Source organism: Pelecanus crispus, chromosome 6 (genome assembly GCF_030463565.1).
Source record: "Pelecanus crispus isolate bPelCri1 chromosome 6, bPelCri1.pri, whole genome shotgun sequence".
In the NCBI taxonomy this organism is placed as follows: Eukaryota; Metazoa; Chordata; class Aves; order Pelecaniformes; family Pelecanidae; genus Pelecanus; species Pelecanus crispus.
Genome location: NC_134648.1, coordinates 3005685 through 3245914, shown reverse-complemented (window position 1 = coordinate 3245914; position 240230 = coordinate 3005685). Strand labels below are relative to the sequence as shown.

General features: G+C 42.3%; 4 protein-coding genes across 4 annotated transcripts; 2 read left to right on the top strand and 2 right to left on the bottom strand.

Annotated features, from left to right (window-relative positions):
* Nucleotides 1-8173: 8173 nt before the first annotated feature.
* Nucleotides 8174-144238, bottom strand: ABTB2 (ankyrin repeat and BTB domain containing 2). The gene is made up of 17 exons (XM_075712429.1): nucleotides 143374-144238; nucleotides 59627-59773; nucleotides 56714-56924; nucleotides 32116-32268; nucleotides 25997-26162; nucleotides 22538-22627; nucleotides 21978-22079; nucleotides 19824-19920; nucleotides 18414-18549; nucleotides 16034-16260; nucleotides 15061-15239; nucleotides 13918-14023; nucleotides 13710-13812; nucleotides 12952-13042; nucleotides 10755-10823; nucleotides 9784-9897; nucleotides 8174-8371 (listed from the first exon to the last, which is right to left on the bottom strand). The coding sequence occupies exons 1-17, from the start codon at nucleotides 144236-144238 to the stop codon at nucleotides 8174-8176; spliced, it is 3054 nt and encodes a 1017-aa protein (XP_075568544.1).
* A 12374-nt stretch (nucleotides 144239-156612) lies between these two features.
* LOC142593768 (uncharacterized) lies at nucleotides 156613-158622 on the top strand. Its single transcript, XM_075712373.1, is given in 1 exon segment — nucleotides 156613-158622. A coding segment is annotated over 1 exon segment (2010 nt).
* A 14344-nt stretch (nucleotides 158623-172966) lies between these two features.
* Nucleotides 172967-194037, top strand: CAT (catalase). Its single transcript, XM_075711931.1, has 13 exons — nucleotides 172967-173051; nucleotides 178545-178716; nucleotides 179612-179722; nucleotides 181158-181288; nucleotides 181930-182034; nucleotides 183089-183214; nucleotides 184601-184792; nucleotides 185634-185786; nucleotides 186931-187069; nucleotides 189584-189714; nucleotides 190368-190475; nucleotides 191097-191183; nucleotides 191662-194037. The coding sequence occupies exons 1-13, from the start codon at nucleotides 172986-172988 to the stop codon at nucleotides 191725-191727; spliced, it is 1587 nt and encodes a 528-aa protein (XP_075568046.1). The 5' UTR covers nucleotides 172967-172985; the 3' UTR covers nucleotides 191728-194037.
* A 14888-nt stretch (nucleotides 194038-208925) lies between these two features.
* On the bottom strand, nucleotides 208926-222413 carry LOC104023942 (acyl-CoA (8-3)-desaturase). The gene is made up of 12 exons (XM_075711954.1): nucleotides 222165-222413; nucleotides 217665-217775; nucleotides 215918-216115; nucleotides 215417-215518; nucleotides 215115-215243; nucleotides 213570-213630; nucleotides 212559-212635; nucleotides 211621-211718; nucleotides 210850-210946; nucleotides 210053-210132; nucleotides 209167-209292; nucleotides 208926-208977 (listed from the first exon to the last, which is right to left on the bottom strand). Exons 1-12 carry the CDS (start codon nucleotides 222411-222413, stop codon nucleotides 208926-208928), a joined length of 1380 nt encoding a protein of 459 aa, XP_075568069.1.
* Between the last annotated feature and the right edge of the window lie 17817 nt (nucleotides 222414-240230).

The following is a 240230-nucleotide window of genomic DNA, read 5'->3' as shown; positions in this document are numbered from 1 at the left end:
CTAGAGCTGGGACTTTCTGTGACTGCAGTACTCTAGGGCTGGTGCCTGTCAGACTCCAGAGGCTTCCAAACCAGGGCAGACCTTTGACACAGAATATCCCTGTCCCAAACCTGAGTGCCCTGGTGCGTTGTCTTGATATTCCAGCTTCACACCCTAGAGGTTTGGAACAAAGACCTACAGCTGATACACAGCTGCATTATATTGTAGATCTCACAGCTCCTACTTCCAGCAAATCCTTGAAAAAAGAGTTTCTTCCTAGGTAAAGGCAGTATTTCTTCTCTAGGAGGCTGCTTTAGGAAGCATCTGTGATAAGCATGGGCCTTGCACGGCGCAGCCTGTGCGTACCTTTGGTTAGCAGGCCACTGTGGGAGAGTCAGTGCCAAGGGCACGGCCCCCACGTTGCCGGGGGGCAGCTGAGCCCTGAGAAGGGACACCTGCAGCTGCAGCCCTTAAAGGCTTGATGAGGGCCCCGTTATCACCCAGCTGTGTGAAAAGGCAGCACTGGCAGCCTGCAGGGATGAGGTGGTGGCTGGCTGCCCTGAACCAGCTCTGAAGAAGTTGTGAAAGGAGCAGATACAGAAGGCAAGAAGTATGAGGCTCTTCACAGCTGCCCAGGAAGTCCTCGGAAGAAAAGGTGAGTGTGAATTCCGTCTGGTTTTGCTGTTGTTATTGTTAAAAATAGGGTAAGTGGTGGCCCTGCTGGGAGAGGGGTGAAAAGCTACAACCCCTTGCTTTGGGACACGGGGTCTGCTGGACATGCTGCTGGCTGGATGCTGTCTGTGCTTGGCTTTGTTGGCACGTTTTGTGTAAGGTTGCCAGGAAATCAGCGCTATCATACTGACACCTGGTCTTAGTGATCTTCTAGAGACAAAGAACCAAGTTGTACCGCAGGGGACATTAGAGCAGGCTGGAGCAGGAGGGGCTGTGGCTAGTGCTGGAGCCCTTGCAGGGGACGCGCTCTGGCAGGTGAGAGGAGAGCAGTTCCGACAAACAGGAGTAGCGTGGCCGGACGGCTGGGCCTGGAGGCTGTTCTCTAGCCCAGGGGCTCCGCAGCATCAAAACCACATTTCCTGTGGATACCTGTAGGACTGTGGTTTTCCAGTGTCTTAGCTCAATGCAGAAACCTCTTGAGTTGGTCACATTTGTCTGAGGGATGGTTATTGTAGTAAAAGGTTTTTTTACGGATTGTCCCGAGCCGGTCACATCCTTTAGCTGTTTGAGGAAGGAATGACGAAGATGCGCTTGAAGTGGTGGTCAGGTAAGGAACTGGTATCAAATGGTTACCGACTGACTATCGTTGGCTTGCCCACTTCGTACGCTCTGCTTGGCGAGATTGAACTGTGGTTTAAGAGGCTGCAAGTCAAAGCTTTAAACACTTTTAGAGTCCTTTTAAAGTGTGTTGAAACTTGGCACTAATAAAGCAGCAGTAATTATTGCAGATTCTCTAACCTATGCAGATTGCTGGATTTGTTCACCCAGGTGATAGTGTTTTGCTTGCTCTAATGTCTAATAGGTGACAGTATCAGAAGGCTTTTTTTATTGCATGTTAATTCTCGTGCTAAGAAAATGCTGATTGAACTTCCTTAAAATGTAGAAGTGGTGCAAATTACAATGCATGTCTGAGGAGGGCTGTTAAACTCGAGTTACTAATAGGTTCAAAATGAAGGTTTAAGAGAAGTTTTATTATAGAACACCCATGTGCTGTTAGGGCTCAGAAATCGGTTTGTGTTTTTTAATGGCTAAGCTGAGGATCAAATGGCTGAGAATTTAAAAAAAAAAAGTTTCATATTTGTATGAAAAATATGTTAAAGACTCTGTTTATTTATAAGGCCGTGCTAAACAGCTATGAAACAGTGCATGAATTCGACTGTCCTCTGCTTCTGTTGGGGCTCTGCCAAAGCTGTGACCTGCACAGCCCAGGGGATGCCCATCGGCACGTGGCTGTGATGAAGCTGTTACTCTGTAAGCCTTAAGTCAGACTGAGGTTTCTGGCCGTTTCGGGAAATACGGTCTCATGCTAGTAGGCAGCAGTCATAAAAACTTTTGGCGCCTGACTTGCTGGCACTGTCTTGGGGAAAGTACGTTGGAAGCATTCATCGTGACAGGCTAGGTAGGAGCTGATCTGTGAAAATAGCTGTAGTCCAGCAAGACTTCTTGTAAATTGTCTGTAAATCAAGGTGGGAGATAGTAGGCAAAATTAAACTGGATTCTTCAAGCAGACTAGAATTTGACTGTTTAGCTGGCATCTCTCTAGAGCTGCCTCCACTGCTTTCTGTAGGCTGTAGTAATTCTTGCTCCGTTGTCCGTGAACGGGGTGTACTGTACTTGCTGTGAAAGACCCGGGGGATTTGAGCTGCGTGCGTGCCCCTCCATTTCTGAGTGGGAGCTGTATTTGAGGAGAATTTTGCTATTTCTACAGAAAACGTGTGTATTCAGTTGAACTGTTCCTTTTTCAGGTTTTCCGTGTACATTTTATGATTCCTGGCAGCTTTATGGATTCCTCTGCCTGTCTCTTGCTCTTTGAACAGTAAAGTGGAAAAAAGCCCTCAGATACTAAAATAAGTGAGAGATGTGGATTTTTATTTTTATTTTTTTAACAAGTCTAGTCAAACCACATTTTCCTCTGTCTGTGCTTTCCATCAGTCAAGCTGGGTTAAAATTCCAGCTAGAGTAAGGGCTGGTTGAAAGCAATCCAACAACACAGCAAGAATGCGTGTCTTTCTGTAGCCAGAAGCCCGCTAAAAATGCCACGCAACGTAGGAGCTGAGAAGAGAGCGAGTTCTCTAGCTTTGAGTTTCAGGTTGTTTGGTTGGTTTTGAGCCTAAGTTTCCCTCTGATCAGAGCAGGTTCCTGGTCTTTCTGTACCCGGATCCCCTGCAGATGGGGCTGTGCATGCTTGAAGGAGCCTGGTGTACCGTTAATTGCAGCGCACGCGTTTAACCGCAGGCAAAGCCAGCTCGGCTCTCTGTGCCTCCTTCTTTCCTAGTCAGGGGGACAGGTCTTTGCACAACCCTGCAACCACACGCAGGATTGTCTCGGGTCCTCTTCTAAACCCACAAGGTCAGCTTACGGCCTTTTTTCAGTGTTCCCTGAATCGCTGATCTGTCACGTTGCTGCAGGTTCGCTCTCTCCTCCTGTGCCCAAGCGAGCTTGTTTGCCTGCCGTGATGGAGTACTGCGGCTAATTGGAGGGAAATGGGAGAGCCACGTATAGCTGAGCAGCTCTCTGCAGGTGGTGGGTAGACGTGACCTAGTTGTCAGTGGAATCATCCTGCTTGCTTGGAGACCCGTGAGCTATTTGACAGCTGGAGTGAGCTGACCTCTGCGAGGAAGTAAAACTGGTGAAGCTGAGGAGCTTCCCTGCTGCTGCGAGCTGGCTGTACTTTCAGGGGGTGTCTTGCCTCCCACAGCCGTGTGAGGGTGAAGTGAGCTGTCTGGAAAGCAAAGGTTGATGTATTGGGTAAGGGCAACGCGTTAGAAGGGGCAGGAGGGAGTATTTCTTTTCCATTTGGCCATCGTGATACTGCCCTGGGAGTTCTTTTGCTTCCACAGCTGGATTTTTGTTTGACTATGTCACTACGCCTTCCCTGCGTGCTCTCCGAATCACGAGCCTGTCCCTTGGTAAGGACCCAAAACTACACGCACCTTGTTGGCGTGCGCTTTCTAGCGACTGCTCGGTGAGCAGGCCTGTGCAGGCTGAGGATGGAGAGAGGCGGTGAGGGACACGGGTAGCCTTCTCCTGCCCGAGCTAAACGCGGAGAGCGGAGCACGGGGTGAAGTCCTGCGCTCGGGTGTAGTAAGCTGCTCGTCCGGTGAGCGCGTACGTGAAGCAATGAGCTTTGAGTGCCCGGTGCGAGGGCAGTGCGCTAGCCGAGCAGTTGTGAACTGGCCTGCTCGTTTTCTAGTTTGCAACAGTAGGAAAATGGGCAGTGCTGAAATGACTCGGGGGAGGTTTAGATTGGATATTAGGAAAAATTTCTTCATGGAAAGAGTAGTCAAGCATTGGAACAGGCTGCCCAGAGAGGTGGTGGAGTCCTCATCCCTGGAAGTGTTCAAAAACGGGTAGATGTGGCACTTTGGGACATGGTTTAGTCTAGTCTACCCTTGATTGGTTTAGCGTGGACTTGGTAGTGTAGGTTAATGGTTGGACTGGATGATCTTAAAGGTCTTTTCCAACCTCAACGATTCTATGATTCTATTCTGTGACTCCAGCTCTGGGGCTGGGTGTTGCTGCTAGCAAGGCCTTTGTCCCTGCTGTGCTGTGATTTTTCATCGTACGACAGAAACCTTTTTTCCTGCCTCTCTCTTGCTTGAGCAAATAGCGCTGAGTGCGGCGTTCTGTTTTCTTTGCTGTGGATTAATGGATCCCTTACACTCAAAACCGCCCTTTGGGGAGGCAAATCTAGCTCTCGAGTCCTCTTCTCTGCCACGGGCAGCGGCGACAGCAGCTTGCTGCCCCTGTTCCTCGAGGGAGTCGCCGCTCTCCTCTTTTTCCCTCTGGTGTCTCCTTGGCCGTGTCTGTTACGGCAGGTGCAGAAGCAATGTCTGGTTGCTTGGGCAGCATTTGGTGAGGGCAAAGGGCCAGTTAGTAGCAGCGCTACATTAGCCAGCGCTTGCCTGCTGTGCAAAGGCTTATCGTAAAGCAAAAAGGTTTTATTTTAGTCTGGAAGTCATCGAGCATGTTCAGGCAGATGTGCCAGCTCTATTTATTTCCTCTGCTCCATGAAATGATCTCATTATGGCCAGTTTTGTGCTTCCCCAAAGCTGGGCAAACTCCGCTATGTTACTTTCTAGGACTCCACAGGCAGCGCTGTATAAAACAGAGGTGGTATGCAACGAGTTTTGTAAGAAATTTCTATTTAATCCACTTTTTAAAGTAAAAGTGCTCCAGAGGGAATCTTAGGTGTTTGTATTCCATGATTCTTGAGAACCAGTTGGTGTTTGTACTGGTGGGTTTCCAAGCGTGCTGGTGTAATGGCATAACGCGAGAGAAAGCACCCCTCCTGCACCATTCCCAGCGGCCTTCTCTCAAATGACGTAAATCAAATGCTAAGAAATGCTTCTGACGGTAACTTATTATAGAACTGGATTTCAGGTCTTGCTACGCCAGAGATACGCTACACCGTTCCCTTTGTTTAGGTGTGTGGTGGGAAATTCAAGGAAAGAAACAATTACAGAGAGATTCTCGGCAGCCAAGTACAGGTTCTGGCTGTGTTAGTGGTTTCCTCTGAAATGTGCTTAGCGTCCTAAGAAAGTATTTGAGTCCTGTAGAGGTGGCACCAAATTCAGAGTTACAGCTTGGCTGTTATCCCCAAACTCCGTAGGGGTCTGCAAGATTTATGGGGTATTTATATGCATATATATGCAAGATTTATTGGGAGAAGATCTATTTGTGGGTCAAATTCTTGCTCTGACAGCGGAATTAAGCCTGTAGACTTCTTACCTCATAGATAAATGCATGCTCTTGCCTCCTATACTGTTGCATGCCCAACGTTGTGTGGCTGGCTGTTCTTAAATGCTTTTTGCTCCGACGTGACTCCTGCTACTGCCGCAGCGAAGCAGCGCACGCAGCGCAGCAGCCAGAGCCATTTTAGCCTGTTGGGTTCTGAGGTGACTCAGAGAGGAAGTGTTACTGGGTTTTTTTTTCCCCACATTTTATTTGTTAGCATTTGGGAGGGAGCAAATCGGATGTTTAACTTTTGAGGACTGCTTGAATACCTCCAGGTTAATAGTTGCTTTAACCCTTACTCTCTCTGCTGCTGGAGAGAAGAATCCTAGAGTTGGGATTTTTTTTCTTAGACACTACCATCTGCTGCTTTTCGATGGAAAGCAGGTAAATGTACTTCAGCTAGGGAAAATGCAAGCTAGACTTATTACTTAAAAAAATGTTTGAGCCTAGGAAGGGGAAATGAATGCCTCTTCATCCCTTGTTTTAACGCTGAAATTAGGTATATATACCAAAACAAATTTAAGATGCTAAAACTGCAACTGCCTTTTCCACGGAAGTGTCTTCAAATATTTTCTTTCACGTTGTTAGGAGGAAGAGCAGAATAAATAACAACAGCTGTGTATTTTAAAATTACATTGTTAATAAAATCCTGGTACATTTACATAAATGACAACATTAATGTACAATTAACAAAGCATTGTAATATTACAGCGACAAAAGAGGACCTACATATTTGTACAGATAGCTGGAGCAGCTACTTGAAAATACTTTCCAAGATAAAGCCTTTTGTGGTATTTTTCAGGCAGACCAGTGATAACTTTGAAACACCTGTATGGCTTTGATAATAAATAGGGTTATTGAAGCTGGTGATCTTCAAAAGTGGATGTGTACCTAAAGCACAAGTGGGAGTGTGCCCTGACCAACTCGTCTGTCAGCTTACTGAGCCTAGATTAATCATTCCTATCCTTTCATGCAATTTGCCTCCGATGTAAACCCTTTAAGAATGCGGCCGTGTCAGATTTTGATGGATTTGTTGGGGGATGCTCTAGTTCATTCTCCTTCCCTTCACCTACCTAAACCCTGTCTATGTTGTGCTTTGGAGCTTGGGCCCAGCTGAGCCTCCTTCTTCCAGTGTGTTTAGTTACAGTATTAATTGTTGAATTTCTAAGAAGCGCTGGTTCTCCACTGAAAACTTGGCTTCCTCTTCTCCTTCACCCACCTATAACGAATGAAAGCATCTTAGCAAATGCTTTTGGTGGGTGCTAACAAAGGTCAGTGGGAATAGCTGAAGGTCTTTCCTTAAAGCTATTGGTAAGAGCAAGGTCTGTGTTTTTACACAACTAACTGACTTCCTACGGTTAGGATTATTTAAAATAAAAAAGCCACACAGAAAAACATTGCTTCAGACTCCAAACTGTAGATCGAACTGTCTCCTTTTAGTTCTCCTCAGTCAGCTAGAGGAAGGCGTGCAATGAGTCCTTTTGGACCAGAAAGATCTGTCTGCTGCGAACAAAGGAAAAATATGAACCTTGGGCATTCGAGTTGAGGCATCTTGTTTAAGTGCTGCTGCCTAAATATTAGACTGCAGCCTACCTCTAGGAACCCGTCAGGCGTGCACCGTGCCCAGTCCCCGCGGAGGTAGCGTAGCTGTGGAAGCAACATCATTCCACGGAAGAGGCCGTGGAAGCGGAGACTGGAGGTCAGAGCTTCTAATCCCAATTAGCTCCAGAGAGAGACCAAACTATCAAGCTGGGTGTTCCTCAGGCTCTTAGGGAGACTTTTATTGCTGTTTATGCTATTGGACAGGTTTTCAGCACAGTGCTAGCTCCTAGTACACCTGAGTCTTTTAGAAAGCATCTTTTGTGGTGTCAGGTCTTGCAGATAATGTTCAGAAACAGGGTTTTAAGGTGGAAGTGATTGGGACTATCAAACCTTGATAGCGAAAGGGTAGACAGTCTTTTTTTCCCCCCTCCTCAAAACGGACCCAGATTAACAACTAGCACAGTGAAACCGTATTAAAAAAAAAAAAATACAAAAAAACCAATTCTCCCCTCCCTGCCCCAGCTCGGTTCTTCATATTAGGTTTAAAGAGTGAGTAATTTCAGAGTTAGTATTAGTTTCTACTCAGCTTTGAACATCTACAAAATCTCTCTCAAGGTGCAGACAGTTTTGGGGAAAATTTATGTCAGAGTCTCTTGACATGTATAGATGCTGGTGTTTATAGTGAAGTAGTTTGTGTACACCAGCCTTTGTGTCCAGACAGGCGACTCCTTGAATGGGCAGTGGTCCATAGGATTAGAAAACTGCGCCTATGCAGCCTTTTTACAAGTAAAACATCTATGCGTATGAACTAGGCGGCCATTACGGTGTGTAGACAGACACTTAAGACTACATATTAGGTGTTGGGTCTAGGTACATTGCCTCACTTCTCTGCAGCCCTGCGTTGTGCTTGTTTAAATGGCAGCGTTGATCTTCTCTTGGGTTCTTCGCTTGCACCCGCAGTTCGTGTTTGCGCTGTGACAGCGTTTCTGTGACAGTAGTAGCACAGAGAAGCCGGCTCCCCCTCCGTCAGTGGGACGAGGCCCAGCACCCTTGCCTGGGGGGGTATCTGTTGTAGGGGACTTTCAGCAAGATCCAGAAGGCAAACAGGGAAGCCAGAGCTTCGCCTGACGACGCATCCCCGTGCGGTTTGAACCAGTGCTCCTGCCACTGCCTCGCTCCTGCTTCACACCCTGGAGGTGACGTACACAGAGTGCAGGCGGCCGGCCAGGGCCGTCTGCAAGTCCCGCAGAGGGTCCAGGCCTTGCACTTTGCTGTTCCTGCTGTAGATCAGCTGTTTGAACGAGTCCTGCTCTAGAAGAGAGCTCATGTGTTTGAGGAAGAAGCCTTCACAAAAAGAGGCTAGTTCAGGTGCATTGTGAATCTGCGGGAGAGAGGAAGGTCAGTTAGCCTTTTCTGTGTGTCGCAGGCCTAAAGGACAAAAGGACATGCCTGAGCTTCTCATTTCTGATGCTTTTCCCTTTAATGTTTTCTAAGACAGAAAAAGGACGGTAATAGCAGTGGAAAAGCACTGAAGGTAGGGCCAGCGATGGCTGATAATTTCTTCTGGTGCTTTTGCAGGCACAGGTGTGAGCAGGTTTTTTTTTTTTTCCCCCATTCCTTCCCCTGATGGCCTGCCTGCTGCTGGCAGAGCCACTGGCCTGCACACCAGCCTCTTCCTCTTAAAGGAGCAGAGCAGCTGGCTGATGAAGCAGCCAAGATACCTGTTTAGCTGTGCAGGCGGGGAGTTCGTGTGCCGCAGCATAAAGCCACTGCGCTGCCAGATGGTGCGCGTGGCTCGTGGCAGTAAGGACGTGGTTTATAGGATGCGAGCCTAACTCCTAAAAAAAGGAGCTGTGTGTGGGAAAATAGAGATGTTACACTGCTAAAATGTGTTAGGTGGATTTCTGGCTGTGATCTGGTTGCCTTTGCTTCAGAACCAGTGGGGGAAGCTCAGTAAGAGAACAATGAAACTTGAAGTCAGTATTAAGAAGCACTGCGCACACGCACACTCCGTTTCTGGGAACTTTGTGCAAATAGTAATTTAAGGAAAAGTACTAAAGGCCAGTGAGGAACGCTCCCTTCCCTCTCTCTACCACTGCATACTCTTAAATTGTAGGTCCTGAAAGAAGCCAGCCTGAGTTCCATGGAAAAGAAGGGCCCAGTGTGAGAGTCAGGAATCAAAAAGGATCAGTGCGATGCACACAAAGCAAGCAAGCACATCATTATCAGCCCTGTGTGTTGTCTTTCTGCTTGTCTGTAAGGGAGCTGACCCTGCAAACTTCCAGCTAGGAGTGGCAGAGTGCTTCTCCGTGATTTAATTGATAACATGGATTATTCACTACAGAGCTGAGCATCTATATGCACAACAGCATATACGCTAGTTCTGGAGCTGTAAAGAAGATGTTTTAGCAGTAGGAGTGCTGGGAAGGGGTTTACTTCTTAGTTGCTGTACTATGATCTATTGCCCCTGCTGCTCTGAGGATTTGAATCTCTTGGCCTTTGCTGGACGACGTTGCTGTGTCAGCCTGCAAAGACGCCTATCCCCTGCTCCGTAGGGATCTCTTGCATCAATTTCATACGTGATTGCTTTAGACAAGAAAACAGACTGGGGCTGTGTAGGACTTTACAGACTGGAACTCGAATACATCTCACTTGCGGTTGCGGTTGGGGTAGAGTTACGAGCATAGCAGGTGCCCACTCTGCGCCTGGTGTATTTAGTTACCGAAAACGCGGCTGCAGAAAGCATGCATGCTGTTTCATTGTGATTCTTAGGGAAGGCAGTTTGGCACCTACCTTTGCATATTTATAGATGTTAACAGAGTTCTCCGTGCTGATCGTCTGGGCACAGAGGATTTCACAGTGTCTCTGGAGGCCATCCAGTTGAAACAGGCTGGCAGCCGACAACAGCTATCAGGACAAGAGAGAAGCTATTTGAGATCACGCGCCTTGAAAGCCTTTTAGGGAAGGGAAACGGAGAGAACTGATGATTTCCTCTCCGAATGATCTCTGACTCCCTGTTTTAATGGCCAAGTCCTCATGAAGGAGCAGAAACGCTACTCGATGCCCAGCTAAAGAGACAGATTTCCCCTCTTAGCAAAGGCTTGCCCCTCCTGCAGGAAGCACATTTGTGCTACCTTCTGTCACCATCATGTACGAGCCTGAGACTGCTCAAAGTCCCCTTTCCTTTCCTCAAAAAAGAAAAGAAAAAGTTGTGTGTAGTCTTTAGCTGCAAGCTTTAATTTCACCAGCCTACTTGTGACTGAGCAGCATTATTGTAAAAGGGCCGGTCTGTAATGCGGGAGCATTTGCAGTACCATCAGCTGCTCTGCAGAAGTTCAGCTTGAAATTGGTCTTTTCTCTCCCAGCCCCTTGGCGTTTGGCCCGCTGTGGGCACCAGAGCTGCTGAATCAGCTGCACCTTTTCTGTGCCCCGCCAAAAGCGCAGCACGCCCGCTTCCTTCTCCCAGGACAGAGAGGACATGGTGCAGAGGAGGCTCCCACCCAGCTCTGCGTACCAAAAGCACTGCAGTGATTTCCCTCCCTGCAGCCGCCTCTCTCCCCAGCCCCCCCAGCATCTCACGGACATAATAAAACCTAACTGGTAGTTCTCATTTCCAAGCACCAGTGTTTTGAAACGTTAAGCTCATTTCCAAGTGTTAAGTATGCTCCTGGATTGGAAGCTTGCTGTTAGCTCCTGGATTTTGCCTTTCCAGCTCTGTTTATGCCCTGGTGCACTTGGCAAGACTTAGAAGAAAACACTCTCACCTCCAAGATATCAGTGGTGGGAATTTCCATAGATTCTGTTCCTCCATAGTATAAATACTGCATCAGCATCTGAAATGGGAAGAAGGCCAGGCACGAAAGCTGTTATCACTGAAGTCACAAGGGGCTGTGAATGGCTGTGCTCCCCTTCCTGAGCAGACGGGAATGGTGTGGTACGCTGGCTCTCGCCTCCACTGTTGGCTTTTTTTCCTAGTGTTGCAAATCTGCTGCTTTCTAACACTCTTTTCTTCCTCGGGCTCTGGAAAGGGCCCTGTTGAGGATTTTAGGCCGAGAGCGACAGCGCGTCTCTGAGCAACACGAACGTCCTTGTAAAACGGTTCCTTGGATCCGGTTTTGTAAAGCCTTGCAGGCTGGTCACACGCAGAGCTGCCAGCTAGCTGGAGCGCTGAAACTGCCGCGCCGTGAGCATGTGTGTCTGGGGGACCTCCCAGCCACTCGCCTCCCCTGCTGTGCTTCTAATCAGCTTCCAGCCCCCCCATCAGGGCCAGAGGAAAAGGCCTAATTGTTTGCAGGGAGAGCAAGAGGCAGCTTCTGCTCTTTGATCTACATGTGCGCACCCCCCGCTAAACCAGTAGTGTCTTATCTAGGGAACAACCAGATCTGATGTTGGAAAGAGAAGTCATTCCAGTGTCCCGGGTGCTGTGCGAGCAGGTGTGGGGATCGCGTGCCGTGCTTACCATTTCTACCAGTAGCGGTAACAAAACTAAGCTGCTACTTTCAAAATTGCCTTATGTGTATAATGGCATTACGGGGGAGCAAAGCTGCTTTCCAGCAGAGCCCCAAGCAGAACATAGATTAGGACGAGAGGAAATGGGCTCAAGCTGCGCCAGGGGAGGTTTAGATTGGATATTAGGAAAAATTTCTTCATGGAAAGGGTAGTCAAGCATTGGAAGAGGCTGCCCAGAGAGGTGGTGGAGTCCCCATCCCTGGAGGTGTTCAAAAAACGGGCAGACGTACCACTTTGGGACATGGTTTAGTCTAGTCTACCCTTAATCGGTTTAGTGTGGACTTGGTAATGTTAGGTTAATGGTTGGACTGGATGATCTTAAAGGTCTTTTCCAACCTAAACGATTCTAGGATTCTATAGATCTCCGGTGGCTCAGTGTCCTCCATGCACCGTAACTGAGATTGCTGTACAAAGCCATAATCTCCTTAACTCATCTGATTTTATTCACCGTCAAATCGTTTAATTCCGTGAAGTATTTCACTGTTTTAATTCTTTTTGATTTGTTGCTCTCTCCAGTGAAGCAAAAGTTTATCTTTAGAAAGCTTTTGATATAAAAATGTGGTTAAGGAGGCTTGTTTCAAAATACTTTTTCTGTCATGGCCTGAGCTGCAAAATTTGGATGTCATCAATCCAACGCAAAACTGGCATTGCCCGTTTCAAGTAGAACAAAGATGTTCTTATGGACAACTTCATTGCCTCTACAGGCGATGCCAGTACTGCTGACCAACAGCTTTGCTGTTTTGTTTGCTTATAAAAAGAGAAAAAGGAAAAGCCTCAATGCTGTAGTGAAAGAGTTACACAACCTATTCTGCACTTCAGATTTCCCTGCTCTGTACCTTTCTTCCAGTTTTGAAATGGAGATCTGGAAAACTGGAATAACTTAATTATCACATTTCACTGACTTGGTTTATTTTTTTTTCCTTGGGTGTGTGTTTAACCTACTTTCTCTCAGTCATAAATGAACCTCCCTTAGGTTCATAAAACATGGAAATGTCATGAAAGCGAAGTGCAGTTCTCCATTTTGAGCCTTTCTTGAAAGGGACACCATTGATTTCCGATCATCTGATTTGAATTAATATGAAGCCTGGCAGTCCACCCGCTGTAAATAATTTACTTTTTGCTTAGCCCAGCATGAAAATGGTGCCTTAAAAAGTATGAAAACGGTGTCTTGAAAGTACAAAACTCCTTTCAGTAGAAGCCTAGTTTCTCCTGCTTTATGGAGGAGTCAGCTGCCTACTAAGAAAGTAAGAATATAGGCTGGAGGTTTTTGTTTTAAGGTTGGTCCTAGCTGAAAAATTTTGACAAAGATCAGAATACTCCTGAAATACAGGTGTGTTGAAATGAACTCCATCTCTACTTGTAAATTACCTATGATATTAAGCCTTGGCCCTCTTAGCTTCCGAGTATGTGAGAAGATGAAAAGCTTAAAGAAAGGCAGAGTAAGTTACATACCTTGAAAATATTGTATTTCATGTCGCTGATTTCAACAGTCTTGCTGCCATGGCCGTCATGTTCTGTTTTATTGGTCATTAGCGTCTTAAACCTGAGAATGGTTTTAATAGATTTCTGTATTAGTCCTTGACACACTCATTACCTATTGACAAACAGCCTAAGCAAGGGGAAAATAAAGATCCTTCCTTTGTCCTTGTCTGCAAGTTGAAAATTGAAACATTTCTTTCAATTTAATGACAATTAGTTTAGAACTTCAAGGACAACTTAACCTGTAAATTGCTTGGGTCTGATCCAGTCCCACCCTATAATAGTTGCGAAACACTGTTACTGTGTCAACAACAGAGAAAGAAACTAAGAACTGCAAGTGTACCAGGTCAGGGGGGAGATTTCCAGGAAATCTGGAGCAAGTGTAGCGCTAGCTGGCAAACTCTCAGAGGGGGAATGGAAAGCAGTGAACGGCTGGATACGTAGGTTCCAGCTGCTGCACGGGGTTTGGGGGATAATTACTGGTTAGTTTATGTCAACAGAGCTGTGGGAATCTCTAACACATACTGGAGTGGGTAGAAAAAATTCATCTTTACCCTCCTGCTGTTCTTAAAGCTAGCAGAAAAGATGTGGCTTGGCCCTGCCACCTGAATTCTGCTCTGTAGTCGTATCCCTAGCAGCTGCCTTACTGCAAGGCATGATTGCGAGCTAGTCACACCAATGAGGTACTAAAGGGCCAAACCTTCCTTTAACAGCTCTGGAAAGTGACTCACCTGTTAGATGCGGTAACCAGCAGGACTTTGTGTGCATAAAATAGCTTTCCTTCTACTAAGAAAGTTACATCAGACATTTCTTTATTGTTTAGAAAGTGAGGATCTGTTAAGGGTAAGAAAAAAAAAAAAAGAGGGTGAATATTTTTTTGAAACTGTGGATCCTTTTTAAAAAAGAAAAAAAAAAATCACAGAAGCTCATTGTTCTTACCTAGCCGAGCTGGCAGTGTCTTTCGGATTTCAGGAATGCTGGGGATCGGGCTGCTGCCGTAGCAGTGGGTGAAGATGGATGCAAGCTGCTGATTGATGGAATCATTCTGTAAGGAGGATGGAACAGGTATCATCAATCAGCACTTCGTATTGAGCAGGTTTCAGACATGCTGTAACAGTTCGCTCGAGGGTTATAGCAACTGCACTCTACGAGAATAACCTCCCAAGAGAGGGACGAGCGCATGATCTGTACGAGTACGCTCTGACAGAATGCTCTCGGCAACAGTTTACGGGCCAGCCTCTGTCAAGGGAAAAAGAGTCCACCAGCAAAAGCCCATCCTTCCACTTGCTCTGCAATGTGTAAGGCCACAAGTTCTCAGCAAGAGTTGATTCATGGGATCGGTTCATTTTCGGATACCAAGTTCAGGTTCCTAGTTTGCAATTGGTTTTAGTGAGGCAGTTATATCTCTTGCTTTTAATTTAAAGGACAGTTACAATGTATGTTGTAGTGACCAGTTACGGTGGTATCAAGAGCTGTACAGACTCCTCAGCTTCCCCTGTCTGTGCATTTCAAACGTATCCCGTCTACAGCCAGAAGGCAGCGTCCCTCTCCTAACGTGAAGGGCAGCAGCCTCTTGGAAGAGAACATGGTAGAGACGGGGTGAACTTATCTGCAAATGGGACAGCTAAACTGTATACCATGGATCAAATCCGTTCTAGGCATGCCTTGAAAAGCAAGGAAAAAACAGCCACAGGCAAACTTTAAATAAAAAAAAAAATTAAAAAAAGGAAAACATTGCTGAACAAAAGCATTGTTCAGAAAAACTAGAAGATACTGTTGAGAGAACCTGAATTGCTCCGTACCATACTGATAACTCTTGCCCTTACATTCACATGGTTTCCAAAGCCAGTTGCTGAATGGGACTTTAAGAGAATAGCTTTCACTTCTATTGAAGTTAATGTCTTTACTGTGAGGACTGCTTTTGTGGGCTGTATATGAATTTAGATAAATGCTATCAGGGCCATTTTATACCGGAACTCATTAGGCACATTGCGTAGGCATTCACTTGTTCTTGTGCACTACCTTGTACAACAGCAAAAAACAAACACATGATGTTGATACTGTTAGCGAACTAATAATTACTTTGCTGGTTTTGAGGATATCAAACATGAGCTGCAACCCTTCGTTAACCAGTTCTTCATTATAGTCCTCTTCCTTAATGGTGACAAATTCCCGTAAGAGGGTCTGTACCACCGAGTATCGAGACTGGTAGAAGGTTGTCCGTAGCGACTCGATCCACACGTGGAGCTTCCATGGGACTCCTGTAGGCACAGCAAAAAGGACAGTGGAAGGGGATGACTTGCTGAAGTACCCGAGAGTACATAGTTCTGCTGCTATTACTGACACTCAGCGGCACTGAAGTAGGCCTTTGCATATGTCCTAACAGCAGATACTTTTTTGTCTTGATATTAAAGATGACTGAACTGGGTCATTGACAGATTAAGTGACTTATCTACAACAGCAAAGGATTGGCACCAGGACCATAAGTTGGAACTTTCTGCTGACTGTTAAGGACCAGAGACTCCCTATCGTGTGTTTAGCTTCCTGATTAGTCAGAAATACAAAATAGATTTGAACTGAACTTGTAAGAATAGCTAAGCCTATGCAAACAAGGTGTGAGGTCTTTTCTCCTGGTTACCCGTAACAGCCTAGACACACAAGCTTCAAAGCTTCTCTTTCTTCCCTTTAGATCAAATCTGTTCTTTCACCTTAAACCATTTAATCTCTGATAATATCTTTGGGTTTGAGACCAGCCTCCTTAACACCGCATTTTAGATGCCAGAGTATCTGACGAAGAGCCATGCCCCTTGCTTTTGATACTTGGGAACAGAGGATTCAGCCAGAAGTAAGGGACATCCTAGATCAGTGGGAATTTGAAAAAAAATTTGTGAGGAGGCTTAAATACTTCTTTTATTAAATTAGACAGCTACTTCCCATAAGCTTGGGATAGCTTTGCAGCTGGGGTTACAGATTTTTCTCCAAGTGAAAGAGGCAGAGGGAAAAGCTTTTCACACCTTAAATATCCACAATGCTTAAGATAAAGAAAACCCCTTACCAAGTGCCCTGAGCTCCATGGTGATGTCTACGTAGCCGTGCTCAGCGCTGTAGTACATGGCCTCCTGCAGGGCCTTCATTCGTGTCTTACAGAGCCTGACTTGCCCCTCGCTGGAGCTGCCCTGGCTGGAGGTGTCGCTCTCCACTCCCTCGGCTAAAATCTCCTCCAGAGAGAGGACATCTCCCTTCAGTTGCTGGGGCTGGGTCAGGAGCTTGCGCAGAACGTTCCTGAGGAGGAAGAAGAGATCTCACTTATTAATAAATGAAACATCAACAATCCAGACAGGACCGTGGTGGTTTGGGTTTAGGGGTCTGGCTTAGTAAATCATAATTTCCTTCCAAAAAACAGACAGCTGGCAGATACGGGGCAGCCTTAAAAACACTCGTCCTTCCCTATCCCACATGCTAGAAATTGATGCCCTGGTAGCAAGGGCAAAAGAACGGAATACGCTCCTGCGCCTTCGTGGTACCAGGGCAGATTTCAGAGTGTTAGGGCAAACTGGTTTTGATTACAGTCTGTACTTTGGCATAGAAGCACGCTGCCTTCTGCCAGCCCTGAGTGTGGTAACGTCTTAAGCTCTGAAGTAAGATCTACCAGAGAGCGTGTTAGAACCCTCGCTGTTTTCCCAAATGGCCATCCTCAAGCAGCGTTACATTGTTCTAGTTAGACTCGCTTCCTGTATCAGTAAATAGAAACCATAAAAAATGATAGTTCTGCATCACTAAATCCGGGGAGAATTTTTTTGGTTTGGAATTTCACACAGCAGTTGCAAGAAAGAGGCTCGCTTGTTTGTGTCCAGCCGCTTCAGCAAGCTTGCATCATTGGTGTCCTACAGACAGCTGGAGCCATCTGCAGCAGACGTTCCCCAGCCCCGCAAGTCCATGCTCGGCTGTGACACCGTATTGCCACTAGCTGGTGCTCTCTTTGCACCCACACTACCCGGTATGACTAAAAAAATGTTAATTTTGTGCTTTAGGATCACCCTGTCCTATCCGATTGGAGAATAAGCCTTAAATTTCACAGTTTGCGTGGTTAGATGTTGCAGGAAGATTGTGGGAGGGGAACAGAACAGTGTTTGTGTAGTTTTAAGCTGTAAATAACTGCATGAGGCCGTTCCAGCTTTGCAGAGTTTGGGCCTCATTTGAGCTTGGGGTATTTTCCCTGGTGCATCCAGATGTGCGATGTACCTGGAGGTGCAGTTTTGGCAGTGCTGTAAAGCCCAGCTGTGTTCAAGCGAGGTGGCTGCTATTTAATGTGCTACTGGAAGGGCCAGCTGTACGACCCCGTGCATGTCTCTCGGCCCATCTACACAGGCAGTTTCAGGGCTGTTTTAACTGGCTTGTTACGCTAGCGGTTTTTTCTGGGAACAGAAGGATTTCTGGATGAGTTTGTAAGTAATGTCTTATGTCTAAATAACTACCCTGAAAACAGGGTTGGAAAGCCCAGGCTGGCATTTCAGCATTTGATGACTGATCTCTTTGGTCGGCCATCCAAAAACCAGAGATAGAGTCAAACAAATTCTGCCACAGATTATTTTTGCCACCTTAATGTGATTAGATTCTGTCTCGGAACATGAAGCACAATCTCATAACCTACCCACAGGTGGAAGTTAGTCTGCTCACGTATGGCCTAGAACCAGCTCCTACTCACTCTTAGTGCTGCAGAGCTGGACCAGCAAGTGAAAGAATAAGAAAAAGATCTTTCTGTTGTATTTTAGGCTTTTACTAAAATATAACCCCTTTCCTTTATCAAAGTTGTAGTTGCTGAATAATGAAAGTCTTGCATCATTGAGAGGTGGTGGAGTCCCCATCCCTGGAGGCGTTCAAAAGACAGGCAGCTGTGGCACTTTGGGCCATGGTTTAGTGGCCATGGGGGTGTTGGGTTGATGGTTGGACTGATGATCTTAAAGGTCCTTTCCAACCTTAATGATTCCTAGTTTTTACTTTCATTAAAAAAGAACCCAGCCACCAAGCCAGGAAACATGAAATTACTGCTCTCCCCTTAATTGGTTTAGTGGTGGACTTGGTAGCGTTAGGTTAATGGTTGGACTGGATGATCTTAAAGGTCTTTTCCAACCTCAACAATTCTAGGATTCTATGATTTTTTCTCCAAGGGATGTAACAGAGAGCAACTACCAGTTTAAAGACTCTTTCAGTTCCCCAAAACGCTCAAAAGGCACTACCTGCCCCAGAATCAGAATAGTTTGAGAAACTGCGCTGCACTGAAAAATGGTGGCTATCAGGAGAGTCTTAACGCCATCTTCTGAACTGCACACCCAAGGATTTGGGTGCAAGACGTGTAATACAAAGTCACATTGGAATACCGACAGTGATAGCCTTAGGCAAAAAAAACCCTGTTCTGAACATGAACAGAGCTTTACCTGTGCCCATGCGCAGCTGAGTGACTGAAGCAGTTCATATCTTCATGAAGCGATGAAGACATACCATTGACTTCCAACATACTCAGGAGCGGATCAGCACCCCTACTTAGCAATAAGCTGACCAGCTCGTAGTTCCCTAGGGAAAAACAATCGACAGGCACATAATGATGATTCCATGTCTGTTACCTCTTTGAAAGCGTAGGACATAGGGCTGGTGGCAGACACGCTGTACCAGCAACTTTTACGCTACCGAGGCTTTCAGAGCATCCTGCAAGCGTGCGTTAGGCTTCGTAACGTCTCGGAGAGAACCTGAGTCACAGAGCACTTAAGTTACCTAGCAATGCACAACTAGCTAGAGGCAGAATGAAAAGAGAATTAAACTGGTCTGGCGCTTTCGATGCACCCCAGCAGAGATGTACGCAACCAGTTTAACCAGGGGCAGAGTCCCGGCTGTTCAGCTGGTGGCACAGAGGAGGCCCGACGGGAGCTGCTCTGTGCTGCGCCTGCTGACCGCAGCTTCCTAAAACCGCCCCGCAGAGCAGCGCATCGCTGCAGTCCACGTGCGGCCAGGCCTCCTTTCCATCATTGCCATCCGGTGTAGTAGCGAGTGGTGGCAAGAGGCCCGGCACAACGAGTATCTGTCACTGGGAGGGGAGGAGGCCATTTTTTTTCCCCCTTCAATAAAGCTTGGTGCAGAGCAAGCCAGAGACTCATCTTCATAGAACGCACAAAAATGAAGCAGAAAGAAACGAAGGGAAAAAAGTAAAAGGTTAGAGGTGAAAAGTGTTGAAAAACAACGGGTACTTTTAGGCTAGCACAGACTTGATCAGAGAATGCTAATGTCTTCTCATGACAGGTAGAAGAAATGCAGAATTTTACTTGTATTTAATACATTAATAAAACAGATTTCTTTATATAGCAGTTATTTTTCCCCGGGCTGAATTTAAACTTGTTAATTTTTGCATCTGGAAGTTATTTAGATCCAAGACATGCCTGGACTAGACAGTAGCTGGTTTATGTTTCTTGACAGTGCCCTGCGCAAAGGAGTTGTTTCAGTCAGCTTTACTATGGGTGCCGCTGGCAGGAGGTGAGCGCTGGGACGAGCTGCAAAAGCAGACGCTCGTTTAGTGCCCATCAAGCTCTTGCCACGTGACGACGGCTGTTAGTTGCTGCCAACCCAGATGGGGTTCCCTACTAGCGTTTTAGAAATGAAAAAAAAAAAAAGCCGACTTTTTAGTAGCCAGCTCACTGTGCTACTCATTTGCTATCTTTACCGTACCCACGGTACCTTAGAACGCAGCGCAAAGCGACTCCTAACGCGTTTGACAGATAGCGGCCCCGCGCGTGGATTGGCTGTGGTTGTTCTGCGGAAGCAGGAGACGGAGCGTGCTGAGGCCGCGCCGAGCTTACCCGCTGCCGAGGCCAGCTGAAGTGGCGTCTCGGCGTAGTTGTCTTCCCCGCTGTTAACGGCAGAGCCCTCAACGTGGGCACCAGCGTCCAAGAGCAGCTGCAAGAGACACATGAAAGAGGAGGAGTTAAGAAAAGAGCAATTCAGAAGGACAAAACAGAAGAGTTTCTGTGTGTTAGAAAGGAAAACCAGTAGATTCACAGTGAAGAGTGCACGCACACAAAGGGACCATCTCGAAGGCTAAAGCAAAATAAGTATTACAAGGCAAATTGCTCTTGCGTTTCCTCACTCGGCCTAGGGCTAAATTCTCCACATGAATGTCAGTTTAGAGTTTTCTTATTTTCTTTTGCTTTACTGTGCTTTCAATAGCGAGTTTGTGCTGGCAAGGTGCTCAGCTGGGCAGTCTGGAGAACATCACCTAGTTTTTTTTGTTGGGTTTCTTTTTTTTTTTTTTTAATCTCCTTTATGAACATGCTTTTGCAATTGTAATTTCCCAACTCCAAAGAGCAATCAGAGCTTCTCTTCAGCGCAGGAAGTCCATCTTATTAGCTTCACGCTGTGCTCAGGAAGCGGGGTTCCTCCAGGGAATTAGCCCTGGAGGCCAAACATACCTCTCGGTCTCTCAGCCTGCCTAGGGAGGCCCTGGCAGCTGCAGCGATTTGCCACACACGGAACCCGCTTTCATTGACCGCGCCGAGCTGCTCCCAAGGGAAATCGCCCCCCTCCCAGATGAAGGGGAGAAGGGTACGAGGTGTTGGGGACCTTTTACGCCCAGGCGGGGCTGGCAGACGGCATCGGGGCACCCAGAGCACCGCTTGCAGGCGCAGATGGGGGATGCTGCCCCGCGCCCGGCTCCCGCCAGCGGCCGAGGTTCCTCCGCTGGCCGTAGGAGTCCAGCTGGCTGTATCGCAGCGCGTTGTCACAATTTCACAGTTTCAGCCATCCCCAATTAGCGATGGCCTTGGCACAACCAGCATATACATCCACACTCTTATTATAAAACTTCTTGCAGAGCACCACAGCTGGTTGGCTGGTTTGTTTCTCTCTTGCGATGCCAGCTACAACTGGAAAGGTGATTTTATACACGGATTTCAGCAAAAGCTGACATCTACCCTTCTAATAATAGTTGCCAAATGGAAAAAAAAAAAATATGTAATCTTTTGAAGTTTTAACCAAAATTAAAGAAACAAACGTTGTGGGTAATGCAGTCCAACAGGAGCTTTGATACACTTGGCTACATCTCCTGGGAGAATCACGCTCTTATCTCACATGTAAATTCAGGCTGTCCAACTTTTGTAGTACCAGAGGCCGCCCTGGCAATTTGCCACCTGCGTTCTAATCTTTGTAATTATTTACAAATGTACACAAACAAAAAATGAGTGTGTGGGGCCTCCGTTTGCTTACATCTTTTGTTCTTTCCCCCCCCGCCTTTGAGCAGGAGCTAAATTAAATTCACCAGCAACTGACTATCTGCTGTGATCAGTTTTGAATTCCTCTTCAAGTTCAGGTAGGATTTCCAGGACTGCCCCCCCCCCATTCCGCTGCCCCCTCCATTAATTCCACAGAAAAGGAGGCAGGGAGGATGCGAGAGGCTCAATTCCCACGACAGCTTAAGTCTTGTTCATGCAGTTCTCAAGGATTATAAAGGAAGTTACAGATGATTTGCTTCCATTAGAGCAGAAATCAGCATACACTTAATTTTTGCATATGTAAATGTATAATCCAGTTAACAGCCAATGTCAGAAAGCATCCCGATCGAGCGGTCTCCCTGTAACCACTCCACGCGAAGCACTGATTTATCTAATACCAAAGAAACGATCGTGCAGCATTGTTCTGGAAGTGGTAAGCCTTGGACCAATACTGAAACCAAACCAAAATAAGGAAACATACTGTGTTTTGTTATCAAGGCCCTGCTAGGAATTATGTCATCAATTCACAATTCCGCAAGAAAAGCATGGGTTGCATTCTCCTCATTTTCAAACCACGCAGTTTTTCACTGGTTTTTAGAAGGCTTCCACCAAACTGCCCCTGGAGCCCGCGAGGGACGCGTGCTCAGGAAGCCCGAGAGCGAGGGTGCTGCCCAGCACGCGGCGCCGCGCTTCAGTCCCTCTGTGCCTCCCGGAAGGGTTCGCACCCGGGGGATTTCCTCCGCTTACCTGAACAACAGAGATGTGCCCATGTAGGACGGCGAAGGTAAGAGCGGTCCAGTGCCGGCTGTCGGGATGGACCGACGGGTACCGCGGCGAGGTACTGGGAACCTGGGAGAAAGGAAGCAGGTAGTTACTACCCGCTGCGGCCTCTGTCTGCCGTAATCCTAGACAGAACTGGCTTTTTCCTTTGTGACAACCCCAGGGAATGGTAAGTTATGCCATTTAGAGAACACTGCCAGCACCGCTCGCTCTGTCCAGTCCCCTGGGCCTTTTTAATGGGCTTATTGGTTTCTCCTACTGGCAGCTCTTTCGGGAGGGAGGCCCCTTTACCCCCGCCATGCCTATTAGACTTGCCAATGCCAATCGTAATTGGAGCCACTCGGTGCTCCAAGACGTTTTGAAGGTTTTCTTCCCCCTCCCAAATCCCTGAAGCAGTGATTTCTGAAAGAAGTGGCTTGCTCAGAAGCTTCCAGAAACGAAGCCTTCAGTTGCTAGGAGAGATTTCATAACTGCTCTTGTTAGTTTACAGATGAATAATTACGGGGAGAGGGTCCCCTGTTACTCACTGGTATATCTAAATTTGCTCCAGCATCTATAAGCATTTGGACCATGGCTTCATCTCCAGCAGCACAGGCGTACATTAGTGGGGTCATACCCTTCAGGAAGAAGAAGAAGAAGAAAAAAAAAAAGTTATTTTTCCATACCTATCAACAGCAAAACTGTCACGGACAGAGTGAGTTTGAATCTCAATGTAGGGACAGCATACGTATATGTTCAAAAAATTTCGGTTTCTATGCAGAGTGGGCACAATGCACTAGTATTGGAAAGTGATGCGGACAAAACATCAGGGGACAAGATTGCAAGAATACAAAAGGGATCGCTGAAAATCCCAGCTGTGTATTGTCCACAATTCTTGAGCTTTCTCAAGGCTGCCAAAAAAGAAATACCATTTCTTGGATCATTTGTAGCCAGATGAACCGAAAGCACAAAATGAGACAAAAATACACAAGATGAATTTATTTGGCAGCTTATCCCCATTGCTAAAATCCTATTTGCCACAATATTTCAGCATTTCAATCCCATAAATCTCTCTCTCTACTTAACCAATAAACCATGATGGCTCAGAGATGAATTATGAGAGAAACGAGCCTTACTTACGGAGTTCATTCCAGAAGTAGCCAAGGACAGAAAGGAAATGGCCTAGTAAAATCCGTTCCTGCTCACATCCTAAGGCTTTTCCCCCCCTCCTTAATTTTTCACAGGCAGCATCTCTATTGCTCATTGTGTAATAATACAGCTTCATCTTTAGAGGCGGACACGCATTGTAAAACAGAATTACATCTCACACCAAGGCGTTCTATCTTGTATCTGCAAAGGCGTCTTTTCAAAACAGCCACAGTTGCAGTCTGGCTGCATTTGAGGCAGTTACACTTGCAAAGATGTTTTGGGGGCGGGGGGAGATGGGTGGGTTTGGCTTTTGGGGGGCTTGGGAGGATCTGCTCTCGTTATAGACAAGTAAACTTAACTGAGAATTCAGAACTAGGGTCTGCTGGCACAAGCCCATATTTACTGCTGCAGTCAGGGTTCTAAAACTAGCAGGTGTGTACACACTTACCTTATCTTTTTTTTTTCTTAATTTTACTTTTAATACCAGTTTTGCATTCCCTGCTTGTCCCTCAGTATGCAAAGGGAAGAAGAGATTGTTTTCCTAAACATCTCAAATCCTGTGAAACCAGAGCACTGCCTGGTACCCACTAGATGTGAATACAAAACTGCTCCAAAGTCAAGTTTCTGAAGATACGTTCCGAGTTCTCTCCCCCTCTAAAAATATCTCCATGCACATACACGCAGAAGCGGGTCTGAGCACACACCTCAACGCTGGACGTGCTGACATTCTGGGAGCGGTCAAAATCTGAACCTGGATCTAAAGCCTATGTGTTAAATGAGTCCAACAGTTCTGTCTATCGTAGGATTTGCAATAAAACTTTTGCTGTACTTGCCAGGCGAGAGATGGTGATGCCTCTTTGCAATGCCTCAGAGGTGCCTGCCTGCTCTGCGCTGTTCTAAGAAGACTCGTCATGACCAAAAGAAATCAAGATACATGAATTGAGCTTTACCAGGTGCCAGTGTTAAATGTTCTGTCCTACGACAGGACATAGAGACCTGCTTTCTGTTGCCATGCCTGTGTCAGTTCTCCCAAGTTTGGGTATGCTGGCTTTGGCTTATTCCTTCACAGGAAGGGCAAAAGCAGCTGGCTGCAGAGTTCAGATTTGGCTTCATATTCCAGCTATGGCAGCATCACTGCTGGAGTTTGGATTTAACTCTCTCTGTGATTGGCAGCGCAATTTGGACACTTGCTTCGCTGCAGAGATGAGTTGCCCCAGCATCACTTAAGTGGAGAATTTCAGAGCAACGATGTCTCCAGAGGGAGCCTGTCCTGCCCTCCTTGGTCAGTGCCAAAACACGGCTTTGAGACGTGGGAGCAGCGCCCTGCAAAGATGACACTGCCGCCAGCACCCTACGATCCCCCTGTCCACAGCAGGACTTGCTAGAGGATGACATCAAGAGGATGACAATGAGACCATAAATAAGTGGCAGCAGAAACTCCTCAAACTTCCCAGTTGAGTTGCCTACAGAACACAGGGCCTTTATGCGTACAAAGGCCAAACAGCTCCCACTTTGCTGGCCGGCTGAAGAGAGATGAAAAAACATCCCGCGGTGAGAAGCGACGGTCTCGGCACCAGCGTCTTTGGTGTTAGGATAGCAAGGTTCACAGTGCAAAATAATCTCAAAATAATTTGAGAAAACAGGTGGCCTGAGGGCTACATAAACAGGAACTGCAAAAACTTATGGGGGAAAAAAAAAAAAGGAAGTAAGCGGCAGACCTTCATAATATAAATGTGCCACCTTTGTCACTTTGATAAAGTCAGTATCGAGAGCACCTGTGATGCGATACCTCACCTCTGGGCCCGCAAAGCTCCTTGTATTGGATACGTAAATAGGGCAACTACACACCTAAATATAAGCTGGTGCACAAGTAGTTTCTGCTTGTATTTGTGTACGCGTTCACACTTCCTTTAAAATTGCAGGATGGTGGAAAGTACCATGGAAGATGTGCCGGTTTCAGAATTTGGTCTGAAATGCTACTGCAGTAAAATGCTGTCTATGAGAAAACCCCTCTACTTGAACATAAAAGCCTTCTTACTGCTAAACATCCTATTGTTTTGGAGACATGACAGCTCATTCTCGTTGCTGTGACAGCTGTAATGAGTGTTTATTTGGAAGAGCATTTCCTTTTTTTTAAATTAAAAGCTAATGCAATGCACTGAACGATGCCCCAGAGAACAGACTCTGTTGTTACTTGATGCGACTGACAGCACAAGCAGAAGCAGCAAAAGATTCCCCAGACTACCAAATCCCTACGGTTCAACGTAGCTAAGCAGGGAACAGGTAGAAATGAAAAATAAGACACATCAGCATGATGGACTTTCAGCAAAGCTAATGCTGACCGATACCAATGCCACCGGGGTTCTCGGTGCCGTTTCTTATATGCCAGACTGCACTGCGAACATGGAACTTGCTTTCGCAGCCCGAAAGCCATCAGACAGTAACACCTCTGGGCACTCGTCGCTGACCCAGACTGGGTTTGGGCTGTTGAACCAGAAGAGAGCGTCAGTGGCAAAACCCACTTTGTTTTGACATTGCCTTAGCATTAAGACAACATCAGACTTTCCATTCGCAGCCAGCGTATTAACTGGTCTTCCATCCATGTCTGGGAGAGGCCATCCAAGGAACAGACCTACATTCCAGCTGATAAAGAAACAATTCACTCCAGGCTTTGACTGGTTTTTTGGGGGGTTATTTTGTTGTTTTTTAAGGGATATGTTTTCAGAGTAAAACGCAAGCTAGAATTAGAAAAGCCTTGGAGAGGCAACTAACACGACCTCGTGTATTGATTTGCCACACAGAAAGGGACGTGCGATTTGCTCATGCAAAGAATTTGTGTGGGGGGTTACATGGCATACCTGATCATCCATGGTGTTAACCCCGTCAGGTCCCAGTGCGTCGATTGCTTGGTTGATCAGATCCGTCCTTCCACAGTTCAGCATTCGGAAACCCAGATCCTGCTGGAATTTTTCAGTAGCAGCCTTAGCATCCAGTCTCCGGAAGGAACTAAAGCAGCATTCAGGTCTGTGAAAGACAAAATAATTTCTGGGTTTTTTTTTATTTTAATTTTTTTTTTTAGCCCCCTCTCCCAGGAAATCAGGCTCATGAATTTTCATTATTTTACCTATCATATACCTTCCCCACTGCGTAATCATTTCTGAAACATCTGGCTAACTTAACTCATGCTGGAGGTAGAAGTTTTAGTTCTTAGAGAAAGACAGTAAGTTCATGTAAACGCTGCAAAAAAAAAATAAAAAAAGGTGTCCGAGCAGAGAAACCTCGTCGGTGCCCTCCTCCGAGGGAAAGGCCGGAAGAAATCCTTATTCCTTGTAAAGAGTGGTAGTTTCCACCCAGCCCCTCAGTACAAGGCACTGCTTCTGCTACATCTTATCCAGCAAAACAGAAAGGGGATGCCGGAGCACGCCCGCACCGTAACGGGCACCGAGCAAGCGGGCTTACTGCAGCAGCGGGGTTCGCGTGGTGGGACCGGTGTCACAGGCTGCAAACCTGCAGCACCCAGGTTTCCTTAGTTCTGCGTCTCACAAAAAAACTCACCAAAACCCAGCTGCTTTAACTAATGAGCTGTATATATTTTGTATATCATCTTTGTATTTTCCTGCTTGTTATAGGCTAGTCCATCAAACATATTACAAAAACATATTGCAACACCGAGAAAGAGGTGGAAAGTTTATCTAATAAAATAGCAGTGTAGTTCTAGGATGAAACAATTATGCTGTCTGTCTACCAGACTAGCTATTATTTTGAAATAAAAGGCACTGCTGAAAGAAGATAATGATCCTTATTCTTTTCTGGGGGCAGGGGGAAAATAAAAATTTTAAAAAATACGAAATCAAAATCAACTTTAGGTAGTGGAACGTTCTCAACTCTTTTCCAATGCCTCAATAAAAGGAAGCGTGTTACCATTTCTGTGAGGCTCTATTAAATCCTTATCCTTTAGATGACTATCTATCAAATGACCTTTATCTCATTTGGAAGAAGTCCAGGGATTACTGTAAATCCTCTGGTTATCTGCTCAGAGACTTCTGAATTCCAAACCTGGAAGCGTATCTCCTTCACTGAAGAAACATTGCCAAACTGGAGGTGTTCCCTATCTCAGCTGGCCATTGATACGGTCAGCCCTTTGATGTTATTTCGGGGCGAATGCCTTCTCTACTAGTTGTCTGGTTTTCAACACAGGCTCTTGTGCAAACTCTCAGTGAGTGAGATATCAGCCTGCCGAGTTCCTTTGAAAAAGGAGATTCTTTCAACAAGGCTAACCCCTTCTGGGAACTTAGTACAGCCTGCCAGATAAGTAAAACACTCATCACTTCACGGAGAAGATTCAAGACGAATCTTAGCCAAGTTTTAATTCAGCTGGCCATTTTCTAACACTTCTGAACTTGCATTGATGGTAGATGACACATGGCGAGCAGATGCTGTGAACAATACGCTGAGTTAACAAAGATCCCTCCACAGCCTGGTGACCGGTCACATTGTACAGGGGAAACCAGCATCTCACCGCAGCTGCTTTCAGAAAGGAACTACATCAGGGTACAATTTGGGGAACAGTCAGCAGGGAAGCAAAGTGACAGTCTTGGAGTCACTAGCTCTTTGGAGATACATCTGCGAATAAAATGTGTCTCCGAGGCAGCTGAGTACATGAGAAGACAAGATGTCTGAAGCACCCAGATACTGGATTAGGACACCCGCAGTACAGAGCGCAAGAGTAAGGCAAAAGGCTTAATGTTAGACATATATAAACCCTAGAGCTAGGCCAATTAATAATCTTGTTCTAGTAAGGTAGTCGGTACGGTATCATGATGCTACAATATTACGTAGAATAGGATGCAATGACTTTGTATAAGAAGAAGAATAATCCTACGCAAAAAAAGTGAAATAAAATGACATCACTTGAAATCCAGTGAACCTCAGAAAGTAAAAGTTTTTGAAGGGATAGCACGTGTCTTTACATATTGTTTCTATTTTGCTAAGAGGCATGATTCCACCCAGTGCTATTTACAGGCACTGTTGGAGCAAGGGTGGTGGGAGGACACTTCACCGACGAGCTCTGCAGAGCGAACAGCAAACCAAAACGTTGTGCAGAGCTGTCAGAGACACCCAGCAAACAGGTGGACTGTAGTTCCTGGGGTAGAGCTGCCAGGAGGCCGGTTCAGGCACAAGAATTTGAAGTTATAATTTGTGAGCTTTACTCCTGGGGGACCCGCAGGCTCAGCCCATGCAAAAGTTACCGTACGCTTGCTGTTGTGCAGCGGTAGCTTGACAGCATGCTCTCCTATGATAGATGCAAAGTGGCTTTTTCTTTTAGAGTGTGATAAAAGTTAGAGCGTACTACAAGAGCCGGGGTGGGAAGAGCTCACGTATGCACAACCGCTGTGCAGCAGCTGTAACCACAGCAGGTTTTCCATGTGTGAGCTGTTACCCTGTGGAGAAGAGAGGCAAACTCTTGCACGCTTCCTAGAGTAAAGCCTGTGCTCCTGCAGGTGCCCAGACAGCAGCTCCCACGTACGCCCAGCTGTGCCCAGGGGATAAACTGAGGAGCTGAAGGTGGACTGAGAGACGTCGGGGAGGCAGAGTCCGGAGAGCAGGGAAAGGGCCAGGGCTGAGGTCCCAGTCTGGGAAGGGATAGCTCGAAGAGGGAGCAGCAGCCTGGTGTGCAATTTGGGTTTCATAAGCAGTAACTACTACTGTAAGTGCAACTGCTGGTAGCGAACGATTTAAATTTGGCCTGCAGTGAGAAAAAATAATAATTAAAAAAAAGCAGTGCGTGATAACAACTTAATACTAAAATCCCAACATTTCTATTTAAGTAGGTGGAAAAGAAACACAGTTCTCTGCAATCTAGCATTTCCCCACTTGTATTATCATTTAACCGGTAACAGGTGAGTACTGCAGAAGTCTATAAACTGTCTAGCAAACATAAACTGAGAGCATCCTATTAGAAGGCTTCACCTACTAAGACACAAACAGTTGTGGGAGACTATACAGCCTGAGCAGTCTGTGTCAGAGAACAGGTATTAGAGGTCTGAATTTCAGGTTATGGTAATTATACTTTGTTCTCCTGCACAACTTCTCTTTCTGGGATTTCAACATACCCTACCTGATGCATCACCACTGCAAGCAACTATCATTATATGACTTTTAGCCTGTGCATCATGAGGAAAAGCGAATTGCAATTTGCCTATCGTCACACAGCAAGCCAGGGATAAATTTGGCTTCAGTTCCAAGATTTCCTTTTCCCCTCGATGTGCTGTAATGGCTAGATACAAATGGCTGCTTTAAAAGATCATATAATGGGCGCTGCTTTCTCCTCATGTTTTTTTCTGTTAGTTTAAATCTTTCATACAGCAAAAAGACAATAAAAATAAAACTCAGGCAAGACAGTTCAGAACAAAGATGTGATCAAGCTTAATTTTGATTTTTTGTCCTCCACTACAAAGACGATGTGCTTTAAAGCAGAGGTTGATTCACCTGCGGGGAATGCACACTGCATGTGTCCCTGTGGAGGAACAGTTTGGTGAGGTAAAAGGTGTGAAGGGAGCTTAGTTTTCTTACAGAATTGCCATTCTTTGTGTAATAACAACAAACCGGACAGAAACCTCTAACATACTCCTGCCCTGGGCCACTACTGCTAACCCTTAAGAATCCAGCAACTGAATTATCTTATGCCTGAATATCCTGAGGCCCTTTGTACCTGCTTCTCACTTTTATTTATTGCCTACATTATTTTGGACTTCCTGAGTTTCTATTGAGCCCTTCATTCATTTCATAGCTGTATCATTATGGCTTCAGTTTCAAGTGACTGAGATGAACCCCATTTTCACAAAGGCTGTCTCTAAGTGTTTCCTTTGAGCTCACGTCAGCAGCAACATCAAACACCCAAATCCCTGCCCTCTTTTTTGTTTGTTTTTTAAGGTATACGATCTATAAAGTAAGGGGCTACCTGTGCTTTGTATGTTAATGTGCACGAAAAAGCAGTGCAGAGAGAGAGTGGGGTGCCTTTGAAGTGGAAGGTTTGGATTCAGTTTTGAAATCAAAACTCTTTCTAAAGGAGAGACTGAAAGAAAAACCATGAAGCTGACTGGAAGTCCTCGTGATTAGGTTGGTCTTCTGCAGTACTGTTCATCAAAGAATTTCAAAGGTTTTGGCAAGCATTAGGCACATATGTAAAATTAGTTTAGCCCATATAAAGTTGCCTACACTAGCACCTACCATCCACACGTAAGCCAGAGTAGCCTGTGCTTTAGCTGACACAGAGCACACGTCCGCTGGCAAAGAAAAGGGACAAGAAAAGCGTTCCAGGAATAAGCGTACAACTGCTGCTTTGCAGATGCCAAGTCCAAGTTTAGCTTCTCCCTTCCAGTCTGAAGCCAAGGAGTTTAAATAACGGCTGAGGATCACCTGTGTAACTTCATTTTTAAAAAGACTGGCAGCACTCTCAGTCGGCCGGGTACCACGGCTCAGGAGAAGGGCAGGAACCGAGAGCTGAGGGTAAGACCAGGAGTCAGCTGCAGCCGACAAAATGTTCAGTCATCTAATTGCACCAGCCTACTCACCAGCTAATTTAGCTTCGTGTTAGGTTTTGTGGGTATTAAGTACTACCCTTCAATTCACAAAAGGGGAGACAGAGATGTAGCAAAAAGCAAGAGCCTTTTCAGCTGCCAGAAGGAAAAGGTAAAAAGCAACAAAACCAGATCCAGGACTCCTGATGAAAAGCCTCTTGTTGCTCTTACTGTTCATGAAAAATAATTCTAAGAGTAAGGGTATATTTTTATCTTTTCAGGTGATCATTTCATCACTTAAGAGCATGATAAAAGTATTATTTATTATTAATAATGTGTCCCGCCCACTCATTTAACCCACAGGTATATGGGGGACAAAATTCACTCCAGAAGCAAGAATTTACCTTGTACTAAAGTTCAAGATGTAACCCTGATACCAAAACCAGAGCTAATGACAGCAACTCAAGGGCCTACAAACCTGAATAAAATACCTATGATGTGCTAATGAACCAAGCTAATTATAAATCCCTGTTCAATAAGTATGTGAGGGGAGGATTTTAAAAGGTACTGATACGTTTCATCAAGGTATCTCAAAAAGCAAAGGATAATCTTGTAATTAAGGCCGAGGCATAAAAAACCAAATACTCTCTTGTCCTGGTTCCAGCTGGGATAGAGTTCATTTTCTTCCTAGTAGCAGGCACAGTGCTGTGTTTTGGATTTAGTAGAAGAATGTTGATAACACGCTGATGTTTTTAGTTGTTGCTGAGTACTGCTTGCTTATGCCAGTCAAGGACTTTTCAGCTTCCCATGCTCTGCCAGGGGCACAAGAAACTGGGAGGGGGCACAGCCAGAATAGTTGATCCAAACTAACCAAAGGGCTATTCCATACCATATGGCATCATGCTCAGTATAGAAACTGGGGGGGTTGGCTGGGGAGCAGCGATCGCTGCTCGGGAACTGGCTGGGCATCGGTCGGCAGGTGGTGAGCAATTGCATTGTGCATCACTTGCTTTGTATATTATTATTATTATCATCATTATTATACTGTTACTATTATCATTACTATTTTACTTTATTTCAATTATTAAACTGTTCTTATCTCAGCCCAGGAGTGTTTCTCACTCTTCCTCCTCCGATTCTCTCCCCCATCCCATCGGGGTAGGGGCAGTGAGCAAGCGGCTGCGTGGTGCTGAGCTGCTGCCTGGGGCTAAACCACGACATACTCGTATTTCAATCCGTCTCTGTCTCATTCCTCTTACATAACCTTTGGCAAGACAAAATCTTTCTACCCCAGCTGCAGTGTGTGGCCACAGTTTCTTCATCTCTTGGAGTACTAAAAGGTTAAACATGTATCGCCTGCATAGTATTTTGAGATCTGGCTCCCATGAAATATCCTAAAAAGAATATTGTAAGAAGTTACAATTACTTTCGCTGCTTATAAAGCTTAGTCCACATACTTTAGCTGCCGGGGCTCGCAGTCCAGTCCAGGTAAGAGCAGTCTGGCTGTCTGCCTGATATCATCGCTGTCCACAGTCAAACTGCGCCGGTGCTCAGCGTAGGTGATAGCCACTCTCATCCACTCCATCAGCGGCGGCAGAAGCATGAAGGGTCTGTGCAAACAAGGAAAAAATCCATCATAGTTAATAGTGGCCTGCTGTCTTTCTATTGCGATGCGAATCATAGAATCCTAGAATCTCCTAGAATCGTTGAGGTTGGAAAAGACCTTTAAGATCATCCAGTCCAACCATTAACCTAACACTACCAAGTCCACCACTAAACCAATTAAGGGGAGAGCAGTAATTGCATGTTTCCTGGCTTGGTGGCTGGATTCTTTATTTAATGAAAGTAAAAACTAGGAATCATTAAGGTTGGAAAGGACCTCCAAGATCATCAGTCCAACCATCAACCCAACACCTCCACGCCCACTAGTGCGAAAGCACACTTCGCTTCTTGGGCATGCTTGCGGGAGGCTGGCACAGGTAAAACCCACTTGCAGAGGCAAACTCTGTCCCTGTGCTCAGAAGACTGGCGGGCCACAGCCGGTGGAAGGAACTGGAGCTGCTCAGCCTTGGTTAGCTGAACTGCTTCCTGTCCAAAACGGAGTCATGCTGGGACATGCTGGTTTCATGCACCACATTTTACCCTGTGGGAGATAGGGCCAGGCTGAATACGTGGGACCTGCTTCTGCTACGAGCTGGGGAGGGCCTGGCCTATAGCTAAAGCGGCCGATGCTTTGGTTTGGATCAGAAGGGCTCCCATCTGAGGGGTGCAGCTTATGTAATAATCATAGAATCATAGAATGCTTTGGGTTGGAAGGGACCTTGAGAAATCATCGAGCCCAACCCCCCTGCAGTAAGCAGGGATTGAACCTGTGAACTTGGCGTTCTTAGCACCATGCTCTAACCAAATGAGCTAACCCAACTGGTCATCGTGTCTGTTGTTCTAAATAATCCATACATACAGGCTGCTCCACTGCTCAATCAGTAACACTGAAAATATTCTCAATTATTTGACACTTCAATTAAACCAGGCTAATTCAGTACTACCTCCATGGATTTTTACATTACACAATCACCATCCGATGGCTTTTCACATCCTGTATTTCTTACATGCAGAGCTCAGGCCTCCATTTTTGCATAGCTGACCCTCTAGACCGCAGTAGAACTGATACAGCTATGTTTTAATGTGAACCGTTTTGCTAGGGAGCAATGAGTAGAATCAAAGAGATAACAACTAACATGGAGACATCTCCATGCAAGAACCAAATGCACAACATTACCTAAATTGTAAGCGATTTGTGGAAAAGCAATCTATCCGTTCCTAATTTGTACAGCATCCAACACAGTGAGGTTTTACTCAATATGAAGGGTTGCAAGGCAATAAAGGAATATAACTAGGGTAATAACAATAGCAACAACTGCCATTTTGGACGAGCTTACGAAGAGGCCCCCCTCACTCCTGCTGTAAGAACGAACACAGCACTGAGATTACGCATTACACAAGGGTGCCACAATACTATCATACACAACGTATCTCATCCATTCTCTCAATGTACAGCCAGACTGATCTATTATTTGCTTGATTTTTCCCCAAGGATACCTGCCACCCTGGTGGAAGGCTCAGAAGCGCCAGCTGTAATTGAAAACACCTTTCCCATTTCCAGTAACAAATTTATTAACACTGAAAAAAAAAAAAAAAAAAAAAAAAAGCCCTTTTCATTTAAGCATTCAAAAGAAAATAACTGAGGGGAGAAGGTACCAATTCCAGAAAATATGAAATTATTTTGGCATTAATGAAAGCAGCTGAGCCCATGAAAGGCATTTTCAAAGCTGTGCATGCATATGTGTGCGCACGTATGCGAGCACAGTAAGAGTAAGCAACACCAATCCCGTTAGAAACCATTTATCAATAATGGGATTTGCAAGCAGAACTCCCTTTGCATGACTTTGAACATCCTTCAGGCTGGAATAACTCCGCTCTGTAAAATATGTGCCATCTGTTTCCATTTTGCCAGCTGCAAGGTGCACTCTAAAACACTGCCATTATCTCTTTACAAACACGTGCACTATTTTTCCCTCTGTTCCTTCTCTTCTGAGTAGCAAAGCAGCATCTACAAAATCAGAGGTCCTTTTAAGCATCTGATCAATCCTAGATTGCCAATGCAAGGGTGTTTTTAACAGAACATCTACTTACTGCTTTTACCAGTTTACTTCTATGTCAAACTATCAGGGCTGCTACATTCATCACCTTGAAAATTACCCAGTAGCTCGTCAGTTGAAAGACTTTCTCGAAGTCCAGCTTGAATCCCCCAACCCGTGTAGGCTTTCTACCTTGTCCCAGACACACGGGATGGGACGAATCCCTCCAGCACCACCAATTCAGAACTGACTGACTTCGCCAAGGGAAGAGCGAGGATCCGCAACAGGCATTTGGAGATGCCTTTCAGCGGTCTGTTCCAGAGAACTTCAACCTTTATCTGGCCTACCAAAGAGGCATTTACACCTTTTAAATTCAGGCACTTAAGGGAGGAGCCCGAATTAACTATCTAGACTTTCTATGTACCCGGGAGTACAGCCTTTACTATAGGATTCAAAGCTCCAGAGATGTGGTGAGGACAGAGCGGTAGGCTAGGTAGACTAAAAGCACCAGAATTAAATACTCCAAGTTAGATGGGGTGAACACCTCAGGAACAATGGAAAAAACTCATCTTACGAGTGATTATATCTACCACCTTTTGTGGTAGATAAGCTATTTAGGCCACATCACAGCTTCCCTGACACTTCCATGGTGGGAACACTGCTGGAGAGAGAACCGTGTCGATCCAGCACAGTCCTGATCATCTTATCAGGCAATGAGCCAAACCTTGGTAACTGTTACACACTGCACTGGGCAGCAAGAGACTGTGGTCAGCCAACAGAAAATACCATTGAGTCTGCACCAGAAATAACACGTATCATGAAATTTCCATTCTGTAAAAAATTCACATGTGCCAGGGTTATAAATGGCTTGCATGCACAAGCAGACCCTGAATGTGGAAAACCTGGTTTGGGAGGAATGGGAAGGAGAAAGATTTTTTTTTTGTTTGTTTATTTTTTTAATCTCAACTGATTTTTCCAAAGGCTTTAAAACTCAGAGCTCCACAGACTGCCTAGTTATCCTGTGCCCGAAGGACAGCAGACTTTGGATTGCAAAAAAAAAAAATGTCAGGAAGGGATGTTTTCCTCATACTGCTATCCTAATCTGTCCAAACCCCACCGCTCGCTCTGCTGTGCAAGCTGGATAAATAGTTATTCTATCAGGAGTGACTATAATGACTTCAATTTCTACTTCGCTGTAAAAGCTTGACTTCTCTTGAAAATTTCTAGCTTGAGGATGGGCTTTCTTTCTCCCCCTGACACACACACACTTTTTTTATCCAACTATTTCCTTTCTTCATACTGTGGGCATGCTTGCAGGAACAGCTCTATCTTACTTTGCTCACTGACGCTCCATCAGATAAGAGATGCAGTTCAGCTGAATGAAATGCCAACATTGGGTCACATTGCACTAAGAAAATAAATGCAATTATTCATTTTCTAGAAAATAAATGCAATTAGCATGCCTGTGGTCCTTAACCTGGGAGTCTATCTGCCTCTAGGCAGATAGATCGTTTCACAGTCTGAAAAACACTGGAGGAGGGGGAGGGGAGAAACCTTCATGGAAAATTAACTGGGAGATGCTGCAACCTAAAGAATTAATTTCTGTCTCTGCATTTCTGTCTGTGCCATGTTCTGCACTGTGCATTTTCCTCTGGACCTGCTGACATTTAGAAGCATTTGGCAGCTCGTTAAATTCTGCACATGAAGTGATCCAGCCCTGGAAAACTGTCATACTCGCAGCAGTCCCTCACTAGGGACACATACTCTCTGATTTCTATGAAGAATGCCACCGTCGCTTTGTTCAGTTTCTTGCTATGAAGTTGTCTTCGAGTGATGCCACATGTAAACTGGGAAAGTACACAGCAGTGGAAAGTAAAACGCACACTGCTCATCTACCATACACCTTGTAAAGAATCGCAGTGATGTCTGATATGGTCATGTGCTGTCAGTATTTTACCCATAGGTTCTTTGAAATTTTCCTCCATTTAGAACTGGACAGCTGCTCTCAGGTCGGAGCTGGGTGAGATGCGCTCTCAGAAAGCATGGACTCTATTGCGGGCTTTTTCCCCTCATCTGAACTAAAACGTGTTGTCTTATTTTGACATAACCAAGAAGGATGGCAGCAGCAGCACTTGGCAGAGAATTTATAGCAAGTTGTAGCTTTTCCCTGGAAAATGTACTACATTCATTTGATTAGAATGGTCTAGGACATGACCGGCCCTTGGAGATCATGTGCGGCAGTCTTTGAGGATGTGCTGTGGGATTACAGACTTTCAGTGTTAATTCATGCATCGCCAAGAAACCAGTCCCCAAAGTGGGCTCTTCTGAGGATTTTTAAGAGCTCTGGGGCCAAGACATTTTTGGCAGAGGGAAGTTAATTGTATGCAAAAAGGAAAGAGCTCCAGAGGAGTTAGAAAATTATGTCATCCTTCCTCTGTGTTGAATGCACTTGGAGCTTGACTTTCTGGGGTGAGGAACAGCTGCTATCTCAGATGAGGACAGTAGGTCTTCCCAGAAGAAACAGCCAGGCCATCAAACTCCTCCCTTCTGCCTGGGTCCCCAGGAAGGTCCAGGGACAAGATTGCTGAAGAAAAGAGGAGCAAGGGGAGGAGGAGACATTTTCCCTGCAGCCACCTCTCTGCCTCCTGTGCTATTTTTCGTCACCTCCTGTTTTGCTACAGCAAAACAAAGATGGAGCCAACAGTGACAGCAACATCAAGAAAGAAAAACCTTGTTCTTCTGAACAAGAACCTTCTTCTTCTAAAGCAGGAAAGAAAACACTGTCCTAACACAGGCAGGTGAGAATGGCAAAATTTGTCTCTCTCTTGGCACTCTGAGCTGGTCCTCAGACACACATAGAATCATAGAATCGTTGAGGTTGGAAAAGACCTTTAAGATCATCCAGTCCAACCATTAACCTAACATTACCAAGTCCACACTAAACCGATTAAGGGTAGACTAGACTAAACCATGTCCCGAAGTGCCACGTCTACCTGTTTTTTGAACACCTCCAGGGATGGGGACTCCACCACCTCTCTGGGCAGCCTCTTCCAATGCTTGACTACCCTTTCCGTGAAGAAATTTTTCCTAATTTCCAACCTAAACCTCCCCTGGTGCAGCTTGAAGCCATTTCCTCTCGTCCTATCGCTAACTACGTGGGAGAAGAGACCAACACCCCCCTCACTACCCCCTCCTGTCAGGCAGCTGCAGAGAGCGATCAGGTCTCCCCTCAGCCTCCTCTTCTCCAGGCTGAACACCCCCAGCTCCCTCAGCCGCTCCCCACCAGCCCTGTGCTCCAGACCCTTCCCCAGCTCCATTGCCCTTCTCTGGACACGCTCCAGCACCTCAATGTCCTTCTTGTACTGAGGGGCCCAAAACTGGACACAGTATTCCAGGTGCGGCCTCACCAGCGCCGAGCACAGGGGCACAATCACCTCCCTGCTCCTGCTGGCCACACCATTCCTGATACAAGCCAGGATGCTGTTGGCCTTCTTGGCCACCTGGGCACACTGCTGGCTCATGTTCAGCCGGCTGTCGACCAACACCCCCAGGTCCTTTTTGGCCAGGCAGCTTTCCAGCCACTCTTCCCCAAGCCTGTAGCGTTGCATGGGGTTGTTGTGCCCGAAGTGCAGGACCCAACACTTGGCCTTGTTGAACCTCATACAGTTGGCCTCGGCCCATCGGTCCAGCCTGTCCAGGTCCCTCTGCAGGGCCATCCTACCCTCCGGCAGATCGACACTCCCACCCAGTTTGGTGTCATCTGCAAACTTACTGAGGGTGCACTCAATCCCCTCATCCAGATCATTGATAACGATATTAAACAAGGCTGGCCCCAACAGTCAGTCTCCCACCCAGCCTGTCCCACATTCTTCTAAATGGTTTGGCTGAACAAGCTTTCTCTTCCCTTCATCTGCTAACATTTTAAACACGTGGAAACTTTAGCATCACAAAACACGTGTAAATATCAGAATACTTATGGTCAGAGTAGGGTAAGCCATGATAACTTCCCCATATTTGATTTACTGAAACTATACAGAGGCTACATGCAGAGAAGAATCCCAGATCTTTAGAGACTATGTTTTTTTGCAAGGGACTGGAAAAAGAAGGGCTTTCAGCGTAGTGCAGCGAGCTGATATTTGACTTTAACGCTGGAACCAAACTCTGTGGTTCAGTCCCATTTTACCCTAAAATGATAAAGCTCAAAGTCACTAACACAAAGTGAATTAAGAACAGCTATAAAAGGCTATAGCTCCATCTCACCTGTTTGGGTTTTTGTGGTTTGTTTCTTTTTTTTTTTTTAAGGAATAAGCTTAAAAGTCACATTGCATGTGTGCACACAGAGAAGGGAGTGATGTGACTAGCAGAGATACTGGGAGTGATTGCTGGATTGCAGAGTAAGCCCAGCAGGCTTTTTCATGGCTTTTCAATGCTCCTAACTCAGGGGTCTTGGGAGACCCACATGCGATGAGCAGAACTACATAGGGGAAAACCGGCGGGAATAAGACTAATCTGCAACAAAATGGTGAGTCATGTAGGAGGGTGGCTAGAAGAAGATGCGTTGTTTGACCTTTACACCAAGATGGAAAAACCCCAAGGATGGCAACAGAGTCAAAAAGAAAACAGAGCCTCATTAATTGGAGAAGGGAAAAGACTCTGAGGCAAGACAGAGTATCCAAAACCTAAACCATGTCACGTTGATGTGGAAAACAGTGGCATATTTACAGTTTGGATTCTCAAACACTAAAACCCTTTTCAAGCTGCAGGGGAAAAAAAAAAAATCTCCAAGTATGTAATTATACGTGAATAAAATAACAACAGAAATGATGATTTAGAAAAAACACAAAAATCTTTTCTCCAAAACACAACCGGCTTAAATCAGAAGCCGTTCTTTTCAGATTCAAAATATTTTACTGAATTTGCAAAAACCTCCCACATTTACAGAGAAAAGATAGGAATTACCATGCTGGATCTGATTCAAGGATCATCTCAACAAATGCCACGTCTTTCAAAACAGACAGTCCCAGATCTTCACAGAAAAGGAAGAAGAAATTTAATCACAGCCAACTGGCCCAAAAAGAAAGTCTTCTTCTGAATTCCCTTGAAACAATGACTGGCTCACATCTTGGAAGATAAGAGTTCTCAAATTTTAGTGGATCATTATCAAGTTACTAAGGTCTTGGCTTGGATGTGCCACGACACTAACTTCCACAGTTTAGCAAGTTATCCTTCAGCCAGCCACTAATGGAATGAAAAACATCTGGATAATATTATATTTATTGGGATCTTTTCTCCACTGAATCTGCCTTCACAGTTTCCTCTGCTTATAGAATATAAAATGGTACAAGAATAGTTTAAATCTAGAACTGGCAGCTCTGACCTTTCTTGGCAATCCTAGCCACCACAGACAGAAATACCACCTTTTCTGCGCTTGTCTGCAAACCGCACTTAGAAATAAGGTGCAGTATCAGACGGGTTTTACTTCATCTTAACTGCAACTCAAAGTAAAAACTAAACTCAAGCTCACTAAAAAACAGCATGAAGTAAGCATTAGTAACTCACTGAATCTTAAAAAAGACCCTCAAGTCTGTGGTTTATTTATTATAATCACATTTTACAAACTTTGTTTTAACAACAGGGAAAAGATTCCATTTTCAGGCTGAAAACAAGTACTTGTGCTGCTCTGGAATGTGCCATGTATCTCATTAGAAAAACATATTTGTAACATCTGTATGCTGTGGTAGAAGGAACTCTTGGTTTCTAGACAGACAGAAAATAATTAAAACCAACTTAAACTGTATATAGTTGATGATAAGAGTCAGATAGATATACACGATAGTTTTAACTACAACAATCTGGTCGTAGTTATGTGGTCAAGGATGTGACTGACTTCCATCTGCCTCCCCCAGATGTGCACAGAGCTGTTTGATCCCTGACGGGCACTGCGAGTAGCCACCTCAACAGACGAAATGTGGAGGAAGGGAAACCACCGATCGTGCTCCCCTTGCTCCTGCCAATTCCTCCATGTCCTAAAACCCTCCGTAAGCTGAAAACTACGGCAAACAATTCGGGAGATGAACTATTCTTGCATGACTCTGGACCTAACTGGAGTCTTGACTTCTATTAATACACAGCTCTATGTTTAAATCACTTGCAAGATCAGATGCAGCTATGAGGACTGACTTGCTGTTGTATCTGCTGAATTAGGCACAGAAACCAGCACTTCCCAGTGACCTACGCGTGTCAGCTTGTACCACCAGACTGGCAGAGGCCAACTCTACACATCTCCTAGAAGGACCCAGGTCTCAAATCCCGTCTCTGACCGGCCGAGAGCATCCTCACTGAGCGACAGGCTCTTCCCACCACAGACAGTGGTTCTGACCAGGTCATTTGCACCAGATCTGTTAAGCCTTTCCCAGCTCTTATCAAAGGTGACTACCCTGGTTTGCAAGCCTTGCATCTGTAAGCACAAAATGCTTTCTGGACAAGACCTAACTGCGGTCCAGCCTCTTCACAGCAGGTGCTCTGAAGGAAGCAGTGCCTGTGCCTGCTGGGCAGGTGGGCTGGGAATACACCTCGCTGCTGCCCCTCCGGCCTGCCCAGACCCGCAGAAAGGATGCTTTGCATCTGCATGCCCCTCAGAAATTGCTGTCTGTCATTTTGGCTTTTACCACCATTTCAGTTTCTAAAAGCCCAAATGTGCTTGTGCCGAGTTACGCAGCAGGTCGCAAACTGCCTCAAACTTCAAAATCAACTGGCATGGAAAATCTTTGTTTTAAATACTACTAGTATTTTTTTGTTTTTTTTAATTAGCATCCTTGGCTAACAGAAAATAAGAGAAGGGCCATCCTCGTGGATTTCTTGGCTCAGTCGGTGGAAAGGGCGCAGGAGGCTTTGCAGGAGGACCAGTACCCGCAACCCACCCCAAGGAGGCTGACCGAGGAAACCTTGCCATGTGCAACAAGTCCTCCTGCAAAGGAGAACACGGCTACATTTTGGAGCAGGACATGAATACAAATGACATGCATTAAAGAAACGAGCCTGTAACAGCATGCTGTGTGATAGGCAGCGATAAACATGGGCAGAGCGCCAGAATAGGTCGTCTGCTATTCTTGGATTAGCCTTGATCCTGTGGGCAGAAAAACCAAGAGGTGACTCCTATGGCTCATTTCAGCAGCTACGCTGGCAAACTGAAAAAAAACCACAGCTATCTGCAAACAGATTTATCTGGGGTCAGTGTGGTTCTTCATTATCCAGCGCTGAGACTCCTCCTTCATCATTTTTTTGCCCGTTATACTTAATTCCCAAAAGCACTAGTAGGATTGAGATAACAGGCCTCTTAGTTATGACTTCAAACTGATTTGCCAACATGCATATGTTAAAAACATATGCTGCTTCTCCAGCCAAAACCAATCTGCCAGATTCAATCACAGAACTAATTTTCAGGGCCCAGTTGTAAAATCCTGAAGGCAGAGCATTGCCATGCTTATGAAAATTGCCTCAAGTTCCCGAGTTACAACTGTGTGAACAAAGAGCCAGAAAGATAAATATTTTTGTGCAGCCCTGGAATACTGAACACTGTTTAATTAATTATAACTGCAAAAGTTTGTTCAGCTAAACAAAGACAATCCTCACCAAAGCAAAGGGTTTTCACAGTAAGCAGGGAAACGTTTCTCGTTTACCTAACGGCACAAGCCAAAACCTAATTAGTATTTCAAAAGAGAAATTTTCAAACACAAAATAATGGTATCTAGAGGCTAAACACTGCAAGGTTAAAAAAGGATTCTTTCATTTTCAGGACTAAGAAAAAGTTGATGAAACTTCTGTTTTTCTAATGGCTTGACTGACGTTACACTTCTGTGCCATGTCACGCTACTGTGAGCGTGGCTGCCTTATAACGTGAAGCTCACCTGATGCCAACATCAGTGTTTTCTTAATGAAAATCTAAGTAATCTTCTGGCTTTTCACATTCCTGGTATCTGAGAAGTTCCAGAAACTAATTTAGCATGAAGGCATGAGGAACACACCAATACATGCAGATGAAAAGAACTGATTTTGGAGCTCTCTTAGGTGCAATAATGTAATGTGTGCACTAAAATCAGGCACCCGCTCCACCCAATAGTGTAATTACACAATCCAGGTTCTGGCTGCTGTATTACAATCACAGAAGGTCTCACAAAACTGCCAAAATTTAAGAGTCCATTTTCTTGAATAAAAGGCAATCAAGCCCACAGGGGGTAGCATTTGTGAATGAATAGGCAGCAGACTTCTCTCCAAGTCAGTGCCAGGTAAGGCACATAAGATCTGTCATTAATTAAAGATTGGAAGAAGGAGTAACATCACTGCTGGATAAAATAGATGCCAGTGTAGCATTTTTTTAAAATTATTATTTTGCAAGAGAACATCACTTTGTCCTAATGGCAAGCTGCTCAATGAACATATTTCACCTACATCTTCAAGGAGCTTCTGTTTTGTTCCTCAGCTCTTGTCTTAAAATACTGATTAGAGTTGCTGGGCAGAAATGAAGAAAGAGTTCTGTTTCATCCAAAGATGTTTGGTACCAGTAGTAAATGCATGTGTTTCTGGTTTTTACTGGAAAGCATAATGAATTAATATGTTTGCATTTTGCCTTAGATAATTAAATAAGTAGTGCCATGTAAGTGTACAGATATGAGAAATATAAGCAACAGAATTGTCCTAAACTTAAAGAAAACCACCGTCGCAATGAAGTCAGTCCTTCTATGCCAGACTAGAAATCCCCTCGCTCTTCCATTTTGTGTTTAATATTGTGAAACCTCCCAGTTTCAAACTCTTTTTATGCTTCTATCCCCATGACTTTTATGGTCATATCAGTGGATATCAATGAACCTAAGCAGCACTACAAAGAGCAGACATAACTTCTTAATTATTGGATTCTGATAGGTGGACTTAACTGGTAAAGCTGGAATTCTTTCTGTTTCCAAATATCCTAAATTTAGAGTATGCGTGCACTAAATTTCAACATTTGGAGCTGTAGTGCTTCTCAGCAGATGCCACAAATTCCAGCTATTGAGTCTGCTTTCAGCATGGTTACTTAGATCTGCTAGCACTGCTGCTGAACAGTCTCTTGCTTTGACTGTTACAGTGTATGAACTTTCAGTGCATTTCAAATAATAATATTATGTTTCAGTACCTCAATATATACCTACAGGAGATTTTTCAGCAGATAACAGATCTAATCAAGAACAATGCAGACAGGACACATGTAAAGTTAAGCTAAGAAGATCTTGCCACCTTGGGTGTTCGCAGCCTCCTGACATCCCTATGGAAATACAAAAACTGTGGTGTTTTCTCTTAGAAAAAGGTCCATAGATCTAAGGCCAGAGCTGTAGAGTTCCTATTATAATGAATTTACATGCTGCAAACAATAGCCATAGCTGACAAATTATCTTGAACTTTGGCAAGTCTGGTCTCAAGTCTTTCAAACGCCGTCAGCCCATAAAGCCAACTCACTTAACTGCTCTCCCAGTTTCTCCAGGACAACGTTATCCATACACGCACTGCAGAACCTAGCAGGTAACTTCAACCATTCCTCAAAACACATGTACTTCTACACCAGCAGTAGAGGGAACCTTCACAAATGACAATCTTGCAGACAAGAGATGTAAAGGCACTTACCTTCAAATCTTGACACCACCACACGCGCGGCTGCCAAGACTCCTCGCACAAATAGGAGGCCAGCAGCATGCACAGCGGCATAAGCGACACTTTTCTACAAAGCAGCTTGTTATACTACCAAAGTTTTGTATCTCATGTACTCTGAACTACAGAGTTGCAGATTTTACGCTGAGTTTGCAAATGACTGAGTAAGACACAAGCAGTGTTTGTTTATAGCCATGACATCTGCAGCACCGGCTAGGAGCAGATTAAAATACCCAACTGTCATACAACTCTCCATATCAAGGTTATCTGTTACTCCATCTTTCCCTCTAAAAAGGCACACTTAAATAGTCTTATATTAATAGATTAGATAAACATTCTAATGGGGGGTAAGAACGGAGTTTGCTTACACACAGCTAAAACCTGTTCTTGCAACAGGTCCAACCTGCTTCGCTTTGACCACTGCAGAGGGTGCAGCACCGTGGTTACTACAGGAACACAGAGGAATTTCAAGCTCCAGCTACCCACTCGGCTAATAACTACCATGACAAAACCATAATTTTTCTTTCTAATACCAAATTACAAGGATATTTTTTCTTTTCAGCCCCGTTAAAATTCTGCTGCCAGAAAGCAGATCTAAAACCGCAGAAGCATCAATGAATATGTTAAAAATGACAGAGTTAAACATGCATCAATTCTAACACCAAGTGCAACGTGCACAATTCTTTTGTTCAGCTTGTTGAGACAAAAATAGCATTCAAAATCTTAATCTGCTCTACACTTCATTATCTGTTGCTTGAATAAATCTTTCTTTCAATACCCACTGCTCTGCATTCCAAACACAAGGAAGAGTAATCAATAAAATGTATACGAAACACGGGAAACCGGCATCTTTCTTCCCATAGGTTTTACCTCAAAGAAAACTGAGCAAACAAAATTATTTGAGAAATAAACTAGTTTTCATTTGCCTTTCTTCACATCAGGTACCTCTGAGCCCTGACTATGTGGATAAGGCTGTACATAGCCGAAACTATAACACATCACTATAGTGGGACAAATGCGCTTTCCACATGTACAGCTGAATTAAGTTAGTTTGGCCGCTTATCGTTAATCATATTGAGAGTCTCAACACAGAGAGTTTAGCAGACTAAAAGAGCTTCCAAAGTGAGTTAATTAAACTATGTAACTTCTTGTATAAGGAAGAATGGGATGCCCAGGTGGAAAGTCATTTAAGGAACATATGTTTCTGTGAAGTTCTAATGCATCGCCTCTTCAGAGAAATCCTTCCTGAAGAATTTGGCAGCCACAACAGGGAACTGAGCACTGACTACCTGGCAGAGCGCAGTGCTGCACAGAGGTACCTCTTAATCACACAGTCTGGATGCTGGAAGCAACGTAAGTACAAGAAGGTACATTCTGAGCAGGTTATAGTAGACCTGTTATAATTTTATGCTAATGTGCTTATATTCCTCTCAACTAGCTGAACTACCTTCTCCTAGTACTGTACCATGGACAACTCGTCCTTTCCTGCTGAAGAAGCCTACCGATTCTGAAGCACCTGTCTCCGAAGAACCCCATGTTTCTCTGGAAGGATCTTTTGCATTCCTGAAGGAAGCTGAAGAGGTGAGGAATGGCTGAGTGAATTCCTTACAGTAGCAGAGAGTTTTCCAGCCAGCCTAGAAACAAAAACTTAAGAGCTTCTGGCCCCCCGTCTACTGTCTAGCCATTATGATATACATCCTAGCCCATGGAAGTAAGAACTTCAGGTACAAACTCTTCAGTGGAACTGGAGTTCCCAGTAGTTTGACTCCAGACTGAAACTACCCCTCTTCAGCAGCATCAGATTTACACTGATAAGCAGTCAGAGCAAAACACAGCTCAGCCTCTTTCCTCTCTAAGCAAACACGTTAGACCAGCATGCATTGTATCAACACAAGGTTGTTCAGCCCCAGAAGAATCCACGAAGCTGAATCAGCTCAGACATGTCATTCATTTGAACAGGATTTGTCTTGCAGAGCAGACATGCTTTTTAAAACAGTCAGTTCAGCATTTACTGTAAAAACACGTGATGAAAACAGTACAGCTTAGGTCCGTAAGCGACCACCAGGTCATGGCAGTACGTGCACTCGTAGGTATAGGAGGAGGAAGCGCAAACTGCCAGGGTCTCCTCTATAAAGGAAACAAAGCAGAGACATACCAATGTAGGATTACCCCAGGGAAGGCTCAGTTTCTAATCTCCACAAGGTCAAAGAGAAAGAATGATTGTTGCTATTATCATAAATTATACCCAGAAACGTTTATTCTTCAGAAGAGCTTAGCTCTTAGCTCTGTTACAAAGATGTCGGGAACAATAAGAGCAAAAACCCCAACAACCTGCCAGCCCTGGCTGCTGCACAGCAAAAGCTCAGAATTGTGTCTTTATTTAGCGTGGCCTTTGTTAAAGCACCAGCTAACTCCTTCCTCAGGAAACAGGCAAGTTCTGCAAGTGAAGGTCTGTAATTTAGTCCAATAGGAAATAATATTAACTGCAATTGGAAACAGCGATTACTGAAAAAGAAGAAACCTGTTGGCTTGTTACCATCATCATTCTTTGCAATATGCTCAGAACCCTTCATCCACAGAGTTACTGCTTTTTACTTGTATCAGCTACAAGAGCACTACACTGGTATCAATCACAATACTGTCTTTAAGGATCTATACCTAGGAAAAACGGAGTCAGGCTGATATTAAATGACAGCAAACCAGCCAGAGTCCAGTAGAGATATTTAGACTCTCAGTCAGTCCTCTACTATTTAATGGGCAGTCACTGTCTGAAAGGTGGAAAAAGAGCCAGGAGACCTTGTCTTACTCATTTCTGTGTTTCTACAATACCTTTTTAGTAACACATGCTGTAACAGTTTTGCTTTAAGTTTCCCCGGATTTTTTTTCCTCCATTTTTGATGCTAGCTTGCTGCTTAGTCTTCTCATCGCAACCCAGCAAACAATAAACAATACACAACACAGGGTGCCTACAGGCACTGAAGATTTCTGTTTGTACCAGCCCTGAGAATCCAAGCAGCTAAGTTGCCAGGCTCTCATTTTCCTGCACCTACTTTTTTATCTGAACAGATGGTAACTTCGGAGCAGAAGCCAAGAACTTAACATGGACATCTTTACAGTAGTTACAGTAATTACCATAGCTGTAGTTACAGTAATTGCAGGGTGGTAGCGCACACACACACACGCACAATGGCTGTCATCTCTTCATTGCTAGACGAGACAGCCAAAGATCATCTGTCCAGTTTTCAAACATTTTCCAAATAAGGGACATTCACCAGAAATGGCTTAGGTCAAAGACAGTCTTTCCGGGGATTTCCAGCAAGCACTGAGGTCAACTGTAAAACGCCTATGAAAGCAGAAAATCGCGTTTTTCAAAAAATGTTTTGCAACTGACAGGACAAAGACTGTCAAATGCCTTATTACTTTTCTAGGTAGGTGGTGAGGACCAACTACTGCCTGCTGTCCACCTGGATAGCCAGTTCTAGGAAACAACGTATTGATACCTATCGATGATTGGGAATTTACCAGGCTGACACACGTAAAACAACTTTAAGGGACAAATACTGTAATTAGAACCACGGAAGCACAGAACAGCTGAGGTTGGAAGGCACCCTGGAGACCGTTTAGTGCAAACCCCCTTGCTCAACACCAGGGTCAGCTAGAGCAGGTTGCCCAGGACCACGTGAAATTGGTGATCTTTCAGGAGACCCGTCCCCCTGCATGCTTGTATCTGGGACATCTGAGACTTCTCAGACCATCCTTAACTGCTGCCCATGGAAACCAGTGCATAAGCAGCAGCAAGCTTTCAAGACAGCCTAAGAGCCCGACTTTTCAGCACATGGCTTTGCATACAGCCATTAGCATCAAATTTTTGTTCCACTGTGTATGCTCTTTTTGACTTGTAGTGCTTTCCCCGTGTGCCAAGGCTGGCACGGGAAGGCTGTCTCTTTACTCTCCATGAAGTCTGCTCTGTGCTGTTTGATTTCATGTACAGCGAGATTCTTCTCCTTGCAATTTTGCAGAGAATTTCAATAATCTATGTTTGTACCACACCCCTGCTCCAATACAGAGAGATCAGAAGATACAAGCTGCTTTGGAAACGCTCCAATAACGCTACAAATTGCTTACAGCCAGTAATATGGGAGAAAGGCCAGTCTGTCCCAGGTGTGAGATACATGGAGTTGAAAAAATTTGAGCGGTGTTTGTTTATACAAACAACATAAAGGGGGGGAATCTAATTCCGAGCAGCCTGCATTGCCAGTTTCCGCAGTTACACTTGGATGAATTCAGTCCTCAGGGTTTGCAATTAATTCCCTCCACTACTGCCAAGGTCACCCCTCACATTCCAATTCTGCAATCTTTGAACTATAAAGAAACGCACAATTAAAAAAATTACGAGACTTAAAAATACCTCAATAGATGATGCCAGGCAGAGGCAGGAATATTTCCAGGAACCCAAACATAACTACTGTCTGTCATCTATTAATTTTAATGTGACTTGGTTTTACTTCACTTCACATAGCCAATGCTATGGTGCTCAGAGCATGCGCGGACACACAGACACTAAGTAATCAACAAACACAACAAACATTTCATCCTGGGTCTCTCTTCTTTCAGCTGGGATACCAGGAGCACAGATGTAGGAGAAGTCTCACTAGCATGGCATCTCACTCTGTGAAGTCAGTAGTTTCTAAGTGTTTCTGTTTTTTTCTGGCTAGATGTTACTGCTGTAACATGTGCTGAGATATCACCATAAAGAGCAGGAAGGTGAAAGTTGCTCACCACAAGTGTGATAAAGCTACTGACTCCTCCTGTTAAATGACATATGTTCTCAATTCTCAAAACTGTGGAAGATATTCAATATATTACAACTATTTAGTATGGGCTCCACAAATACGTAATCCTGCCTAAGGTCAGGAACAGCACTGCCAACAAAGAGTTAATTTTAGTCCACAGATACATGTTGATTGTAGCTGGCCATTCACTCCATCTTCCTTGTGAATAAATATCTCAAAATCACAATTAAGTCTGACATGAACTGGTCGAAGCCTGAAACGGGCAAAAATACATGGTAACAGCTTCTCTCCTCAGTGTTGGTGAAGGAAACTGATCTTATCTGTTTATAGCCTTCTTATTCTTCTAATAAATCTACCAAACTAATCTTTCATCAATAGCAAATAGCTTTTTTTTTTCTTTAAAACAGAGAGAGGCATATTTTTATGGCCACTCTGGACAAGCAATGCCATAATGGCACAGTTCAGTGTAAGGCTTCCTTCTGCTTCCCTGTATTTAATCACTATATCTATATCAAAATAGCTCGGGGGGGGGGGGGGGGGGGAATCAATGGGACTGTTGCATGGGGGTGGGACTGGAATATGCTCACTGACCCATCTTTCCGTGATCACCCTACTGACTTCAGGGATACTCTGAGTGGATTTAAGTACTGTTAAACATGAATGCATCATTCCAGCATTATTCTCTCTCAAGGCACGTGAATCAGGGTCTACTTTTATTATTCCTATATACCTATTCTTGACTGGTGAGGCAGCTGTAGACAGAATAGAAAGATATTAAGATCTCTCAGGCAAGAGATTCCAGAACTTATTTTACTGCAGACCTTTTCAAAGACACAGCTCACTGAACTAAGTGTATCAAGTTCTGTTCCTGATGCGGCATGGTAACAAAGGGATAGGGCTGTAAAATAAAAGAATTCAGACATAAATATATTAAATTTGAATTAGGAAAGGCTAGGCCACAGATAAATCTAAAAGGCAGACAATGATGTAGCTATTGCACTTAATAAAATTCCATAAACCTACAGTTAAAAAGAGTAGAGGGGAAAAAAGCCTCATGACAGATCACTGAGAGTCTGGAAACATCCATCTGGAGAAAAGATTTGTCCTGAAAAGCCTCAGCCAGCTCTGAAAGCAGTGATACTTCTCAGTGATGTTGAGGATGCAGCTCAAGCAAACACAGGTCTCAGCAGCAGGCTCTGCAGGTTATTCCTGATTTGCCTTCCTTTTCTGCCAGGTGGATGCCCATGCAACACAGAGCAAGACATTCTGGAGACCATTCACATTAATAACTGGGATGTTAGTACTCTCTTTAATATGAATTGATATCGTCATATAAATTTGATCCATGTGACCAAATCACTCCTGTCTCAAGCAATTTCAGAATGAACATTTAGTTGTGCCAGGTGTTTTCTGTACACAGGGGAAGAAAGCAGCTAACCATGAGGGAAAAGAGCTGAAGGCTCTAATTATTTCTAATGATGCACCTAGAGATCATCAAGTAAAAAGGTACTGAGTAAGATCAAAGTAATGCTTTTTCAAAACATGAAATTTAGAAAATGTGATGAGGAGGACATCTTCATCAGATGGCCACTGGGGATTTAGAAATAGCCATAGCACAGGGGCTCTCTATTTGCTTCAACCACTGCAAGACTCTTGAGAGGGAAACTATGCCGGAAGGCTCTTGAAAGTAGCGCTGTAGGAAAGCAGATGCACAAACTACTCGGAGATTATTTTTCTCTCAGTAGAAGTCAGTGGCATGTCTCTGATGTAGCTGAAGGCAGACTGAATTTCACAAAGTATGAAAGATAAAATAAGGTCATAAGGCCACTGCTCTACTCAGTCTGGTCTGAGCATGAGTATGTGAATCTAAGAGCATAGTAGGCGAGATGCAAACTTCATTGCCACTGAGTCACCGGATGCTTGGACAGGATTTTGACACTGTATAAGGAGCTATTAATTTAGACTCATGTCCGTTTTCCACACTTGCCAGAGTAAATTTGGATTATACGACAGAAGACAAAAAATATCAAGTGTTCTGGCTAATGATGATTTAAATCAATAGCTCAAATATTGGAAGAATATAGCATTTGAGCAAATAGCACTCAAAAATAGCATGAAAGGGCTACAATCTTTCCTTCCAGCAGCATCAGATGCATTGTTCATCCTTTCCCAATAAATGTCTCAGAGCAGGCATTGCTGGAAATACGCCACAGAAAGAAAAACCCAAACAGATAGAGCTCAACTCCTTCCTCCTCCTGCCCATCTAACATGGCACAGAAGAGTAGGCACTACCCATTTCTCCTGCTTGACCCTACCGAAAAATAAGGTTTGCGTGCTTATCCATGGGTCCTGGATCACACGAGGTAACAGATGTAATGGGAGGACTCCTGTTCGAAGTAGAAAAAAATTTTAGGTCACTTTTGAACCTTGTAGATAAAAGCACCCATCCAGCTGAAAGAAGAACATGCGGCAGCCTTTCTGAAAGGTTTCATGCGACAAGGGAGAACCTGCGTGACCCCACGTTTGTTTACAGTCACACCACAAAACAGACTCCACTAGGGAAGCCTTCTAGGCACCTGCACATGGAAAAGAGAACGAAGCTTTCTCTCTTCTTCTGAGGTGGCCCCCTGTGTGATGGCAGTTGGCTTCTTGCAGTGTCCACAGCTTTTCCAGCTGAAGAGCTGTGAATTTCCATCAAATTGGCAAGCCCCAAATTTTACTGTTGGCAGCTGACAAATCCTACATCAGCTCTGGAACTTCACTAGCGTTTTACTGGATTTTCAGTGACAGTGTCAGATGGGTGCAGTCTGTGTGCTTCTGCTGATGTAAATTGTTTTACTCGTTGACATTTGGCATAAAATAATGCACCAGCAAGCTCAGACACTGTAAAACTTGGCATGTCTGCAACATGGATAGCTCAGAAAGGTCTGACATGGCCGATCCACAGGCACTGATGGACAAGCCCGGAATTACTTTTCGAATGTTCTACAGACCAACAAGGCAAACACAATTTATAGTTTTTTGAAATAGGGTAGCTGGAGGAGAAGGAAGCTTGGCCTACCAAAGACACACAGATAATCAGCTACACAAGGAAGCAGGATCCAACTTTTTTGCCTACTCTTGGGTATTAGATCATGCTAACATTCCTTCAATAAATGTTGTATGCACATGATAACCAAAAAGGACAACGGCAGTCAATGGTGTCTATTCCTAGCTTTAAGGCTGGACCACTATCCTGGCCAAGACAATTAACCAAGGGTAGACTAGTCCACCCAGCTGTAAAATGAGACTATAATATTGACCTCGATTTGTGCTCTAAGGGGAGCAGACAAATACTCCCTAGAGATAAGTATCACTGGGAGAGCATTCTTGCCTTGACACACCATTAAAAGTAAGAGATAAGCTTTGTATTTCACTTGGGAAAAAGTGAAGAAGGGAGAAAGAAACTTCGTTTACCTTTGGATGGCCCTTCTCAAGTCACAGTATCCTACGCAATCCCAGCAAACATGCTCTGCTGCTCTGGGACATGATCTCACACTGCAGAGTGCTCCCAAGCTCAGCCAGCCTGACATAAGCAATGGGAAAAAAACCAGAGCAGAAACAGAGCAGAGAGAGAGGGAGTGCCACGCATCCGCTCGCTCTTCATGCTCCAAAACCACATTGTCTGACCTCCGACAAAATACAGACTATGATCTCTGAGAAACTCTAAAAATCTTATTGCCCAGCAGAGACACTTTTTTGCAGCAACAGGCAGATGTGCTCTCTGATGACACAGACAAGCTCTTAGCCTTCGGGCAGTCAGGTGTATTGTTACTGAGTAAATCAGCTTGTTCTCACCTCAGGGTCTAATTCGTTTGCACAAATGGCACTCTGTTTTTGCAAAACACTTCCTCAGGTGGCCTATTTGACACCAAACAGCAGATGGTTTACTGTCCATGCAGCAAATACGGTCATTTTGGGGTTCCAAGTGGGTCATGGCTTCGTCATACAGCAAGCAGCTGCATTCATTGTGGAAATGTTTCAAATGTTTTGCTTAGGATACCTGGGTGCTTTCTCTCTAGTTCTGCCTCCTCTCCTTCTTCTGCTTCAGTGCCTTTACCTGGAGGTAAGTATCAGAACCAGATATAACCAGCCCACAAACTTCCCAGAGTTTCAATCTATTGGTATCCCAAATCATTCACATGCTGGAGGCCAAAACAGAAAGCTCCTCTCTCTGCCAAGCTCTAGAGAGCCGACTACATCCACCCTATTCCTGCAGGACTCTACAGTTTACCCCCTCAGTTCTTTAGTTGCCAAGGTGTTTAGCATGGATAAGGCACATACCTTGCATGAGTTTAAACTGGCTCTGTTCATTGGGGAGCCTTGCATACCTAAGTGCAAGTGTGTATGTTTTCAAACCTTGCACAGTTTGCTGCAGGGTATGTTCAGAAGCTCGGCTAAATTTTTTGAAGCCCTTTATGGCAGAGGACACCCTCCATTAGGCATGTTTTCAGAACTTGAATTCTATGCTTGCCTTCATGTTGAAGCAAAGTACAGTAAAGACCTTCCAGACCCCACAGTGTTATGATTTTCATAGCACTTTGAATCGCAGTGTGACACACAGAAAGCTCACAGACAACAGGACGCCAACCAAGATGGACAGTAGGTTGTCAGGTCTCTAGTTGCCCTGAACAACTGCAGTTCCTTCCACTGAATCAATGTGGCTCACAGATCTTCCCAAGATCAGGTTGTACCAAGTCTGCAGGTCTAACAGCCCCCTCCTTGCTAAATTTCAGATTGGTGTTCAATACAGATAGATTTATCCAGCAGCCTAGAAACTGAAGCAGAAGCAAATGCAGAAGAGGTCAGCGTTATTGTCCTTGTTTGTGACCGAGATTTTTTTCAGTAGAAAACAAACTGGGATTGCAGTGCATACAACAAGTACATTCCAGAGAAAGAGCATAAATGCACAAAAGAGCAATGCAGTGTTTGCAGTTGATTTAGCACAGCTCAGGAAAGAATAAAAAACCTGGGCTGCACAGTTTTGCCAAGTCACATTAGGTCAGTCAGTACCCTCATCTATCATGAGCCCGGCATCTCACACGCAGCCTCAACCATCTCTCCTCTTAAGCTGGGAAAGAGTAAACTATCTCCTGCACAAAGCACTGTGAGCAATATTTATCCCACTGGCTATGCTAAATAACGCGCACAGAGGTCAATACAGTAAGACATATTCAAGTATGTCTTGGGACAAATGAAAGGTAGGGTTGGATGTTCATTTCTGGTATACTGGACAGTATTAATTTTATTTCCAGGTTTCATAAACTTTTCAATTGTTTAAACTGATAGTCCTCAGGTGCTGGGTTTGGTTTTTTTTTCCCCCCCTAATGTCAGGTTTTGCTCCATTTTAATATATCCTTTTAAATTTCCTTTACAGATAAGTATTGGTCAGAAAAAAATGGCAAAAATTTCCCTTACACCAGCTGTTACAGGATCTAGTGCGGATTTTAAAACAGAATAGAGTTGCAGCCTGCATTCCAAAAAAACTCCAGTGAACCATGTGAAGAGCATTGTTTGGGAGCAATTGGAGAGATAACTGCACTCCTGATTTAACTCATTCATTATCCTTAGTGTACAAAACAAGCAGCTGCAGTAACATCATACTGAGAGTACTGAAAAGAACACAACACAAAATAGAAAGCTTAATCTACATTTCTGATACAAGCTGTTTAGTAGCTTCAGCTGTGCAACTGTGGGAACTAGTGGTACAACTTTACGGAATCTGGCCCCATGAAAACTCATTTTTTTGCACAGTGTGCAAACATGAAATGCAAAATAAATCATCTTGCACTAGGTAGGGAATTTGATTAAGATTAGTGAGCCCAAAACCAGAGCTACCAACGGGCTCCGAGCTGTGCAGCCATGCCTCTTCCTATTCCTGTTTTATTCAACTTCACTTAATTCCTCTTGGTTCTTCACACATGTACATCAGTTCCCACTGATGCTACAGTTCTGCTCACAGATTGTTCTTTTTGAAAGGATTTTGGGGGAGGATTAGACAAACAGAAAGACAATCTTTTTTACTTTGTAAAATAGTTGAGCTCCTGCCAGACTGAGACCTCAAAGAAGTCGGTCCAGTACAAGCTACAATAACGTACAGAAAGATGGTTCAGCAACCAAGAAAAAATGAAAACAAGTGATCAGTGGAGGTAGCTACTCAGACCAGCCACATGGAAAATATTATGGCAGAACAGGCAGCTTAAGAGTGTCAACTTTATATTTTTCTCCTTATTTGAAGTTTCCCTTTACCTAAAGTAACTTACCAAGACTGAAATTATAGAGGCTGCCTTCTGTCCAGTATATTTTTCTGTGCCCTGGCCTGAAAATTCAGAGCCTTAAAAGCAGACAGTTCAATCTACTATTATTGTCAAGAGGCCTTCTCACTCCTGACTCGCCAAGCTCTGGCCACAAAGCCATCAGCCACAGCTCCAATGGTGGTGAATGCAGCTACAAGAAGCCTTTAGGGCTGCTGAAATCAGCCGGCAGGCTTGGTGCAGGCAGCGCAGGTCCACATGAGACTGGGCTGACTTGCAGCATCAGAAATGCACGGACCGAAGACGGTGCAGTCTGAGAACAATCAGGAAGTATCTCAATAAAAAAACCAAAAAAAAACCCAGGCTACCCAGCATGGAGCAGAGGAGAAAGCACCATAATCCTCACACGTGCAGAAGAGGATAGGAAGAAGAGAGAGAGGGCTAACTTTTGTAGGGGTTTTGAGAATTAATTTTAAGAATTAATTATTCATATGTTACCATGATTTCATACCATCTTTAGAAGCTGGGGCTCAGCACAGTAAAGCCCAAGGTGGGAAGAAAAAACCACATTATTTACAAAGCTGCAGAGATGTTCTCCTGTCCCTGCTCACCTGTCCAACAAGCACCTTGCTTTGTTTTGGGAACATGGCCTCCCAACACCTCTCTACAGTATGAAACTTCCCAACCACACGCTGCTTTTGGGAAGGGCCAGGATAGAGCCATTGGCCTGATGTCCAGAAGAGAGTTGATCAGAAAGCAGAACTTGCCATTTAGGTGAGATTTCTGAAATAAATATAAAACTGGATGTATATTTCAAACTGGGAAAACCTGACGAGTCCAGAGAGGCCTGGGTCTCCCTGCAGGATGCAACTGCAAGGCAGCCAGCTATCCGTCTGCCTTTGAGCTGAGGAGCAGGAGCTGCCCAACCTGTCAAGGAACTCAACTTGTGGCCAGGGCTCCAAGGGCTCCTCAGCTCTCCGCTGCCACCAGCCTGTCAGGCAGACTGCCAAGGAGCTGGGCAGGAAGGAAACCAGGGAGGTTTCCAACAGAAAAAACATCCCGCTGGAAAATTTCTGACCTACTCTAATAATGGGCCTGCTTTCAGAGTCAGTTGTGATGCTGGCAGAAGGTAGGGAGACCCACTGCACTTTCTGTTTAGTTATTGGCTTCCTATATAAATTTTTTTCTATACCAGACACGCAGCATCAACTGAAGTGATCCTTAAGAAGGATGTTCATAAATCCCTTCAAACCTCTCCACAGCAAACGACATTGCTTTTCCCGAGAATGATGACAATCGTTAATTGGCGCTATTCAGAAGGTAACATTTTCTTTGGTAAGGTCTTTACTGCTTTAGGCAACCACATGTACTTTTGGCAGCATCTCTAGACAAGCCTTGTTGGCAGCATACAGTATATGCCTTGCTCGGAAAGATTGCATGAAAAAACAGCTCACTTTCCAGTTCCAATTCCAAGGCTTCATAAACTTGGCAAGGCTGACAACGTAATCTGGCTTGACTGCAGGAATAACTGATGCCTGATAGGTAGCATCCCGCGAAGCGGCCTGAGCTGCCCATGCACACGCAGTTACGCTACAAAAGGAGAACATTCTTAGCCTAACTCCCTGACTACTAACAGTTGACCGACCTACATACCGTTCATTGTTCAGGGTCATTCTTGGAGGGTCGAGGTTGGGGTTCTCCATGGACTCCATTTGAGGACAGCGTAGGAAGTAGTAAAGGGTGTGGAGAGCATCAGGGGACCAGGAGATGGGTTGCTGCTGCCGGGTTTGCCGAATGGGGCTCATTCCTGGGCGGATGGTGTTCAAGCACTGCATGTGGTGCATTGCTCGTGATACCAGATCACCTGCACGACGAGAAAGAAGGCAAAAGCATCTCTTTACTATTCACCCACAGTCCTCTTAAGTACACTTTCTGAACTAAATAAAATCTCTTGTAGCTAAGAGAAATGTCTTTTGTGTGCACATACTCTTGTTCCTCCACAAAGCTGTCCTCAAACTGCCACTTTGCAGGTTCTTATATGGGAAATTTAACTTTCTTTCAAATGACAAGTTTTAGTTAGAAAATATAGAATAGAACTGCTCTCAGTCACCATACATTCAGAATAACAGCTTTACAGTGATTTTTCTATCCCGTTTTAATGCTGGTTTTCTCCTCTTTCCAACCATGTATACCAGTTTCTTGCCTGCCTACAAAAACTACCGATATCTTTGTAAAACATCCGCTGCTCAACCTGGGAGCACAGCTTTCACAAGGCAAAGCCACGACCACCAGTACAAATGTTTTACTCTCATCGCCAGCATCACCATTTTACATTAAAAGATTGTTCCCATTTCTTTCAACGGGTTACGACGTTCTACCCAGGCACTTGTGACAAATTAATGATGTTACGTTCAATACAGAAATCCCTTCTTTTAGGGGTCTGCTTGTCTCATTCTTGCTCTAGCTGCAGGTTTCTCCAGAGTAACAAGTCCTGACTGTCTTATTAAAAAGCCAATCTTTATCATGCTGACTATCACAATCTGTGCCAGAAATTTGCCCCCGAGCCTTGTAAGCAGTTCAATCCAGGAGCTTTCTGGGCTGCTGCGTCCTCCCAGTCTTTGAACTCAAGCCAACCTGCCTCTATGTCCGAGTACTGGTGGACTTGGGGGAGGCCTGGAAGAAAGCAACCTGTATGTATTACACAGTTTCTACTCGGAAAAGATTTTAAGACCAGATTTTGAAAAAGTTCACAGAGCAATGACCCCAAGACAGCAACTATGCAGTCACATAAAGCTGGTCTTTGTGTAATAAGCTTGCTTTGGGCACACCCTGTTTACTCTCCTTTTATTGTGGTGCATTACAAACTCTCAAGAGTTTGCAATAAAGGCTTCAGACACTACATCTTTAGTAGTGTGACTACCATACCAGTGAGCTGAATGATTACTATAGATTACTATACATAGCTAGGATCTATTTTTTCCTTGGGAGAATCCTCTGTTGCTTTATGTTTTACAGTCCCCTAAAACTCTCACAGGAAATGTTACTCTATTGTGTCCTACAGTTACAATACTGGGAAAGGATGGAACTGAAATAGTCGCCCCATCGCAAAGCTGGTTCCTGAGAAAGCGCCCTGAACTTAGCCGCACCACATATAAATTAGTAACGCCTCCCTCTGAAATTCTTAGGAAGTTATTATTTATTCATTTATATCTAACAGCAATACGCTGAATTTGCCAAACAACCTCCAGCTGAACCCATGAGGTTCTAGCGTTAAACAGGGCAGGGAGAAACCCCCGCCAAGCTACTGTATGTCTAAACATGACAACGTTATCCGTGGTTCAGATCGATGGAGTATTAAAAATCTCAGTTTGCAACGTAAAGCTGTGCCACTCATTTGCAGCACAGTACATTCAGTTTAAGGACCCACTTCAGAGCGGAAAAACCTTCTAACATCTCTGCCTTTCCACTTCAGTAGCTCCGGACTCGCCAGCATCTAAACGTTTTACGAGAGTATTATGAATCCTCTAGAGTTGGTACTAACACAGAAGTCTGTGCAGTTGTAGCAGAAGTGCATCTGGAATTCAAATTTTCAGCTCAGAATAACGTTCCTTCTCCTTTGCACACTCACTCTCTTTACTTTTCTGGCAATGTACAGCAAAAGTTTAAAAAAAAAAAAAAAACGTAGGCAACTGTATCAGGAGATCTATTCAGTAGATGTAATGACCAAGTTGGCCAAAGCAGGGATGGGGGAAGAGAGAGAGGAAGCTGTATTCAATCTTAGGCCTATGCTACAAATGTTCTCTTGTGTTCCAGGATAAATAGAGGTGTGTTAAAGGAATTTGAAAACCTCAAATTAAGGCAGGTTGCAAAATAAATGGTGAAACCCACAAACTCCTTGCTGGCCCTGACATTCATTAGCATTCAGATGGCGGAAACTAAGAAAGTGATGCCAGCAGAAATGTTGCAAGGGAAAAGTAGACCGGGAAAACACAAATCATTTTTGTTTACTTTAAAGGGGCTTTGTGAGTAGTCTAGGAATGGAACATTTCATTTGGTTAGCAGTAAAAAAGAAGGTTTTGAACAAGTTTTTGTTACCAAAGTGCTCTCAGATTTTTTTTTCTCCGCTTTTTGTTTTTTAAGTAACCAAAAAGCTTTTCCTTGAATATCCTGCACCCTTGAGATTTCCACTGCACAAACACTAACAAAGAGAACCCTCTTCGCCATCTGAGGGAGGTGCCACTCCTGTGTTCCACAAATGTACAAGAAAGCCTCCAGAGGCAATAGGCAAAAGCATCCATCTTCTCTTGGCACTAACACCACTAACTACCAGAAGGCTAGAAAAGCCACATCTTATACATCTCCAAGGTGAATTAAATATAAAGTAGTCTAATGAAACAACCCAATTCTCATAAACAGCACCACGAGACAATTAAATCTTACACAACGTTAGCCAAATACTGCTCACACTGTCAACAACGGCAACACTCCCACTGACCTCAACAGCGGAGGGACTGGCTCTCCTGCTTCACTGAAAGAAACCCATGTTCGATTACGTCCAAAACTTACTCAGTTCAGAGATGCTTCCAACGCAAGTTGCCAACAGAGACTGCTCTAAAGTTCGGAGTTCCAGCTGGGCATAAGCATCAGCCCGTCCATCGCTGCACACAGAGCCATCGTTGTATGGGCTAAAGTAGGCAGGCAGGGACAGCACACCTGGGGATGAGAGCAAAGAACAGTCCTGTTACAAGTGAAGTTACCAGAGCAGAAGAGCAAGTCTCTCTACTGATAGTGATAGGGAACTTGAACACGTCTGCACCTTTTCTTGGGGGACTTGAGGTCTTTTGAACAGTTCAAACAAAACCAAACAGTGCTGTAAATACCATTGGAATAGCTGAAACGGTGAAACTAGGCTCTAGGGAGTAAGGCTGGATGTTTCTACAGCCTTTAAAAACTAGAAACAAATTGCAGTTGAGATAAAACTACATGAAAAGCTTTAGCGAAGTCTCTAATATTGTTTATACAACAGTTCAGCTGTGTACACACACCTTGCTGTTGAACAGCTGTATGCAGATTGCTAGATATAAGGGCCTGATTTTGAGAGGTGTGGAAGATAATCTCAAGTCCATCTAAGGTAAATGGTAGCTGCAGTCTTTGCAACTCTGAAAACAAAACCATGGGCTATGCCAGTTCTTTGAACCTGCATGCAGTTTCAAATGCGCAGACAGTGGTTTCTACATGTGTGAACCTTTGGCTGTGCCAAAGTACGCCCACGAGTTTTGAGGTTGACTATATTTTCATCTCTATAAATGACCCCTCTATAAGAGAGAGAGATTAGAAAGATAATTATATTGCACACACGCGTTTACCGCACGCGCTCTTTCCATTTTATCTTCTTGCACACATGAGCATTAATGCACAGTAACTGAACAGAACGACGGATTTGCAAGCAGTTTTGTGTAGTTGTTACTGGGACCCCATCCTACTTTGCGCACATCCCTACAACTCATTTGCATTGTTGGCAAATTAGAGACCATTTGGGTGAATTGGCTGGGAATGGCAGCGAAGACTGGGGATGCTACAAAAAACTTGACATACGGTTTCACATTCAGATGCAGACAGTCTTTAAAAGCAGCAGTCATTCACCTCCCCCCAATCACCTTTTTCACCCCTTATCTTTGGTCGAGCCACAGCAGATCTGCAGCCACGATGCAACACAGATCCAAAAAAAAAAATATTACCTCCCCTGCCTTCATCCCAGAAATCCATTAGTTGAATAGTTCCTCTTCGAATTAGCAAGCTGAATTCTGTTGCCCTTTGGCCATGTGATTGCTCTGTGTGGCACAGAGGGAAGGGTGGGAATGTGACCTCTGGAGCTGATAATGGTTGGACTGGATGATCTTAAAGGTCTTTTCCAACCTAAACGATTCTAGGATTCTATGTACGTGGCTGAGGCTGGGGTGGGAGAGCGGACCTGCCTCCTCCGGTGGCACCCTGGGGTGGATCTGATGAAACACGGCGTGACTCTGCATCCACAGTGCGGGTGGCCTCTGAAAAGCCTTCTGCAGCCCACTCAGCTGGCGCTCCTGTGCCCTTGTCGCTACCATATTTTCAGTTGTGTTCAGCTGCTACCATATTTTTAATTACGGATCTATCCCACAATTCCAGTAGCACACCCTGGCCCAAATTTTCCGTGATTTCAGATGAGGACACTTATAGCCACGACTGCCTGTGCTCTTACCCTGCTGCATCCTGTATTTTTGATTTTTCAACTTTGATCCATGCACAGCCATACCAGTGTAGCTCAGCCCCACACTTCCTCCCCACCCTCACCTTCTGACCCCGGTTTAGGCTTAGATGTGGAGATACTTCACTCCTGTCACATAGGTGCTGTGTATTCTTGTCAAACAAAACCCTGCCAGCTGAACGGCAGTGCATTGTGCAAGGGCTTTGTTTCTTTGTCATGATGTTTTCTTTTGAAATTTTATGCTGAATTGATCTCTCCTACCCTTTTCACATCCTCTTTGCATCCTGTCTGGTGGTAAAGCCAAGGGCCGCATCAAAAACTTCCCAGATATTTTGAGGATAAGGGAATGATTTATCCTGTTGTGCTTCTTCACTGTACATCACTGTTAGTTAATGGAGAAAACTCTGCCAATGCCCTCTGTAACCTGAATAATTAGCTCTTAAAGCCTCGACTTCCTAACAGAAGCGATGCATGCAAAGTAGAAGAGCTTGCTTTAAATACACTGCAGCCTCCTATACAGAGCCTAAGCCACTTCCTTTTCCATGTTAAAGCTATGAAAGGATGTTTTAAAGACATATGGATTGAATTTATGGCAGAGGGAGAATGAAAATAGACTGATTTGTCAAAAGTTTCAAATAGAGGCGTATAATTCTACAGAGGCGAAAACAGAAACTGGCAGTTACATTACTAAGCCAGGCAGCGGTGGGGGGGGGGGGGGGGGGAAAGGGGCACATTTTCTCTGCCAGCCAGTTTCAGTTGGTTCTGTTTTCTAACAAGGAATTAAAAATAAAGATTTGTAGAATGATTTAAGTTGGCTCACAAGTGAAACAAGATTTTCTCAGTTTTTCAGTTAACAGTTTGCCAGGTGCTGTGGGTAAGAGGAAACGGGGGATGATTTATTTACTTTTGGAAAAATTACTCATACAAGATAGTTGCGGAGATTTATGTTCTCATCTGCCTTGGTACAGCTGAGGAATAACCTCTACGTTCAAGAGAGAAATAAGGAAGTTACCGAGACTCTGGCCACGTGCCAAAGCCCGATGATGCTACCGGGGATTTTCCCTGGGATCGCAGAGGGGTATGAATCAGGCCCTCGTTACATAAGATTTCGCAGGTCTCGATAGGTATGAGCAGGCCCAGGAATGAGAAAACGCACCTCTGGACACTGCTTTTGAGGCAGATGGAGAGCAGTGACCGAATGGGCAGCAAAGTAGAAACATACCCACAATCACTACGTCTTGCAGCACGCTAATCAAGATTTCCTCTTCGACACGTTTCCAGAAACTGCACGGAGTTGGAAAAGCATCATCTTTGCTCTTCAGATCAGAAATTCAGGCATAAGGACATCTGCAGTCAAGCTTTGCCTGCTGGTATTATAATTAGGAACAGGACTTAATCTTTACTACCAATTAAAACCACGTTGTTTGTTAACAGAGACAACTGCACTGTGAAGACTGCTTGTACCCCAAATGGTGGTACCTGCTCTCTTCCCACCCAAACCAAGAAATTTGCAGTCAAAAGGTGTTATAATGGTACAAATCATAGGGGCAATTTCTATTTCTATCTGGCATTCACATTTCTGTATTTTTATATTTGTGGCAACACTGGTTTTAATCATGGCTAGCTAAGTAAGCAAAACTGTAATTGAAATAAATCAATTCATGTCAAAACACTCTCTCTGCATTTGAAATCACATTAAAACTGCCGATTTATTTCCTCGTTCAAGAGCATGTTTTCCCCACAAAACAACAACGTGAAACAGCACGTAATTACCGTGCAGGAACGAACCATTCAGGCATGCACACCACTGTTCTTACAATATTTTCTCTGATGTGGGCTACGTCGTGTTTCCTACACATCCCTGGCTGTATCCCGGCATTCTGGTCACAATTTTTTTTTTTTTAATTAACCAAGACTTTAAGTATGGGATCCAAGCCCAGGTGAAGTTAGTGAGAGCCTATTAATCTGAGCGTGGCTTAGACCAAACCTCAAGGGCAGAAGGAGCTAAGAAGTCACCTCTCTAGGATGGCGTGAGGCAACACCCTGTAGCAGCCCAATTGAAAGCATGTTTGTAGCACTATGATTAAGGCACGGCTGGCTAACAACTTGTTTCTGATATTTCCACAGCCTTTGAAATAGCAGCTGGAAATAAAAGCATATTTATTCTACCTCAGTTAATATACGAAACCTGTTCACGGGCTCTTGCTGCCAACGATCTTTAAAAGGCAGTCACGACTGGGTGAAATTCCAGTTAAGCAGTTCCTTAAACTCAAATTATTCTGCTTGCCTTAAAGATTTTGAAATTGTTGTCTGTAATGTGATGCTTTTTAATACCAACTGGAAATGTTTCCACAGTCTGAGCTCGGTCCAGAGAAAAGTCTGTTCACACTCTTGGACATCTTTCTGCTTTAAGAGGTGCAGCAGTTCTGTTGAGAGCTTTGGCTACAACGCGATTGCTCCCATGAGCAGGGCTGTGCAAAACTCTGCGCGGTCTCCCCGAGCTGGGCAATCGGTCCAGTCCTCAAGCAAGGTAACTTCTGTAAGGAACCCTGGGTCCATCTCAATGTCCCGTGATAATTCAGAGGCTGGCATCAAGTTCTGCTCTTTTGATATCAAGATACAAGCAAATGCAGACTTCTACCTGAATTTTATTTTAAGATTTGAACGTTTAAAAACCTTATTTCAAATAAGTTTTAAAGTACCCATGTTATCTTCACACTTCATGCTGTTTGCATGTTACATTCATCAAGAAGGACTAGCCATCATTTTTACCTGGCCGTAAAGGTTCTCTCTGTGCTTTCTCTGCTTTAATCTAAACCCTTCACGTTGGGAGACAACTTCCTAGTGATTAACTCATCCGTCATTCGATGACTTTCAAACACTTACATGATGTCTGGAGGTTAAGATGGGGCCACTCACAAGTGGCAAAGGGCCAAGGAGACTTGTCTGGAAAGCACTTGAATTCTGCTGTCTGGGATTCCTCATGGAAATTGCCCAGGATACTAACTCCCTTATTTCACAAATGCACTGGCTGTATTCATGACAGGTTAGGCCCAGAATCAGGAATATAAGTAGGACAGGGGCATACACCATAAACTACTGACACAGAAAAAGTGCCTTTTTTTTTTTTTTTTTTTTTTTAATACAAACCTAGTAAAATCTATGAGAAAATACAATGTGTATTGATTTCTCCCTTTGGCCAGAATAAAACCAGGTTCTCTGGGCAAGGATTTTCTCTGTATGTTGTGTTTGCATTGCACCTAAAGCAGTGGCAATTATTACTGAACACTACCATAATACAAATTAGCACACAAGGAAAAAAGTATCTATTTGGCAAAACTAACCAGAAACGAGCGCCCTCAGAAAATTCAGGATCATCTTTATACGTTAGAAATTGTTTCTAAAGGCCCCCAATACCACAAAAATCCACATATGTGAAAACAGAACTGCTGTCAATATGCTACAAAGATATATTAGGAAACCAAGTAAGAAAAAATGGTCTTGGTCTCCAGCACCAGCATACTTTTGCAATGTTTGGCTTGTGATAAATTCCGTACGAAACATTCTGCAAGGTGAGAATGACAGCTGATCCCAGTGAACTGAGCTGTGATTTGGCAGGCCAAAATTTTGAAGGCAGATGGTGATGACCTGACTACACTGAAGTGAACAGCCAAATCCCACTGATTTCAACGCACCCAGTAAAAACCTCATCCAATTGCAATTGCAGTTCCCACATTGGAATTTGGCCGTGACATCAGGATAGCTGTCACCTTGCACAAAGTCCTGTAATTCTTCACGGCAAGGAGCATTCAAGGCTCTCCTTGGTTTTTGTGTCCCTTTCTACCAAGCAACACAATGCCATGCAGTTCCCTCTTGCCAATCAATTCAGAGTACAGAGCACTACCTAGAATTAACGCAGATTCCTGGAGCTCTGTTTTCTTCTTGCTGAACTACCACTGCTAGAAAAGCTCAACTCTCCTTTATTTTATGGAATGAGACAGAATCATTCTGACAGAATGCAAAGAAATGCTCCCCCCCAAAAAACAGGCAACCAAAGTGTTCCTGATATAACTCACTCAAATCTAAACTCATCAGGCTCTATAATCAACTACAGTCATGCTATAGGTTGTGAGAAAGACTTGTGATCAGGAAACAATGCATATAATTGCTAACATATAGGAAAATAATGTGGCTTCTGCTGTAAAGCAGGCAGGCATCTCTTTCAGTTTGTCTCTGTCAGCAGTAAGAAAAATCAAACACAGTTGCTTGTATCTGCATCCACATTAAACAGTAATTCTGTAATTGAAAACAGGATGAAAAGCAATAGAGGGAAGAGCTTCAAGTAGAGAGAGATGATCTTTAAATCTTCTGCAAGTGTTCAACTGAATCTCTCCATCGAAGAGCTGCTGTCCTAATTGGACACTTCTGGACAGATCTGCTGGATTCCCACAGCCCTCACATGGGCTGCCCAGTCTTGGTCTAACTGCTCGTAGGGAATGTCCCCTTCAAATTAACAAAATGCAGTTTGCCTGGACTTCAGGAACGTTATCAGAGATGCGTTGTCTTAAAGCATGCAGTCTGGTCCTTCATGTTAGCTCAATGTCAAGAGTCATTGCTTGACCGAAGTATCAAAATACCCCAAACCAGAGTTTTAAAGCACACTCAGAATCCACTACCCCTTTTCTGGGGTGCGGGTCACTGCAGCACCTCGTGTTCCAAAAGCAGATGAAAGCAGCGGAGCTCGCAGCTTCTGCAGCGTGATGTGAGCTGTCACGCTACCCTTCTGCGTGCAGTGCCACAGCAAGAGCAGGAGCCTGCTGCAGGCACTACAAACACTTGAACGCCTCCTTACTCCTAGGTAACTAACCGTGCCCTCTCTTCATCCCCCACTTGCAAACATTCGACATACTGCGCCTCACTTTTGCTACGAAAATGGTGGAATTGGGCTGGAAGTCGGAGGGGAGAAGGTAGGAAGTATCTGTAAGAACTAGTATATTTGAATCTGGCTGTGATACGCAGGATTGCAAATGACTATAAATATAGGAGAAAGGCCTTGGTTTAGTACCAAGTCAGTATTTACTGAGTCATTAATCCCACTTCCATATCCCTGTGGTCTTCTGGACAACCGCTAACCTGGCCTGGCCCCAAATGCTTAATTGAACATAAGCACAAGGGAACGTATCCTTGGCTTCTATTTTAATGACTGCCAAAAAACATAGCAAATTTTATCTTCAGCAGCAGCAGCGTACTTTGCAGGATAAAAGGTATCAGTGCTTTTATGAGATGATTGCCCTCATTTCAATGTCCTAGATGGAGAAACAGAGACAAAAGGAGGAGAAGCAACTACCAAGCTCGCGCATCAGAACCAGCTCTTTGCGAAGTCCAGATATCCCAGTTCAGAATCCCTGTGCCATTAGACCTTGCCTGGATGAAACTGGCCAACACGGAGCCATCGGTCTCACAACCTGGATCCAGAGATTTGAAATAAATGGCATGACCGCGAGGCTTTAGTCTAGGTTTGTAAAACTATGCTGCCTATTTTATAGGTCACAATAAAAGAACTTTGAGGATATGATCTGTAAATATAAGCTGTAAACGCTTCCTATGGCTACTACTTTTGAAAAGGAGCGTGTGTGCTAGCACGTCAACCAGTACATCCCTAAAACTAGGCTGATCCATTACAATTTTGCACATGCGGCTTTCCAGGCATTGGATCTTCTACACAGGGTCTGAGGACAGGCAAAGACCCACACTGGACTGTAATGTTAGGTTGAGAGATAAACCCACCTACGTTTCTAGGACTCTTATTTTCAGGATCCAGTAAGAGAAACTTAAAAAAAAAAAAAAAAAAAAAAGAGAAAACCCCCAATTGGGCTATAAATATCAATGAAAAAACAGAGAGAAAGTTTTATGAGGCATGGTATAAATAGATTATGAACACTGTGAAAGAAATACAAACCCAGAGTCCTGTGCCAAAAAACAAATGTGGTCCAACAGGCAGAAGACCCACCATTAACTAGCTGTGTAAACTCCAACCAGTTTACTCAACCTCAGTGTCCCAGTTCACTTATCTGGAAAATGGGGATACTGCTTCATTCCGGTTAAGGGTGGTCTGACAGAAGCAGCGTTCTTGCTTCATTTCTCATTCTCCTCTTACTCCTTCATGCTATTCAACATCTCAGCGGTGTCCCCATTTCCTGTATGTGTCATTAGCACATTTTTTGTCCCTTAGCAACAGTCCATCTTTCATTTACATAGCCCTTTTTACCTTCAACAGTCCCAAAGCTCTCTCAGACACAGGTACTTCGGAGATGAAAGGACGCAATATTGCGACAACGTCTAATTCCACCTCAGTGGAGCTGATGATACGAGAAGCTTTACCCAACTGAGAGGGTTAGGAAAGGCAAAATGGATTTAAGCCTAGGATACAATATCAGGACAGTTATTCTGACAAACATAGCAAAAATACTGTAAGAAATTACAAAGCAGCAGCAATATATATATACACATACACACACAAGAAACAACATGTGAAAGCTACAAAAACCCCCTTATTTTTAAAAAAGAGAGACAGACACACAACAAGTAAACAATGGCAACTCCAGAAATGCCAAGTCCTTTAGTAGCATTACTGCAGGGATTAGAAAGCTTAGGGAGAAGAGGTTTATATCACTTTCTCCATCCCTTGGAATTCTTTAGAAGTCTCTGATTTAGATGCTTTTACACTAAAACCAGCTTCATTGGGAGTAACCAGTGGGACTGCAGCCTAAGTCTAACAAAACTGCAGGCACCAGCTCAAGCCCTCATACCCTCTACAATACCCTCTTCTAATCCATTCCTGATTGTTCACTGTCCTTCCTGAAATATGGTCTTTGAATCATGCCCAGTTCTCCAGATGTGGTCTGACTAAGCTCTTTGTACATGCTATAATGACCTCTCTTTACTTGCATTCAATTCTTCTATTTATACATCCCATGATCTGTATGCTTGCCAAACACAAAAAGGATAGTAAATTTATATCCTCTGTCACTCCTGGTTCCTTTTCTTAGGGAATGTCTAGATGGAGAAGCTGACCGGCGGTACTCCAGAATAATCCCATGCAATCCCTTCTCAGCTATTCCAGAGTGATCTTCTGAAAGAGCCTGCTCTGCATGACCCCTGCCCACCAACTTCTTTCTACAGGTGAGCCCTTGGCCTGATAAAATCTACCCTGGTTAGACTCTCCTGGCTGTAGTAAACGTGCCATTAAAATAAAATTTTAGAAACCGTGGTCACTTAATAATAAACATCAGGACTGCAATTACATCAGTTAATGACTTAAAATACCAGAGCATGGTAAGAGCTGTTTATTCTACGCTTATTTTAAAAAAGCCGTGAGGAAATAGGAACTCAACGGTAACCAAGCTACTGCCCTAAAGGACCAGTGTTTTTTTCACGACTCAAGGGCTGCCTCCATTAGCTGTCAGCACCACCGGCCCCCTGACGCACAGCTGCGCACTTTTGATTTTGTCAGGGTGAAATATGCGTCTGCCACTCAACAGAAGATTGAAATTTTATCTAAGTGAAACACAGCGCGGTCCTGAGACCATAAAGTCTGACCTCAAGCAGGCAAGGTGTGGAGTCTCACTAGGATGCTCACATGCACACCATGCCTGCAGACAAGAATTACTCAGGTTTTGAGTCACTGGCCAGACAACACAAAACCTTGGGTGGGTATATTCTGGGCAGCTCACAAGAAAAAAGACAGGATATTGTAGATTTGATACCTAGAGTTTAATCTCCAATAGTGTTGTCAGCATAGCTATAGTAAATTGCTCACACCAGCATTTACGTGCATGAGTAGTTCATGAGTCACGAGCTTTGTCATTTTTACCCCAGAACTGCCTGGAGCCCAATATTAGCTTTGATGAGCGCAAGTTTTTGGGACAAGTATAAACACAAACCTCCACCACACAGATAACAGTGTTTGTGTCTGACGTGCACCACTAGACAGGGTTTACTGTCTAGGACTATTCTGATAGCACTAAAGACCAGCAACAATTCTATCTCAGAACAGAAGCAATAGCTCTTTTAATTTTTATTTCCTCAAACAAACACTTGGAAGTATTTGGCAAGTTTTTCCCCCCACAATACAGCAAATCGGTCTCTTACTAATGATAGCATTTTGCAACTTTCTGCTTCCTCACATCAAAGCACCCTGGAGATCTTGTCAACACTGACCAATTGTTTAGAGACTCACAGCAGAGCTGAGGAATTCCACTTACTCACCAACTGCTAAATTTTGCCCTATATCTTTGCAACACCTTAGCCGATTTCTCGCATCACGTGTGGTACTGAAGGACCATCTCTACCATCTACATTCATGCTTGGCTTTCTTCCATGATGTATGCCACTCGCTTTGGCTTCTAGCACCTATTTTATGCTCTCCTTCTGGATCTGCAGTCGCCTTTCTTGTCCCCCAGTCACCTGCTCATCATCGTCACGCTTGTACTCTTCCCAGTTACAAACAAGAGTAGATACAACATCTGTTTTTGAATGCACCCTTTAGGAGTAGCAACACTGTAAGAATTTGGCAATATTTATAAAGCTAGCAGAAAAAACACCCCAACAACTCCACTACAAGGCTCTGGCCTGTCTCTCACATGGCATGAGTGCCAAATGCATTTCAAAGTCTAAGTCTCTTGGTTGTAGCCATTTATAGTTTGTATAAAAAGCATAACTTGTACACTTCCATTAGAGCCCTAAATATAACTGCCCTAAGCAAGTATTCACTTTTCAAACAGTGCTGCTTTGAATCTTGTTTTCAAAAGAATGCTGCTGCCGCTACATTATTTATAGACATTTACATTAAGATCTAAATAGTTGGACAGGAAACCACTCAGATTAATGGATCCCCAGCATTGTTTTATGACTCTAAATAGCTCATAAGAAAACCAGGTTGCCTATATTTTTATTCTAGAACAGCATCTTTTTTACATAAGCATAAAAAGCAGCAATGTTTACAGTGCTCAGACTGGATGGGCATAGTTCTTTGAAGAATCTGGAAACACTACCACATGTTTCAGTTCTTTAACATAGCATCTGTGTAGCGAATGAAAATTAGAATCTCGGTCTTGGTTTGTTTTTTTTTTTTTTTTAAACAGGGAAAATACATTTTGATATCTTTATTACACCCGTGCACCATATCTGTAATGGATTCAACCCAATTGACTTTGCCAGTGTGCTAGCTTCTTAAAGCTTTCTTGCATGTGAGTTTCCAATTACACCATTTCACAGCACACAATTATTTTCTTGAGACTTGGAACACAATTACTTGTAGAGGTGACCTCCTTCAGGTGAGATGATGAAAAAAAAAAAAAAGGGAAAAATTGCCTTATGGCAGAAGTAAAAAGGAAAGTATTTTTCAGAGCAAGAGAGGTTCTTGTTGCCTTACAACACTGTGCGCACAGAGATGCTGACAGTGTCCCCAGGAGGAATAATACTCGGTAGCTCGGAGAGCGAGGAGGAATGTGCCAGAACAGCTTTGGCCAGAGCACAGCCAGCGCTCCAAATACCAAAGTGGTTGTTCTCACAGACAATAAGCAAAAATAACGGCGTGATTTTGTGCCCACCATTTCTACCACAGAGAGAACCAAAATAATTCTTTTTTAAACGTTACGGAACCCTTGCTGCTAACTGCAAAATAAAGTGGCATTTCTTGCACTTTTGCCAGAAGAGCAGCTCAGCCCCGTCCCCATCACTGCTGGCAAATTCTGCAGGACTCGAGGCGTAGAAAAGAGACTGTGGAGTGCCTACCTGCTTATCCGTGACTGTGCAGCCCGTTCTTCTGAACACCTTTCAAAATCAGGAAGCCAATTAATCTTTCAAGTAATCTTAAATTATACAATGCTACAACAACTTGCCCACGGTCACAGTCAGGGGCTATTCAAACAGCAGGACGGTGGCAACCCACTTACCAGAGAAGATGACCTGAGGAAGGACACAAGCTGACTGCAGACAAAAAAGCAGGCAGCTATTACCATTTTGCATTCTTCTCTCCCTTTTCAGTTAGCACCCGTTTCCAACACCGAACAAGCCTGCTCCTAAACGGGAAGGTATTCCCATGGCAGCATCTCACCCACTGGTGGTGAAGATCAAGATTACGGGGAACCTTCCTACAGTTCTTAGGAAAATAATGGAAAACTGGCTCTCAGAGGAAGATCCTTTCATTGACAAAAAAAAAAAAAAAAAAAAAAAACCATAGCAAGGAAAACTTTTTAAAAAAAAAAAAAAATTATCATAACATTACCTCTGTCTATAAAACTTCTGTAGTCACTAGGCTATAAGATAAAATTTATATTTTTTCTTTTTTTGGTTCCCTGCTGAACCCAGACAACATTGCTATACATTGTGATTTTCTCTCCGATGGCAACGTGCAGCATCTCTACTGCTGCGTAGCAGAGATGCACAGCATGGAAGTACTTGAAAAGCAAAGGTCCATACCACATAAATAATCCCATACCACATAAGTAATCACTTTTTGGATCCAGCTGTTTGTATGCAACCACTATATCCTAGTAACATTAACAGCTTTGACTACTGCCAAGAAAAAAAGTCTTAGAAGGCTTTTTAAATTTGTCATGGAGGAAAGCAAAACCTAGAACCATAGCAGATGCAGATATGGGGAGGCTCAACTATCTAAGAATATTTTTTTCCTCAAATGGCACTCTCTTCCTTTCACCAAATTATTGAAGCAACAGTTCGAATAAGAGACTGCTCTGTCAAAAAAGGGCAAGCTGGTAAAGGCTAAAACTAGACTGCACTGCAGTTCCATTTACAGAATTTCAAAATGCAGATAGGAATAAAGATTGGAATAGGAGATAGGACACATCACTCTGATCTGAAACCCAGGTGCTCCACAATGTAGGCTTATTTGGAGTTGAAATTTTACTTTAGACCCGTCATTTTCCCAAAAAGAAATACAACAATAACAGGGAAGGGAAAGGAACACACAGGAGACTCAGAGAGGCTGGAAACAGATACATGGAAGAAGGATGATAGGAAAGGAACAGGGAAAAAACCCCAAACATTCCCTGATGAAGGAATTAGTGAAAGAATGGGAAAACACTGGAAAACTGTCCAATTAGTAAGAACCACTTCTGCTTTCTTACCTTGGAAATATTTTATTTTTCCTAAAACTTTTCAGGGTCTTGAAGAGCTTAGAAAGCTCTATACCCTTTAACCCCTGATATAATTTGCCTCCCTTCCCCTCACCCCATTCCCAGGAAAGCGCACAATAAACAAAGGGTGATCCAGCTGGACATGCCTCTTTGGAATGCCACGGAACCCGATACCCACTGTAGCTACCTGGGCAAAGTCATTCAGTTTCCACATGTACCTTCGCGGGCTAATTTCAAGATCACCGTAAGACGACACAAAGATAAAGAAATCAACTCCTTAATGCTGTTCTTTGAAACTTTGTTTTGGTTTTGCTGTTTTACAGTTCTTAAGGGCAGAATAATCAAACACGAACAGAAAAATGCTACGGTCTCCTAACTACCTATTTTCTTCAAGATCCTCTTCACCTTCCTGCCCTATTCTTAGTAATAAATCACTGATTTACTGGCATGGCCCTGCAGGCCCGACCACCGCTTCTTCATCTCAGTAGGAGCCAAATGATGATTGAGATGCCAATAATTTAGGCTGGCCTGATTCAAAGAAGGATAAGGAACAAAGCATTTGTGCAGAGCAAAGATAGATGAATATAAATCAAGTGCTGAGCCATTTTCTGTGATGGATTAGCACCTTTCTTTGACCTAATAATGTCAAGGGGTCTCCAGGCTGACAGCAACTAATGTGGAAATCTCTGTGCTGTGTAAAGCCAGTAGGAATTCTGATCTCCAGCTGCACTATTACTCTATTTGTATTTTGCTGGGTGTCTCACTCAGGTGTAAGCAATCCATCTCCTTCATCTCACCTTGAGAAATGTCACTACAGCACCCACCAAACTATCTCTAGAGCACAGGAATGAGATTTCTTCCACTCCTCCTTTGAGTTTCTCCCTATAATCCCATTTTTACCAGTAAACCAGCAGGTCTCAGATAGCACCTACCGAGCTGAGGACTGGACAGAAAAACCTTTCTCAGCACCTGAGGATGTTGCTAGAGTATAAAACTATACAAAACCAGCACCAAAAGGCAGATGTTTGGATCAAATCCGGCAACTGCAGTTTTACCAAAACCAGAAGACAGCAAAACAATTGGTATGCACAGAGGAAACTTCAGCGGGAGTCAAGCCCAAACTTTTTAGTTTTGGCCCTATGCGGTAGCTAGAGCTATATTATATAGTGTTTAAAAATCCACTGTGTCACTGACAGGTGGCAAAAGCTGCAGCTTTTGAGAGCAGGAAATACGTGAAGTCCTGCAGCTACTGTAGCCTCTACTGTTCTCATTTCCCAGATGCAAAAGACTTGTCTAAAATTTAAAAAAAAAAAAAGAAAAAGCAATGTTTCTCCTGTGTTTGTAACGTGAGCCACTGGGTTACATCTTAGATGAGGTGCCTGAACGCTTGAAGTCAGTAAAAACAAGGTTTTTATCCCTCGGCTGTTCTCACAGCTAGCTCAGGATCCGCAGCACCAACAGACGGCATGGGCTCCTCAAATCACAGCTCTGCCATCAGCCCACCCCACAGGTGACTGGCACTTGTCTAACCTCTTATCTTTGTCTGGAGACTGAATCACCTTTCTCCCTCTCTGAAGAGCTGACCTGATGGAAGATCATCGTCGTAACGTGCTTCAGGCCAGATTGCACCCATATGTCTCCACATTACCCGTTCCGTGCAGACTGACACAGATAAGAGGTAGTATCTCCAAGAGACCTAGGGAATTAAAAATGAGCTGAAGGCTTCGTACTCTCATTACACCACCTACATTGTTTTAAACTTCCACTGAACTACCTCCAATATTAGAGTAGCTGTGCTCCTGCCTCTCTGCTTTGACCCCGAGCTTTGTGTTCCTGGCCTCTGCTTTTGTCAGAATTGGCATTTGTGCAGTTGTATCATAAGATGCTTCAGGAAACAGTGATGTCTCTTTTTTTTCTTTTTCGTTTGTTATCTCCCCTCTCTCAGCAGGCTTAGCTTTGGTCACATCAATTCCTTGCCTCAGCATAACCACTGTATAAACGCAAAAATGCAAGTGCAGGCATAAAAGGGCAGTGGGAACATGTTTGGGGGTAAAAGGGGGTGAGTGAGACTGCAGCAACCCCAATTTAGTTTGGCTTAAGCTGCCACAAAATCCCACCCTTATATTGCCACCATGTCTTGTAGAAATAATTGAAACTGCCAAAATACTGAAAATAATAAATTAAGTAGGATCCTTTAAATCTCTCTTCTGCTTTTAGAAAAAATAGTAAAAGACTTACTTTTAGAAATTAGTAGAAAACTTACCCACAGTTTTGGCATTCTGAGACAAATTGAATTTGCCAAGTGCAAGAAGTTGTTTATAAGAAAAGAAACGGAGCACTGGAAATGGTTCCAGAAAATTTATTATGATCCACCTGACTGTAGCCAAAAATATTACATCAGCCTAGATAGCCTGAGAACTGGAACAATATTACTCTCAAATTAGCAAGTTGCTTGGTACAACAGGCAGGGAGAAATGGTTTTGCAGGAGGTCTGGGTTCTCTCCCTAGCTCTGCTAGGGCAAGTCCGCTTCTCTGCCTCTAAACTTACTACCTGTAACCAGAAATAAAGACATTTCTTCTTCTTTACTCCTCAGGCTGGGTTTTTTGTTTGTTTGTTTTTGTTGGAGGGGAGGGGAGATGGGACTGGTGTGTGTTTGGTTTTAAAACACTTTAAGATTCTTAGGACAGTATGCACCTCTTCCTAACACTTCCAGAATTTGCAGTTCTCGGACACGAGCTTTCTTGGTTCACACTTAAAGAGGGATGAATGCAGGGTAGCTCCAATCCAAAAGCCATCGAGCCGTTGGTGCTGATGGCAAGTTAGACTTAATTACAGCGCCAGTGTGCCAAGGAATTCCATGTGCGGCACTGTGTTTAAAAAGGGAAAATGAAACACATGCAAAAAGGTCAGCCGATGCCTAAATATCTTAAAGATCATAATTAGAGAACACTTCTTCAATATTTAGACAATTTCACTCCAAAATAAAATCCAGTGCTGATCTAGTTACAATACAACAGCTCATCTAATAATGTTCTCTTCCTGCACCGACGCAATCAAAGCACGCGTGTTCCCGACTTCAGCTGGAGGGTGATTTCTCTCATTTAGCGCAACTGATAAATTACCTATTTTATGAGAGTCTAAGAAGCCAAGACTCATAAACTCACTGATGGAGCTGGCACGACATTGTTAATTCTGAAGCAGTGTTATGGGATACCTTTTATCTTGAAGTATCTAAAAGAACTTTCCTATACATTAAACAAGGTAGTTCATAGGCAGCGCTTCCCGGAAAAAAAGAAATACGGTCACTGCTGGGGTGAAAGCAAAACAAAAACCAGTAGCTGCCCACACACAGCAATGCTGTCCTACCAATTAAGAAAGGAAAACTACTGTCCCACAGACATACAAAATGTGCAGCTGTTCTTACGAACCATCTGGGGAATGCTGAGATGTCAGGGCTGGACTAGTGCATTTGGCAAGTCCAAGGCGCTTCCCAGTGCCACAACTCATTAAAGCCCTGGCCTGTTCAGGATCCCTCCTCTCTTCTTCCCCACAAAAATGGTCACAGAGAGGTGGGAAGCATGGAAGAGTCTGTGCTCGTTGCCACAGTACTTGTGCTGGGCCACCCAGTGCATCCACTGACAAGACAGGAGACTTGGCTGCCACGTGTAGTCCTCCACCACCCCCAAAGTGTGATGATGATGCTTAGCGTTGGCTTAAAAAGTTTAGGAGAGCGCAATCATTTTAGCGTCTCTTCACTAGGCAGATATTCCTATAGCGTTTCAGTCCCCAAGGACACCATGTGAAGCTTATTCTTGTACCATCATTTTCAAATGAAAGACAAAACTTTCATGTAATTGTGCAGACATCAGATTCACAAGCGAGTTTTCATGCTTGTGAGTCAGTCTGGCCATGCCTGCTGAGGAGACAAACGCTACAGAATTGGACATAACCCGCAGGCTACTTTTTTCCAACTTTGAACCATTAATTTATTTACTAACATGGTGACTTTGCATACCACGTTCTCAGAGGTACAACTCTTGAAAGCCCGTGTCACTTGTTTTCTGAAAGCTGAAATTTTAATGGAACATCCTGACACACTTTAACAGCTTTCCAACTGCTTTAACTCACTTGTGACACGCGTAGTTTAAGATTTTCTTCATTTCCTGGCCTAACCTGTTGTTCAACGTCGCTGCTGTCTGCTTTTTAACAGCTGTCATATTCAGCCCTGAAGGCTGCTGTTACAGGGCAGTTCGGGACAATGTGATCTCCGAGTGTCTTTGACATTACTCACACAGATGCGCTGACTAATTGGTCATCTTCAAATGTGTTGCAATTCTGGGTAGATGCTGCGGAAGTACCCACACTGTCGTTACGTTACAAAAAAAGAAAGAAACGTCTGCAATGGAGGAAAAGAAGGCAGGAAGTTCTCTGTTCACACACATGCAGCTTTTGTTCCCTAGTATAGTGCAAATGTCAGACCATGGGAACACCGGTTTCCATGAAACTTGTTGACACCCTCTATGCAAGATTTTTTTCTCTAAGATTTGTTTCTGTCTATACATAAATTCTAAGTTGGTAATATGTTACCTCTTCATAAGGAAGACCTTTAGGCAAATGTAAAAGGGTTTGGTTTTTTTTTTTGAAAGACATTTTCTACCTTCTCCATCTCTCCACACCCCATACACACTGGAGAATTCTGATGAAAGAAGACCTGAAATGAGGTTCAGCCTCTGAATATTCAGTTCTTACAATGGTGAATCCTCTTAAACAGCTCCAGTAATCTCCCCTTAATCTCCCACCAGAGCTAACATTCTGGGAAAAAAAAAAAAATATAATAATCTCTTAATCCTTTTTGGGCTGGGGGAAGTTCCAGGATATAACACTGAATGAAAAGCATTTAGTATCTGAGCTAAAGTTTTCATTAAATCATCAAGTATCTGCCCAGGATGAAGAGGCTCCGAGTTATCAGCAAGCTTCCTCCCTATCAGATACCTCCACGAATACCAAGGGCATACCCAGATGGAAAAATACGACTCTTAAGTATGCGTGACAGCATTTCAGCCAGAATTACAGAAGCTGTTGGGCCCTCACCGATTTCAGCTGAGTGATCTCATGCACTGACGTAAGAACGGTGTTGCACCAAACCACAGAGTCCAGCTCTTCTAAGCTTGATCACACCATCCCTAAGGTCCGTGGGATGATCCCTAAATCATACCATAGCTCATAATTTATATTTTTTTTACCTCTACAGTATATTAATCTCATAAGCAAATAACTAATGAAAAGCAGAATGCAGGAAATTTTACAGGGCAAACAGAGGCCATCTATCTCAAAGAAGCTAGGTTGTCTTTTTGATTTCTGCTGCCAAATGTCTTCTCCACAAATAAAAGTGTATTTATCGCATCGGATTTTATTCCCAATTTTGGGTTTTGTATTTTATAAGGAAAGGGAAGTGCACTTTAGATGGATTAGCATTTCTCTCCTCCCCACCAAGCACTGAGAAGGAAAATGTTTTTTACCTGCACACTGCCTGAAACCTGAGGACTGGATTTCAAACTATGGTGAAAGGCTGTGACACGGCATGCGGGTCCACTACACAGACACAGTGTGTTTCTCAAATTTTGGTTCAGATGTAGGCTCCACTGAAGACATCATCATCAACTCTTTTTTCAAACATGGTTAATGTTCGGAGGTTTGGGTCTAACTGGGACCTTCAGCAACTGCTTCCAACTCTGCATTTCTTAGGTAGGAAGGAAGGGGTCTCTCTGAATCTCTTCTCGTCTAATAGACTGAAAAAACAAACCAAGAATTCTTCCTGCCCTTTCTTCTGGGATGTAATGAATAGACCTAAACCACTCTTTGCAGGAACACTGATTTATGTATTTGAATCAGCTTAGCCCTTCCTCCTTTGAAAGCAGGTCAGCAACTGGAGTGGAAGTTTTAAACAATACCTGCATAACCCCTTTCTTCAGCTACTCCAGCTCCTGCACAAAGGAAAGATCGATATCACTATCTTTGGTTTTCAGCTGGAGAAATGGAGGCAGGGGCATCAAAGCCCTTGCCCAGCATCGTTCCCCAGTACTGTGGTGGAGCAGGAAACGAAGCGCTCTGGAAGTCAGACATGCTCCAGGGAAAAGGGTGGGAGAAGAGAAGTGGTTATCAATAATTCTCTTCCTGTTTGCATAGTTACTGCTGAACACAGGGCACCTGGGCAGTCTCCAGGTGAAATACATCTCCACCGAGCAGTTTTACGCAACATACTATGTGGTACCTGGTTGACAGCCTAAAAAGCTCAAGGCATTTCCACATGGATATAGTTTAGTCAGTGCCTTCAGCTGGGAGGTACCCAAAAAAAAAAAAAAAAAAAATCATTTCAATGCTAGAGTCTACTTCAGTATTGTTTTGCTAGAGTCTACTTCAGTATTGTTTTGGTTACCCTCTGGCTTGCTTCCTTTATGTTCACTTTCTCCTAAGGGACAGTGCCAACAAGACCTGCACCACCACAAAAAGAAAAAAGAACGAAAAAGAGTCTAGAAGGAACAGATGCATTAAGTCTGCCACCTCTCATATTCTCTCCCTTCGTTAAACAAGCGTCACTGTTTTGCTTCATTGCTTCTGTGCACCAGACTAACGGCTTCCAAGATTTTTCCACAACAATATCCAAACCCCTGTTCCAGCACAGTATTCTGGATGGTTTTTCCAGTGCACACATATTCCCCCAGCTGACTTCTTTCATTTCCAAGTTATTGTACCATTAGAATGACAACATCAGATTTATTACATCGTCGATGTATCTTAAATAACCCAGAGAGGCGCTGACATTCCCTGCTCCGGATGGGGCCTATGCAAACCCCTCTCTCCTGCTGGAAGGACAAGCCGAGATCAGATTGATGTGGAGGTTTTCAGCAGGGGATGATTAAAAATAAGAATCTGGGGGAGGGTAGGTATTTTGAAGAAAAACTTCTCTATTCTCAGAAGAAAAGGAAAACTATTTTGAGGCAGCGTGATAAACCATAAGACTGTGCTGAAGCAGAGGTTACAGTGGGAAAAGACTTTGTAGGCTGTAAAGGCAACAGTAGGCTTAGTACCGAGCTCATGGGACCCAGCAGCAGAAATATTGAATTTATTCCAGTCTGCCACTAAATCATGTGACTAAGGCATTTCCCTCAGTTTTCTCATCCGTTAAACAGTTAACAATACTGCTTCCCACTTACGATGCCTCAGAGATGCTTGGAAAACACTCCGAGATGCAGGGGAAGGAAGCGGTACGGCAGACAAAAGCTCTCAGTCTTCACAGGGACAAGATCCTATCGTGAGCACTAAATTCACGATCTACTGAGACGAAAGGCTGAGCGTTAGCTTGTTGCTTTATATAAAATATAATGCTATATACAAAAGATTATACTACAGATTGGCCTCAAAGCAAGGCTACTTCATAATTCCATTTCTCCTCCAAAGTACTCTTGGGGGGAAAAGAAAAAACAAACAAAAAAACCCAAACAGCAAGACAACCCTCGGCAAGCAGATACAGTCATGACAAAGTTAGCAGCTTTTTCAATGCAAGTATTAACCTGAAAAGCAAGCCGTTTCCTGCCTATGGCAAGGTAGGTGTTGCTGCGATTACAGATTTCTGGTATTCACAATTAAAACCCTAATTCTCCACCTATGCAGACCACAAGGCAGAGCAAGGGAGCAGCGCAGAAGGGCTCTGTCCAGATCCACCATGTAAGCACGTGGGCTGAGCGTTGCCTCCGCATTTGTGGCATCGTCTGTGTCCTGACGAAAATGCAGTCTTTTTATATTGATAGAAAACGTTTTCTAAACCGGTTATTCAGCAAAGAAGCTGTTTTACAACAAATTATGAGATAAGGCTAAAATCTATCTGCGCTCTCCTGGGCCTTTCAAAGACTGAACGGAGATGAAAGGCGAGCCCGGGCACGCCAGTGGGAGCCCGCAAATGACTTGTAAGATCACCAGTTACACACATAGAGAATTCTCTTTATTGCCAGTGTCTGACAAGGGAGGAAGAAACCCATAAATAAAAAAAAATAAATCAGTCTGTTGCGGTTAGACTAGAAGACACAGAGCTTCACCAGCCATCTTCACTTTGTGCTTCATACAAAGCTTCACTTTGTCTGAACCTTGGAGTCTTGCAGAAAGAGATGGGTGCAGGGCTCGGTCTGTCACAAGGTAGACTACAAAAGGATGTTGATCCAGACACAGAAACGGGGCATTACACTCCTCGGATTATATCCCCCGTTGGGTCTTTTGTTCAAGGTGTTTGGGACGTTTTACTCCACGCCTCTTTTTCCACACCTAGGAACTGGGGAATAACATGGGCATTTTTAATACATATTTGCATTTTCAGTGTGGGAGAATATATTCTTTACGTGCAAGGCTCATTTCTGCAGCACAGCTTCTCTCCGACCGAAGACTTTTTCTGTTTCAGATTTATACCGGTTTCAAAAACCGGCTGAGCCAGGCAGAATAGGGAGGGGGAAATAAGTATTCTGGAAGCAGGGCCACAGGTGGATGAAGTAAGAAGTCAGAGCGCGTCCCACAGCAGAACAGGTTCCTGCGGGCGCTCGGAGAGCAGAGGCTCCGGAGAGGACTGTTTACCATAATTCTGCAATGAGTAATGAATCCGCATGGCTTCCAGCCGGAGCATGTGATCCATTTAACTTCTTAGCAGAGGAAAGGGCCTTTCCCCAGCACCGCCTGGCTGGACCGTATCCACAGCTCTTCAGACAACCGGGCTACGCTCACGTGCTCCACCGTCACCTCTTGCGCGGATCCAGTCCCTACCGATACTGCACTTACTCTCTGCACTGCTTTGTTCGTGACTCAAGCCGTCATCTTTAAAGGAAAGTTATTTCTTTCCTTGCAGCTTTCCACGTTCCCTGCCTGCTTCTGAGCAACTTCAGCTTCATCTGACGTTAACGACGTCGCCGCCGCTGGGACCCGCGGCTCCGTCCCCCCGGGGGGCTCTGGCACAGCCAGTCTGAATTGCATCCAAGTTTGTGACAGGCAGAGCCGTCCTTTCTCAAATACTAGCCCAAGAAAAATGGTTTATTTTGTCATGTAAAAGAGACTGATTTTATTTTTCTTTTATTCCAAACCAACTCCTTCCAAAAATAAAGGGCAAGTAAATGGTCAGTTCAGCCTCTCTGCTCCCTTCCATAAGGCCATGACTAAGGGTTGGCAGGCTCACAGACAGACTGTGAAATGGATGAATTTCCCCTCCCCACTCTTTTAAAAAGCGTAATATCTTGGCTCACCCTAATGCCTCTTTAATCTCTTTTCAACTTTCATACATTCTCCCGACCAACTAGAACGCAATTGCTGCTGCACAGTCTTCTTTTTTGTCTTTTTTTTTTTTTTTAAATAAACATTCCTTGTTCTTTTTGTTATTCAATATCATCTGTCTGATCCTGCACTATGGAAGCAGAGTGATTTTGGAACACCCATAAATCACGCCACATAAACTAGCCTGAAATAACTTTTTTTTTTATTATTAATTTGTTTAACAGCCTATCATTGCAACCAGCTTATCCTGCCACGTATAAAGTCTGGATAGCTATCTGTTTAAAAAAAAAAAAAAGCGCAAAAACCCAACCCAACAGAACACAGAAGAGCCAAGGTACTAGCTGTAGCTCATACCACTGGAAGCAAGGGCTGAGGGAGTGGCAGGGAGGCAGCCCTTGCTGTTGTTTCTACATTTACAGTGCTCAAAAATAATAACAATAATATTTGAAAGATCATTTGCCATACTATAGCAGAAAAAGGTCAATTCTATGTGAAATTAAAAAAAAACAGAGCTATTTACGAAACTGTAACTCTGACTTCCTGCAGCTTCACGCAATTACTGGTTTCTCTGTCATGGCAAACATTTAGGAGAAGAGATGTCAAACTCGCTCTGTTCGGCACAGGGAATGCCAATCTCTCTTTCCCGATGCTTTAGTTCGGAGGCTTTGCTTTTAACGTGCCACTTTCCCAAGATGTCATACGCAAGCAGTCAAAGCATCACAGCACTATATTCCACTCGATACCACTCTCAGCTCAAAGCAATTTTACGTCAGCTTCACTGGAGTGTCTTCTGCTTTGTGCTGGCCAAGGAAATCCAAATCATGTTCTCATGCAGTCTTTCACCAGCTAAACCCTACAGGGTTGCACGGTTCAGATCTATTAAGGCAGCAACTAGAAGTGAAATAGTTTCTTGGACATCTCTCCACGCCTTCTGAAAAAGAAGGGTGAGAGTGGTTCCCTTCAAGTTTCTTAAGTCAACAAAAGCCTAGCTGGGAGTCTGTTTGGTAATACCAAATTAAAGGGCTAAAATAAAATATTACGGCTAACAAAGAATCAGGGAAAAAACCCTCCTACCAAAAAAAGCACTTGCTGTATTTTGCTCATTAGATTGCGTCAAACTGAAGCCTCATGGGAAGGGGAGGGAAAGGGTTATTCACGCTCCAGATTCTGTTCTAGTTTTTGTGGTTTACCAGTCACATTTTTCTACATAATACTTAGTTTCTCTGCACTTCTGCTTAGGGACAGAGCCTTGCAAACAATAAAATGGTTTAAATGATTACACAGTTTAATTTGAAATAATAAAACCATAACATTTCAATGGGAATTCACATTGGGCCGCCAGTATATCTGTACTTGAGCTCTGTCCTGAAGCGTATTACCAGACATCTAAATCTGGATCTCGGTATGGGTGCCAGCTCCCCGACGGCTGAGGCAGGCTACAGCCCATGCTGGGCACGCTGCTCACTACTGATGCCGCGTCCCGCTGTTCACCAAGGGCTTGGGTTGGTTTCTTTACATTTGACACTCAGCTGAAAAACAGCAGTTGGACACGGAGGTCAGTCTCCCCTTGGACCTTCGACAAGTGACACTGGCCGTATCCAGAGCACCTCCAGCAACAGCCTCACGGTCCCCAGCCAGGTGACTTGTGCCAGTTACGCCAACACCATCGCCAGGGCTACAGCTTCAGTTCAAAGTTGCCCTAAATGACTGCCAGCTGGCTCGCTGAAGATAAGCAGGATCCTAGCCGACAAGCAGGCAATATGCACAAGCTCAAGCCCCAACATAAGAGGCCATGGCAGACAACCTTAATGTTTAATTTCCATGAGATGCAACCCTTCCCTGCTGCCCAGGAATGACTGAAGATAAAACTGTGAAGCTCGGATACAAGAGTAGCATGGGCTGCTTAAACGAACGGTCAGACTAAGTCACGAACGTAGCATCAGCACGGCAGCACCAGCGTGGTTGCTTTTGAAGCGCTGGCAGAAGGGGCGGCATCTTTTGCACGAGTTTTGTAGAGGAGACTGCAGTAAGGTACAGAACACGCACAAGGCTTGTATTAATAACTGGGTTTGTGTAGTGGAGGAAGAGAGGGAACAGAGCGGGGATATAGTGTAATCGGATCCCGCCTTAGGAAGGAAAGACAAGGCTGTGCTCTGTACGTACACACACACACGGAGAGGAAGGAAAGCCAGAAAACCTTGTCATAGCTGACCACATTTGCTTTCCACAACTGAGGTTTCCAGCCACCCTTTTTACTACAAAAGAAACAAAATAAATATAAGCAAAGTAGAGGATTTATGCGAGCTCTGTGGGCGTGGGAGCAGGACACATATGACATAAGCTGGTATCACAGCAAGACTGTGAATCATATGGTAATGAAATGAGAAGTTCCTGCCCAAACAATACACACAGTGTTGGCCTACAGGTCTTGTAGGCAACAGCGCTGAGCTCACAGCCTGAGAGCTAGCAAAAGCCCACAGTACTGACAAAATGGAAGCCCCAATAGACACAATGAAGAGCAAAAATGAAAGACATCCTGAGCTCTGTAACAGTCACCATTTTGTCTATCTCCAAGACCAGAAAAACCTCAAATCTACAAACAAAACTTTTGCTTCTACTTCACCCCACAATCTCTCTGCTGAAAACTTGTCCCAAAACTTGCATGTAATGAATTCAATAAAAAAGATTTAAAGATATTCTCAGATGCCTTTGAATGCCACCAAACTGTTATTTACTACATTAAGTGAACTCCCAACACTCCAACTAAAACTACCAGTTTTCTAGGTATCTTTCAAACAAAACCAAAAAAAGTCCGTGGAGAAGACAAGACTGAGGATTTGTCTTAATATTTTCTGTGAAAAAGTCACCTTCAGAGTAGGACTTCCAGCTCCCTGGAAGACGACCATTTTTTGTCAGCACAACTGACTCAACCCTTTGCTCTTTGGAAGCTCGAGCCATTTCCACACTGCTCAGCCCGGGTCATCCTTTCAGCCACAGCCTGTAAAAGCCACACTCCTGCGTGCAAGCTGCAGAGTTTACAGATTCCACTGTGGGCATTCAGATACGGTACCGATAGTGAGAATTAAAAGAGATACATCACTTGTGCCATCTGGCACTTATGGGACAGCTTTAGCCCAAAATATTTGTTGTTTTCAGCCTTTGCCCTGGCTAATCCTTTCAACAGCCTCAAAAGGCATTCTCTCTCCCAATTTCTCTTTAGCTTTCAATCATTAAATGCTAAAATCAGTGTGCGATCAGTATATGAAACATTGTTCAAAGCCAGAAGACCCTGGATTTTAGTACTTTTTCAGGTTCAGAAAAGTAACAGTAACAGAAAAAGGCACCAAAACTCTGAGTCAAGCAGGAGATGCTTAGCCATCTTGGAACCTGGCTCTGACTGAGATCTGGACAACCAGTGCCATGTACTCAGGAGAAAGACAAAGGCCTGGATGCCATCTCAAAATAATCCCACTACTCAGAGAAAAGAAAAGAAGCGACACGCAACAAAATGCAAGGAATACGCAAGCTTAAACAGTAAATGCCAGAGCAGAAGATTAAAATAAATCACATCTGAAGCAAATCTAGTGAAAACCACAGGCATAATAAAAAACAGACCAAAAAACACAACGTAGCTGGGTCACTAGCTATGAGTTTTCTCTGATAATGTTTCCAGTAAGTCCCAGAAAATAAATCTCTCTGTAGAACCTACAAGAACAGCCCTTCTGAGTTACAAGAGCGTACACACGCACAGATGCATGAGACCGAGAAGTGGGTTTTAGGAAACAGCATAGTCTACGATTTCTACAAACCAGTGGAATTGCAGAGTTTTCTCTGAAATAACATCTGCATGCACTGAGGGGAGGCAGAAAGGAAATATGCTCCTTAAAAACATGCTCCACTTCTTTTTACAAGCAAAACTACATACACACTCTACCACTGTTAGCCCCTACTATAAGGCTAGTGTGATCAGCAGCCCCCTGGGGCCTCAGGCTCTCTTATTTGAACATTCAAGAGTCATGGGAGACCGACAAGAAAGGCCGTGTCCAGAAGCTACAAAAGCAAACAAATCCCGAATTGTTATGCTCTTTACAGCAGTCCTACCTTTCCCTATGAGAGGTCGTGGCACAAGCTGGAGTTGGATTCGTGGTACTGACCACACTCCACCGGTACAAGCACTGACAAGTCAAGGGCTATACACCTGCCAGGAGCACAGTCAGGGAAAAGGCAAGACCGATTTCTATGGACAACAGCTAGCCGAGTTGTTCGGCCAAGCTGAGCAGCCAGAATTCCACTCCTCTGTACATGCAGCCCCTCTTCTCCTCTCCTTAGGCCATCTCCATCCACCTTTTTGACTTGTTCCTTCTTCCATGGTTGTCAGAGCTGCTTGTCAGAGCTCATCTCAGACTCAAAGCTCTTTCAGACAGAAAATGCAGTGCCTTACACTGTGAGTCTTGATATATAGAAACAGTGCCCAGAGGTGAGCTTTGGATTTGGTAGAAAGCTTATGATGGGCTGGTCCTGCTTACAGCGCATAACAGCTCATCTTTTGCCATATGTAGCTAAACTACCGATGGTCCTTTCTCCACTGTAACAACAGAGCACACTGGACTATGAAACGTTCCACCTAAACTATCCCAAATGGAACCATGGAGATATTTAAGTAGCCCTGTTAATTCCACTGAATTGCTACATTGAAGACAGCCCATTGCAACAACAGGACTACCCAGGCAGCAACGCTGAGAAAAGACGACTCTTATACGTAACAAAGAAATAAAAGACCTGTTTCTCCTCTTGCGCACACCAGGATGCTGTGACGCCACTGACTTATGCAACTGAGGTACCAACATCGGTATGAGCAAAAAGAGACTAAGACTCAGACACTATTCTGGCAGATGAAAGGCTTTGCAAAAAAGCACAGGCAATAGCTGAGCTATGCAGTACATGCCATTATCTGCAGACATGCTTATTAAAGCTTGAGCAGCCTCCAGATCTCTTACCTTAAAGAAACAACAGTAATAATGTGCAATGCAGTTTGGTAATTGTCGTTGGCCAGGCAAAATAAGACCAAGTTAAGCATGCACTTTTCTTTCCTCCCAAAACTGGAGAATCCCCCTACCTCACTGTTCAACAGGGAGACAGAAGTACCCCTACACATACCCCTCCTTCATGCTCTGGGCACTCAGCCAGCGCTACACTCCTAGGCCAGCTACAGAATTATAGAACGCTTTGGGTTGGAAGGAAGCTTTAGAGATCACCTAGCCCAGCCCCCCTGCAGTGAGCAGGGAGAAATTTTGTCAGGTTAATTGGCAGGTTAATACATCAGACTTGCTTTTGATGGCCTATATTTGTTTCTGCCATACTTACACATCACAACTCAGGAAAACCTTGGTGAAACCAAGTGAATTTCCCAGTAAACCATTTGCTCATCTTGAAGAGACTGAGAGTCTGGGTTGTATTCGTAGGAGGAAACAGCGAGAGGCTTGCAAAGCCAGCCTTGCATAACCTCACTGACATCAAAGGCTTGCCAGGGTTTTAAATCAGATCAAAATTTGTCTATGCAGCATTTGCCCTAGAAACAATCAGACCTCAGATATCCTTAGAAGCAATTTTTGATTCCTGCTCAAATTTCAACCAAGAACTTTTCTTTACAATTTCTGTGTCTTTGTTTTTGATAAAGCAGAACAGTTTAAGATAAGATTATTCATATTTAGTAAATCAATTTATAGGTCTTCTAAAGCAACTGCTTAAAATGTCTGAGCCCATGCAGAGAACACCAGAATACTAAACATCTGACATGTTCAGTGAAGCATTTCTATAGGGACTTAAGAATAGATAAGAAGAGTATGAGGAAAGAGGATAAAGTGTAATCAGCAGAAAAACCCAACATATTACTTGCTAGGTTTTTTGAGAGGCAGATAACTGACCTGAATGAAAACACAAATACCTGCTTATTGCATTACATTTTGCATCATGAATAATATATACACCTCCCCTCCGTATTGAAAATAAAACTCTCGCTTGAGCTTTCATGGTTACTGTGCAGCTGGAGAGTCTCAAGATTAAATGACATCCTTAGGTTACAACTGGAAAATATGCGCAGTTTTGTAGCTTGTAAGTGAAACAGGTTGGTATTTTAGCCGTTGTCTCAATTCATGAAAAGCACGGAGTGCATCTGGAAGATGTTCACTGTCCACGGAGGGAGAGGTCTTAGCAAAGAGAGGCCACATTCTTGAGAGCCAACCCAATCCAGACATCATGATAGCTCCCAACCTCCAAATTCACAGGCCCACAGTTCAGGGGAAAAGCTCCCATGTACGAGGTATGTCACTTGCTGCTCATGCGCAAGAATCGCACCGTATCAGCAGACCGCATCTCACCAGCAACCACGTGCATGGGAATCTGGCACAAACGCCTAGCTGAGAACAACATCCAGAGCCAGCAGGAACGAGAGCTTTGCCCCCCATTTTTTCCAGGGTCTATACTGAGGATGCAGCTGCAGGAGTAATCCCTGCCTCCCCCCTGTCACTCCAAAGGGCGGGCGGCATGCCTCATCCGCAGCACCCACTTCTCGCCGACACCAAGAATACCCCAGCCAGGCTGCGTAAGGCATGCACTGAAAAGAAATGTACAGCATGTGTGTAAAAGGTAAAGACATATTACTGCAAAACAGAGGTATATGTGCATCACAGGAGCAGAAGCAACCGATACCCACAGGATTAAAAGCGCAGTTTAGTTGGGGTGCCTTTCTGCAGAGACAGGCGTTCATAAATGCCTCTGTTCTTAGTCACCTAGGTAAGACAAATTGACTGGGAACAGATATATGAACAGCAACGAGGATTAATTACCACATAATTAATTAATGGAAACATCTGGATGAAATGATAAACCAGTGGAAAGATTAAAAAAAAAAACAAAACCTGAACTGTGACATAGATCCTTAGTGAACAGATCCATTTATTACCATTAACACACACAGACAGCATTACTCTGTTTCTCCCCCCGCCGTATAAAGTTATAATTAATTATGCAGCACAGCCATTGACACCTGAGATCGATTCACTATCGGCTATACTCTAGCAAGGCCAGAGTCTGAGAGGAGAGAACATCGCAGATACCCGATGCTGCCTCAGCATCTGTTACCTTGGCATAGTATCTGCTTAACACAGCAGCCACCTCCCACGGCATGTCACGGATGCAGAGAAAAAAAGGGGGAGAGGTGTATTTAATTTAAAAATATGCCCTTCATAGTTTATCACATCCATTTGATGGATAAATACAGGAAGGCACAAAGGAGCTCACTGACTCGTGGCCAAACCGTTTGACCACGTCCTAGTTTTAGCACGAGCTTCCTTTTTGGACTGCAGAGTCCTGGAGTTTGTCAGACAAACGCGAGTAGGCTATGCTGCACGTCACGGACATGAGGCACTTCCTACAGCTGAAGATACAACAACTTTCACCTCAGAGGGTCCCAGAAAGGAGTAATAAAAGGGCTGTGAGATTAAGTCAGCCCAAATTGATAATGAACTCCAGGTTTGTTTTGAACTGAGCTCACTCTTAAATCGCGTCCCTTGCACTGAGTGACTCAGGGGATTGGTTTGGAATCAGGAATGTTTTGAATTGCTACATTCTGGATTTCATTATGCCCCTCTGGGCAAGTGGATGCATTTGAGTGCTTGAAACTTCATTTGTAGAAATCCTGCTATAGCTGGAAAAGCAGGAATCGGACCAACCAGGACAGAATACGTGCTGATGCCTCTGAGTCAGCATTCAAATTCCTGTTCCACTTCAGCATTTACCAAGTCTGGAGGTGGGGGGGTGGGGGTGCAAAAAAAAGAAAAGAGGCTTTCCTTACAGTACCAGCAGCACACAACCACGTGTGTGATACGGGAAACACTCTTGGTCTCTGCTTTTCAGAAACTTTTTTCTATGTGAAGCAGCTTACTATATAATACTTACAACTCTATTCCCGTTCCTGGTTTACTCTGTTTCTCACCTTCCTACCAGCTGGTGGCTGTACCTGCTGATATCTCATCAGTTAGGGAGAGGTTAGCATTTTTCCTTTTGACAGAAGACTTGTTGCTGCAAGCCTGATGTATTTCACATTCTTTCTACCCGGTTCATTTACTAACACACAATAATTAGCTTCCAGAAGCAACTGGTGTAGCTCAAAGGACTCGTTCACTGAGATTTGTAACCAAAGCTTTTAGTCTGAGCAAACACAAAGGAAAAACACACACAAAAAAAGAAAATAGACAGAGCGTGTGCTCAAGATGAGACTTGAACCAAAGCCCCAGCCCAGTACAGCTCCTGTGCAGTGCTGAAACCCAGGTGGTAACAACGAAGGAACACACAGGAGCAGAGAGCTTTCTGCAGTACAGATGGACCTCAAACGTGATTGCAATTATGTGGAAGATGTGTTTCTGCTCCTTATAGCCGTTGTTTCTCTTGGCTCACTCCCATCAACAGTCATAGAGGTTTTATGGGCAACTCAAATATAAGATGAGACCAAAAATTAATGGAGATACTGACCGCACACATACCATACATTAAAGTAATTTGATTTAAAAGACAACTATTAGTGTTGTTCTTTCTACAGCTACCTGCCTTCCCAAGAAATACTCAGGGGACAGCAATTAAATCACAACTTTATGCTCCTTAAGAAGTTAAGTAAATAGACATGTGTCAGTCCCATTTAAATCAGGAAAAGAAAAAAAAAGTACTTATTTTGGGAGCAGTGGAGACAGAATATTCTCAAGGGTTCAGAGGCAGAGGTGGGAAAATGAGGTGGTGAGATGGCCCCCAGGTCGTGGTTTGTACAGTAAAGACCAAAGCACTAAACCAAAAACTTTGATAGCTGACTGGGATCACCATCAGGGTTGGAGATATTTCAAAAAGTTCAAGCGAGAACAGCCCCTGCCCGGTCAGAGCAGGCAAGTGCTGATTGTAGACAGAGGGGAATTTGAAGACAAAAGTTAAGAAGATATTGGAGTTCAAAGAACAAATTAAGAAGCAAGAGATCTTGGTCTTCACCACCTCAGGCACGGTTTCATCTCCCACTCGATCACTACTTGCTGAATTTTCAAAACTCCTTCCATACAGCATCTCACACTGAAAACAGTAAATGGCTGTTGTGAATCAAGAAATTCAAGATCTAGCTTTGCCTGGCTCTTCATGTTTTCATTTGTAAAGCAGAAGCAATAAACATCTCGCTACTTCAAAGCGCTGAAGTGCTTTGAGATCCTCATAATGAAAACACTACGTGAACTACAGTTATGATCTGCTATGCGATCACTATATGAACAGCACAAACTGGCTCTCTCAGATTTACAGCTCCTTTACAGATCATTCATTTTATTTTTTGTGTTACAACTGAAGGAGCTGATGACTAACTTACTGAATGCAGAAACGCTACTGTACTTGGGAGTATTCCTTCCTGCATCTCTTTCCCCACCCCCAGACATATGTTAGTAGTTAGAAGCAGCTTGCTGAAGCTCTGAGTTTGACAGAGGTGGGGAAGAAAAAAAGGGAAGAAAAAAAAAAAATCCATATTCAGAACACAACAGAATACCTAAAGAGGACCCCCCCTCACCCCTTGTGCCTCTACCTACATACACACACACTTGTTGCCTCTACATAAGGTTTTTATTTAAGGGCAAGGAACATCTAACCAACTGCAGCAGTAAATAATTGAAATGGCCCCTATTATATATACCTGTGCTTGAGTAAAAATAACGGTTAAATAATGAAAGAACTCAGATTTTGGTAATATGCATACACCGCGCATTAGCACGGATCCGAAGAAGTTGTCTCTTAGCTTTACCGATGCCAATACCAGCAGAGTAACTATTGCAGTTTATCCTGCCTTTATCGATGCGGTGGGAGCCTCACAGGAAGGCTGAGCCCTGCATCCGAAGCGGTGCCGTACTCCCTAACAGGAGGTCTGAAGAGCAGCGGGGAACACCACACAGGACTAGTAAATGGAAAGGAAGAATGGCAAACCTGCTGCTAGGAGAACAAAAAAAGTTTTCCTGCCTTCTGATTTCTCTTATGCCAGAGACCTGAAGAGGGCAGAAGGTAAAGAAAGAGGTAGAGGAAAGAGCTGCTGACCTTTCTGGGCCAAGACCAGGAATGTAAAGCGATCAGAAGCCAAACGAGAAGAAAAGAGTGTGTGGTTGGTGGTGAACGTGCCACCAGGGCAGGGAACACCATCTGCCAAGTGCTAATTCCAATCATCATCACTGTGACAAAAGAAAAAAAAAAAAAAAGAAAAGAAAAAAAACCAACCCACACCAGTGCTCATGAGCATCGGGCTACAGCCAGCCAGATACTTCTATACGTATCACCTCAGAGCCATAAGATGATGGGAACCACAGGAACAGACACCAAATCGGTGCCTACCGTACGGCGGATTCGTATCTCATTCACTTCCTCCGAAGCACGGCTGTGACACAAACGCCCAGAAACGCTGGCATCCCGCCCAAAGAGCACTTACTCAGCCAATTCAATTAATGTTATCATGCAGTCACAATATATCTAATGAATGGGACAGCCAAGTTACTACTTATTATCACAGCATTTCTCTTTGGAAGAGTGTTAGTGACGGGATGCAGGGAGCACATTCTGATGTACAGACGGCAGGGAGCGGATAAGTAAAGCTAGAACAGCCTGGGCAAATCAGCTACTCTGCTCCGACTTCCAGAACCGGTCCTGGGAATGGAATTGTCACCTTGGCTTTAATTTGCATAGGGCCTACACCAGACCTACTCCTGCTAAGAAGCAATTCTGAAGCGAAGAATTCAACAAAAGCAAAATTACTATAGCTTTTCAGATTTTTAATCGGTTTATTAACCAGAATACTGACAACAGTATTCTGGAAGCTTTTCTATGGCATGCTTTTTGTTTGTTTGTTTGGGTTTGAGTTGATTGGGGTTTTTTGCAGGGGGAGGTTGTTGGTTTTTTGGGTTTGGGTTTGGTTTTTTTTTTTTTAAAAAAAAAGAATAGAGCAAATGCACTCAACTCCAGATCACATCTTTTTTCACATTTAGTTAATTGCTTGGCAGCACACAGCCTGATAAAAATGCTGCCTGTACATGTTCATGTATTGGAGTTACCCAGCACAGGAAAAGCAGGGGATTCTTGGAGTTTCAGCAACACTAACAATTTCACTGTTTTCATTCCACTGGGACTGCTTTCTAAAACCTAGTTATCTCAAAGTTAATACCCGAAAACAGAAGCGTTCTAAAAAAAGATGACATGAAAAGTTTGAAATTCCACACCTGCACCTCTCTGGATTTTAGCTCCCTTTGTAGACCCTCTATCGGAGATGCCCTAAAGCTTCATGCACCGTTGTAAATACAACACGCTGCTAAAGAGAAGTCACGGGCCAAGACATTAGGAGTTGCTCTGCTACGGCTGAAGCCTGGTATGGGAGAAAGCTGCAGATAAGCAATGAAATGCTGACAGGGGAAAGGAATGGAATTGGACTTCCATTCCTGGACTATCATGGTATTACAGGTTGCGAATAAAATCCTGTAGGGTTCATCAGCATAGGTAATGAAGCTTGGCGGATGCATTATTTATAATATCTCATGTATGCTTATAATCACAGATGTAAAAAGAATACATTTTTGGATTTTGAGTTCAAGTCCTAGCTTCAGACTTTCTTCAGAAATTGAAATGCTCCTAGCTAAACAAATAACTTAGGTATTTCCCATGCAATATGATTAAGGCTTCATAGCTGTAATTTCTCACATGTGGTTTCGAATGCACTGTTTTGTTTACAAAGGACATTTGATCCAGTTCTCTGATCAAACCCAGTGCCTGGCAAGTTAAAAGCCATGATCAAGGCTGACTTCTTCCTTAACTCTACAGACCAGAGCTCAGGATTTGCCTGATCTAAATAAACTGCACAAATCAGAGCATTTTGATTTTAGGTCTCCGTCTTATTTAACTGGCAGAAATACTGATTATTGCTGTTATTTTTGCTGATGCCGTTTTCTAGGAAAAATGCTTAGCTGACTGCTGAGCATTGTAGAGATGTTTGTGATAAGTCTAAACAAGTTAGCCTCATCACTGGAAGCACAGTAATTGCAATAGCACAGCACTAAACATGGGTTAATATACCCTGCCAGGACTAGCAAGATAAATTTGCCTGCAAGGAACTCCAGGGCACCACAGCTATCCTTCCTCAAATATTCAGGTCAGCTCTGGTATACGCTGCAGCATAGGAACACCTGGAATCTGAGAGAAGCAAACACATCTAAGAAAGGGAAAAGATGTTCATAATTAACTGGGAAGTTAAACTAATTTTTTTGATGTTGCCTACTTCAGTTTTCTCTGTAGTTTCTGAACCTTCCAATAGTTGTTCTTACAGTTACAGATCAGGAGGACCTTGGAAGCCTGGGACAGTATTTTTGTGTTTGTGAACTGGAAAGGTGCACGCTACCGCGGTCTGTGCACGGAGGACGAGGCAGTAGGAGCCCTCTGCCGCTGCCCTCCCGGGTCCTCCAAGGGCAGCTCTGCTGTGCTGGACACGTTGGTGTTGGCAACAGGCTGCCCTCATGCCTCTGCTGGGGCAGGAACAGAAAAGGGCAGAATATCCATACCCGTGCTGGCTGTGGCCCTTCAACACCAACTTCAGAGTTAGCCTTGATCCAGAGGGCTCTACAGATTTTGTAACAGATAGAGAAAGCTTGTTCGTGTTGTTTCTACAGCATGCGTCTCTGATTTGAGCTCCTGGGCATGACTGCTCTATCAATAATGCTATCAGAGTCTCTCAGATTACAGTAATCTAAACAGAGAAGACTCACTGGGTTTCATCTTTATCTCCGTTCAGGACTTCTTCCTCGTCTAGGAGACTTTCATATTTCAAACAGTGGAGCTTTCAGCACTTCCCTGCAAGTCTGCTTGACAGAGCAACAGATCCACTGTCAGGAAATTCTTCTCCCTTGGTATTCAACTTGAAGTTCCTTTTTGCTTCCTCTTTTCTCTGCCAATTACCTCTCTGGAGCACACTAAGCAAATCCTTCAACATTTACATCTTTAAAATAATATGGCATAATTAACTCCAGGGGAACAGCTTTCACCAAACCACATATATTTATCTCTTTTAATCTTGCGTCATTAATTTAACCCCTCCAGCCAGTCCCTGAGTTGTTTGGGTTGCTCTCCTCTGAGCTCATGCCAATTTGTTAGCTTTTTTCCTGGCAACTCAAATGAATAAAGCTGAGAGCAGTGCGGTAGGTGTGGTCTTTTCCGAGCCACAGAGAAAAATCTCTAAGGTTAAAGTCCATTCTGAACCGTAAAGAACGAGAGCGCATTAAAATACTTTGTAAATGGAAACTAATTCCCACACCGTCTCTCTGAGGAGGGGAAGCAAGCATCTGACCTGTTTTACAGATTGGAAACAAAACATTTTACCTGTGGCCATGAGGAGAGAATCAGTGTGAGAACAATGTCTGAAATTCAGCATTTTCCCCTTAGTCTTGAGTTTAGACCATTTCCGTTGCTCTATAAAACAAACCCGAGGAGCTTCAGAGGGAAAATTTTCAGAAAGAAGTGACTTAGTCCCAACTGTCCCATAATTCTGCTTCTAGCACTCTGCTCATATATTATTGTATTGGCTCTGCTACCGAGTACCATTTTGCTTCCCAGGGTTCAGACACTGTTATGATATTTGACTTCCCTCCCTCATTCTCATCCATCTGAAATTGTAGTCTGAACCTCCAACCCTCTGGAGCCCAATCCACTTAAGCTTTGAAGCAACTGTCAAAATATAGCACATCAAAGCAAAAGACCGAGAACATGCAACATCTCTGAAAAGCCATGGTGCGAGAGAAATACGTTTCTCAAAAACTGTAAGTCAGAGGTGTAGATTTGTAAAAAGAACTGAACGTAAAGCAGTTCAGTGCAGGATCCTTCTATTTGGGTAAAAACTCTGTAACTTTGTAAAGTGTTGGCACCATTCAACTCGTGCTTCATATGTTTCAGCAGCACTGTGTTGTTGTTGGTCTTGACAGACTAAGCAATGCCAAGTCCTGAGGGAGTGCTGCAATGAAACTGTTGCATGCCTGGCTGGAGAAGGAGCAGCTGTAGAGTGAGACCATATACTAAAGAGAACATGTTTGAGCTTGATTTTTATTTTTTTAAAGCCTTTTCTACACCTTCTACACATAGTTTATTTCCTTTGCACTCTCACTACGGTTCTTTTTTGTGCCTGTTTCCTTGCATGACTGCTTCTGTAGTCTGTCTTTTTCCAAAAAGTTCAACAGAACTTTCTTAACACAAGTGTCACAGTCCTTTTATATCACCATATTAGTGACAACTGCAGATGATTCCGGTTTCATACTTTGATCTACTAAGTAGACAACCATATCTACACGCTCGATAACTAAATAGGATTTGAATAACCTGAAGCAGTCCATAAGGCATGAGTGCACTTCGCCTAGCGCTTGCATGAGTTTCCAAAGAGCTTTGACAATGTAAACACCAATGCTGAACTAGACACAGTTAAAACAAGTGCCTGATGCACCCTGCTCAGGCTAACACATATTTCTTTACTGCAAATATTAGTTGCATTCAGGAGTTGAAAAACAATGAGGAAAAAATAAATTGGGGAAAAAAAAAAATCCTGGGATAGTATTCTAAGATTCAGGAACTTTCAGGTTTCTACATTTTTGGACTACACTGCATGGTTTTTAAAACGTCTCGCTATCCCAGGAGCTAGAAACAACTTCTTTTGTAGCGAAAACTCAAGTTGTCCTGTAACTTGCTAATTATAGCAGCAATCGCTTAAACAAAAAACCCCCAAACGCAACCATCAAAGAGACAGAGCTTACCGCTATGTCACCAGAACGACACCATGACATCGCACAGCTCTCTGGCCTTGGAGCAGGTTGGAAGAGGTGTCCCAGCTGTCTCTTCCCTCCTCAGTCCCACGTACTCTTCACGACAGCCTTCTTAAGCATTTATGTACCCCCTGTCTGTACTAATTTGTGAGCTCACACAAGACAAACATTCCTAAGGCTTCCCAAGCCAGCACTCCTCCATTCACACCCCCTTTCCAAAACAGCTTGCTCTTTCCACAGCGCTGTCGCCCAATTGCTCCCGCACCTCCCATGCGCCAACCTGCAGCCCAGCCGCCCAGAGCAGGCACCCCTCGGTCTCTCCACCCGTGGGAGGCCCCACTCTGAATCTTTCTGAGGCTTACAACAGGGGGCCCAAGAAAAAAAAAAAAAAGGGACAGACCTTTCAACCTTCTTTGGTTGTTATCTGGTACCCCCAGAACGTGGAGAGACACTGAGCTATGGGGACTTACAGGGCTGACTCTGTTCTCTAGATGAGAGTTTTGCAGTGACTGTGGAAAAAGCCTGTACCTTCCACCAAGTATAAAAAGGTGGAAGAAGAAAAAAATAAAAATAAAAAAATTGGAGGAGGTGCTTGAGAGATCCTAGAAGAAATATCTTCCAGAAAGGCAGAATCTCCTGATGACACAGCCCTTCTAATCAAGGCAAAATAAGACACTAGTAGAATTGTGCAAATTAGAACAGAAGCAATAAATACTCTCAATTCTGTTTCTTAATAGGTAATCGTCATTCCTGTATCTGGACAGGGAAGAACGCCATTTGAGGGGAGATTTCATTTATCCTGGAACCTAACCTTTCCCTGGGGAATCTCGTTCACAAAGTTGAACACAATACCTCTATTCATTGACCGCTTTCTCCATTAGTTGCTCTGCTTTAGGGGGTCCATTCCCCGCTCAGCCCTTTCCTCCAGTTCCCCCTCCTCTTCCCTGTGCTATCACACGGTCACTGTGTGAGCCATGGCGCTTTCTTCCATTCTGTTATCCTTGCAAGACACATTTGATGTGCTTGGCGTACAGAACCGATGTCTGTTTAGATTAAAACCATGTTGTAATTTGGAGGAAAAACACACAAAGCCACGGCTGAGCATGACAGAAGAAAGCTATCCCCAGTTTTGGAAGCTGCAGTACGTCCCTGCTGGGAATAGCCTAGTACCATGTTTATTACTTTAACCAGAAATAGGGGAAATGGCTGAGGTTTTGCTGGTCTTTCCGCCCCATACTGTACAGAGGCCAGTGCTCATTCCCCCCAGCTACGTAGGGTGAACATTTTACACATACTCTCATTTCTACTTAATGGTTCTTCCATCCTTTCAAATAACTCTCTCCACTCTGGCAAGCATGTGATTTATGGAACCTCAGCAGAAACAAATGGATTACACAGCTAATGAATGAATCAAACCAACCCAAGAGGCTAGATCACATGAGCAGCTGAATGGGACTGAGTTTTTTAAATGGCACTTCTACTGCTTAGGTCTTTGCGTGTGGTTATACTAAGGTTTCAAAGAGCCAGAATCCAGACAGATACTGCATTGTTTAAAAAACATGGAATTTTTCAATGTGGATCTGCCTCCTTCACTGACATCTTTCAGGAGCGTCGTCTCCATCTGAATTGGCTGCGATTGATGCAAAAACTTCTCTATGACAGCATATACGAAACTTTGGACAGAACAACTTTGAGAGCATTCTCGCTCTCAAATATAGCTATGGCACCTTGCATTTCCAACAGGATACTTCTCTTGGAAAATATCCAGGGCTATGAAATTTTATCTGCTCAAATGTTGCCCTTTTAGTAGTAATACCAGCCTGAACTTCTAAGCTGGCTGCATACAAAATGTATCCTAAGCGTGGCCTGGAAAGGGTGGGATACCTGGAGACTCCAGCAGCAACTGCAGACTTTGCCCCGAACTTGCATTCCAACAACCATCCTGGATAAAAACTTTGCCTTTACATCAGCCCAAAGAACTTCTTTTAACATCATAGCCTATTAGGCTTGCAAATGTAAAAAAAAAAAAAAAATTAAAAATCTCCTTTCAGATGTAAGAAGTAGTAGTAGCCTTATATAACAGACACAGAATAAGAGGTAATTCTGTGCTAAGACAATGCAGAAAGTCATTGAAAAACTGAATAACTTAGCTGGTCTGCTGTGTCCCAGTCCCATAATTAATGCACTAACTTCCCATGACTCAGTTTACAAAATACAAGGCTCCAACATGAGCAGTTAATTTTATTAATTGTGCTGATATTAGGGGATGTGTCCCCTAGCTGTTCTAATTCGGTGTCTGAGGAGTAAGAAAAATTCTGACACGTGCATTTTCTCATATTACTTTTTGTCCAGTAAACCTTTGAGGTTTTTTTCTACAGCTTTTGACTTAAGCAAATCATCATTTATAGACACACAAAGCCAGTGGTTGGGTTGGATTTGCAAAATCTTATCATAGATGCTTTGATTTTGTGTGATCAAAACCACAGATGGTCTCGATTCAGGTCTAACTTTATTCAAATACAAAAGGTGTTTTTTCTGAGAGCAGAATTGAGGGTGGTGATTTAAATACAGTTTAATTTCTAACCTATTTCTGGACACCTAATTCATATGGTGGAGAATGGAAAGAAGAACAGTCCAACTTTATTTTATCATACCACAACAATACGGTACAGACAAATCAAGTTAGTGTTCTCAGCACCAGCATCTACTTAGTGAGCTATGCATATAACTTCAGGCTTACTATCAAATTATTTTAAAAATGTGAAAAAATTGTTTTGCTTGAAAGGTTTTCTGAAAGGAAAATCCTTTTTTTGAAAGGATTTCTTCAGGTTTTATATTAAATGCAGGCAAATTTAAAATGACAATTCATATTGCCATTAAAATCTTTGCCTTTTAGATATAAAATGGAAATGTTTTAAACTCTTCAAATTTTAATCCTACTTATTAGGCCTATGCTCTGAATTTGATGAATACCCATTTCTAGCTAAAATTAAATTGCACTTTGGGGACTGAACTATTTGATAAATATTGCCTAGTATTACTCAGTATTTCTTCCCGTCTGCCAAAGAAAGGTCACCAGAGGGAATGAAGAGATTTAGCTGAAAATTAGTTTAAGGTAATTATTATGTCTTTCGGGCTCTTCCTACACACAGGGGAACAAATATTGCAGGAACAGAAGTTGTTTTATGCACCTAATTTGAGAATATATTTTGTGGAACAAGTGAAATTCCCAAATAGGACACTGTAGTTCACTTATTCAGCACACACGCAGCAACAGCTTACAAGCTTTCTTCCCCCCGGCCCTTTTGGAGCTCTTTGACTTGTTCCAACTGGGTAACTCCTACAGACCTAAAATCATTCCATTGGTGACTTTTTCGTTAGTACTACTAAAAGAGAAATGTTATCTCTTTGAGTGGTGCCTTGTGTTGATGGGAAGAGACGTAATCAAACAGTTTCATACATGGTACTACAGGATTTGCTTAACTAGACTTTACCATTCTGAGCTGAAGATCATCTCAGCAACTTAGCCATAAATACTTACCGAGACTAGGCTTTTCACTGCCCAAACACTAAATTGTTTTTACTTAACAAGTCTTGTGAGATTCAGCATTTTGCTATCAATCATACTTGCTCTTAGCTACCAGCACTAAAACGACAAAAACGACTTCTATTCTTGGAGACCAATATAATAGGTTGAACCCTGCTCTGCACTTTATGCCATGTGGAAAAATAAGTAGCAAATACTATTTCTCCCCTTCTCTCCCCACAAAGCCTGACATTTCATTTCATCTGAGCGTTTTATTGGTTCTCACATCTGGATTATATAAATTTAAAGCACAGTTTTCAATATCTGTGTTGCTCAAGGTTACAGTATTTGACAAATCCTATTCGCCAGGCTGTCAAATTAAATTAACATGGGCAATCGAGGGGGAACAAAAGAATAAAGAGGCTAAGTTTTATTCCCTTGTGTTCAGAAAGTGAGACAAAATTAACCCCTCTGAAGGGGAAGCGGCAGCCCCAACAGACAAGCCTGCTAGAGTGGTAACAGGCAACACAACATAAATCCAGAAATGATGTTGGCTGGCATCCCAGAGATGAACTGGCCTTTGCCAGGCCATCAGGTTCCTATAAACAAAAGCCACGCTTCAACTACTGACAGCTTCCCATCTGAAGCAGTAATACTTTTTGTTGTACCACCAACTAAAGTTTTAACCACAAATCAACAGCAAACATACCAGGTAGGATACATCTAACGCTTCTTTCAAGGATTCTTACTTGCATTCAGTCAAAAACTTCTGAAAGACACTGTGAACTCACCAGTGGGCCAGAAAGCTTAACTGGGCCCATGCTTGTTTAGCTGATTAGAAGAGGGAAGTCTCAAGGGATGCTCTTCATATCACTCCTTTGAAGATTCTTTCAATGTAGCTGCCCACACAGAATCTTTTTTATCTTATCCTCCAGGGTGGCTTTTGTGCTGACACCATGCTTCAGCAGCCATATGCTGAGGAGGGCACTTACCACCAACAAACAGAAACGCACACAGCGCCCAGAAAAATAGTAATGCCACAAGTCAGAGTCAGGGGCTTGGCTGCATGAACCAGCTTAATTCATAACAGATGCTTACATCCAGTATAGTGCTGATTGCACTTACAGGTGAGACAAACTCGTAATAGCAATCCTGCATGTGACCAGCACTTACTTTTATCTGTTAGGAAAAAAAAAATAAAAATCTTGGATCATGGTCTGCATCAAGATGGCATTAAAAGGTCTCTGCAGGGGGCAAGAGGGAGAATTCTTTCCTCAGAATTACGCAGGGGCTCTACAATCGCTACTGCATTTCTGAGATGAACTCGGGAAACTCATGCAAATCCAAAATCTTTACTAGTGAGGTAGCCAGATCCCAGAGGTGAGACCAGGTGGTCTCATCTCCACTTCACTCTTCCCGCAATTGCATTTTTGCCCCCATTGTCTTCCTGTATCCCTCTCAGGTACGGTTGGATGGACTCCAGACATTCTCTCTTTCTGGGTGAAACTCTGCAATTCTTGTTCAAAACAGAGACTAGAACTCACGTACGCTCCATGATGCTCACCTAAATGGAATGAAATAGGCTCAGCATCCAAGTCCACGACTGTCAGTCAAGAGAGCGACAAGACAGCTGTCTAACATTAAACCTTAGCAGTAAAGCATTTTGACAAGAAGGACTGAAAACATACAGCAAGACAGTTTCAATTTCTTTTGGGAGTTCAGCCTAACAAGGCTGTCAGCCCAGCTGAGCTTTGGTAACTCTTTTATCATGAGATAGAGACAGCTTTTAACTATTGACAGTGTATTTGACTGGCTCCCAATATGAATTGCCACATTACCTACTTAGAGGGCTTCAGAGAGAGCATGTTCACAGCTATTATGGCATTTCTTCCTGCTATCTGCAAGTAATTTTGGGGGAAGCGACTTTAATTCTTCCTAAGCTCCATGCAAATCAGTATTAAACTTGAGTAACATCTTTGTCTCTTAAACATCTTCATGTTCACGGTACATACGTTACACAGACCCCCTACTGAGTAGCCTCATAAATTGGGGACTTACACTTTAGGAAATGAAGGAAAGCACACGGCTTGGTTATCAGGATTTTTTGTTGTTGTTAATAAAGTACGTATATGCGCAATTGAACCTTCTCATAACTTCATGCAAAGAGTTACGGGAAGTCACTTGACATGGTATTGCCGCTGTCATAATGCATAAATGTGATCATCTAAACACAGACATTGGTGGATTTTTTTTTTTTTAAACCACCTCTTTATGGCAAAACTAAGGGACTGATAGGCAGTAAAAAGAGCAGAGAAAACATGCCAGTGGTGATGCTGTTCCCCTGAGACACAGTAACGCAAGACATATCTGTCACGAGATAAAGGATCACGAAAAGTTTTAAATCCTTTTTGTACGTGTATGTACCTACATATTTGACACTGTACTGACAGTCTTGTTAAGCATTCCTATATACAGTCATCACGATGTCAAAATGGTACCAAGGAGAAATGTGCAATGCCTAATGGCATTGCATTAGCTTTTGTGACATCTGAGAAGAACTGCATGTCTCCCTGTGATCAAAATCAGCTCTGAGCTGAGATCAGTTAAAGCTACAGCCACTCCTCGGGTATTTTTCTAGGTTTATAACAGCGACATGAACCAAGAGATGAATCATGCTTTTTGTCCTCTCAACTCATCAAGTTTCTACTTTTACAAATAATATATCACACTCCCACTCCCCCCAGACCTGTATATTACACCGAGTCACCTGAAACCTCCAACAAACCCATACTCATTAAATCAATTTAGAAACCTATGTTCTCAATAAAAAGACAACAAGATTCAGACAGCACGCTATTGGGCGTACAGTTCAAAACCGAGCAGTGCCAACTATGGCTGAAGTCACAGCAGCACATCATCACTGTCCACGTATACCTACAGGGACATGGCAGCTACCAGAAGTTGGTTTATCACAGGCATGTTTCACAGACTTTTACCAAGGGCTCTTGATTGGCAAATGCCATACTAGGGAAGAGACAGAGAACAAAATAAAGCAGCAATAATCCAATACACTACTATTTGCAAGTATGCGGAAAGGAGCTATGAAAAGGTAGAAAAGTAGTCGGTGAAGAACAGGAGCCTAGAAGGAAGGAGAATAGCACCTGAGCAAGTCTTAAGAATAGAAAGTGGGTTTAGGGAAGGGCACTGAGGTCGGTTCAGATGAAGGGCACTCAGTTTGCACAAATGCAACAGGTTTGGAATTGTGCTGAGAGGGAAGCCACTGAAGACTGACTATGGAAAAGCAAGGTTGAAAATGGAAGAGGAGAGAAGTATGGCTATGTTTAGAGGAGGAAAACCTCAGAAACACAACAAGCATGATGTAAAGGGTTAGTGGGTAGCTTCTACGTCAAGGAGAGTCTTTTGGACAGCGTTCAGCATCATTTGTGCTTCCTTAGAGTCCAGGCTAGAATTAACACAGGCAACATTTTGAGAGCAACGTATCAGATTAGATTTTTCTTTCCCAAAGGGAATTTAAAGTTAAAAATTTACTTCAAAAAGAGACAAGGTGCTGCTTATTTCCTTATCAGTAATTTCTTATCTTTGCAAGAGGGAGTGGCTCTCCACCCGTGCTTCATTCGGAACTCAGAAGCTGGGAGCCCCTGCCTCTCACAGATACTGCGCTTCAGATGCTACAGCCTAAGTTCCTAGCTGTCAAGTTCTACTTTATGCATCGAAGACCTGCCTAAATGCTCTCCCTTGCAAACCTTTTGTGTCAAGAAGCATTACTCCCAATCTTACAGAGTCCAAGAGACCCAGCTGACACAAGTAAGGATACAATAAAGCAGTAGGCAAGTTGTTCAGCATTTATTTTTCTAAAGGCTTGCTTCTACCCAAGAATCTGAGCCAAGAACAGAAACACTTCAGTTAGGAGTAAAATAAAGACTACCAAGCACCCACAGAAAAACAGCTGATCGATCGGTATCTGAAATCATTGAGGATGTAAAACTTCACAATGAATGAGGCAGATCACTCAAGCCAGATGCAATCAGAAGTTACTCCTACGCTCTAGCGTGATGGATAATGTTACACAAGGGTTCTTAGGAACATTAATAAAGCTTAACATAATGATCATTTATCTGTCCAGATCAGCAATTCTTTGGGGGCATTACATTCGCTTGGCAAAAGAGAATCTTCATCTCTATTAGATCTAGAGAAATAGAAAATAAGAACACCACCACATGGCAACAGTCATACTTGTTTAGAAGGAAAGATTTAAAAATTAGATCGTTTAATGGACTATATATTCTAGGGCAATTTATTTTTCCATTAAAATCAGTTTTATCATAGATCACTCGGAGAGGAAACCAGCCTTTCCCAAAGCAATTGGAAAGAGCAGAAGCATAGAAAGCATTATGATTATTCAACAAGGGACTAAACAACGCAACTAAGATTTATACGTTTCAGAACTTAGGAACGACAACAACCTCAACCCCTGGTCCTGAAAGCTATTAAATCTAAATTTGGAAAATGAAGGAAGAAAGAAGAAAGAAGAAGAAAAAAAAACCCACCACAACGCCCAAGCCCAAGGATGACCTGCACTCCTACCCCCAAACCCTGAGCAGCGATACAAAGCAGGGCCACGTGTCGTAGCAGCTACTCCTGCACATTCTCTTCCACACTATTCTAGGTCCCCCTGTCACGGGATCATCAAAGGGAGAAGGCAAGAGTCATTCTTGTGTGACTGCCAGTACCAAATACTGCACACATGGCTAAGTATAGTAAATAAAAACCTGATCTCATCACCCTCACTTTGGAATCAAAGTTTTTTCCAAATCTGCTTTTTGTGGTTTGTTCCAGTCCTAAGGAAAAAACAGGAAAACGCACATCCTGCAGAAAAAAAATTAAACCGTATTTGAGAAGGATTGAACCAGGAGAAGAAGGAAGGTCAAAAATGCAAAGAAACAATAGAAAATATTCCTGCTTTCGAAATGATCCATATACCAGCTCTTTATACTACAATGCACAGATGTCACAAAAGCCAAGTGCAACACCGTTACGCATTGCACATTTCTCCTAGACATTTATTATTTAGACATCATTTCTCTTTTATGACTTGCCTGGAAGGTCAAGACAAATTTTCTCCCATCACCTCCAAGGCCCAGGTTGGTAATGAAACACCTACCCAACAAAATAATTGCTGCATTATATGCTGTAATGCTCCATTTGAAAAGGGGAACACGAAATAGCTCTATCCTTCAGGGAGCAGGGCTTCCACTTAGAACGCCAATAGCTTTCGCATTTCTCTCATTTTTTTTCCTTCCTGTTTTACAATATCATGTATTTCTGGCTAGAGTTTATACTGAAAGAAATCAAAACAACTTTTACACTTTCTATCCTTTTCATTGATCGGACCTGAAAACTGAAAATTAGGAAGTCTAGTAGTTGTACGGACAAAGGCTTATGAAACACATGCTGGGGAAAACCAGAGTCACATACAATAATTAATATGATTTTCTGAATGCTACAGTAGAATTCAGTACTGGTAAGCAGTACTCCCAATCTTCTGGTGTGTGCAAAGGACCAAAAAGAATTATCCATCTGAATTTCCTATTCTCTTTCAAGAGTCAAAGCGCAGACTCTGCTCTTGCTTACACTGTTATGATTCTGACTTCTCTCTGTTTACAATTTTCATAACAAAGCCTGGAGTTCAGCCTTCATATTTGTATTTGTTCCTCGTGTATTAATAATGAATTCTCCTAACATCAAAATGTGCTTGTGCAGATTAACGAAGCCGTGAGAGGCACTTTATTATTGTTAACCCCTGGTTCTGTGACTGAACAAAAGCAAGCGGGTACGCACAAGGATTTTCACCACAGTTGTAAAATATTTTTGCAAAAGACATGCTTTACACACCAAGCTAGGATTGTACATTCTGATTTCCAATGGACAGTGGGCTCATATTTCATAGCATGATTTTGACATTTTTTAAACAATTTTTACCACTATGTATGCGCCCAGGTGAGTTAACATGAGTGCTCTGGCCCAGGAAAGTTGCAGCCTTGTTTGAATAGGTGAGAGGAGAGAATTTACAGGTGAGCTCTTGCTAGATTGTTCAATGCAAACTCCTGGTTGTGCGATACCTCCACGCTTGTGCTGCTGCGCAGCTGCCCTCACAGCCACGGGACTGGGCTGCCCTCACAGTAAATGGGGAAATGCTTAACGGAGACAGATGCAAGAACCAGCCACAAAGCAAGGTAACCTGATAAAGCTCTTTTTATTAGCTACTGTAATAAAGAGCATTGATCTGTAGAGCACCGGCTCTTGAATGCACAAAGCAGAGTGAATTTCTGTACCAGTCCCCCTAAAAACATACAAAGGTCTGCTAAGTGGGGCTTTACTCCTCCCAGTGATAAGAACATCTCTGGGGAGATGCACCAGACTGGCTCTGCTCACGGGTCCGTGATACACCTAGTAGGGCTACTGCTTTCCTGAACGTGGAAAATTAATTTCTTTATTCTACTTTCTACTGCTAAGGGGCAGGAGAGTGATACAGAGACTATTCACGACAGTCCCCAATTTTAAGGGCTGTAACGCGTTTGTTACTACATGCTATTTTTGCAGTATCTGTTCCCACCATAAATACAACTTGGTCCAACAAACCGTAACTTTCACTACTTAAGGTTTTATTCTGCAGCGCATATCTCATCAGGTTACCTGGGACTACTTCCATGAATAAAACTAAAGGATAATATTATGCTCTGTAAATGCCTTGACTTCAACAGAGTTACTCCTGATCTGTATCAAAGCAAATGGAAACAAAGTGGATCAGAGTGAGATGAGATCTTGCATAAGCTTCTAGCCAAAAAAAAAAGAAAGTGTGTCCATCCACTACTTAGTGTGTTTTGAATTGGAAAGATTAGATTAGTCCACAGGAGTTGAGAGGATAAAGCATTCGTTTTCACCCTGGAAACTGTAGTTGAGTCAGTCACCAACTTGAAAAGAGAAGCATTCACCCAGAACACTAACCTGGGCCGGAGCAGGCTTCTTCCTGCTTGTCCGAGCCAAATAAAGGCATTTAAAGTCTTGTTCCACACCCTCTGATAAGAGGTTACACTGCAGGGAAGCTTCATGTTTATCTCCTTTTTCTCTAGGAAATAGGCATGATGTAACAGATGCTCGGTAGAGCAGGTAAGGCGTTGGCAAGGAGTGAGTCAGTGATACCCAGGATGTCGTATTTGGCTCTTGAATTCCACCCATTTCAGTGTTTCAACATGCAGTGTTATGACCGTACAGGGTAGTTTGCATCCAATCATACAGAATCTCACCCTGTAGGTGCCAACTGATGTTTTAAAAAGGTCCTAAGTATTCTGTATATTTAAACTAGATGGAATCAGAGTTTATAACCTAAGGTCACAGTTTTACATCATGCTGGCTGCTGTTGAAAGGTGAAGTCCTATTTTCTTTTCCCCTAAAGTACATATTCTCACCCTTAATCTTGCATAGGATTATGCAGTCTTCTGTCTCAGGTCAGCAATCCAATCCAATGGAAAACTTGCTTTTATTTATTTTTGAAAGCAAGTTTTCCATTAAGTCAGCAAACTCATCCAACTTGCCCACAGTCACAGAGTTGCCAGAGCAAACACAAACAGTGGAAGCACATGGCTGGCCCAGGGAGAGCAGGATCTCATTTCATTGGCAGCCTAAACTTAGACTGAACTCAGTGTAACATAAAACTGCACCCTCAATTTTCTACGACGCTGTTTCCTAGCTGTGTTCTGCGACTCACAGAATACTGAATGATATCTCTGGACAGCTATGAAGAAGTAGTTGTTCGAATGTGGCCGATTCCTCTTCCTCCCATTTAAAAAAAAAACTAAATATATGTTAAATCTTTTGCTAGAACAGTTTTCGTATGTAAGCAGTTACAGAGGTTGGCACAAAGTTCACAGTGGAGAAATAGAGGAACAATGCATCCAGAAAGTGATCATGAGACATTTTTGATGAATTCTGGTCCGCATACTGTCAAAATAGCGTCTTACCTTCTCCTGTAAGCTAAAACTCAGTAAAAGCAAGATTTACCCACATTATTAATTATTATTAGGGCTATGGAAGCTCTTAACAGCCTTCAATATGAAGTCAACACTCCACTACAGTAGTTTGGTCAATACTTGCCATCCTATTGCAAATCGGGGAATTTTTGTGGTTCTCAAGTACATCTCCCAGAGTTTTAGTATTAAATGAGAAGAATGTTCCTTAAAACAAAAAAAAGACAAAACAAAACATCCTTCCTTCCATTCTTTTCAGATGAGAATAACAACTTAAACCCTGCAGGCCAAAAATACCAGAAAACAAACCTAACCAAAACTGGTTTGGTTTGTTCTGTTTTAAAGAACAGGCTCTGAACTCGGATAGCCAGGTTAGGATTTTGGAACATTGAACAGGCTAGAAGAGTCCTTGTTCCTGCAAATTAGAACTTTTTAGTATTCCAGGACTACCTTCAATATCTAAACAATATATAATGTATTTCTGCTAGAAGGGCCCAAGTAGAAGGCCCCAAGTAAAAGACTTTACTTGGATTTGAAAGGCTTCAGTAATTGATACTAAGTTCCTCACATTGGTGCTCCTTTCTTCTGTGGCTAACAACTTGAATATTAGGAGGATCCCAGTTACAAGCATGAAAACTATTTTATACTATCATCTATTGATTTCTTATTTTTTATTTTGGCATCTGCATCTTATGCCAGTTCTGAGGAGAAAATTTGGAATTTAAAAATTCACTTTGCAGTTATCTTACTTCTGCCAGGCAAATCTTCACTTAACGTTTTCCATGAAACTAATCTGGCTTCTGCTCAAACCAAACCTGTCTAGCTTGAGTTAAGCAATACTTTAAACTCGGGTTGGCCTCTTCAAAACTGAGCAAAAGGTAAATTGGTAAAGATGGTAGTTTTGTGCAGTTTTTGAAAGCTGGGCTAGAAACTTGGCAGGGATGCCGCAGCAAGCGTTACCAGTCACTAACGGCTAGTGGGACTGCTGCAGTCTGAACAGCGTTCCGTCAAGCACGCTCTGGACTGGAGCCCTCTTACAAGTGAAGAGGGAATCTCAAACTGTGGCAGATGCTCATTCTTCAGATGTAGAATTCTGTTGCAGAATATTAAAGTTCTTTTTTCAAACTCATTTTCTAAAGATGAAAAGAACTCTTAAGATTAGAAAGAAACCAGTCAATCTGACAAGGAAGTCTGATTTGGGGTCTAATTCTAAAGGACAACGTTCTTTAACACACATGCAAGTTTTATACAAGCTTTTTAAATGGCTTTCACATTATTTTTCCTCTACATCACTGACAATACAATACAAAACTGTCTGAATTTAAAATATGCATTTAATTTCCACTACAATGGTCTTATCTTTCTGGCAGATGTTGTTTGGAATATCTAGTGACTGTAAAATGTCTTGATCTAAAATGAAGACTAAACATGTACCAATACCCTTTATACCCCCCCCCCCCCCTTTTTTTTTTTCCCCTCCTTTCTCCAGTGAGACTGTTTTTTTGCAAATCTAGTTCCCATCATGGTGCACATCAAATGCGTGAAGTCATTTGTGGGACAGCCTTAAAGCTCAAACACCAGGCACCAAGAGGAAGCGTCAACATCACTGCATATTCTAAAGCAATACTGATTAGTGCTTCTGATCTCCAGGCCAAGATTTCTCGGCATATCAGGTTTCCTTATTTGGAGGAATGGCTTGTTTAGAAAACTGTAGCAATATTCCTCCTGGAAAACAATGAAGGCAGTTGTTTGAAAAGCAGAAGCTGACCTGGATTATCTGAGCGTCAGGGCAAGAGCTTCAGCTGCTTGATGTAATTTTTAGTAAGCAGTCCAGGAAAAATAGAGCATTTCTAATAATAATAATTGCACAAGCACTCTACTAAGTTGTTGTCTGCTTGGCCTTTGAAAACCTCTACTTCAAAAGTGGAATGTTTTGAAGCCTAATGTAGGTATTAGTGTAGTATATCCCATATTAATATGTCGTCTTATTTGCACTGACAATTCTAACAGATTTAGACGATCCTGTATTCACTGGAGCAACAGAAAACCTAGAGACTGAATACTGTGCAATCAAGTTTTCAAAGATTTCACCTGTAAGCACCTGCCTGCATATAAAAACCCCAGTCTTGTTCAGAGACTGACTTCACTTTTGTTATTCCACTCAATCATTTTTCTTCCAAACCCTCCCACTCGTTTTCTTACACAAATAATGGTTATTTGACTTCTCACATGCACATACCTGTAACTCTCATTCTGGTCTCTACGATTACATACTACTCAGAAAATGTAGTATCTGTTCTTCATACAAATATATAGAAATCTAAAACAGCTTACAGATTTAAGAAAAGCAGTTTGCCTTTTCTTGATAATTTTGAGTTTTTCTGAGGGCTTTTAATTGCTTTTGCTAGTAGCTATTTGATGCTTCTATGATAATTTATCTTTGTTCAATATTAGTTTAGCAAGTCCTCTTCAACAGACTGAAAATGCTAAAAAAAAAAAATTGTGAAACGAATCACGCTCTTGTTTTGCAAGTTCAAAGCTACTTAAAAAAAAAAATCAGACTGAAATCAGCTATAGCCATGATCAGAATTAAATTAACTTCCATCAAGAATTTAACATCTGGATTTCAATTAAGCTTAGAGTTAATTGTTAACTGTCTTAACTCCTAACCCATCAAGGAGTTAAAAAAAAAAAAAAAAGAAAAAAGAAAAAAGGGAGAGATCAGCCTTTGATGCCAGTTTGAAAGTTGCTGCTCTATTAATCAGTAGTTATCAGTTTGCCTTAGATGACTAAAACTCATTAATATAAACGAGAAGCCTGAAAGGATCACATTAGTGTGCTATCAGTTTCATAATTTACAACACTGAAATAGCTAAAATAGTTAAGCTATCACACACTGCATAGAAGGATAATTTGGCATCATTAATTTTATTCTGCCATTTGCCAAACATAATTGGGAACGACAGGGGCTTGTAAAATCTGAGTTCCAATAGCTTTTGCCCTCATCCCCTTTTATTTTTTCCCCCAGAGTCCTGGCATTTAATGAATGAAATGGCACCAAAAGCCTCCAAATGTTTTAATAACTTGAATTTTGGCTATCCACCAGTGCCACCCATCTCTGTTCCCCTTCTGCTCATCTCCAGAGGCCACGTTATTCTGTGTTTAAGCCTCTCGTCCACAGATAGGCACCCACGGAGCCGAGCCTGCCTTTCGCTGAGGTGGTGAGAAGATAAGGGAGCTCCGGAGCTGCCAGCGAGGACGCAGAGATGACAGAAGCCGTTTAGCCCGAGGAAAGTTTTAAATTACTTTTGATTTCCATGGCTATACACTTCATAAAAGCGTGGTGCTGTGGCAGTTATTTCCAAAGCTTGTTTTTTTGTTTCTGTTGCCTTTCTATGAGCAGGGTAAAATTTTTCCTCTCATCATCTTCATTATGCACAATATGCCAGTTCTCAGATAAAGAGCTATTTACTGTTGGCCGGTTACTAACCGGCACACAACTCAGCCATTCGCCAGATCTATTCAATACTGCTCGCTGGCCAAATTGTTCATTCTTAAAGGGACTTTTACACTTTTGGCACACAAGGAATATTATGAAATGGAAACAGTTTCTCCTTTGCTAGTTAAAAATAAAAAAATCTACTCTTTAATTTTCAGTTTCTCAATTCAAAAAGTAATACCCCAGAATTAATCCTGGAAAAAAAGAGAAAACAACATATGTACCTAGTCATCAAATGGTTAATGCACTAGATCCTGAAAGCAGTAAAATAATTTTTTTTTCTGGTTGGATATGCACTTAGTTTGTGCATATGGCTGATAGTGAGCAAGGCAGCACTCTCTCCTCAGCCTCGCTACCACTGGCCTTTGAGTAAGAGCTCAGTGTTTAGCTAGTTCATGAACAAAAAAAAGTAAACCATAAATATTAAATATAACTATGACTAATTTAAATATTCAGATCCAACCTACCTCTGATTTCAGGCCTGCAAACATTTTATAGTTAGTTCAGGGAGAGCAATTCTTAAGTAAATTCATGCATGGATATGGTGTTCTAGTTAATCTTTGTTCCTGGTCACTTTAATTCACCTAAAAACATAAAGCAAAGCTAAAAGAAAGGTGGTGTTCCAATTCCGGAGGTAGATAACCATATGCTGGATCAGGATTACGATTACTTATTTACACGCGAGATCTACCTTCAACCTAAAACTGCATTAGCCTTCAACTGTAGATAGATTCCTTGGATCTGAAAGGCTCCATTAATTTCATGGAATCATTCCCGATTTGAACCACTGATGAGGAGGAACAATTTATACCCGTGCTTTCTAAAGAGATGTCATTTCCCACATAGACGGAAAGCATTCGTTTTTCACGTTTTGTTACTTCACAGATAATCCCTTTAGCCTTCGGGTTGACATACTTTACAGAAATTCAAAATAACCATCCACTAGACTTACTTCATACTGCAGTCTTTTATAAAGCTCTTCAAAGAGCATTCTTATTCCAAAGAGATAAGAGAGTTCTTTTGTCACATTGACATATAGAGTTTATTATCCTTTAATGGAAACTTCATCATCTGTGGCAGTTTTCAAGCCAAGGAGGCTGTGCTATTAGACACAACAGACATGCTACTTTTAACTGTAAAAAGTTACAATTCAGACAGTTGTTTCCACTGTTCTTGATATATTGCAACCTTATGCGAGACATTTGCTCTTGCAACTTTCAACACAAGAATAATGAAATTAGAGTCCTCATTCAAAAGCTTTTTAGAGAAAAAGAACCCCAATTTTTTAAAGACAAAGGAAAAACAAGGACTTTTCACAGCTATGAGTCCTGATACTGAGTATCATTAACGCCACTTTACACACTGAGAAATAATGATCTGCAAGGCAATCAAGAACTAAATCTAAAATGGAAGCTACTCTAGGGGATGGTTCAAAGCATGGAGCTGCTGGAAAAATACCTCTCCAAGTTAAAATTAACCTTTGTGAATATTACTTTTAAGCCCCAGGTCAATGGTGTCCATCCATTAAGAAATATTGCCTAATAAAAAAATTACCTTTCACTTTGAATTAGCTTCTGAAACATGCCTTATGTGATTAACTGGGAGAGCCTCGGTGCATTGACGTGCTCAGGAGCCTTTGGAAAGCGGAGGCCAGTTTGTCAACACAAATTCAGTGCAATAGGATCTTGGGCAGCTAACGATATAAACCAGCTTAGACAGTGATTCTTTTTTGCGTGTGTGTGCACGTTCCAAACTTTTAAGGGATGGTACTCTTTCCTTTCTTTAAAATTATATACTCAACAGCAATATAAATTTTACTCTCGTTTCTTTTCAGTCCATCAGGTTACAACTCTGTCCTTCAACTGGAAGGATTAATGATTAAATCTCTCCTTGTAACGTGAGGAATCAGGCTGTCCTGTGCAACCTCTGCAGGCAGCTGCGGCCAGCCTCCTGGACATAGAGGTACCGCTTTGTAAGCGAACATTTTCCACGCTGCCTACAGTTTGTTAGCCTACGGGTTAAAGCGGCTCTGCCGCTGGAATGTTTCTGTTCTCAGAACAGTACTTCTACAGCTGTAACGCTCATCACTTCGGAGACCCCAACAGACCCACCTTAATGGCAGCAAAAGGTTCTCGAACGAAGCTTCTAACGCAGGTTTTGATCATCTGTGATCGCTAAAGATGAGCGGATTACTGCAAGGCGGTATTTTGTGCTGGCCTCTGTGGTACAGGTCTGCACAGCTAAAATTTGCACGTGCAGCTGAAGGCTGCAAAGCCATTTACGAGGACAGATTCATTAATATTCTCAACACCTTTACACTGGAGGCCACCATCCTGGAAACAAAGATGTATTAGTGAAGCTCATGTTACCACGTACAGTAACAGATCAGCTGGACTATTTAAGATTCCTTTTACATAGGCATGGATTATGCATCAGGTGAAAAAAGTTACCACTTGCTCACTACTCGCCCAATCCATTCACAGCTTGTATTAAAATGGAAGATGTTAAGGAGGGACAAATTCTTTCCCAGGAATTCACCAACACTGAAGCTTTGTTAACCACAACTCCTTGGATTTACATAATCCCAGAGTTTGAAAAATGTGGAAAAGCATACAGCACCAGGGTGATGTTTGTGAAAGTATCTCAAAGGAATAATTTTGTAACCTGCTGACATTGTGTAAACACACCAGTCTTAGGGGGCTTGGTGCATTTTCACTCTGGCCAAGTAATACAGCACACACGAAAACGTTCTGGGGGGTTAACAGAAACACCCCTTATTGATCTATTTTATGTAAAAACACATTCAGTTAATAGTAGAAATAGAATCCTTCTAGCAATAGGAACTACACTAGTAGGAAAAGAATAAAACCAGTCATATTCCCACAGTAGTAGTAACTTAGGTTTGCTTGTTGTTTTATGAAGCGAGGGATCAATCTGACAAATGTCAGGCAACTGAGATTCTGGAAGACCCACGAAGTATTTTGTTTTCATTACTATAACTGGCTGAAGGAAGACAGCGCAAGGAGATTGTTCCGAGACCTCCAGGGTGCTTGCTGTACGACCAAGGAAGAATTCAACTTCATCTCCTGTTGACAGGCTGGGGTTCCTGGGACTCTTCTACCCGAAACCTGCATCTTTGCACGCCGCAGATATTAGGGCTGGACTTCTAAAGATGAAAAGAAACCTTACCAAACCTGCTTCCAACCTGGTCATGCTCTACAACCACACGTGTACTTTAAGCCACAGTGCTACCGAGATAAGGTGTTGGTAGCAGAACTGTCAGGGGTTAACAAAGAGGCCAAGAGACAAGTGCTAATTAGCACAGTCAGAATAGTATCCACACCCGTTATTGTTTTACACAGCATTGGCAGTTCCCCATTACTATCGTTTCTAACACTGGATACTAACTAGTTTCTTCAAGAAACATGAAGTTTTTTGATGCTGCTTTAAAATCACCTTTTTTTCCTGCACTTGCACAGTAGGTTAAACAGAATCTAGACTCCTCAGCCCACATAGTTACATTTCCTATCACTTGAGAGGATCCAAGTCCTGCAGAAGCGGAACAGGCAGCGTGAAAAGTAGGATTAAGCCCTGGTCACACCACGTAAACAAGCAGGTTTTGACATACAGGGAGCACGCGGACAGAAAAATTTAAAAAAAAAAAAAGTCTGGAAAACATGAGCTTCCAAAAGAAGCAATCTCTGTTCACACCACAGCCAAGCAAGCAAGAGAGGTCAGTGCAGAGAGTGTAGTAGTTTGGTACAGGCATAGCCATCTAGGTTTGAGCTAAAACTCAAGTTAGATCCAGAGGTAAGCTTGCTACTTGGACACACAATTAAAATCTTTGTCAGAAGACGAATTGAAGTTTGGGATGTGTGACATACTGGAGTAGGGAATACAATAGACAAAAGCGATATGTATGTTCTTGCAGAGGGGAAAAAATAAAAAGATATATTCCAAATATCAGTCATCAAAAGCATCTTATTTTTAAAAAAGTGAAAGACTCACAACCAAGGTCACAGGTTCAATCCCTGCTCACTGCAGGGGGGTTGGGCTAGATGATCTCTCAAGGTCGCTTCCAACCCAAAGCATTCCATGATTCTATGAACCAAAATTTCACTACCGCTTTCCCCTGTGCCAGAGAACGCAATGCCTGCCTAATACATCAACTCAGCACGTATTCAAGTCAAGAGATGGCATTTAGAAATTGCTCACATGATACGCCTCAAATTCTTCTACTCCGGTACTGTCAATGTAAGTCTGTTTGGAGTATAAATGCATTTTGGAAACACACCTGATGATAAAAGACGACAGCATCTATTTTAAATGCAATTATTATTTGAAAGGTGCTCATTATTGCTAAATGATTCCTCTTTGATAGAGCCAGTACCTGCAACACACACTGGTACTCAACACTTCCAGTAGTGAACAGTTCTCTGAACTGCTAATTAATGTGATAACACAACTGCTCCGCTCAGATACACTGTAATTAAATTTAGGGTCCATAAAGAATAAGCTCTACCATCTGTATCTCTAGAGAGGGAAGTGTTTTATTTGGACAGTGATGGGGATTTTTTTCTCTTTAGCCAAAGGGGGAACCCTCTAACAGGGGAGTGCTTTCTGAGAACTTGAACCCAATGTGTTTATGCTGATGGTGTGTTATTCCCTGTCACGCTTAATGGGAAGTCTGTCAAGTTTTGTTTGTGATAGTTTGTTTGCAAATTTTCTTTTTTTTTGTTTGTTTTGTTTTTTAAAGCATTTGTGCCACTAGTTTCCCCCCCCAGCAGTTCTGAATAATTGATGCGTTTTTAGAAATTTTGTAATTAAAAGACCTACTGGAGTTACTATAGTAACAGGGGCCTTTAGAAATCAATTGAATAAAACAAAAAATGGGGTTGATTGGTTGGCTTTGATCTTTTCTCTTTGTTCAGTGGTATTAAGAATATTCTGAAAGATAATCTTTTTTCCCCCCTCAACCACAGAGTTCAGTTGTATTGCAGGGTTTACACTGTGTAAGCATTAGTATTCATCAGCAAGCCATGGCATAAGTGTAGACAGTTTTCTGTATGCTATTTTCTTTCTGGGGACAGCCCTAACAAACGCAGAGCAGCGCCACTTACACAGTTTTAAGATAGCCTTACTGAATTCCTACCACCGCTTACTTAGCATTGAAATACCCACATGGAAAAACTCTCAACACCAATGCACATTTTAGTAAATATTCCTCCAAAAATAAAATACAATTCAAGTTACAAGAGCAAAACTCAGTGCTCATTAATTTCAAATCAAGGTTCAACTGGATGGTGCGGTTAACTTGTTTTATTGCAAGTGTTCTACTTGGTTTTGGTTCCACTACTACCTGACTCCTCAAATTTCAGTTTGAAGAATGTTTCTATTTGAAAACTTACTATGAAGCAACGATAACCTCTTACTCAAAAGCCCTGTTCCTTCTCATGCTGTGTACAGATAGAGCCAGATCATTAGTTCTTAGGGCAGAGATCAAGCCTTTCTTGCTTTTCTGTTCTGTTAGCAGTTCAAGAATCAATGCAAAGGAGAATGTGTTTATGTTAATCACTGTATTTTAACTATGCTGACAGACAATACAAGCCCTTGTATACTAGTATCACAGCATGTTACCTTAGAATAACTCTTCCATCACAGAAAAGGAATGGTAGTACCTGTGCAAGTCACTTTGTCTCATTACTTCAACTTGACCAGCTTTTTTTTTAGTCACTCAAAAAACAAATATCACATCAGAAATTTTCACTAGGAAAAATATTCCATAAGATATAGACTACGAGTCACAAAGTAAAAGACCACGACAGTCTCGATCATAGGTGCACGAGAAGGATGAGACTGTATTTACCAAGTTCTATCCTATTGCACCTAAACACAGGTGTTGCTTGCTTTGGGATACAAACCCATCAACAACAGCGTAAACACAACACGATGCAGTTGCCACCCACGTTGGAAAGGCATAATTTGCACTCCAGAACCTTTCTCGGGAAAGGATGAAGCCAGCTCAGTTCTCAAAGCCAATATACAGAGCCAAGTTTGGGCTCCGTTGCAAGCAGCCACCTACAACATGGTTTCAATTTGCAGTGATGAAAATTACACTTTTTTCCCCCAGAAGAGTCAATTACCTTTCATTAAGCTCTTCATATTATTTACTGGCATCTGCTTGAAAAATACATCTTTTATGCACAATGGTCTCATTTCCTTGCAGAAGTAAGATGAAACTGTGAATCTGAATGTCAAAATGCCATACCTATCCAAAGACATGGAAAGTTTTGCACATCTCCGGTGAAACCACCACCCTATGATGGCATGGCCCCATTTGGTCCTCATCATCAGTCATGCCTAACCTACAGAACAGGACCGCTCCAGGGACTCCCTGCAGTCTTATTTCCCCAACTATGCAGCCGTAAGCCTACTGGAAACTCCCGTTTTCCTTAGAAGAAAACTTGGGTGCCCAGGCAGACTGGGGAGGAGGTGGAGAGATGCACGCTCAAGTCCTGTCCTGCCTTGTGGTAGGAACATCGGGAAGGTGTTAGACCAGATCTGCAAGACACACCAGAGAGTAAATCCACCCCACAGCTCACACATAACCAGACCAACAATTTAAAATGATGCGGAATCATCTTTCTCCAGAGGAAGAGATATCTTAGAAGAAATTTAGCAACAAGGAAATTCAGCACTCATAAAGCAATAACCTTTCCAGAAGTTTAGCACATCTTGAAAATCTGTTCTTTAAAACAGCTAATTTAAGACTGTTGTAACAAGTTTACTAAACCAGGTAGATTTATGGTTACACACATTTACAGAATGAGCCTAAATTTCCAGGCAGAGCTTGATTTTTACCTTAAATAACCAAGTTTACTAAGTAACTAATTTTTATCGGTCTGAAGGGGCATTGCTTAAAACAGGTTTCATTGTAGGCAAGAGTCCAGATGCTCATTTCAGATACACCACCATAACTAAAATGAACATCAGATCCATTCTATGAAGTCAGAGCCTGATCTGAAGGTAGTAAATCACAACTTCTTGTTTTATATTTAAGTTATGCTAGTGAACTGAACTTCCTCGGGCCTTTGGATTTTTATATTTGTAATTGAAAAAGGAAATACGATTCATAACTGATTAATGTCAGAACCTGTTTTTACCTAAGCTAAAATGGTTCTTATTCAATGTGACACTAAATTGTCTTCCAGTCCTAAAAGGAGCCATAAACACAAAGGATCGGTTTCATGCACTGATTTTTTTTCTTTTTTTGGTAAAGTGTTTATAAAATAGACAGTAATGAGCTCTTTCTGCAGCCCCACACATGCAAGTGGGCATAAAAAGAGAGAAATGCAGTAGCAGGTGTATCCCCCTTCATCTTCAGCATCTATCATAGGGCAGTATAAAATGAAAACTCTCTTCTTCTGGGAAGAACAAAATGGAAATAGACTGAGATTTCACTTTCAACATGGAAAGGAGTTTAGTAACCAAGTCATGTGTGATGCACTGAGAATTTGCTCAATCTGAGAAAGTGGCCCCCATTCTTGACTCACGCAGCTGCAGGAGCACGTCTCTCCAGCAAAATTCACTGCAAGACCTCTAATCATAGTAATTTCTTAAAATAAATGGTTAACAATCTATGGCCTAAGCATAGCACCACCTTTTGTCCATAAATCTCAAGCAGGCCACCCTCTAATAACTACTCAATATCAAAAGGAATTTCAGGAAGACAGCATCCCATTCCTTGTTTGGGGATACAAAGAAATCCTGAAGATGCTTTGCTGCATCGTGTCCCCCCTCCACTGTTTGTGGGCTGTAAATTCATGCAGTCCTGGGGTTGCTCTGAAACCTTCTACTTCTATTTTCCTACAATCTCATACTGTCCGCTGCGCTGGCCAGAGAGCGCAGAGTACAGCACAGTCAGGACACATCTATTTCAATTCTTGATGAGCTGGCAGAAGCCCTAAACTAACAGCACACCCGTCCATTAGGTAGCACCACAATATCAACTGAGACACGTTCTAGGATTTTCTTTCTGGTTTTGCCACTTTGTTTTTTGTGTGACTTTAAACAAATCGCTTCTCCTGCATACGTTTCAAATTTTCCTTTTTTATTTTAAATTTGCGATATTTTTCTGCCTTAATAAGGTGCTGCAAGGCTTATTGAGTATTTGTAAAACACTAACAAAAGGTACTTTATAAAAGTCACAAGTTATTTATTATAATAACAATAAGCTTTATAGCTCCTGGCTTGAGCCCTCACAATATTTTGTAAGCAGGGTGTGAAGTAGAAGCAGCATACCGAAACTCTTGTGTGTCATCTTCTTCACAAGAGCTTCTCCACCTCTTATTAGACTGCCTACACTGCTTAGTGATCTGTACAAACACACAGTGAACTAACACAGCTTCTCTGTACAGCTGAAAGGGAAAAGAGAGAGGGTTTCTTCATGTGTATGGTATGCCCTAATTCTACTCGCCTCTATAATATTTTAAAAAAAGAACGATGACAAGCTTTCTGACGTACCTGGCAAGAGTCATCATGAATGTGATACAAACCGAATCCAAAAATAGATGCCTATGTGCTTCAGAAAGAAAGAGAAAGAGACCTTCCCATAATTTGCAATAAGGAAACCACCTTAGCTTATCATAAAACAGAAGTCAGATTGCTGCTGGGCTGAGCAATCATTTGTCACCAGACGGGTATGTGTAGGTTGTTGCTGGATGTGATCTATGGTGAGCTGCACAAACATGTTTCTGTAATGAGCATGCACAGTGGTTTGCTTTTCTACAACATGGAAATGTTACTCAAATATGGGTGACTGCGCAGTGAGAACTATTCCTTAAAATATTTCATCATGATACACTAAGTTTATTTCTGACAGAACGCCACAGCTGAGCAGAATGTAAATCCTTCAAGTTAACTGGCTAGTTACATTTTCACTGCTCTGCTTGATGATTGTCCCAACCTACAAGCCTAGAGAAAAAATATCAGACAAGCAAGCTGATCAAAGAAGTTCTGGAAAGTATTCCAAACACCAGTGATTTTTCCTGCAGTAAAGTCTCACAGGTTTTGTTATTTTCATTGAAGGCTTGATGCTCATGGGATAAAAATCGCTGTTTAACAATCTCATCATCGACTGGTGCTGTGCTGAGTGCATCTTGCCCTCTGTAATCACAAGCTCTAAAATTACAGCTGGACAGTGGCGGATGCAGGGGGAGCATGAAAGCTCAAAACTTAAAGCAGGCAGAACATCTAGAATTCAATCCCAGCTAGAACACTGACTTGAAAGGTGGCCTTGGACAGTTCAACTGAATTTTCTGTGCCACATCAATACAATGGGTATGGTGCTGTACTATTAGCAGCAATATCCAAATTAAACGAAGTCAAGCCTCACTAGAAAAAAAAAAATGGTGACTCCAATACAAGCAAAGCTATCCCATAATGTGTTTTTTATTTTCATAAAGAGATCTGTTTTCCTTTTCCAACAGAACAGCCCTAGCTGGGAACGCAGGTCCCATGTTTTCAAGCCTTGGCTATAGCTTGTCAGGTTTACTCACCCACAGCCTTCCACATACTATTACGTTCACATAGGAACAATGTGGCCAAACCCAGAGAGATTTGCAGACGTTTTGATCACAGCTAATGATTAAGTATTACCAACTGGCCATTCGGACAATGTAAAAGCAGGAATAACATCCGATCCTTCATTTGGAAAGCAGGAGACGCCCCTAGTCCCCCCTCTCTCAGTTCTGTGCTCTTCATGGGATGCTACTACAGAACTCGCTACAGTGAGTACAGTATACTACTGCTATAATGCTACACTGGAACAGTAAATCCTTTCAGTGCTGGTTCCCTACTGTTCGCTCATAATAATTCTCATTCTCAGTCATCCTTCCCTTTTTTGGGGTGAGAAGTATGAAGGAGGGGAAGAATTTTGAGCAGTTTTTGTGCAATCTCTACCTCCTTGTGGGTTTCCAAACTGCAGCCTGTGTTCACACACCAGCTCTTCCACAACATGTAAGAGCAAACCTTATTTATAAAAGAATTTATGTATCCATATTTTATTCACAAAAGAAAATGACGTTTGTTACAAGTGTACGGGGTTTTTGTGTTTAGTAAGCATAGGTTTAAAGTTAAGCTGCTGTTAGTAGACTGTTACTGGTACCAGTTCAGCAGGTTTCTCACAATGCATTGTAACATGTTTTCATATCGAAACTGTTTAAAGCATGTTTTATTACCAATTTCTTAATTCTGTTATTTATGATAAAACTGTAAAGATGAAACCCCTCATTTTCAAAGTCAGAGCTAAAGTACATACCCAAATTCATAAACTGTTATGATGAAGAACAGCTGAGCTGCAAAGAAAAAAATAACAGAATGAAAGAGAAAAGTGCCAAGCCAGATCAAAGAAGTGGGTGAACAAGCCTGGAAAGACCTATTTAGCTAGGAATCTAAACAGCTTCTCAGACAACTAGTAAGAGATCCCACTGCAGTCAGAACACAACATACCTTCATCCTAACACTGCATTTCTACAATGAGCTCATTTTCACAATTACCAGTATTCCTAAAGAATGGGGGAGAATTATTCTAGCCACAGTCATGGCCTCGGAGACCTTTAAAACCCGTTGGGTGTATACCCACGCTTAGGAAGCAACGCTCATATGTCAGTTGTCCAGGCTAGCCATCTCCTGTTCTGACCCCAAATCGCTACAGCTATTGACTTGTATTTGCAACCAAAATGTTTTAATCTCTCAGATTAATTTATTCAAGATGTGCACAGCACACAACAAAAGAGAACTTTTGTTCCTTCGCAATCCAAAACTCAAGCCCCACTGTCTCAGCTTCATCGCTTCAACGGTCATATTTTGGGGAAGGCTTTTTGATTTTTCTGCTCGTGGAAAAGAGGCCCCACATACCCCCCGTGAGACAAGTTTCTGATCCTACACTAGTTGGAAGTACACAGCGTGCTGGATAAAACCTGACAAGTTCCCTCTTAATCTTAATGCTCGGGAAGGGAAAGGAATTAGCAGCAAGACTCAGTTCTGCAATGAGAAAGGTTTAATTAATAGGTTTCAGCATAATGCAAAGGTGGTTTCTCTGTAATCCCTTTGCTAAAGTCTGGGACCAGGAGAGACTGGGAGAAGCTCACTCCTTCTGTCTGGCTTTACAAGCACTATACCTGTACAAACCAGCAACTGAGACTCACATCCCAAACATCCCACTAGCTAAATCCCAGGACACAGACGACCAGTCGCACAGGGAGTTTGCACGAGGTTGTATTGCTTTATAAAAGGGTTTTACTAGCACACGTTTCAGACGACTTGAAAACTCAGTAGTGGCTTCCTGAATAATATGGCTGGCCCAAACTCATACCAATAAAACTTTTATATCGGACCAAACTGCCACCTAGTATTTTAACATCATACATTATGCAGAGAAGCTGTTTTAGAAAGCTTTAAATGCTATTTATCTGTTCTACTTCCTCACGTCTCCAGTGATTCCGTAACTGCCAGGAGCAAACGGTACCCAGCTGTACAGTTAGAGACACAAATACGAACATTGCTCGGGTCACTTTTAGGGAGTTAGCTATCAAGCATAAAGACGAGACACCCGCTGCTGTGACCTCTTTTCCACTGATGTGCTCTGTCTAGCCAGAGAAAGCAACGGCCCATTTCTTGACCTGTAGTGCACATAGGGCTTCTCTGTGGCAAATTTACAGCCTGAACCTGGTTTCAGGTATGTCATTTTAAATTAGCAGAGCTGTATCCAGCGGCATATTGGAGAGCAGGCAATCCTGGCTCTCAGCCCTCTTCAGCTTCTGAATCTGTGTGTGTGAGAAATGAAAGAGCTGGTCACATCCGCAGAGTGGAATGAATTAGTTACTCACAAAAGATAGTATTTTACTCAAGAACACCGTTCCCTGAATAAGAAAGTGCTGAAAACATCTGCATTTCTGTAACGTGAGTGTGTGTTTAAGAGTCCCCTCTGGATAATCTGCATGTAAATGAGGCAACATTAGTTGCAAGTATCTCTGGAAACTTAAACTGGCTACACATTCTGAAAGTTAAGTAAAAACAGAACCATGGGAGAGAACCCCTAATTACCACATAGCGAGGGTACTGATTAAAACCATCAGGGCAGGGATCCTGTGTTTCATTAAATAAATACACCAAGTTCAGCTTTATTGTTATTTTAGCTGATGAAGGAAAAATAAAGTCTACCTCCGCATGCATGAAATTACCTAAATTCAAAGACTCGCTGGCAACAGACTGCGAATAGCGCAGGATTTTTTTCCTAATGTTTGTATTTAAGTAGTTCACTACGGTTACTTGGGTTAATAGGAAAATACTGAAGCACAGTTAACCTCTAGCATTTTAGCATTCTATATAGAGCCATTTCTTTGGATTTCACATGGCAGGGTGTAACTAATAAATGCAACGTTAGAATACTACTTTAATCATTTTTGGAGCTAAAAGCAGAGAAGAACTAGAGAGCATTTTGGGATAACGGACAACACCATCTCCTTTATTCTCTAGCTTATAGGGGCTTTTTGCTGCTTTCTGCCTACTGCATTGAGTATTCAAAACTGATTGCCAAGAGCTTGAGCAAACAACCTTAGTGAGGTCATTTCTGGGTAGCAATTTCACAGAGGGTTTACTTCAATTAGAGAAAGACAGACATGAATTTGTATGTAGGGAGCAAGTTTCCTCTTGCTACTAGCAAACTCAATTCAGTTGCACTACTCAAGCCAGGAGAGCGCCATTTTCTGGGGTATACCAATATTTGCAGTCTATACCTCATTGGTAAATAAAATGTATTAGGATTATCTCTGCTGACATTTCCAGAGTTTTTAAGTATGCCAAAAAGATGTCTCTCCACTCTTTTTCCACCAGTACTGCCAGCCTCAGAGGGGACCCCGCATCCAGAACAGATACTGCTGGCTAATGGGATCCAGCCTCTTTGAGGAACATTTCAGCATAATCTCAACATTTTCACGGAAGAGAAAGTTACAAGTCTCATCAGTTATTTTTACTAACTACTTTAAGAGTTCAAGTTTTGTTCAAGAGCTGAACGAAGTTAATACAGAATAACTTTTGGTGTCCTGGCCTCCACCCCGCTCTCTTCAAAAATCTAGAAGCAAAATAAATGGAAGATGGAAGAAAAGGGAAGAAAAGCAGTGTGGGTACACTGAAACTTGCACAGTCACCAGCACTGTTATTTTCATTGGTATAAAATTCTCTTCAACTGCTTACCCATATATTATTAGCCCATTAATTTTTGTAGGTGACGTTCTGTTTTTCAGGGTTATGTAAGGCTAAGACATAATCCAGTACCTGTTTTCCTGGGCAGCTGGTTTAAGAAAGAAGGGACAGCTAGTGTTTAGAGCCACATTTTCCAAAGAAATATTGAATGAGTCTTTGGTTCATGAATGCTCCACATCATAACGCAGTAGGTAGAGAAACTAAAATATTTGCTTCTCAGTTCTCCACTTGCATAGAGCAGAGTGACTCCATTTTCCAAGCATGTACAGGCAGCATTCATGTAAGTGACTGCAACTTTAAAAAGGGCAGGCAGTGATAAAGAATGACAACAAATTTGAGTCTGCTATAACCAACAGATCCTACTTTCCCTATCTCCTAAGTTTAAAACAATCAGGCAGGTTGTGCCTTCAACATTGGCTGGGGGGAAACAGGAAAGGAGTCGGGGGACAGGACGGACAAGAACAAAAAACCCACTAAAACATGAGACTAGATCTCAGGCAGAAGCAGACCTCACGGCCAGACTTCAAACTCTTGATTTTGAAGAGGTATCTGGACAGCGAAAACACTGATATTCTCATACACTGCAATAACATTGACCCCATAGCTCAAACTCAGTTTAGAGAGCTAGAGGAGTTTGTAAGAAGCATGTAGTAATATTCAGCTGCTACACAGAAAACTTCAGGGATTTTTTGTTGGTTTGGTTTGGGTTTTGGGGGGTTGGGTGGGGTTTTTTTTTTTTGCATTTTAAAACATCAGAAATAGTTTTGACTTGACAAATGGCTAAAAGGTAACTCAAGAATCGCTGCTTGTAGTAAGAAGCAGCTCACTGTCTAGTGATGAAGTCATTCCTCTTCGGAGACTCCCTAGAGCAAGTGATGTCTCAGCTTTGTGCTCTGGCAGAAAGAAAATTCTGCATTTGAAACCTCTCTTTTGCCATACTTCTTCACTGTGCATAAAGCCACAATCTGGCCCACTACATTGTGTCATGTCTAGGACTTCAGCAACACCAGGACATGTCCCTCTCCAGCAGAGCGCAACAGTGGTTGCACATGGTAAGCCTGGACCCAGTCGGTCTGGGCTCATTCTGGATTTTGCCGCAGGGCTGTCATATAACACTTCATCCTCCCACACTTGTTTCTGTCTGACTGCACTGCCGGTTCTCTGGCCCAAAGATGATGCCTAATAAAGCGTTGGCATCCAAGCCAGGGCAAACATACTCCAAAGACAGGGTTTCCGGGTGTTTCTTTAGTACAAATGACAGTATGCCAGATCAAAGATTGGGTGACACTAACATACAATGTGAGGCATTCTGTAAGTGACAGGAGACATGACGGCCACGACAGCAAAATATGAATGTGTGGTCACAAGGTGATGCAACACACCTGTTTGTGAAGTTCTTTCATTCACTAAACTTTAGATACTCTCCAAAAGGTTAGAGGCATCATTAGCTTCATTTAATACATGACTTAAAAAACAGAGACACAGAGAGAGAAAAGGAAAAAAAAAAAAAAATCACATAGCCAAAAAGTTATATGACAGCTCAGCATCACAGAGAAGCCAAGTCATAGAATCATAGAATGCTTTGGGTTGGAAGGGACCTTTAGAGGTCATCTAGCCCAACCCCCTCTGCATTGAGCAGGGACAGCTTTAACCAGATGAGGTTGCTCAGAGCCCCGTCCAAGTCTTCAGAAACCAAAGAGGTGTCAGAAGACCTGGGATTGCCAACCGCTTTGGAGCGAGCCTCCCGATTGCTGCCTCCTCCTTGCCACACTTCTGCCTCTTCGTCTCTGGAGCTCTGCCGCTGCTTCCCTGCACTCTGCCTGGGCAGAATTCAGCAGTGGCTTCTAACCAGAAAAGCCTTTCCATGCTCAAGGTGAGGCAGAGATGATGGCAGACCACATAATATACAGTACTGTATATTATATATACAGCATTCATTTGGCAGAATGATAATGAGCAGAGGACACAGGAGCTGCTGCTGGGGTCCATACTGTTTAATATCTTCATAATCAGCCTCAGCAAGTTTGTGGGTAGCACTGTTTCAGGCTCCCTGTTTCAAGAGGGATGCAGACAAACTGCAGAGAGACCAGCCAAGGGTCTCTCCCTGGAAGCGCTTGGGGACCTACAGAGCCTTCAAGGAGAGGGTGGGGGAGCTGGGCTTGTATAGGCTGGCTGTGAGGATGCTAATGGCCAATTTAAAAGAAGCCTACAACTATTGGAAGGGTAGCTACAAAAATTATGGAGCCAAATTCTTCTCAGGAATGCCATATGGAGCACCAAGGGCAATGGCCGCCAGCTGTGGCTTGGGAGGCTGAGGCTGGACATTAGGAGAAACTTCTCCACTAAAAAGTGAGCAGGTTGCTCAGAGAGGCTGTGGGATCTACCATGTGGACATTTTCAAGATTTAGAGAGGCAAAGCCATCGCTTACCTCATCTAGTTCTGGCAGGAGGCCAGCTACAGGTGGGAGATTGGGCTAGATGACCTCCAGGAGCTCCGCCTAACCAGCATTTCAGTCATTCTAATGTGACCAAGTCGTTATGCAGTGCAGCCAAGATTTCCAGCTCCCAAAGCATTCATTTATATTCCTCCTCCCACCCTTTCTTGGGTCTAATTCATAAGCTCACAGTATTTTCACAATGAATGAATCAAAGATACTTTAAAAAACCAAAAAACCCACAAAACACTAAGCGGTGAACTGCTAGCTCATGCAACCTCCCTGATGTCAGTGGGGATGCTGAATGTAACGGAGCATGTATCCATGACATTAATGGAAAAAAGCCTACAAGATGTATCTATATGAAACACTTCATTCCTTTCTTACGTGCTGCTTTTGTCTTAGTTTGTCATAAACTGAGGAAAAGATAGGGGCAAAGGGAGGGAGGAAGCACATAATTCACTGCCATTATAAAAATAAGCTCATTAGAAAAATAAACCTAATATTCATTAAAGGCCTGAACGTTTTGAGCAGAACCGAGTACTTCAGCAATGCTTAATGCCTTCAACACCGCTGCCTGCTCTGTCTGAATGTTATTTCCAGAGTGGCTGATTACTTGCATTAGGAAGTTGAGGCCAAAGAATAATGTCTCCCAAAGCAGCCAACTGGAAAAAATCTGTGAACAGCTGTGTGATTGCTGCACAACAGTTGTAGGAAAGCAGCGCAATAAGGTCAGATTCTGATCCATTACATCACTGTGCATTGAGACAAGCTCCACTGCAGACAGAAGCCATTACAGATACAAAACAAGCCAAGAGTCCAGTCCACAATCTGTAGAATAGGCAGCAGAATACAGCTCATTAGCATAGCTACATGAACGCCATTATTCAAACAAAATTATTACTACGTTTTTCTTGACCTCAGCTACTCACTGCAACAAGCCATGCGTATTTTAAGAGAAGAGGCAAGAGACCCCAAGAGGTTTCATTCTAGCTCACCTCATATGCTTCTACTAACTGTTACATCCAATTAAGGCTGCCAGTTTTATGAACTACTATATATTAAAGAACACCACAAACCTGACTGTACCCTCCCAATAAAATGAAAATGCTGTTTGAGGACCTTCCTTAAAAACTGAATGAAAGCTTGGTCCTGTGGTTATGATTACCTTTTGGTTTGCAAGAATAGCCAATTGTATTGTGCTCCTATGCAATCACAGAGCAGGTTTCTGACCAAATCGTTCCATCTTTTGCAAAGTCATCTACTGACCCCTTCCTCCATTTCAAAACTAATCTAGGTTTTAATGGTTGATCCATTTCTCCACAGTACTGAAAAAAAATCTCTGCAACAAGTTAACATGATTATAACGTAGTAAGCTCTTCCAATACCACTACGACTACATAGGGGATATATAAGAAAGACACTGCGCCAAGGAACTTAGAGTCTAAATACAGAATTGGTTCTCTTGCAAAACAAGAGTTGGGATTTTGGAGGGGAGGGGAGATGGAGAAGTTGGTTTATTCCTCTTCCCCCCCACCCACCAGAAGACTCGCAGGAAAGCGAGGGCTTTTGCGTTGGCACGGATTGAACAAAGAGAAGCAGCCACTATCCCAGGACAAAAATTTACACATGGCAACTATGGAACAAGATGAGAGTTCACAGCAGTTCTTTATTTGTGCAGGTATTTATACAGCCGCCTTCTACTCCTAAAAACGAGTAAAAGGAGAGCCAATACTTCAACAGGAATCCATTTTGGTTTTGCTCCCTATTAAAACTTAATTTGATGCTCTTAACCTGTAGATCTGAATACGTAACATATTTCTTAGCATCCCTGGCATTCTGAAATGAACAATAGATGCCAGAAGTTTTTTTTAAATAATAAATTAAGGTCAAGCTAAGTGATTAATGGGTTCTTTAATGTGTTATGCTGATTTTGTTCCAAAATAAGCAGCTGCTTTATATAAACTGCTTCATTTCTCTTCAACAGCAAATCACAAAAAGTAAAAGAAATCACTCCCACACGAGTCTTTTAAAAGCTCACATTGCTCATCATGTAACAAGCACAGAAAGTAACCTGTTGCCCCTGAACAACGGAAAAGTGTCCTCAGATGAACCAGTCCTCTACAATGACTATTATACAATTTTTACAGGTATTCACTGAGCAAACTCCTTCGTAACAGCTAAGAAAATTGCAAGGTTAGGAGAGCAGCCGATTCTTAATTCATATCCATATTCAGACCCAAAAGTCAAATTAGAATTTGTCTAGCAACCCCTGATTAACACAAATCAAATACAACTTTTCTGTCATCTTTCAGAAATCACTATGCTAGCCCATGCAAGCTTCATGAATATTTTTAAGCAAGAAATATCGTCTCCCCCCACAACTGGCTCCAGGGACTTAACAACAAAAAATCTTGCACCTCTAATCAAAAAACAGATTGAAAATACAAGTGACAGTAGCTTCTCGCAATTGTGGAATATCAGAAGGAGCTATAATCCACAACAGATTGTTCAAATCACCCTCACTCAGTCACTCGAGCGTTTCTTTGTTATGTATTCTCATCAGAGAAATACTTGGCAGTGTTCACATGTAAATCATCATCAGCTTTTTGGATCACCTCTTCTGATGTAGAATCAGCTCAAACTTTTCGGAATTATGATGTTTCACTAGAACGCTTTTCAGCAATACAATGCGCTGCTGAAGACTCAGGCAGATGGCTTGGCTGAGACAGTTCGCAATTTGAAAATTGTCTCCAGTCAGATTTTATTTTAAATAAAGCATAAAAATCAGCAAGTCTTTTTGAGATTATATTACACACAAAAAAGCAGCAGTTACTGGAAGATACAGGGTCACGAAATAGACTGCCTCATTCACTGATCCCAGCCCCAGGATTAAATGCTACCCAAGTTATTTGATTTCTAAATGGGATTAATTGGTAGCTTCAGTCTCATTCTTGGCAGGTTCATCACCATTGTGTGCAGCAATATGTGGCACTGTAACACGCAGACCTCACCTTACTCCTGTTCACAGTTCCACTCTTCCGTGCAGCTGAAAACGTGACTACAAACACAACTAAGGCCAGCAGGAAGCAGTTCTTATGGCCAAATAAAAGCTATGGTTGGAAAATGCCTGGAGAACAAACCACCCTCTTGTATGGTTCCCTTCAGTCAAAATTAAAAACCACAGATAGGCCTGTGAGGAAAAAGTTTTAGTTCAGGTTTTTGCCACAAGAAGTTTGCCAAGCTCCTATTCTCTCGGTCCAGAATGCGTCACCAGCATGGCACTCAGTGTTGTTTTGTTTTGTTGTTATTTTTTAGTTAAGAAGCATCTTCTATGCAAAGATTAAATTAGCAATTGATGGAAAAATTACTCGCTCCCATCATCTGTCAAGGGAGCATAAGCTGGCCAGTTGCACACTACTCTTTAGACCACCGGCAACTTTGCAAACAGTGCAGTTCATTACCTGTAGATTATTATACTTACTCTCTCATTGACAGATATGAAAACTGTTTGCTCTCCAAAGCAAGTCACCCCAGTACGCCCCGTTTCAACCTACAGTTCAAAGAAAATACATTGATAACTCTGACCCTATCATCTACCCAGTGCTAGGAAGCAATCCAGCTCCGCTAACCAAACACCTTCTGCATCCCTGTCTCTGGACAGACCGTACGCGGAGCCTCCTACGGCGATACTCTGAGCTCGGTACGTTTGACTACTACACAGAACCCAGGCCTCGTTCCCTGAAAACAACAGCAAATCCCAAAGCGGTGGCGAGCCCGGGGGAAGAAGTGGAGGCACGGGGCTGCTCTCTTGTTCGACACGACGAGACAAAACTCGGAGTGGTTACTTCACGTGTGGCAGGGGCCTGACCCTCCGCTGCTTTACTCTTCTTTCAGACCAGCGTGGCCAATTAAGTGAGGGTTGAATCAGGCCCCTCGTATATAAATGGATCATTTGAAGTTATACACGTTACTTTACATGGAAAAAATTCAAGCTTTTAAAAAATGAGCATATAAAATATAAAAAGACGTTTAAAGTGCGCGCGTGCACACGCACGAGCCAGTTTTACTTTGCGCTGCCTGTTCAGTAGAACAGATAGCCTGTTCTCTGACTCTCTTTTAACTGCAAACCTTATACTAGCTGTGTATATTTTGGACCTTTTCCCATCCTACCATGATTTCCTGTCTGAGTCTGCAGCCCATGGCAACAGCAGAAAATTGGAGTGCAGGGTTTGCAGATGGTGGCAGGCCAAATGCCCTGTGCCAATTTAGTATCGTCTTCCATAACATATGCATTATCTAAGTCTTGGCTATATGGCAAAAGTTACCTTCATGCTAATAAATTATATTCATTTTAATTTATAAATTGTGCTTGCCTTAGGGAAGCTCTGGCCTTCTGCAGGGAACATAAAAAAACCACACTCACACAGCCTTACATATACATCATCATACTATAAAAGGAAAATTATATTCTGAACTGCTGTCAAGGTAGATGAAAACTCACACAGTTTTATCGCTCAATTCCAGCAGGTCACAGGTCACTGCAACTGTTCAAAAACAAAGCAAAACAGTACCCTCCCCAAATTTATTGATATGCAGCACACACACATCCCACAAAATAACTTAGGACAAAAGCAGCATTTCCACGTGTTTGCAACAAAAATACGAGACCTAAGATTCTATACGCAGGGAAAAGGTGCCAGAAACAATCCCAGGGTTGCTTTCCATTGGGAAATGTAGTGTTAAACACGAATCTTCCCTCAGTGGCTTTAATAAGAGACTGCATCTGGCATTGCCCTGAGAGAATGGAACCGGGGGGGCAGTAGGGGGAAGGACACACTTTTTTTGAGGAATGATATTAGCAAGAACACACATGATCATGTGTTCACCCACGCCGCACTCACCGCCACAGCTACAAAACTACCTCAGTGTATAGATGCTTTAAATCCCCCCCACTCCCAGCACACGCTACAGGACATCCAGGTTTTCCATGGAATGAATGGTCACCATCAAAGCTTCTCCCACCTCGAGGTGTAAAGCCCTGAAGTTTATTACAAAGTACTAAACCAAAACTACCTCAGACAAGCACGTGGCCTCAATCCAAGTGATTTCAGTGGAAGAGCCCAGGCAACTGCTTCGGAAAGAATCTAGGCTTTTCTGATAAGCAAAATCATTCCTTCGCTAGTGCAAGGAATCACAGACTAAAATCCATCAGCCACTGCTTTATTCCAGAATGAAACTCTCTGGTCTCTCAGCAGTGGTAAACAAACACACTGTATTTTTTCCCCTTGAGCCTAGTTCACAACTCTGATCCATTTTCTTGACTTTCTGCCCTTCTCTTCTTCTGCCTACACCACACCAGGCAGAAGCATTATTCAGAACTCAGAGATTCACAAACCCATTCTGGATACTGATCAAAACCCCATTAAAGCTAATGGAGATTATTCCTTTGGCTCCAGCAAGATTAAACTTTAAAGTAAGTAGCACTTCTTGCATGGATTCCGACCTTGCCTTCAGTAGCAGTTAATTGACAACAATTCTGACAGATTTCTTACTTGATGATCTTACTGTCATCAACCTCAAGTATCTTGAAGTTCAAACAAAACTGACAACTCACTCAAGCCAAAGTTTCCACATATACTGCCAGAGCATAAGAGAACTCTTCATAAACACTTCTTGGGGGGGGGGGTGTAGACAAGCTTTAGAAGTCTTTAAATATAGACAGTAGAATGAAATTGTTTATTGAAAACATCTAATAAAGATATTATGCCTTGGTTGCCTACTATTATAGCTTTCCATCTTCTTCCCCCCACTCTAAGTTAAACTATCACTTCAGTGAAAATATCCAAAGACACCTTATAAGTTTGATATAATACCTTAAAAGTACTCGAAACCATATTAAGACCATAATAAAACTGTATCAGTTCAACTCTGGAGCAATTTTTATGCTCTCTAAACAAAACTGCCAGTGCAAGCTGAGCGCAAAACAGGGTGGGGGGTGGAGGGAAGGTACCATTCAAACCAAAGAGCAGAAATTCAACGTCCAATTAACCAGAAATTATATCCACCCCACAGAGGAAATACATTTCATTATATATTATCTATTACTACAACATACATACATCGCTAACGTTTTGGTTAGACCTGTGGTATTATCTCAGGAAATTGCACAAAAACTGGAAAAGAAAGAAAAAGGAAACCTCTCAACCACTTGTGATGCAGAAACAGATGAGCACTTCCGAGGACAAATTTACGGCGTGCCCCAGTCCATTAACGTTTCTCGCGACTCGCATTACCGATTCTTCCCAAACTCAGCATGCAATACAACACTCCAAAAAGACACCTCTGAAGTCAACACTCCAGCGTAGTCGTACCGAGGGGTGCTCTCTGCCCGCTTGCATGCATGCGTGCGTATCTACCGCAGAAACGCCACACGCGCTCACGCCCCTGCTCCGCACAAGCCACAGCAGCATCCCAACACCGCTTGCTCACCCGCCAGCAAAGGCCGACGCACACTATTTCAGGTTAAAAGAAGCTGCAGGATCATCAGTGGATCACCCAAGTGGAATCAAAGTTAAAGATATGAGTGAACTGGCTAAAAGCAACTGGAAAACCATGGTTTTGCTTTAATCTATTACTTTTGACATCAGTCTGCACTGCATGGAGTATTGGGTAGTCACTTAAAATAAGAAAACAAGAAATTGATTTCTACTAAATTCTATTAGAACATTAAAAAAATCCAAAACAGTTTGAAGAAAGAATATGAAGCTTAATTCCCCACCGTAGCTGTTTGCCAAAATTCAACTCTTGCCCTCCAGCTGAAAGAGTAGTGTGCTTTATTCACAAGCAATAAGATGTAAATATTAGAAGAAAATCTATTCACTGTCATCCTGGAATTAATCAAGAGAAAACACAGAGCTATATAGGGTCAAGAAAATAATAGATAATTATGCCTCTGCATGTTTGTCTTTTAAATGTGTAAGTCCCAGCATAAACACGCAGTCATATTTTCTTTATTCTCCAGGACTCAGGCAACAGGCTGCAGATTGGGCTAGCAATGAAAGTAACAGAAGTACCCAACATGGACTGTAATGTTATAAACACTGATGTTATAAACACTGAAGAATGGGACAAGCAGATTATGCCTTTGGTAGTGTTCCTTTCCTCTCATCCCTGAAATATCATAAACATTTACTTTGATCTTGCATAGCCCCATAGCGAATTTATCAGTTGTTATAAATCTACACGCATGAACTGAAAAGCTGGTCTGAAATGTTTATTTGGCTTCAGTTCTTAGCCTCTAGCCCATGACTATACCACAAATACCCTTAATCATCTCAAGCATTTTGGTGTCACTACACAAAAACTACAGCAATTACTTAAGCACATTTTCCACAGTTTTCCTTTTTTGCTTATGTCAAGACTTTTTCATTTTTTGAACAGGGAGAGTCAAATGCAGTCTCCTGATAGACTGCTGTGGCACTGTAACACTACCAGAGAGCATCACTTTGGTCACTTGGAAACTTCTCTAGCTTTCTTCTAATTTTTTTTTTTTTTAAAATAAAATAATAATAATGAAAAAATAATCAAGGCTTAGATTTCAATTTCACTTTCACAAACCTAGCCGAAAGTTTGTCAAATAGCTGACTTGATACTTGTGCGCAAGATAAGCAAACAAATGGAGATGCATGCTCTCACTGTAAGATAGCAGTTAGCGTAGAGAGAAAGCCTCACATGAAATGCACGAACGACGTACACTGACCCAAGATGATTAAGAAGATGCTTTACCTTCTACTGTCCCTATCCACAGCCTGAAAGCACTTTACGCAGATGACTGAATGAAACCTCGCAGCGTCCTCCAGAAGCTGGTATTTTGCTCAATTCAGACGTAAAGCGGGTTAAGCAGCTTGGTGAACACCAAACAAGTTTTAAGAAAGAAATGGTCCAGGTGTAATAATTAAACAACCAGAACAAGATGGACAAGTGCTCGGGCTTACAACTAATCCATGAGTTGTCTGGGTCAAACCCATACAAAGAACGCCGGACAGTTGTTGCTTGGTCAACAGGAAGAAGGTAAGTACATTCACAGCGATCCCCGTGACCCGATTTAACGATTCTCACAGGTTGCAGTCCGCAATCACAGCTCTGTTGAGTGGCTATTTGAAAGAAACGTTTCATGTTAAGATCATAGTAAAGACCGATCCAAACAACTGCTTGCTAGAGGACCACCACAAAAAGCATCAGCTAGACTATAGTTAATGAAATCACATCATCCAGTAACAGCTTTTGAGCAGATGAGGAGGAAGTGTACAGTGCTAAGGGACTTTCATCTGCAAGTAACACATAAGCAAGTAGGTTTTAGCAGGCAAGGATTTTGTAGCTCAGAATTGCATTTAACTTGAATTCAAAAGGACCGATCCTTAGTTTCCACTCCTGAAGACGGCAGCAGTTGCAGCATACCCTTCCCTCAGAAGTTACTTTCACACTATTAATTCTATCCCACATACTCCATGCTCACAAAAGCTGCAACCACCACCCCAGCAGGCTGCAAGCAGACACTTTAATTACAGGTTGACAAACAACCCTCAGCCGTGCCCTGCCCATAGCTGGCCTGTCCCAGCGCTGCTCTCTCCTCGCTCCAGTTGCCAAGCATACCAAAGTCACACCCGCCGTAGCCAAACATTTCCTCTGGACCAGAATGAGCTCACAGCCCCAGCTCGGTTTGTGACCTAAGTCAGAAAGCAAGTCTGGATGTGTTTGGGCAAAAGGAAGAAACTTTTCAGCATTTGTGCATCCTATCCTCTTTCCATTATTGCTTTCTTGGGATAAGGCCTGCGCTGCCAACAAGACGACTCCATTTAAAAGGCTCTCCTCACTCATAAAGGCACAACTTGGAATCCTTAAATTGACGTCAATGCTCTCAACAAGGTCTTGCAGTTTTGTTCTGGTTTTTTAAATGTAGCTCTTGTTCTGTTAGGGAAGGAATCAAGAGTTCTGTTGAACTATTTGTGTCCCAATTTGTAAATTAAGAAAACACGAAGCCACCATTGTGCTGGTTTTACCATTGCCTCAGGCTTGCTTAGATTTAACCAAATGTCATGTTAAGCGCTTACGTTCAAAATAACATGTAAATTAATCCCATTAAAACAAGAGCAGCATCAGAAATTATTGTTTTTATTCTTTTGCTCATCAGCCTGAATTCTCATAGTTCAGCGTGAGCAAATGGACATTTTCTTCTGTTGACTACTGGTGGAGTAGGACTCGGTCAATGAGAGAGGTTTTTCTTAATGTCCAGAGTGTAAGACTACAAAGCAGGACTCCTGAGCCTGTAACAATGTGAAAAACTTTATAAATAAGGACCACATATATTGACTTGAAAAGCTTAGCATTGAGTAAATGCAAAATGAGAGCTATAATGTAAACAAAGATTATTTTGATCTTGTTTCCAAACATTCAGAAGAATAAAGATTGCTGAAGCATCTGCTGGGCACTGTTGAGTGTCTAGTGGCTTTATTGTGTTTAGAAGCCTCTGTTTCTCTTCTTTTGAATTCTGCTGGCACAATGGACAAATTGCTCAAGATAAGCACCTGTTCATTTTACTTTAAGAAAGGATGAAATATCAACTTAGTGAAGATCAAAGGATTAATATTACTTTTGGCCTTATTTTTCTATTTTCTTACATTGCTGTAAGATGAGTTCTTTTTAAAAATGAACTTACTTCTAGTTCAACATTAAGATCTTGGCTTTAAGCTCCAAGTGCAAAGAGGCACTTTTGAGCTTCAGTTCCTTCTGAAGTTAAGTGCTTGAGTCTTAAGCTCATGCCCCTCTGCAACTTGATAATTGTGTAGTAAGTAAATTTTATACAGTCTATTGTAAGTACGTTCAGTACTTCTTAAATTTCACGTGACAGAGGGCTTTATAAGCTTAGACATTTCCCTTGCAGTGTTGCATACCCATGCGTTACAACACCAAGCTAGGGAAAGGAACAGAAAAATGAAACATAAGGAAGGAAGCTCTAAATGGACCATTAACTAGACTAATTGAATCATACCAGGTACATGAACAGAAATAAATTATTACAACATGAAAATGCTGCAATAACATTAATACCCAAACAAGCCTTTTCCAGTGTAAAAAGATCTTTCGTCTCAACCCCATTATCGAAACACAATTTATTCAAAACTTACTGCCACCCTATGTTACTATTGCAATTAGTTTGGGCATAGCCCCAAATTAGGTAGGAATAAGATTTCAAAACAGCTAGAATATATACAACATCCATGCACTGGGCGAGTGCTGATCTCAAGAAAGAGGAGGCAATTTGTAATGCTAGAGATCAGTTAAGGAAGTTCACTGACAGCCATCAACTCTCCCCAGATCAGATGAGTTTAGGTTTCAAATCACATGAGAAATTAAATGAGGTACAGGAAAAAAAACCCACTCTAGTGGCTCAGTTCAGCAAGACTAGCTGACTGTACGCTGCAAGATCTTCCAACTGGAAATGAGACAATCTAATTTCAATTATTCCCATAATCAGAAGACATGACATCAACCATATCATATTTTATTATTAAGAATACGAACACTCAAAGCTCATTCCTCATTTTCTGCAGACACACAAAAAAACCCATGCAAGAGCACCCCAAATATCCAAATATTGCACAAGTGTTCACTGCTAAACTTTGAGCTCAAACAGTTTGATTTTTCACCTGAAAAATAAATTACAAAAAAACCCCCCCTGTTGTAACTTCTGGTCTTACATACCAAGGATAAAATTCTGCCCTGGCCTCAACAGTATTTGCTCAGCTCAAAACCCTGCCTTTAGCAGTAACAACAGACTTCAGCCTCAACGCAAGAGGTCACAGCCTTTTCTCTCCAAGAGGTTCCTTCTTCACAGGCCTAGCTCTGCAGTTTCACAGGGGTAAGCTGTCACCAACACCAATTCCGCTTGAAATCCAAGTATCAGCATTTGCTGCTGGTAGTTATACACTGAGGGGGCTCCAGCACTTGCTCTTCAACCAACTGAATTGAAAGGACCCAAATTTTATTGCTATGGTGTAATATCAGCAAGCTGAAGGATTAATTTAAGACAGCATTATTAGTTCAGTAATGAAGTTTTCCTTCACTATCACTAAATGAAATTATATATACACACAGAAAACCCATTATAAGGGACAAAATAGGCATTTTAGCTTTACTTGAGCTACCCTTTCACATAAGCAAGATGCATATCTGCAGAGGTTTGTATTTTTAATTGTGTATCTAGTGGTTTGTGTTTGTAGGAGAGGCGAGCATGTATATACAAGCACTAACATTTAGGCTTAAAGAATTTGTCCCTGTGGGTTTGTGGATATAAATCCAAGTTGTTGAATGTGTAGGAGTAGAAGCACACAAGGTACGCTGGGGGTACGTTTGTACAGAGGTGAAGGAAGCCATAGCTCGAACAGGATCACAGCTATGACCAGCTTGTCTAACGTGGAAAAGTGCACGTGGGTCTATCATATTCCTGCCCAGCAATGTTGCTTCAAACTGCTGCTTCAGATATGATGACACAGAAGACAGAGACATTTGTTCGATTTTCTTAACAATTTGCAGACTGCCTGTGGTACTGCTGTACTAGCCTTGTACTTCTACTCAGCTCATCGATTGCATTTGCAGCCCTCTTCCCCAAAATGCACCCCTTCCAACACGCAGTTTTTTCCTGAACAGTTGTGGAGCTGATAGCTTATTAAAATTGATGACGCTTTTTATATGCACAACAGTTTTTTCAGTTCATATAACAAGAGGGCATTCTATTTATTGAAATGTCATAATTTTTTTTTTTTTCCATGCTGGATTTCAGTACAATACCATGACTACACTGAAATAAAAAAGTTAAAGACCATTTTGATAACTATAAAAAGGAATTATTGTAATGGCATAGCTCTAAAAACTCCTCAATGTTAAAATCAGCTATAATTTTTCACCCATATTAGCACAGTGAGAAATATAAAAGAAAATGGGGTTAGTTAACGATACTAAATCCAAAGTCCATGCTTGACGCTTGGCAGGGTGTGCTGCAGTGTTTAGTATCAGAGAGAAGACAATTCATCCCTGGTCTAATTTTATTGAGTCCAAATCATTCCCTCTCACCGTGAGGAAAGGTTACACAGTTTCCCCCTCAACCCCTTCCTAAGAAAAATGTCTCAAGACACAAGAAGAGCTTATTTTGGACTCTGTTTCTACTCCTCATCAGCTGAGCAAATCAACGGGCTAATTTGTGGATTAGTTCTTCCACAGAGACCTTCCAGCGTTTCAGCTAAGAGGTATGTGAAGAAACAGTGTTACCAAGTTAAATTCCACCCCCCCCCCCCTTTTTTTTCTGCAAAAACATCTGTCAACACTTACAGCTACAGAACCCCAGGATGTGCTGATGCATTAAATAGCACAGCAGGTGTGTCGGCTGTCGCAGGAGTGCTCGGCAATAACCAGATAGTTAAGTACAACGTAAGTGCTGCGGTTTATAGGGCAATAATACCAAAACGTATTTGCAGCGCTGACAGTTCAGATTCTAATGAACCACGCACCAGTCAAACACAGGAACATCAAGTTAAAAGAATCACATTTCCAAGGTACATTCATATTTCTCTTCGTCTCCCAACTAACGTTTTAAATGAACAGACTCCAATATTCCAAATTAGCATGTCTTCAAATCTCTGTGAAACTACTGGATGCATTCTCTACTTTAGCTATATCAAACAAATGCGTATCATATATCTCCATCTAACTAGAAATAGAAAATAAAACATGTATTCCAATTCATATGACTTTTTTACCTTCCAGTTGCTACATTGTTCGGTAGCTGCTTACCATTTTTACCGCTTTTATTTCATTTTCGTTCCAGCTTGCATTGCATTATTTTTGCAACGTCCCACCTAGACTCTGTCTGAAAAGACTTTGCCCTTGGAGGCATTAACACACCCAGAGAGCTTTACAGAACTCCTCACGGCCACAAGCTCAGATGACATTCGTCCTTCCCAGGCAGAGAGACCGAGTCCCAAGAGTGAAGTCAGAACTCGCACTAACAGCACAAAATGTCTCACAGAAGCAGCAAATAGCTGATTAAAGAACAGCTTCACAGAAAGGGCAAATAAATAAATAAGCCACAGATTATTATGTATTTAAAAATAATATTAAAATTCCCCTTCGGCATTTAGAGTTTTAAACTTTACCCTTCACACACCAGGTGTTGCCTAAACCATGTTTGTTACAGAATATGAAGGTTTCAGCCTCCAAAGCCTTAAGAACAGTGACTGGACTACTGTCTTTGATGGGACATTAGTCCCTGAGGAAACACAGGCCTAAACCTCAGTCTCTTGAGAATTCTATGAAGATTTATGTACTTACTTACTGTTTCTTAGACTCCAAAGCAGCATGCTATCCTGATCTAATAATGAAAATTGTATTCAATAGATCATAATGCCAGAAAGGTCCATTATGATAATCCAGTGCAATCTCCTGCATAGTACGCTGCCATGGATTTCATCCAGAGATTGCAATGCTTGACTGGAGTTAGAACTTAACCTCTAAGTGCTTTTTATCTCTAGCATCAGACTCGGTGCTATAAAACAAAACCCAGCAAACATATGCCAAGTTCGCAATTTATAAGTACTCCATTAAAATGTTCTTACTATAAAAGAAAAAAAAAAATTACAGTAAAGCAAGTTTGCCTTTTCCTTATACTGGAATAAATCCAGTCATTTTACCGCTAGATCTACCTCAGATTTAAATAAATGTAAAAGACAAGATCATTTGAAAGCACCGTGGAGAATGATGTGAATACTACTAATTTACAATTCCTACAGGGAGAAAGCATAACGACGTTATTTCAAGCTTTTTGCATCCATATAAAACCATTTGTGGTCTTACAATTGCAAGAAAAGCCATTTGGAAGATTCACTGACTTGTGTCAGGTAAAGTACTAGTGACAGACTGTCACAGGATACCTTCATGTGCAGTTTTATTCAATTTCCAGACTTAAAAAATGCATTCAATTATCGACAGAACTGATCTGAAAGACAAGAACAACAAAAGAGGCAACAGAAGCCAACCCTTCTGTGGCCAGTGACTGCTCGGTATTACACTACACAAGCGTTATCAGAACTGACCATTTGGTGGTTTGAATATTTATAAGCATTTCCCTGCAGAGTCACTCATGTTTCCATTGAACACCAGCTTCCATTCATTCATTGCAATTTTTCCAAGAAGGAGATTTCTCGTAAGAAAAAAAAGCTCTGTGAGGGACTGACTCTTCCTCTCCATTTTACGCACAGAACCTGCGTGGCAGGAGCACTGAGCAGAGAATGGCTAAGTGCATGTTTCACTTTACAGAACCACAATATTTCGCTCCAGCTTCCCTGAATAAGGAACAAGAGAGGGAACCGAGCTCTCTTTTTGGACCTGGTGACAAATACCCCCATGGTACCTAAAGAATCTTGACAAGTGTTTTGGCAGAGGACAAGACATCCCCATGCCTTTACAGTGTTCCATCGAAGAGCTTGTAGTTCAAAAAGTAAAAGTCAAACCTAGACATCTAAAGTTACAGTTATGCCTTGCCCTAGCGCCAGGAGCACATCCCAAAGGGCTCTCACATTTATTTCAGGTACGTTCAGTAACGCTGTCAGCGGACAGAGGGCAGATAGAGCACATAAGAGAGGTTTTGTGAGCACCATAGCAGCAACCATCCTCTTACGTTGTAATCTGAACCAGGCTGACTCACTGGGGACAGTCACTGCACCTATCTACCAGTGATCTGAATTGCGACATTATTGCTTTAGTATAGGATAACTGCAGGGAATCAATGCACCCAAGGAGCAGCAGTTGAGTCAGCCCTTCTCTGACAAAGCGTTTCATTGCTAAAGTTCACCTAAGGTATATTTTTTCCCCCCAAAGAAAATCCACTCCTTTACTTGCCTCTTGTTATGAGAGTATCTTCTGAAGAGGACCAAGCCACTTGGTTTTATAAAGAGTTAAATCAGAAAGGTATTATGCATGGAATATCTGACCGTAACGATGAGGCCAGCAAGAGTCATGACGCTGTGTGTGGTACACAGAATAGTTTTCTAAATTGAATGTTTCCCCGTTTTCCACGGAAAAATATGGTACTCCTCAGTGTGACAATGCAAGATAAACAGCGCAGCTTCTTACCAGAACTGTCATGACTTAAGCCTTTCAAATCTCTCCTCAGTCTCACAGGAAGATGCCAACATTCCTCTATCTGCTTATTTGCTTAACTGTTCAAAAAGTCTGCTTTCTAAACAAATTACAGAGGTAAGTATCTTAATGCTACGTTATTCTCATTACCGAGACACCATCCTACATGCTCACTTTGGCAAGCTAAGCACAGGCTCTTGTTTATTGCACGAGTGTAATTACAACACAGGTTTCTGCTAAACTAGCGAGAAGTCTAAGTAACATGTAGTTGTAAGTTTTTGCTCAGAAACTGAATTTTACTACTGCAAAGAAAAAAAAAATTAATGTTGTTTTCCCTCTCCAGGCTGCATGTGGGAATAGCATCTTTAAGATGAAACTGCAAGGTACTCACTATAACATAAATTTTGTTTAAAAACAGAGGCTGTGTTTTCTGCAGGGCAGCTTGTAAAGCACGTTTCATCTTATGGTTACGGAGAAGCACGTTTACATGCCAGTTATAGTAAAAATGCTCAAAACAGCAGCTGGTAGAAAGTCAGGAGATACTTGTTGAGACAACGGGGCTTGGTTTCCCACAGTCTCTGTGCCGTTTATAAACTGGTACACCTTAAGAGTAAAGCAGGATCATTCTTGCCTGGTAAAACCGTCGTGTCAGCTTTACGCACACACAAACCACAACCGAGATGCAATTCAGATGAAAAGAAAAAACAAAAAAAAAAACCCCAAGTCTATAGAAATCAGCAGTTTTACTGTAAAGCTTGCTGGTATGAAGATTAGCAATCGCAAAAGCTGGATCTTACCGTTAGCATTTTTCCCACAGATGAGATGCTCGTAAGGCTGCAACACTCCCCAAAGTTCAGCATCGTTGTTGATAACCATCTCCAGGATTTCAGCGGAGATCTCCCCTCCTCCACCATCCGGGCTCTGACTCGCCAAAACCCTAGCCTTAATCTCTTCTACAAGGTTTTCCATGCACGCGGTTAAAGAGATGGCTGCGTATTCATGGATCCTAACCGAGATCCTAGTGTCCACCATCCACCTGAAAAACCTCCCCACTGAAAAGGTGAGGCCGCATCTCGCCGATTTACCTTTCCTCAGTCCGTCGCCAGCACTCATGCTGTACAGAGAAAGCGCCTTGACAGTCGCCAAGACACAGCTCTCCGACAACGACCAGCTCTGGATGAGCTTGATAGCGCTCTGCACCTCGAACCTGGTGCACTTGGAGTGCATCACGCTGAGCCGCTGAGCCTCCCTGGAGACCCTGATCAAGGCGCGCCTCAGTAACTGCGAGAGCCGCCTGACAGCTTCCTGAGAAAAGGTTCTGCTATTGCCGTCTCCCTTCCCTTTTCTGAGTATTCTTCCGATGTCCTCATCAGTCCAAGGGTATTCCTCTAGATCCGGCAGCTTAGGACACTTGGAAAAGATATCTGCAACCTCGGGGTCTTCCGGCAGAACAGTGTTCACGGTATCCCAGCTGTTATTCCTACTGTTCATGGAGCCCGAGTAGTACCACCAGTTGCCTCTGTGCTGAGAAGAGGTGAAGGCTTGGGAGTTGGACTTGGAAGAAGAGAGACTAAGGGACCTGCAGGAATCCCCTGCCCCATAACCAGAGTCCAAAGTTAAATCCTCCAGGGTCTTCAGAGTAGAGCTGTATATCCCAGCCATAGGAAAGACGGGTGAAGCCAACCGCAACGCGCACGAAAGGTGAGGCTGGGACAGATCCCTCCTGCGCGAAAGGTGAGGCTGGGACAGATCCCTCCCGCACGAAAGGTGAGGCTGGGACAGATCCCTCCCGCGCCTACCGAGGAAGGTTTGCAGCACGGCGGGAAGGAGCCCTCCCCGCACGCCGGCTCCGCCGAGGGCCGGCTACCTCCATCCCGCAGGGAGGCTGCGCTCAGCCATCTTCTGCCTCGGGAGGGAGGGAGGGAGGGGAGGGCGGGCTGGCGGCGGAGAGCCCCGGCGCGCCGGGCCGCTGCTGCCCGGGCGGGGCCGGCGGAGGCGCGGGGCAGCGGGACGCTCGGCGGCGGCTCCCGCTCAACTTCGCCGCCGCGGCTCCGCCGGGCGCCCCACACCGCCGCATGCAAATGACCTGCGGGGAAAAGCGCCAATCGGCGACGCCGGCCCGGAGCGCCTCCGCCAGTGAAATCCGAGCTGGGCGGGCAGTATGCAAATAGCGCCGGGAGGGGCGGGGCCAGGCGGGCGGGGAGCCCCGCCGGGAGCGCTCGGTGCCCCCCGGCCCCGCTCGGCCGAGGCCGCTGCCCGCCCTGCCCCGCTCCCGGGAAGGGCCGGGCCGGGCCGTGTGGCGGCTCCCCGGGGCACGCCTGGCGGCTCCCCGGGGCACGCCTGGCCTGCCGGGGGTCACCGCCTTGAGCGGGCGATTGTGCGGGCGGCCGCGAAACCGGCGTGCCGGTTCCTGAAAGGAGCCTTTGTGCGGCAGTTTACACAGCCCTGACCTTGAACCGTGAGCTGGGTACGAAACGGCGGAGTCCGGTTTGCTTCTCTCCTCCCTCCCCCCTTCCCTCCCTCCCTCCGCCGAGCCACGGTCCTGCCCGGGCCGGCGGGGCGCGGCCGCCCCCCCGCGGCTGCACCGGGGAGCGGCGGGGGGGAACCGGGCTCCCCCGCATCGGGTTCTCAAGTTCTTGCAATTCACCTTTTAAATGCAGTTTTCACATCTTCCTACAAGGCGTGAAAGCCCCGCAAGGATCACAGTTCCGCTACTGTTTACGGCCGCCCGACCGTCGAAGTGCCCAGGCAGACACAGCTCCTGGCAGGAGGGGGCAGGGAGGGGGTGTTGGGCTCTTCTCCCAAGGAACCAGCGACAGGACGAGAGGAAATGGGCTCAAGCTGCACCAGGGGAGGTTTAGATTGGATATTAGGGAAAATTTGTTGATGGAAAGAGTGGTCAAGCATTGGAAGAGGCTGCCCAGAGAGGTGGTGGAGTCCCCATCCCTGGAAGGGCTCAAAAAACGGGCAGACGTGGCACTTTGGGCCATGGTTTAGTGGGCATGGGGGTGTTGGGTTGATGGTTGGAGTGAGGATCTTAAAGGTCCTTTCCGACCTTAATGATTCCTAGTTCTACTTTCATTAAAGAAATAATCCAGCCACCAAGCCAGGAAACATGAAATTATTACTCTCCCCTTATTTGGTTTAAAGGTAGACTTGGCAGTGTTAGGCTAATGGTTGGACTGGGTGATCTTAAAGGTCTTTTCCAACCTAAATGATTGTAGGATTATCTTCTCACAGGCCATGGAGCCCTGAATTACATCAGCCATAGGTGACAAGGATCCAACACGCAGAGTGAAGACAAAGAGCCCATTTTGTTAATGCTCAGCCTCATCTCACTTCTCCCTACAGGAAACCTCAATGACTGCAAATATCTGTAATTTAGCATATTTCAAGCATTGACTTTTCAACAGCTGTCTTATTTACAAACACAGCATTTTACTTCTGCTCTACAAGATACACAGAAACTCTGTGCCTGCTTTCTCTCTAAAATTGTGTTTGATATTTAAAACCCTGTGGAAGGAAGCCTTCATTATAAATAATCCATCCACCAAGCCAGGAAACATGAAATTTCTACTCTCCCCTTAATTGGTTTAGTGATGGACTTGGTCATGTTAGGTCAATGGTTGGACTGGATGATCTTAAAGGTCTTTTCCAACCTAAACGATTTTATGATTCTATGATTTCGGCACTCACTAGCCTAAACCACTACTGCTATGGCTCGCACAAAGCAGCAGTTCTCTGCACCCTCCATAGATGGCATCCTTCACTTAGGTCAGCCCGGTCGGCATTGCTTGCCAAGTACATGTATTTTTCTTCATCCTTCAACTAAATAGATTCCAATCAAAAATACCAAGTGTCATGTCCTGTTACCTTTGGCTTGTATGAGGCTGCCAAAAGGTTTCACTGGAAGTTGTTTAAATTTGTGACAGTGGGCTGACTGCGATGACACCCACTTCACGCGGCAACAATGAACATGCCAGACACTTTGATTTTTTTTTTTTTTTGGTTGTTAAAAGAGTGCCTAGAAAGGTGCATTTAAAACTCTAAAGGTAGATATTTTACAGTGACACTCATGGAGCTGCAATCTATTCTTAGGCTGTGACACTTTCCCTTAATGACCGCTTGCCGTAGAGGAAGCAGAAGGCTTGTATTTGCATGCAATCAGACCTAGAGCGCAGAGCTTTCCTACGAAGGCTGTAGCCAATGAACACTTGGAGCAGATGTGGCTATTCACCACCTAGTTGCATGGCCAGCAAGTCACTGTTCCACAGATTTTTCTCCTATCCAGGATACAAGAGATTTCCTAGTTCAAAAGCATGCCTTACAGGATCTCATTTTGTATTTTTGTACTGCAGTATACACATTGCTTAGTGTCAATGAAAAAAAAAAAAAAATGTATCGAAACAACTATTAGATCGGAATGAAATACTTGAAAAATCGTATCTTTTACTTATGCACTTCTGCTCCCAGGAGCAAGCAGCTTCCATTTATACTAAAAGACAAAAGTACTTAACAAGCCGTGCTCACTTCCCACTAGTTGACCCTCAAAACTGCTTTTTTTAACGTTACATCTTCTTTTATCTTTCTTAGACCTAAGCCCAACTATAAGTCAGCTCTGCTTTTTCATAGCTTCTCCCCATGAAAGCATGAACACAAAGCATAAGTGGTCTAATAAAACCAGACATAATTCTCTCGGTCATTCCAAATTATTTGAAAATCATAACACTTCGCACTTCCTTTGTGCTCCACTGTCAGTTCAGAGATAGGTATTTTTACTACAGAATTCCAATACCTCACTCAGTTGTTATTTTACAGGTCAAAGCTAACTCTGCTATGTTGTCATATTTTTCAGGCTTGAGCACTATTTTTAAGAGTTTCAAGCCCAGCAAAGACAACACAGCTGATGGTGCTCATGGTAAAAAGGTACCTGAATGTAAGACAAGGCATCGCCGATTCAAAGTACACAGTTTTCAGCCTCATGCATTCAATCAATACACTGCTTTTTGAAAATACTATCTTTCCACTCTTACATCTGTATTTAATCCTATGTATTAGGTACCATGGACTACTGTAGACTTCTTAACCATGACTTTTGGTAGGTTACCACGTGGTGTCCATCCCTCCGGTCCCTACATCTCTCCACTGCCTCCTCAAAACAAAGGCACTACATGTTAGTTCTTTGTCCATACATCCAAGATCATACACAAAAACATCTTCCCCCCAACTCGTGTCTTCGTGCTGAACTCTATACAAACGAGAAGAGCAGGCCATAAGACCAATCTCTATCACCTCTTTCTCACTAAAAAGCCTGTGTGCTTTGTTTTGTGATGCCTCTTTGCAAAAGCTTTCTCTGAAATTCGTCCTGTTCTGTCTACCTCTTAGGATGCATTTCAATCATAAAAGCAAGTGTAAATTGCCACTGAGAATCGCTACATAGTTGGCCAATGGGAACTTGACATTATTTGGGATAAATGCAGCTGTGCAAGGACTTGACATATTTCTACAAATTGTGTCTATTCCTTCCCTTTACCACACTTCTCCAATACACCCACACAGTTTGTTATTCCTACCATTCCAAGTTATTTAACAATACAAAAATCATCCCGCTTAACAGCAGCACCTGCTTTCTTACTTACCTCATGCAGTGTTTTCTCATTGTTAGGAGTTACACTACTTTCCATTTTTAGAACTTCACATGTAGTATTTCCTTATACAATAACACTTTGCCTGATAAATCCTTCTCTCCCTCCACTGCAAAGCTATCACCGGCCTTTTCCAAAGGCAAGCCAACCGTGGAACAGAAGCCCCCAAGTACAGAAAGGATATTCCTTACTGAAGATTTAAACCTCAAGCTCCAAGATATCCAACACAATAAAAACGGAACTGGGGCAGGGAAGAAGAGGACCAGACAAACAAGGGTTCTCTGCTAGCACACCTTGATTTCATGTGCACTCCTTACCCGTGACAGAACAAGTTCATCACGCACACTGTGCTCTTCAATGTTAATTCACTGTCTGTATCAGACAACTAGAAATAGCCACATTTGTAACAGATTTCCAAGAACAGCTAAAAGAAGCATGAAGAGTGGAAGGAAATAATCAAATTATTTTCTTTCTTTGAAAAAGAAGAAAATAGTTCACTTTCAGACCTGGTGCATATTTTTGTAACAAAACTATAGACTATGTTATGAAAACTAAGCTATATTTCCAGAAAGCTATTACCATACTAGGCTAACACAAAATTGCCAACCCAAACAATCAAGATTACAAGTCATACATCAAAACTCTGATAAGAGCAACATAACATTCCTTGATTTATAAGGCACTATAAGTACTGGGCTCTTCTTGCATATGTTTCACCCAGAGCCGTTAGGGATCGCAAATTGTTTTCATACAACAAAAGTCAACTTTCTATAGACACATTTTCTCATAATCATTTCTCTCTAAAATTAAAGCATTAAGAAAGTAGGTGTCAGAAGACTTTAAGGAACATAGACAAAACAGACAAAGGAAGTCCCATAATAAACAAAAATATGGCACTCTAGAACCCCCATCGTCCTTCACGTAAAAAGCTCAGATACAAGTGTTAGTCTAGCTCCGATACGCTACAGACTTTGACAGAGTTTTAAAGCTCTAATTTTAAAGTACATCAGAATTAATTAGAATTAAAAAGCATCAGCATTCTCTGATACACAAATAGTAGCTAGGCAAATAGCATCAAACCCATTTAAAAAAAAATAATCAATCACTTGTTTTATTTTTTAAGGAAACATGCCAAAGCAAATGCAAAGCCCCCATAAACTCAATCTGTACCAAAGACTCCAAATCAATATTTTTTAAAGTAAACAATTGCTAGATTAATCAGTTACTTGTTCAAACCACAAAGCTCAGTGTATTCCTAGAAAATAACATTCACATATACACTATCAAGCAGTATAAACATCCCTTACCGCTAGGTCCCATATGAGCTTATTTTACTCCCTTGAAGTAGAGAAGACTCAAGCTTTTCCACCAGGAAAAAGAAGGAGAAAATGAGGAGGCGAAAAAACAACACAAAAAAACCAGAACTATCCTTAACAGAGCACTCCAAAAAGCTGTTTGAATGGTGCAACCAAAACCCTGAAGTAGTACTTACAGAGCACCTGGCAGAGGAGCCATTTCCTTTTTTTTTCCCCAATTTTGCATTATTTACTGCAGCTGTGGGTGGGGGTGTTAGTTAGCCCAAAGGCTCAACAGCTGGCAGGGCTTCTCCAAGGGACATCAATTGCCTTCATGGTTATTGCTAGAAATTTCCTTCTCAAGCTGCTGTCTCTATCTAGAGCAAGTGCTAATTCTCTTTGCCCACTGTAAAAAGATGGTATTTTTCCTTATATAGCCACTTAATTTAACTGTATTTCATCTGCAACATTCAGAATTACTTTTTTTAATCAACTGTAGCTCTGATTAACAGTTGCTGCCCAATACCTGAAAATCAGTTTGAGCCCATAAACCAGAAGATGTGGGGGAAAAGTGGAGATGAAGCATGGCTAGAGCAGGTGAATCACATACCAGGTCTAAATTAAATGCAAAAAAACCAGGTTCACTGCAGTTAAGAAAATACATTTTGCACGTTTTCAAAGCAACACTGATGAAGAGATAACGTACATCTGGTGTGTCTTCTATGGTACAGCAAAACCCCCATGCAGCAAAGGCCCTCAGTTTATTGTCTAACTGGAGTAGAGGGCCCAGTTCAGCAAGTTGCCAGATACTCACTGCTTACCTCGCTGACTACCAAGTAACACTGGAGGTACCAGCTGTATCTTCCCAGCTGGAGAGAGACTTCCCCCAGTATGTAATAAGTCAGCTTCTTCTCCCGTTCATTTGGTGCAGAATGACCTTTTCAAAGGTTACTACACTTCCATTTCAGAATGTGTTAATTGGTAATTCATAGGTAAATTTACTTGATAGCACTAATTAAAATGTACAAAGAGAACACACAATCTCATGAATGTAGAACTTCAGGCCAAACCTTTGTTCTTCAAAATCCTCAGAAATAATACTACTCCTTGTGTAAACTTTTCAGGTAGGTAGAACTCACTGAAATCCTCTACAGAGAGTACACTGAAGAAATCTTCAGACTTGTTGGTAATAAATGGCGATCTTACCTTCTCCCCATCTCAGTTTTATCTGTGATTTAGCATAGACTAAAACTACACTTTGCTATTAACAATTCCACAAAAATGCTCCTGCCTCACAAATCCTGCCTACTTTTTTCTCCTGTCTGAACTTGCCTCACTGATATCCTCAGACTGGCAGTTAAAACCGAACTTCTATTTAAAAAAGATCACTCTTCATTTTTTTCAGTAAGGTAAGTTTGCTTAGCATAAGAAATCAGCACAGATTAGCTTTGCTATTATTTGTAATGACAGATAAGGCACTACTACTCAAAATTATTACTAACTGAGAAGAAATAAGGGGTCACGTCTATTATGACTAATAGTGACTGTTAAGCAAGACCATTTAAAAAACATTAATTGCTCAAGATTTTATACAACAGCCTGCTTCTGACACACATTTTCAGATATGGAAAGCATAAGAAACATTTAGAATCCATTAAAAAAATATCCTTTCTACTTTCAAAAGTTGCCTTTTGTAGTAGATATAAATTAGAGAGATAAGGAACTTGGAGTGAAATCTCTGTGCGCATGTACATCAGACTCCTGAGGTGAACACAAATGTGGTTTTCTGCTGCTGCTGCAAACACAGCTTAACTGGTCAGCTCTGGCTGTACTGTGCTCTCCCAGAAGTCATTCAAAGCAGCTAGCTACAAACTGGTCAGCCTCACCTTTATCCTTGGGAAGGGGATGGAACAAATAATCCTGGAAACCGTTTGCAAACATATTAAGGACAAAAATGTGATTTGGAGTAGTCAGCATTGATTTATGAAAGGGAAATGATGCCTGACTAACCTGACAGCCTTCTGTGATGAAATCCCTAGCATGATGGATGAGGGAAGAGCAGGTGATACTGTTTATCTTTGCTTCAGCAAGGCTTTCGACACCTGCTCCCGTAACATCCTCATTGGCAAACTGATGAATTACGGCCTAGGTAAGTAGTCAGGGAGGTAGACTGAAAGCTGGCTGAGCTGCTGGGCTTAAAGGGTTGTGATCAGCATCACAAAGTTGAGCTGGAAGCCAGTCAGTAAGTTTGCAGGTGACAAAAAAAATGGGAGGACTGATTGACAGAGTAGGTACTGCCATTCAGAGGGTCCTCGACAGGCTGAAGAAATGGTCAAACAGGAATCTCGTGAAGTTCAACAAAGGTAAGCACTAAGTCCTGTAACCTAGGGAGATTCAAATAACCCCATGCATCACTACATGCTGGGGGCTGGCCAGTTGGAAAACAACTTTGCGTAAAAAGATGTGGTGGCCCTGGTGGAAAACAAGTTGAATGTGAGCTAGCAGTACATCCTTGTGGCAAAGGCGGCCAACAGCATCCTGGACCGCATTAGGAAAAGCGTTGCCAGCAGGTGGAGGGAGGTGATCCTTCCCTCTACTCAGCACTGATGAGACAGACGCATCTGGAGTGCTGAGTGTGGTTCTGGGCTCTCCAGTACAAGAGAGACATGGACATACTGGAGCTGGTCCAGCAAAGGGACACAAAGATGATTAAGGGACTGGAGTTTCTGTCCTTTAATGAAAGGCTGAGAGACCTGGGACTGTTTAGCCTGGAGAAGGTGAGAGAGTATCTTTGTGTATAAATACCTGATGGGGGCAGAGTAAAGACAGCTAGGCTCTTCTGAGTGGTGCCCAGTGAAAGAACAAGAAGCAATAGGCCCAAACTGAAATACAAAAAATGCCATTTAAACATTAAAAAAAAAAAAACAAACCAAAACCCAAGCAACCAAAAACTTTTTACGAGAGTGGTAGAACACTGGAACAGGTTGCCCACAGAGGTTGTAGAGTCTCCATCCTTGGAGATATTCAAAACCCGACTGGACACAGTCCTGGACAACCCGCTTTAGCTGACCCTGCTTTGAGGGCTGGACTAAATGATCTCCAGAGGTGCCTTCCAACCTCAGCAATTCTGTGATTCTATGAATCTTGCTCTTCACACTGTGAAGAACGCCTAGATCAACCCTTCTCAGCACAACTTTCCCTTTCCGAAGTCAGGTCCTCTGCCTACATTTGGAATCCCTCTCCTCACTAGCATTTCTAACACTGCTGCTGAGTCATCTCATCTTTAAACATTTCCGGTTAATTTAGTTTTCAATCTCTCTTAATTCAGCACACATTTTATAGGTGAAGACATCTTTAAATCAAACACTTTCTAAGAATGAAACTAGTATTGAAGATGCTTCCTGCGCTTGTTAGGCGTAGGAAATAGCTTCCTTCCTCAGTAGCTGTTTCATGTATAATGCATTTATTCCATGTTTGTTTTGAAAACATTTTTGAAGTAGGAAAAGCAAACTAATCTTGGAAATAACCAATAAGATTTCACCTAACTTAAATGTAATCCTCAACAAACATTGAAAATTTCTGTCCAGAAATTTGGAGTCTATGAAGACAAGAGGTGATATAAAAATACTTTTTACTTTTAAATGCATCGGACAGCTGAACAAGTGTTATAGTGGGCCTTATTTGGGAAGATTATGGAACTACAAAAATTATGGGTTTACGTTTGATCCTTTTTTCCTATGAATAACACAATAAAATTATTGTGATGACAAAGGGTGGAAAAAGCTGTCAGAATGACTAGCATCTGAAAAACGCATTAAATTCCTGGATGGTAACTTGGTACAATACCAGACTTTCTCCATCACGAGCAGCAAGGTCTTACCAGTGAGGATTGGTGGAAGGAATCATATTATACAATCTGGAATCAGATCAAATGAAGGGGGTAGAAGAGTATTTGCTTCATCAGATGACATTATTCAAGGCAAGTGGTGTGCTGAAACTTACTGAGGCCTTGTCACGAATGCAGGTTTGTGACAGGCCTACTTTCCCACCACTTTTCTGCTCATTTCAGCTCTTGCTGTCAATTAAAATTTTACAGTATCTGCATTTTCTGTCTTATGCAGGGATGAAACAACTAGAACACTCCTAGAGTCATTAGGTGTTACCAAAATAGCTGCAAATAATGAAGTTGGTCTTCAGCATTTAACAGCTATTAATTTATAACATCCATCTATAAAGTTACAGCAGGATAAACTTCCCTAGTCACCTAGATCTCTAGCTCTGATACAACACCAGGTCTGACAAGTCTATATATGATTAGCTACCAGTGTAAAATAATTCTTTGGAGGCACTTGCAATAATCTCAGTTCTCTGGTCATGGGATCACACATCATGTTTTCATTTCTATATCATATATGTGTAGAAACCTGCTACAGTCCCATGTGCCAGACTACTCGCATATTTGGATGAATTTCATGTCAAAATTACACCTACTACTATAGCCATTCACTGGCTGTGATATTAACCTGTCTCATGAGGCACTTGACAGAGCATATTACACATATAGATTGCAACGGATGTGTGTCATGCTTCCTGGCACGTGTGTACCGAAGAAATGTTCATGTCCTCAACTCTCTCTTATTAGCCAGTAATACAGTATTGACAATAACATTATCAAGAGTCAACCACTGTGATCACAGAGTCAATGGAAAGAACAGCCATGCAGACAGATGTTTATAGTTAAATATTGTATTTTTCATAATCCTTAACAGTCAGGAAACCAAATAAAATATTATCCTCTAACATTGCTATAAAGTGGATGCCCCAGAGTGTATCAGTCCATGCTGAGAATAGTGTTTATATACAATGGCAAACAATGCTCAAAAGAATTAAAGACAAGTGATAGGGGAAATGCAAAGGCAAAACCCAAAGTCTTGAAAATGTCTTCTACCTTGTCTGGAATCACTCAGAACCTTAGGACAACAGCTGCAGTATTTAGTATGGTACTGACATACACCAGTCTAGCAATAGCTTCCTAGCTGAGGCAGGATCCCATTCCACCAGGTTCTTACCAGCCCTCACAAGGGCTACTACTGCTTCACAGTCTATACAGGCCGTGGGCACAAATTCTGCTTCCCCCTGGTTGTGCTTAATCAGAGCTTTATTTTCCCAAGGAATACCAAACTTTGTAGGATTAGGTGGCTTCACTGTACAGTAACCCACTGACTCCCTCTTGAGGCTGGCTGTACGGAAATACCACAACAACACTGTACTTCAACTGCTCCAGGATGTCTAGCAAATGTGTAGCAAGTTAATTCACTGCAAAATGAAGAATGCTCAGGGGAAAGATGAATACCAACAGCTGCTGCTTGACACACCTCATGTAGTGGGGGTGCATGTGAATACCAATGAGGTGCTGCGTATGTGGCACAGTTTCAAGCAGATCATGTCCTACGATACGGCACTATCACCACGAAGCGTCTTGCCTCACAGACTGATCAACAAGCACGTAACGCCTTGCATACATAACCGCTTAGAACAGTTGCAGGATTGCCCAGCATAACATCTGAACTGTTCAAACACCCCAAAATAGTTCCCAGAAACTGAAACCCATAAATTGTCAATCTAGGGTTCAGAGGTGGAGAACAACCAGGAAAACCGGTTATGGTTAATTTACCACAAATCGGAAATGAGCCTATGACTCTGACTAAACCTTGTGACACACTTGCTTGGAAAGCTATTGATAACCGTGGTACAAAACATAGAATTACTACTAGGTGGATTTATCATGTATCATAAAAGGGGTAACCTGTTCAGACTCTTCCCGCCGAAACACTTTTTTTCCTCTTTTCTCTTTCTTTTGCAGCACCCTGCAGGATGGCGAACGGAAATGCCGTGTTTATGTTACTATTCCAAACTCTAGCAATACTGCTCCTCTTAGTCTCTGATCCTATTATTGCTATTCCTGTTGGACCCTGAAAAATATTGGTAAATTTTCTCATTGACACCAGGGCCCAAATGTCAGTAATCACAAATGAAACAGCATGAACCGTGGGCATAAGACCTGGCCGACATAGGGTTAAATTCACCAGAATTAATGGTGTGGAAAAGGAATGCGCTAGTGCAAAGATTTCACTCTGGCTGTCAGAGGAACAAAGATTAACCAGAGCAGAGGTGTTAGTTGGTGCCTCAAATACTAACATTTTAGGATTTGATATATTATGTGGACAGATGTGGAGACTCCCTGATGGAACTGTGTGGAGTTTCACGAGAAATGAAAAAGAATCAGGCATAGTGAAATTGAGTCTGTTGCAAACATCCATACCCCTACCCCCCTCTAAAATCACTAATGTTCGGCAATATCCGCTGCCAACAGCAGCACTTATGGGGATTGACGGGGTGGTAACGGACTTAGAAAACAAAAAAGGCATTATTAAAAAGACATGATCAATCCAATTCTATCTCTGCTCAGTTCAATCCGCAGGTAGACAGCCTTACGCGGCTGCGACAGATTGATGTTGTAAATGATAACCGAGAATGGGAGCATTTACTTGAATGGCTGCATGTTAAGCGTGGTCACACCGGACGGGCCAACTTATAGCCCGAGGATGGCCCGTATCAGTTAAACTATGTAAACAAGTAGTAACTGCCTGTTCGCAGTGTCCTTTACGACTTAACAAAACCATCCGAGTAAAGTGCCGCCCCTGCACATTCTGGTGAAAATGCTTCAGATTGGAGTGGTACCAATGGTATTAACTGCCCCCAAAAATCCCTATGTATGGGAAGCCAAAGATTGTTCTGGAAAAGTACACCGGATTAGCACCCAGTGGATCTCACCCTCTTTTTAACCCTGCTGGTTAAATACAACCAAGCACGTTTGTTTCTTTTTGTGTTCACAGGAATCTCAAAGAAGACTCTGACTGAAGTGGATGCCCTAGCGTACTGCTGAATCCATTGTATATTATAATTGTTGATTTTGTCAATATGTGAATATATGATGTGGAGTTTCATTTTGATGCTAATACAACTCCCTTTGATGCGTAGCCAAAGAGACCCAGGATGGCCGTAGTCCCAAGCCCATATTCAATACACTGGACTTATGAGAACACGTGCCACCAAAGAAAATTTAAACATAGCTACTGTAGTTATACATGGAAATGAAGTATATTCCAGAGATGAGTGGAGTTGGGATGACTCTCTTCAGATGCCTAAACTTCAGGCCATCCCAGGACAGACAATACAAATTGGCTGCCGAGTGACTAATAGATCTACTTATCGTCGGCCGACCGAAATTAAAACAATCTACACTGACTCTTCCAGACCGAAAAATTATAATACTGAGTGTTACAAAATAATTGAACCCAATTCGGATTGTTGGTATAATCTCACCTATACCAAACCTATAATTGTGTACTGTCTTTGGGGTTTCAGAGGCACTGAATTACTCTTTGAATTTATGATTGACACGAAGTCTCTGCCCCCACAAATGTCTAGAAATGCACCGACTCAGCCTCCCATTAGTCTAACTCCTTTCATCTTCAATGCAGGCCCCTACATAATTAGAAATACAGGTCAGCAACAAATGTTGTTTAATCCATCATACTCCCTCAAACGAGTGGAATTAGCAGTGCAGACTAATATCTCTGTAATCAAACCTACCTGCTCACCATTCCTGAATACATCTTATGCAGGATGGTCAGCATGGTTACGCAAACGAACTCCCATCTCTCCAACACGATCAAGGAGAGATGTGACCGGTGCCTTGGGAACGGGACTAGGAGTCTTGAACAGCATAGATGCTGAAATACTTGCTAATAAATTAGCCACAGTAACCAGTGACTTAAGTGCATTGAAACACCCGTTACAATCTTCCCTTTCAGCTCTGGGAACCAACCAATGGCTCTTATCAGACATGCTGCCTCAGTGGGGAGAAGTAAATAAGAAAGACCACCAGTTGATTGTAGATGCACTCGGCGCTGCCCAAAATAATGTTTCTCTAGCTCTTAGTTGTATCCAAGCTCAACTGTGGATGCAACCAATAGTAGCTGCAATAATACGGGAAGGTGAGGCAGGCACCTTGCCCACTGAAATCCGAAAAGTCATTTGGGATAATGCAACTGAATTTGAGAGAAAATTCCAGTCCTGGTGGTATCCAGTTAATTTCACTTACAACCCTACTGACGGCATAGTCACCGCTTTTGTTTTAACAATAAACGATGCTTCAGTATACACCATATACCCAATCATCGCGTTAGGGTTGAATCACAATGGTACCATACTCTATCCTTTAGAGCATAGAGTATGGGCCCCACGAAATGGGAACAAATGGCAAACTGTTGATGTCAATGCATGCATTGTACGAGAACAGCAAGGATTCATTTGTGAGAGTAATACTATCAAGGCTCAAGACATTTGTCTTGACACTGAACGAAATGTTTGTCATTTTGAAATACAACCCAATGAAGCCCCTGAAACCGTACTAGTATATATTGGGAAAGGATGTGTTTGTATGAGAACCCTCTGTGATTTTTTATTAGTAGATGACATTATTGTAGATATGAGCAATTACTCAAATATTTGTGTTTGTAACTTCACTAAAATTGTAGGATGTGACTTCAATTATTCAGCTCCTGTTACGTCTTATAAACTGCTACGATCTAACTATACATTGTATCAAGATTTACTACCTACTCCTATTGGAATGAATCTCACACTGGTGAGGAAACTGTTGCAACACGATGACCTGGACCAACTGCTAAAACACATCTGAAGAAATGGACACAGAACTCTCATCACTGTTCATCATGATGCTGAGGAGATATACCATGTCTTGGAAAGAGTGAAGAAAGACGGAGGACACCATTGGTGGGACACTCTATTTGGATGGTCACCAACCGCAACAGGAGTTCTAAATAGGATGCTTCACCCTGTAGTTGTTTTACTAATACTTGCTGTATCGTGTCTTATTTTAACCATTGCTTTATATTTTAAGCTTTGGATTATGATGAAACATTTGTCTCATCTAGTATCCCCACAAGATGTGTATATACTCGACGATCCTCACTACAAAAACATATGTGATGTACCCAATACGTTCCAAATATCGTGAAGCTTGAGTGACTATAGTCACGGGGTGGATTATGTGGAGTGATTGCTGGAGGTGACTTAGACACCAGACGTAGATTTACCATTACAAGAAAGGCACAGCATTGAAGAAGCTTTCTGGATGGAATGCAGCTGGATACAAGGAATCTATCCCACAGGAAGTTCCTAAGCCTGTAAACTTGGATGTCGCAACCCAGGGGAGCCTGGTGTGCTGATTCTGAGAGGAGCTGCCCAGGGGGTGGAGTGGTGTGGAGACATCACGGCCAAGCCCTGTGATAAGGGAACTCGGAGGGGCACCATGGCCCTGATAAGCTGCATCAGTGATACCCTGAGTCAGCAAACTATCATGATGTTGACGAAAATGCTGTCCTTTAGTAAACTTTACTCATTATAATATCATTATAATACTAGAACACACTCCCATCCCAAAACCTACCCACCTCCAAGGTAAGACCCCCCCTCACTGAGCCTGCGCTCTGAATTTTTCTGAGCCTGTACCTTTAAAACGAAGCGAGAAAGTTTTACACCAATCGTAACAAAAGTATGTATGCCTAGAGTCCCTCAAGCTCCACCTGACGTGTAAAAATACCATAAATTGGCCTAAGAGAGAGGAGATGTTAGGGCAGATACCATCGTGTACTACTCTGACCTCTGGGATCAGTCGATGGGCTGAGCCTCTCTTCCCCCCCCCATCGGGACGCCTTTGGGTAAGAATCTAACACTTGGTTATACCAAGTGCCTCCGCGGGAAACTTAGAAACCTCTATAGAGTCACTTTTATGTCTTTTGATGCATCTGTGTTATTCTAAACTTTGGCATTTGTATGTGCCTTGCAGTCAGTGAATTTATCACTGGTAATCCAAAGAACCTGTGTGTCTGTTGCTTTAATAAATTGCTTTGATTTATTGGTCTAGCGTGATAGTGGTCATTGAACGCGACCAGACGCTTTAAGTGTGGCCATGATAGTTCATGCAGCACGACTAGACGAAAGGTGCCTACGTTATTTGTGAATCCATAATCGTGATAGTTCAGTGCACTGAATGCGACCAGACTTACAACGATAAATTGGGTACCTTCCAAAGCCTCTCTTGACGCAACACGTGGTAGTGAAGCCAATGACTTTCTATTTATAAAACTAGAAAGAGAGATCTGTTTTCTTTCCTTATCCCTAACATAAAGCCTCTGGAAGAGGGAGCGCCTCTCTGTGTTCACGATATATTGGCAAGACAGACACGGCATAGCGCATTGTTGCAGACACCTGCTCCACAAAGACAAAACCTGCAATTTTGCACAAGGAGGAGGTTTGCAGATCATGTTCCCAGAGCAGCACCTGACGAGGTGGCCCATGATGAAAGGTGTCACGCCTACCGACCTAGGCATCTCTCTGTGCAGTGACATGCTCCTGAGCAAGAAAATGCAACTGCGAGAAAAAGGAAGGAAAAAGCAAGTGAGACAGGGACAGGAAAACAGAGTGAGGATAAGAATCAAGCTGACGCATATTATGAGAAGTTCAATGTGGTAGTGGAACTTTGCTGCTGTTATTTTTCTAACCTGCCCTCAGCGAGGAGTGAATCAAAAACTTTGTGACGCTTCAGGTGCCTCACTTTGAATTGGAATATGCCTTTGAGATGATTAGCAGTGTACAACCCTGTCTCCTGTGGAGCTGGTACACACTACGCCGTCGGCTCTCAATGAATTGTTTCTATCACAGTAGAAACTCCTGTAAAAGGAATAAACCAGCATTCCTCATGCTGTGTGAGCACATCTGCCACCATGTACACAGTATTCCAGTCAGAAACAGAAATTCTAGGCTGAAGGTTAACGAGAGAAGGCATGCCTGCGTTAAGTTGTCCCGCTTCTGTCCATGTTTTGAGACTGCCCTACACCAAAAGGTCAGTAGGGCCTGCCCTGTCTTACACTGTATGCTCGGTAATGCTTGGAGTATTCTCCCTCCCATCCTTGCTAGGGTGCCACGTGTGGCCTAGGGTGACAGGCCCATGGGAAGATGCCTTCTGCAATTAGGAACCTCGGAAAGGAGTTGGATAGGAAATGCACCTGAAAGCATCAATAGGAAAAGACAGGAGGTGTGATGACTCTCCTTTGACCAAGATGACGTCACATAATTTATATAAACTGCATTCCAGCATGTTGTTGATGTTGTTTCCGTAGGAAGTATGGGTGGAACAGGATTTGCACCCAGCGAGCACTACTGTTTCTGATCTGTGCAGAAAAGATTCCAAGGAGGCATATACACATGTGGAAATGTGTGGATGCTTGTCAGAGCCATTTCTTGCCAGCAGATGCATGCATTCTACTGTGTTTAATGCAGGCACATGCTCCCCTACACATATATTCTGCTTTCATTTTCTGAAATTTAAAATGGCCCTGCTCACCACTATTGACAGAATTCAGGAGTGTCGAGCTGACCTGCTAGCAGTGTGTTAGGCTGATGGTGTTGGAGGTGACACCTCCAGTTTAGGTCATCTCTAGATGTAACAGAGCTATGCCCGAGTCTTCTCATGAAGCCAAGCCAAAATGCTATAAACCCGCGACGGTTTTGTGTTCAGACTTTCTGGGTTGTTTTTCAGGTGACAGAGCAGTGACAAGGCTGCTTGGCAGCCCTCCAGAAAGCCATACTGCTTAGGCTAGGTGCGATATACTCTAGCGTGGAATAAGGCGGGGTACGAAGCGTAGGAGAGTATGATGCCTTCTGGGATGGCACTGGAGGACAGCCAGGCAGAGGTAGCCAGTCTTTGTGCAGTGCCCTCCACGCCATCTTTATAAGATTGTTTTTTAATTATTCTTTCAGACACACCAGGGCTTCATCAGCAAGGGACCTAGTATGCTCAAACCAGAGAGACCTCAGGAGTGAACGAAGTATCCAACTTAGACCATGGAGGCCCAGGCCAAGGCATGAGAGAGCTACACAAAGGGACAGTGCAGATGTATCCAGGAAATCCTCAGCACCACAAAGGACCTAGTAGCTAGAGTAGTCATCTGGCACACACAGCTCAGTTTAAGTCTTGTCTAAATCCAGCATTTGAACTTGATTCTTCCTGTATTCCCTGAAACTCTTTTAGCTACCAAACATTTGCTGTTCTGGTTTGGTAGTGAATCAGTAACACCACATTGAGCCAGCAGAGCAGCAAAGGGCAAGCAAGAGAGACAGACTGCTGCAGTACTATCACCATAGTACTCATCTGGAAAGCGGGAGACAAAAGTTCAAACACCTTTGTAGGAAAAAGTACAATGAATCAGTACATCCAGCAATAAAATAATTACAAAAAGAATGCCAAACATGTTAGAATAAGGGGGGAAAACCCACAACAAAACAACATCTTCACTTGCAGAATTCTCTCTTCACTATGAACTTCCTATCTTTTTATTTTGTGACCCCTAGTTTTCTTTTCTCTGATTTCTCTGATAAACTCAAGAGATTTTAGCCATTTCCAGTATACACTAGAAAACCTTGCCTACCTGTATATAAACCTGGAATAGTATCCTATTTAGAATAGAAACTCAAGATTTTCAGTTTGAGGTATACTTCATATTGTTTAAATACCTCAGATACAATATCATATAATGCTAATTTAGTAAATAAATGAGTGATTGCCCAAAATTAGGCTGAAACTTTAATAAAATTATACCTAAAATTTGTAAGGCATATGTGAAAAGTGCTATATAACTCACCTAGCATGACCATTAGTATCGGCATTTTTATGAAAAACAAAATGGAAGACAAAGCTCTGTAACACTGGTAGGCCACTGAAACGTGAAAGTTTGAGATAGAAGTAAAAGCCTTGTTTCTCTCTCAAAGACTGTAACAGTTTCAGAGAAATCTTTTTACTCTATAAAACATCATAACACCATGGTAACTAGTACTCATCACCATATTATATTGCCCATATTAAAAAATTTAAGAAACCTTCTTCAATGAGAAGATGAAGATGAAGATTTAATCTCAGTATGTTGGAGCAGGAATTTGTAGTTTGACATTGATTGCCCAAATGAGTGTACTAATTAACAAAAACTTTCTGAGTTTATATGACAGTCAAAAAGTACCTTAAATAATACACTGTTCATACTTTTTCAGTATGCTTGTTCCTAGTTTTTATGTGAATGAATGATATTTTACCATCTCTTGATTCTTGTGTGGATGCTGAATGTGTATACCACCATGTTTTTGCTACAGCACAAGAGCATGCATACTTCCAACCCAAAAAGTAAAATTGTGTGAAAAACAGTAGGGAAGCAATCACAATAAGGTTCCAAAACTCATTGTCAGTTCAGTACATGCGTGTGTAGCTGAGCTGTTAATTAGCACTGTTGGCTCAAGAACCACCCAGTCAATGCATAGCCTAAATAAACATAACACCATCCACCTTCTTATATACCTAATTTCAGTTATGACACAGGGTTGCTTGTTATCGTATAACCCAGGAACACTTTTCCAACAAGGAGACCACTGACACAGGCCGCTTTGTTATTGCCACTCAGGATGAAACATATGCTGTAAGCAATGGGTAGATAATTACCAACCCCCTTTTTTTCCACCTACGTCATTGGGAAGGCATACCTGTGACACATCATCTGTAATGGAAGTATCACAGTGCTATATAATGTTCTATGCATAGCACACCTTATTAACTGGTCCTGAAAAAGATATAAGAATAGTCTGTATGATTCAGCAAAAGAGGGGCTGGTTCTAGGATTATGAAGTATAGGATCCATCAGCACTCAATAAAATGATGAATCAGAGATGTATCAGAGGTTGAGAAAAGAATTAAATTAAATGAAGAATGGTGGGTGGATGTCATAGGCTAAGTCACTAGAACTGGGCCACAACAAAAACTTCCTCATTCAAATGCATTAAAATACAGGAGGGCAGACCAAGGTCTATCTCCAATCCATAGGAAAATACTTGGCAGTTAACTTTCAAGTACAATGGAGCCTTTTGCGAATAGGTTATACTGGTTACAATCCCTATGACAGGTAATCAGGAAAAGGAGCAAAATCATCAGTACGGAAGAAGATGGTGAAAAGCTTCTGGAAACTGCCATGCAGGAAGAAAATTAAGGTATCTCAACCTTCTGTATCTTGAAACCTGTTTTCTGATTTCAGGAAAATGTATGAATAACAATACCAAACAGCAGAGGTATTAGCACACTGTGAAAACAAATAAAGAAAACCCCTACCATACTAACAACAAAAGAAAAGGAAAAAATGTTAACTTCCTCAGCCAAATAATATGACAACCGGAGGACTATTAAAAATAGCTGTTTTCGCTGTTGGTGAATTGAAAGTAGTTGGTGGTCAAAACTTGGCCTAATTTACATGGTTGGTATCATGTGGGTATCTATGTTGGTATCTATGTAGGACTACTCCTTGAAGCTGTAAAAATTTATCAAACAATTTTACGCTAGAAGTATTGAAAAAAATGAAGGCAGCATATTCAGTGAAAAATGTGTATTCCTCTTAAAATTGTTTACAAGTCCACGTTATGGATCAAGACCCAACTGCGCTGTTCAAACACAGAACAAACACTGCACTTAACCTAACAGAAATAGGAAATGCACATAACAAAGCTGGACAGGAATGCTGATAGATCACTGTAGATCTGTTTAGAAGGTTTTAGTGTGTTTATAAGTTTGATGGTTTGTAAGTTAGAATCTGTATTTCATTTTGATCCCTACATCGTAAGTTTCTTGGCAATGTAAATGGCTTGTAAACCTCCTGTAAATCTCTTGTAAATGGCCAGCCAGGGTGGAGGGGACAACTAGTAGCTAGAAAGAAACATATCAATATAATTAACCTGGTAACTTAATGTCAAACTCCAGAAAAAAACCCAACAAACTAATAATTTGTTACAGTTTCCCAATAAGTTTCACCACTTCTTGGTTGTCAGGAAACAGCCAAGTTATGTGCTGATATGCCAAAATAACTACTGTCTCTTCTAGCAACTTCTATAAAGCAGGCGCACATTTTAAAAACATAGCTCTCCGTACACGTAAAAACCAGGGAATTTTTAGGGTGTCTAAAACTGATCCCAATGCCCAACTAAATGCTGTAAAGACTACGGCAGTTATGGAATGATTTGGGGGGTCTTTTAGTACATGAGATGCTTCCATAATTTCAACTTACCTATTTGAGGCCATGAATTTTCTATGAAGAGAAAACCTTAGAAACATGAGGTCAAATGTACAGAAGATAACTTTGGCTTTAAGAATAGCCATACCTAAACACACAGAAAAAATTCTGCTCTGTTTATTTTCCACGCATCTACCTGTGGTCATAACAGTCAAGGGCTTTTCCAGGCCTTTTATTCTACTTCAGCAGAAATCAGGAGTAGCCCTTGACAATTGCGTAAGTCTTAAACAAAACAGTGGCCATCTTTGCAACCTATAATGATATATAACTAGTCAGTGTGAAAAACTGCTTTTATCAGAACGACTGGAACAACAACTCAAATGCTGCCATTACACAAGACAGCTGGGGCAAAGGGCATCAGCAAGCTGCTGGCCATATGGCAGGCACTGTGGTGGACCAATTATTCCAGGCTAGAAGAGCGATTTTATATTTACCTAATATGCTACTAACAGTGCTGTATTTCACTCTGACTGTGCCCCTTGCTTCTTTGAATCTCATAAGACCCTAGAATTTTTTGTAGTCTTTCTTATTGTCAAAATTAAGATATGTAAGCAGATGGTATACAGACTTTTTGCTAGTATTCCATCCTCAGATGCTTCCTATTATGATGTAAAATATACTGAGGATGAAAAATATACTCAGAATGACAGCTAAAAGTGAAAAAAAAAAGGCTAAAATATTCACACCAAAATAAAAACAGATTTCCAAAGGTACTGAGAACCTATCAGTTTGAACAATACTAATTAGTGTGCTAGTACCCTGGGATTAATTATTCCCTCGGTTCTATTTGCGACCATCTCAAGGGACAAACCTCAAGTCTTACGTCTATTGCTGTTATCCCTCTTAAACAGGGCAACTAAAGAGATAGACGCATTTCTTCTTCTATAATAAAGCAGATTTTTAAAACTGCATTTATTTCAGAATTCACTGAAATTATCTTTAAAAATCTGAGTTATGTTCAACATCTATTAATCAGCTAGTTTAAAGACAATGAAAATGAATCAGTGTTGAGCTGGCTTCCATTAAATATTTTAAAGTGTATTTGATTTTCAGGACCAAAAAAGTGAAGGAGGAAATATATTAAATTACATGTGGATATAAGCATGTTAAACTTAGAAAATATTCTTGCCTTAATGGGATCCTGGGAGGCAATCTCTGCACTGGGAATTTGCAACAATTACCTCGAGGTGATTCCATGGGAACTGATCCATCAAGTTAGCACACTAGATTATTATATATGTAAAATGCTTACTGATACCCTAGCATACAACTATCACGTGTACCTATTATGATAGTCACCTACATTGTAATAACATTTGATGTATCTCTGCTTGCAGAGCATCACATCTTTCACAACTAACTTTAATAGAAAAAGATCAATTCAGCCTTTCTTTAGGTACCTTAACATGACTGAGATGCCTCACTTAAATCTCTCAGGTTTAACAGTTTTGACTGAGTGACTAGATCATGAGTGGAGAAATTCTAGCTACTTGGCTACTGGTTTCAAAGATAGTGACATTTTCTCTTTTCATACCTTACAAATGCAACATCCCTTCTTCTTTGTCCTTCCTTGTTTCCCAGCGTCCACATTTGCCATGGTTACAGCAAATCCATCTCGTTTGTCGCCATTCCACTGGCTGGTTTGTTCGGTTTTTTTCCCCATAAGCTTCCCATGATCACATTATTGTCTCTTCCAGTCATAACCATGATACTATATTCATAGCAAAATTCAGAAATCACTGCTGGAAAGAACAACGTGTGATCAGATGACAAATTTTAACATTGTTTTAGTACCAAAACTAACTGAAAGCTGAGGTATGAACCATGCCTAAATTCATCATTACTGGTGTTATTCACCTCGCAACCTAAATGTCAGTCATGGGCTCAAAATGCCACTAATTAGGGGTTTTCTTTCAAAACGGAATGCCCAGATGACAAAGCAGTGCTCATACTGCTAGGCACATATGCAATCTCTTTTGTTCACATTCTGTAGGCCTCTAACAAAGCATACATCAGGTACACCTTCCCACTTGCGGCATGGAATTCTATGTTTTAATCTGAAATATTACACTGATATTTTTCAGCACAGCATCAAACTATTCTTTCTTCTGCTTACAGATCACAGAACATACATAATGGGTAAACAAATTCTGCTCATACATCCAAGTAGCAGCTTCCGTTTAGTTCATTTTATTGGCATATTAATGAATTGTATGAATAATCTCTGTATATCAGTCTAGAGCCATACTGATGCATTTAGCTACAGACATATATTAAAAATTTTCAACGCATGTATCTAATTTTTCTGGCATAATATTGCTGGAAATAATAGCCTGATTTTCCAGTCCTGCTGGGCAGCCAGCATTTTTAATCGCCTTTAAGTTTCTGAAAATTCAATTGGTTTGAAAAACCAGTTCACTTACAATTCTCTTCTTTCTACAGAATTAGAACATATAAAATGCCATCTATTGTATCAAGGTATCTCTTGGATCAAGCATCTATACTTATACATGCAAACAACCAGCAAGCCAATTAAGCACTTGACTAATTTAAGGCACATGTGACTAGGTCCTACTAGATGGTTGACCCATTTAAAGGCTTAAGAGCTTCTGACTCTAACAACAGAAAAAAATATTGCAGTGTCCAGCTTTAAATCTCTTCTTATGCAGAATGAAGCATTAATGGGCAAAATCATGTCTCAAAATAGAGGCTTTATTAACTGCTATTAGGTAAATGCTTCAGACAATGCTGCTAATAATACAGAGAACAAATGCAGAAAAACATTCATAAGTTTACTTATTGGTGCTCTAACTTGAAAGAAAATCAAATGAAAGCAAATGCATTAACAAAAGAAAATTGTATTTATATGATGTGAAATAATTTTAATGTAGTTTCTAGGAATAAAAATACAAAACTGAGATATCCAGAATGCTAAATACATGTTTGGATACCTTACCACCCAAAAAATGCTGCACTTCTTATTCTATGATTGTTCTTCTTTCAGTTATATCAAGAAGTATACAGCAACTGTCTTCCCAGCACAAAATCTGAAACACAACTTCTTGATGATGACGATCAGGAGTACTGTTTATGAAAATTAATAAATTATTGCAGAACATTAATATAGATGAATGGAATTCTCTTTTTGGTAAAAAATACTGCAAAATTTATTTTACTCTAGGACTGGTGGATCCATTGACATTTACTAACCACATACACTATTAAAATTGGAAGACATGTCTGCTCCAGAATCACTGAAGTCTTTATCGTCTATGTAGAATGAAAGAAGCAGAGGAAAAGAAAAACATGTTGCTTGAAACATATAAACTATTATTATTCTAACACACTTTTCTATCTCTGAGGTTAGTCTTTTTCTCTAGTGGTTTGAATTAAGACCTGGCCCTAATAACTACAGCAGAGGATGGCAGAAAATTTCAAAGACAAAAAAGAGGTTTCCTATCTGCCTTTTCCTTATTTTCTTCCATGTTTGTTTTCTCAGAAGTCCATGTTTTCTCCCTGCTGTGCATCTCAGTATCTCGCTCCATCAACTGACAGCCCAATACATGTGCTATTTCCCATAAGAGCCAGCTTTTACTTCCTGCCTGCTTACCTTTTCCACTAGTTTTTCTCTCAATCATCCCTTAAAGTCCACTTCTCCTGAAAATGTTATATTTCACAGTTTTCCGTGTTTTCCATTAGATCTGATGACTGACAATACAAAATTAAAGACTACATATAATGCAAGTTGAATGATAAACTTCTTATCATGATAGCTTAACCAGTAAAATGTTTTCAGACATAACTTGAGAGTACATAGAGATCCCCCGTTTATTATTACCTATGTCATATTCCATCCCTTCTTCTCACCGTATACAATGTCTAACATCTTAGCACCTGTCACCCAGCTGTTGGCTGGCCTTTAATAGCACGGACTTCATGTCTATCTAATTGCAAGTTTGACATATAAAATTGGTTTGGGTGTGTATCGCCACTTTGGAATCAAGACAGACAATATGTTCTGTCTACTGTATTACAATGGACATTAATTTTTCATTTCTATTAACATGTCCCTGTTTTTCTAAAGTATAATAGCAACCTTTTTCTTCTGACTGTACTTGCCATACCTACCCCTCAATCCTCTGTCATGTAAGCGAACAGTGAAGTCATAGTATATGTTCCTCTTTCAGTGCTTTTTCTGTGCCCTGATGCTTGCATCAGACATGACAGCAGAAGGATTGGTGCAAAAGTCATTCGTAGAGGTTCCTGAGGTACTGTAAGTATCTGAAGGTTGGATATTTATAACAAGGCCAATTATTATTTCAAGTCTCAAGAATACTTTCATTATATTACTTCATAGTTGGAGAACATGCAGTAGATGAATTTGTTTCATGACTGAAAATATATTCAGTAATATCAATTATATTTTTATTACATGAGCTTAAAACAGAGTCTGTATTTTTTTCTTTCTGACTTTATTCCTTGCGGCACAGGTAGAAAATGTATCCAAGCCTCATCTCTAGACACATAATTTGGATGCTCTGGAAGATACAAGTTTACCCTTCTTTAGTAAAAGGGGGGAAAAAATTAAGTGTCCCAATCCCGTGATGAGTGTTATCACCAATAATCAGTTTAATTAAAAATGAGCACTCTCTGTCTTGTGTTTCTCTCTGATCTTTTAGAAAAGTCATTTTGGCCCCCATGCTCTGTGCTGAAGTTAAATGCTTTGGCTATGTAGTAGAAGTACTCTGCGTATACCTACTCAACAGGTGTTGTAGAGAACATGGGAACATTTATGAATCTGATTTCATCAGAAGCAGTTGGTAGGTACCAAGTCAGCCAGCTGAGGTGGCTCATATATGTAGCAAGAAAGCTTTAGGTGCTCGTGCAACTTAATTAGCAAAGCAACAGACACTAGTGACCTATTCGACTAATTCTAGATCATTCCCTGGGGTGTAAATGACTGAACTATGCGTAAACTTTATACACAGCATGCATGTGTGCGTGTGAGTGAAACTGACCTTGTAGTTCGTGTTTAAGCTCACTTTAAATACAGAAAACAAAACACAAATGCTAAGTATTATGACTTCTAATCTCTCAACATCTTAATTAAGGGTGAAGTGTGGTTTGGATTATGCCTCAGAAAGACATGCAGCAACATAGAACCAGCCTCCCCAGGTAAATAAAGATGATTAATTTGGAATTGTTTGAAGTTTGTTTACTTAATGCATATATAACAGGAGGCTTAAGCAGGCAAATAAGATGTCGCAGGAATCAAATATTGAAATAGAAGGGGGGGAAAAAGGAAATAAAGACAGACACCCACAGTGAGGTGCCTGTGGAATTTAAATCAGTATTCACTACTTCCTTCACTGAAAAGATAGAAGATTAAAGCAGGATGAGAGAAAAACTTCGTATTTGTTTCACCCTTAACTTAGCTTTGTATATGACTTTTCTTATCAAACACAGTTGCTAAAGTGAAGCAGTAAAGCTAAAGTGCAAACATTTTTGAAAATACATGCTATTGGTGTTGCCACCTGCTCTCTCTTGGAGTTGTTTTTGTGTATTTTCTTAGCCAATATTTAATCCCCTCTTGTTTTTTTAGGCACACATACGTGTGTGTATACACACATATATCTTTTCCTCTAGCATTAGAGTTATAATAAGAAGGGTTTATGGGAAACAAAAGAGAAGCAGTTTTTGCAAGTAACTCTTATTTTGAAACAGACTTGTGACAAGCAAGTTTATCTACACACACTTGTTGACAGGAAGTGTTAAACTTTAAAGGAAAAACAAACAATTACTCCTCCTGAAAATGTCCACATTTCCCTCATTTTGCTGGTTAAGCAAGCTGAAATATCAGTTACTTGATTTTAAAAAAATGTGTGTATGCACTCCTAATATTAAGTCCATAGGACTGGTCTATCAGTCTTTTCTTATGAAAATACCATGTTTTTTATAAAAGGCATCTTAAAAAATAAAAGTTGCATGGAAGAACACCACATAAGCCTGAATGAATACCTGAAAAGATCATTAAATGTTCTCAGAAATGGCTGATGGTGAGCCCTACAAACAGTTTGCAGAACAGGAGCTAGCATCTCGAAAACAAAGTTTTCCTGTGGGTTAAGACCCTGTTGTGAAGCTTGGATACTTTTTTCTTTGGCTGATACTGTAGAGGGTTTCTTGCTCTGTACCAACACTGCTTCAATCTTTGTGGATTTACTCCTGTTTAGCTTTACCAAGGATCTTCTGAGTGCAGCGAAGTCTGGTGCGTGGAAATGATCGCTGGTTGCACGGCAGATGCAGTAGTAGGTGTAGTCTGATCATATATAGTTAGTGTAAAAATATTCGAAACATAGGTGATTGAGCTTTCTTGCTCTTCTTTATGATGTTGGTTATCATGTTGAGAAAGAAAAGATTATGAGACCTGGAGACATGAAAGAAATGTCCCAAATAAGGCTGAAGCAGAAAAAAGGGAGCTTGCTGTTCTTACCACTGAGGAAAAGGAGTACCATTTGATACTCCCTATGCAGTACAGACCTGAACTTGGGAGTCTTAGCCCTCTAATACATAATAACACACACTAGATAAAGCAGTCATTTGATTGAAATAATGAGCTAGACTGTTCTTTGTTAAGAGGAAAAAAATGTAGCCATACCCTTGCAGATAAGCATTTTCCCCATTTCACTTCTTTCTGACAAGCTATGGGTAAACAGAGCTGCTCTGCTTCATTGTTGTAATATGTATTCTGTAAAGAACCACACTGGGATTCTTATCAAGAATGATGGGGACACACACGAACGACACCAAACCACCACACACACAAAACTCACTGACTCAGTTGCTTTTATAAACCAGTGCTCCTGCAACCACATTTGGGTAATTTCTGTTTGTTTAGACAGGTCTCCTATCTGCTATGATCACCCCCAATCATTGTCATTATGGGTAAGGGGGAAAGGTATATATATTTAGTTTTCTAGAGCGTATAGGTAGTCTTAGCCACATGTCTGGGTCCAGGAACCCCATACAGAAGTATGCGCCATGTAGCGCAAGCCCACAGCATGGTGGATAGAGATCTTCTACCTTTCCAGTGCCCAACGCCACGTACCCTAATAGTTTAAGACAGATTCATGTTGCTGAAAGGTTTTGCCTCAGAAATAGGAAAAATAACCGCCTGTTAAGCACTTTTATCACCTGTGGTACGTCCTTTAGGCACGTAGCCAGGGGATCTCCCCCGGTTCTGCGAATGTCACAGCGCAAGGGACGGCCCGTGGGCTGCAGCAGCAAACGCAGCGCAAAGATGGCGCCCGAAGGAGCAGGACGACGGTTGCCTAACGGGAGAGCCGTATTTACCTCATCTTTGCCAAGTATCACCCAGGGAGTTCTCTTATTAATTCAGAAGTGGGGTTTTTTTTAAGGTTATAAATTCAGGCCTCCAAAGAAATACTGTTGACGATTGGGCGCATACGAATTATGACCAGTGTTAATGTATTTATTACCCGCGCCTCATTTGAGGTACAGATACAAGAATGGGCATTTAATTATACACTCGGTCACTCTGATTTTGCAATTTAAAACATGTTTTCCTGCTGAAACAAACCCTGCCTCTGAAACTCCCTGCGTAATTGCAGTTTTCACAGGGCCCTCATCCTGCCACTTCCTACGCCACTGAAGAAAATTCTCCTCAATCAGCAGCTTTGCAAAGTTCCTACATCTCAAAACTGAAAACGCACACCAAAGCCTCAGTCGCTTACACACCTCCGCACAGCTAATTACCCAAACTCGGGCACCGAGGGCACACGGCGGCCCCGCGCCGGCCTTGCCCCCGCCGCCCCTCCCCTGCCCTGAGGCGGCGGGTTGCCGCCGGCACCCCCTCACGACGCCTGACTGACGCTCCTCTCAGCCATTCAGAGCTCACGCTGCCCGCGGAGGGCACGGCTATTGGCCGAGGAGGTAGCGGGGGCGGGCGCAGGGTCGGGGCTCTAAGCCGTAGGCGCGGCAGCTCCCGCTAGCTGCCGGTGCTGCGGGCGCGGTGCGGTGGCGGTGGCGGTGGCGGCGGCAGCGGCAGCGGCAGCGGCAGCAGCAGCAGCAGCTCCCCGCGGGGTGACCTCCGCGGCGCCGCCTCCTCGCTGGTAGCGAGCGCAGCCCCGCCGGGCCGCCCTGCCCCTGCCCTTGCCCTCTCCGCGCCGCCCTTCCAGCCTTGGGGGTCGCCTAGGCTCGCAAGATGGCTGACGCGCGGGACGACGCCTCGGAGCAGCTGAAGCAGTGGCGGAGCCAGCGGGGCTCGCAGGTGCCTGCCGGGGCTGTGCGGGGCGGGCGCACGGCGAGGCCTGAGGGGCTGCAGCCCGCTCGCCGGCGGGCCCGCTCTCCGGGCGGTAGCGGCCCGGCCCGCTGCGGGGTGGAGGCGGCGGAGGGCCGGCGGGCGGGGTTGCCTCCCTGCCGGGGGCCGAGGGGAGCGGGGCGGCCGCGGCGCTGGACACGGCAGGGCCCGGGGGCTCCTCCGGCCTGGCGCCCGGGCGGGCGGAAAGCGGCTCGGCCGCAGCGGGGCTGGGGGGGGCCGCGGCGCTCGGGTGACCCGGCGGGGCAGCGGCGCGGAACGCGGGGCTCGGTGCCCGGTGCCGTGCCCGGGAAGGGCGAAGCGCCGAGGGGCCGGCGGCTGCCAGCTGGCCCGGAGCGCCGGGGGCGGGCAGCACCGCCGGCACGGCCGCCTCGGCAGCTCGGCCTCGCCCGCAGCCTCGCCTTTTAGGCGAGAAGCGGGGCTCGTCTGCGCCCAGGCAGGCAGGGCCTTGGGCAGAGATGCTATTTTTTTTTTTCATCTCAAGTCAGATACGCGCATTTTCAGTTCTGCTGTCGCATTGATGGAACCCGGTGGAAACGTAACTAGGGAATAACGTAGAAGATAAGGCACGTTCGGTGATGTGCGGAGGCTTGTTTAGCAGCTTGATGTGCGCTGGGGAAGTGCTTGGCTGAAACCCTGAGAACGTGTAATCAACAGCATGGCACTCGGTCTTCTGGAGATGTAGAATGTACCCCAAAATATTTGGGTAAATGTAGAAATGCTGCAAGAGTTGATTTTCCTCCTTCTTCGTCAAATCACTGTGACAGTTTCTACCATGTATTTTCTGACAGAATTGTGTATTTGGCATTAAATACTTTTTCTGCCTGGTTATACCACGCAGTGTTACAAGATGCAAGTGGATGTATTGGTTCCCACTGTTTGCAGTCGTTAAGTCATCTTCGTTTTAATTTTTCCCCTCAGTTCTAAAAGATACTGTATGAAAACTACCTTCCAGTGATGCATTGTGACTTCATCGTATTCTAGCATGTGTCATAGTATTTTTGGTTTTGTACTGTGAGTAACACTTTTCATATGGATGTCAGCTTTTCTGTAACAAAGCAGTTTTTGAATACAGGCCAAGGATAATTTGAAGATTGGGAGGCAGCCCAAGTGTTTGTTGCATAAGGAGTCATGAGACCTTAAGATAGGAAGCAGGGAGGACTTATTAGACTTTTAAAGTGACTTGTATAAGGTGCAAAGTATCAGTAAGGCCTGGAAGTATGTACTTTGATGTATGGTGTTTACAACAGCTGTGACTAAAACTCTCCTGGCTTTGTTTCCCTTCTTTCTGTCATGGCAGGTTAGTGCTGTAATGAAACATGCATGCAGATTCCACAGTTCTTATCTTTTAAGGTTTTGACTGTATGCAGCTCCCAACGATATGAAAATAGAGGCATCAAACAAACTCAAGTCCAAAAGTAGGATGAGAATTCTTAAAACCGCTGTGGTTTTTTTTCTGTCTCTTCACACTGATGGCACTTGTTTTGTGTGCCCCGCATAACGCTATCCTGAAACTAAAGCGAATATATCCTGTCATTTAAAAAAAATGTTTGTACTTCTGATGTGAATGTTAGAAAGAACCTTTCAGAAAGGTCTGCCTACACCAAAGAGACCGTACAGCCACAAAGCTGTTAAATTTTTGGATAGTTTTAGTTTCAAAAAGCTGTGGGTTTACCTACTACTTCTAGTAATCTTAAATGTTAGTGTTACAGAAGAAGTGGTTTTCATACACCAGTATAGCCTGTTGGCTTGGAAAGGGCTGTATGACCTCTACAAACCTTTAGGGTTTGTTGTGTGCATAGTTTACAAATAATATGCAAGGTTTTTTCCTACCCTTGAGGTAATCACACAGAAGGTATTATAAAGGCATAGGTGAATCAGAAGGACTGAAAAAGTCTCCTTAAGACTAAGGTTTCACTCTTTCCTTCTTCTTTTACTGAGCTCTTGCAAGGACTTTGTAGAGGAGAGGGTCACAGGTGTAGGTTATGTGTGTTACAGTCCTGCCACTGTGTGGTTAAAGCTTTTGGGCTGTTTAGAATTTATGAAGTACTCCAGGGTAAACAGGGCTCTAGTTCAACATAACTTTTGTGTTTCTCAGTGGACTGGGTGAAACTTGATCACTGCTTCAAGATGACACAAGTATTAGTGACTTTAAAAAGTCACTGTATGGACTGGAGGGGTCTAAAGAGCTATGTTTCATAAAAAAGTTACCAGAATCCAGTCCCCAAGGTTGCTTTTTCTAGAATCACAGCAGTCAGAATTCATAAACGGGGCTGAAGCTGTACACAGGGGTTTTGTGTCACAGGCTGCCTTAGTGAGGATGAAGTTGAGGTCTCTATGTGTACTTAAAACACATGGGAAGGATGGAAATGTCTGTAATGAATGAGAACACAGCAAGGTTGGAGAGGAAAATGCAGAAGCTTAGGGTGCCATTGCTAGGATCTGTTCTTTTTCATCACATTACAATGAGCTTGCCTGTCTTAAATGAGTATGACAGAGTCATCAATAAAAAAAAAAATCAATTAATTTGTGGTTAGAAAAACTAATACATTGGGGTTTATCTGTGAGAAACTTGAAGCTTCTAATCAGCAAAACTAATGAAAATAAAAGAAAAATATTGGCAGTGCTGGAAGCTGGATTAAAAAAAAAAAAGTAGTTCTCTCTAAGCAAACTCTGAAAAAATTTCTTGACCAAAAAGTTAAATTAAAACTGTTGTGATCTGTGAGCATTTTATAAGCTCATCAGCTGCAGACTGTACCATGCCCTAAGAAAGGGTTCTTCAAAGCAAAGGCTTAGAATGGGCTTCAGGATGGGTCTCTTGTAGCTTTCGTGCCTCAGTACAGAAAATGTGTCAGGATAATGAGCTGATAAGATATTCACCCAGCACAAATTAATGTAATTATATTAAGTAGAATATCTTACACTTACTAGACTGAGTCATGGAATGGATGAATGAGCTTTTTCCTGAAGTTGCTTGAATGTGGTGGTGTCCTTCCACTTACTTTCATATATGAAATTAAATTCTAATTCAGAAAGTTCATTTGTAATGGCAATTTAAGGAATTTCTGGTTTAAGATGGTAGCAAAAACATAGTAAAGCATACCTAAACATAATAAAGCATACATATTTAAGGGCGCTAAATTATAGGCGTCATGTATCATATATTGTTTTAACAAGTTGAACCCTTGGACTGGCTCAGGATGGGAGAACTTCACGTGCGGTCCGACTAGGTGATTTCTCAAAGTGACCAATGAAATGGTTTTCTCTGGCTCATTTAAAACTGAGCAAAATGTAGGAAGCATGTGATACATAAGCAGTGGGAAGAATACTGAGAACAGTCTCTACTCTTGCATCTTCCTCTTGACAAACTGTAGATAATCTTTTGACTTAAGACTACTTTAAATAAAGCTAAAGTGCTAACTTCTCTGTAAGCTTCTGAACATCCTGTTCCTGTTTGTAACCCTATATGTATTGTCTTTTTAAAATGTTTATACAAATTACAGTACAGGTTAGGATTTCAGGCATCCTGAAGGAGTTGAATTTATGCTTATAGCTTTATGTTAATGAAGTGGTGAATGAAGAATAAAGAACCTACATATTTTGGGAATTCAAGCCAGCTAGAGTAATGCGTGTTGCATATTAGTAAAAACACATTGGAAATGCAGTTGTCCTGTCAAATGTCTTTTATGTGGTTATTCATGTACCTGAGTTAAACAAAGGTGTATATAACTCTCCCTGTATACCTCATTCAGAACTCTGGGTGGAGATGTGAATAGCTGTTCTTTCCCCTGCCTTTGTGAGTTGCCTCTTGGGGGGCGGGGGGGAAACCAACCAAAAAACCAGAGGCTAGTCCAGTTATGTATACTCTTCCATGAGATACAGGTGGGAATTTTGCCTGTTTACGGTAATTAGAATGCAAAGCAGAACTTCGATTGTCAGTATAGAAGTTGAAACCCCATAAAGTTGCTGATATAATAGTGAAGGCCTTCTCATCAAGAGTTACTTTTTCCTTCTCTTCACCATTTCACCATTCCTTTTCATTTATGGAGCTGTAAAAGAAGGAGAGCTAGTCAGGAGGGGATGAGTGAGTTTATTCTGCAGCGTTTTCCCTGGTTCAGGTGTGTGGATGCACTGGCCGAAGAGGGTAGGATGGTATGGATAGAGAGCCCATAAGGATGTATGTCAGTTCAGTGCAACATGTAACTGTGGATGTAGTGTTAACTGGTCATAATCTGTGACTCGAGTATTTGACCTCACCCTGTTGGAAACTCCTTTCTTTTGTGTGGTTTTTTTTTTTCCTTTGTACTAAATTCTTTTCTGTTCTTCTAAGTCTTTTACAAACATCACCCTGGCTCCTAACAGTAAATGTGCTCCAGGAAAAACTGACATCTGCAACCATCAGGTCTCTGAAGCTGATGTACCTTTCTTGCTGTGTTTTCTGCAGTGCCCAGTAGAATAGGACTGTTGCCTTAGAGGAGCATATGACCCCATATGTGATGCAGATGAAGTCTTTTCTACTGGGATTATTTTTTTTTTAAGAAAGTGGGAGTACACTCAATTATAGTGAGTGCTGCAGAGTTCCAGTAGGTGTTTCTTGAAGTTTTCTTGGAGTGGCTGTTTTTTCAGGTACAGGGTCACTCCTGTACAAGCTGCTGCTGCTCTTAAGTAGCCTACAAGAATGGTTGACTTAGACTTGTTATGGAAGGGAGGGGAAAAGGATGAGTATGGGCTTATTTGGGCAGTTTCTTTAAAGACAATAATGATGCTAGTAAAAGAAAAAAAATGTTCTGGATTGCTATCCTTTCGACAGGACATTTATTGACAGTATGGGTGCTTAGGGCTTTTGTTAATCTTAGTCCTTCCATGGTTCAAGAGTCTGAGTGATGATTCATCAGGTGCTCTTGCTTATGTTATTTTCCATAGCTCTTCCAGACCAACAGTAATCATGGGTTCCTGCTTTTAAGTCTTTATGCTGTGTGGCTCTAGCTCTTCCCTTATGCCTCTATCCCTGTATTGACATTGCCTTCTTCCTCTCCTTTCTCCTTTATTACTTTCCAGCAGCTACTCCTTTTCTAGCTTGCTCTCTTCCCATCCTCTCTTGTTGAGGTGGGGGCAAACTGAACCTTAACTCCTGTTTTAAGGTTGACACTTTGTATTTTTCTTGAAGCAGGATAGTCTTAAGTAATATGTCTGAACCATGGAAGACATTCTTGGATTAAACATGACTTGAACTCCCTTTCTTAAATAGCCCCAGACATAGTACTGTGGTGATGTAGTTAGACATCTATATTTTCTGTAACTAGTTCAGAATCTTATGTAATATTGCTATATACTGGTTAATTTGACCTGTGACACATAATGGTTGAATAGGCGTGTGCATTGTGTGGCTTAAATATAGAGGGTGTTTAATTTCTGGTGTTGTGATACTGACTCTCTCGCTTTCAGAAACCAGATGTCTTGACCACCGGTGCTGGGAACCCAGTAGGGGATAAGCTTAATATTCTGACAGTAGGGCCACGTGGGCCTCTTCTTGTCCAAGATGTTGTTTTCACTGATGAGATGGCTCATTTTGACAGAGAGAGGATTCCTGAAAGAGTTGTGCACGCAAAAGGGGCAGGTATGTTTAAAAACACATACTTTTTCTCTGTGTAGAATTAGATTTTTAAAAGCTTTTGAGTTAACATGTAGATTGTTACAGATAAATTGCATTATATTATCTATAATATAGTATTACAGACTATAATAAATAATTATGTATCAAGAACAGTGGGAACAGGAGGTAAGGCCTGGTTTAAAAGAACTTAGTGCCAAAACTTGAAGCACTGAAAAACTGTTTAAAAAAAAAAAAAAAAACGAACCCACAAACAAAAAAAAAAACCATGAAAAAAACCAACATCAAAAAGAGAAAATGTAGTTATAGCCCTTAGATTTTTACTATATTTGCTGTAATCTCTGCTTCCTCTATCTGTTCCTCCATAGTATCCCCGTCCCTTTGGAAGGGAGGACTTACCCATCTCTATTTTAATGTCTGTTTGCATATTATTTGATGGAGATTCTGGTCTTTGTCATCTGATGTATCTGTCTGCCAAAGCAAGATGATGGTGTAATATTTAAAACTTTTTTTAAAAAAACAAACACAAACCCCTCATTTTAATTATAATGTGAATGTACATGGGAAAAATTCCTCAGTGGGAGTGGGAAGATCTTTGTTGCTTCATCCAGCTTACAGGTGGACCAAAAAGTTCTGCAACACATATCAGGATTAAAGAAATACTTGTCTTGCTCTGACATAAATATGCAAATCTGGGTGGAAGAGCATACAAAAAGCTGCTCTCTGTTATTTTGCACAGTAGAAATGAGGTCTGTATTGCTGCTGGGAGCTGTTAACAATCAGTTAAGGAGTGAGCACCATGCAAATAGTAGTTTGTGTTAAGTAAATTTCATTTTGTACAAATAAATTGAGTGGAAAGAAGGTATCTAGATCTGATATTTTGAAATTACTTTTTTTTCAGGAGCCTTTGGCTATTTTGAAGTCACTCATGATATTACTGAGTATTGTAAGGCAAAAGTGTTTGAACACATTGGAAAAAGAACTCAGATTGCTATACGATTCTCCACTGTTGGTAAGGCTCTAAAGCTATTGTATATCTTCTTACATGTGTACCATAGTTACACTGATAGCAATGTTTGCACTGTGGAGCACTTAATGTACTTAAGGTAGTTTTGCTTTCTATTAACCAATTCCCCTTCTATGAATTTCATTTAAATGGTAAGACCTTAAGCAGCTTCTGCATCTTTCTGCCAGAGCTTGCTGTAGACACTTTTCACACTTTTCCACCTGGAATGTGAGAGAAAGGATAGTCTGAGCTATTTTTTGTTCTGATGGAAAGCTTGCTTTGTTGCTGGATGGATCATAATCAACGCTTGCATATTGCAGTTTAGCATTTGGAAGTTAAATGCCTATAATCCCTTATGCTATAGGAATGTTTTGGGGGTAAATGTTTATCATTCTTCGCCTAGTACTTAATTTACAGCAATCTTCCATTAATAAACTCTCATTTCTAAAAGACCTGAACACATGAACTAGCAAAGTCTTAAATGAGATTAGTTAAAACATGCATTATGATCAATATCTTGTCTGATAGAAAAACAGTCTTTCAAAACATATGTATTACTACTCTATGTAAAAGAAATCCTAATGAGGATTCAATTCTGGAAGTAGTATTGGAGAGAAAAAAGTAATCCAACAAGGCTCAAGGAGCTGCTGGTTTTGGCCTACTGGCTTTTCCCTGTGTCAACAAAACTTAAGGGGTCATGGAATGTTCTGTGGGGGAAAGACACGCAGCTGAGTTTGATCTGTGGACTGTGTGAAGTGGGTTGTTGCATCGTTACCTTTCCTTCCCCTGCTCTGTTTGAACATGTTTCTTCCTAGCTGTTCTGTAGTACACCATTTTTTTTAGCAAGAGAATGAGCGTCCTTGTTATTTCATCATGGGGTTGAGCATTAGCTGTTCCTGAGTACTTCTGGAACACTTTTGCTCAGCTATTGTGGTAGGCACTTTTGCTCTGGTATAAAGTTATCCATTGAAAGGACTGTTTTGGATAAAGTGGGAGGAGAATTAAGAGTTGCAACTCTTCTATAACAAGTTCCCTTTTAGGCACGCTGTTTAGGTTGCTGCCTTCCAAATGAGCTCTCACACTAGAGTTTGATGCACAGAAACTAATGTGTCTTCAGCCGATTCAGCCTTATAATCTGATGTTGTCTCTGTTAGCGATAATACAAATTCCACTCTTAATTCGGTTCAAGTGGATATACTTGTTTTTCTCTTTCTTTTAACTGTGGCCCAAATGTTTGGGTGGGTTCATGCTTTGGAAACTTACAGTGCCTGAAGTATTGTTGAAAATATGCCAAAAATTCCTTGGTAGAAAAGACTTAAATTAATAACACATCCCCTCCTTTAGGATTTTATGGCATATTCTCAAGTTCTGTGTTTTTCTGCTTACAATTCGTATGCATTTCCTATCATAACACTTCTGTATCTTTGTGTGTTTCTTCAAGCTGGAGAATCTGGGTCAGCTGATACAGTTCGTGACCCTCGAGGCTTTGCAATGAAATTCTATACAGAAGAGGGCAATTGGGATCTTGTGGGAAATAATACTCCCATCTTCTTTATTCGGGATGCAATGTTGGTGAGTAAGCACGAAAGATGAGGGTGCTTTGTCAAAGAGTGCAAAAGTTCGTTCACATCTTGTTCTTGCTTCACTGAGAAGCAAAAACTGTTGTTTTGACACCCTTAAACTTTATTGTTCGTTAGATGGTCCAAACATTTTTGACTTGAAAATGTGTAAGTTTAACAGCATTTTGTAAGTAGAGGGGCTTGTCTTGAGTGGAGGAGTTCTGCGCAGATATTTTATAGTATCTCTCTATTCATTTAGGAGTCAGATATTCAGTAAAGTTCACATATAAAAATCTGAAAAGATTTCCCTCTTGCTTTATCTGTCACAAAATGAAAACATTCTTTAGCGTTGAACAGCCTGTTTATCCAAATTGTAAATGCTTCACTTTACCCTAATTTTACTGGTCTGTGAATGAATTTTGTTGCAGGAGGGGCATGACAATAGAAGATTTTTTTTTTCAGTGGTCTTACAACTTTGTCTCATCTTTCAGTGTGCTGTTCCTTTCACAATTAAGTATATTGAAAAAACTGTTCGTCTTTGTTTTGTACTAGGAATTGCTTAGAATATCCCATATAATCTGGAGGTGTTACAGAATGTTTTTTTTTTTTCCCCCTCCCCACTCCTCCTCCCTCCTCCGCTTCTGGACAAATTAGTTTGCATCCTTCATCCATAGCCAAAAGAGGAACCCTCAGACTCATTTGAGGGATCCAGACATGATGTGGGACTTCTGGAGTCTTCGCCCTGAGTCTTTGCATCAAGTAAGGTTCTCCTTTGACTTTATTTTGTATGATTAAGAAAATCGTGTTATGACAGCATATGTTTTTAACTATCTCTTTTCCATGTTTTATCTAAAGCCTACATAATCTTCCAGGAACAGTAAAGGTAAAAGGCCTCCAGTAACTTTTAAGGCTATTAGTATGTGTATCTAGTTTTGCCTTTTTTCTTTTAATGACTCTGTGAAATGGGTGGGATTCTTCTGTTTTTGTAATCCTACTCTGTATAGGGATGAAGGGGAAGTTGCTGGGTTTTCTAGTACTACAGCAGTGGAGATACTGATGAACAACAAACTGCTAATGTAAGCGAACAGTAAAATACTGGGAAAGTAATGCTATCACATACAAGTTTATCTAAAGCTATATATTGTGTAGCATGTTAGATCAACTACAAAAATTACTAGAATTCACAGTGCATTCTAATTATTCTGAAATGTATTTGTATCTAAGAATGTTATGCAAAAAAAGCTAATATAAAATTAAAAATGCAGTTGTATATATATTTTTTTAAAAGAAAATGGGTTGATACAGAAGCCTTCCAGTACTTACTAACTGGAAAAAGAAGTACCGCAAGCATTGTTTGTGATCACAAACCTAAGGAAAAGCAGCATTTTTAATATGTTTGCATAGTGGTATGTTTACTGCTTGAAGACTTTGAAGAACTAGGTGTTAAGGACTTCTGTTTTCAGATTTTCCCTTTAACCTGGAAAAAAAATCTTATTGTAACTTAAATTATCCATGCTTACCTGCTCTGTGCTTATAGGGGAAATCATAACATTATCACTAGGTTAATGTCTTGTACTTCACCAGATATTTCATGTGGGCATAAAATTTCAAGTATGTTTAATTCATAATTGTTCTTTGTGCAAAACCAAAGCAGTCTTATCTCATTAACACTCTTAAAACTTAAACTAGAAATTCATAACATTAAGACAGCTTCCAGTGATGCAGAATAATGCAATAAACTAACTTTGTCTCAAATTGTCACTTTATCCTTGTTCTGGCGAGTCCATTAATATTGTTTGATCCTTCTCTTTAGGTGTCTTTCTTGTTCAGTGATCGTGGTATTCCTGATGGTTATCGCCATATGAATGGATATGGATCACATACTTTTAAACTGGTTAATGCTAGTGGAAGAGCAGTTTATTGCAAATTCCATGCGAAGGTACTGATTTTTTTTTTCTCCAGTTATCTATTGGAAGTATACATCATATTGGATAAAAACCAGTTTAAACATGGTCTAAAAATGTTCTGTGACTTTTCAAGTTTAATTCAGAAAAGACTTGTTAGTGCATAGACTCAATCAAAAAGGTGTGTGTGTGGTTTTAGTTTGTTTTTTAATGTTGGTTGCATGCCTTTAACAAATACGATGGACCTTGGTGTTCTTGCTATGACACAGTAGGTATTTACTAGACTATAAAGAACTCTTCTTTGGGGAACTGTTGTTACTGGAAAACTTGGTTTACTTGTGTGGTGAGCTCTGAGCACCTAGCTCAGCTCATTGCATTTCAGCCTCATACCACTGGGTGTTTTGGGGGTGAAGCTGTGCAAGAACTTCCTATCGGACTCCCTTGCTAGCATTCAGTGCAGATACAAGAACCCTCTAGCCTTTTAGAAATGTGTTTTATTCAGTGTGTGCTATGTTCCTGTTTCATGTTCATGGCTACACAGTTGTTTGGATTCAACAGGTGCTTCTTCAGGTAAAAGTTCTCTCAGTCTGGATCTGGTTTTTGTTCCCATTTATTTTCTGGATATGAACTGCATTGATCTAGTATTTTTAAGGTGGCCTCAACTGTATACCAAAGGTAAAAACTCTGTTTCCAAAAGCTCTGCAGCTGAAGCTCACAGAACCTCACAGAACTTCTACACTTTTCTGAGAAAGCAGTCTCTAGCATATCTCACTTGAAAACAACTTCCCTTTTGAGGTTTTAAAGGCAATACAGCTTGTTACCTCATTAGACTTTAATGGAGGCTGGACATCTACCTTTGAAGCAAGACTTAGGAAACCATTATCTTAAACTAAGAGGGATTGTATAGCAGCTTTTAGCCTTCAAGTTATCGAAAGCTTATTTAAGTGAGATTTTAGTTAGTCTAAAATGTCACAGAAATAGGGGTGCGGAGTGGAAATTGAGATTCATGTAGAATCCAGAACTTTTAGCCCTAAGGGCTGCAACCGTTTTATCACTTTGTTGGCATGTGATCTGTAGGAAGTGGTGGGATGATGGGACAGTAAATGAGCACTCCATCCTGTAAGGGGAGAGGGGAAACCTCTTTACGTGATGTGCTGCAGGGATCATATCTTCATGTTTGATGTCTTATGTTCTGCGGTATAGCGTTACATATTTATTTCACTTTCATCAGAGAACTAATTTTTATCTGGAAGGCAGCCGTTGAATGTACTATTATTCTGAACTCAAATTATTGGAGACAGGAGATGGAGAATCGTGTTCTTGGATTCTAAGTCTTGTTAAAGCACATTCTTATTAATGATTTCTGTAATACTTTCTGCATGTTGTAATTGGTGCTACTGCTTTTTTTTTTTTGCTTTTAGACTGACCAGGGCATCAAAAATCTTCCTGTTGAAGAAGCGGAAAGATTGGCTTCTACTGATCCTGATTATGCAATACGTGATCTTTACAATGCCATTGCCAAGGGGAACTATCCATCATGGTCTTTCTACATTCAAGTTATGACATTTGAAGAGGCAGAGAAGTTTCCATTTAATCCTTTTGATTTAACTAAGGTATCTCCAATACTGTTGTGAATATTCAGTTTCAGCTAGTTTAAGAAAGGTCATGAGATCAAAATGTAGCAAATGCCAGAACTGACCTTATTAACTCTTATATTATTATAGCTCTTTATTATATGGTCATGATGAGTCAGAAATTCTGGAGATGAAATTAAATTGATGTTATATCTGATGTTACTCTTCCTCAGTGAAATATGGATAGGGCTTGATTCCAGGCCTGTAGATTACAACTGCGCTGCATTTCCGAAGTGTGATCTCGGACTATACAGTCGCACCCTGAGCTCGCTAGTTTTAAGTGTTGTTGATAATGTAGCTTCTGATTGTTGGTCTGATTTTGCCAGACTTCCAGTTGCTGTTCCAAGGAATGGCTTCTTGAAAGATAGTTACTTAAACTTGTATTACTTCTTTTTCCTCTAATATTGCTTTCCCAAAATGGCTAAAGACTTTTGAACCTGAAAGTGCAGGCTAAGATGACAAAGAAAAGGCTAGTTAAGCTGACTGCATTTTGAAGTAGCTGAAAACAATCGTGCTACCAGTTCCACCTACGATATTGCATTCCTAGGCAGTTTTTCAAGCACCTGTGGGTATTTTCGTTTACGTGTTCAAGTGCTGAGATTATGCTGGGATGATGAAATAAGTTGCATTAATACTCTGTATTAATTGCAAAAGACTTCTTAAAATAAGATATTTCTCAGTGTTTGTTAGCAAAAAAATAAATTTCTTCAGTAATGTCTTCTCAATCAAGGCTTTACTAGGCAGCGTTTACCTGATCTACTATTTAATCTGCATAATACTGTAATAATGTTGATGTTAATGTGTGTGTTCTGTCTTACAGATTTGGCCACATGGTGACTACCCTCTCATCCCTGTGGGAAAGCTTATCTTGAACAGGAATCCTGTCAATTACTTTGCAGAGGTAGAACAGATGGCATATGATCCTAGCAACATGCCACCTGGTATTGAACCTAGCCCCGATAAAATGCTGCAGGTAAACTACAATGCACATAAGATTTTACCTGAAGAGCATAAAGTTTGCTTTGCTGTTTATGAAAGCATTCCTATTGCTGGCTGTGTAGCAGCAGCAAAATAGCCTGACAGATGGAAAGCAGCTGATTTCTTTTTTGGTGGTTGTTTTTAATGATCACCATTTCATGTGCTCATCCAAAATTTAAAGAGAACAGAAAAGAACTGAAGGAACAGAAAATCTAGAATTTACAGGGCATCTGCAACAACTGTCAAAGTTCACGGGGAAATCTGTCAGTCTGGCAAGAAGTACAGGATAAAACCATAGCAGCAATGCTATGCTTTTACAGAATATCTTAGAATTGTAAACTATTATGAGTGTGAGAGGTGGACTTCTAACGTTCTAAAATACAGATATAACTAATCTCTGATGTAAGCTGTAAAACTATTCTTTAGAAGTAGTATCAGATTTCTTAAAGGTCAAAATATCTGATAAGACTGGCTGCAGTAGACTATAGTGTCTGCAGAGTCATGGATGTTTGAATGTTATGCTTTTTCAGATTAAAATCGGATTGTTGTTTCAAATGATATCCATGGAAACAAGAAGGTATTTTGACAGTTTTAGCTGGATAAACTCTTGAACAATCATGCAGTTCTTTTCGTTTGTCTCTCTTTGCTCCCACAAACTCCATGGTCAGAATCACTCTGTTGGCATCCAGATGTCACTAGAACTGCTTCAGATTCAGTTCAGTAAATAAATGAGGGACTACCATATTTCAGATGTAATCAACTGTTAAATCTAAGATTAAAAAGAAGTAGGAAAATATTATATTACTACTTGCTAATATTTAGCAGTGTTACAGTCCTTTTTGTCTCTACACATGTAACCATTTTCCTGCTTCCGAATAGGTTTAGCATTCTGAAGTTGGTAGGAAATACCCAAGCTGCATAAATGCAACTCAGTCTGCCACTCTTCACTGGTATTCCAGCGAAACTAGTTTGTGGCTGAGTGTCTCTTTGGACATAATGTGAATATGTCAAGAATATATACGCAAAGGAAGCAGTCTTCTCCCTTTCACTATTTAATGTGTAATGCTTTGAATTGGGATATACCACTTAAGTGATCTCTTTGAGCAAGTAGTAGTTAATGTTTTTGATAAATGTTTTAGGGTCGTCTTTTCTCGTATCCTGACACTCACAGACACCGTCTGGGACCTAACTATTTACAAATTCCTGTGAACTGCCCCTTCAGAACTCGTGTGGCCAATTACCAGAGGGATGGACCGATGTGCGTTTCTGACAACCAAGGTAGTAATGAAAATATCTTTAAATATGATGATATTTATGCATGTGCTGCAGAATTCTTTTCTGTTTGCGGGGGATTTAAGGTACTGGCTAAGTGGATTGTTTTATTGGATATTACTAACTTGGATTGTGAGGAAATGCTACTTTTTCTCCTCAACCATTCTGTGTCTCTTGTGACTTTTTCCCCCAACTCAAACTTACCACTGTGTAACTTCCTAAGCTTCAGACTCCCCAGTCTGTCTGGTTTTTTCTCTTTATGTGAAAACTGTTCCTTACCTCTCATAATCTTTGTCAACCTTTTAGTACCTTTGCGTATATTACTAGATCCTTTTTGAGATTAGATGACCTTTAAAGGTCCCTTCCAACCCAAACTATTCTATGATTAGTTGGCCTCACCTGCAGTTGTTACAAATCCACCATATGCTCTTTTCTGTAGAGTGCCCTAAACTTGTCCATGTGCCATTCCTAATACTCTCTTTAATTGCTGGCAAGCACTGAGTTAAAAAGTAATTTACTTCAAACTATCCAAATGAATGACATATCTTAGAACCCATGATTGTGTATGTATAAAGATGCATGCATTTCTGTTCCCCAGGTGAATTACATGGCAAATAAAATGGTTTTTAGAAAAGCAATTTTCATCTGCTGTTTTGGTATCATGAGTTTGTGTGTCAGTATAAACAGTCAACTTTGATTTTGACTAAGTTAAAGATTGCAGAGGCTAAGCTGTCAATTTATTATTTGCTCCCTTTTCAGGTAACTTTATGAATGTGTTGAATAGTGCTAGTCCTCACACAGATCCTTGAGGAGGACCTGATTAATTCTTCTGAACACAAAAAGTGACCTTTTATTCCTCTGTTTCCTGTGTTCTTGATATGATGCTAATGGACAAGATACTGACTTTTATCCTGTTATCTCCTGTTTCAGAGATCATATTGAAGGCATTCTTAAATCTGAATATGTTGTATTGCCTTCATCACTCTTATTTGTGTATCCACTGTATGTCTTTTGCTAGTCTTGTACAAGTATTGAGAATCAAAACCTTGCTATAAAACATAAGCATGCTTGTGTAGATCACAGAATGCATTCTCTACATCTTTTTAAGATTTTAAAAGAAGCACTTAGATGTTCCTTTATAGAACTTAAGCCTTGTGTGAAGTAGTTGGTAGTCTCTTAACTATAAATATTTTTCAGTCTACCTGTGTAACTTCTACTTGCTACAAATAGACTCGTTTTTAATTTTGTAAACAATGGGGGGGAGAAAAGGGGTGGGTTGTCTTGGTTTCCGAAGTAGAATGTTTGTCATCTTTACATACTTGTTTAGAACGGGTGTGTATCTCTTCTATTAATCCAGGAAAAGAGACTTTCTTTGGATATTTGGACAGGGGGTGGGGAGTTTAAAAATGTTAAAACCAAATGAAGCTTAAGATGTGTTTAAAATGTACAAATAGGCCTTTAAGAGAAAGGCGGGTTGCAGGAGAACACCCAGTCAGATGGCTTCAGTTCTGTGCCTAGTTCATGTTCCTGTAAAGACTTCTAGAAACATGCTTGTTAAAGGGGACTTAATTGAAAAAGTTCTAAAATTTAATTATTTAAAATGAAGAAATATGCCTGAGAAATGGTTTCACGGAAGTTAATTACTGCCTCTTTGTTTCTACTTCTAGGCAAAATTCTAATCTAAAAATAGAGATGGCCAAAATGTCTTTGAGAAATCTGTATTTGCCCTTTTTAAATTTAAGACGACTGACTTTCATATACTCAGTCCACTTTGTTAAACTGCTTTGCTTTCTGATTTCCAAGAGATTGCGAAAGGCAAGAGTATAAATGCCAAGACTAGAGCTTTAGCTTCGCCTCTGTTCAGCAGGTTGTGTTCTGTCAGTGTTTGCCCAATAGTGACTGTTTTACACCTGAGAGTAAAAAGGATGTACTTAAGCTATGCCTCGTGCCAGAAACACTGTATTCCTCTGGGCTATGAATTCTTATACTTGCTGAGGGAGGACAGGGAGATGGTTGAAAAACAAGAACTTTCAAATAGCCGCTCCTGCCCAAGACAGATAATAAGTTTACTTTTATGGAGTTCTGTAAGTTCATTAGCGTTCAAAATAAACCCTCTACATAGTTAAGATTCGTAGTACTTCAAATATGCAGTTGAAAGTGTACTTTTATGCTGCCTTGGACTAAAACTTTGAATAACTTCCATGACTTTGTTAATTGTCTGAGCAGTGTTGTTGTGAGAGTGGCCAGACCTCCTTATTTCTGAAACAAATCAATTTTTCCCCCAAAAAGCTATTGAAATTCTGTTTCTAGTAAGTGCCGTTAAGTATGGGCTTGAAGACACAGCTCCTGATGTTGAGGTGTATGTTGACAGAAAAATACTGACAACTTTTTTAATGAAGTGAATAATAACTGGGTAATTGATTTAAGTATTCTAGGCAAAGAACATTTTCTGTCTTCTGACTTAATCTGAGAGAGCTGGCATCTGATTGTTTTGGTTTTGTGGGGTTGTTTGTTTTTCAGGTGGTGCCCCAAACTATTATCCAAATAGCTTTACTGGTCCGGAAGATCAGCCCATGTTAAGGGAGAGCCGCATGTCTGTTTCAGGAGATGTGCAGCGCTTCAATAGCGCAAATGAAGATAATGTGACTCAGGTATGGTGTATGAAAAGGTTTTGTATTGCTTATTACGTAAGATGAGTTTATAGGATGAGTCTAGAGACTATTAATAAGAATTGTTCCAACATGGCTCCTCTTTGAAGTATCTGGGCTAACCTGAAGTTCATCTCTCATGAGAGCTTGGAAGATCTCCATACAGCTTAATTTCATGAATAAGTGAATTTGTGCTGACAGGACAGTTAGTGAATTCTTGCAGACCTTTGCCATCCATATTCTGAGCACAGATATCTAGAGGTTGTGACTTTGTCGTCTTGCGATTAGTGTCTGCAGATCTGCAAACTAGGGTATGTATGTAATGTCATGATCATCAGTTCCTGAATTGGACCCCAACAGCAATATTTGTTTTCATTAATTCAATAAGCAACAGTTATTTCAAGCTAGACATAGAAAGAGCTGTTAGCAGGTTTGGAAAAAAAAAAAAAACCCCAAACCAAACCACACCAAACCACCACCACAAATCGGTTGCTGTTTAAGTATTTTGGGTATTTTGTGTTGCCTGACTAGTAAGTGAAAGCTATTCTTCTTCAGTAATAATGAATCCTAAAAGTCTAGTAAGTATTATTGACTGCTACAGGTAGAGTGACTTGCTTTTGGGAATTTCAAAATAAAACTTTGTTTCTAATCATAAGGTGCGAGACTTCTATACCAAAGTGCTGAAGGAGGATGAACGCCAAAGGCTGTGTAAAAATATTGCTGATCATCTTAAAGATGCACAACTCTTCATTCAGAAGAGAGCTGTAAGTAGCCAATTTGGGTTTTAGCCTTTGCTCTTTATTCCAGATTTTCTTGCAGTCTAGTAAACTGTGTCAAAATGGCAATATGCTTACAGAAAGGAAGATCACAAATTCTTTTGAGAAGGCAACTTCTAGATTCCTCTTACGCAGGAATTATCAATACAGGACACTTAAATATGTGCGTGTTTACATAATATAAAAAATGTATAACATGTTAAAGTAACTTTTTCCTGATGGGAAGAATGGGGTTGATGTTGAACGTCAAGGTTGTCATTATGTGTTTAGCCTGGTGTGTCAAAAATCAGATGACTGCCAGTGTAATGTTTTGTTCTAAACAAGGAAAAGGCAGTGAGGCCCAGGGAGGGATTGGATCTTTATCCTTCCCAGTGGAACTTTCTTTAAATCAGGAAAGAGCTCTATGTGAGGTGGTAGAGAGAGTGTTTGAAGGTGTTCATAGCTCCTTTCTGGCTGGTTAGAATTAAACTTTTAGAAAAGAGTTTTCACCTTCCTTTTCCTTATGATATGTATTGCTTGTAGACCACCGAGCAGAAAATGTGTTAAAGAATACATTTAAAGTGGAGGAAAAAATTCTTGTTGCCTTTTCTGTTCTGTCTTCCCATTTAGGTGAAGAACTTTTCTGATGTTCATCCTGACTATGGTGCCCGTATTCAGGCTTTGCTGGACAAATACAATGCTGAGAGCGGGAAAAAGGTGTGCTAATGATTTTTTGCAGTTACATTTTGACTGGCTGTGAATTATCTTAGCTTCTTTTGTAAATCCAACAAAGTGAGAAATTGGTCTTGATTGCCATTTGGTTTAAATGGCAGAAGTTGGTGCATGTAGAATTACAAAATGAGGAACCATCACTCTAATTACATTTAATTAAATGTTGATTAACTAATGACGTACAACTACTTTGTTTCAGTTGGGGTTTTGTAAGGCTTTGGGAAGATAACTGTACCTGATAGGCAAAATGTTCAGGCTGATTTCTCAGACCAAATGATTACCCACTCCTTGTAATGGTAATGAAACATTTCCACAAGCCTTTCCTGGGCTCAGTGCTTGCTACATAGAATAACAAAATTGTTGCTTCAAGTACTCTTTTTTTTTTTTTTTTTTTTCCCTGAAGTTCCCCTAACTACTTCTAATGGAACTTGTTCTGAATATTTCTTTTTTTTTTAATTTTTAGGATGTAATTAGGACATACACACAGTCCACATCTTGTGTGACTGCCAAGGAAAGATCCAACTTGTAAAGCGTGCTGCAGAGATTTACTCAATGAATTTTGCGTCCTTATAACTGCAGGACAACCTGTTGAAGATGTCAATGAATGTAGCAGACTTCCGCACAAATATAGAAGTATTCTACAGTGTTGGCTTATTAAGCTTTCAAGCACCTGTATCTGTGTTGGGAACTAACACAAGCTAACAATCCTAGTGCCTTTCAACACGAGTGCTTTACTGCTTGTTAACAACATACAGTGTCTTTAAGGAAAGTCATGATTAAAAATTGTCTTCATTTCTAGAAGCAAACATAAGTTTAATCAAAATACTGTTTCATTTTTTTTCTTGTAAAACTTTCTTGGCTAAATCACACAATAGAACTTCTGTAATGATACTGTGATTATCCTTATGGATGAATTTGTTCATGTTAAAAAGCTGATGTTGCTCATTATTTCTAAGAAGATAGTTATCTGTATGTATCTGTAGACACTTCCTTTGAAATTATTTTTTTGGCCTTCCAGAAGTAAAATGATATGCAGTAGTTTGAGTAAAATGTTGGTTATGTCTCATTCTTTATGATCAAAATGAAGCCAACCACAAAGTTTAATCTCAATATATGTAAATTTTATTCCCAATATATATTTTAAGATAGTCTTTGCTTACTAATACTAGGTTGGATATAACTGACCTAAGGGAGATAGGAAAGGATTTTTTTTTTTATTACATACACTTTACAACTAAATTGGTTACATCTTGCAGTTCTTGGGGGGGATTGTTCTTTCTAATCTGTAAGCATTTAAATAGAAGAATGTTAATTTTCCAAGTGTTTGAGAATTAACCTCTAAATGCATGAATATTTTTCTCTTGGCCAAATTCAAGCTCAAGCACTTTCAGAACTATTCCCAATGGTTCCTGAAATTCTGTTATTTTACTGCCATAATCTGATATTGCTATCTATTGACCAAGCCAGAGCTAGTTTTCAGAGTTAGACTTTAACTGAAGTGGCATGTTTGTGTGAATGTGGGTATCTATAGCTAGATGTATGTATAAAACCTGGTGTTAGGCATGTGTTGCCTAGCATTTGCAATTTAGTTAATCAGTGCAAAAGATTTTGGAACCCTTTGGACTGAAAAGTGTTCCCTATTATTATTCCTTAGATCCAAAGGAGTTTCTTTAGCTTGGTAATATTTTTTGTCTTCAGTCCTGGAGTATAATCTTTAATCAGGTCTTGCTAATTAGCACACTATGAAAATGTTTATTTGAGAATTTAGAGGAATAGTTAAATGATAATTATGAAATTTCTGGACTTACCTTGGTTGAGTATGAGTAGTGGTCACCTACGAGAGCACACTGTGTCAGCATCTGAATGCTTTACTATACAAGCACACAACAAAACCAAGACTATTGTTTTATAAGGGCCAAAATCCCACCTAGTATTTTTTCTTAGATAATTATTTGGAAAGTGTTACCCAGTTATGGGGTAATTAGTGTCTGAGCTGACTGTTGGAATTTTGAATAAAAATCTGTCATACCTGTTGCACATTGAAGTGAGTCCTAACAGACCAAATGAGTTTCGGAAGTGTGTTCAGTAGGATCAGGCAATTCACCATCCATCTAAAGTCCTGGCAAGTTTTAATAACTGCTCTGCCTGTTACTTCTTCCTCTTCCCTTGCCAAATTGAGAGAGTAGTGTACATGTGTAACTAGCCTAGATCCTAGTTGCACAGCGTCACCACTCGTTTGAAGTAATTTGCTTTCCTTGTTTGCCTGCTGATACTGCCTCATTAGCATTTGGATTGGAAAAAGCATGAATGACGATACAAAGGATTTCAGAGCCCAGCTACTAGCTCTTAACTCAAGCAAATGTTATACAAATTTCACATCGTAGCAGGTTTTTTTCCAGTATTAGGTGCATTTGTGGGTCTGTCTTGAATTGTATTTGGAATAGGAGTACTTCCTGATTTGGCAGTTAAGTGTAAATTGGTGTTCTAAGAAGTGATGGCAGATAGATGAGGAAGAGTAGCTACTAAGTGCTGTTCCATTAAGTTGTAGAAAGCTGCTACTTCTCCAACTCCTTTATCTACTAACCTACTGTGAAGAATTAGCTGTGATATAGATGCAGTAAAGTAGTATGAACTGATAGCCTGCTCTATTCTGGGATTCAAATGGATTTTTACCTGATCAGGCAGGTGGGATCTGAGTGAGCTACATGAATGGATGGGAATATTTCTTGCTGGTGCCTAGAATCCTAGTGAGTTTTGGAAAAGAATAAGCAAGGCTTAATCTTTAATTTTGGTTGTCTGCTAAATTAATTATGTTGTCTTCCTCTTTTTATTTCTGAAATAAAACTGGATTTAAAAAAACTCCTGGCAATGTGTTGTCTGTTTTAAAATAGTTTATTTTAACCTAGGAAGTTCCTACATTCATCTGTTTTTTCGAGATCTTGCAGAAGCTGTTGAAGTTCTGGGTAGTTGGTATCTATCTCAGAACTTAGCATTTGGCCTGCACAGGCCCTGACGGCCATCAAAAGCCTTGGGCTCAAGGCTGATGCTTGGAATTCGCGTGTAGGGGCCAAGCACTAAATTGTGCTCAGCTCTGATGCGTGAAATGACTTGTTAGGAACATTCTCTTTCATTTCCTAAGCCTTCAGAAAATGGAATGCTGCTTGTGTCTGTGATACAGCAGCGCCTACAACTGTGTGTTACCATATGGAGGGGAAAAAGTTGTTGTCCTGCTTTACAGTGGGGTTTGTTGATGATATCTTACTTGAGCCTCTCTTTGCTGAAGAACCTCTTGTTATTTTTTGATCTTAAAAACTTTGGTGGCAATTTACAGAATTGTCACAACGCTATCTAGTTTTTCATCACAGTTCACTCAGATTTTGGTGAAGGACAGTTCTTAATGGTTTAATGGAGTATGTAGAGATGATGAGACACTTGGAGTGTCTCAAAGCTACCACATAGCCTTTCAAAAAGCTGTCAGCAGAGAGATTTATTCTGCCACCTATATTACCCAAATATTCAGGTCTGCTTTTCTTATTGCAGTTATTTTTTTCATAAATCGCTACTTTTTGTTTCACGGTAAGGAGCTGTGTGCCTCGTGCCCCATTATACTTTGTAGGGTAACCTTTACAAAATGGTGGATAAATATGCCTGCTGACCACGTGGTGGAAAGGGCACCGTGATACGACCTTGTGGAGGTTTTAGAGGAGTGTTTAACATGGACAGCTATTTTATTAGCTTTGTCCAGGTGGCCTTTATCTGACCACAGCCATAAATGATTATCACTAATAAATTCTCCTGTAAGTTATACTAGTTTAGAGTAGAGGTTAGGCTGGAATTTGGTTTGTGTCAAGTCAGAAGAGAAAATCAAGCACTAGAGAATGAGGAAGAGAGAGGAAATGTCTTGTGCAGCAATGTTGAGAAGACATAGGATGGCAAGGTAGGTAGTATGTACTTTCTGCAGCTACCTTTGTTTTGAAAACTCAGTTTCAGTGTAGTTGTGCTTAAAAGACTGACCTATGCTCTGTGCTGCTAAACTGACCATGACAAGTAGTATACAGTAAAACTTGGCTTTTTCAAAAGGCACTGAGAGGCTTAGGCAGCACTGGAAGAACAATAATGCCAGTTCTTCAAATAAACAAGATGGTAAATCCATTTACAGCTACTTATTGTGGGAGTAAAAAGACTTTACATGACATGACATAGTCTCACTTGTGTTTTGACTTTGTGTTCTGCTCAAGTAAAATCAAATATTCCTTTGACAGGTTGTTGCAATACAATTTTCAGTTATGTGTAAAGGAATTTCTCAACATCTTCCTATTACTGTTTTATTTTAGATGCACATCTGTAATAGTGGAATTGGGAATGAATTTGAAACTTATGTTTTAGAAGTTACAGCTTCTCCTGGAGTACCTCTCCTTCTCACATGCCTTTCCCCTTTTTTCCTAGGTTGTTTTGCCTTTTCCAAAATGTTTGGACTGGAGTAGCCAAAAGCAGCAGCAAATTCCAGAATCTCAGTGGATGTTTGTTGAAGTGGGCTCTGCCAGGAGATGAGTGAGCATATGGAGTTGCTAAATCTTCTCTAGGGGTAAAAAGGGTGAGGTAGGTTTGGATCAGATAGTACACTGGAAAAAGTAAGCCCTGAATTCCTTTCTTGAACCCAGCTAGCTCACTGCCTGCTGAAAGCTGTTGAGGGAAATTGTCTACTAAGCAGTGTGTAGGTGTCCATGGCTTTAGTATCTGTTAAATAAATCACGTTGATTTGCCAGATAATGTTACACACCTGTTACTGATCTTGGAGGAAAGGGCTGTTTGTTCCTCATTTGGAGATCTGATACATGAATTCTCAGGCAGGCATGTGAGACGCTATTTTCTCACAAAATTATGTCAAAGCAAGAGTCTTTTCTAATGCCATAGGAGGAGGTGGTTGCGGTCTATAAAGTTGCAAGCCTGTCTTAAGCCTGAGAACCCACATTTCATGTCTGAGTGCCTGAGTATATTTTTAGTTGGGGCTCCGTTAATCTTGTTTTTAACCGTTACATTTTTATCTGCAAGTTAAATGACAATTGGGTGAGAAGGAATGTCTGCTTTCTTACTGAGTTAAAGTTACAGGCATGAGTTCATGATGCTAAGAAAGTAACTGTATTGATCAGCACTGCAAACAGCGTAGTAGATGTACACTAGAGATTAACTTTAAAGTACCTACCTGTTTTACAATTTGGTGTGGTTCAAAGTAAGTATTTGGCTTCATGATTAATACTAGTTTTGAGACCTTAAAGGGCTTAATCTAAAGGTTTGCCATGAGGAAACTTTCCTGAAAGATGCACGGAGCTTGGGACTTCGCTAGTAGGTTGGGCCTTCTTAAAAAAATGTATTTTTAGCTCCGTTAGTGCATTTTAACATCACAGATGAGAGTTTCAAATAATCTCTCAACACTTAGTCATGAAAAACGGGTTCACTGTGTCACGACAGGGCTTCGTAGCCTACTTTGTGTGGATGCTGAGAGGAAAAAAGATGCCGCAGATTTTTTCCCTCTAGTTGAATAAGCTTTTAACGGAAGTTTGTAAACAGTAACCACTATCGTTTTGGGAAGAAGAAAGTAATGTTCTCAGATTTTTTTTCCCTCTAACATTTGAAATGATTTAATGCAAAAGAATTTTCCTCTTGAAATATTTCCTTTTTTTTTTTTTCCCCTCCAATTATTCAGTCTTCATTCTGCCTGTGGGCTGGTTTCTGGCATGTGTGCTTCCCTTTCGTCCGTCCGTCCGAGGGGAAGAAGACAGATGTGTGCCCTGTGACTGTATTTTCCAGTTGTAAATGAGCAGGTACTGAGGGGTCTCTGGATGCACACACACCGCATGGTCTGGTGTTCTGGCATGCATTATGAATCAAAACTCATCATTTAGACTTCACATGCCTTAACTCTGCAGTTTTTTTAAAGACAGTAATACCCTAGCCTCAAGTCAAGCCTTTCTGTACCTCAGCACAGGAAAAACATGGACCTGTTGGAGTGGGATCAGAGAAGGGACACAAAAACGATCCGAGGGCTGGAGCACCTCTCCTATGCAGAAAGGCTGAGAGAGTTGGGGTTGTTCAGCCTGGAGAAGAGAAGGCTGCGAGGAGACCTTATTGCGACCTTCCAGTACTTAAAGGGTGTCTATAGGAGAGATGGGGACAGACTTTTGAGTGGGGCCTGTTAACGACAGGACAAGGGGAAATGGTTTTAAACTAAAAGAGGGTAGATTCAGACTAGATATAAGGAAGAAATGTTTTACGCTGAGGGTGGTGAAACACTGGCACAGGTTGCCCAGAGAGGTGGTAGGTGCCCCATCCCTGGAAACATTCAAGGTCAGGTTGGACGGTGCTCTGAGCACCCTGGTCTGGTTAAAGCTGTCCCTGCTTGTTGCAGGGGGGTTGGGCTGGATGACCTCTAAAGGTCCCTTCCAACCCAAACCATTCTATGATTCTTTCTGCACTTTGAGTTTTGTTTACTGTGGGGTTTGGGGCCTCAAACCAGTACTGCAGAAGTGGATCGATCCAGTGGTATGTTGCATGTTCTTACCTCTCGTTGACAGTAGATCACATGAAGATACACAGTGCGTGGTAAAGCTTGACCCTTCGTTGCAGGCAGTATTGCGGAACTTAATTTGAACCCATGTTTGGGCTCGCCGTTGTGTGATCGTGACATGCAAAGCTGGACTTGCGCATAGCCTTGACTCAGCTGACGTTGAGGATGTAACAAGCAGTTGCATAAGGCCATTATGGACAGAACTGGGACAAGAACTAAGGTTCTGGTTTGATTGTAAATGAAATAAAGGCAATTTTGCCAGATTTGTGCTTTGTCTGTCAGTAATTGCTAGATTCCCACTTAGCTCTTGAATCCAGACTAAGAACTAAAACCTTTATAATCTGTGCTGTACCATCACCTCACAAATAGCAGTTTAAGGTACTGCAAAGCATCTGTCACATTCCCTTTTTCTTCTGTCCCATTAAGAAAGTATCAATGTCCTGTACTTGTGAAAACTTCTCACACATGAGAAGTTCTGAGGTCCTCTTCTAGTTCCGGATGATGTTTCAGTTGTGGGGATGGATCATTTAGACTGAAGAAGATTCCTGAAAAAGCCCTATATTGGCAAAAGGTTGTAAAGGGATGCATTTTTATGTAGTCTGGGAAAGCTAGTCAAGGCTAAACAATGCGGCACTGGTGGAAAAATAATAAGTGATGTAGCTTGATACTCAGTGGTAATGATGACACTTCTGCAGCCTGGGTCGCTGTGTAGAGCCTGTCTGATTTAGTTGTGTGATAAAAAGCTTGAACTTCGTCACGGTGGGGTTCCACCCAAAGTCAAACTTCAACCCCACTGCAGCTGGAAATCTCACTGCATTGCAGTCAGAGTGAACAGGCCTTCAGGAGCTGTGCTGAAATTTATTTTCAGGTCACACACTAAAGCTTGGTAAACTAGCAGTTGTGCTTTTTTAATTTAAAAAAAAAAAAAATGCATCCTGCTTACCAGAGCAAAGTAGCTGGATCAAGGAGGTCTAGTACTGTTACATGATTAATGGTGACATTTTTCAGCCTAGAAGTTGCAGCGTGACCTGCTTCATTAAATTATGATACATCGCTCTTTACCTTGAAAGAAAATAGTAGACACTGAATTACTTTGTGGGTTTTTTTCAGAAGAACTTGCAGACAATAGTTTCTTTAAAACCTCAGAAATGTTCACCTGGATCTTAATCCATCTAACTCAAATGGTTACAAGATTGTAAAAGGCTTTTTGCTTGGTTGCTGTAATCAAAGTTGGATCCAATGATTCGATTCAAATACTGCAAAGCTAGAATGGAGCAAGTCAGAAGAGAACTTCATTTCCTGTTTCATAGCATGTGATAAATTACAAAAATGTTTTATATAGATTTGCTGTGTCTGTTAACTTCAGTGTTTATTCTTTGCTCATTACTCTCAGATTTCACCATTTTAAAACTTTGACCAGTATTGGGAACTTTGTTATTTTTTTATTGATTCCCCCCCCCCCCAGTGCAATAAATCCTTGTCTCACAGTGATTGTTGATTCCGTATTGACAGCAACAGCATTGACACACAAGTGGATAGACTCTTCTACAAACAAATAGCTGGGGAGGAATCATCTCTTTCCTATTTTCTACACTTAAGTCTAGGAATCTTTCCCTGACCTTGTGCATATATGTTGTAAGAATTATTGAGGAATAAGGATGATGGGAGATACTGTTTACAGACTAAGTTGCAGTTGCAACACTCCCCAAACAGAATGAAAATGTAAAATGCCTTAAGGCAGCCTTCCCTGCCTCTGTGCTAGGGGTGGTAAATGGGTGAGTTTTCAGCTTTAAGTCTGGTTTTCACTCACAGATGCTGCTGGGATTGCCACTGAAAATGCGTGAAGAAGTGGGCAACTGAGTTCTTGTGGATGCTGGTGTTTCATTTTGCATACTCGGGCTGTTGGTATGTAAGACTGTGAAAGGGTGAGGGTGTCTAGGAGATGGAGACCACCGGGAGACCTAAACCCAAACACCAATCTCTCAGCTTGCTTTGTTCAGTCCCCTGCAGTTCTTTCACCCCCACAGATCACGTCCAGCCTTCTTTTCGGTTCCTCCTCACTTCTGGAAAACAACTCCATTAAACATGTTGTTTCTTCACATTCACATTCTCTTGATATAATAGATCAAAGGAAAATATGCGGAGTAAATTGCCTGTTTGATCAAACACCATCTTTTGTTGACGGCTTTAGCAAACGACTGCCCCAATGCTGGGCTGCTGCCCCCTGCTTGAGCAGAGGTCTGCACGACCTGTTCCCAGCTGGCTCTGCTGAAGCAGCAAGCTGGCCAAACCAGTGCTACCTTAAATTACGCAATACTTGCTCTGCCTAAAGGTGTAATCTTTAACAGAAATCTACCATATTTTGCCTCGCTTGAATATTTTCCTCTAATCTTCCTGTTAATCGCCTTAGTTAACTGGGTTTATTCTGGTGTTCCTTTTTGTGTAGCTTGAGATGAGGGGAAAAAATCAAAATTAGCACATACTAAGGAGATGAAACCATGTAGCTCTGCCTAATCATTGCTCTCATATTGTCTGCAGGGTCTTGACAATGCTCTTGACTTTGTGGAGGGAAGTTGGAAAAGCGAGAATGAAGAAATCTCTGCTCATTTTCCCTGCTTGACTTATTGCATATGTGCAGAGTCCAAGATGCTTTTGACACGCATTACTTTCCCTAAATGCTGCTCTTCCTTTAGATTTAAACCAAGTAAGTTACAAGCTTTTTTTTAGGGAAGTTATGGATCTGATAGGTGTATATGTACAAGTTTGTGAAGACTGCAGGATGAGGAATAGTTTCAACCCTTCCATGAAAGAAACTGTAATTATACTATAGAAAGTTTGGCTAAGATCTGTCAACCTTTTAACAGATACAGCTTTTTCTTTAAAGATGAAGTTGTTTTTATTATTTACCATTCTGCTTTATAACACAGAAGACATTGAATGTGCTTATTTCATTTACTTAATATCTAGCTATTAATATGAGGTGCCATATATGAAATGGAATTTGTCATGCACACTGATATTGCTTAAAACATATCTTTTTTCAGAGAGAATTTCTCAGAAAAAATACTTAATTTCAAATTTTCAATATTATTTCCAGTGGAAACTGTCTGTCCTGGACTTGCGATTTCAAGATATGACCATTGGAAAGGAATAGAATTTGCATTTCACAGTTGCAGGAATAAAGGCTGTATTTTAGAATAAGTCAGTATTTTGTATTATTTCCATCGTTCTTCACATTTAGAGAAGATACTGTAGTGGTGATGCTAATTTTACTTCCACTCTGTTTTCATGTACCATAACTTCTTTAAGTAAGAGTAATTTTTTTTATGCTTTTCTGTTGGGTTGTGTAACTAATTTGTATATGTTTCCTTCTTTGGCCCTCACAGTGATATCTTCTGTGTAAAATCTCACCAAGCTATTAAATATTTTTCTGAGGTAATACAGGCAGCCTTTCATCTAAACCTATGCTACCTACCAAACTGATAAGATCGGTTGAAGATACCTGGGGAAAATTTGGCAACTCCTCCTGTTTGCTCTGGCGTTGAGCCATATTGCTTAGGCTTTATTCCACATTTATCCACAGCCCTTCATCTCAATCTTGCTCAACCTTCCTGCACACCTTTCCTCATTTGCACACTGTTGGGTCATCGACTAATGAAAACATTTGCAGCTCTTTTTTTTTTTTTTTTAATTGCATTTTGACTTATAGGTGTCCTGACTGCAAATTTGCACTAGGAGCCCAATGATGTCAGAGGTCCAAAAATCAAATGCTGCTCTTCAAAATCAGGCCTCTTATCTACCCAAAGAAATTATTTTAAAAGACCTACTTAAAGTAATTTTAAAAGGCTTTTTCAAATAGTGGAAATGTGTTTGTGAATAATGGATGGCATCCTCAGTACTGCTTCGCTCCTTACTTCTCCCACAGAGTTTTCAGGATTTGCTTCTTTTACTTCCACGGTTTGGGCATCATACTTTGTGCTGTTAACCTCTAAACATAACTGTACATTTTCCAGGGCAGAAAATGGTTTAATAACAAATCTTTTACATGTTCTGGCTGACTGTACCGGGTTAAAGGTTTTTAAGTAAAAGTTAGTGCTGAGTATGGCATGTATAATTCAGATAATCATTGCACAAGCAATACAAAGTCCATTCATTATCTAATCAGAGGCTTTCTTATATCTTGTAACCGTGCAAGATCTCTTTATTAACCTCGTCACTTTTTTTATTGTAAGAAAGTGGTCTTAGCTGCTGATACTCAAATAAATTTTTTTTGTTCCCAAAGTCCCCTTTCCAAAAGTTAGTCTTTTCTTTCAGGGTCTGAGTATGTACTCACGATGGTGCTCGCTTCAGACAAAGAACACGCTCTCTTACTAATTAACGGAGAGATATTGCCTCCTCCCAAGGGTGATGCAAAGTACCTAGATCAGCCTCTTTCTCTGACTCATCTTCTGCCTGGCAGAGCCAAAATCTGAGTCCACTCACATAATTCAGTTTACTCTTGAACTCTCAAAACTGACTTAACAATCTTGATCTTAATAAGCTTTGACACACAGAAGTCTGGGGCTCACTTAAAACCTTGAGTCTGGATGCTGTACTGCTCTTCCCCTATAGTGTACGGCCAGTGCTCGAGTCCAAATGGCTGGCACTGCACCTTGTGTGATGCTGATTTAAAAAGTAGCCAGGCTGTAGTCTGGAGCAAGAGCAGCTCTGCCTCACAACGAGTTCACGTGGCTGTCATTCCTGCAAGCCAAACTTGGCTAAGCAACTACTCAACTCTACCCTTTTCCCTGCTTTCTCCTCCCACCTTCCTCACCTGATTTTATTTGTAATCCAAACTCTCAGGTTCATTTCCAGAGCTGTAAGCCTCACCGGGAAGCAAGGAAGCTTACTGCTCCCCAAAACTTCCTAGGATGCTTAGAAACATGATGTGACTTTCTGTAACTACACAGCATGAATGAGCTCCAAAAATTGTAATAAAACTCCCCCTCCATGTGTCAAGGCGTAGGAAGTAAAAAATGCATTTTATTTCATTTGGTCAAAAAAATCTTCCAATCTATTTGTTTGAATGGACTAGGGTTAGGTTTAGTGTTAGAGCCATTAGGGTTAAGGTTAGGGTTAGGTTTAGGGTAAGGGCCTATTAGTGTTAGGGTTAGGCTTAGGGTTAGCGTTAGGGACTCTTTGGGTTAGGGCCGTTAGGGTTCGGGTTAGTGCCTGTAAGTGGTAGGGTTGGGGTTAAGGTTAGGGTCATTAGGGTTAGAGTTATGCTCAGTGTTACAGCCTGTTAGTGTTATGGTTATGGTTAGGGACATTAGAGATAAGGTAAGGCTAAGGGTTAGGGCCTATTAGTGTTAGGATTAGGGCTGTTAAGGTAAGGGTTAGGTTTAGGGTTAGTATTATGATTAGGGCCTGTTAGGGTTTGAGTTACTTTGATCATTAGGGCCACTAGAGTTAGGGTTAGGTTAGCATTAGCGTCAGGGCCTGTTAGGGTTAGGCTGAGGGTTAGGGCCATTAGGATTAGGGCTTGGGCCTATTAGGTTTCGGGTTAGGGTTAGTGCCTGTTGCAGTCCGTTTGGATCTCTCAAAGTTACAGGACAAATGTACTCTGTGATTTAAACTTTATTTCATGAGCTTACTAAGAAATGTGACAAAACCCCACAATAAACAGGGGCTCAATCCCCTGTTGCCTAGACTGGCCTGTCACGTGAACTCACTTATTCGCCACTCAGGTCATAAGATTTCATAATTTACAAGCCGTAACTCTTAATTCATGCACCTATGAGCAATAAAAAAAAAAAAGAATTAGTTCCATAGCTGACACTGAGTGTGCTCATCCTTCCTCCTCCATCACAGTGCGGGTGTCTCCTCTATCACACTGGGAAGCATGAAAGCCTCAGCAGAGTAGCTGCTGTTGGATCTGCTTCAAAAGCTTTTTGGGTGAGCTGATGTTTTATCCCTTCCTGGCCACTTCTGTGGGAGCTCTCGTCAGCGGGTATCTGTTTCGGACCTGGGATTTGGCTAACCCAATGTCTCACTCTAACTCTGAAACCCTGCCCTACGCTGGCCCTCTGATGTGCACCATGGCTTTGCAAGTGCCTTTTGGTGCGATCAGGTGTAATCCAGAGCCATCTAATGGGCAGGACAGGCATCCATGTACGTTTCTGTGCTGTGCAGGGTGGTTGAAGAGTGCCTTCAGGTGTGCTCCAGGTGCCTCCGAGTGCCTTTGGTGAGTGCAGGCACCTCGCAGTGCCAATGCCTCATGCAAACCTCAACAATAACATGAATCCTACCCCTAACCCGTAGTCAAATGCTCATTCTGAGCCAAACTGTGATTCCCCCACCCTAATCCCAAATACCTAGCCTAATGTTAACGCTTATTCTAATGATAATCCCAACCTGAAATCTAAACCCTACCCTAAACCTAACCCTATTCAGTGGTCTACAAGGGCCCTCTGATGTGCACTGTGGCTTTGCAGGTGCCTTTCAGTGTGTTCAGGCATCACCCAGAGCTACCTGGTGGGCAGGATGGGTGTCTGCGTACATCTCTGTGCTGTGCAGGGCTTGAAGAGAGACCTCTGAAGTGCACTAGCTGCCTCCGAGTGACTTTGGTGAACGTGGGCACCTCAGCATGCCGATCTCTACTGCTAACCTCAACCGTAATGTACACTCAACCCCCTAGCCTATTTTTCAGGGGGGGCAGAGTGAGAAATAGAGAAGGTGGTGTCCCCATGGAGGCACTGTTCAGCAATAGCTATTGCTGTGTGTTATCAATGCTGTTTTCATCATCAGTCTAAAACACAGCACCGTACGAGTTTTTACAAAGAAAATGAACTCCATCCCAACCAGCACTGCCCCTGAGCAGGCAGGGAACTGCCTCTCTTCCCCATCTCTTGACCTAGCAGCTCTGGCTATGGGGATCTGCCCAGAGAGACAACATTTCTGCCTGCATTGTTTCTAGTTGGTCTTTTTGAGTTGTTTTTCTGAAATGTGCTGCTGCCTGCTAGGAGCCCCCAGACTTCTGCTGCTGGGAGCAAGACAACAGCTTCAGCTGTGCAGGGAGCTGAAGCAGCTGATTCTCCCCAGCCCCAGCTGCATCCTTCCCATCCCTCAGCAATGCCACTGCTAGGGTGGAGCAGAGGCCAGCCCCAGGAGAGAGCACAGACATCAGCATCCCTGCTTGGTCATGCCAGATCAGCGTGTGGGGCTCTGTCCTGCACAGGATTTCAGGGATGAAGGAATCTGTGGAGGCATCTCCCTCAGGTTCCCCTCCATGCACAGACACCTAGGAGACGCTGAGGGCCTGAGCATGAACAGGAGTAATAAGAAATCTCTGCTCAGCCTCTGGTCCTTCTCCATCGTTTGTGCCCTGCTCCCCTCCAGCTCCCTCCACTCCTGCGCCTGCTCCAGACTCATGGAAGGGAGAGACTCCAGACCCATCCCAGCAAGCCCAGCTGTCCAGCTGCCACCCCGAGTCCTCTCTAATTCCCACTCTTCTCCGCCATCGCACAACTAAAAGAGCTCAACTGCGAAGCTATATATTTTGTTTTCTTTGTAAGACAGTCAACACTGTGGAAGCATTAGCAGAAATTCACCAGACAGCCTGAACCTGCACCCTGCCCCACCTTTCCCTGGAGACCCAAAGAGCTGGTAATAGAGAAGAGCATCCTCTACTTTGGTATGGCTCTGCCCGGGGGAGAAGCTCTGCTGGCCCTGCCTGACCAGCACTGGCCGCCTGCCCCTGAGGACATGCATAAAGCAGCAGAGAGCAGACCCAGAGCCCTCCGTGCAGTTTTCAGTTTACCACGGATCTATTTTTCCCTTTTGGTGTCTTCCAGGGTCCTGTGAGTGCCTCCTCGAGACCCTGGAGCCCTCTGTGAGCTGCCAAAGGACAGGGTAGATTGCAAAATCTTTCTCCCCAGATAGGTCTTTTCCCTGCCCTACTGGTCAAGGCTCACCTTAGGCCAAGGGTTAGGGAAGGAAAAAAGACTGAAGTAGGCTCATTTACAGATTTCTCAAGCCACAGCCATTTTTGTGATTTACAGTGCATGTTTCTAATGCTTAGTCACTACAAGAAACTCTCAGCTGGCTTTTCAGACGTGTAACTGAAGATGGTATTGATCCAGAGGCACACATACAAATACATACACCCTGCCCACACCCTAGGATAAGCAACTTGAAACGCATACAATAAGTTTCTTTTGTACAGGTTAAAATACATACCAGAAGTGTATTGGCACGCTTAGTCCCAGTAATCACAGCTTCTCTATCAAGAGGGAAATACAGTATGGCTGCGTACTAGATACAACGGCTGTTCTGGTGCTGCCTCCTTATTAAAGAGAAGAGATGTCGTGGTTTAGCCCCAGCCAGCAGCTCAGCACCACGCAGCCACTCGCTCACTCCCCTACCCCGGTGGGATGGGGGAGAGAATCGGAGGAGGAAGAGTGAGAAACACTGCTGGGGTGAGATAAGAACAGTTTAATAATTGAAATAAAGTAAAATAGTAATGATAATAACAACAATATAATAATGATAATAATAATATACAAAGCAAGTGATGCACAATGCAATTTCTCACCACCCGCCGACCGATGCCCAGCCAGTTCCCGAGCGGCGATCGCTGCTCCCCGGCCAACCCCCCCAGTTTCTATACTGAGCATGACGCCATATGGTATGGAATGGCCCCTGGGGCAGTTTGGATCAACTATCCTGGCTGTGCCCCCCTCCCAGTTTCTTGTGCACCTGGCAGAGCATGGGAAGCTGAAAAGTCCTTGATTAGTGTAAGCACTACTTAGCAACAACTAAAACATCAGCGTGTTATCAACATTCTTCTCCTACTAAATCCAGAACACAGCACTATGCCTGCTGCTTGGAAGAAAATTAACTCTATCCCAGCTGAAACCAGGGCAAGAGAGTATGAGCACTCTTTCTGCCCCCAGTGCAATCCTTAAATAAAGAAACCAGGATTATTTCTTACTAGAAAATACAAACAACAATCCACATTTGATTGAGAGTGCTCAGTTCCAGGAACTCGGTTGTGTTACTTCTAGGTTTATTACTCATGTATACTGGTGGATAATAATGCTATTATTTTTAGCTTTATGGATAATAACTATCAATATAACTATGGGCTAGAGAAGACTAATCAGAATATTTTCTACTACTAGTAGCAGCCGACTTTCACTGTTTCTACTACTTACTAATGCCCCTTCCGTAGAATTCCTCAAAAAATCCTTCCAAAAGAAGGCCAAAAGAAAATTTGCTATGTTACTAATTAAAGAGCTTGGATGAGATTTGTGAAATGTGACAGATCACAGGAACACACACACACAAGGAATGCTCTGAAGAGCAGCTAAGCAGAGGCTACTGTGCCATGGAGGCTCCAGGGATGGAGTGATTGACCCCCCCAGCCAGTGAGTGGGTGCCTTTGTTTTAGACAAAAAGGCTATCTGAGCTCAGTGTAACAACCACTTGTATATCTGTTTGTTCCTGACAAAGAAATGCAGACTCACAACAGGACAAAACTAGTTTTAGGGGTACACTTATTCTTAAAGTGACGTAGCTTGTGTACATATTAGATCTGCTTTTATACTATGAACCTATGACACTAATAAATAGCATTTTTTTATTCATGGAGCTATATTAGGCATTAGCTTATTATTCTACACTTTTTGGCAGAGCCCTGTCATTCTCTAAGCAAGTGCCCTTACCTGCTGTGACTTCACCTGCCACTAGCATCTGGTCAAGGTGCAGTGCGAACACCACAGCCTCTGAGGCAAGCCTGAGGAGCTGAGAAGCAGCCTGCCAGAAAAGTCTTGCTCAGCAGCGCCTGCAAGCCTCAAGCTCCAGGTGAGTCTAGCTCAGTCGCAGACTCGGAAGGTGATGACAGAATAGATCTGTTCCCCATCGTGAAGTTCATTGCACATTCTCCAACTGCAGAAATTCTGGACTTGGTTCTACCGATTATAACAGCAATTTAGTGATTATAATGGGTTTACGATTTATATGAACTATGTGAAGCCAAATAATGCCTCAACTCCATATTGAGTTTGCAAAGCCTCAGAACTGAGGCTTGTCAGGCTTGCTCAGTCTCATCTTATACTGGCCTGTCTGCAACTTTGTTTTATTTGGTTTAGCTGCAACAGCAACTTTTCCATTTGACCAAAAGTCTATGGCTAATTTATTTTGCTTTTGGTTTATCTTTCTATAGTGAGATCATAGTCTTATATAGATAGCAGTACCAAGCAGTTACTTGGTGTAGAATGAGCTATAGCTGTCTGTTAACATAATGAAATACAGATCTGGTATAACAGTAGCAGCTTTGAGAAGTGAAGACGAAGGATGTGGCATGGAGTACAGGTATGAAGTGTTTAAGAGCACTTTGGGGCACAGTCTTGACAGTGGAGACCTCATGGTTATAAACAACTCAGCCAGACCAGCACCAGGAGCGTACACATGGCTTGGCCCAACACAAAGTACAAAACTCCACAAAATTAATAAAGCAACTTTGAAGAGAGCAGTGGGCTTGGGCTGGTTTCAATCCATGTATTTCTTCCTGACAACTGGGGATACCTGGCATTGTGACAATGAGGATACCCTAGAGAGCAGTAATGGGAAACACATTTATGTTGTTATTCAACTGCATGTTGCGATTGCTATACTCTAAGTGTGATATGTGGTTTATTTAATTTATTATGATTTAAGCACATTGCTGGAACACCATGTTAATTCAAAATCCTGTACAATTTCAAATGACTTCAAATAAGCAAATGTTGTATTAAGCATTAAACCCTCCATATGAGGACTACCTAAAAAAAACCTGGTCAGAGGACTCTGACATGAAGTTAAGTGTGCGCAGCTGCACCAGTCCATAATCTGACTTGAACACATACTCAGGCTCAGAAATGCTCTTGGCCATATTTACTCAGACACAGCTAGCAAAGAGTTTCTCCTGTTCTAACCAGTCATCTCCTGCTTGCCCTATCTGAACCAAAACACCAGGAAAGACCAGAAGTAAAATTCAGCTAACTTCATATCTATTGGAATCATATCCTTCAGTTCTTATCCATTTTCTTCTGCTATAGTGTCCCTTGTGGTCCCTGCTCCTCAGCTTGCTGGGAATGCAAAGACGTGGCAGGCTGTGAATGGCACCATCAAGCTTTGTCTTCTTATTTGTGTAGGTAGGCATCGAGCCAGAGCTCTCCTGAATTCTTCAGAGAGCTGCGAGAAAGAGAGAGAGCACAAGAGGCCACATTATGCAGTGTTGCTTAGGGGGCTGTTGGTGGGGACAAGGGAAATGAGTGTATCTGTGTGTTGATTTGCAAGAGAAGAACAAGCCAACTCTTGTTCTTAGGCTTCCAGTCTCTCCTACATCCTTCTGCAATGTTTTGCCAGTGTGTTGTTACTTACTGCACAATGTCTGCAAAAGCCGTGAGCAACGGCTTACATTGGTACTCAATGCCATGTTTGGCACACAAGGACTTCACCAGAGGAGCCACCTTCCAGTAGTTGTGTCTTGGCATTGTGGGGAATAGGCTGTGAACAGGAGACAGACAAATTCTCTTCCAGTGCCCGATGAGAAATATTGCCCTTCACAGATTCATATTCATTATTACTTCCCAGGAATCACACAGCTCACACTGAGCAGGGTCTTTAGCTGCTCCTGGCTCTTCTTTCCCCTCGGTGTGCTTTTAGCACAAGTAACTTGTAAGACTTTCCTGCTTTTCCCCTCCGTTATTTTCCACAGTTCTCTCTAGCATCTCTGAAGCAACATTTTTCCAGATTAAGTGATGCTATAAACTGGAAGAATCTACTTCCCCCCTCCCCATTCTCCAGAAGTAACCATCTGCATAGCACAGAAAAGGAGATGAGCCCATCCTCCAGTTGCATATGTCAGTCTCTAGGGCAATAGTGTAAGCAGTCAGTATAAGTAGGCTTGAACTACTCTGTCAGACTATAAACAGGGTGCCTGAGCATGTACATTTTCACTAATGCTTACGAGCTACTACTTTGGATAGACCCTGTTGCTGTCTGTGTGGTTTCACAGATCCTGCCCATGTTCAATTTTTGCTAGTCATTCGCACCTTCCTGTGGGTCCAGTGAAGGTTTTGAATTACATTATGACTGTCTTTAGGGTTTTCAGTCTTTTTAAAGACAAACTCATTGATGGCCCACACCTATTTGTAGAATTCAGAGCAAGGAAGAACAAGGAAAGGGAAAAAAAAAAAGAAAAAAAAAGAAAAAAATAATTAAAAAAAAAAAGGGAAGAAAATTCTCTCTCAGGGTGTGTACTCACTGGTGTTCAATCTGGAAGTTCAGATGCCCAGTAAACCAGTCATTGAACAGGGACTGCTCAACATTGCATGTTGCCTGGAGCTAGAGGAGGGGACAGGAAAGCAAAGTCAGTACAGATTGGTGACCGCAGCCTTTCTGATTTGTCTAAAGAGCACAGTATGCTGTGCTACTCTGTTCTATTGTTTTCTTTTAGCCTAAGCTGAGCTACCTCAAGCCAGGGATCATAATCCTCCTTCAGCTTTGTGGACCAGCAGAGGTACGTAGACTGGCTAACATGGACCATGGTAAAACTAGGAGTTGGCTCTGTGCTCCTGTGAATGCATGTGAACAGTCAAAAGTTCCTCCTGGGTCTTCTCAAACCTATGTCTGCAGAAAAAGCAGAGATGGCAGGGTACTTCTGTGATGGTCAGGCTTTACTGCTGGACTCCAATAAGTCTCTCTGCAAAGAGGGGACACCACACTGGCATTCTACTGGCGCAAAATTGCTCAGCAAGAGCAGGACATAAACTTCCATCTCCGCATAAGCGGAAAAGGTCCAAGACATAATGATGCAATAAGTAGGGAGGTGGGTATGTTTAGGAAATAGAGCTGGGACCTAGCTTTGATTTTAGATTGCCCATGAACGTACCGTTGCTGTCCTTCTTTGCTGTTAATGTAACTGAATCCCGTTATCCTATTAACCTTCACTTCCCAGTTACCAACAGGTTTTCACCCTTAATGCCATAGAGGACTTCCTTGTTTTATGGTTGGAATTTGTACCTGTATGGCCACAATTCTTAAGAATGGAAAATATTTTACCTGAGTAGACACCCAGTCCAAATTGTTGTCATAGTAAATATCCATAGGGATATGGTTCATCTGTGAAACCCAGACAAACCAGCAGCTCTCCAGCATCCTGTGCAATCAGACAAGAGGCCAGAATTCAGTAACAGGTAAGCAAGTCAAGGACAGGCCATTGAAATAACAGCATAGCCAGTCTTACAAACACATGGCTGAACACCAGCCTTGCTAATCCAGCACCTGGAAGAACTTCCAAAACCTGGAAGTTTCATACTTCCTTATGAAACTCATGATTATTTAATATGCTTTGTTATGAAACTGATGTAGCCTGTTATTCATCTTATTTTATCTGTAGCCAAGGACCAAACTGATTAGAATCAGGAAAATGATCCAAGTGGAGAGTGTATCGTCCATTCAAGCCAATGCTGCTGGATAATGCCTGGGCATTTGCAAGCCCAGGCTAAGCTGTTTCTGTTAAATGTTCTCTTTGTCTAACCAGTAGCAGACCCAACACCCAAAGCACTGAATTTTATGTCAGGTAGGTATTTCTCAATTTGGTCAGCACTCAGTGAAGTCTCTTTCCTGCCAGAACCGATGAGGCAACATAAAACTTGAACTAGCAATTAAGCAGAAGAGTCTTAGTTTAACTGTATGGAATTAAAAAACTAAGCAAAAAATGAGATGGCCAGGGAGAACATGGAACGATAAACAAAGGCAGAGAAAGGCAGGCAGGCACAGATGGAAAGAATATGTAGAGGAAGGCTGAAGAACCTTCTAAAGAGATGTCACCTGAATATAAAATAGTACGCCAGGAGACTCTTTATTTCTAATAATGATCCATAAGTAAAGAAGAATCTGATATAGAAGGTCAGCATCCAGGCCAAGTCCTACCAAAACCAAAGACAACAAGAAAAGAAAATCATTATAAATCACATTTGCTTAAATCTTTTTCTAAGCTTCATGTTATATGTACAAGAGAACAATCTACATTCAGCTTCTGTAGGTTTTTTGCTAAATTGAATCATCTGGAGCAATCCAAGTTAACATAAGCTATTAACACTTTCTTTTCATGGCTTGCTGTAATAGAGATGAGTCTGAGCATTCACACCTAATAAGTAGAATAAGATATTAGCAAATGGCTATGCATTCAGAAACATGAGTTGAAGACTTGTACCAAAGCATCGCTCAGGACTTCTCAGTGAACTAAGTGCTAGACCAAGGATCTCATTTTTGGCTGGAAGTTGCTCTGTCCTCCTGTGTACATAACACACACAAGAGAAGGAAGAATGAACCATAAATTCTGGCTGCCTGGCATAGGAAGTAATGCCAAGTATATGCATACTGCTAACAAATCAAGGACAACAGTTCCTATAAATCCATGTCCTCCCATTCCTGACCACTACAGACCTTCCAATTTGCTTCCCAAACCAAAGGAGACAGTACGCTTCATGGTTCTGCAAATGAGGCAAAGCAGTACAAGCCAAACAGCCTGTTGCTTGTTTTCAGGCCTTGATCATCAGCCTGGGGAACGTAATGGCTTTAGCAGAAAGTATGCAGAGCCACTGAAAACACTGCACCAAACAGACTGCCAAATTAGGCTTAACTGAACGGCATGCAGTGTCACACAGCAGGGACTGAGCTCTGGACAGAAGCTGCCTCCATGTTCAGAAGAAAGGTTGAAGGCCCACAACTGACCCCTTCTTGGTTGCACAAGTAGCAATACTTACCGCCCAATACCTTTTTGTGTATGCAATATAAAACGTGTGGCATTGGAAGTAGGTGGGAAACAGGAGCGGAGGGAGAGCTGTAAGGGAGAATTCATTATCACTGGTAATGTCACGGACTGAGTGACAGATAATCAAACTGGAAGTAAAGGATCCCTGAACAGCTACTCAATATGGAGAATATTCTGAGAAGTTTTAGGCTGCAGAATTTTCTGGATGATACCAGTATGCATCAATGCAGACAAACGGTAAGCAATCTGGGAGCCTGCTGACCTCAAGAGGTAAAACAAAGGTAAGGCAAGAAGCTCTCTGAAGCTTGCTTGAGGACAGTTCATGCTCTTCAGCACAACAGCCTGCTACTGCTTATGTCACCTGTCAACACAGGTAATACTGCCTTCGGTTTCCTCATGGAGAGCTATGACCATGGCTTCTTTTAGAAAAGAGTGAAACCAAAAAGGGGTGTGGAGAATCCTGAAAAATAAGGAGGACAAGACCCCAGAAACTTAATAATCCTTTTGAGTACCACAGTAACCACTTTGCAAGAAAGCGACCGACTGATACTGGTTAGGATGCTATGCAGAGCTCTGAGCAACCTGCTCTAGTTGAAGATGTCCCTGCTCACTGCAGGGGGGTTGGACTGGATGACCTTTGGAGGTCCCTTCCACCCCAAACTATTCTATGTTTCTATGATTAGTGCCTCTAAACATTTCTAGGTCTGTCCATTAATCTGATGGAGCTTACAAACCCAAGATTTCATTTTAGGCTTCTAACTGAGGAACAGCCACAGAGTAGTATTTCGAGAAGTGGCTTCCACAGCCCCAAAGCTTATCTGGCTCCCCATTCAGTTGTTTTATCTGGTCAGATCTTCAACTCCTCCAAAAATTAGATGCAAACTGATTACTGTGTTCTTTGATGCATGCACCTTAGTTCTGCTTAAGTCCTACAGGTCAAAAGTAAAATCTACAAGCCCCAGTAGTGCCCCTCATGGTATTGCAGGAGAACAGAGATACTCACTGATGAAGAAGTATTTGTGTTGGTGATTGTATGGCATGTATTTTTTCTTTTTGATCCCAAGCTGTGAAAAGAAACAGCAAAAATATACTGAGTGGAAACTAAGCAATCTGCACAGGTAACTTGCTGTTTTTCTTTCTTCCCCAGAGGCACTCTTCTTGCACACTTCCCACAACCCTCATTCCTACTGTCTCCCTCTTGTGCAGCTGTCCTATTAGTTTACATACATAATACGCCTTTTCTGTAAATCCTCATTCCATTAATGTAAGGCCTTAATGCCTTACAGCTTTGTAAAGTCCTTCAGAGATAAACTGTTAAGCAAGCATGAGATTTTTCTCCAGTAGAGGAAAATGAATTAAATAAGTGATTGCTGAAAAGTAGTTCTGGATATACTTATGACAAGCCAAAACAGAGGTAACAGCCCATGAGAAAAGCCTACGTTGGTATATGGTAGGAAGGAAACTGCTATCACAGATACCACCATTGTCTGGGTTGGAACAGAATGATGTAGTAAAAACCATACCAGAACATTTCATCCATTAAAAGATGGTGTGATCAGTAAGTTATGAGAAAAATAAATTTGAGGGTGGATAGAGGTGAATTTTAACTGGTGAATTTCCTTGGGTTTGTGTTCTTACCACATTCATAATTCATTTGGTGAAATTTGAGATATTTCAAGGCTAAGTTCTATTATCAGTCAAAAAATAGTCATATGTGTTTTCTCTCTTCTTCCCCCCGCCCCGCCTTTCTTCTCTGATTCTGTACACTTAAATGACAGTTTGATAATGGCAAAGGTCTTCCAAGGAGAAAAATATTTCACAGCTGTAGCTACTCTGACAGGGTCTCAAGAACTGATGAAGTTGTACAGCAAATGGGATTCAGCATTGTCTTAGGTTGTCGCTCCTGGAAGTGGCCTAGCAGTACAAGCTGAGAACATCCTATGTGGTCAAATGACTTCTGCCCGCAAGAGGGACCTGCCAACAACCAGTCCTACCGAGCTACGGGAACAGCCCTTGGCTGCCTTTCACAGCAAGGACTCGGCCTTCTCCGAGAAGGCATAGACATGCCAAAGCCACCTGTATCTCTGAGCCTCAGACATTAATATTAATGTAATAATCCCAGACCAACTGCAGACATGCTTTATATTAATGTTTACACGTTATCTAACAATAATTAATTGTTAGATAATAAATAAGTTGTTCTACTAGGTCATTAAGTTGCTATAACCATTAATGATCTTTTTGCTGATGGATTTTCCACCCTAGATATGATGCAAGTACATCACGTCTAATTTATTTAGAACTACTTGTCAGCTGTTCAAGAAATTTTTGAAGGAACTTAATGTGAACTGTGACCTGCTTACAGAGGCTGAAGAAAGTAGACACAGATGAAAGCAATCTTTTTTCAGAAACCGTCATCACATCTTAGTTTTAGATCTTTATGGTACAGCATGCTTTTTGTTGACTAAGGTGTTCTTCCCTGTTCCTGGTGCATGAGTATGCACACACTCACATACACACACACACACACACACACACACACACTGACCTCCACAGACAATTTCTTCCCCAAAGTAAACAAGAAAGGGTGCATATCAATATCAGGATCTTTCTGGAAGCAGTTGGGTTTGGCGTGGTGCCGGGAGTGCAGAAGAGTCCACCATTTGGCCGATGCCCCCTGTTTCGGTGAAGAACCAAGTATGAAAAGTACAATGTTTTCAGAGCCAGATTCTCTCCAATTCCCCTCCTTTACCCAGTGCTGAACACGCTATCTTCCACAGAGCCTTCAGAACACACACTTTTACAGGAAAGCCATCAAATCTAAAAAGTTTTCCAGGGTCAGGTACTTACAATCAAATGGCACATCACAAACTTATGCAGCAAGTGGTTCCACTTGGTCTTCCTGAATACTGAAAGATGTCCTAAATCATGTTGTAACCATGAAGCTTGGACCTGGAAGAGGAAAAAGAAAACACTGGGAGGGAAGAAGAACAGGAATCAACACCAGGACAGTGCCACACCCTTCCTTTGCTCTGAAATATCAAGATTTATTTCTCAGACACTGCTCCAAAGTCACAATTGGAAAGGAACTATGAAATCCTGATACTCTTAAGGCTTGCCCCAGAATATATTTTGCTGAAAGAATCCCAGACTAGGTTTAGTGGGAGCTCCCCACATGCAGAATTTCTTCTTTACATCATCTGTAAACACATGCCATATAGTCGTTGTCGTCTTATAACAAAGGAGAACTATGCCAGGTAAGGAAACGGAGGACTACAAAACTGCAATAGTATTATGTGTATGAAAGTTGATGCAAGTCCATGTGCACGTGCTGTGGACTTAGTTGCTTACCTGGGAAATGGTCAGCACCACCAGAGAGACAATAAGGGGCATTAAGGATGTCCCAAAGTAGAAGAGAATGAGCCAAGCAGCAGTATCCAGCAGGAGGATATGAGTGAGGTGCAGGAAGAAGAAGAGTTGATTTGGCTCCAGAAGTCCCATTTTCTCAACAGTAGCACGCAATTCACGGAAGTCTTGCACCAGCATTTTCTGTGGGAAGCACCAGTGTTACATGTTCTCTGTTTCTAGAGTGTAGCACTGCAGCCTCAAAAGCCTAGGACCACTTTAATGCAGGAAAGAAAGAGCAAAGGATCTGGCCAAATGGGCAAGAGCTGGGTTTGCACACTAGTAAACCTTATCATCGCTCTCCTACAGCTTCTCTGTGTCTTTGCCTGATAAAGCACATAGAGCAGAGGAGCAAGCAGCGGCCGTCACAGAGCACAATGTCTGTACCCCCAACCCCTAAGACTATATCTTTGGTGCTTCTTCCATCATCTTCTTGGCAGGTAGCATAGGGCTCAGACGGAAGTTGTGTCTAGTGGAAGGTGTACTGTGTGTGCATGAACGTAGCATGCCATCTTGTGGTAGGCCTTTGGGATGAAATTATTCCTTGTCTGCGAGTTCCAGTAGATCAATGTACGTTTCCACTTTACCCTTCCCAAGATTAACAGAGGAGGGTTAAATGCCTTTATGAAAACAGCACCTACAGCCCAGCTGTCCTCAGGCTGGCAGGCACTGAGGAAGGAGGATGCAAAAAGAAATGAACACAGCGCAGGTGTTAGACCAACCTAGCTTTGGCTTTGCCAGCTCCGCAGATGCCTCCCAAGCCTGATTCCTGTCTCCACACAACCCAACCCACAAAGGAGCTTGCCAGCCTACTTTCCCAATCATTTTGTGGGAATGGAGTTTGCATGGAGCAAGGCACATGCAGGCACTGGTGCAGGCCAGCTGTGGAATCGAGAAATAGGCAAGGCACGGCCACAGATGGGTAAGAGGGTTCATGAGGTTCCTACCTAAGTAGGAAGCATGGCCATGCCATTCTGGGACAGCCAGACTGCTCTGAATTGTGTTTCTAATGTCTGAGATACATGGGAACATGTATCATCTTGCCCCTCTTCAGCATGCAGTGTGGAACTATGCAAAGGAAAAGTCATGGCAGGCTAGAAGGAATGGGGAGAACAGATAGTCTTGGACAGTGGGAAGCAATGAGGACCATACAGCCCAGGGAGTATTTGTACTCCAAGACTATTCCTGTTCTGTTGTCTGTGCCTCTCTCATGAGGTTGTCTTTGGCATAGCAGATTGGTTACTCTCACAGTGCCATCAACAGTGCTTCTGTGAATGATCATGCCATTCGACCTTGAGACTGATGCAAGAAGGCTGTCCAAAAGGGCAATGCCAATACAGCCTGTGAAACTTAATTCAAGGCTAAAACACTCTACCTGCAGTCTCTCCCTCTTTCTCAAAGCAGGGGAAAGAAGAAAAGGTGATAGCTGTAATATTCCTGAGAGCAAAACAAGGCTCTCCTATTTGTGTAGTTGCTGTGATAGGAAAAATTCATCTTCAGGAAACTCATTCTCAACCACATAATGTGGATTTAGACTAATATTCCTATACTATTTCTAAGTAGTAGCACAAAAAATTATGAAGAACCTGGATCCCATTGTTCCAGGAGCTATGCTGATACAGAAGAACAAGGTCTAATCTCAGAATATTTCTCTTTAATCTATCTTTGATCTGATTTATGAGGATAGACTTACATTTTTAGTGGGCTCAATACTGGGTTGATCTGGTGCCAGCTCTCCAATCTGCAGTGGCTTCAAGTACTTGCTCACCAGCACCTTGTCAACATGGAATGCTGCAAAGGCATCCTGCAAATGCACAAGGGTAAAGGAAGAGGTAAGAAGAACAAATACTACAGTACTAACCTTGCTCTGCTGCGCACAGTAAGACATTCACTGTGGAGGAACCACAATGGCAAAGATGGCTGCTTTACCTTTCTATCTCCTCAAGCTTTTGTTGACCTTTTTCTTCTCACGTTTGTCCTATGCTCTTAAATGAGATCTTATTTCAGCTGGCAAACAGAAGAGGTCTGACTTCTACTACTGCAATAACTACAGGTATGCAAGCTCCATCCTACAAAATTGAATGAATCTCCATTGTACACCTAAAGCAGAGTCTAGGTTCCTTGCCTTTCTTCTTCCCCCTCTTCTCAACCCCAGTATTAGTGACTTTTCCACCTTCCTGGACATCCAGGTGCCCAAAAGACCTTTTTTATCAGCAGACCAGAATCATCTTTGTTGTGCAGTTTGTCAAAAGAGAAAATTGCCCTTTAAATCTGACCTCTTAAAAGAAAAATGTCATTCCTCTTATTCACTGGGTAGAGAACTCCACTCCCAAATTAACTAAGACAGGAAGCATTTCATCAAGGACCAAGTGATACCAGAGAACTTTCTCTTTGTCTGTAGCACTTGGAAGTATGCAGAAGGACATGAATGCAAGGACACAATTCTTAAGCACAGGCCTGGTGTTACTGATATGTCTTAAAGATCTGAGCATGAAAAAGCAATGGTGTGATAGCCTCTAGGTAGGGCTGGGGACAGAAAGGACAGGATGCCGAAAACCAGAGGAGGAGACAACTGCATTGGCAGAGCATGAAGGGGGCAGCTGGAGCCCTGAAGCACTGCTGAGACTGAGCTGAGCTGTGAATTCAGCCTGTAGGAAAGGAACTTCCCCTGAAGATTCTCCAACCATGGAAAATCGCTTTTGTACATCTATGCCTTCAACTTGATCTGCTGGCATGCCTGCTTTTGCACCGTCTTTCATCCGATTCAATTTAGTCATCCTAAACAGACCAGAATCAGTGCTTTACTGCATTCCAGCCCAGAGTTACTCTGGGCAAATGTTTATTAAGAACGGTTGTGTGACGAAATGAAGTTGTTTAGCTAATCTCTTTGAGCAAACCGCTACAGAATTTCTGTCCTCTACCCCAAAATGACATAGGTCTGGGCAGCTGCGTGACTAACCCTGAGGCATATATGTAACATACAGTGGGTTTAAATACCGTGCACATAATTACTATCACTGATGAATCCAAAAATCAGCAGGCAGCTTCTCTGCAAAACAGTCTGCTGCAAGTACCTGGTTATTTCATGATGCAACACCGGATGTTTTTACAGTCTCCAAAATTCAACCCAATTTTGCCAAATGCAGCCAAAAATTCCAGTCTCAAGATTGTTGCTCCTGTTTTCTAAGTCACCTCATTCCTTAACTCTGCTTTTCTATACTTTGTGAGAAAACACCACAACAAAAAGCAGCAATGGAAGGACTCTTCACAGGTTTGTGCAGTGTCACACTTACTAATATTGTGGCATTAATTATACTCATTTTTCCATTCCTTGGGTTTCTCTTCTTACTGAGAGCCTTTCATGTTTTTCATCCTGTCCTGTTATCATCTTTCAAGGCTATATGCTTTTGGTACAATCTTCCAGTCAAACTAAGATGATTTTTTAATTTTTCATGCTATACATCCAAAAGATTAAGTGATTGACCTATTCCAAAATGCACAGACCTCACTAAAGTCCTATGCATTTTCGTAATAAATGCTTCTTTCACTTCTTTTTGTCTCTGCCTCCTAACTAAAGAGCCTATTGAATTCACACTGTCTCATTAAGCTGCTCTTAGTAACAGAGGAGTTTCCTACCTCACCCACAATGTCCTGGATATATTCCCACTGCAACTCAGTGTGGATATAACCAAGTTTGCTCTAAACCAGATAGTTCAGGTTCACACGTAATCAGGCTACACTGGAGAGCACAGAAGTCCACACACACTAATTCACCCTGCTTCTGTTAGAGGCTGACTAGCGCCAGGATGGCTTTCTCTGTCCCCTATTACACAAACCTATAGCAAATATTCCACCTTTTACTCCCTTCCACAGGTTTTGCTGAGGCCAAGATGCACAGCTTGTAAGTGTGCAGAGTTCAAGCAGGGCAAGTGACGCCAGTACCACTTGTATCAATTTGCCTTGGAATAAGTACATATTCCGAATATTGTGCCTTGTCAAAAGTGTGATGCTGTTGCTATTTGGTGGAGCCACCATCCCTGGAAGTGTTCAAAAAATGGGTAGATGTGGCACTTTGGGACATGGTTTAGTCTAGTCTACCCTTGATTTGTTTAGTGTGGACTTGGTAGTGTAGGTTAATGGTTGGACTGGATGATCTTAAAGGTCTTTTCCAACCTCAACGATTCTATGATTCTATGATTCTATCCAAAAGCACTGAGTTGATGAAGATTCATGTGTTCTTCAGCACCTCTAGAGCAAAGTAAAAACCCATCCTATTAATTTCCCTGACAGCCCTTGAGCTGGAGTTTTATCATATATGCTTAAAAAGAGAGAGGGGAAAATAACCAGGCATTTTTCCATTATGGTGCACAGCTTATTTAATGTGCCTCACACTTTTGTGTGAAGACCATTGAGCTGGTGTCACACAAAAGTGGCTGAAGTCTTGCAAGGCTCAGTGATTTGGACATGGAATCAACCTATAAGAACCAGCTCAAATCCCAGAAACTAAACAGCTGTGTTTTCCAGGTTCATCCATTGCCTGGGGTATTCCAGCATCCTAAAATGAAAGAAACCTGACAGTACTAACTAGAGCAAATGAATGATGGAAAACACAGAATACAAAGTGTAGCTCATACAGAATTTGAAATTTAAACTTAGTGGACTGAAAATTCTTTTTATTTCAATAAGCCTCAAATATCCCTTATATATGGAAGATCAGGGAACTATTTGTCTTGGGTTTTTTTTCTTCAATATACACAGCAAGGAAGCAATCCTATGTGTCACATCTTTGTATAGTTGTTGATTTGCCACTATTTTCTACCCTTCCTGCATATACCAGAAGGCAAGAACTTCCAAGGAATTCACTGAACGTCTTGGTGTGTGTTTTACCACAGGTTTCCACAGCATTAAAATAGCAGTCAGACAAGGCAACATGACGAGCAGCAGTCTTTTTGCCCACACACTAACTCGCCAGCAGTTGGACGCTTGTTAACTGGCTGATTCTTTCAATTTTGTTCATCGCAAGGGTCAGAAGGACCATATGCAATAACTACAGAAACTTTTCTGGATGACTGCTTGGGAAAGCATGCTGTCTTTGCTTTGCCCCCAAGCTATGCCGGGTGGCATTTAGGAGGGATACCTTTCCTAAAGGTATGTTTCTGGAAGCAGCTGCTGTCGTTGCCACAGGGCTGATGCACTACTTGTGGCAGCTTCCCCACCTTGCCCTGGCTGTAAGCAATCACTGCAGTTCACAGGAGCTGCCAAAGCAAGATCAGCAGTGTCCTGGTTTCGGCTGGGATAGAGTTCATTTTCTTCCTAGTAGCAGGCATAGTGCTGTGTTTTGGATTTAGCAGGAGAAGAATGTTGATAACACGCTGATGTTTTTAGTTGTTGCTGAGTACTGCTTATGCCAGTCACAGACTTTTCAGCTTCCCATGCTCTGCCAGGCGCACAAGAAACTGGGAGGGGCCCAGCCAGAATAGTTGATCCAAACTGCCCCAAGGGCCATTCCATACCATATGGCGTCATGGGCAGTATAGAAACTGGAGGGGGTTGGCCAGGGAGCAGCGATCGCCGCTCGGGGACGGGCTGGGCATCGGTCGGCGGGTGGTGAGCAATTGCATTGGGCATCACTTGCTTTGTATATTATTATTACTATTATCATTATTACATTGTTATTATTATCATTACTATTTTACTTTATTTCAATTATTAAACTGTTCTTATCCCAACCCAGGAGTGTTTCTCACTCTTCCTCCTCCGATTCTCTCCCCCATCCCACCGGGGTAGGGGCAGCGAGCGAGCGGCTGCGTGGTGCTGAGCTGGGGCTGGGGCTAAACCAGGACAAGCAGTTAAGAGTAATCTGAAAGCCTTTAGCTGGATAAACAGTTACAGTCTCGTTTCCCCTCAGGCTAAGCCACTTTATTTGCCAGTTTCCATAGCATGAGGCCGGAAAGCTTGCATGTAGCAGCAACGCTACGTACCCCTGACCCTGCTGTATACCCCTGACCCTGCTGTATACCCCCGGCACTGCTGTATACCCCCGGCACTGCTGCATACCCCCAAGGCCCACCAATTCCCATCGAAGCCACTTCCCAAACTCTCACTGCGCCATGCTTGCCGCTACCAGCCTCCTCCGCCCCATATCTCAAAGCGAGCCGGTGGCAAGCTCTTCCCTGCCATCACCGCCCCTCACCGTGGCGTCCTGCCCGGCGTGGCTGCCGATGAGACGGGCCCCTCCCGGGTGCCTCCGGTAGAAGTGGCTGATGTCGTACACCTTCCTCTCGATCACCAGCCAGCGCTCCAGCGGCTCCGGCCCCTGGCCGCTGCGCTGCCCGATCTCCTCCCAGGTGAAGCGCCGCAGCGCCCGGCCGGCCGTGGGGTCCTGGTCCCCGTCCCCATCCCGCTCTTCACGCACCTCCCCAGCACCCTGCGACGGTGTCATCCTCCTTCCCTTCCTTCCTCCCTCCTGCTTCGCCAGCCCCAGCACCCCGCTCCCGCCATGGCATATAAGGGTGGGACACGCCTCGGCCCGCCCCAGGCCCCCACCCTCCTCCTTGTCCCATCCCTGGGAGGTCCGCAGAGAGCTTTTGGGAAAGGCGAGCGATGCAGGCAAAGCCGTGGTGCTGGGCTGCAGGCAGGGCTCCTACACAAGCTCCAGCTGCTCTGGGTTTTGCTCCCCACACCCAAAAAAACCCCCCTGCTTCTTTGCTGCTCTGCCTCTGGCAGCCGCAGTGCAACCCAAGTCAGCACAGCATAGCAGTAACTACAGGGAAGGAGTATCTCACCAGTAGTTTTTTTTCTCAGCTGGCTCATTCTGTTGCCCAGACAGGCTTCCTGGGCTCTGACAGTCAGCGAAAACGTCACTTAAAATACACCTCTGATTAACCTCTTGTTAGCCAGAAAAATAATATCACCCTGCAGCTTAGTTTGGATGTTACAGTCCATGAACCCCTGTGGAAGAAACACAAGTTATGCACATTCTTATGCCCAATTTAAAAAGGAAAAAAAAAAAAAAAACATGCCAATCTCTTGAGAATCCAGTATTATAGTTAGAACCTGATGAAACCCCACATTTCTGTGTTTGCAGTTCTCCAGCACTCACGGCAAGAACAGAGCAGGGAGGAGGAGGCTTCCACGTAGTAACAATCCTTTTCTCAGAGCTCTGCACTTGATGCTTCAGTGTTTATGGCTTTTCCTTTATAAGAAGGTGTGAAAAGACTGAAGTTGATTTCTCAGCCTAGCTCCCAATGGCAGCCAATGCAGTAAGATGCCTTAAAAAGAAGTTTAATAGTCATTATCATCAATCTGTTTCTTTGCTTCTCCCCTGTCACAGTAGGCAGGCAGACAGCATTTTTTCCTTCTCGTTCCTGGGCTTTGCCATACCTTAGCCTCACATCTGGTTTTTTACAGAATGTTTTTTTATAACATTTGAGATAAGCCATCTCCAGTGCACCAGTACACACCTTTGGGAATACAGCAGAACTTGTTCCTTTCAGCTTCCCTCCTACACTGAATATTCAGCACTGAATATTCAACAGAAAAGGAGGAAGAACACAGCCCTCTTTGTCCTATGCTCATATCTCCTTAGCTGCTTTTTCTGAACTTAAAATCCTGCACAATATTAAATAGCTTCCACAACATCACTGAGAGATTTCCTCTTCATCATTTTTTCCACCTTTCTGAGGATACTCAGATGGCCAGGGCAATCTAGCAATACGCAAGAGAAGTAAGTTCAAATCCCCTTGATACTTTACCTTTTCAGTGAATCACAGGCTGCTGAACAAAGCATAAAATCACCTTCTTTTCCTGTCATTTTTGATGTAAAGCTGCAGCTACCACTGGATCAGTAAGACAGGCAGGGAGAACTTTTTCCCCGAGGTTTTTAGTATACTAAGCGCCCAGCCACTCAGCTGCTTGACTGGTGAAAGATGTGTGTGCCCTTAGACTGCTACAGGTGAGGTTAAGAAAAAAAAAGAAACAGAAAAACTTCTGTGCATGATTCAGAAACTGGTGTTTGGCAACGTTAGTGAGAGGTATTACGCAGCACTGAGAACCTGGCGATTTGAGGAGATAGGCAACAGCTTAGCTGGAGCTTCAGATTTTAAGAACTGCCCTCATGCTCCTAAAATGGTAGCCAGCCTGTAAAGTCCTTCCATGGATGTATGTCAAACCTTTGGATAACTGAAGCTTTAATTACTGAAGAATGAGCGAAATAACCCATGCAGATAAGGAACTGTCTGTTACATGTGTTGCATGGCACTCATGACTGTACTATGTTATCAGCCTGTAGACGTTACTCTGATAGAAATGCTGATAATAATAATAATTGCTGTTGTATCAGCCAGTGTTTACAATGGAACAATACATTTGGAAACAGTTCATGAATCTGAACCACAGCTATTACCTCAAGTTGCCAGCTACTCAATTTTTCACTGGAATCCCCCCACTAAGCTAAACTTAAGCATTGCCAGTATTGCAGCTCTCTGCTTTGATGTTTTGCAATCTGCCTTTTCACAATAAAAGATCTCAGCTGCTAAAAAGATAAATATCAAATTATGACTTGACATCTACCTGATATCTACTTGTTCTCTCATGTATCCCATGTTTTTATGCTCTGCAATCCATTCTTCCTTTCCTTGCATCATGGTGAAGTGGACCAAACCTGCATTATGGTCCTTTCTGGAACTGTTGTGTTAATATGTATGTCATCAAGCCTAAATGGGAAGAAAAAAAAAAAAAAAAAAAAAAAAGATTTGGGGCAGGTCTAAACGGATCTTGTATGCAGGTTAAAATCAGAACATTGATTTTTCCAGACTGAGTTGTTGTACCTCATAAGTGGTTAATATCTTTGCTGACTCTGAAAGGAACTCTATTAGTTCCCTTTCTGCATGCCATGGACATGGCAGATCCTTGAACACCAGAGAAACATTAGCTAGATGAATGACGCCAAAGACATGGGGAGGTCAAGCACCTTTGTATTTGTACAAGCAGGAACTTTCTCTCCCCTGGTGGCAAGAGAGAATAGAATAGAATAGAACAGAACAGAACAGAAGAGCTGAGATGAGTTGAGTTGAGTTGAGTTGGAAGGCACCTACAACTATCATTTAGTCCAACTGCCTGACTACTTCAGGACTGACCAAAAGTTAAAGCATGTTGTTAAGGGTATTGTCCAAATGCCTCTTAAACACTGACAGGTTTGGGGCATTGAACACATCTCTAGGAACCCTGTTCCAGTGTTTGACCAGCCTCTCTGTAAAGAAATGTTTCCTAATGTCCAGTGTAAACCTCTCCTGATGCAGCTCTGAACCGTTCCCATGCGTCCTATCACTGGATACCAGGGAGAAGAGCTCAGCACCTCCCTCTCCACTTCGCCTCCTCAGGAAGCTGTCAAGACCAATGAGGTCACCCCTCAGCCTCCTTTTCTCCAAATTAGGCAACCCCAGAGTCCTTTATCATTCCTCACAGGACATTCCTTCCAGCCCTTTCACCAGCTTTGTTGCCCTCCTCTGGAGGCATTCAAGTTAAATTTCATGCCATTGATAATTGCCCAATGCTCCAATCTATCTAAATCCCTCTGCAAGGCTCCTTGGCCCTTGAGAGAGTCAACAGCACCTCCCAGTTTGGTATCGTCAGCAAGGTTGCTAATGGTGCTTTCAACACCTTCATCCAAAGCATTGATAAATATATCGAACAGAACTGGCCCTAGAATTGAGCCCTGAGGAACACCACTGGTGACCTGTTGCCAGCCAGTTGTAGCCCCAATTGATGGGCCCTATTGATGTAGGATCATCAATCAATTGTAGGAGCCTATTGTGTTTTAAGGATCACTACTTATCTCCTCCTTCCGTGATTTAGGAAACTTGACAGGATGGGGCCACATACAATTCTGGGTGCCATGTACATTTGGAAAACAGAATGCAAGATCATGTTTGTTTCAGAAAGTCTTAGGTGTGCCAGCATATGAGGTAGTATTACTGTAGCCTTTGTTAGCCTGCACAAATGCTGAAAAGTTAGAGTTTAATATTTCCACATGAAGTACAATCTGAATACCAATGGACTCATCAGGCCTTATGAGGAGAGGCTGAGGGAACTGGGGTTGTTTAGCCTGGAGAAGAGGAGGCTGAGGGGAGACCTTATTGCTCTCTACAACTACCTGACAGGAGGTTGTAGTGAGGTGGGTGTTGGTCTCTTCTCCCAAGTAGTTAGCGATAGGACAAGAGGAAATGGGCTCAAGCTGCACCAGGGGAGGTTTATGTTGGATATTAGGAAAATTTTCTTCACGGAAAGGGCAGTCAAGCATTGGAAGAGGCTGCCCAGAGAGGTGGTGGAGTCCCCATCCCTGGAAGCGTTCAAAAAACGGGTAGATGTGGCACTTTGGGACATGGTTTAGTCTAGTCTACCCTTAATTGGTTTAGTGTGGACTTGGTAATGTTAGGTTAATGGTTGGACTGGATGATCTTAAAGGTCTTTTCCAACCTAAATATTTCTATGATTCTATGACTCCATAACCAGTTCCCACATTTGGAAAATGTCCTAGTAAGTAATCCAAGGAGATTGGGGCTGTGTAGTGCTTGCATTCCTGCCATGCTTTAGACTCAGTGTGTCTCTATCTGCTAATACGCTATTTTGTGCCATAGGCTTGTTCTTTTATCCTGGCAGAAGGGGCAACTGCCAATATATTTGCAACAATGTGCCCCTAAAAAATATTTTGTATTGTGGTGAATAGCAAGAAAGAAGACAGGGTATTGATTTGCCTGATAAGCAGCATATTAGACTCAATGTGCCTTCCTCTGTTTGCTATTTTGGACTGGTAGAAAATCAATTCAATGGATTGCACAGGCTGCTTCCTTTGGTACTGTAACTCAGTAAAATCTTTTTAATGGGTTCCTGTATCATTACAGTTGTGTGGGCAGCAGTAATAATTTCAGTAATAGATGACGCTATGAATTTCAACAACACAAGTAACCGAAGGATATACTCAGAGCAGGCAGCCACAAAACGCGCCCGAAAATCTCCATAAACAGGGGCATCTGAAAACAATACACACACACACACACACGTGCTAATTAAGCTGAGTAAGCCAGAACAAAATATAAATAAACAAAATAAAGCATGATTTATAAAAGTGCAATATGTAAGGAGGAGAATGCAAATTGTATCCATAAGTAATTATTTGCAACCTGTAACTCCTGTTCCTTCTTTTTCTTTTCTGCTGCTTCTTGCTTATGTGGTGTAACATGTTAGAAGAATGAGGAGTAGGATCAGTGTTAATTCTTGGAGTTTACAGCAACAAGCAGGAAAGACTGCCATGGTAAGCACTTGAAAAGGTCCTGAAGTTTTGCTGAGGACTTCCAGTGTGGGACTGTTCAGCCAAACTGGTGTTACGGATAAGACACAGTGCTTTCCATGGGTCTGAAAGAATTTTAGATCTCCTGATGCACATACCTGTAAAGCTTCATGCTAGTTGCCTATGCCTAAAATATGCTTTAGTCTTTCTGCTCCTCTTCTGACTTCATTTCACAGTGTTATGAACCCAAGGTTGGCACCTAGCAACAAGTATAACAGGATGTTGTCCACGGCCTTTCAGTATGTGAAGGGGGCTTATAAGAAAGACGTAGAGAGACATTTTACCAAGGCCTGTAGTGACAGGACAAGGAGCAGTGGTTTTAAACTGAAAGAGGGTAGATTTAGATTGAACATAAGGAAGAATTTTCTTATGATAAGGGTGGTAAGACAGTGGAGCAGGTTGCCCAGAGAAATTGTGGATGTCCCATCATTTTCATTAGTCATTGATCAAGTTGACAAATGTAAATAGCAAGGGACTTGTGTAAAAGTATAACAGAACATCTCTTAAAGTCTTTATAGCTTTCAGGAAAGTTGATTACAAGAATACTGCAAAAATCCTTAGCGGTGGCACACCATATGCATAAAAAAATGAATCCTAAGCTTGCTGATCCATATTCCCCTCCAGTTGAAAATATTGCAACTGTTGTTGCTTCCTGGGACTACTTGATGACCCTGAACTCTCCCTTTTCTGCTATGAATTGAAGATCATGTTTTAGGGAAGAGATCACCACTGGCACATAGCTTAATCCAAACACTTCCTCTAGAGCGACACAGCAGAGTCGCGTTGTTGGAGCAATAACAACGCTGGCAAGGACCTTTAGTAGATCTTTAGAAATTCTCCATTGCACTTTGTTCATGGCCTAGAAAAGACTCAGGTGAGCAAGGCTCTGATAAATAGCGTTTTAGTGGAGCAGCTGATGTGGCACAGAGCTGGTGCTAACCATATTCTTTCCAGATGTTCCCCAGTATTTGGGTGTGCTCTACTAGTTAACTAGCACTATGTTGAGAGGTCCCCTTCATAATGACACAACAAAGGTGTTTTTTGTTTCTGCTGCTTTGCAGAAATTTCTGAAAGATTAAATAACGCAACCCAGTGGAGATCAATAAAGAGACAAATATGTGGAAAAGCTGGAAATTCAGAGGACAAAACCCACTGTATTCTGACTGAAAGATTTCTTATGCTCATGCCTAGTAACTTGCTGCACACCACTCAAGACAGGCACATAAAGAGTTGTGCTATGGCTGCCGCATTTGCATGGATTATCTATGCTGAAACACAGCTATAAGGTTTTACAGAATGAATGGAAGGGTGGCATTGACAGAATTGTATCCTTGCATCTTCATATGATGTAACATCTTCTTTCATAATAACAGATCTTATCTATTGCCCCCCAAAAAGCATCAGCATATGACTCAAGATTTGTGGCACGGACTTGCTGAATAGAAAGACCGATATAATCTCTTTTCTGTCATACCACGTTACACCCTTTTTGGCTAGTACAGCTGATTATGCCCTGTTTTGGTGATAACTGCACCCACAGTCATGGGGTGGATGCCTTAATCCCTTGAAGAAATTATCAAAACATATGGAAGCATTCTCCCACCAACTTTTCATAGAATCATAGAATCATGCAATTGTTTAGGTTGGAAAAGACCTTTAAGATCATCCAGTCCAACCATTAACCTAACACTACCAAGTCCACCACTAAACCAATTAAAGGGAGAGTAGCAATTTCATGTTTCCTGGATTGGTGGCTGGATTAGTTTTTTAATGAAAGTAAAAACTAGGAATCATTAAGATTGGAAAGGATCTCTAAGATCACCAGCCCAACCATCAACCCAACACCACCATGTCCACTAAACCATGTCCCGAAGTGCCACATCTACCCGTTTTTTGAACGCTTCCAGGGATGGGGACTCCACCACCTCTCTGGGCAGCCTCTTCCAATGCTTGACTGCCCTTTCCGTGAAGAAAATTTTCCTAATATCCAACATAAACCTCCCCTGGTACAGCTTGAGCCCATTTCCTCTCATCCTATCACTTGTTACTTGGGAGAAGAGACCAATCCCCACCTCACTACAACCTCCTTTCAGGTAGTTGTAGAGAGCAATAAGGTCTCCCCTCAGCCTCCTCTTCTCCAGGCTAAACAATCCCAGTTCCCTCAGCCACTCCTCATGGGACCTGTGCTCCAGACCCTTCCCCAGCTCCATTGCCCTTCTCTGAACATGCTCCAGCACCTCAATGTCCTTCTTGTACTGAGGGGCCCAAACCGGGACATGGTATTCAAGGTGTGGCCTCACCAGCGCCGAGTACAGGGGAACAATCACCTCCCTGCTCCTGCTGGCCACGCTGTTCCTGATACAAGCCAGGATGTTGTTGGCCTTCTTGGCCACCTGGGCACACTGCTGGCTCATGTTCAGCCAGCTGTTAACCAACACCCCCAGGTCCTTTTTGGCTAGGCAGCTTTCCAGCCACTCTACCCCAAGCCTGTAGCGTTGCATGCGAGTGTTTCCTCATGTTTAACAACTTAAACTCTTAAGAAAACCTTGCATTATTCCCATTTACTGCATTCCAACTTGCTTTTCAAAGCACCAGATCTAAATCAGACCAGAAGTTCCCTGTCACAAATTCAGTGCTGAAGAAGCACTAAATATGTGGTTCTGCATGTCTGAGCAAGACAGGTAAGAATGTCAAGATGAAGGAGAAGCTTCCCAGAGCTCTGGCAACTCAAAAGTCATTCAAGCCAAGCTATGAATACTACGTCACAAGAATAGGGAAGAGAAAAACTTGAATGAAGTATACAAAAAAAGTACATTCTTTGGGGCATGCTGGTTTGTGGGAACTATTACTACATGTTGCAAGGGGGGAAGGATAGCTTATTCAGTACCCAAAGAGTCTGACTTAATTTTTCAAGTTTCTCTCCAACTCAGACAACACAGCAAAGGAAAGAGGCATTCACCTAACACTCTGCTTCCTGGGATATGTTAACAGAATAACTTCTAGTACTGTTAATAGGATAAATGGAAGATAAGCTGAGAAAGATGCTGGGTACAAAAGTTATGGAAATGGCTGTCCTCACATGCTTAAAGTTGCTGCATAATAGAAGAGATTTTGTAACATTAATGGGGAAGCGATTTCTCAGCCTTGTTTCTCACGCCTCAAACTTGAGAATGCATGACAAAAATTACCTTGCTAGTACAACAGAGGACAGAAAGGGAAGATATAATAAAGAATCACATACCACCTCTATTCAAACCTACACATAAAATTAAGTGCATGATCACCTACTCCCACAGGAAGAATTACTCTCTTATTAGAACAAGAAGTAGGAAATTCAGCAACTGAAAGCTTTATCAGTCTACGTAACTTGTTGTTATCCTGTTCCATTTAGAGATCAACTGTTCTACAAACTCAACACCTGAAAATCAGGAAGCAGTTAAAGTATTTCAAACTCAGTCATGTGAAGAATTGAAAACAGAGTTAAGTTATGCCCAGATCTTTACATTATTGGAATGACATCCTAATCTACCAGTCCCTCTCTTTCTCCCTCTCCCCCTACATACACAGACACTCTTACTTTATTTTAGAATTGCAGTGAACAGAATTTGTCTACATTTTCCCTACAAGGCCAAATATTTAGGTCTAGATTCATCATACCTAACTTCAAGTGTCTAACTTAAGTTAACTGCCTATGTTAAGAGGCCAGTTAGACTCTCCCTGGCCAGTGCCATGAGATAGACACTTTGAGTGGATAGTTCAATTTTATGTGGCCATAGTTTACCCCATGCAGATTACTATGCTGTCTCAAAATTTGGATCCTTTCAGTGTCTTGGCCAGGATCCTGTCCCTATACTTTCACCTCCCTACCATCAAACATGCAGATCAAACAAGAACTGCTTTACTTCTGGTAACCTCCACAGAGGGAGAATCCTTATTTCCTGCTGCTTGATATAATCTATGCAAACCAGCACATGTATGAGTTATGGCTAAGTGTCTGAAAGTTTGCATGTAACACTGTACGCAAAAGGGTCAGAGAGAGGCTGAAATCCCATGGAAAGTCTTGGCTCTTCCAGATAATCCTGTATCTTAGCATTGCTAAACTGACCTCTCACCATCCAGTTCATTAACTGCTTACATGTTAGGTGTACCTGGAATATTCTCAGCTGATTTCCAATTCACACTGCCAATCTGTGTGAGAGAGAGGGATTAATATTGCATACTTCTTAATTCCTTAGTCCTTGATTTTCAGAAATACGTTATAACCATAATTACTTCCTTTCCTAATCTTCAGAGAGCGATGTTGTGATGAGAACACTATTTGGAAAAGGCCAAAAGAAACAGCCTAGCAACTCAAAATACGTTTTAGCAAAAGCAACAAAAGACATCACAATTATGAAAGGAAAGGAACGAAACGAATCTTAAATTATATGGTACAGACGGTGAGATACGGTTCTCACTGGTGACGGAAAGTCAGCAGAGAGACTTCGTAAGGGTAGTAATTATGTTGCCATCACACCAGTGGGAAGGATGGAGAAGTGCAAAAAAACCTGGAATCACTCATGTTCTTAAAGCAAATCTTGAGAGAAACCTGTGATGGTGTCCACAGTAACTGCACATATTCTCCTGGAAAGGAACACAAAGAGAGGGGCATTCCTTATGTGTATGCCACTGCACCTCCTCTTTTTCCTATACAGGACAGGAATTGTGAATTTCAAGAGATGAAGCAGCACACCAGCAATAATTTCCTGCACATGGAGCTTATAGACTGTGTCCACACTCTGCATAGACTCACAGGTATCGTTTGTAGAAAGCTTTGTTTATGTTAGTATTTGGAGAAAACTGGTTATTCAAACTTGCCTCATAAGATAAAGATCCACCCAGTGTTCCCATTTGAGGAATGTCAACAGGTACAGACAAGTCACATCAAATACTAGGTGAAAACACCTTGCACAACACTATAAATTATCTTCCCAAGAAGTCGCTTTTATAACAATATGGGCATAATATGTGCTTCTTTCACTAGATCTCATGAAAAGTACTTTGTCTCTTTAAGCACTACATCAGTGAAAGCGAACGTAGCATTTCTTCGCACCTACTAGGCTCCGACAAAGAAGAGCCAAAAATCATATTGTTCTACAAAATTTAAATGCATCTATATAAATTACAGTCGTATTGTTTCCTGACTTTTCATTTGGAAGAAAATACTGGAAACATCACCTGAAAATTTGCTAGGTTCTTTTAGCTTCCAATCATACAATCAACACAGCATTGCTCTGATCTCTAGCCCTCCCTCTTTAGTTTTGAATTAATCTTTCTGTGGAATGTGCAACCAACAGTTTGCACAATTGTCTAGAAGAGATTTCCCCAGTCTTGTACAGGACCACTAATTTTTTTTCTTTCACTGCTGATAATTCCCTGACTAAGTTTGTTTTTTTCTTTTTCAGAGGTGCACAACAGCATTGGCTTGCAGACAGCATTGCTCTCCCATGGCTTTCCCCCCGGCTTGTTGCTTGTATGTGATTATCAGACAGTAGCACTGCCCCTCTCAAGACATCATTAATGAAAACAGCACTTAGGATTTTATTCCAGGGTTTGGAAATTTATTGTATTCTTTCTCAGCCTTTGAAACCCCATGTGATCCTAGCCAGAGCGTGTTAGGATCATAGAATATCTCAAGTTGGAAGAGACCCATAAGGATCGTTGAGTCCAGGTCCTCTCTGAGAAGAAGTCAGTGCCCATGTATACATACTCTAGATACTCTAAATGAACAAGAATGAGTTATCTTGAGGGAGGCTGAGCTCATATGGCTCTAGACTTAACTCTTTCAGGTAATTCAGGCATTGGAAACAGTATAGCCACATGACATTTTCCTGGGCTAATATAGCCAATATGGAAGCACTGCAAATACATTTTTTAAAGAAGGCATATTAATAATTACTTACACTAAAGGGTGCTCAGGCAATATATACAGGATACTGAATGTGCAGACCGTGTAAAAAAGTACTTTTAATTTGAGCAGCTTCCTTTGCTCTGTTCGTGACTGGCTAATACAGAAACAGAATGACCTGAAAATGAAGGATGGGAAAAAGTGACTACAAAATCATAACAAAAAAAGGAAGACTTAAACATAGTAGTAGGTAAACGTAAGTATTTTTAAATCGTCTTTATTTCACTATATTGCAAGTAGATTATTTCCTTTAACAAGCTAACCTCTTTTTATCATCTACAGGTTTCAGGTTTATGCTGTATGGTGGTACGAATATAGAAAGTGCTCCATGACATCTCTCTGCTTCAAAAAAGGATGATGTGAACATCAGAATGGTTCAGATGCAATGAATGAATACATTCACTTAGTTTTAGCTATCTAAAAATACATAATCTAAATGATTTATTTATTCTTGCTCTATAATCGTTTGAGAAAACCGGACAGCATAAATTACATCTAGAGATGGCTATCTTGCTTCATTGACAGGAGAACCTAGACACTAGCTTAGACCAGATGCTTAACTTCATAAGGCTAGGCAAGAGGAATCCTATTTAATGAGTCCTTCAGTGTTAGGGTTGATAATGTTCTGTTTCTAAACAGTCATTGCTGGAGGCAGCGCAAGTTTAAGATTTAAAGAAAACTGAAGCACTTCAGATCTACTGAGATTTTCTTTGTATTCCTCCCAACTTACCTCTTCACCTTCTTTCGTAAGTGAAATAACAGAGTTCTTTAAGGAACTGTACTTTCAGCTCTTATCACCACCTTTCCTTTTTTTTTTTTTTTAATGATTGAAACAAATTTCAAAAAAGTCTGAAGAAGCAATTGGAATAGAAAATCAAACGATTAAAATAACCTTTTACAGAATTACTCTCTTACAATTGTATCTTACAATTACCAATGTTCATTCACCATCCCTCACCTTTAGTAATGAGACTACATGATTCTTTATTCTCCCCAAGGGAGGCAGAATATTAAAATGACAGTCAAGCTGTTCAACCAATCTCAACCGAGAATTGGCACGTTGCACACTTAGAAATGTCTTACGAAATCCTAGACACCCACTCACTCTGTGAGAACACTTTATTCACTTTTATTTGAGGGAAACAAGGGGGAACAAAGCAGGGCAAATCAAGTCATTCTGTCAGGATGCTTTATCAAGATTAAAAGGGAGGATCTGTATTTTGTAGCTGGACTGGTTCCTTGCAAAACCTGTGCCTAGCACCTACTAGGTTACCTAATTGCCTTGTTTCACCTGAAGGCACTGGATCCACATTTCATCACAACTCATCCTTTCATTTAGGATCTTCTTCCTTCTGCTTCCCTGCTAAGGGGAAAGAAGCAGAAATGGGAAATTAATGCTAACTGTTATGTTAGCCAAACCACACAAAGCATTCTTGCTTGCCAAACAGAATTTATCAGGTTAACAGAGACTTTGGCGTGCAATTGCATTTGGAAATATAAATTTGTATAGATGGCATAGACATAGGATACACACCAACTTACTTCACGTCCCTAGGCCCAGAAGTGCAGCCAGCTCTGGAAATTACATGGGTTTATTAACTGCAAATTCAGTGTTGTAAAACAAGGCTAAAATTCAAACAATCAACCAATGCCATGTAAATCACAGACAAGTCACCCTCATCTGTGCCTTTGAATATGTGTAACAGTAGTCAATATTTGTTGAAAGCTTTTTACACGTTGATAAGGAACCATAAAAATAATTCTATAATTATAATTCCTTTATGGTAGAAGTGTAGTGGTCCAACATACAAAGGACAGGTAATATAATTGAATTAACCAATATAAGTGGTGTTAAGTAGTTGAGCATGGATAAGTGAATGTTGCATTGCGGTACCACATTTAAGAAGGTTATTGTATTAGAAACATCTTCAAATAAGTGCAGAAAATGGTCATATGTTGTTGCTCATGCTCAGGGACAAACCAAACAGTTGCACATTCTTCAGTTAAGCTTAAAGGTTTCTGTGTGCTACTTACCTATAATCGAAGTTTCTTATTTTTCAAACGGAACTTTTAATTGTCTTCTCCAAAAACAATGTTTAAAGAATCTATAAGGTTAAAATTAATAATTCAATCTATAAATGTAATTGAAGGTAGAAAACCCATTTTCAGCCTCTTCAGCCAGTGCCAGCCATTTCCTCCTTCCCTTTCTGTTCTGTCCCCTTTTCCTTCCCCCTCTCCAGGCCTAGTTATCTTCAATGCCTTTTATGAGGCCTGAAGAGTCCAAGGATGAGGCATACCAAGGGTACCAACCAGACAGAAGGAAACAAATAGTCTTGGGATTACTACCTAAGGAGGACTGCACGGTCCCTAAGGTTTGCAGGCAATTTTTAATCCACCGTGCATAGTCCAGGAGGACCAGATAATCCCTGCCATTCAGAGAAACCAGGGAAGGCAGGTTTAGACCAGGCGACAAGAGGACTTAGAGCTTGTGCACAAACAGGGTATTGTGTTCTGAGAGGTCCAGGAAAGGTACCCTGTGTCAGGAAAGTCTGTAGCTCTATCCATATGACCATACCAAAGAGCACTTCCCCAGCCTGAGTTTGAAGACATGCCGCAGGAAATATCCAGGCGTGCGCTGATTTCCTTCTGTAGCCTTGTTTTCATGAAGGGCCCCCCAGCTGTACAGACCCAAATGAGAGTGCTAGCAAAACCCAGAAATTCCTTGATCAGAATGCCTGCCCCCCCCAGACCTTGGATGCCCACAGGACATGGGACCTTAGGACACAGGTCAAACCATGAAGACAGATAGAGCCTACAAGAACCTGGAACTTGACAATGACCCAGCCATCAGTGTATTCTTCGAAAGTTGGAAAAGTCTTTGCTTCTAAATTCAAGCTCTCTGGATATGAAGTAAATCTTGAAATGAAGCAAGTGTGTAACTACTGCAGTCCTCAGCAGTGTGAAATATTGAGGCATTTTTCCCTCAGTGCTAAATGTTCAGGAACTTATTTGAACCATCACAGTTACAAAAATGTATACTGCAAAGGCAATCGAGCATGTGGAAGAGCATATACAGTAAATAGAGTCTATTATGAGAATTAGCAATATATGAATTATAGCTCCTATTAGACTGTTATAAGCAGTTTCATACCTACTACGGTAATTTTTTTTATTTCATGGATGTGCTGCCAGGGCCCTTATGATAAATTTTAAGTGGAAGCAGTTCTACGCAGTTGATGCTTAGCGCTCTACCTACAGCATTAGGAACATGGGATGGAAAGTCTGACAGGTCTCAAACAGTCATTAGAAAACACATTCATAAATTATGACAAACACTTTTATATTTTCTTGCACAATCCCTGCATAGCTTCCATGGATCAGCTGCGCAGTATTTTATTTTTCTTTTCTGATGTCATCAGATCAGTTAGCTCAAGAATCTAATTATTTGATGTAGATACTCAGTTGCTCAAAGTCTAAGAACCTGTCCTCACTTATATGCTTACAGATTATTTCATGCTTGCTTGTTTTTGTTAGAAGATTATTTTAGGCTCTTCATTTAAAGCTGACCTGTATTATTGAAAGAGAAATTGCCAAAAGTACAGGAGTTTAACTATTCCCAGTTGATTTTTACTTCAGCTTTTACAAACTAGGGGTCAGCAAAGGGTAACAAAGAGAAACTGTTCAGAGGAGTTTATTCAGAGTATGCATAATTTAAAACTATCTAAGCACAACAGAAGGTAAAAAGGTTTTGGTAAAAAGCATCCTTAAAAGATAAAAAAAATTTACAACTGATGCAGACAAAGCAGCTACTGAGGTAAGTAAAAGTGTTCCCCAGACACAGAAAAGGACCTGGGAAAATTATAATGCCTGATAAGAATAAAGAACAGGTAAAGAATGTGGACCTAAGGAGGTGAATTTTCATGCGCATCTGAAGTATCCCATCTCCCAGTTGCTGAGATTCCCTGGACAGCTGCCATATGGAGAGAAGGGATACTGTGAACTGCCTTGTAAATATTTGAGGAGAAACAACATATGCATAAAAGAATCCAGTCTGGCCTCACAAATACCCTTGTTGTGCAAAATACCCTTTTCTGCTGTCAGCAAAGACTCATGGAACTGATATTACGTCCTGCGTAACATGAATCCGAGTTTATAGTGAGTCCTTCACTGAATTCTATTCTTAAATTCTATTGATGGTTTAGTGGGCATGGTGGTGTTGGGTTGATGGTTGGACTGATGATCTTAGAGGTCCTTTCCAACCTTAATGATTCCTAGTTTTTACTTTCATTAAAAACTAATCCAGCCACTAAGCCAGGAAATGTGAAATTGTTCCTCTCCCCTTAGTTGGTTTAGTGGTGGACTTGGTAGTGTTAGGTTAATGGTTGGACTGGATGATCTGAAAGGTTTTTTCCAACCTCAACGATTCTAGGATTCTATGAATTTCAGGCACAGGACCGCAGGCCATTTCTTTTCAGTTCTACATCCTTGAATTGATGGATCAAGAGCTCTACTCTCCTAGCTGAAACTAGCTCATTGAGGCACAGACCCTAGACCTTTATTTAGATTTCTGGATTACTGTTACATAGGTTAACTCCATGGAGTGCTTTTTTTGTCTGTAGACACCAGGTTCTACTACGGTATTTTCTTTAGCTGTACCATGATTGACTTGGAGGATTAACCCCGGGAGGAAATTGATTGCATTTTAAAAACACATTTCCTACGTGTTTTGTGCCAGTCCAGCATGATGGATATTAGTGGATATCATGCAAGTACTGTATTTTACTTCTCTTAATTGCTCCTAATCTTTGATTAGACAAACAGAGGCCTTGGACTATGCCTGTAGGATACTTCTGAAAATCCAAGTGGAGTACTAATTGTTTAATCTTAGCCCTGGGCAGGTACTAGTTGCTTCTATACTGATCGCTCACAGATTATAAACCTAAGGATGCGGTGATGCCAGACACACAAACCACTCCATGACATATTGGCTGGCCCAGTGCTGCAAGTGCTGTCTTTGGGACATGAAACATAAAGCTTGAGAGCAGCTGGGATTATGCCTGGGAGATCTGGATCCTGAAATATGACCTTCTGCGTAGCAGGATCTCCCAGTGTCCTGGGACAAAAGGCTAAGAGCAACATAATTAAATTAATTTGAAACTAAAGGGGTTATATCAGGGACGTAATGCAATTTCATTTCCCTTCGTAGGAGGCATACAAGGGCTTTGTGAGCTGCAGGCTGAGGCAAAGGAATGAGCTTCATTAGCCTAGGCTGTTGGAGTCAGTCCCAGCCAGTGCTAGTGTGTCACAGGATATTGCACGGAGCAAGCAAGGGGATGCAAGACTAATCCTAGGCCATGACACCACATCCCTTCTCTCCATAACCTGCCCGTAGACATAACCTAATCAGCAGAGAGCTGAAAAACTTCTGCTATTTCTAGTGCCTTGGTATCTATCCCAGACACTGACCTTTGTTGTTTTCTTCTGGGATGCATTTTCAGTGGTGGTATCAGCACTTGCTTTTCTATCGTGAGCCCTGCCATTCTGGGTATTTTTTTTTAACACTTCTGTTCACAGAAATCACAAAAGTAAAAGAAAAAAACCTGTATTCATGAATAGAGTGGAGAGAAGAAGGGGAAAAACGTGCCTTATTCTTACTCAGAAAAGCTTGCAACTTTGACCTCTGTGCATAAGAGGAACTTAGAAATCAGTGAGTGCTGGGAGAAGGTTTCCTTGGGACAGGGGTAGGAGAAGGGGAAAGAATACATTTCCTTTTACGTTCTTAAAACATTCTTTTAACTTTTAAATTACTGGTGGTATTTGTAGGCTTAAAAAAGCCCTGTACTTTCAGTTTAACTCTGTAACTTGAACTTGGGGGTTTGACAATCTGATTTTAGTTGTATTCTAGGAAAGGTTCATTTGTCCTGCATAAGGAAGTGGAACCCACTTTTGACAGGAACATCCCTGGGTTTCCACAACATTCATGATCCAGCTTGAAACAGGTTAAGAAATTACAATTTTACCACATCAGCCCTGAGAGCAAACACCTATTGCAGTCACTGTGATGTTGCCAATAATTTTCCTCAGTGGACCAGGTTTTGGTGCCCTGCCAGCATCACACCTTAGGGAATCTATGGACCCAAACATGACCCAGCCCCATGTCAACTTGCCCTTTACTTCCTATTCTCCTTTCCTCAACCAGGACCTTGATCTAAGTACCCTTGCGCAGAATTTCTATTACTTCTTTCTTTCTACCGCAGGTGCAGAGCTTACACATAGCAATTAGCTGTGGGAAGTGGATAGAAAATGATCATGGACCCTCAAGAATTCACACTGGTTACTCATGCCCTGAGCTACTTCTGTATCTGTTGCACTAATTATCCAGATGGAGCCTTCGGGTAGGCTGTATTGCAGATACTAAAGTAAAGCAATTTTGTAAGGGACATTAAAACAGGGCAAGCTGGCCATGTCCTGAGGAAGCAATGGGTCAGAAGGAGCAGATCTCACTGCCTTGGCTGGACATGAGAGAAAAGGGCTAGTTTCTTTGCCCTTTTCTTTCCCGCTTCATTTGAAAAATAAATCACAGCTTGTAAGTCACAAACATCTCCTTGAGCTTTTTTAGCTTGGTTTTCCAAGAAAATGAGATATAAAGGTGCCTACCTGTTTCTCAGCTCACTTTTCCTCCCAGCCAACAACTTTTGAACTCATTGGGATGCGCTTTCAAATTTGATTAAAATAAGCCAAGAATAAGTTCTTACAAGTTTGGGTAAACGGACAGTTTGTTCTGAAAGCTTGTTCAAGCGTCTCCACTGAGGGCTCAGCTATTTTGAGACAGAGAGAAATTAACAACTGTTAAAAAAAAAAAAAAGAAAAAGAAAAAGAAAAAAACCCTTTCAACTGGAATTTGCAGTTAAGGAAAATAAAGTTATGAGAAACTAGGCTCTGTTATTTAGACTCAAACTCCATAC

Bases quoted from the DNA above. Each gene is read 5' to 3' on its own strand.
- ABTB2 (XM_075712429.1), bottom strand. From the start codon at position 144,238: ATGGCTGGGATATACAGCTCTACTCTGAAGACCCTGGAGGATTTAACT. The intron at 26,163-32,115 runs GTATGTGGACTA...TGTCTTTCACAG, and splicing joins TGCGAGCCCCGGCAGCTAAA to ACCTGAATGCTGCTTTAGTT. The intron at 16,261-18,413 runs GTAAAGCTCTGT...CTTCCTCCTCAG, and splicing joins TCAGCTGCGCATGGGCACAG to GAACGTTCTGCGCAAGCTCC.
- CAT (XM_075711931.1), top strand. From the start codon at position 172,986: ATGGCTGACGCGCGGGACGACGCCTCGGAGCAGCTGAAGCAGTGGCGG. The intron at 183,215-184,600 runs GTACTGATTTTT...TTTTGCTTTTAG, and splicing joins ATTGCAAATTCCATGCGAAG to ACTGACCAGGGCATCAAAAA. The intron at 191,184-191,661 runs GTGTGCTAATGA...TTTAATTTTTAG, and splicing joins ATGCTGAGAGCGGGAAAAAG to GATGTAATTAGGACATACAC.
- LOC104023942 (XM_075711954.1), bottom strand. From the start codon at position 222,413: ATGACACCGTCGCAGGGTGCTGGGGAGGTGCGTGAAGAGCGGGATGGG. The intron at 210,947-211,620 runs GTGACATCTCTT...CTGATTGCACAG, and splicing joins GCGTACTATTTTATATTCAG to GATGCTGGAGAGCTGCTGGT. The intron at 210,133-210,849 runs GTAAAATATTTT...CCCCTCCTCTAG, and splicing joins TGGACTGGGTGTCTACTCAG to CTCCAGGCAACATGCAATGT.